Source organism: Strix aluco, chromosome 12 (assembly GCF_031877795.1).
Source record: "Strix aluco isolate bStrAlu1 chromosome 12, bStrAlu1.hap1, whole genome shotgun sequence".
Taxonomy (NCBI): Eukaryota; Metazoa; Chordata; class Aves; order Strigiformes; family Strigidae; genus Strix; species Strix aluco.
The window spans coordinates 19,867,274-20,122,809 of NC_133942.1; the positions used below are offsets into that span (position 1 = coordinate 19,867,274).

The following is a 255,536-nucleotide window of genomic DNA, read 5'->3' on the forward strand; positions in this document are numbered from 1 at the left end:
ATGAAGGATGCTGGTGAGAAGCAGGTCCTGCTCTGAGGCGAAGGCTTAGTGGATGCGATGGTCCCTCTTGAGTAAATACATAATAAGTATGAAGATCTGTTGGAAAATTGTCTTTCTGCTCCACAGGGAAGACTGAATCACAAGAGAAAGAATGGGAGAGCAATATAATAAGTTATCTATAATAACACTTCAATCTGTTGTACATAGCAGATCATCTTATTTGTTTGTCTCACAGACTCATTTCCTGAAGCAAGAGGCACTTTGAGACAGCATCCTTCCCCAAGGACTGGCTTTCACTGCCAGCCACATGTAGGAGGCTTAAGGGGCAGCTGAAAGCGTTGCACTGCCCCACAGCAGCATCTGCAGCACTCAGCTCCCTATGAACATACAGCTCTCATAAATCCTTTCTCACTGTGTTTTTTCTTGCAGGTAAACTATGACCACTTTACTATTAGTGTTTGTGTGTTTGCGAGTCATCACCACAGCCGTCTCTGTGGAGCTCTCAGGTACGTGCCCTGGGGTGTGGGAAAGCGGGACTGAGCAATGTGCTGCACTCTGGTCCCATCTCTGAGCATGGGCAGCTGCCAGAAATAATTGTACCCAAGATCTGCTCCATGTACACCCAGGGCTCCTCTATTTGGATGGTTGCTATCCCATAGCCTCTTACTGTTCTTGTGCTTGGGGAGCCAGGGAGATACCTCCAAGCAAAATCAGATTTATAGAGAAACTAAGGGAATTTCAGCACTCCCCTTTTTAAACCCTATCAGGTGTGATCTCATAGTGTGGGCAGCAGCCACACTCAGTAGAGCCCTTCATTCCCTTCATTCCCACATCCAGCACTGGTCAGATCCTAAAACTAACCATGACACAAGGGTCATGGTTGTAACTTCCCTTTCTGCAAGTTATTCTCAGCAGACTAGACCAAAAAGGTTATGTCTGAAGATGTGGGTACAGGTTTACAAAGCAGATATAGGCATTGGAGCATATGGAAGCACTGGATATTTTGGATAAAATGCGTTATTGATGTAACCATTGCTTTGTTTGGGAACTGGCAGACAGTAGTGATGGCCTGGAAGTGAAGATACCTGAGCAGTCTCCCCTGCGTGTTGTCCTGGGAAGCTCCCTGAACATCCCCTGTTACTTCAACATCCCAGAGGAACAGGACACCAGTGCTCTGCTGACCCCACGGATCAAATGGAGCAAACTCTCAAATGGGACCGAAGTTGTCTTGCTAGTGGCCACTGGTGGAAAAATCCGGCTCAACACCGAATACAGGGAGGCGATCTCCTTGCCCAATTACCCTGCCATCCCCACTGATGCCACCTTGGAAATCAAGGCGCTGAGGTCCAACCACACTGGGATTTATCGCTGTGAAGTGATGTACGGGATTGAGGACAGACAAGACACAATAGAGGTCCTAGTGAAAGGTGAGATCCTGCCCTTGCTCTTTCCTCTCAAGGTCTTTCTGCCTGGCCTGGGCAGAAGGGAGGGAGAAATATATGGGCAGAGGAGGTACTGCTTTCCCCATAGGCATAAACGCTTTCAGTCAGGTCACAGATAAGGCAATGGGTAGGTGAGCAGAAGCCATGGGCCAGACATTTATTTTAGCAGGCTAGGACCAGACTAAACAAACCAGTAAAATGACTCATGGCAGACTATATGGCAATAAAATGACTCTTCTGGCAGAAGGTGAGTTACAGAGACAGTAAGACGACATCTTTGGCAGGAGGTGGTACTGGATACGCTGGGCTATGGCTCAGAGGGGTGAAGCTGAAACAGAGCCTTTATAAGACCTTTTATTTCTTCCAAACATTTTAGGAGATGGGATGCCCTCAGCTGGAGAATTGGTCTGTTCTGCAAAAACTTCCCCCATCATCTTGCAAAGCCCATCCTAGTAATAGGTGGATAAAATAACAGAAGTTTCCTACAATCCTTATGTTTATTGTGGTTCTTGCTTTCAGTGTAGGACAGGGAGACAGCTTCCACTACAGCAGTTAACCAGCAAGTCTCTGCTGTTCACATGACAGTGGAGGCTGGGAGCCCCCTCATATCTTCCTGGTGAATTTTCACCTTGACTTAAAGCCTGCTCGTGCCAGACCAGACTGAACTGATAGCCATCCTTCATCAAATAAATACGACTTAGAAATGTTTGCAGCAGATCTGAAGATTTTAAGTATATTTGCCTCTTGTTATTGTTTCCTGGGTGTCTGTACAGTGATTTGCACTCAGCACCCTTGGTCCTGAGCAGGACCTTGGGAGGTGGCAGTTTTCAAAGCTGCACAGCATCACAGTCCCTGCTCTGCCCCACCGGCTGATATCTGAACCGTGCACTTAAAATGTTGCTCAGAGCTGTATCAGGAAACTATTGAGTCCTTCTGATGATGATATATCTTAGTGTTCTGGGCGATGGGTTTCCTCCCACTGTTCATTCAGGTATTGTCTTTTAATGTACCATGACTTTGTTGCAGCACCATGGGAGAGCAGTCGCTGTCCTAGGTAACCACTGTGCTCCACAAGGTCCTGTGAAAGAAGCCCATCAAGTCACCCTTGGCTTGAGATGCTCAAATACAGACAATCAGCATAAATAGCTCATTGTTTCTAGTTGACACGTAGCATTTGTTCTTTGAATCTGTAACTTCTTTGGAAAGAAAGGGGCTGGTTGCTCATTAGCAGATGTGTGAGTGATGACCGTTGTGTTTTCCAGGCGTCGTATTCCACTACAGAGCAATCTCCACAAGGTACACCTTGAACTTCGAGAAAGCAAAGCAGGCCTGTATCCAGAACAGTGCTGTCATTGCTACTCCCGAGCAGCTGCAAGCTGCCTACGAGGATGGGTACGAGCAGTGTGATGCTGGCTGGCTGGCTGATCAGACTGTCAGGTAATGAATGGTAGAGGGGAAAGGAAGGCCACAGCAGGGTCATTAGGGAAGGGTTTCTGTAATGAAGCCACTGACTGAAAATGGTTGAGAAACAGTTGCTAAATAGCAGCTATTGTAATTGCTGGTGTGCAGAAGGGAGGTGGTGGATTGCAAGTCATTCTCTGCCAGGGGAGAGTCTATAGTAGGAAAGCAGAGTGACCACTGTCCTCCTCAGCTAGTGGTGACAGACAATGGCTTAATCCTGATGCTTCATCCTCCCTGAACAAAACAGATGCTATGCCAAGATGCACAAGCCTGGCTCAACTGTACTGAGCTGTGCATCCCCCATTGGGGAGACACCTTGGCGTGATGCCCTTGGTCAGTGCTCCCAGGGACCTGCTGTGCTCAGGACCATCAGAAGGAGGGCAGGACAGCAGATCATCCTTCCCCTTCCCCATAACCCAGGAAAAAAACATAAACCATCACACTGAGCAGTGTTCCACAGCTCCCTCCCAGCCTCGCTGGGGTCCTGCCCCCTCCACTCCTTATGCACCCTCTCTCCCCCAGGTACCCCATCCACTGGCCCCGGGAGCGCTGCTACGGCGACAAGGATGAATTTCCAGGAGTGAGGACCTACGGTGTCCGTGAGCCAGATGAAACCTATGATGTTTACTGCTATGCAGAGCAAATGCAAGGTGATTTGGGGCTTTTATTGTTACTAGATGCAGAAGCTTAGACTGATCGTGCTGATCTGATCATGCTTAGACTGGACAACAGTAAATACAGAGGCAAAGGGCCTAGGAGCAAGGCAAGTTAAAGATGGAAAAGCACGTATCCCAGCAAGGTCAGATGTTCTCTACAGTCTCTTTGTTAGACCCTGGACAACTTTAATGTCAAATGACTAATGCAGCACAGAGGGTGGAGACCATCTAACATCCACCAGAGTCCATGCCATCCTGCATGTCTCTGGTCATCCATTTGAGGGTGCAACATTCAGAGGTGTCCATCACCCATGCCTATGACAGGGATCCATTGAAATATTCAGCACATCAGAACTAAAATTGTCCTTTCTCTTCCTCTTGCCCTGTGGCTCTAGCTGGTTTGATATGTTTTACTCTAGTCTGTATTCAGAAAGACTCCCTTTCTTCTGGTCTTTATACACAGTCACCAACATGGGGTTGCAGTTCAGCTGTAATACACAGGATTTTTCATCTTATCCAGATTCTCAGGAGTGGAAAGGGGAAACAAAGGGAATAGGGATTAAATTCTACAGCTAATTCTTGTACTAATGGACGGTGTGACTGCAGGTAAAGTCTTCTATGCCACCGCCCCCGAGAAGTTCACCTTCCAAGAAGCTTTCGACAAATGCCGCAGTCTGGGAGCCCGTTTGGCCACCACAGGAGAGCTGTACTTGGCCTGGAAGGATGGCATGGATATGTGCAGCGCAGGCTGGCTGGCCGATCGTAGCGTCCGTTACCCCATTTCCAGAGCACGGCCCAACTGCGGGGGAAACCTGGTGGGCGTGCGGACTGTGTACCTCTACGTCAACCAAACGGGGTACCCTCACCCCCATTCTCGCTACGATGCCATCTGCTACAGTGGTGAGTACATCAGGGCTGTAAGCAACGTGGCTCTACACATCAGCAAACAGGAGCTCCCTGGCCAGAGCTAATCTCTTGCTTCTTTAATATTTGTTTTTAAAAAGCAGGAGGAAAGCAGGTTTGGCAAAGGACTTAGTCCCCCGTTCATGTTCAGGTAGGAAGCAGATCCAGAAAGTACATGGATGCCTGATCTGTACAGGGAGGGCTCTGAGGAGGTGGATGTAACACAGCCCTCTTCTCTCCAGTCCTCCCACACCTTCCAGTTTTGGCAGCTCTCCTGGAGACATGAAGCAGAGCTCAGGTGCTTCATGTACAAGACTTTGAATGCTGGAGGTGGAAGAGAAGGAAAAAGAGAACAGGTCTGCCCCTGAAGATGTGTATAGTGCTGCAGACAATATAGATGTGATGTGGGACAGGCACGTGCCTGAGTTTCCACGCTGGGATAAATCAGAAATTGCAGCAGTCTCTGGCAATCAGAAATGGGACAAAATTGCACCTAGGAAGTTGAGAGCATCCCAGCTACTCCCCTTTTCTTCTAACTGCACACTTCTCCCTGCAGCAAGAAGGGAATAAAGCACAGTAGTATATGGTCTACTCAGGGCAACCAGAGGCTAACATTCAAATAAGACTGCCATCTTTAAAAAATAGTAATATTTAAAAATATGTTTTAAAATCCCTTTCATACAGACTTATTGTGCCCAAATGCATGCATGATCGGTGTGTCAGGAGGCCCTGCAAAACCTCCCAGACCCCTTGGAGGTATCCAGCTACATGGCAAAGCTAAAGATTGATCCACCAAGCTATAGCCTTCTGGTTATCTCAGGGTATGCATCTGAAACTGCTGAGTACAGCCAGTCCTTGTCTGAGCATCTCTAATTCTCTGAATCTCTTGAGGTCTGAGAGTTACTGGATAAAATGAACTAGCAGGAAAATGGAATTGGAAATAAATAGAGCAGGGAAAGCAGTATTAGGGGAAAAGTCTGACAGTGTCTCTCATTATCCCTCCCTCCTCAGCTGAGACATGCCTCGCTGCATATCCAAGATGTTCCATCCCCTCCTCACCTGCTCAGTTCTGTTTTATGCTGCTCTTTAAACCACAGTCCTTGCTGTAGTCTGACCTGCTCACTGGCACGTTAAGCATGTTCTCCTACACCCAAGGGATGTGACTTGAGCAGAAAAGTGATTTGGGAGGGGAAAGGTAGGAGATGTTTGAGTGTATTTGGTACAGCAAGTGGTATTGGCTGTCCTGGTGATGGGGTTAGCATGTTTTTATGTGATGAACTCTTAAGTCATCACCCAGGCAGAGCAGGAGGAGGTCGTGATCCTGGTGACACTTCATGCCCTGAGTGTGAGGACCCAGTTGTCTTTCTCCCACAGCTCAGACCTGTGGAGGTTATCCAAGCTCCCCTTCGGCCACCTTAAATTCCTTACAGCAGGCACTAGAGGTCAGTGCAGACTTGGATATGGGCAAGGTGTTCCCGGGAAGAAGAGCAGGGAAAGTCCCCTCTGATTTACTAGCTGTGGAGCATGCAGTGGCTTATTGCATCTAACTCATGAATATGCCCTCCATGCTGAGGTGTTGTAGAGAGCCATAGTGGAGGAAAGAAAACCATTTATTTCACCAGTCATGATTTCTCTGCTCCTCTCAGAGCCAGAAAACATCCAGCTTCTTCTCAGAGGCAGCACCAGCCCAGTACACCTTGCTAGACTGACCATGTCCTCTCTGATTTCTTCTTTGGCTCCTGATGTAGGGGACGACATTGAGACTCAGGTCCCAGGGCGGTTAATCGACGAGGTGGGAAGGGAGCTGGGCAGTGCTTTCACTGTCCAGACTGTCACCCAGACTGAAGTGGAGCTACCTCTGCCACGCAATGCCACAGAGGAGGAGGCCCGCGGCAGCATCGCCACCCTGGAGCCCATTGAGATCACACCCACTGCCACCGAGCTGTACGAGGGCTTCACTGTCCTGCCCGATCTCTTCGCCACCGGTGTCACAGTAGAGACAGCTACCCCAGAGGAGGAGAATGTGACCAGGGGGGATGTCACAGGGGTATGGGCTGTACCTGAAGAGGTCACCACCATAGCCTTAGGCACTGCCATCACCACTGAAATGCCAGAGGTGAGCTCGGTGGAAGAGGTCATGGGGGTGACTGCCACACCAGGACTAGAGTCTGCCTCGGCATTCACAGTGGAAGATCAGCTCGTGCGAGTGACAGCAGCCCCCGGTGTTGGTCTCCTTCCTGAGCAACCCATCTCACCCACTGGTAAGTCACCAGGACTCCGAGAAGCCTGAAGATCAGTTCCTCCTAGAGGTAACCATTCAGCTGAAAACTGCCTGAGCTTCTGCTGTCACAGTGGGCATCCAGGTTCCTAGTGGTGTGCAGGCCTGTTCGGGGACAGGGACAGGCTGAGTGCCTCCACTACAGTAGGACAGGAGGGGTGAGGAGGAGGCCGCGGGCCACCCCATCATGTGCTGAAAAGGGCTCAGCTGGTTGATGCCTGAGACTGCAGAAGTCACACTCTGCACTCCCATGTGTATCTGCCTCCAGGGAAGGGGAAAGTCAATGTAGGAAGATCCTAGAGGAGGGCTAAAGAGATCCCCAGAACATCACTCTTAATGGCAGCGGAGTTCAATGAATGAGGCATCTCCACCAAAGTGGGTTTGACAGTCACTGGTCCTTGCACTGGTTTTGGGAACACCCTTTCTGGTGACCAGTCTTGGTGGAGGAGGGGTCCTGCCTCACCACAGTTTCTCTTCCCCCAGGTGTGGTGTTTCACTACCGTGCTGCCACCAGCAGATACGCCTTCTCCTTCGTCCAAGCCCAGCAGGCCTGCTTGGAGAACAACGCAGTTATCGCCACTCCTGAACAGCTCCAGGCTGCCTACGAGGCTGGCTTTGACCAGTGTGATGCCGGCTGGCTGCGGGACCAGACAGTCAGGTAAAACTATATTGACTTGGAGAAGACACCTCTCAAAATGACTATCCAGCCATGAAACTGAGGCTTTACTCTGGTCTGTCCTGATGTTCTGCTCATCAGTATCCAAAGCTTTCCTGACCTAAGGTTGTCTCCAGGCCATGGTATCTAGTGGTCAATAGACCTGTTCTCAACCTGTCCTACCTGTTTCCTAACCTGTGTATACATCCTGCAGCAATGAGCTCCCCTGACATGTAGGAAAAGTGGAGGGAAATTTGTATTCATTGTCCCAAGCTGTAAGTGGACTTGTTTCTGAGTCATGCTGGGGGCTTTGAGCACCTCTAATGGTGAAGTGTTCGTGTCCTCCACACAAGTACACTGAGGTTCTTCAGTCCAGGGTACAGAAGGTTGACTTTGGGTTACCTCCTCTCCTCTTCTTTTGGTAGGTATCCCATTGTGAATCCCCGAAATAACTGTGTAGGAGACAAAGAGAGCTCTCCAGGCGTGCGGTCCTATGGCATGCGCCCGGCCTCAGAGACCTACGATGTGTACTGCTACATTGACAGGCTCAAGGGTACGTTCTCCCCCTTCCTCTGGGCACGGCTGTAGAGCAAAAATGTGCTTCACACCTCCACATCTGTGAGTGCATGGGTGGGATGCAGGGACTCACGCCTGTTTTCTCTCTCATCCCTCAGGTGAGGTGTTCTTCGCAAGCCAGCCAGAGCAGTTCACCTTCCCAGAAGCTCAGCAGTACTGTGAGAGCCAAAACGCCACCCTGGCCTCTGTTGGCCAACTCCACGCTGCCTGGAAGCAGGGCCTGGACAGATGCTACGCTGGCTGGTTGGCTGACGGCAGCCTGCGCTATCCCATTGTGACCCCCCGTCCTGCCTGTGGGGGGGATGCGCCTGGCGTGAGAACTGTCTACCAGCACTACAACCAGACAGGATTTCCTGACCCGCTGTCCCGGCATCATGCCTTCTGCTTCAGAGGTACTCTCCCACCCCTTACAGGGCTTGTAGACTTGTCTCCTTGGGGAAGGGGATGTCACAAGGAAGGTTGGGCACATTGGGGTGCCAGTTTGGGCAAAGCACTTCACTGGCATCTTGGACTGTGAATTTTTGGAAACTCCTTCCAATACATTTTTGTTCCAGCTCTGCCACTTGTGGAGGAGGAGGGGATCACCTCATTCTTTGAAGATGTGCTGGCAACCCAAGTGATCCCTGGAGTGGAGGGGGTACCATCCGGGGAGGAGGTGACTGCGGAGACAGAGTTTGCCACTCAACCTGAAAATCAGACAGCCTGGGGGACAGAGGTCTTTCCAACTGACATGTCGCTGCTCTCAGGTGAGTCAGAGCTTCCCCATCTCTGGGGTTGCACTTGGCTGGTGTTGTAGGGTTGGGACACTCCCAAAATAAATGGGCTGTGTCCTTGCTCAAGGGGAGTCCCTCTAAATCTAGACAATTATCACCATATTAGCAAAGTCAGGCTGTGCACACAGGAGGAGTAATATACACGTGTATATTACTGAACTTTTGTCTAGGACTAACCTAAATGACCAGCAGACCAGCACACACAGCATTGCCAGAGCACCTTACAAAATATGTTGTTGTGTATCTGGGATGGGGAGGGCAGGCTAGAAACAGGTCTCAGGCCATGCCTTCCAGGGAGGACAGAGCTGCAGTGTGGTCAGAGCAGAACCAAACATTTTCTCTTCTACATGTTATCTCCAAGGAAGCACTAGCTTGGTTTTGACACCTGGGAATTTGTGTCACTGTTGCCATTGTCCCAGGTCAAAAGATTATATAGTCTGTCAGTTTCCCAGAGATATTTAATTTACAGTTGTTTAAGATATAATATTTATTAACAAATTTGAAGGGACCAAATTATTTCTGCAAGCACATACGACTTTGTGCCTTTATCCTGAAGGTATCAGTTTGGAGGTAAAAAGTCAATCAGGAAATTGTTAATAGTTTCTTTAAAACAATTTAGTAAATAATTTTCCTATCCGCTGTCTTTGTTCACTCTTTCTTTTCCAGTGAGTCCATCTGCTTTTCCTCCAGCTACTGTAATACCAGAGGAAACAAGTACCGATGCTTCCGTCAGCAAAGTGTCAGAGGAGGTGACTCAGTCTGGAGAACATCAAGTCAGTGGTGAAGTTTCAGCATCTGGGTGGGTATCCGGAGTCCCAGATACAAGTGGAGAACCGACTCCTGGAGTATTTGAACATAGTGGAGAACACTCAGGGACTGGAGAAAGTGGATTACCATCAGTAGACCTGCATATCAGTGGCTTTCTACCTGGAGAAAGTGGGCTACCCTCAGGGGACCTGAGTGGCGTGCCTTCTGGCATTGTTGACATCAGTGGGTTACCTTCTGCAGAAGATGTATCGGTGTCTATTTCAAGGATACCAGAATTCAGTGGGATGCCATCTGGAGTGGAAAGCAGTGGGCTGCCTTCTGGATTAGGTGGAGAAACCTCTGGCACTGAGCTAGTCAGTGGTGTGTCATCTGGAGAGGAAAGCGGACTCACCTCTGGTTTTCCTACCATATCTCTTGTGGATACCACATTGGTGGAAGTTGTAACAACAGCACCAGAACGGCGAGAGGAGGGAAAAGGATCCATCGGAGTCAGCGGTGAAGGAGATCTGTCAGGGTTCCCATCCACTGAGTGGGACACCAGTGGTGGAGCTCAAGGGTTACCCTCAGGAGTTGAGCTCAGTGGGGAGCCCTCTGGAGGGCCTGAGCTCAGCGGGGAACCTTCTGGGGTGCCTGAGCTCAGTGGGGAGCCTTCTGGGGTGACTGAGCTCAGTGGGGAGCCTTCTGGGGTGCCTGAGCTCAGCAGGGAGCCCTCTGGAGATTCTGAGCTCAGCGGGTTGCCCTCAGGACTGGATGTCAGTGGAGAACCATCTGGAACACTTGCGATCAGTGGCCTGGTGGACCTAAGTGGCCTTACTTCTGGTATCGATGGAAGCGGTGAGGCCTCGGGCATTACCTTCATAGATACCAGTTTGGAGGAAGTGACAACAACCCCCTCAATTACGGGAGCGGAAGCAAAAGAGATTTTGGAAATCAGTGGATTGTCTTCAGGAGGTGAAGATGCATCAGGCATGGTATCTGGGAGTTTAGACATCAGTGGTGAGTCTTCTGGGCATGTAGACTTTGGTGGGAGTGTTTCTGGAGTGCTCAAGGTGAGTGGATATCCGAGTGGAGTGATTGACAGCAGTGGAGAAGTCTCTGGAGTTGATGTCACCAGTGGCCTACTGTCTGGAGAGGAAAGTGGACTCACCTCTGGCTTTCCCACAGTCTCTCTTGTGGATACCACTTCGGTGGAAATTGTAACACAGACATCAGTTTCACAAGAGGTGGGAGAAGGGCCATCTGGGATGATAGAAATCAGTGGATTTCCTTCTGGAGACAGAGGACTATCTGGAGAAGGGTCTGGAGCCATGGAGACTAGTGGGTTTCCTTCAGGGACAGGAGACTTCAGTGGAGAGCCATCTGGGATCCCATATGTCAGTGGAGACATTTCTGGAGCCACAGATCTAAGTGGACAATCTTTGGCAGTGACTGATATTAGTGGGGAGGCTTCGGGCCTTCCAGAAGTCACTTTAGTCACTTCTGATTTAGTAGAAGTTGTGACAAGACCAACAGTATCACAGGAACTGGGTGGGGAAACAGCTGTCACATTTCCCTACAGTTTTGGGCCAAGTGGTGAGGCCTCTGCATCTGGTGAACTAAGTGGGGAAACATCTGTATTGCCAGAAACTGGTACAGAAACATCAACAGCTTATGAAATCAGTGGTGAAACATCTGCATTTCCTGAAACTAGTATAGAAACATCCACAATACAAGAAATCAGTGGGGAGACATCTGCATTTCCTGAATTTAACATAGAAACATCAACAATTCAAGAAATCAGTGGGGAAACATCTGCATTTCCTGAAATTATCATAGAAACATCCACAAGACAAGAAGCCAGGGGTGAAACATCTGGCTACCCTGAAATTATCATAGAAACATCCACAATTCAAGAAGTAAGTGGGGAAACCTCTGCGTTTCCTGAAAGTAGCACAGAAACATCCACAATACAAGAAATCAGTGGGGAAACATCTGCATTTCCTGAAATTAGAATAGAAACATCCACAAGTCAAGACATCAGTGGGGAAACGTCTGCATTTCCTGAAATTAGAATAGAAACTTTCACAAGTCAAGAGGCCAGGGGTGAAACATCTGGCTATCCTGAAATTAGCATAGAAACATCCACAGTTCATGAAACCAGTGGAGAAATATCTGCATTTCCTGAAATCAGCATAGAAACTTCGACAGTCCATGAAATCAGTGGGGAAACCTCTGCTTTTCCTGAAATTAGCATAGAAACTTCAACAGTCCATGAAATTAGTGGAGAAAGTTCTGCATTTCCTGAAATTAGAATAGAAACATCCACAAATCAAGAAGCCAGGGGTGAAACATCTGGCTATCCTGAAATTAGCATAGAAACATCCACAGTCCATGAAACCAGTGGGGAAACATCAGCATTTCCTGAAATCAGCATCGAAACTTCGACGGTCCATGAAATCAGTGGGGAAACATCTGCTTTTCCTGAAATTAGCATAGAAACTTCAACGGTCCATGAAATCAGTGGGGAAACATCCGCATTTCCTGAAATAAGAATAGAAACATCAACAAGTCAAGAAGCCCGAGGTGAAACATCTGCCTTTCCTGAGATTACCATAGAAACTTCTACACTTCACGAAATCAGTGGGGAAACATCTGCACTCCCTGAGATTAGCATAGAAACACCAACAAGTCAAGAAGCCAGGGGTGAAACATCTGCCTATCCTGAAATTATCCTAGAAAAATCCACAGTTCAAGAAGTAAGTGGGGAAACCTCTGCGTTTCCTGAAATTAGAATAGAAACATCCACAAGTCAAGAAGCCCGGGGTGAAACATCTGCATTTCCTGAGACTAGCATAGAAACATCCCCAGTCCATGAAACCAGTGGGGAAACATCTGCATTTCCCAAAATCAGCATAGAAACATCCCCGGTCCACGAAACCAGTGGAGAAGCATCCACATTGCCTGCTGTTAACATCGAAACAGCTGGCACATCTTTGGCCAGTGGTGAGCCCTCTGGTGCTCCTGAGGAGAAGGAAATTCCTGATGCAACATCTGGAGCTGTGACAGACTCGATCGCAGGCGTTTCAGGAGAAACCTCTGTCCCAGATGTTGTAATTAGTACCAGTACTCCAGATGCTGAACCACCACAGAGACCAAGGAACCCTGAAGAGGCTCAGCTTGAAATAGAGCCTTCCCCTCCCGCAGTGTCAGGACAAGAGACAGAGACAGCTGTTGTTCTAGACAATCCCCATCTGCTGGCCACCGCTACTGCTGCCCTGCCTCAAGTCTCACAAGAAGCCATAGATGCATTAGGACCCACTACAGAAGGTATCGTGTCTTCTCATATGTCAGGGAGGGAGGGGGCACAGCTGTCACTTTTTTGCTTCTTCTACAGCAGAGAACATTAACACAGAAGCAGACTTGAGCAGAACATTATTGTGGTGGGAAGCTATAAACGTGGGGTTCTTCACAGGTCGTGTTCAATAGTTTCTGTCTTAACAGATGATAGTCTGTGTTTGGACAGGTAATGCAATTATCCAGCCACCATAACTGCATCCTCAGAAGCCTCCAGGACCTCCCTTCTGCCTTCCCATGGCAATTGCATGCCCCTGGGGAGAGGAGATGACCAGTTCAAGGGAAGCACCAGGAGATGCATATCTGGCCTTCCCCCACTGCACCATAGCAGTAGGTATCAGTCACTCTGAATTTCTGTTCCTGGTGACCCCAGCTGCACCCCAGCCGTGACAAGCAGGCCAGTGGAACTGGCACCTGCCAGGAACATGTTGGAGGCATCGTCTGCTTGTGCCCTCCCGGAGTACCCAGGTCATCAATGGGATATAGGCGATCTCTCCTCTCTGTGTTGCCAGAGATGGGGACTTGTCAAAGAGTATTTTATTAATGGTCATTGAGAGCTGCTGTGGCCAGGTCCCTGGGTGTGATATAGCTGGGGAAGGCACCAGGGCATTCACGCCCCCTCTGAAATTTCTCTAAGGCATTGCTATAATCTAGAGAAAACAACAATTTTTTCTTCTCATGTGGAAACAAGAGCAAAGACAGCTCCACCCAACAGAGACTTCCACGTTGACTAGTGGATGCAGCTGAGAAGTTGTTTAAGACGGGCTGCAAGTCTCTGTCCTGTTTTGTTTCTCTTTCCATCGACCTGCTGCCCGTATCCCTGAGTGTTTCATAGCACTTGCTCTGGAGTGGGAGGCTGGTCAACAGCAGCTTTGCAGTGCCAAGGGGTAAGAGGCAAAGCAAGCCATCTGGGGACAAAAATGTCTGTCCTCAGCATCATCTGCACTGAGTGCAATGTTTTCTTTGAGCAAACTGCTCCAATCCCTTTGGCACAGAGCATGGCTGCCCTCTAGTCTGTGTCTTATGCTGCTCTTTGCCGTTAGAATGGGTTAAATGTGTGAGACAACGCTCAGAGCATCGCTACTGTTTGTCAGCTCTGCTGATAAATGCCCTTCCTTCCATCCTGCCCCTTTTTGGCATTTTAGCTCTCCGTCTTTGGTAGGATCCCTTGTTGCCAAGTATAAACAGAGACAATATTTAAATCTGAGTAACCATTTCTGGTGCAAACACTCTGATAGCTTTCTGACAAGGATCCTCCAAGCAGTGTTCAGGTACCATGGAGGCATTAGGATACTGCAGTGAGAAGAAAATGAGATGGGATGCGGTTGTGCTTGCTGGTGGCTGCTTCTTGGCCAAAGGAGGAGACCAGTGCTGGTAACACAGGATGTGCCACGACATACCTGGTCACGGCTTGGTTTCACTTTGCTGCAATCAGGAGCAGGCTCCGGGTGACAGGCACCGTCAATGTTTGTGCTGTTGTACAGAGGTCTTACATATGCTCAGTTCTCAATGGGCCACACGTTCATGTAGGACATATTGTTTAAGTATGGTAAAAAAATGTATGTGCAAAGAGATTTGCTCAGTTCCTTCTAGCAAATGCAATATTAATTTCAGTCCCTTCCCACACTACCTCCTGAATTGCTTCCTTTTGGTTAATTTACACCGTTCAGCAGAGGTAGCTCTGGACTCCATGAGGGTCTTTAAGTGCAGGGCTTTGTGAAGCTCAGCCTGGTTTCTAACATCATTTCCATCTCCAAAGTGTTTCGAATGAGTCACTACCTTTGCCTCTGCTCATTTCTCTCCCTCTGAGAAAACAGGTAATCACAAACCTTTGTTCAGACCTGCTCATAATACATTCGAGGTCCTGTCTGTCTCTGCTGAGCAGCTGCACAGTGGATGCTGCCGGAGAGGGCGAGGGCACGTCAGCGGGGTCATTCCCACAGCACTGGTCCAGGCTGGCACCGCGTCTGGGGCTTGGCAGAGTGCTGCAGGAGTTAGCACCCAAAAAGCCCTCCTTGCACAGCTCATGAGCTCTGCTTTTGGGCCATGCCCACTGCCATGTCCAAGCCTGGAGACAAAAACAAGCCAGCAAAGGCAGGGTTGAGGGAAAGGAAGGAAACTAGCCAGTGAGGCTCAGCAAAAAAAAAAAAAAATCTAAAAAAAATATTGGCCCCAAAGTATGGTTTTATTTCATTGCTTTTTCTTTTTATAAATTACCCACAAGGCGATTGCCAGATTCTTCGGAGCATTTGTTAGCCAACATTCTTGTGAAGTATTTTGAAAGAAAACCATGTGTTCAGCAGCTCATGTGTGAAGAAGCTTAAAAAATGTTCTGAAATTGGAACATGTGTATTTGCAAGTCACAGAGATGACGATGTAGCAGCTGGGGTTTCTTAGCAGGTGACAGGGAGAGGTAAGCGACGACTGCATGAAGTTTAATTGTAGACTCTATAAACTGAAGATGGGCTGGAGTACACATGCATGGCTGCTGCTCCCAGCAGGGAAGATATTCTAGGGTGAATCTTCTCTTTTTATTGGTAAGATTCTTTAGTGCAGTGTCCCTACAGGGTTACATGCAATCCTCTTCAGGGTCTGAAGGAAGCAGAATCCAGGTGGCAAGAAAGTGTATTGACCATGAACTGGCAATGCCCCTGCAACAAGGTAAACTTCTTCTAGAGAATTAGAGCAAAGTGATGACAAAGGAACTAAAAATGAGGAAAAATAATCACAGATTTCCTTTTCTCAGTTGTTACTCCTTACAGTGCTCTGGGGATTGTGAAAATAGAAAGTCTACAAGGAAGAACCATAAGCTGAAACCCAAAATGCTATTTCCCATGTTGTGGCTGCCTTTTTACCTGAAGCTTCCCAGTCTTGAAATTTAGCTCTTGCAAAAAGATCAGTGCTTTGTGCAGTGCTCAGAGTTCACAGGATGTAATGGATACCCATTAAGTGCAATTAATTTTGACTAACATTAAAGCATGGGTGAAGCTAGTTCAGCTTACAGAAGGAGCTCAGAGTGAGGTGTGTGGCTGTTGCCCTCTTGTCCTGTTGTTGAAGGGCTCCAGTTAGATCCAGCAGTCTTTTTAGTGGGATGATTTAAGAAGAATGGTATTTTTCTGCCCTGCTGTAGCCTCCACTTCTTTCTAAAAGCCAGAGCCAGAAGCACAAGAAGACTGAAGATTAACGCTTGGAGTGCCAGTATTTTTTAGTATTTAGCCAAATTGAAGGCTACACATGCACATATCTTTAGTCAGCAGTTTGATTCCTCCGTGAGGACAGGAACCCCACAAGCTTGAAGAATTGTCCTTAGACTTGGCTTCTTCATCCAGAGTTTTGCCAACTCAGCGGGTCTTTTTGCTTCTGGTAACATTTGAAGACAAATAATTATTAGCTGAAAAAAGCATGCTGGCACTTCAGTGAAAGGCTGTGGTTTGGAGCACTCTGACTAGTCAGTGACTTAAAAACTTCACTCAAGTTGGGGGAAAAAAGAGAAATGTGCTGAAATGGCAGTTATTGATGTAAAGTTTTGCTTCTCTCTGGTGAAATGAGTTCATGAAGTCTGCTGTCTATGGCCCCGACACAGCTGAAGGTTAGAATTCAAATGAGGAAAGGTCTTGATGGGCTTTCCTTATTCTTCACACCCTGGAAGTCCATGGGGTAGTGTTTTGTTGGTCCAGAGAAGATCAACCCCGAAGAAAAAAGTCTAGAAAACATTCAGCTGTTTCATAATGTTTCACCTAATGTGGAATGAAGAGTATGTTCTCAAGCAGGAGCTGGAGGTACCAGTCCTGGCTGAAAGACAAGCAAAAGCACACACCATTTGTGGCTGACCAGATGATTTGGTGTCTGCTGGATATATTGTCTATTTTGCATCAGAAGTTCATTAGCTTAATTAAAATCTTTCTCTGAAGAGGCAAGTCCTGGACTAGTGTTATACAAATGTGAGCTTACTTCTACACATAATATTTTGGAGGCAGAGATGTCAAAATTTCCTGACCTCTCCTGCCATGAGAACGTTGGACAAATAGAAGGTCCCAGCAGATCAACAGGTTCTCCTGGCACCTTGCTGTTCTCTAGATGAATATAGCTTTTTAAGGCTGTGGTAATATCTGTCCCTTCTGCTGCATGAAGGCTTTGGTTTAATTATTGTAGTTAATTATTTTAATGACTTAATTGCTCATTGTAAGTCATTAGCTGGCTATGTGATGTTCGATGTTAGCATTTTACTTAAAATGTGAGAGAACTGTTTTCCCCGACTCCTCCTATTCTTTTCTTGTAGGAATCACTCTACAATTGCTCCAATGTTTTTCTTTGCTGTTTGAGCTATCAGATCGGCAGTTCAAACTTCCCAGGAGTCTCTGAAAAGCAAATTTAATTTGTACCTGAGGTTTTTTTTTCCTCAGTCTCTAGAAGATAATTATCTAGCTGGTCTCTGAGTCCTTGTTTGGATAATTGCACTTACAATGGGGCCTATAAAGAAAGGGTGAGGAGCACAACAGGGACTGTTGGACATCCTGAAAATGCCTTGCCTTTCTGTCTTACCTTTTCCTCACTGCAGAACTAAAACAGGAGTTTAAATCCTAGGGTGTATTTTTAAACCTGTTACAGCTTTGGGCAAACTATACAGTTTGTTCAGTTTGGCTGATAACATTCTCTCTGTTCACAAGCTGCTGCTCTTTGGTAGATGTTTTAAGCACAAAGCTGGCCTTGTTTAATGGGTATTCTTGCTCATCTTCCATACAGGCTGCCACTGAGAGAAATGCACAAACTGTATTATTTTACGAAGTCTTAGCACTGTTTCTAGAATGGTCTTCTTAGCTTGGGATGAAGGATTTTAAAAACATTTCCTTCTCACCACTGTTCACTTTTGCATGCCATTTGCCTTCTGAGCAAAACCAGGAGCAATCTATTTCTCTTTCATTTCTAAAGGATTTCTCTTTCCAGTTTCCATGATCTAGCACAGCAAATTGTTTTCAAAGGCATTGGAAGAATACTTATGCTGTGTTTAGTTGCACCAAAAGAAAATAGTTCTGACTAAATATAGTATGTATCTAGCAATGTAAAAGAAAACTTAAGAAGAAAATGGTGAAACAAATTCAAAGTTTGCATTGTAGCTATGTAAATCCCCTTGTTTTCTCCAGCCAACAGTTTACGTCTTCCAGATGCAAGACCTTGTTTACATTGGATATTTTGTTTTAATTGTTTTATTTTTTTAAAAAAATCTAGAAGTTAGACCTTGGGTCCTGCCAGTAGCAAAAAATAGAAACTGTTGTGACAATAGATTTGAATAATCTTTTGCAACTTCTGGACACCATTAACTTCAGTACAAATCGTCTTGTAAAGAGCTGCTAATTTTGCATTATCCTCAAGAAGTGAGTTTATAATGTGTTCTAAATGGGCTTCCTATTCTTGGCACTGCAAGGCATTTTCTCCCCTGTCTTTGTTTTAGAGCTGAAGCTCTTGAACGCAAGGGCTGCTTCTGTTCTGCATCCCATGCCGCATTGCTTGTCCTTTGTTAGCACTGGGTAATAATAGCAGTAGTCTTGTCTTCTTGTCGGTTGATAAGCACTTGAGCTGCATCTCAAAGCAGAGCTGACTTTTGAATGACTGCTTACCCAAGCGAATAAATAGCTCGAGTCTGGGTAAGATCCTTGAGTGTCAAGGTGCCTGGCAGCTGGTGCTGTGCAAGTGGGTGCTCGCTTCGTGCTGAGCAGAGCTGGCACACCTAGTGTGCCGCAGGCTTTTCAGCTGGCTGAAGAGGTGTACGGTGATTTACTAACCTCATCTCACTCTAAAGCCTGTGGAAGTGGACACATTTATGGTATATAAAAGGCTATGAAGAAAATAGCCAAGCATTGCGTGATAGATGGGATTTATTTTTTCTTACTGGAGTTCTCACCTCCCATAAATCCTATGGCCTAGGTAAGATATCCTAGAAACACCCACAAACCAACTTGCCAGTGTTTCCAGAGATAACATCATTGCCAATTTTACCATTTAGAGATTACTTTTCTAAAAGACCTCCAAGACCCAGATTTTCTGGGAGGACCTGAATCAGCAACACTTCCTCCAAGCTGACAGATATGTTTGAGTTTCCTGATACCAGCTTGGTGAGGTTATTCTACATCCAGATGTAGATAGGGTCACTGTCCCAACAGCCCAACAGGCTGAAGGGGGAGTTTGGTATTTATGATCATCATGTGTTTAAAACGCCTTCTCTCCAGCCATTTGCAGCACACTTCTGGGAAGAAAACATGTCTGTGTCTCACCTGTATTTGTTGTCTGTTTTTCCAACACTACCTATAAGTACACACCCTTTTTCTATGTGTCATATATAAAAATATATATGTATATGTATGGAGAGATATGTAACATATATATCATATGCAGAGATTTGTTTTTACAGCATATATAATATGTGCAGTCATATTATATACAATATCTGTAAAAGGAAATTCTGTTCCAGTGTTATTTCCCAGCTGGAAATTTGTGGCAATGACTTTGCATGCGTGTGCCTGCTCTCTCCTCCTCCAAGACCAGGAATGGCAATTCACAGCAGGTCTCCTGCATCTCAGAAGAGATCTTGGATGCACCAAGTTTTAGTCCACATGGCCAAAGACAGCTGAAGACTCATTATTCCCTGTTAAACGTTCTGCTTTAGCTCTCGCGTGTGCTTTGTTCCCACTTCTGCAGCATGCTTTCCACTTCATGGAGCCTAACGGACAAAGGAGAGCATTTCCTTACTTGCTCAGCTGGAGCCCACTGGAATCAACATGAACTTCTGCTGCCACTGCTGTTGGGAAGCCCAAGGGGCCTCTAGAGCTGTAATCATCCCTCAGGATACCTCATTTTCCTTTATACTCTCTATCTTCTAGAAACTCCAAGTATGACTAATAAGCAATAGTCAGCCAAGTTCAGCTCCTCTCTTCTACTAGGCCCGTGACCCCCATTTTGTTCTGGAAAGTCTGAAAGTATTTATTAGTGTCATGGAAACAGGAATTCTCTTCATGTTGCAGTGAACAAAGAAATCCAGAAAGCATTCATGAGTGTTCAGAAGGGCAATCCAGAGGAAAAAATTCCTTCTCTCAGAGAAGAATTGCACAACTGGAGTAAGAGGTTCATCGGCCATCCAAGGAATAATTGCATTGCTTGCAGTGATACAGCCTAGAGTAAAGATGACAATCTCCATGCTCCAAAGTACGAATGGATTTACCATCCAAGGTCAGAAAAAATTTTCTCCATCCCTTAGGCACATTACAGAACATGTCAACTTTTAGTTGACGTATCAGACATTGGCCACTGAGTGACTAGACAGCCACATGGGGTATGACACGCATCTGCTTTCATATCTCTGGGGACACTGAGCAGCTGGGCCACAGTTCTGCAGGGAGACAATATCTGACCAAATATCCCCAAACCAGAAGATGAACACAGACCTTGGGGAGTCACTGCTCTGCTCTGGTATTTCCATACCCAGCATGTTTATCATCTTTGAATGTTCCCTCACTAATCCAAATCATCCACAAGAAAAGCATGGAGTGTTAGTCGGCACTTTTAAAGCCTTACATTTCTTCTGAGTGTGAAAGAGAGAAACGTTGTTTCGTATGAGGATCTAACCAGTCATCATTTAACCTAACCTGCGTGGATGTGGTCTCACTTTCTTCCTTAGTCTTCCTCCTTGTTTCCGAGTTGAACGTCTCTGAACTGTTTCCATTCTGAATGACTCTTCTTCTGATTCCAAAGCTCAATAAGTAGGATTAAGGCTCAGTCTGGAGAGATACTGGTAGAAGAGCTTTTATTTCCAGCACAAGCTAGATTTTATAATTTATAGATACACACTGGCTACCTGTGGCCTTTTTCAGAGCCTCTATGCTTCCTTCCTTCTGCCCCAAGATGACAGAGGATGGAAGTTCTACAAAATGGTGGCAATTACTACTTGTGCTAATTAGCAAGTTGAGAAACATTGGAGAGTTGGAGGCCAAACACTTCCCATACCAAATTCTCTTTTCACCTCCAGAAAAGCAAAAAGGATCTTAAGGACTGTTCTATCTAGATGGGAAATTAAGAGTAGTTTCTTCCACCAGGATGGAATCCACAGCTGGAAAAGACGTACCAACTTCTTTCAGCCCCTTCACAAACAAGAGAGCACATAGTGGGGACAGATCTGGAGGAAATGGCACTGAATTCCAGTATTCTTCACCAAGGAAGAGGCACCCGTAGCTAGGCCTAAGGGCCTCAAAGGGAAAATTTGAGGGTCTCTGAACCACCTTTGAACTCACTTCTTTTCTTCTCTGCACTTTCTTCATCTTCACTGAGAAGAGATTTCTTGCCCCAGCACTTCATCCAAATTATGGTTAGGAAGAAACAAGTAGTGAGCACTGGCCACCAGGAATGTTGGTTAGGAGATAGAGATCTATTTCAGGACGTTGCCATCACTTATGAGGATTCCACACTCTTCCTCATAGACCCGTAGCTGGTGGAGACACAGACACAAGTTTGTATGTTTGATGCATCAGGCAGAGACAGCGAACAAGGAAGAGTTACCACAGCTGTCAAAGGCACTGAGTGCTGTGTACTGGATACATCTTGATGAGCTTGTACTGAAATCTTCAGAGTGGTGTTCAACCATCAAGTGACAGAAAACCAATGTCTTCCTTGTAGGGTGGGTTGGGTCTCTTGTCTTCATTCTTCCAGCAGCAGCAGTGGCAGTATGTTTTAAAATAAGACCCTAGAAACTCCCAAGTTCCCCCAAAACCACTGATATTCCCTCCTAAACAAGCAAGGAAACAAATTCTCCTGTTGGTGGAGTTGTCTGCCCAGAGCCCTAATGGAAGCCCTTGATTTCTTGCAGACACTGATGAGTGCCACTCAAGCCCCTGTCTGAATGGAGCTACCTGCGTTGATGGCATCGACTCTTTCAAATGCTTATGCCTTCCCAGCTACGGAGGGGACCTGTGTGAGATCGGTACGGCCTATCTGGCTTCAGCTAATCTTACTAACTGCTGCACTACGTTGTTCCCACCCTACACCCCAAAAAAGCTGATCCCAAGTGCTCCGATCAGTCCTGCCCTCATCTCAGTAAGCTAACCTCTAACAGCAGCTTAAAATACACTAGGGAAAAGCTTTGAGACTTTTGCTTATATATTTTGATTAGTTTGTTCGTCACGGCAGCGTGTCCTCTAAGATTCCTAAGCAGGAGCTTCTGGTGTCTTCTTCAACTTTCTCTTTTTTAAGTTTCTCTTAAAGCTTAAGTTTCTCTTAAAGCTTAAGTTTCTCTTAAAGCTCCATACAGATCGTAACAATGTCAGTCACAGAAGTCTCTGTCTCTTTGGGCCAAGGGTCTTTCTGGTCATCTGTAACAGTACGAAAATGTCTGAGTACATCTTTACCCCAGGCAAACTTTCTCTGTTACACTGGAATTTCATGGAAGGAGGCTTTGACAGAGCCACAAAAAATGACTGTGTTTCTCTCTGTGAAGATGCAGCTGAGAGAAACCTCGTTCACTCCAGGAATCTCCACCAATTTGACACAGCATGACATTTTTGTCATCTCTTCAACATGGCTTCCTGTGGCAAAATCAGCAAGAAATGTAGAACTTTGAGAAAGCATGAAGTGACCTATTTTTCAATCAAAATTAGGTACTCTGACCTGCACTAATACTTCTTTTTGTTTCTACAAGAAAAGAAAAAGAGTTGTTTTTTTCTTAAAGCTGAGGCTCTCCTGCCTTGCTCTAACAAAAGAGAAATAAGGTTGCAGCGGCTTCTTTATCTTGGCATGAGTAATGGTAATATATATTGGATTTCCTCCTCCCCTTTCTCTGCATCTCTCTTTCTGCTTCCAATATGAGCATATGGAGTAGACCGTAAGAAGGCGGCTCAGGATCATCAGACCATCTGGGCAGGAATTATGCTCTTAACATCTCTTTCCTAACACAACCTTAACAGCCCCTGACTTGCCCATCCCTGCTACCTGTTGTTGAAGATCCCTGTAATCCAACAAGAGACTTTCTACCCTGTGGCTGCTTACAATCTGGTTTGGTTCAAGCCAGACTTAATTTCCTCTCTTCTGTGATTTATGGGCTCATGATGCCTGAGGGCTATAGCCTGGGAGATGCAAGAGGAACCCAGTGCCCTGAATCCAGTGGGGAATGTAAATCTTCATTATTCCCCTGAGGCAGACCATCCTTTCTGTTGATGTCCAAGAACAGCAGGACGCTGTAGGTGAGCTCTGCCATCTGTGTACACAGCCAGTCCTTCTTCTCACCACAACAGTGTCCCTACCAGGGAACAAGATTTTCGTCATTCTTTTCTAAGACAATTGCTGTCATATTTCCCCCTAAGTAACAGCTCTGTAGGAAAGAGTGGGCTTTCTCCCAGGAAATGTCCTGCTGTCCCATCACCAGGCTGTGATGACAAGGGGTGGCATTCAAACTGCTGGAAAAAATCTTAAATCTCAAAAGACAGAGCATGTTCTCTGCTCACCTTCTGCAAGTAACCTACCTGCAAAGACCAAGAACCCTTAGAGCTTCAGCTACTTCCAGATAGTCCATTTTATCTGTTGAAGGGGGCAGAAAATGTTCTTAATATCTCAACTAACTACCAACCCTTCCAACATCTATGAAGCATCTGCAATATCCATCTGGAAGAACACCAGAAGGATGGATTAGGAGGAATTAGTGTGACTGAAGGTGACAAGTGCTTTGACCTACCAAGTTTAACAAAGGAGAAACTGAGTACAGAAAACCTTACTGGAAAGGGAGAGAGGCATAAGGATTCATGAAAGCCCACCACTCCAAGAGCAGCAAGTGCCTGAGAAAGGGTGGTAGATCCGGCATCTGAAAGGCTGAGACTAAACACATTTCATTTACTGTTTCTTTCAGTAGCATGGAGCATGTGTGGTGTTACACTGCATGGGAGCTGCTGAAGGTGTTTTCTGGTGGTTTCTCCATTTGCCTCTGCTCTCCCCCATCTGTGGTTTTATTTTTTTTAATAAATGGGTTCAACTCTTCAGTGTTTTTTAGATGATAAAAGATGTTCTGAAAAGTTGAGAAATTTTTTTACTTCTCCAGCTTTTTCCTTGAGATTTCATTTTCTTTCTCCACCATGGTAAGTTCCTGCCCCTATCTCTTTTATCCCATCTTGGTAGGTTTGCTTCTCCTCCAGAACCCCAGAACCACACCAAGCAATGCAACCACCCAAACCTTGGCTCTTCTCCCTCTTTCATTTTCTACACATACATGTTGATTCTGGGCATCTTGATTTTGGAGTTTCTTTCCAAAGCATGAAAACTCTGCAGGCCAGCACAAATGGGAAGAGAGGGGTTCTTGCTCAGTCAGTTCCTCAAAAACAGAGTCTAAGAACATGACACAGGGAGTGAATTGTTCAGGAATGTTCGTATCACTCAAGTTTTCTAGTAGTGCTGGTCACACTACTGCAAACATGGGATTTTCAACACAAGCTCCCCTCTCTGCGTGTGTCTTGGATGCCTTCTGATAATTTTCCCTGGGGTTTCTCACAGGCAACAGTGTTATGGTTTGCTTTGTAGTGGAAGAGACCATGTGTTGTCCCATGCCAAGAGAGCATGAGCTGCTAAGACATGAGTTGGAAGGCTTCCAGACACATGCATCAACTCCTTTTCCTCCCTCCTTTGTGTGTTTCAGACCTGGAAAACTGTGAGGAAGGCTGGACTAAATTCCAGGGCCACTGCTACAGGCACTTTGAAGAGAGGGAGACTTGGATGGATGCAGAGACCAGATGCCGACAACATCAAGCCCACCTGAGCAGTATCATCACCCCAGAGGAGCAAGAATTTGTGAACAGTAAGTGCTGAGGGCAGCCTGAGACTGGGCAGGCGTTCATCCGTTGGACTCTGAGTCCATGGGCAGATTTATCCAAAAAGATGTAAAAAACACAGTTTCCCCCACTGGTGCTCAGATATTTCCTAACGAGGCCTCACCCTTGTGCGGGAGAGGAAGAACCATCCAGCCATGAGACAGAAGAGGGCCCTTTCTTGGCTAGTTCAGATCTTTGCTCTTATCACATTGCTGATGTGGCTTGGTCACAAGATGTTCACTTCATCCAACAAGCGCAGTGACCCGTGCCAACATGGGTGGATCCATGCTCATGACACACTGAGTGGGGAGGGAGATGGACAAGCACCATGCAGGGAAAAAAGGACATCAGGGGCTAGTGACTGGGAAGGAACCAAATGACCCAGAGGCTCCAGGGCCAGAGACAGCTGAGATGGCAGAGAAACACTTCCAACAAGATGTAGGGAAACCACGACCCACCCTTCTCTCCCCCTCTGGTTTTTCCAGGCCACGCGCAGGACTACCAGTGGATCGGCCTCAGTGACAGAGCTGTGGAGAACGACTTCCGTTGGTCCGACGGGCACTCCCTGGTGAGCCTGCAGCCCGTGGCGTGGGCAGGTGCTGCCTTTCAGTTGGGGGAAGGTTCCCCTTGGGTGGGAAGAGCCTCATGAGTTACATGCTGAGTGCTTGGGTTAGGCATTCAGTGGAGGCAGCCCTAAACTTTGTAGTAGTGCTCGTGGTTTTTTGAAGCCTCTAGTAAAGCTGGTCAGCTATGTTCCTAGGCACCATTGCGATAAAAACAACTGTTGTAGTAGCAGTGCTGGTAACCCATGGTCTCTGCTGGTGACATGCATGGGTGAGGCAGCAGAAAGGATGAAGGAGGAGGCAGGAGAGGGGAGGGCTCAGCCTTAGGCAAAGGGCTTTCCTCTCTTGGCAGCAATTTGAGAACTGGCGGCCCAACCAACCCGATAACTTCTTCGCGGCGGGTGAGGACTGCGTTGTGATGATCTGGCACGAGCAAGGCGAATGGAATGACGTTCCCTGCAACTATCACCTCCCTTTCACCTGCAAGAAAGGAACAGGTCAGCACCCTGCACTGCATTGTCAAGGATGGGGGGCTCAGACAGTAGCTGAGGGGCTGGAGTGGAGCCCCCACTGCACATGAATGTGGGTTTTGTGACTGCAAAGGGTGGTCAAATAGGTGGAAGGAATTAACAATAGAAGTTGCCCAAGGCTCTAGGAGAAAGTTTCCCAAGGGCTTGAAAACAAATAAGGCAAGCCACCAAGGATGGGGTTTCATGTCTCCAGGCAGAGACATACCCTGAGTGCAGCAACACTCCCATACACCGGTTCCATGCCCTCCCACGGATGCCAGCAGCTGTTGTGATGCCTGGCTCTTGCTGCCTCTCCAGGAGGCAGGAATGGAGTCCTAAGGCAGACAGCTGCTTAATTTCAAGGCCCATCACAGAATTTCCATATCCCCCTGCCCCTAAATTTTGTGAACAGAGGAAATCTCAAAGGGATTTAAGGTTTTATGCGAGGGAGAAGAGGAGGCTGTGCATGCCCAGCCTGCGCCAGGCAGGCAGGAGCTGCCTGCTCAGCCAGACAGGGCTCCTTGAGCTCTACATGTCTCTGCCCATCTCCTGCAGTGGCTTGCGGGGATCCTCCCGTGGTGGAAAACGCCAGGACCTTTGGTCGGAAGAAGGACCGCTATGAAATAAACTCCATGGTGCGGTACCAGTGCAACCAAGGCTACATCCAGCGCCACGTCCCCACGATTCGGTGCCAGCCCAACGGGCAGTGGGAGGAGCCGCGGATATCCTGCATAAACCGTACGTCTTGGTCTCGGCCCCTTTACCTTCAGGTTTGGGCTGATGCACACCTGCAGCTGGGAGAAGGAGCTGGGGATGAGGGGGGCATTGACTTAGGGTGCAGGTTAGCTCTGAGCCAGGCAGAAGGGGACATCGTGGTCCCCTTGGTTTGTTGAAAGCTCCCCTGTGATGGGGCCATGGGAACTGGCATCTTCTGAGCAGGTGTGGATCACGGGGACTGGCTGGAGAGGCAGCCCAGGCAACTCCTGCCCTGGACGCTTCTCCACCTAGGCAGGATAGAGGCAGCTCCAGAGCCAGGAGAGGGCAACAAGGAGCTTACCAAGGGCCCAGACTACTGAAAGAGAAGCAAGTAAAAGAAAGGGTGAGTTTCAGCACTACCTGCACCAGCAGAGAGAACAGGAATGGAGAGCTGTGGTCCCCCTGAGCCCTTCCCCAGCATCCTCTTGCCCTGGGAGCGGAAGGGAGCCAAGGGACAGGGCAGGACTCCTGACTCTTCTCCTGTCAGGCCTCCAGCTGACAGCAGCCAGCCCTCTCCCACTGGTGTCCCAGCCCACTCCCAGGCCTGCCTACACCCCTGTCCCATCCCTGCTCGCCTGCAGCTTCCTAGTCAAAAAAAAAAAAAAGCTTCTCAGCCAAATCACATCTGTCCAGTGGCCTTCTTGCCAGGTTCTGGTCCAGCTGGGCAATTCCAACTAAAGCAACAGTCCCATGGCCAGGGAAAGTCGATATGGGCTTAACGGACAAAACTCCACCCCAGGGAGGAGGAGGGATGGAGGAGGTGTCTGAGGACAACCACATGGTGCAGACCAAGCCACTGATTCCCTTGGCTCTGCCGCAGACCTAGAGAGCTGCAGGCTGCTCCTGGCACAAACCACCAGCAATCAAGAGACCCAGGCTGTTCCCAACCAGCTTTTGTTCCTTCCATCAAAACCCTGGAGCGGTGACAGCTTCGAGGGAGAATGGCAGCAAAGATCAGGCAGAAACCTGCCAGATGGGGCTGTTTCCCTTCCTGTGCCCTAAGCACATCGCACTGCTCATGGATATTTCCCTCCCTGTCCCAGGGGATCAGGGAAGGACTGGTAGGGCAGTGGGCACGATGGGGGAGCAGTCCCCATGCCCACCCCATTAGCCAAGCTGCCCTCCTGGCCAGGCACAGGGAAGGGATGGCACAAGCATCCGCGGAGAGGATGCTCCTGCCCAGGCTCCCGGGAGGCACCGGGCACCTTCACCCCTGGGTGAAGCAAACCCCAGCTGCAAGGCCGAGAGAAGGGCCGATTGTGCGTGGGCAAGCAGGCTGGCGTCAGGGCACACACAGCCACCCACCAGGCAGCACTGCCTGCGGCTGCCCGTGTTTTTCCAGGGAGCCAGGGGCCAGGGCGGCCGGTGTGGGACAAGCAGCGTCTCTGTCCCAGCTCCTGCTAACAAGGTGCCTTTTCTTCTCCTCCCTCTTCTGCAGCCTCCAACTACCAGCGCAGGCTATACAAGAGGAGCCCCAGGAGCCGGTCGAGACCCAGCGGCAGAGCCGTGCACAGACCCACCCATTAGAGCGGGGCGAGAGAGACCAAGGGGGAAAGAGAGAAAGAGAGATTTTTAACAGAACAGTTATATTAACAGAGTCGATTTCTTCTTCTTCTTGTTGCTTTTTTGTCATATAAGGAAAAAAAAATTATATTAAAGACAAACCCACCTTTGTGTATATATATAAAAAAAAAAAATAATGTTTTTCCAAGCACCAAAGCAAAGTGAATTAGATCTCAGCATTTTTACTAACCGTCCGGTTCCAATTATCTTCGTGCCTTCGGGGACAGGGAGGGGGGTGGGGTTGCAGAGGGCAGGGGGTTAAGTTAAATAATAAAGATGATTATTTTTTCCTGATTTTATGCACGAACAATGTAATTATTTCTGTTATTTAATCTCCGAGGTGAACAGCACCTTTTGGGGTTTTATTTTATTTTTTTTTCCAGAATCCTCCTACTGCTGCAGCGCGTCGGGGTGGGTGGGGAGGGCCGGGGGGCTGCGGTGGAAGGAGCTGTGGGAAGAGGGAGGCGAGGGGATGCTGAGACCCGGGAGCTGGGGGCTGCAGCCCCTCTCTGCTTCCCTGCTGCCCCCGCTGCGGCACAGCGCCCATCCCGGGACGATGTGCTCTTTCCAGGGGACCGTGCGGGGCACCAGCGTTCCCTGCACCTATTTATATTTTTGAACATATCCTATTTTGAAAGAATGATAAATAATAAAGAGAGTGAAATCGGAATGGGCACTTTGTCAGTGTTGGTTTTTTGGGGGAAGGGGCCAGGTGTGTGGGCCAGGGGGGTCTCCCATGGCAAGGGAGCAGGGAAGGAAGGAGAGCCCAAACAGGGTGCTCCAGGCTACACGGGACCAGCTCAGACCCAGCGAGCACCCAAGGGTGCAGCCCTCGGGACAGTGTGGGGGGTAAGTGTTTCCCAAGCCCCAACCAAAGAAGGACCCTGAGGTAGAACATCACCCCCTCTGTTCAGTTCTTGCCCCAGGAGGGGATTAACCCACATGCCTAAAACCCATCTAAAACCCATCACCAGCAGGAACCACTTCACCCTCCAGCTTTCTGTCCTGACATGCAGAGGCTTAATTAGCACTCATTAGTGAGGGAGCATGGGGACCCTTGCAAGAGCTCGAGTGGGTGCAGGCCTGAGCCAGCAGTGATGAGATGATGCTCAGCCAAGGATGAGACAGTCCTGGGTGTCCAGCCAGGGATACCCAGGTTCTCTCTCTTTGGCAGACCCCTCTCATGCTAGGACAGAGATGGGGACACAGCCACATCGCTCCAGCTTTCTCCACTGATTTATTAGAAGAGGTCCAGGAAAATACATCTTTTCATAACCTAACACTTGAAGAAGAAGGCACCAGAGGTCAAGTGGAGTCCAGGCAAGGGGCGCATGGAGGTAAGGCACTGGCGCTCCCGTGAGGACAGGCACAATGGCATCCTTCAGTGGGATGGTGACGGGGCTGGAAGAGGAGCTGAGATGCAACAGAGGCACCCGCTCTCTGCCTCTGGCTAAATCCAGCTTCACCTCGCTCCCACCCTACGAGCTCAGGGGCAGGACCAGCCTGGAAGGGCAGGTGGGTGTCAGTGACATGCTGCCACCGCAGGAAGGGGCCACCACCCACAGGGTGGCAGAGGCCAAGCGGGGTGGCAGCAGCCCATGGGGATCGTCCTCGCACATACCCCATGCCAGGGATGGTCCCACGCTGACCCAGCTGGCAGCTGCCCCGAGCAGCTGCATGTGCTGGCTGCTGAGCAAGATGTGGAAAATATAAAGGAAGGAAACAAAATAAAACAAAAAGAAGCCTCCCCCCCAACCCCGCCTCCCCCCAGTCACCCCAAAAACAGCCCTGGGAAACACCCGACGCTGGGCAGTCAGGCTGGAAACATTCTCCGGCCAAGGAGCCCTCCTGGCTCCTTATCTCTCCTTGTAGCAGTAGACCCCAAACCTGCCCTTGCTGGGGAAGCCGAAGCTGCGGACACCAGGCTCTGCGGGGCCGCAGTTGGCCCGGGGCTTGGCGATGGGGTAGCGGACGCTGCCATCTGCCAGCCAGCCAGCATCGCAGCGGTCCAGCCCCAGGAACTTCCAGGCGGAGTAGAGCTGCCCCACCCGGGCGATCTCGGCCCCCACGTCCTGGCAGCTCTGTTTGGCCTCCTCCAGCGTCATCCCGGCTGGGTGGTCCAGGTAGAAAACCTCTCCTAGGAGGGAGAGGGGAGCATGAGAGAGGAGCATCAGTGCTGAGCATCAGCCAGACCATTCCCATCTGGAGCATCCCTGCTTGGAGCATCCCCACCCAGGCTGAGTCCTGTGCCCTAAGGGGGAGGGATGTCACCAACAGGGCACAGCACCTTCCCCAGGATCTCACTCCCCAGCCCCTGGCCCAGCACCCACCTTTGAGCGCAGAGGAGAAGCAGAAGGCATCAAAGCGGTGCTGGTGCCGGTGGCGCGGGCCGTAGCTGCGGATGCCCGGGGCGAGGTGTAACCCGCCACAGGGCTTGCGGGGCAGGCGGATGGGGTAATGCACGGTGCCATCGGCCAGCCAGCCCGCGTTGCACCAGTCCAGTCCCTCGCTCCAGGCCTGGAAGAGCTGGTAGAAGGTGGCGAGGATGGCGCCCTGCTCCTGGCACACTCGCTCGGCTTCGTGGAAGTTGAGCTGGTACTGCCCGCGGGGAGGCTGGTAGGGGAACACGACGCCTGGGGGCAGACGGGGCGCTCAGCCGGCTCCGTGGGCAGCCCACCCGCCCCGAGTCCAGCCCCGGCAGCAGCCGCAGGGGTCCCCGACCCACCCCAGGTTCAGGTTCTGGGACAGGGACCAGCCCAGGGTGGCACAGCCGAAGGCTCAGGCATGCGGGGATGGGGCTGCTCCGGGCACGCAGGCGCCAGCGGCGAGTTGCCAGCGACATCTGGTGGCCCAGGGACACAGGGGCTCGGTCCTGGGGACACACGCGCCACCCTCGTGGGGACGGCACCTGCATGTACAGAGGTGCACAGACGGTTGATAAAGGGGATGCAGGGACCACCACCACAGGGTCGTATGGACCACGGTCCTGGGGACACACAGACAGTGGTCCCAGGGAGGCACGGACACCCCTGTGGGGATGGGGGGGACCATCATCACAGGGATGCGCAAGCTCCAGGAACAGGGACACAAGGACCAGCATCATGGGGACGTATGGGCCACGATCCCAGGGACACATGGACCGCAAACATGCGGATGGATGGATCAGTGTCATGGGGATGGATGCACCACAGGAACATGTGCACCACCACCATGGACCACAGTCCCAGGGACTGGTGGGGACAAGTCACCATGGGAGGCAAGGCCTGGGGGCCGAGGGGGTGGGCAAGGGCACAGCAAGGGGGACATTTCTGCAGCTCTGAGCTCATCAGTGGAGCCAGAGCTGAGTCAGGCTCCTCATGGCAAGTGAGTAAGAGGGGTTGGACCAGTCACCAAGATTCATCACAAGATGCATGGCAATACCCAGAGCTGGGAGGCACGGGGGCGGCTGCACATGACGCAGTACAGCGGGAAGATGGGTGGGTAAAGGCAGGAAATGCTGCGGCCATGGGGTCACCCCAACTCTGACTCCACAGTAGCATTCCCAGCATCCCGGCTGGGCAGACTGCTCTGGGCTCACTCGCTGCTGAGACCCCACAGTCAGACAGCCCCAAGCCACCACCCCGTCACACTGAGCATCCCAGCCCCTCTCTGCCCATGATTGGGCTCCCCAAATGCCCAGCCTTGCACTTCCCCAAGGAGGGGGTGCCACAGGAAGGCCAGGCTCACTGGCTTGGTGCAGGGAGTCACGCGGTCCCCACTGTGCCCCCACCTTTCAGCCGGAGGTCCACCACGTTGCTCTCATCCTCCAGCCCATCGATGACCTCACAGCGGTATTTGCCATCATCCTGCAAGCGCACATCACTGACGACCAGCGAGGCCTCACGCCGGTTGGCCTGGTGGAGGTGAGCGCGGCCCCGGAAGTCCCCAAAGGCCAGGTAGGTCTTGCCGATGGCCACCAGCACGTCTTGTTCTTTGGTGTAGTCATCCCGCAGCTTGGACCACTTGATGCGTATCTTGCGCTTGGCTTCCATGTCGGGTTCGTAGTGGTAGTGGCAGGGCAGGGTGACGTTGGCACCATTGGAGCTGTAGACAGGGTCTTTGGGGGTCTCCACCACCAGTTTGGCTCCATTAAAGTAAACCACTGGGGACAGGGAGGGAAGGCATGATGGGGAGGTTGGGATCCAGGGCTGGGCAGCATCCCCAGATCTCCCTGCAGCCACTCTGCTCCCTCCCTCCTGCCACCTCCTCTTCTGCCTGAGCATCCCATGAGCATCCCATGAGCAACCCCGCTTGCTCCTCTAGGCCCCACATCCCTCCCAAGGGAGAGGTCCCAGCCCCATCCAGAGGCAGGGGGGGAATTCAGCCCCTTGCGCCAACCTGCCAGCCCCCCTTTCTGCCAGCCCTGCTGCTCCCCAATATACCTTTGTCCTGCCCGTTGCCCTTGTCGTTCATGATGTGGTTGTAGTAGAAGCCATTGTAGAAGGGGTGGTGGGAGCCGCTGGCCAGCCGCAGCAGGGTGGCCTCCAGGAGCAGCGGGAGCAGCAGCATGGCTGGGGAGCGAGGCCAAACCCCAAGCCCAGGCTGTGGAGGGGGAAAAGGCTGTGGTAACACCCCAAAATTACCAGGAGCACCCCAGCGTTGCCCGGCACGTGGTGCTGGGTAGACCTCACTGCAGGCATGCAAGGAGAGGGGTGGGAAGAGCTGGCAGAGCGGCTCGCCTGCCCACAGGGGAGGGTGCAGGCAACCCGAGCCGTATCCTCAGACCTGCCCCACAACCAGGGCTCCCGGTCCCCTCCATCATCATCCTCCTGCCTGGGTCACACCACGTGCCACCGCATTCACCGCTGGGCATGCAGAGCTCCCGGCCCAAACTGGGAAGCTGAGACCAAGCTGGGGACAGGGCAGCCGGGGGAAATGGGATCCCAGGGTGTCCTTTGAACACGGAGCACTGGGAAAACATCACGTAGGGGGTGCAGGGGCAGAGAAGTGGCCGAGCCCCGCTGTAAGCCGCAAGCTCAGTTTACAGAGGCAGCCGAGCGTGCAAACCAGCCGAGATGGGGAGGAGAGAGCTTGGAGCTGCCTCCACTGTCCCAGCACTGGACAAAGCCCGGCAGCACCCAGCCAGCCTGGCCGAGGACCCCCAACTCCAAGCCAGGGCTGCTGCTTTGCACCCCAGCCGCCGGCTGGCACTGACCCCATGCAACACTTCTCGCTCCCAAAGCGCATCCCCTGGCTGGGGGGAAGCCCGGCTGCCCCATGGCACCAGAGACCCGCGTTGCCCTGAGCTCTGGGTGCCCCGAGAACCCAAGGATGCCCTGCATGGGGCTCACCCAGGGCGGCTCGCAGCACTATTTGCCGGCTTGCGAGCTTTCCCGGAGCCGGCAGAGGGGGCCCAGCACCCGGCAAGCCTCCAGCAGCCCCCCTCCAAGACTGGGAGGGATCTGACATCTTTGCCCCTTGGGCAGACAAGGTTTAGGAGTGCCTGCAAAGATGCCCCAGGCCAGGGGGCTGTGGGAGAGCGGGAGCTCACACCCGGCAGGGTCCAGTATAGGGTACGGTGTTGGTCTCCACAGGCCAGAACGTGCAACCGGCTGCTCCCACCATGGGTTCCTCGCTGCCGGGCTCTCCTCCGCGGTCGGTGCCACTGCTCACCTTCTTGTGGGGTGCAGCCCACGCCTGCCACCCGCCGAGGTCTGCAGAGCCGGTGTTGGAGGGTGTGGGATGCACCCGCTCGACAGCCAGCGCAGCCCCGGGAGCCCGGCAGCAGCGGTGTGAAGCTCTGCAGGCACCAGAGCCTGGCAGGCACGTCGCCACGTGCTGCCCGCCTGCAGCAGGGCAGGCTCGAGGCACCGGCAGCTTCGCACCTCAGTTTGTGGGGCACCAGCCCTGGCTCCCCTGTGCCCCTCATGCCTAGACACCCCCCAGAGCCCAGCATTGCGGTGACATGCCGGGGGGCCCAGCATCCTTAACCACAATGCCAGTGAGCATCACACTGCAGCACCCACCGCAGCGATGCCCGTCACCTTCCGCAGTGATGCCCGGCACCCTCCATGGCGATGCCATCCCTCCTGCCCTCCACGGCAAGGAGGGTGCCCACCACCCCAGGGTGCCAGCCCTCCCCAGCCCTGGCTCCAGGGCCAAGCCCTACTCACGCTGGTTGCAGGCAGGCGTGCAGGCAGGCTGCAGGCAGATGCACTGTGTTTAGGGCTCTTGCAGGGCTGAGAGGAAGCAGCTCCAGGGCCTGCCTCTTAAAGGGAAACACACGCCTTTCCCAACCCCCTGCTCGCAGCCTGGAGATGGGGTGGCTGCCCCTGCAGCCTGGAGATGGGGTGGCTGCCCCCAGCCCCCCGCCTGCCCACCGTGCCTGGGCAACGGTCTCACTATGTGCCTGCACGCTGCCCACACGCTGCCTGCATGCTGCCCACGTGCATCCTCTGTGATGTGCCATCTGCCAGCACTGCCACCAGCTTGGAGGGGAGAGCAGTGGGAAGCAGGGTGACCCGCTGGGGCCAGTGGGACCCCGTGATGCCCCATGCAAAGTCCCAGTGAAGTCTCAGTGTTGCAGGAGAAGAGCCATCCCTTGCCCTACATCCCACCAGAGGGACTGGCTGCAGTCCCCAGGCAATGGTGGTGCCAGCACGCATGTGGCAGGAGCACCACAGGCACAAGCAGCTCAGGACGGGTGGGCTGTGGCAGAGGGTGGTCCGTGCCTGGAGTGTGCAGGCAGTGCCTGCCTGCTCTGGGGTCCAGGGGAGGCAGCTGAGCTGCAGGGTTCAGCTTCTTTGGGGTCTGCTTGGGGCTGTGGGGGCAAAGCAGAGGCACAGAAACCAGGGAAAAAGCTTTGGGTTGCCCAGTTGCACCCATCAGAGGGGGCATCATCCCTAGACTTGGGTGATGCCCTCCATGCCAACCCCCGACGGCACATGGACACACAGCCCTGGCTCTGAGAGCCCCAGATCCAGCCCTCAGGAAAGGCAGCACGGTGGCGGCACAGCCAGGAGATGCTGGTCCAAGAGCGGCCAATGGGGCCAAGCAGATGGAGGAACCACGGAGCGGCGTGTGCCCTGACCTGGCGACCCGCCGCCCCAGCCCGGCGCGCCGCTTCGCCCCCCGCTTTGTTGTTTTATGGCAAGGAAATGAGGCGCAGGGGGCCCGGTCCAGCTCTTGCCGCCGTGTGGGACAGCGTCAAGCCGGAAAGAAAACAAATTGTGCAAAAATAAACCACATCAGGGCTGGCTGTGGGGTGAAGGGGGCTGGGACCCCTTCCCGACAGCCCCCTGGCATGGCGCGCTCGGGGTGCAATCTTGTCTGTCCGACGCCACCACGCTGATAGGGAGCAGCCGGCACGGAAACTGCGTTATCTGCTGCCAGCGCCGGCCCAGCAACCCCCGTCCCCCGTGGGAAGCCCCGACAGGGAACAGCTGCAGGACCCAGGGTCTGGAGACACCGCTCTTCCTTGCTTTCCTTTTCCCAGGGCCCACCAGTTGTTCCCGAGGAGGGACGCAGCAGGGCCAGGCTGCCCAGGGACAGGGGAGCGTGACGGCCGGGCACGCTGCCTGCTTGCCTGCCCGGAGCTGGCTGCTCCGCAGCCCACAATGGAGGGGCGATTACATCTCCCAGCAGGGCGGCGTGGGGCCGATGCACTGCCCACATCCTGGCGAAGGGTCCCTGGTCCCCCCGGCCCTGCCCCGTGGCCAGAAGAGGTGGTGGGATGGTGTCCCAGCTGCATCCCGGCCGCTGGTGCCCCCCTGTTGTTGCTTGCCCAAGTTGTCTGTGTCCCAGTGAGCCAGCGATCAGGATGGTTCCTTCCACCCCACTGGCTGTGCAGACAGACGGACAGCCCCATGCAGGCATGCTGCTGCTTGGTGTGGGTGCCCCATTGTTTCAGAGCTGAGGAACAAGCCACACGTTGCCCTGTGCTGCCTGCACTGCCGTGCCTGCCAGGAGCCATCCTCTGCCTGGCCCGAGGAAGGGAGCAGCAGTGGGGAAAGGGGAGAAGGATGCTTTTCTGAAGGGAGAAGGATGCTTTTCTGCATCTCTTCTCAGCAACAGCTCATGGCTCACATTCAGTTGCAGCTCTTGTGTGGATGTGACCGTCAATGCCCTCCACCTCCTCATGGGGAGTGGGCAGCATGGGGAAGGATCCAGCCACCAGCAGTGCCCCCGAGGAAGGAGGAATCCCCTTCACTCCCTCCTGCCTCTCACCCTATTTTTGGAGCTTCAGGGATGATCCCAGATTTGTTTTCTGCTCCCGAGGGGGACCCTGGGTGGGACCATGGGTAATCAAGGCTGTGCAGGGTCAGGGTAGCTCTGACCCAGGAGCACGTGTTTAGGGCATGTGTTTAGGGCTGGCTGAGCTTTTCGTTGAACAGGAGCCATAAAAATGTCATCCCTGTCTTCCCCGCCTCAAACCCAGCAGCTGACAGCTCCGCTGTGGCCTCACCGGAGAGATTTCTCCCTGAAATGACGCTTGTTCAGGACGATTCTAGCGGGAACCTGTTGCCCAAGGCTCAAACTGGGGAGGAAAACCCATGTTCCTGGTGGGATGGAGGCTGTGATCTGTGCAGGGCTTTCCGGGTGGAGGCGAGAGGATGCTCTCCCCGACGGCTGCTTCCTGAGGAACCGGCTCGTGGGCAGCTGGCAGGACCGGCAGCCGAGTCAGCAGGCAGCGGGGTGCCGCGGCCACAGCGTGCCGGCCCTCCTGGCCTTCCTGATGCCCCAGCAACCCAGCCGCGTCCGGGAAGAGCCCTGGAAGGGGCTGTGCGTGACGTGGAGGGCGCCCTGGCCCTCACCAACCCCCCCATCCTGGGGCTCCAGAGGAGGAAGGAAATGCCGCAGAGCTGGGAAGGGGCTCAGCGTCCGCCAGAGGGGCTCGTCTGAGGGGTGGCAACGGGCAGGGGGAAGGGGTGGCCAGGTGCTGAGGATGCATCCCCTGCTCTGACACATGGCATCTGCTCCTTTCACCCTCTCTACGGAGCCTCTGCCGTGCCCCCAGCTCAGGGCTGTCTTGGCTGGACTTGGAGCAAGCTGCTCTTATCTCTGCCCCAGCTTCCTGGTGATAAGGGTGGCATGTCTAGAGCTGAACAGGGCTGACTGTCCCCCCCCATCCCTGGCTCTAGCTGTGGCTGCTCTTTATCACCAAGCAGCCACAGCTGCAATGAGTTCAGTCCAGTCTTTGCAGGCAGCCCACCAGCGCCTCTGGTGCCAGGGTCTGGCACCCACGGGGCCAGGCAGGAGCCCACCTCCCACAGGCAGGGCCCTGGGAGGGGATGCATGGCCGAGAAGGGCACTGCCAGCAGCGGGAAGGTGCATGGAGGTTGTCCACAGCTGCGGGGACAGAGCTGTGGTGGGATGCAGGTGGCCCTGGGCCATTCCTGCCAACCTCAGGGGTCCCTGCCCAGTGTGGCAGAAGACTCTGGAGAGGAGCAAAGCTCCTCTGTCCGCCCACTGCTCCTTCCCTATGAGGGACCCCGTCCTCAATGCAGGGGGATCCTGCTCCAGCAGCATTCTCTCCCCTGCTCCACCCAGGGGCTCTGCCGGGAGCATCCCCTCGGGCAGCCCTGGCAAAACCCACAGCTCCCTCCAGCCCTGGGAGCACGCTGGGGTGTAAAAGCCAGTTTTGCTCCAAGCTGGGGGATTTTCTCCAGGATCAAAGCCAAAGGAGGAGACACAGGGCGTGGGGTGCTGATAGCAGCTTCCACTCCCCAAGTCCCATCCCGCTGTGCTTGGCCAGCTGCGAGCACAGGCTCCAGCAGCTGCGACAGGGCGGAGGCAGCAGGGAAGATGCACAAAGCCCTGGTACCCTGTTTTTCAGGCAGGGAAGGGAGCTAGGAGGGTCTGTGAAAGCAAGAGAGGTGTGGGGTCAGCACGGCAGTCAGCAGCCCCCTGGGATGGAGAAGTCAGGGGGCTCAGAGGGGATCCTGGGGGATCGCTGGACCTGCTGGGCTTTGGGAGATGGCTCTCGGGTAGGCACAGAGCAGCCAACAGCCCCAAAGTTTCAGCTGGTTTTAATACTGTCAGAGACACCCCGGAGTGGGGCCGCCATCCCACCCGGGCTCCCTCAGCACTTGCCAAAGTGAACCCACCGCCAGCCTGGCCCCAGGGCCGCTTTGCATCCCAGCAGGCGGGGGAAGCATCGCCACCAGCGCCGCTGCCCGGACACCCTGCCCGCACTCCCGCTTGCCGGTGCCAGGTCTCACTCGTCTCCTACCACTAATCCCGAGGGTTCGAGCATTGCAAGAGGCTCCCCTCCACCCCATGGAAAGGGAAAAAATCAGGTTACAAAAAAGGGTCACAGCACAGCTCTCTGCCTACTGCATTTGGGTGGTTTAACCACCACCTTTCCCATCTTTTCTCTGCACCCTTGTGGCTACAAACCATCTCTCTCCCACTACCAGATTGCAGCCCCCCCACGTCACTGCTTGGCTCTGGGGACAAGGGACCTCAAGGCACCCCAAACTCCAGTAAGGTGGGGATGGTGGCAATGCTGAGACTTTGAGGACGCTGGAGCCAGCACCCCGGGAAGGCGAATGGGCAGCGCCTGCCAAAATGCCAACCACAGCGCCTGCCAGCAGTTCCTCAGTGGGTAGAGCCACCGGGGACCCAGTGCCTCTTGACAGGAGCCGTCTCATCACTCCCCTCGCACTATGCAGCGCTGACACCGCAGGCAAGGAGACCCAGGGCCTGGAAAAATGGGCAGGGGACAAGAGCCGAGTAGGTTTTTCAGAGCCCCTGCTTGCAGCCGTGCAGGGAGCAGGAGGGACATCAGAGGCTGCAAGCCCGGGGTGCCTGCCCTAAGCCCCCCAAAACTGCTGAGCCCCGAGCCCCAGTGCAGGCAGGGGACTGCCACTGGCTGCAGCCTCTCTGCTGGAAGCAGAAGCAAAAAAGGGGGAGAAAATTTGTCTCCAGGCATAGCTGGGAGGATGCAGCCAAACCCCGGTTGCAGGACAGGGGGGTCCCCCAGCAAAGCCCCCTTTGCAGGATGGGGTCCCCCAAGGAAGCCCCAGTTGTAGGAGAGGGTCCCCCAGCCAAGCCCTGGTTGCAGGAGGGGGTCTCACCCCTGTTCAGCAGGGTGAAAGGGCAGGAGCCGTCCCCACGTCCCACCTGAAGGGCCCTGTAAAGTGCAGTGCTGCAGCCCCAGCGCCAATGTGGGGCAGGGAGCCCTCCGGCTGCCTCCCGAGTTTGGGGACATGGAAAAGGGGGTGTGAGGTCGGAGCAGGAGTGGGCAGGGGCAGGCAGGGCGCGGGCCGGGCGGCCGGGAAGAGCAGCCCCGTCCTTCCTCCCCGGGTGCCTACTCATCGCAGCCCAGCAGCTCCATGCGCAGGGTGATGCGGTTGTGCCAGGCCACGGGCAGGATGCGGACGAAGCGGGCGTAGAAGGGCACGTCGAACACGTTCTTCTTGTGTGAGTAGTTGTCACTGTTACCATGGAAGATCTAGCGGGGGAAAGGCGGGTGTCAGCACCACCAGGACCTCCTTGCCACCATCCCATCCCTCCCCACAGCGGCATCCCCGAGCCCCGGGAGGTCGCTGCCCCACGCACCTTGGTGCTGTTTCCCTGACCGTCCCGGTAGAGGGTCCAGGATGTGCCGTTGTCACTGTAGGCCACCTTGTAGGCTGCCACGTATTGGATGTACCCGAAATCACGGGCTCCTTGCGTGATGATGCCCGTCACCTTCTTCTGGTCCCGGAGGTCGATCTGGCACAGAGACAAGGCTCGTTGAAGTGCCTCACAGGAGTGGTGCTCCCACCCCAGAGCAACCTGCGTGTCCCAGAGGCAGCCGGGATGTGCTGGCCCTCGGGGGTCAAGAATGGAGAAAACACTGCTCGACCCCTGCCCCAATGCCAGGGCAACTAATAAAACACTACTGTGAAATATTTGACCCTTTAACACTCGTAGCATCTCTCAAAGCAACCCAAAGCAGGACGCAAACCCCACCATCACAGCTCCCTTCCCCACTGCTGTCACCTCGACATTTTTTGCTGTAAAGGTCAATGTGGGAATGACAGCAAAAAACCTCAATTAAAAAAAGAAAAAAATAAAGGATTCCCAGAGGAAATTCATTTTCACTGGAAAGTGATTCTGGCTGAGAAAATATGCAGTTCAGCGTGGTCTGACATTTGGGGTTTAAGTGAGATGGTTTCTATTCTCTTTACTCTGCCACACTGCGCTACTGCTGCTGGCACGCTACAGGGCAAACCAGCAAATGAGCTGAAAGTCTCCTTAATTTAGTTCCTATTTTATGCTTGTTGAGGGCAGTACTAGCTATACATACGTGTATATATATGAATATACATGTACATCTATATACACAAACACAAACAGGCAGCCTGTGGCGCACCAGCCCAACTCGGCGTGTCATCCCAACCCCATCAGCAGACATCTTGATAAGCTGGTTTATTTAGGGCCATGAAGCAGCTGCTTTTAATCATTTCCCAAATAAAAAGCAGGACAAATATCTAAACTGCTTTGTCCTATTATGTCATGAAATCATGTGAAAAGTATAAAAACAGGGGAGGAAAGGAAACTGAGAAGGAAATTTCAAAACTATTTGTTCCCATTCCAGACTGGGAAGAGAAAAGCAAACCTGATTTTTTCCTGCAAAACAGAAACATGGTGTTCTGGGCAGCCAGAGGGTCGTGGAACGGTCACCCCAGGCTGGGATGGCACTTCCCAAGGGGGTGATACAGAATTGGGGTGCTGCAGGCTCGGTGCACCCCAACAAGAAGGTCTGCAGAGACAGCACCCATCCCTACGGGCACTGATGTTTCTGACCCAGAGCTCCAGCATCGCTGTTAACACCAGTGGCTGTGGCCCCATCCTGACCTGCCCCTGCAATCCCAGCTTGGGGAGAGCACCGCCGGGCTCCGTGTCCCACAGCAAGGCTCAGGCTGCACGGTCCCAGCAGCTCTGCCTGGCCGCTCCCGCTGTGCCCATCCTGCTTCCAGCCACCCTGGCACAGGAGGTGACCCTGGGCACAGGAGGTGGCTCCGGGCACTGTTGGAGGAGCTGGATAAGTGTAATGAGATTACAGAGGGAGGGCACCGAGACCCACCTGCAGCCACTCGGACTGGGCATTGTGGAGCGCTGTCCAGGCATTGGTTTTGCCCGTCTTGTCCAGGCGGGCGTAATGGGGGTGCCAGGTAAAGGCATCAATGCCCCAAGTCTTGAAGACGCTGGAGGCTGTGATCTGCTGGTCGGAGATCAGGCGGGATTTCATGCCCAGAGGCTCCGAGCAACCTGCCGTGTTGAAATACACTGTAACACAATGGTTTATACGGGCAGTGAAAGGGAAAGAGTCCACAGCACCATCGCGAGCAAAACCCCACAGCCCCGGCAGGCACCATCCCCACATTCCCACATCTCCACTGCCCAGAGCAGCAGGCAGGGCGAGGCAGGGAAAGGCTCGGCACCGGGTCGCAGCCCTCTCGCCTGTTCCTGGAATTTTTAGCTCCCAGCTATTCCCTAGCTCACAGTGCCTCCTGCTGCAGGGATGCACGGCCTTCCCCACAGCATAGCCTGGCCCAGGAATACAGACAGCTTCAGCAGGAGGCAGAGGAGGATGCTGTCAGGGTGAACAGAGCAATGCAAAGCCATCCCCAGCCGAAAGCACGTCTGGCACCGCACCCACGCAGCGGCAGGACACAACCAAGCCCCCACGGTGCCCCACTCCCACGCTGGCACACGGGTCCCGCTTGGCTGCTGGGGACGTGCCGCAGGGCAGGAATGCGGGAGGCACAGGGAAAGGGCTCAGGCTAATCATCCCTCACGTTTCCCAGAGGACTTTGATCCTCCGGTGCTTTTCAAGCTCTCGGCAGGAAAAGCAGCCGGTTCACAGATCAGATGAGGAGGGGGCACAATAAAAAGCCCCGTCTTGGGAAGGTGTTAGCAGCGTGAGAATGCAGCTCGAGCCCGGCTGAGCTGGTGGGATTAACAGCTTGTGCTTCCCAAAAGCTCCCGCGGGTATTTCCAGGCATCACGTAGCCAGCACGAGGAAAAACAAGCACTGACAAATCCCCTGTCCCAGGGGATCAGAAGCAGTACAAGGGGTGATGCCCTGCGCCGTGTCACCCCCTGCCCTGTGGTCCCTGGGGAGGGGACAGCCACCGACATTTACCATTCATCTCGCAGCCGATGAGTTCAAAGCGCAGCGTGCAGGCACGGCGGCACATCACGGGGTAGATGCGGATGAACTGGGCGGTGATGGGAGGGTCGAACATGTTGGTCTGCATGGTGCCGTAGTCCACGTTCCCCTGGAAAATCTGCAAGGGCAAGCAGGGCTGAGTGCCTCAGCTCTCCCACAGCATCGTGCATGAAATCCCTTGCCCAGCAGACGGACAGACCTCGGCACCACCAACGGCAGGAGTGAGGGAAGCTGGGCTCTGCTTTCGTGCCCTGGAGCAGTGCGTGACCTTGCAGCAGGTCCAGCACTCTCAACTGAGCTTTGCAACACTCCCTGCTCTGTCCTCACCCCGCGGAGCCACACATGCAGCAACACCCGCTCCCTCCCGCTACGGCAACGCTCCTCAAATCGTGACAAGCAGAGAGGTGGCTCACTTCTTTCTTTTTAACACAAGAGTCAGGCTGTGTTTTTATGCATTTTTTCCACTGCTGCAGAAGCAAGAGGAACTTTTTTTTTGAAGCAAGGCAGATACTCCAGCCATTTCCTGGATGCTCAAAAAACAACCAGGAGTCACTTGCCGTAAAAAGCAGAGTGGAGAGCACTGTGATCAGTAGTATTCCTGCCCTGAGAGTGAGACACACTGTCAGCTCATGCGCAGTGCAGACACAACATCGAGCCGCATAAGCCGTTCACCAGCACTTCCAGACCATGCCCAGTTCCCACAGTGTGTCAGCAATAAAGATATTATCTGAATGACCTAAGTAAGTCAGCAGTGCTTCTTTGGTAATGCTTATTATGGTCAATTAAACAGAGCCAGAGAGCACTGCTCAGCGCTGGAACCACCTGTGCCATCTCGCTGCTAGGTGGGTTCCCAATGTGGCTTTGACCCAGGTCAAATGCACTTTCCCAAACATGGGGACAGTTTGGGATGCGGCTCAGAGCCACCCCAGCACCCGCAGCACTGCTGGGTGGGGGGAGCCAGCACAGCCCCCCCACAGAGCATCGCAGCCCACCTTGTCTGCATCCTGCTTCTCGTCCTTGCAGAAGGTGAACTCCCGCCCGTCCAGGCTGTAGGCGACTTTGTAGGCGCGGACATACTCCGCCTGGCCCACGCGGCGAGCGCCTTGTGTGATGACCCCGCTCAGCCGCATCTTCCGCAGCAGGTTGGCCTTGGGGGGGGAGAGGAGAGCGTGAGTGCGGACGGGGTGTGCAGCTCCTGCGCCCACCAGCACTGCTGAGCCTGGCTGGGAGGGTGGGCTCATGCTCAGCATCAGGACCAGGAAAGGGGCTGCCCAGACCGCTGTGACTTCCTTGGGATTTAAGTCCTCCATCCCTCCAGCCTCACACCCGAGGGTGGGCAGAAAAGGGGGGATTGCCATCCCAGCTCCCCATGCTGCCCAGGGACCTTGCCTTCTCCAGGCATGTCACAAGATGCCCCTGGGTGGCACCCTGCTGCAGCAATTTAGCCCTGCCATTGCCACCAGAAGCAAAGAAATCCCACGAGAGCAGCCCAGCAAGACCAGCCATGGCTACCAGGGCTGCCCACTACACCGGCACTCCCAGTCCTGCTGCGGATACCTGGATCCAGGGGCTCTTGTCATAGTTGCTGGAGGTCCAGGCGTTGACAATGCCGTGGTTGTTGAGGCGGGCAAGCTCTGGCCCCCAGCGCTGGAGGCCAAGGAAGCCATAGTAGACAGAGGACGCAGAGAGCTGGGCGTCAGAAATGGCTCCTCCTTCCATGCCCAGAAGAACGGCACAGCCTGGGGGCAGTGGGGACATCAGCACCAAAGATGGTGACCAGGGAGCAAAATTGGGGGGCCATTATCTGGGGACAGGGCAGGATAGGGAGGCCAGTGCTAGGACCTGCCTGTCCCTCAGGTGTTCCCCCTCTCTCCAGCCTTCAGCCAAAACCACACTGCACATCAGCCCCTCTCACAGCACAGAGGGCTGAAGTGAGGAAAGGGCTGCTCTGGGGCCCCCCTAGAGAGAAGATGGCATCTTCCCAGGAATGCTCCCTCCATCAGAACCAGGCTTGCTAGCACCAAGGGCAGCCAGCACACAGGTACCCACGGCTGCCCTCCAGATCCCCTAAACCAGCTGGTGAGCTCTCTCCTGGGCACGCTGGCAATGAGGGACAGGGCAGTGGGGAACAGGGGAGGAAAGGGATTTCTGTAGTTGGTGCCAGGGACTTACGGACGTGGCAGGTCTTCCCCATGAATGGAGAAGGACACTTGCAGGTGTAGTCACCATCCAGGTCCAGGCAGGTGCCGCCGTTTTTGCAAGGCTGGGAGTAGCACTCGTTCTTGTCTAGGAGACAGAGTACAGGAGCTCAGCAGGTGACCCCAAAGTTAGTCCCAGGGAGGACACCCCTCATTCAGTGCAGCAATAAGAGGGGACAGGCATCTCCTGAGCATGGACCACGGCAGCGTTCCTGCTGATATGGTGGCAGGAGTTGAAGTGCTAACACAAGGAGCCACCTAAGTCTCGTCCTCACTGACTCCAGCCACATGAGTGAATTGGGACACGCAGACACTGCAAGGCTGGGAGTTTGTGTGGAGCAGGTTGAGCCTCAAGACACTCCTTGTCCTGTTACTCGAGGCACCGTGGCCCCTCCAGAGATGCAGAGGAAGGCTCAGACACTACCGTGTCCCTACACCACGGTCCTTCCCTCCACCCTGCAAGGTCCAAACCAGCCCATGGCCTCCAACAGAGCCCAGCACACAACACAGCCACAGCTGCAAACACCACCTGGTTGTCCCCCCAGTGCTGCCCAGGGGGTCCCCAAGCCCTTACAGCTGAGCAGCCCCCCCTACCTCCCCACCCCACTGTACTCACTGTTCTGGCAGTGCACCCCATCATATCCCGCAGGGCACTTGCAGATGTAGTCAGTGAAGACATCCCCCCGGTTCGGGACCAGCTGGCACTCACCGTTGTTGTGGCAAGGATTGGGGTGGCAGGGGCCTGGGGAAGGGGAAAAACAGCTCTAATATGGGCACAGGTGTAAAATAAGAGCATCCAGTGGGCTGTTGCACCCCAGACATCACATTCCCCCCAAGTAATGGAGGCCACCACATCCCTGCTTGGACCTCCACTTATGGGCACAGTTGGGGCTGGACCCCAAGACCAGTGATGCAGGGTCACAACGAGGGCATACTGGCACACTGCAAGACTTCTGGCCTTCATGGAGCACCCATGAGGGGGTCAGCTCCTCACCTTTCTCCGTCTCATTGCAGTCAATCCCAATGTAGCCCTCGGGGCAGATGCAGAAGAAGGGGGTCTCGTTAATGCCTGTCAGGCAGGTGCCCCCATTCTGACAGTGGTTCACATCACAGAAGTCACCTGGAAGTAAAGCCACATGTCTCTGCAACCATCCCAATGGCAGGCATTCACCAGAGCCCCACAGATGCACACGGAAGCATCCCAGCTCAACGGCAGGATCTGCTCCCCTGCGATACTGCGGGGTGGGGAGCACCCGGCAGGGACCAGCTGCTGGATCCTGCACGGGACCACCAGCATTCAAAAGTGATGGTTGAGACCAGGAGCATGAGAGAGCAGCCAGGACCTGCCCCGCCCTGCCACATTAAAAAAGGGGTTTAACAGAGCCTGCACATCAAACCGAAGCCAGGGGAAACCCAGGTTTTGGTGCATCAAATGTTTCTGCTGCTCAGCTGGGAAGTGGGGGTGGCCAGGCTAGGGCTCACTCGGGCACGATGAAGACAGGATTAATCAAGGGAATGGGGCTGGTCCCATTGCTGGGTTTTGCTAATGCAAGTTAGTACTTGTAAGACCAAAAAAAAAAAAAAATCATTGTAGTAAGCCCGCATGCCTCGGTTCTCAGATTCTGGAGACATGGGAGGAGGGAGCACAGGATCCATCTCTGCACCATGCCTGTCAGACCTCCATCACTCTCCAAGCAGCTCCCACGAGGCAGTCCCAGCCTCCAGGCAGGTCCCCCCTGGGAACTGGTGGGGCTGCACCATCTTCCCTGCCTGTTCATCCACCTCCGGCATCTCCCATGGTATCGGGTTTACATGGTGAGGTGGGGGGGGGCTGCAAGGGTGGCTTCTGCAAGGGTGGCTTCTGCAAGGAGACACCAAGAGCTGCCCCCACGTTGGAGACTGCCAGTCCCAGCCAACTCCAAAACAGACTCACTGCTGCCGAAAGCTGAGCCTATCACCAACACTCATGTTGCCTCTGTGATAATATATGTAAAATAAGGTAAAAAATGCTGTGCAGCAGCTGTGGGAGAGGAGTGAGAAAAATGTGCAAGAAACAGCCCTGCAGACACCAAGGTCATGAAGAAGGAGAGGGAGGAGGAGGTGCTCCAGGCAATGGAGCAGGGATTCCCCTGCAGCCGGTGGAGAAGATCATGGTGAAGCAGGTTGTCTCCAGGCAGCCTGTGGAGAACCACACCACAGCAAATATCCACAGTGCAGCCCACGGAGGACTCAACACCGGAATGGTCTGTTCCTGATGGGCTGTACCCTATGGAAAAGACCCACACTGGAGCAGTTCATGAAGAACTGCAGCCCATGGGAAGAACCCACACTGGACCTTTTTCATCTGCTTCGCTCCCCCACCCTGCTGAGGAGGCAGAGTGAGGGAGCGGCTGGGTGGGCACTTGGCAACCAGCTGAGGTCAGCCCACTGCACCCATCAACCTTCCGCTCCCCATTGCAGTGCTGAATCAGATTGCAAGAGCCGGGCTGAAATTCCTCCCACCCTCAATTTATTCTGCCCCAAGAGCTGCAAGACAACAACGCTCTCCATAAACCTAGACCAGATTCCCACAGATCTGGCTGAAAGCCTCAGTAACTCCTCACCAAGCGCTGGGACAGCACATCACTTGATGCCAGGCTCTTCTCTGCCATGCCACAGGAGTCAGAGCAAGGGCTGAACTCAGGTGGAGACCCAGGAATAACCCCCCACTACCTGCATGCCCTGAAGAAGGTGGAAGTTAATGAGCTGTGGGCTCTCTGCCCGGACCCACACCAAACAGCATGGCTCTCATTAGCCTAAGCTACTATTCAGTGAGCTCCTACTCATTAGCCTTTTAATAGCAGGGCTCCTTTGAGTTAATCCTACTCTTCCTGACACTCCACATCTGTAGGGTACACACTGGTGGCAGACAGGCCAGCGTTACATGAAGGTTTCCAAAAAGATGCTGTAGCTCCCGTAGCCCAGCCTCAGGAGGCAGAAAAACTTGGGCACCGGTTCAAGTCGCTGCCTGCACTGCCCAGCCAGTTCTGCATGACCTCATGCTCCATCAATGCGCTGCCATGAGCTACAGCATGGGAGGAGAGAGCTCCGACTGATATGTGGGGATGCCTTTGCCCCACGCCCCTCCGCAGGTCTTGAGCACATCCAGCCACCCTGTCCCAAGGATCTCTCCGGGCAGTCGACCAAGGCCCTGCGGACAGAGCTGCTTCTGTTCAGCAGGAGGAGCCGGCTGCTTCCCCAGGCACGGAGCGCCAACAAACATGTGCTCCCCAGCATCCATGCTGCCTCCGACACAGGAGTTTCTGGGGTGGGACACAGCAGCAAAGGAGTAAGGGCTCCTCCCAGGGCTGGGACAGGAGGGGTCCCCAGTTTTATACTTTAATTATCCCAAGCAACTGACTGCCTTTTATCCCCTCCCAGAAATAATCCCTTACGTGGTGGGTCTCACTAGCCAGCCCCCTGCCTAGTGAGGCACACAGGTCACATTTTCCACTGTGGCAAGTAGTTTTGGATGCTCCTATTTCTCGGCTGTTTCAGGCCTGGTTTTGGAGCAGTTCAGCATCTCCATCCTCCCCACACACATTTTTCTCCGGTCAGGGACAGAGCTGTCACAGGCTGGACAGTCAGGAACCAAGGCAACAAAGATCAGCCACCGCTTTTGGAAATGTTTGCTTATATGAACCCACAGGCTGGCTGGAAGGCAAAAATAACATCCTCCAAAAACTGGGACAGCTCATCCCAGCAGGGTTGGGGGAGGTCAGGTCAAGCCTGTCTCGCGAGGGCAAAACGGGTACCTCTGCCCAGGGAGAGCGAGCACAGACAGGGCCTTCCTCACAGCACACCCTCCTGCTGCCCTTTGTCCCCTGGCCTGGAGCCTGTGCTTGGGCTTCACTCCCCTTCTCCTGGGTCTCACCCATCCCTTTTGGAGGCAACCACCCCAGGCACGGCCCACAGGGTGCTGATGGAGCTGCTTCTCCCCGGGGTTCCCCAGCCAGGCCTGCCAGGCGTGCTGTGCCAGGCGGTCCTAGGGAAGCTGTTTACATCACGGGCACAGTATCGCAGCCTGAAAGTCCGGGACAGCCCAACTGAGCTATTCCCGGCTCGGGAGCAAGGACAGGGCTGTGGAACTGAGCTCCTCTGCTTCTGCAGCCACAGCGCTGGGGGCTGAGCACCTTCTCACTCGCCACCCCTGTACCCCGCACACGGCAGCCCGGACCCTCTCACCCTGCACCCCAGTTCCTCTCACTCTGCACCCAGATTCCCTGCACCCCGCATCCCCTGCACCCCGGACAACCCTGCACCCTGGATCCCTTGCACTCCGGATCCCCGGCACCCTGGGCTCCCTGGCACCTCGGATCCCTTGCACCCCGCATCCCCTGCATTCCGGACAACCCTGCAGATTGGATAACGCTGCACCCTGGATCCCCTGCATTCCGGATCCCCAGCACCCCGGGCTCCCTGGCACCCTGGTTCTCTTGCATTCCAGATTCCCTGCATCCCGGTTCCCCCGCACCCCTGATCCCCCGCACCCCAGCTCCCCGGCACCCCGGGCTCCCCCTCACCCCTGATCCCCTGTACCCCGGCTCGCCCTCACCCCTGATCCCCTGCACCCCGGCACCCTTGGCACGCACCGGACACGACCATCAGCACCGAGAGCCCCAGCACCAGGCCGAACAGCAGCCGCCACCGCCTCACCGCCGCCATGCTGCGTCCCCAGCGGTGCCGCCGAGCCCCGCTGAGCCCCGCCAAGCCGTGCCGAGCCGTGCCGAGCCGAGCCGTGCCGAGCCGAGCCGTGCCGAGCCGTGCCGAGCCGAGCCGAGCCGCTCCGCCCCGCCGCGGGGCTCGGGGCGGGGAGTGACTCCGCCCGGCCCGGCGCGGCCCCACGTGCTCCACCGACCGCCCCCGGGGCGGGGACCGGCCCCGCTGCGCCGGGGAGGGGGTGACCCGCGGGTCGCCCCCCCGGAGAGCCCCCGCCGGGGAGCGGGAGGGGACTGCGGGCTGGGGAGGGGGGCGTGCAGGCAGCGAGGGGGGGGTAGGCAGCAAAGGGGGGTGCAGGCAGCAAGGGGGGTGCAGGCAGCAGGGGGGTGCAGGCACCAAGGGGGGGTGCAGGCAGCAGGGGGGTGCAGGCAGCAAGGGGAGTACCCCGGCCACCCCGGGGTGCAGGGTGCAGGCAGGCGGCGGGAGGGTGAGAGGCAGGGTTGGAAGACTGGCCTCATAGCCAAAGGTGCTTAATGAGCAGCCTGGAAGGGAGAGCCAGCACAGCACACTAATGATGCTCCGGGTGCGGGGGGGTCCGCCAGCTCGCCCCACACCAGACCTTGGCCCTCGGGTGGCCGCTGGGACTTCCTGAGGCTGGCAGTGCCCATGGCTCCCGGCCCTGGCTGGCAGGCGGAGGGGTGCAGAGCTGGACCGGGATGCACTGGGGGTTGCCAGCACTTGGCAGAAGGAAGAGGTGTTTTGCAGCACAAACCTCACTTTTCCTCTCCTTGGGTGGGGTGAAAGCTGGAGAAGGCCTCCCCTGCACCAGGACAGGGCACGTGTGAGTGCCCTGTGCCACCCTCGGCACCCAGCGTGCCAGCAGCGCAGGGTTTTCCCAAGCTCCTCCTAAGCAGCATCAAGGAAAACAGCTTGCAGCCAGGTCTCGTGTGCACAGGAAAGGAAATGGGGGGAAACAGCAGCTCTCTGCCGCAGGTCTGTTGGTTCAACCACAAACAAGCTCCTCTTTGAGCACTGCCTGGCCACCAAGGGCTGGAAAAGCCCAGCCGTGCCCTTGAGAGCAGCTGGTGCCATGTGGGGAGCTCTGCCCTGGGAAGCAGCATCAGGATAAAGCATATTCAGGCTAAATTCATATTCAGCAACAAACACTTTGGAAAAGAGAACTAACTGCGCAGTACAGGAATGCTGGATCATTTGACCCCGCACTGGAAATCCACTCGGAGCCCTCCTCCTAAACATGAAGCCGATTTTATCTCTTCTTGCAAAACCGTCCATTTCAGCATTAACAAACCCACCTCAGACACTTCGGCTACTCATATTTACATGCTGACTCTGCCAGAGTGTTGCTACATTTCTGGCTTTGGCAATGCAGCCACCTCAGCCAGCAGCAAGCTGGGCAGCACAGCCGCATGCCATGCACTTTGACCGGTCCTTCTACCTCTTTTTCCATCTACACTCCAGTGTCCAGCTCATGCTTTTCTTGGATGGGTCAACCAGTGCCCATGAGAGCACCCAGACTGGGAGCGACAGCCTAGGGACAGGCCCGCCGGCAGGTCCAGCTGCCCCGGTGCACCAGCAATTTGGCTGTTTGTGGCATTGCCAGAGCATCAGGGCATGAGGAACACAGGGAGCTGGACACGTATTCCCACCCAAACCCACCACCCCCGCTGGTGGCATTTCCTTCAATTAATAGTGACACAAAGAAAACTCCAGGCAGAGTTTAACTCCAGCATAGGGAGCAACAGCGGCTGGAAAGGAGGGAGCGGACAAGACACAGTACATGCTTTCGAATAACCCTTCAACCTCAGGGTAATTACTGCTGTGGTGTTCAGAGGAAAACAAGGTCAGGAGGAGGAGAGAGCAGGGCAAGATTCCCAGGCTTGTGCACAAGCAACTAGAACAAGGGTGTTTGTTCAGCCTCTTGAGGGGCTACTGCCTGGATTGGTCTCGGAGAGGATGCAAGACCCAGAGGGAGCTGCAGAAAAATCATCAGCCTCTCTAAAAACAGAATGCAAAATATTTTCCCTCTGTCCCCAGGGGCACAAATGCCAATGTCCCGAGGAATATGCATGGGAAAGGATATTAAAAAGCAAGTGGTGGAGGCCAGGCAGAGCTATGCTCTCCATAGGGACAGTGCTTCCTGGAGGCAGAAGTGGCTGTCTGAATGGAGACCTGCGATGGAGCGTGGGGTCCTAGTGAGAAATTGGGGTTGGGAAGAGCCTGTGCTGTCACAGCTGGAAGAGGGAAGCTCTGGATATAGGAGACAGAAAAGAAAGAGGAGCAACCTGTCAAGGGCAGGGAAGCAGTGAGGAATGGAGTCAGCCCCCACAGGCGAACACCACACCCCGGGTTCATACAGCCGCCAAGTTTTCGCAAGGGATGGCTCTACTTGAAAGAGTTGGGTAGGTCGAAGGTCAGGCATAATTTCACTCCCTTCTGCAGGGACTACTTAGGCCTTGTTATAGCAGGATTTACCACTGGGTTTGGTTTTTTCTGCATGAGATCTGCCAGGCTTTGCTGTGCCGTAACCCTTTCTGAGCCATGCAGATAGCCAATATCCTGGTTCCCGTAGCTGGGCTGATAAAGAGGAAAATAGGTGATGGGGCTGTGCATTTCTCTGATGCAATCCTCTTTATTTCCAAGCTTATACAAAGGTGTTTTCCTGTGAACAAGGGAGGTGAACAATACACAGCCTGCCCCTTGCTCAAGCATAAAGCCTCCATCCACCATAAAACCAGCCAGGGTGCGTCTCATGGCTGATGAGTTTGCAGTAGTGGCTCAGGTATCACCACAGTTTCGTGTTCCTTCTCCCCAGTCCCTCTCAGACACTCACCTCTGAGCCACGGGACCTCTCCCTCCCACCATCAGGTAGCAATGACACCCCCTCACCCCCCTCCAAGTCCTGCTCAGCCCTCAAATGGATATTTTTTGGGGTGACTGCCTCTATTGTTTCAGCTATCTGTTCTATAAAGAAGTTCACTGGCTTAGGTTTATCCCAAAAGAAAGGCAGCCATCACACCCCAAAGGGATTCCCCACCCGAAATGCTCCCACAATGCTCCCTGCAACGTGGTTTTCCTCCCTCACCCCAGCATCAAGGGCCCAAAAAAACCCCTGGCAGAGGTAGCCAGCCCCATCCCTCGCAGGCACAGCTCTTTCCTAGAGCTCAAGGTTGTGGTTTAGGCCACAGCACAGGGCTTGGGAAGGTTTCCTGCCCTGTGCGATCAAGCCTCCCATCCTGCCACACGTGTCAGCCATGCGGAATAGGAAGGAGATGTGATCCATGGCACCCTCACAGAGGATTAAGCCCCAGTCTGCTCCTAAATCCCTCTAACAGGATAACCAAGTGCTCAGTGCCAGCATCTCTCACCTCCTGCAGCCCCAGCCAGTGTCATTGCCCGCCGGCGTGCCAGCGCATGGTTTCCAATGGCTGCAGAATACATCCACTGGCCAGGACAAGCCTTGCATGTAGCTGAACTTCTCTCTTTATTTTCTAGAGAAAAAAAAGCTTTCCACACTCTCTGCCCTTTCCACCAAAAGGGCAACAGTTTCTTTAAATTCAGGCTTTATGTTTAAGGATGCTAATGTTGAAGTACCAAGAACTTCAAAAACCTAGACACTGAATATCCTCAAGGCATGGAAAGCTCAGTACAGCTACGGAGTGCCCTTCAGGGTATGTAAAATTTTGTGATTTAAAAGGAAGAAGGCAAAGGGCAGCACTGTCCCCCAGTTTTGCTCCATTCCCACTGCTGTTCATGTCAGGGCTCAGATGAGATCCCAGATAATTTAACTGCAAGTCCTTTGCTCTAACCTCAATAAACAAGATTATGTCCAGCTTAGAGCTGGTGTGTCTGTGTAAGGTGCTTAATATAAGTACCTTTATATAACACTCTTCTCTGAATTGGAGTGCTTTGCAGTCTTTAAGGATTTATCCATACATATCTCCCACAGAAAAGGTGTGGCCTTCACCTTCATTTGACAGATGGGAAACCAAGGGCTGGAGGGACTCGAGGGAAGGACATGTCTCCCTTTATTTTGTCCATCTAAAAGGTAGACACACAGGCTTGGCTTCTTACACACATCTCCTCCACAGCCAGTGGTAACAGCAGCATTTCCAAGGGTCATTTGTATCTGCTACAGGAGGAATCACCCTGGGAAATAGCTGGGTCCCTGCTGACAATGGATCAGCACTGATCACTGGCCAGGACTAAACCCCTGTGTGGTGGTGGTGGTGGTTCCCTGCGGTGCCCGTCTCAGAGGACTGCCCAGGATAGATGGAGCAGAGCCCACATCCCAGGCTCGCCTTGCCCCTCTTTCGCCTGTTTGTTGAAAGCACTCACCCGATAACACGAACTGACATTCTGTGGTACAACGTGATGCACTGTGGAAACTGCTTCTGGATTAGCAGCAGCGAGCAGCCTGACCGTGCCCAAGCAGATGCTGTAGGCAGATAAGCCGGGGCTCTTTTGTTCTGTTTCAGGAAGCTCTTGGCAAGCTCCTGCCTTGACACAAAGCACTAAATTGTGCACTTGATAACTTTATCATCGAGGTTCCTCTGATAACCCAGGTTTCTGTGACAAGGGACAGAAACCTGGGTTTCTGTCCTGTTATCATGCTCACAAGACCCCTCCTTACTCAAGCCATCAATTTGGTGCGCGTGCTTCTGGCATACACTTGATGGAAGGTCCTCCAAGACTTGTAGGGCTCAAGGCAAGCTTGCAGCCTGATTAAACATCAGGGGCATGATGGCGCTAATGCTATATGAATATGTAACAACACTAATGAACTCTAACAAGCTGGGCCGCGGGTTTGCAAGGAGCCCAGAACCTGTCTTACCGGCTGGTGAAGAAGAGGCAGTTTGCTCATTACAGCATACTCCCCTCCCACCCATTGGTGCTGGGAGAGGCTCTGCCCAGGCGGGGGCCTTATTAATTTGTGAAGTTGCCTTTTGATCTCTGTATCTCGGAGCATAATGAGAAGGTTTGAACTCTGCCCATCCCACCCTCTCCATGCCTCCCACTTGCTCTGATCCCCAGAGCCTGGCAGGCAAGAGGAGATCTGCCACAGCTCTGGGATTCGTTTCTTCCTGAAGAGAGGCATATTTGGGGCCTTTTAAGACACACTTCAGTAGCTACATCTATGGCTGGTTGTAGCAGGAAAGCACAGGTCCCTGCACACCTCCCTTTCTCTCACAGATGTCCGACCCCGTGGGGGCATCCAGGGTGATCACACCTCAAAGGCAGCTCCTTATTCCCTTGGTTTCTGCAGACCAAATTGGCTCTTGGAGGCCACCTGAAGACAGCTGTGCCCCTCTGCAGGGTGGCTGGTGACCATCGATGCAGGACGTTGGCTCCTGTAGGACCTCTCATCTGGGAGGAAGCTCCTGGAACCTGGTGCCTTCAGCTGGAGCTGCTGCAGGAGCTCCTGTGCTGGAAAAGAGCCATACATCCCCCCCATCCCGAGACCCATACCAGAGCCTCCCCCTTGTGATTCAATCTCTCTCCCATCCTGGACAGATCCTACACCGCTGGCATACCAGTTGAAGCTCCTTCTCCACCGCTTCCTGCCCCTTGGGCTGCAGCCTCCAGAGCCGCAGCGGAAACCGCAGCAGGAGCTCATTTGGCACCACGGTCCGTGTCCAGGAGAGCCGGATCAGCCGCTCAGTTCCTCCTCTCCCGTGACTCCTCCTTCCCTCACAAGGAAATGAAAACAAGCTCCAAGCCAGACATGTGTCCTCAATGAAACCCATCTGTGAGAGCCACGGCCCAGCCGGGGCTGTTGCCTGGTGAGAGCATCCAGACCTGCCATGGAGAAGTGCACGTAGCCGGCCCCGGGGGCAGCACGCACCCAAGAGGACACAAGGCCGGAGCAGGGGACACCGCAGGACTGTCAGGGCCGCTGGGTCCTCCCCAAGCACTCTGCCTGGGGCCGTGCTACCTCCTGTCTCAGCAGCAACAACAGCTGCCGGGCAAGAAGCCAGCTGAGAGCTCTACACATCCACAGATATCTCCACACAGTTTCCATACACACCGTTTGGAGTGGTGAAGAACGTCCTTAGCAGGAATAAGAGTGTCCTGAGGGGCAGGGGTATCCACCCATCCCCTGGCTGCTTCACAAATTTCCTCCAAAGGAGATTTCCTAGAGCTTAGTTTTGTATCGGACCCTTGTAAAGTCTCACGAGTGTTTCTCCCTGCTGGGAAGTTTATACTAACGTGTTTTTTAAGACATCGATTCTGTTAGTCATACCCCATCTGTTCTCTGCAATCACCCCTCCCTCTCAGTGGGATCTCCCACCACATCAATTACCTTGTCCAGCCTCCGCCAGACCCTTATTACAGCATGAACCATTTGCCTTCTGCCATCAAACCCCCTCCAGGCATTTTCACATTTCACTGTTCCCTCTCACCTCCTTGTCCTGCCGCAGGGCTCAGGTGATGCCGGATGCAAATTCCACCTATTCTGCATCCTCCCAGTGGCTCTGAGAGAGTTCAACAGCCCCAGCTCCAGTGCTGAGTCCCCCACTAGTCCCCAGCTGGCAATGGGCTACTGCCCTGACAGCCCCAGCAGTAAAAACAGTGGCACGCTGGAGACATCCAGAGTAGACACAGTGAGTGAAAACATGTGGGTTTCACAGCCCCTCTTAACTCCTAACAGGGCTTTGCATCCTCCTGGACCATTCCCTTTCATCCATGTTCTGGGCCGGATTTGTTTGTGCCTCCTGGAGATGTTCCCCAGGAACCTACAGACACAGCCCCAGGACCTTCTTCGGCATGTGTGGTGGGGCCAGGGCAGTTATTAGGGGCCTGTGTGGTAACCCACGTCCAGTTTAGGATGCTCCCTTCCAGTCCTTGCTATCCTACCTTGTAGCCCCTACAAATGTTCCCCATCACGTCAAGGACCACTAATCACTGGCTCTATTGTTTAAGTCTGATACTTTGTATAAATGATACCGGCCTTGCTAACAACTATACCTTGAAGAGGAGCTAAAAGATTGATAAGCAGAGAACATCCTGCCCCAGAAGGCGTGAAAGGCTGGATGACTGCCCAAGAAGCATGAAGTCAGCAAAAATCAGCAGTAACTAGGGGAAAGGTAAAGGCGACAGGGGGGATCACGACCACGGACTCAATTCAAGACTAAAAAGACTTGCCCTCCCACACCTGTACGAGCATGCACGCTAATTTACATAGAAAGCGAGGCTAATTTAAATATAAATAACCAATAAGGGACAAAATGATAAGAAACTAACCAATGGCCATTACAGTAAATGTGTATTTGTGTAGTTTGAAGTATATAAATACCTTGAAGTTCTTTTCTGTAGTGTGCTAGCTTTGTGGAATTACCACCTAGCACCCATCCTTGCGCAAATATGGAATAAACTGGTATCTCAGCTCTGTGTGTAAGACTGGCTTTTTCACACCAGGTAACGAACCCTGTTTGAGAAACAATCGAGCCACCAGGCTCGAGGTGGAAAACAGGAGGGAAGTCACCTACATCAAGACCTCATTTCTGTGAGCAGAGCTGGCTTCACGGACATGCCACGCTGTACGGACACTGCTCACCTGAAAGAACACCAGAACGTCCCCATGACCCCAGAGGGAGGTGCAGTCCCTTTAGGGTAGCTGTGAAATGGGGCTCCTTTGCGCTCTTCCTCCTCCTTTGTCATGGCTGCATCTTCTCACTTTTGGTAGGTTGTCTTCTGCAAGACCTAGGAATGTCAGAAAACATCTGCCTGTGCTTCCTCCCCTTCTAGCTACACCTGCACGTTTGCCTCACCTGCTGCAGGCAGCCAGACAGAGCAGATTTGCCAGCAGTGAGGACAGTGACCCCCCAACCGCAGCTTCGGGGTGGCCAGGCTGTGTTTTTAGAGCACGTGCAGCCCCACACGGGAGGCACGTTCGCTCTGGCTGCCTGTGGTTAGTTGGCAGGCTTTCCAGGGAGCAGTGATCTGCTCAGAGAGCTGCTTGTTTGGGAGCGTGTCGTGTTCTTGCCTGGTCTTGCAGCTGCCTGTCAGCCACTGTACAAACACAGCCCTGTCTCCTGTGCCCCCCTTGCCTGTTCTGCCTCTCCTCAGCTCTGCTCTTTGCTGGGCTCAGGATTAGCCACACCTCAGCTGGGTAAACAGGAGTTGATCCTGCCCCATCAGCCGAGGGCTTTTCAGCCTCAGCCACCGCGAGCAAGAAGTGGTCCTTGATTTTACTCCCAAGCAAATCTCCCTTTTCATCATTCAGCAGGTCTGAAGCCCTTAATTGGACACAGCAGCTGATGTGATCCTCTGTATTGGTTTCATCTTGTTTTCTTCCTTCGGTTTTCTGGTTTTGTTCCACTCGGCTTCCCTATCTTCTAATCTGTTCCTCATTTTTACTTCTTTTCCCACTTCTGTCTCTGTCCCCTCCTTTTTGCTTTTTCACCCATCTAAGGAAAGCCACCCTCCCCATATGTCACCTTCTGGGTGCTAACTAATGAGCTAGACAGAGCTGAAAAAGCCTTCGAGGTTGCTAGTAACTACAGCCAGCACCTTGGTCTTCATCTCAGCTCAAAGGCAGCGTTTCCTGCAAATTTTTACCTGCCTTTGAAGGGATGCTGAGCGGGGAGGGAGAAGGACACCCATTCCCTGCAGCACAGCACCCTCTAGCCTCCGCCAGGGCAGCAGCTCTTTGATGATCTGGAAGCAGGACCTCCACCACCATCATTCAGCCATGTATCCTCCCAGTCCTGCAACACTGCCTACATGCCCAGCCCTGTGTAACTCCAGAAAAATCCTCCTGCAGCATTACTGCCAAATCCAAGGATGGATTTGATGGGAACTTTGGGGATCAGGATCTTAAAGCTGATCTGTTCTGAGCAGACGTGGTAAATCAGACGTCATTTCCAAAAGGCTGAGAGCAAGGTGGAGCCCACAGTGAGCCACGGTGGAGTCAGCCCAGAGAAGTGATCATTACACAGCGTCAGCAGCACTGTTTACTTCCTCCAGCCCATGCAATAATTTAACTCGGTGGTGGTACAGGCAGTGTTTTCAAAAGGGTAGTGCTGCTCCTGTGAAGCCAGGTGAGGTCAGCGGGAGGAGTGGTGTGGGGTCAGTGACTGCCATAGCTCTGCAGTTGCTGTGTTTTCTTGGGAGGCTGATCTGCAGCCTGCCAGGTCCTTGTGTGTAGAACAGGGTCATCACCCCCAGCTCACCTCTGCATGTGGCCGCAGACCCTCCCCCCTCAGCTGTGATTGCCAGTGCATCTCCAGGAAAGCATCCAGCAGATGAGGATGCTCCGGATTATCCCTTCATCCTGGCCATCCCACTGCTCCCCGCTGCCTCCTCCCCATCTGCCCACCCCCCAAACCATACTCCCGTGGTCCCCACCAGCCTCACCCACAACCCACTTCCCCACACCAGCATCATCAAGCCTGTTTCCCCTCACCCCCGCTTTCCTTCTACACCTCCAGGAAACAGAGCTCTGGATCTCTGCACCCCAACACCATCACCCTTTCCCCCAAAGCACAGCCGTAACCATTTCCTCCGTACTCACCCTCATCCAAACACAGTTGTGTGCTCTCTACCTCCCAGACCTGTCCCTATTCCACTGTTTTGGCACGAGGCAGTAGCTTCCACCTCCGCTCACTTTGTTTCCATAAATATTGCTCTCTGAGAAGAGTCTCTTCCCCATTCCTCAGGCAATACTAAAATTTGGATTTTTACAGGGGGCTGATCATCCCACTGTTTGGTTCACTAAGCACTTCAGTTTGCGAGATTGCAACCCTTCATTCTCCTCATGCACCACTACTTCTATGGCAACTTTTTCCAAGAAAGTGTTTCACAAGCAGCCACTGAAAAAAAATGTGGCTTTAGCAGTCTCCCTTGCTGGCTTTCTGAGGTTGGATAATCACAGTCTTTCCAAACGCCAACCTCATGAACACAGTATAATGGCAAATGTCAGACAGACCACTCAGAATTAAACAGAAGACAAACAGTTTCCTTTATTCAGTATGACATCTTGGAAACACTCCAGGAGAAGCTCATACATCCTTCTGGCTTTACTACATTAATTTGTTCCAATCCATCCTGCTTTCCACCACAGATACCTCCTCTCCCTGCTCTCGCTGCCTGCCAGATACCTGCTGCTCTCACAAAGCCTCCCCTGCGTGTAACCCCCTGGTTGTGCAGATGGCTTTAGGGCCAGGTGTCACACCAAAGCACCGCTTGGCTCCTGCAGCTGTGTCTTGATTTACCAAAATGCATGATAAAGGGGCAGAAATGGCTGTGAGCAAACAAGAGGCGGCATTGGAGGTGGCTGTAGAGAACAGATCTGCTCAGCCCAGCAGCTTTTGGTGCAGGAAGTAGAATTTCACCTAACCAGACTCCCTAGAAAATTCAGGAGTGTTGTGGCACAAATTCATCTCAGGGATACAGATGGATCCTTCCCCTAGAGCGCTGAGTCTGCTTGTGGAGCCAGGCAGCGTCCGAGTGCCATGGAGCACCCAGAAGCAGGACCGGCGGCACTGCTGATGCTGGGGAGTGGTTTTCAAAACCTCTTCCTCCAGCCAGCAGCTGTGGCTGGATGTGGGGTAAAAGGAGTGAGCTGGCTGCTGGGAATTCGTGGACAGAAGCGGCGGAGCACAGACTGGTAAAGTGTTCAGCTCAGTGGCATTTCTCTTTTGGCCTAGGGAATTTCGGAATGCAACAGCCCATCTGCTCTGAAATGGTGACGTTCCCTCTATTAGCAGTCAGAGCCCTCTTGGGTTTGGTAGAAAAACAAAAAAAAGAGAGTCAGAAAGTCTCTAGCAACTGCCTTCAGCCACAAGAAGAGACCAGAGCCTCTGGTCTACAGAGGACAAAAAGGTGGACAGCAGTAACCCGGTAGGGCTGAGGTTAGTCAGTTACGTTCTATAATTAGGAAATAAATAGCGTGCTAAATAAACCCAGAGCATAAGCTTTTGAGGAGGGTGACAGAGCTGGAAGTTGGCAAGGAGCAGCTGAATGTGATGGAAAAATACTGAGCAGGTGGGCCACGTGCCACCTCCCCGGCTAGTTTGTGATGCAGCCGTTCTCCCATCCCTCGCACTTGTCTCCTTACGTTGTCAGCTCCTCAGGACAGAGGCTGGTCTATTTAGAGATCTGCAAAGTGCCCATTACGCTTTTAGACACCATTTTCAGAAAAGACGTAAGAGACCAAAGAGCACTGCACATCCAGATCCAGCATGGTCTCAAACAGCACACGGCTCTGCAGCCTGCAAGCCGATGCCTCGTTGGCACTGCGGGGAAGGCAGAGCAGGCGAAGAGGGAAAAGCGCTGCTTTTATTTCCATCTGTAAAGCTTTTTTGTGCTCACATGTCACTGACAGGCACTTCGCTTATTTTCAGCTGGCAATCAAACCCTGTCATAAGAGATGTTTTCCCTTTTGCTCCTGCTACACTGGCAGGGATCAACACCCCGGTGTTTTCTCTGGCAAAAAGGTTTCCTCAGAGGTGCAAAGTCCCTGGGAGTCCTTCAGCACAGCGACTTTGCTGAGCAGGAGAAAAGCTGGGCCAGGGGAAATGAAGCAGAAAAAGGGTTTGAGTTCCCTGTGGCAGCAACAGCCAAAAGAGAGAGGGATGTGAAGAACAAAAGGTGACTGTCACCACGGTGTTGCATGGGGGTGTCTCAGGCTGGCTCAGCACCACATTGAGTTCTCTCTGCCTAGTACCTTTCCAATTGCTGGGTTTAAAAATGTGAAATTATCATCAGCCTTTTTTCTGGCCTCGTTGTACAGAGGTAAGTGCATGCGCAAAGCCCAAGGCAAAGCTGTGTGTTTTTCCTGTGCCTACAGTTTCCAGCATGTACATTTGGCTTCTTTTGCAGTAGCCACACTAAAGAGGGATCCTCCCGTCTCTAGAGCATTAGGATATTCCTGGGCACCCCCATCCCACTTCTCTGCAGTAACATCAGACAGAAGCATCTTGCTGGGCAGGACCTGCCAAATCCCTCCCTATGAGGCTGGGAATGAAGCTCAGCTCTACCCAGCACCCTTCCTTTACGGGATGGTTTGGGCAACTGCTCAGATGGCATTTCCTGAGCATGAGCTGTTTGCTGCAAGTGGTACAGCCTGGCTCCTGGCTCCGGGCCAGAGCGCTCCACCTACGGCCCACACCACAGCTCCCACGGCTAACCAGCCCCGCAGTGCTCACCATCACACCCGCTCGGCCTAACAACGTCAGCTCCCCGCACACTCAGAGGGAGGACAGCTTCTTTTGCAAGCTACGGCTCACAGGCTGTTTTAATAGCCCAAAGCTGGGTTTGTACTCCTTGCTCCCTCCTAGCCATCTCTGCTCCTGCACCAGAAGGTGCAACTGGAACCCCCCAACACTGTCCAGAGCAAAACACCAACAGACTTGCATTGGTTCCTCTGGTTCCTCCTTCCCTTTCTGGAGACACAGCACCTTTTCCACCACATCCCTTCTTCTTGCAATAAGCACAGCTCAGGAGCTGTGCTCCCACTGCCACAGCCACCCATGAATTTGTGCTGCCACCTCTCCAGTCCCCTCCAGTTCTCACCTCTCATTCCTCACTGATGTATCTGAGCACCCTTGGTATAAAAGACCACCCTATGTTTCACTTCTCAGCAAGCAGTGGGCAGTTAAGAGTTTGGTTTGCTTTGTGAAGGCGTGCTTAAGAAAGCTCTAACAGCTGAACTTCTCTCAGGGCAGAGAAATCTCCAACAGCCTCAAGGCTTTAAAATAAATGCCTTGCCTCAAGGCTCAACTCTGGTTCGTGGTGTGTCTTCCTGCCTGGATCTGTGTTTTCCTGCCTGGATCAATGGTGAGGAGCCAAGGTACACCTGGAATCAATTGGAGTGCAATTTTCTGTAATCACATTTAAACACATTCTTCAAATACTTAGTTAAGAGGCTGATACCGGAAGTTTATCTACTAAGCCTATCTCATTGCTTGATCACAAGCATAACTCAGCTGCCTTCAGACATACCAAACCTCAGCCCGGCTGAGTCACTGACAAGTTTAGCAACCACCATAAACACTGGGTATTTTCACAAGGTTAATTAAAAGCTGAAGATAAGGAAACCAGCTCTCATTTGACTGAGTGTTGTGGGATCACATCTGTAGCAAGTGAGGAGAACGCTCGCCGAGGGGCTGCTGCTGTTTCTGTTCTGCCGTCATTTCAGCAGTCCCCTCTCTACCCTTCCTCAGCACTCCCTCCTTCACCGTGACTCAGTCTTCAGCAGTTAGTCATCTCTCCAGATACATAACTCTCTGGAAAATGTGACTTGCTCCTTGAGAGCTTTCTCTACGTAGGAAGCTCCAACTCCCTGTAAACAGAGGAAACAAAATGTCTGCAAGGGAGAGGATTTTTCCATCCAGTTATATAAAGCAACCATTAACACAGCTAGGAACAGTTGATGTTACTAGCAACGTAACGTGGCTCTTTTGGGACACTACAAGAAAAGCAAGTTTATAAACATCACATTGCAGACATTTTTTATTCTATTATTTGTTTTCCTCCAGTGCCTTCCAGACGTGGCAGGCTCCATCTACCTCTGGATGGATTTCACTGTCCCTGTCACATGTCCCACTTGGTGGGAGGGAACCGGATGGGTGCTGCTGTGCTTTTGAGGGGCCGGGGGAAGACCCCTTCACTCCTGCTGGTGAAGCCCAAGAGTTGATCCCAGCTTGCACCCCAGTGCCAGGTTTGCTGCACAGAGGTGGCCAGGGGGCCCGCGGGAAACAAAACCAACGTGTTGAAGGCCCAGCCACCATTTTTAAGGCTCTAAGATATCATTCCTAAATGATTTTTAATTGTAAGGTAGCATTTTGTGACCAGTGTTCGGCAACTGGGCACACTCGGATTATCAGCGCCTTGCATCACACTGGAGAGGTTCTTGGCCTCAGGACCAACAATCTCCATGTCACTGAGGGGCAAACATGCACCTCAGCTGGAGCAGCTCCCCTGGCTGCCTCCCCCCCGCGGCAGGGGTGTTGGCTCCGACAGGAGGAAGCGGCCAGCGGCGAGGCTGGTGCTTCACCCTCGCGTCCCCGCTTCTGTCCCCGCTCCTCCCGCCGCTCCCCACCGCCCACCAGCCCGCCGCAGCCCCGCTCTGTCATGGCGGCAGCAGTCGCAACTCCCCACAGGACCCGGCAGCCCGGCCCAGCCCCGCCCCGCCCAGGGACGCCAATCACCGCCCTCCGCCTGACTGAGAGGCGCCCAAGCCAATAAAACCGCAGTATCCCGCCCCGCGGCGTCTCCCCCAGCCAATGACGCCCGTGCAGCCCGGCTGGAACATGCTCCCACCCTCAGCTCGCCTTCCGGCCAATCCGCGTGCGGGCTTGGGCGGGAGCGGCACGGCGGCGCGGCCAATGGGAGAGCGAGGGTGGTTGCTAAGGGGCCGCGCGTAGCGGGGCTGGTGCAGATGGGTGGGAGCAGCCGGTGGCGGCTCGTTCCAGCCGGGCCCGCAGGTGAGGCGGCCGCGGCGCTCCGGGAGCCCCTTCCCCGCAGGGCTGAGGGGCAGCGGCCGGGCCTGCTTCCCTCCTTCCCTGCCTCTCAGCCGAACGGGGCCTGAGGGGGCGTGGGGGGTCCGCTGGCCATCCGGTCGCTACCCTGCGGCCGGGTCTGTCAGGGGCCGGGCGGTCAGCGGTGCTCTCTCCTCTCTCTTCCCGTGCCTGCTCAGCCGCCTTCTTTCTGCTCATCTTCTGCAGCAGGCTTGCCTTCTGTGTTTTATTTCCTGGGGTGGAGGCGGGGGTAGCCCTGCGGTGGGGTTCGGCCTGGCCTGACTGTGGTGATCTGCGGTCCGGTCCCCTCCCGCTGCCTCGGCCCTTGCCGGGGTGGGGAGGTCTCTGCAGCTGGCGGTGTGGTGACGGCCTTCCCCGTCGCTTCGTGGAGGTGTGAGGTTGTGGAGGACAAGAAAAGTGGTGGTGTGAGCAGCCTGTGCTGCAGGGAGCAAAGGCTGAGGTGGGAAACGATTGTAAGCTGCTCGGGAGCTGAGTGTGGAGCGGGGGTCCTGAGGGGTGATAGGTGTGTGGGTTAGAGCCAGGTGAGGTCTGGCTGATGTCTGTCGGGTCACACTTTACCCCTAAATGAGGCCCTTCTCCTCTGTTACTCATGCTCCTTGGTCCTGATACTGCTGCTAGTATTTTGCAACAACTTTAGACTTCCTTTTATTAATGTGTGCTATATACCTGCTTGTTAGCCTGTGTGACAGGACTTTGTCCACTCCAACTTCATGTTGTAACTTGTGATTTACTCCAGTGCAGGGTGGGTAGATATATCTATCACAGTTGAGGTATTACAGCTGGTGAAATCCCTCACCTGACACTAACTTTTAAAAAGGGTATGTTAGCAGCTTTATTCCCACAGTTATGGCTGGAGGGATTGCATTCTGTAGCTGCATTCTCTTGCAGTTCTCTTCAGAGAATTCATAACAGCTTCCTCTTATTGTTGATGGACAGTTGTCACTGGAGTGGTAAGTACTAAAAATTCCTGTCTGCCTCTTACAGGTTGCTGTTTGGCTTCCTGGTGCCTCCTGTAACAAATGTTTGTGGATTATTAATCAGCTAACTGGTACAATGTGTTCATCTTACATGCCTTGTTTATCAATGATTATTGTGCTCAGCCACGTTTATAATATTGCTTAGGATGACACGTTCTAGTCCCAACTGATACGGTGTTAGTAGAACATACACAGCTCAGCCATTTGCATTCATGATATCTCATTTTCAGACCTTCTTCAATAATGTTTATTCCCTGTGCAGGGAGTTTTGTTACTGACAACTAGTCTTTGATTGTTCTGTTGTTTTCTTGCTTTTTCTTGATTCTGTTCTTTTCTTGGTTTGTCTACTTCACTTTCTTTCTTAGATGCTTGCTTAGTTCTTATATCGCAAAAGAAGTTTGAATAATTTCTCTTGTCTCTTCTTGGATCAGTGACCATGCAGCCTTTTTTATTATTCTAACGATCGTTTATTGCAGTCACAAAGTCAAGAACAGGAAGGATATTAAAAAATAAGTAAGTGCTAATGTTTGAGTTATTCTATTCTCCTGCCTTATTCTTAAAAATAGTTGTATTTCAGCTTTTACATGGGAGCTCCTTTGTGTCACTGAGTGAATTAGCTGCATAGAGGATGAGGCTGACCGAAGATTGTGCCAGACTGTCTTTTTTAGGGGTGGAAAAGATGTAGCAGTTGGGGATAAAACTTTCCATCTTGCAAAACTGTTTCTGAAGCTAAAACTTAAAAATTAATTTGTTCTACTCTTCTTGTAAAAGCTATATTTTTCTATTCAGGGAATGAATAGCAGCTTAGGCTCTTAGTGTTTCATAAAGCTGCATTATTAAAGTTGTCATGTGAAAACCCAGAGATTAACATGCTGAAATAGTCACTGTTCTGGGATGTGGTATTGGGAAGGAAAGATGGCAGAATAACATCATTTGTCCTTGACACAGGGATATGGAGAGGTTATCCAAATCTGCGAAGTTCCAACTGTACGTTTAGATGTAATTTGTACTATAGAAAATGGTGGCTTTAGAGCAGTGATTCAAACCTGTAGCTGTAATTTAACCTCATTTGATAATGGAAGTGTCCTGGGTGCTGCTGGATTTGCATTGCCCAGTTACTCCCCCTTCTTGCTTTGATATCTCTGGTCTCTTCATCCTTATGTCCATGCTGCCAGCTCCGGCAGTGCCAGAACTCAGATTAAGTTAAACAGGATGTAGCAAAGTCTCTAGTAGGGGTGTACATGCTGGGGTCTTTGGTGCTTGTAATTCTTGCTGAAAGATGCAGACACCAGCCTGAAACTGGTGTTTTGGACTTTTCAGCAAAAACCTAAATCATCATAGTTCTACTAGTACATTGGAGTCTTCATCTACGCTTTTGAGTTTTTCTGAAAGATCATATTTCACAGTGTGTTATAGCTCTGAATTGCTATTCTTAATGTGTACTATAGATCAGTTGAACTTCCATGCATGTATTTACCCTTCTTCAGCCTAAATAGCTTGCAAAGATTAAGCTTGTATGCAGTTTAAAAAAATCTGATCAAACTCAGCTGGCTGAGTTCAGTACCAAACAGTTCATTTAATTTCAATGTGCAAGGGCAGTCTGTCCTTCTTATGGAGAAGCAAAGTCCCGCTTGCCAAACATATGTGGGTGGCAATGATGCTAACTTAGTCAGGCAGCTATCTTAGCCTCGTTTAGTTCTAGGAAGGCTTGTGTGCCCAAGGGCTTGTCTTTTCTCCAGCTATATCAGTTGACTTAATAATAAAGATTGTCTCTGCTGGTGTTAGTCTGACAGCATCAGGCAACGGTAATTCAAAATGCTTTGCAAAGCAGTTCTGTACAAACCAGGTGCTTGAAACATCTTTGTGCCTGTGCAGTGTCAGAGGTAATGGCAGTGGAAGGAAGTGTCATGCTTTGCAATGTACGGAGACTTTTAGCTGTATCTCTAGATTGACCAAGAAGTGCAGTTGCCTAGTACTTTACTGTTGAGAAATACCTGAGTTTCTTATCATGGGTTCAGTCTGACTAAAATGGCAGTGACAACTTCCTCTACTAATACAGACTGAGCTCCTGCAAGCACCAAGCCCTTCCGAAACTTTTGATGTACTAGTTGCTAATAATTGAGCTGCAGCCCTATTCAGGACATTGAGTACTCAAACAGTGTAGTATGGGCTCCTCATGGAAAGGGTCAGCTAGGACAAGTAACTGGCTGCTAGTGAGGTGTTCACTGTTCAACAGCTTGTCCTGCCTCTAAACTTACTTACATCTTCAAAGATGCTTTTGCACAGAGATGCATGTTCCAGAAAGATTATGCTGAGGGTGTTCAAGCCTGGCTGTCCCTTAACTAGAACACCCAGTTCTGTGAAGTGTTGGTTGGGCATGTGTGAATATGAAAGATTGTACTAAGTGAAATAAGCAGATGCACAGTCATTTATGGTGAACATCCTTGCAAGAGGTAAGGAGAAAACATCCTAAGACATGTGCCTGTAATATCCCTATCCTCCCACTCGGATTCAGCAGGAGAGTGGGCAATGTAGCTCTTCAAACTTTGAGTTGCTGGTGACTGCTGTAGTGCTCATTCTGATAAAAACTTGAGTTTTCTGCAGCAGTAGTAGCTGTGTGTTGGTCAGGTCCTGTCTCTTTGTATTTGGTTCTTTTGTCCTGAAATGCTGTTGCTTCATTTTTAATGTAACTATGTGATTTAGACTTCTCTAGTGTGAGCCTTCTATCTGTTACAGTTAGACTGAGAGAATGACTCTGCAAGTCTTCTGTACTGCTGTGGAGCAGAGCTGCTTGTCGGGGGGGATGGGGGGGGGGAAATAAGCAAGGTGTTTGAAGACCTCCGAGTGAATTGCCAGCTCAGCTTTTGATCATGTTCAAATATGGGTGTTTTCAGACTGCTTGAACTGGACCAGTCTTGATTAAAGTTCTCTCAGCTGTCTGAACTCATGCTTTGGTGATAGATGGTCTTTCCCTGCTGTGCAGCTAGTCTGGTGTGGAGCATGCTCCCCCCTTACTCAGCTGAGCAAACAGCTGTGATGTGCTTGGACTTTGGGCTGCTCCTCTGATATGTACATCTGAGCTCAGGATGGAGAGGTTGGAGTCTGAGGGTAAATGAGGCTTTAACAGTATGATGGTGCATTTCAAAATACAGTGAAGGAATAGAGCAGACTCCTTCAGGGGGTTTAGTCTGTAATGCAGTTTGTATCGGCTCACTTAGCTGCCTGTGGTTTGATGCCAGTAGCATTCCCTCAATTACTGAGCATGGATTGTCGGGTTCTCTGCTATGTATTTATTCCACTTATTACCTCAAGCTTTAATGCTGCCCACTGACACCGGGTTACATGGTAAGCAGATGACACCTGCTAATGCTATAAGACTGTGGAAGGGTGTTAGGCAATATTTCTTCCCTCTCAGTACCTAAAAGTAAGCTTGACCTCTTGTACAAGGAGCTCTACCGTGTAGTTCCATAAGGCAGTGGTTAGAGTGTGACAAAGTCCTAAGTCTGTGCAGTAATCAAATACTTGTTTGCTTAAATAACATGAGGCTTTCCTTGAAGATAAGATGCAATTAATTGATTTCTGTGGAGTCATCAGAGCCTTGTCTTGTCTTAGTTTAATCTTATACATCAGGTGTGTGCAATAAAAGCTAATGCAGTGTTTTTCAATCCATCTGTGACAAGCAGGAACCAGATAAGGTGATAGACAGGGAGTCAACAGAGCAACCTTCTTAGATAATATACAAAAGCTGCCTGTCATGCAGTAGAACCATTTTGATCAGTTAAAATGATATTGTGAAGGAACAAAAGCAGTTCCTGTAGTTGGAAGGAAGTGAAAGTCAAGGCTCACTTGACTGTAAATTAGCTTTATTGGGGAAGTGAAAGACCTAAAGAGTCTTTGGCCCTGTTGGCCATAGAATTAGTCTCAGGTGCTTTCTTAAGCTGCCTTGGCATGCACACCCAACTGTCTTAGGTGCTTGGCTTCTGCTCTGAAAGTGTAGGACTTCTCATAGTCAAAAAAGGGGAAAAATACCCCTCCAGTTAAGACACCTGTCTTTCTGACTGTGCTGATGATGCCTTGTGTGATGAACTTTGTCCCTGTAACCTCACAGGACCTCTAAATTTAGTATATGAGCCAAGTATTGTACCTGATTAAAAGGTCAAATTCCAGTGAAGGCACCAGCCAAGAAATTCTTGTTGGAACATGGTGTAAACAGTACCTGCTGTTTTTATATACTCACCAACCAGCCAAATCCTGGCCTGGGTGCTGGCTCTGGCACAAGGCAGAGGGATTTGCATCAAGGACTTGTGTGCACTGTCCAAATAATGTCCTTTTAAGCATCGTGGTGATGGGACATGTCAGTGTGTCCTCTTTATTTGGAGATAAAATCTGTCAGATGTTTGACAACAAAACTGTGGTGGACTTTGCCAGATTCCTGATGACTCTGGCCAGGATTGTGCTTTATCTCTCATGGCCACATCTCCTGAAAAACCTAAGCTTAAATGCTTGAAGTGCTCAGCTAATTCTTAATTATACCCTCTGCACTTTGAGGTCTGAGACTTAGTTGGCTGTTTTAAATGGCCAGGAGTACTGAGCAATACATCAAGATGATCTCAGCATTTGCTTCTGACGTGTTCTCTTCTGAGCTACCACTGAAGATAATAGGAGGTTCTGCATGGGGTAAACTTGGGCTGGTTAGATGCCAGTCTTGAAATAAGTGGTGTGACGCCTTGCTTTGTCTGCCTAAACTGATGAGGCATAGTACTGGTGTGGCCCTAAAATCCTTGTACCTGTGTAAATTTTTGGAGACCTTAAAGTAGCAGTTCAGGCCTAAGACTTTTTTCTGTAAAAATGAAAGCATCTTTTATAGAAAAAGTGCTGGGTAAAAGGCAGGATATGGGACTGCAATAAAGCTTGAGGCTTTTTTCATGATTCCTCTTGCATAGATTCCTGTATTCATGTAGCTTGTGTGACCTCAGACTAAAGCACTCCAGGGCTTTACAAAAACTTAGTCTGACAGCCTTTCCCATGAAGACACGTTGCTTCAGAGTCATTCCCAGGTGTATACATTCCCTGTGTATGTTTTAATCTGGATGGTTTCTAAACATTTTCCTCTGCAATTAATCCATGGAAAGCTCAGCAGTGTGACATGCTTGTGTACACTTCCTAGAGTGAAATTAGAATAGTATGCTGGTGTAAAACCTGGTTTTGTTTAAAAACCTTTGTAGTGCTGACTTTCCACCCTTTCCTTAAGTTCCCTTCTCCATAATGTGGTTCTAAATAGCTTACCTGGTAGTGATAGGCCTGTAACTTCTGGTTTTGCAGTGTAGCTTTCAGAAGAACCATTAGCTTTGGCTGATATTAAAGATGATTAATTTCCTGGAAACCTTCTCTGAAAAACTAACTTCAGTGAAAACAGCCTTCCTTCTTCCCCCTTCAGAGAGGGAGGGGAAAAACCCCTTATTTCTGATCTGAATCTGCCTAGGCACAACTCTTTGAAGTAGGGTGTTTTGCTTTCTGCTTGTCTAGCAGACTTGCTTTCAGAGTTTTATTCCCCAAACAGGCACTACAAATAAATGAAACCAGTCCAAGAAATGTCTGATAAATTAGTTAACGAATGTTGTCTGCTTAATCTGTCTAGAAACAGCATCTCTGGCTCTTCTGAATCTTAGTGGGGAAGAGAGGGTATTACATGACTTGGTAGAAGCTGTAAAAGGATAGGAAAGGGGATTTTTTTTTTTTAATGGCTTTCAGTGTTGGCCAGGCATGCTCCAGTGTTTTGGTGTCCAGCTGAGCTCTGAAAGCACTAGTGAGCCAGAAGGCTGACTGGTGGGAGGGCATCTAGGAGGGTTTTGTATCAAACTGCCAGTCCTGGAGATGGGATTCCTTCAGGATTCTCCAGTGAATGTAATGGAGCATAAAATATCTTGCCAGTGGAGCCCCTTAAAGAGTCTGCCTTTACTCTTGTCTGTGGGCAGTTCCATACAGCTGCATCTTTGCTTTAGCCCAAAGCATTTCTAATGCTTCAGCGAAGTGAGCCTGCCAGGCTTTCAGTTGCTCATTAAATGCCTGAGGGAAGTACCCTATGGGATTGGCTTCCTTTAATGTCTTTTCTTTTTTAATGTTGGCTTTCCAGTCAGGCTCAGCTTCAGCATGGGTGGAGGACCTGTAACACTTGGTAATTACCAAATCGTGTGTGTGCCCTGCTGAGTCACAGATGAAGTGACTTCTGTCCCTGGAAGAGTCTTTTCTCCCCAGGAAGCCTGGAACAGAAATGTGTACAGGTCTCAGATTTGTAGTGCCTGTTTGAGGAATAGTAAATATCTTGATGATGGCTTTCCCAGAACCCAGTGCCTTTGAAAGGATAGATAAGGAATTTGCTCTACCTCTACTGGCTTTTGTTGTACTTGTTTCTATTCCTGTCTGGAAAGGGGAGACATGTTTGGGGTTTTTTTCCTCAATATACTTGTATGGGTGAGATGCACTCTGTTAACAGTAATGCTGAAGTGTTTCCCTTAACATGATTTTCAGCTTTTTAGTCTGTGATGAAAGGGCAAATTAAAAGACCCCACAAATTCACACTTGCTTTCCAGTGATTGATTTTTAAAGTTAGTCCTCAGTCACAAATGGGACTTAAGAATATTGCTTGAAAAGTCAGTCTGACAGTCTTTGGGGCTGTCATGCCTTTAAGTGATTTTTAAATAAAAGAATTGTACACTTAAGGTGCTTCAGAATAATGTCCTTGGTGCCAAGAGCTTCAACTTCTTTGTGTTCATCAACAGGGATCTCCAACCCTGTGAAGGATGAAAAGGCAGGCTTGATTGCTTCCAGTGATATACTTAGTACCTCTTGCTGATTTTTTCCTAGCCTGCTAAAAGTAAATCTAGTGTTCTGTGTTCAGAAGAGGCGAAATGTTTGTCTGTTTGTATTAATGCTGACCCATTTAGGGGAGATTCTAGATTAAAATTTGACTGGCTCAACACTGTGCTTATCTGTCCTTTTTTGTAAACAGACAAGTTTATTGGGTCAATGCAAAGAGGGTTTAACAAAACAGAAGCAAGGTGACCTCATCCCTGCCTGTAAATAGGGAGGCATTTGTCCTATGTGATTAGAGGCAGAGCTCTCAAATCATAGAACGCTTTTGGCTTGGAAGGGACCTTTTAAAGGCTTCGTTGGTGACCTGCACAGCTTTAACAGTTTTACTGACTATACCACACTCCCATGAACCTGCCAAGGCAAGCACCATGTGCTTACAATGGTGGAAGCAACCACTGGGTGACTGGAAACATGTACCATGCCCCAGGCCACTGCCCAGAACACTGTCCTGGGCCTTGAAAAGCAAGCTTTAGGGTGGCATGGCACCCCAGAAAGAACAGTGGAACTCATTTCTGATACAACCTCATAGACACCTGGGCCAAAGAGCATGGCATTGAGTGGGTATAGCACATCCCCTATCATGCACCAGCCTTGGGGAAAATCAAATGATACAGTGAAGTGTTAAAGACTACACTGAGAGCAACGGGTGGTGGGACCTTCAAACACTGGGATACACATTCAGCAAAAGCCATCTGGTTAGTCAGTGCTAGAGGATCTGTCAGTTGACCTGGCCCTGCCTAATCACAACTTCTACCTACTGTAGAAGGGGATAAAGTTCATGTACTAAGCAAATATGCTGGGGAAAACAGTCTGAGTTACTCCTGCCTCAGGCAAAGGCAAACGCATTTCTGGGATTGCTTTTGCTCTAGGACCTGGATGCACTTGGTGGGTGATATGGAAGGATGGGGAAATCCCATGTGTGTCTCAAGGTGCCTTGATTTTAGGTAAGAATAACCAATAAAGTTGTATGATGTTAATTGCTATATAACCCTGCCACTGTATATCATCATTACTATAATTGTTACATGCTATATCAATGGTATTACAGTAAGAGTCACTTAGATTAATAAAGATTGAATTTTGATAAAACCAAGAGAAGCACAGTAGTGATGGAACCAGAACTGACTTCAGTATGCAACAATCCAATACCCCACAGCATCCTCCTGCTGTGCCCAGTGTCACCCACCTGCCATGCCTAAGGGACCTTTTAAATCTGCCCTGGCTGAGACAGGTCTGTTTAGGTCTTCAGAAATAACAGATTCTTAAGGAAGTACCTGAAGTGCCACAGGTTCATCCACAGGGTGTGGAGTTTACCAGTCTAGTCTTCTTGGACTTGGATCCATTGCTTAGTTACTCACTGTGGAGAGCTGTGCAACTGCAACAGCAGTGCCAATTTCATGTTTGCCGTACACAGACTGATCTGAGCTTTTAGGTAAAGATCCTGACAAATACATGAACTGCTAGCACATGTTTGAGGTGTGTATGCACGGTGAAGGTATATTTAGACTGTCTAAAATGGAAGAATACTAGTTTACAAGGGTCAAACCATAATCCTGCCTACCAACAGCTGATTTTTCTGAAAGTAACTCCAAGCTAGTATGCTTTAAGGTACTGACAGGCTAAAATGAGATATAGAAGTATCAGAAAAGCTGTGGTGTGTTTGTAATGTGAAGATTATGTGGGAAAGAAGACTGTCAGGGAGATACAGCTTAGTTGGCTCAGTTATATTGAGTCTCTAGTACAAAATGCTAATGACTAATTAGGCCCAGTTTTATTTTTAAATTTCACTAATAATGTGAAAGCTGTAAACAGCAAACAAGTTTAAAATCCAGGTGGCAGGAAAGTCTTGGGTAACTTTTGTATCAGTGTTACTTAATTTTCTAAATAAAACAGTGAAAGGAAGATGCCAACAGAACTTCTGGGAGTTTCAGCTGGGAAAATTTGCTCAAGCACCTGATTGTCCTTGAGTTAGTGATTGTCAGGAACTTGGTCTGCTCTTCTGCTGATGGTATCTCCCCTGGAGAAGCTGTTGCTCTAGGTTGCCTGTTGTCCTTTACACAGTTGGCAGTAGTGTTGGTGAAAGTCTACTAATTATGGAACTGAGGTAGCATAGTACAGCTTAATGTTGTACTCGAACTCTTCATTGAGACACATGCCAATGTAATCTTCTGTTCAGAAGAGTAAATGGCTTTTTGTAGCCCATTCCTCTCCCTCTCTCTGTGAAGCTCAGAATTGGAAAATAAAAGCTTCAGAGTTATCAAATATTAAATATCTCCGCTTTCCTCACCCTCTGTTCTCCTGCAACACGGATGGTTACGGTGGCAGAAGCTTGCAGCTTTCCAGCACACTGTTAATCAATAGCTGATGTCAGACTTGCTTTCTTCCAAAGGATTTTGGTGTAGCTGCGCTGAGTATGGAAAGTACTTCTGAGGTTTTGTCTTCCTGCTAGGAAGAAGAGTAAGGCTTTGGTATGGCCTGTCCTGTTGGTGTGTGTTCCGAGTTGGAAGCAGCAGCTGTGGTAGAGAGCAGACGGTTCTGGAGCTTTTTCCTGGAAGCTCTGATTCCCTATGGGTTTGTTGTGCCTGTAGGGAATCCAGTTCTAGCTGTAAATATCGCTTACATTTTTACAGGCTGAAAGCTTTTTCTTTTATTGGCATCATCAATTCTTGTAACAAGCCTTGGTGCATGTGCACTAGTGTTAATTAGGTGGCTGTATCTGAGCCTCCTGGTGGCTCTCACCATCTTGTTGAAGTGTGATATGTTGTAACTTCTCAAAAAAGCAAGTGTGGGAACAAGTAGAGACTGTTCACAAGCTTCCATCTGTAGGAGTGAGCTGCTTTGCTAAGCCTGAGTAAAAGTAGCAGGAAACTTCTTACAGGCTGGCTTCACACTTCAGTAACAGTGTGGATATTGCATGACGTCAAGAAGAACAGTAGCCTGCTACTTCTAGCCTTTTAAATATGAAGGGATTTGGGTAGTTTTTGTAACGGGACAATGTCACTGTCTTGCAAAGGTGATGACGTGGAAGCTCATAGCTTGGCTTTACCCTGAAGTTGCTGGTTTTCATTATTGCTGTCTGTCTAGCTCTACTCATAAAGGTGTATTTGCATACTGTAGATGAATTAATACACTGTAGGTAACTGATCTAGTCTGGAATTTGTCCATAGGCAAGAGGTTTGATGCAGGTAGATCAGGGTTGAAGTGGTTATGACTGAATACACAAATCAATTGCAGTGTCTGCGATGGGACCTGTATAAATTTGTGTTCTTCCTTTCCAGCCGAGAGATGCAGCCTTATCAGTAATAATCAGTTTGCTTTTCCTCCCTTCACAGGGTAACTCGGGTAGCACGTGGATCCAGATAGTGACAGATCTACTGAGGACTGGCAATTATTTCTAGTTGGATGGAAAAGTGACATTGGTAAGACTTGACTTGTCAGTTGCTATCTTACTTGGGTTAACAATGTGACTGAGGAAAGACCCAGGCAAAAACCTGCGCCTTCAATATGGATGAAATGTCCCTGTAATAACTGCAGCCAGCTATTTGAACCATGTGTTCAAAAAAAGCTGGGTCAGTTTAAAAATCTGAGTTTAAGCTGGAAGGATACTGTTATCTTGTGGGTTTTTAATTCTTTCCCCTGCCCCACTTCCTTTTACTCTGAAGCCCTTGAAAGACTAGATATTAATCTAGTCCTTTTCCTTCAGCTGCTGAAGCGAATTAAAAGAAATGCTGAAGTCACTAGTACATAAAGTGACCACTGTAAATACACGCAGGAGTTAGTACCAGTTGCAAAATTCAGGCTGAGGAGCTAACACAGTAGTTCTTTCAAGTTCTCCTTTTCAAGCCTGGCTTGTACATCTGGGAGGAAAACACACATCCAAAGCTGCTGATGTGTCTTTATAGCCTGGCTTTTCACTCGGCTTCTATTTGAGCCGGATTGTCTTGGCCAAGATCCGGAAAGTATTGACTGTCTGCAGGCTCTAGGGTCTGACACCTGAGACACTGTTGCAATTCTAGTGGAGCACTGATTAGACATAAATCTCCTTTCCAACTGATCATCCAGTTTCTATTTCTTGTGGTGGTCAGGGTTTTTAGAGCAGTACAAAATAAACTTCCTTTCACCTTAAAAGTTGCTAGTCTGAGTTGATATGCTAAGATTTTTGTAGTGGTGTGAACTGACAAATTTAGTTCGTTAGCACAATGTTATGTTTAACATGGGCCTTGATATTTATATCCAACAGTATATTGCAAAAAGCTTTAATATTGTTCTTTATTTCCAGGTTCAAAATGAGTGCAATGTTGGAAACCCCTGAGCTGCCGGCGGTGTTTGATGGGGTGAAGCTAGCTGCAGTTGCTGCTGTTCTGTATGTTATTGTTCGCTGCTTGAATTTAAAAAGCCCAACTGCCCCTCCTGAGCTCATTTACCAGGACTCTGCTTTGGCCCGCTTTCTACTCAAATCCTGCCCACTTTTGACCAAAGAGTAAGTAGTATATTTTTTTCCATGTTGACCTCTGTAAGAGGGAGAAGAGCTGCACATAACCACTCTTCTGCCTAGTGTTTCTTAAACCTGAGTGCAAATGAATGTCAGGGTATTCTCTTGGGAAAATAAACGCGTTCCAAGTGAAGCATTTCATTATTGTTAGTGTCCCAGGTACCTGGGTTAGGTCCAAGTTGTCTTGTGCAGGGCTACTCATGAATGTATGGAAACAGTCATCCCTGCCCCTCTATATAGTAGTTATATACTAATATTGTACTATACCAGCACTATATAGCCCACTATCTATATAATGGGGTGGGATGGATGAATGCAGTCAGCACTTCCTGTTCATGTAATCTCCTTTCTGTTAGGGGAGAAATGTGTCGGGGATCACAGGAAAGAAATGTTTTCATGGTGTGTCTGTGCACTTATAATGAACACAGGGATGGCTATTAGTTTTAAAGTGTCCACTCTTATTTGAAGTGCCTTAAGTTGCTTGAAGACTAATGAAATCTATTACTGGGTAGAGCACATCATCATAACTAGTTTAATACAGTAATGACATACTGGCCAGCTCTAAGCCTGTTGAATCCACTTTTGAATTGACCTTATGTCAACTATCTATTTGAGCAGCCTGATCCTTGCCCTCCCATCCTAGGACCTCCAGAAGCAGTGCAGCTGCCCTTACCTTCATCAATAATATGAAACATTTGCTACAATTTCATGAGGTTTTTGAGGGACAAGGACTTTGATTACAGTATTTCTCTTCTGTGATCACTTTGAAAACTTGCAAGTCCTATTTAGAAGCCCTAAATACATCAATTATCTAGTAAGCGCTGAGTGCAGTTGCATGAACCTTCCTTTTCAGAGCTCAAAAGTCAAGCTGACTTAATGATAGTCATTCTAGGGGAGATGAGAGGCTTTTAGTGGTGCTGTTAGGTGCCTTGATTACATACGGTGTAAGATCTTAGGCCATAGGGTCTGTAAACTCTTAGAGAAAATAAAGCATTATCCATTTGAAATAGGAGCCCAAAGAGGATTCCCTGACGCACTCAGAGTTTGGTAGTAACATAAGTGTATGTCGAAGCTGAGCATTGAAATTGGATTCTCAATTATGGCTAGTGCCTTAACTGCAAAGCAGTTGCTTCCCTAAAAAATACCAAGTAACTAGAACCTCCTTAGTGTATCTTACACTTGTCATCCCAGCGTTGGCACTCCAGATTGACATGTCCCTACTCATGAAGCTGTGCTGATTACCAGTCTTGAAGCATATTAGCATCAGGCTAATCTTCAGAAACAGATTGTAAGCTAATTCAGAGTCCACTTTACTCCTATTTTGGCTCTGTTCTCATGGCACAAGCTCCTAGCACTACTGTATTAGAGGCATGTTTTTGCCTTTCACTCGGTTGGAGAACAAAGCATTCCCAAAGAAGTGAAAATGCAGAACATGTCTAAAAATTGCAATACATCTGTTGTGCATTAATTGTGGGAGCTGAAGAGCTGCTTGCAGAACCCTAGTATTGTGTTAATAGCAAACAACCCGAGATTGCACACTTTCTCTGGATCAGCTCAGGCTTGCCAACTTCTCTGAAAACTGTAGCAGTGATTTCCAACACATGGTTTTTGGGCAGAACATTGCCTGAAAGGCTTGCATGACCCCAGGAAACAAACTCATCCGAAACAAACTAGAACAAAATGTGTCAATAGATAGTTGTTCAGTCTGTTGCCTGCATACCTCTGCTGGGGAGACAGGAATATAATTGCTGTTGGGAATTGAAAGGGTTTACAGGAAAGACAGCTCTAAGATGTGTATGTGATTTTCTTTTTGCTATTCTAGTGATGTTATCACAGACTTTTTTCAATACAGAAATGGAAAAAAAATCAAATGCTGTCTTCAGGCATGAAAATCACCTGGAGACTAAAGGGGAACAAATGGATTTAAATTCCTGCAATTATGCATGAAATAGTTTGTAGGACTAATTAGCAAAAAGCTATGTGAAAACAGCTTGTGCCATACTCCACTGAAAAAAATCTTGCAAGGCTTTGATTACTTGCTAATTATTCAGAGTGTTAGGAAAGCTGATTAAGCAGCTTTTTGCAAATTCTACCATGAAAGCGAAATAAGTAGCCCAACAGTCCCTCCTGTTATATCAGTACTGGGTTTGTTATAAGATCTGTTATAAGAGCAATTTTTCTATACAGCTGCAAACTGGCTTTCAGACTTGGTTTGTTCAGCTCCCTTATGCTTAAGGGAGGAACGGGTAAGGATATTGCTGAAAAAACTGGGTGGCAGGGCGAAAGCAGAAATAAGCAAAGTTATTCTATCTGTGCAGCTGTTCAAAAATACTTGGACAAAACACTTCTGGATTTTTTTCTCCTTCATGGCACCATCCTCACCTATGAACTTATTCAATGCATTGAAACTGTAGTGTTATTCAGTAAGCCAAGTGGTAGTGGATGAATAATTTAAAAGCTTTGAATAGTAAAACTGCCTGAAATGGCTGCATGCCAGGTACCTTGTTCTTGCAGATGTTAGTACTGCTTTTTACAGTTCTCTAAACTGCTAGAAGCTTTCTCCATATCCATCAAACACTGGTAAGCAAGGGACTCTGTCTTCCTAGAGCTCGTGTTTTCTTACCTCTTTATTTCCCTTCCTCTACCCTGTCCAGCTCTGTACTTTGGCTTACCAAGTGAAGTAGCATAATCAGACCCTTTTTCATTCAAAGAGCTGCTGCTTGCATGGAAGCTCTTGCAAATCAGCACAGCTCTTGGTTCCCTTGAGCACTTGGGCCTAACCCCTGGCTGCAGCTGTCTCCTTTTCCTGTCTTTCAAATTGGTACAGAAAGTCTGCCATCTGCTCTCTTGTTTCTGTAGAAATGCAGCATTGGCTCTTTGATTCATGAGGACAAATTTGGCCAGTGCTTGCTGAACTGGGCTAGACATTTTTTTTGGCTGTTCCCAATTTCTTCTACCATGAAATGTGTGTGTATATCTATTCCTGTAGAGGTGTGGCACAACATCATCCTTATTGAAAATAATTATCCTTGCTGTCTGCACACTTAATAATAAGCTCCTCAAAGATTGAGCCAAATGACTGTCAAGCCTGTTAGGAAACACTGTCAAAGATCCAGTCTAGGTCCTTTCTTATCCTTTACACAGTAGCCTCTACTGGATAAGCAGGCTGCCTGGTACCAGAAGACACTTTTGCACTGTCACTGCCTTTCTCCTAGATGCAAGGAGACAAGTAGTCAGAAAAGCTGTCTTCAAGCTTTTCAATGTTCTGTTCTTCCATCTAATAGCAAACGGTGTTTGATTCCTGTCAACTACTTCGTGTTTTACCCTGGGAGGAACATTTCCAGGAGAATAATAACTTAGAATAGTGTTATTCCTGAAGCTTTGGCAGGTGAACATGTTGAGAGCTAGAGAAGAGTGGCAGCTTCTATCTGTAAGCTGAAGCATTGACCTTGGGGAGAGAAGCAGCCTCAGGGAGTCTGAGTCCTTGCTAGGTGCTCTGCTGTGGTATTGGCAGCAGCTTTGTGTTCTCCAGCTCTCATCAGCAAGGAAGATGTGCTGTAATAGTCATGTCCTGTTTTGATTAGAGTACTTCTTGTAGTCATTGGAGGTTGAGGAAGGGTGTGATGGGCACTTGACTAAATAAAAGCTGCCTAAATTGAAAAGGAGGTGGTTTAACCCAGGAGGCCAGTCTGTACTTTTAAATAGTTCTGATTTCATACAGTTTCTATGGGCAGCAAACACTTCACTTATGTTTGTTTCTTTTCAGAGGCTCAGGGAACATGGAACCTCTATAAGCTGCTTTAAATTTTTGCTGTTATATTTGCTGTCTTCATCACATTGAACAGTCTAGCTGAGCTGATGCAGAAAAAGCTGCTTTCTACATATTTGGGGGGGAGGGGGTTGAACCCTGCAGACTTCTAGATGACATTTCCTGATTGGAATTCAAATTGCATTCCCTAGCATCAAATAAGGGACAAGGTTTGATTTGCAAAAAGTGTCCTTTAAATACCTCTTTAAATAACTGCTCTGTAAAGGGGGAAAAACCTGTCACCTGTTGTAATATAGGTGGCAGTTCTCAGGGTGTCCCCTGACATGGACAAATTGTAGGCTCAGCTTTCTTGCCATCAGTATCCAATGTACTACAGCACATCAGAGGTAATGTAAGAGTTAATGTTTAAAGTGTTAATCTCCTCAAATGAAATTAAGTAATGCTCCAGAAATAAGCCTGTTGCTGAACTTCCACTTCAGATCTTTGAGGACCTGAATGCTGATGCTTGCTAATAAAAATGGCACAGTTTTTATGTGCTTTGTGTGAGCTGCTTATACAGCTGCTGCTTTCCTAAATTCCCACATACTGGGCAACGTACGTGCTCTAAAATGATAATCTGCTGCCTGAGAGCCACTAAAACTTAATCTACAATCACATGTTGGAAATGTTTTTAACATTAAAATGCTAGGAGAATATTTGTGAAACACCTTGTTCTTGGGCAGTGTTGTGGGCAGCCACCTAGCAAGATGCGGGGCTGCTCTGCACAGTTGAAACACAACATTTGGAGCTAAAATGTTAGCATTTGTGAGCAGATTTCTGTAACTGGCTGTGAATTCACTTAGCCAGTTAAGACTGATGAACTCTGTACTTGTGCCATAATAAGTAACTGGTGTACCTGGACCTGTTCTCCTGTCTGCCTTATGTTGCAGAATCCTGTTACTGGAAGTTGTAGGAGCAGCTACTGGAAGCCCTAACTGCCTCAAATATTTGTCTTTACTCAGAGTGCCTGATACCTATTGCAACTGACCAAATCAAAACAGGAAAATTAGTCAGTTAAAAGCCTTTGGGTCTGGAGCAAACTAGGAAGCCATTTTTGTTTCACAGAAACTGCAACTCCCAGCAGGCTTTTTTCCCTCACCAGTGTGGTATCATGCACCTTCACGACTGAAGTGTTCTTTTTATGCTCTCCTCTTTGAATGGTTTTAGTAAAAGCAAGCTGAAAGTCTGCATAAACCCTGGATAAAAAGATGTCCTTAATCCTGTACAGTCTTGCACTATTATGCTCAGTACTTGGTCTTAGAAGTTCTTGTAGACTTCCTTATCTTGTAGAAAGATGTGTATAGAAATCACTTATAGGAAGACTTTCAAAAACAGATTTGTCCATTGCCAAAATGGATGGTCAACAGAAATAGTCTGACAGATGGATCATATGCCTGACTCTGCTATAGATCATAAGGATGCTTTGCAAAGTTAAACTTGGCCCTCAGCTGAGGAGAGCTTTTACTGGAATGCAATGATAGAGAGGCATTACTTTGTTACTGTCAAGGCTTTATAGAGTTTTTGTAGTAGGGTAGATTAGCAACTGATCTTGGTAAATGAAAGGCTAATATTTTAATAGCTGCTTGCTTTTGCATCAGTCTGGTAAAGTGAGTTTTAATCTGTTTTAGTTTTCCACTATTTATGCAAGATCTGTACAATCTGAGCAACTTCTTTCCCCCTCCCTGTTGAAGTCTTGTGATGTGCAGTCTCCTGGAGCCTGGATACTTAAAGGATTTTAGGATATCTATCTCATGGCAAGCCCACTGCTTAAAGGCTGATGGGCAGTAGTAAAAGAAAAGGTAGATGAGATAATAAGCTACTGCTTTAACACTCGCATGTATTTCAGAGCTTTAACTGCTTTATTTTTAAGTGCAAAGTGCAGAAATATACTTAACATGCTTAAGTATGACTAAGTGGGAGTAACAAATCTCTGCATTGGAGTACTGTCCTATGCGCATTACTCATGCTGGAACTTGACCTTTGAATATTTATCTAGAAGAGTGTCATTAGATGCAGTGTGACTAACACTAGCACGTCTTTGCAGGCAGTGGGATGCTTAAACTGACTGGAGTTAAGGTAAGGTAAGCTGAGCATTTTACTTGCTTGGTCCATAGAATGCTCAGAAATACTAACCTGTGCACTCTGAAGGGAGCAGACAGTGAATGCACCCTTGTCCATAGGACGTTACGCGGTTTTAGCTTTGAGGGAAATACGGAACCCATGGGCATTGTTTGTCCATCATTATGAATGGAGTCAAAGAGATTCCTGCCTTGGTTTTAGTCTTTCCTTTAATGAAGAACATATCAATGACACTGCATGTGCTATTTACCTATGTAAAAGCAGGTTAATGGTTTGACTTACTGAAGATCGCTACTTCAGGTAACTTCCAGTTAGGTTATTTGAAGGCAGGTTTGAGATTTTTTTTTTCCCTGAAGAAACCAGCTGTGACCTGAGGAGGCAGGCTGTGGTAAGCAGTACACTCTTGGTAAGCAGTATGCTTGAAGCCATGCGTCTTCATTTAAACTCTGGCAGTAGTGGTGAGGCTTTGAAGACTTCTAATTTCCTCTCTAACAACATCCTGTGGTATGTGCTGCTGCAGCTGCTGCATCTGTTCCACTGGATGACTAACTTATAGCTGGAAACTGAACTGTAGGTAAACATGATGAAAGGATTGATGCTTGCAGACATCCTTGATTTTTATTTTCCTTATCAAGGTGGTAGCAGTAATCAGTCACAGCTGTATAACTTAGCTGCTGTAGCTGGAGAAACTGCTTTCCTCTTTGCCCTATGGGCTAAGATGTTGGATTTTACCTGGGATAATCTTTGATTTGAAAAGTGGTGTATAGAAGCAGAATTAACAAAACTTTCTAACGTGTATGTTTAACCTAAGATTAGAAACCATGCAACAGTGTTGATGTCTGAGTCTCTTCTAAAAGAACTGTAAACTCTTATTATAGGTTGTATTTGACAGCTCTTCTCAAAAGCTGCTAGCAAAACCCATCTGCAAAGGACTTCTGTGAAAGAAGACAAAAAGCCAGTCAAGCACCATCTAGTATGGGGTATGGCTACTGACCTGAACTGATCGTAAAGTAAATGACTGGAGTGAGGCTAGCTGTTTTTTCTTGTGGTAGAAGAGCACTGTCTCTTCCATCTGGCATCATAGTTGCTGTTCAGAACCCTCTCTTCAGTGAGCTGTATGTGACTTGAGCAGAACCATCTGTAGTTCTTCATGTGCAGCCCTGTTTACATTGACTGTGCTATCCTGATGGATATCTACTTGGAATTGTGAGATTGTATCCACTGACTAATTTCCATCTCTACCAGCAATGACAGAGGATGACCTCGTGCAGTCCCCATCGTTGCTGGGAATCTCTGCATGACTGGCATGCTGCACATTGTTCCCGGCAAGACCCACCTGCAGCGCGTATCTCCCAGTGCAGAGATGCTGGGCTGATAAAAGATAGATAGTGCTACTAGCCTCACATAGATTCTTTGAAAAGCTTTATAGTTGAGTGATCAAATCCAAGATGTGCTGAGGGCTAATTTACAAGGTTACAAGTATCAGCTGGCAGCTTTTGCAGCCTTTATTGAAATGATATCTACTTATATGGCAATCTATTTTGTGTGTCTTTGGCAAGTGCATTTGCAAAACCTGCGTGAAGCTGTACCATGAACTACTGTGTTGCTTTGACTGTAAGAGTCTTGCTCATAGATGAGGGAAGAGAACAGGGAGGAGGAGTGTACTGCTGCTCTTGTCTTGCTAAACAGCCCTAGATCTTATTTTTATAGGAAGTCTTTTTTTTGAGGAGTGTGTAGGGAGAACAGGGAGTTGTGGATATGACACATAAGAGCTGGCATGAGGAAGAAGGTCCAGCTGTGTGAGTAGGTAGTGTCAGAGCACAAAGGCAAGGTTTCTGTCATGTTCTAGTGGCTTACAGGCTTATGTAGTAAATCTGAGTCCCAAGCTGCCTAGTTTTCTGTGAACGGGGAAGAACATGATCTCTGCTTCATGTGGTCTTAAGAAGTCGAAGGGAGCAATTGCAGGAGGCCCTAAAAAACACAACAGGGAGGGAGTTTCAAATCTCTCAGGATCCAGGGTGGTATCAGCAGCTCTCAAGATTCTTCTGGATACCATGCTCTGTGTAGCAGAGACCACAGCTCCTTAATTGGAAGCACGTCCCCTGGGACTGCTGTTCTCCTAAACAATAAATCATTCATGCTTTCCTGTTGAGAGCTGATGTAACTATCTTTTTCAAGGCATGGGCTCAGTCTCTCCTTTGCAGAGTGGCCCAGTGACTGCCCTACCACCACCATGTGGGCAACAGTGTATTTCCTGTTAAACCACTTGCCCCTCTGTACTTAAAAAAACCCCACCTGATAGCTGGTAGGCATTGAAGGCTCAGTTAGTAGCTGTGTTTCCCTGTGTCTTTTTTGAGGGCTAGTAAGCCAGGAAAAGGAAGACAATCTGCTTTGTCACCTAGCTTTAATATGCCCTTGAGAAACCAACATAATTGGTAAACCCCCCTATCTTATGTTGAAAGGGATTTAGCATTTGTTGGAGCTTGGCCAATTTTGACAGGTCCTTTTAAAACTGTCTCAGCTTTACCAAACTTTGCTTGAGAGGTAAAATCACCCTGTACTGTGCTCCTCACTTAACTGAGAAAAGCAGTTCCATGTAAAATTGTCCCAACTGGCAAGTCTTGGCAGCTTTCAGCCTTCTAGAACTTTCTATGAATCCTGTTGTTTCTGCCACTGGCTTGTACAGTCAAGTGCTTACACAAGCTCATGTGGCTCAACCCAGCAGGCTTCGGTGTTTCAATTAAAACAGATTTACAACACTGTACAGGTTCTGGAGGTCAGTTTGGTTGGCTAGCAACATGCTGTCCCAGCCTCACTGAGGCACAAGGCCTCTGTGTATTTGGTGAGAAGCATTTGTGCACGTAACATTTCAATACAGAGGAACGTCTGGTTTTCGGCTTCTGTGGCTGCTATCAGTGCTGACTTGCCAGCTTTGAAAGCATATCAGTCTCTCCTCTTGTGTAAGGCTGCAAAGATCAGTGCTGCCAGTTCAGTTATAGCAAAAACAATTTCATATTTGTTACTATATTTGGTGGTGAAGGGGAGATTTGTTGCAAGAGTGCTTATATGTTCTCAAAGGCTTATTAACACAGTAGGGGTAAGCAATTATATTACTGCCTATTTCAGGTACATTCCACCCCTGATCTGGGGAAAGAGTGGACATATCCAGACTGCCCTTTATGGAAAAATGGGGAGAGTGAGATCACCACATCCGTATGGACTTCGCAAGTACCTCACAATGCCAGATGGAGCAACGGCCACCTTTGATCTCTTCGAGCCTCAGTCAGAGCACTGCATTGGAGGTCAGTCAACAGCTGCTGGCTGCGTCTAGCTGCTAACCTTGATTCTGTGCTCTGGGGGATGGATGAGGGCACTGCTACTTGATTTATCAGAAAGAATAGATGTTAATTCTGGTGATAGATGGGGGCTGCTAAGCGATGTGAACCAATGTGTGGAGGCTGTGAGGCCATTGTGCTGTATACCTATATCTCAGACAGCGGGAGAGATGCTACTAGACTAATTCACTGTTTGTGGCAAGAGGTGTGGGGACTTAAGGAACAGAAGAAATGTTCCATAAGCTGTGCCTCAAGTGAGAGGCTGGCAGAGAATCTGGTGGTAAGCCTTGTTTGGAGAGCCCTTTGCCTGTTAAGGCTGTGGGATCATAGAACAGAGGCTAGCTGCATGGGGTTCTTCAGAGCCTGGTATGTATGGAAAAAGAAACTAGACTTTATCTCCCCCTTAAACAGATTCTTGGTAGCCTTTACTAACAATAGGTGTTTTGAGGTCTTCACAGAAACAAACTCCATGTGCATAGGGTGTGAAGGAGTCTAAACATGAAGAGAATTCCATGAAAAAATAGAAAATCATGTGATTCCTTACATTACATATGTATATTCGGAGTGAATGTCAGCTTTCAAACTTGCTGTTACAGCTAGTAACAACAACAAAAAAATGAGTTACTGTGGCTTGACTTCAGAAGTACAATTTACCCCTCCAGTAGCTGATTTCATTGTAAGCCCATGACTCCCATTTGGCCTTCAGAAAAAGCAGAGTTCTGTTTGTAATTGTCACTGTTGAGATCCTCACAGTATAATGCTACACCAGAACAGTTACTGTTATCTTTATCACTGAAGAGACTCTGAGCAGTGCTTTCGTAATGAGGCAAAAATTCAGTGGCTAGAGCTGCTAATGTTGAAGCTTTGCACCTAAGAGTTTAATAGCTAATTTGAAGTGCATATGCTAATCCTGAATGTAATTTACTGTGCTTACTTGAATTACAACAATTACTTTCTTAGTTGATGAAGTGATATCTTGTTAAACTAGTGAACAGTGTCAGCAGATCAAATATCATTAGATTAGCCACAGAGGAGATGATGGCTAATGTCAGCTGATCAGAATGTCTGTGCTTAACAAAGCTTCATTTTGAAGATCTGTGTTACACCCAACTCTGGAAAGGAAATGAGGGAAAAATAACGTAGCCAGTCTACTTGGTGCATGAAGGAGCAGTGGACTCCAGAGCTTCCACACACTTAGCAGTCACAATAGGCTGTCAGAAGGCACAACATGTGTAATGTCAAAAACATCCTTCAAAAGGAAGAATTTACTCTTGGTCTCTAGGCAGTGCCTGTAGAACTGTTTGGGCAGCTTTCCCTGAAGTTAGAAAACTGTTCATCTCCTGTAACATGAATTACTTTTTCACATCTGTAGCACTAGAGCTGCCTAGTCTCCTGTCCCATACTGGATTTTTGGCAGACTAGTAGGACTTTTAGCTTGCTTCTGGTAGATGGTTTCCCACGGATTTGAAATAGAAGCCTTCTGAATCTCTTAATTTGCATGAAGTGACATTTACTTAACTTCCCTCTCTTTCTGTGCACAGAGGATGTCACGATGGTAATCTGCCCTGGGATTGCTAACCACAGTGAAAAGCAGTATATCCGCACTTTTGTTGACTATGCGCAAAAAAATGGGTACAGATGTGCTGTCCTGAATCACTTGGGAGCCTTACCAAATATTGAGCTCACTTCTCCACGAATGTTCACATACGGTAGGTACTTTATGGCAGCTGGGGACTTATTTTCAAGCTTGGGGAATTTCTAAGGCTCGATCAGCCTCCTTCAGCATAACACAACTGCTGTATCTGAGGCTAATAATTTGGTACTGTTTCTTAGGAACTAAACTGAATTTACATGTGAAGAAGAGGGGGAGCTAATACTGGGATTCACTTTTCCTTCTCTTTTCTCCCAGCTCTTACACATGTATCCTAATCAAGGAGGCAGTTTTTTGGAAAGAAAACTTTTGGGAATCCTAATCAAGGAGACAGGTTTTTTTTGGGAAGAAAACTTTTGGGGAAAGAAAAAAACCTCTTGTGGCTAATAAGAGCCTGCTCAAATGATTTCAGAAATGCTGAAATGTCAGTTTAGTGGAATGTGAAACAAACCTGGCTCTGAAGGATAAACACTACTTCTGAGGCTTTGTAGAATGTACTGAGGAGTTTGTACCAGCCTATCCAGAAAGTACATTTCTATCCTAGGATGAGTGACACTTGAGGATTGATCCCTGAATAACACAAATGTCAAAGAACAGCAACAAGTCTAGAATATGACTGTAAAGCTACAGAAATGGTAGTGCTTAACTGCCATGAATTTGGGCTTTCACCTTGAGTATAAGAAAATCTTTCTTAACCTAGAAATTAAAATGAATAAAGGATTTGGAACTGTGTTAAGGGTGACTCCAGCTGTACTTAACTGCCCTGTTAGTAACATGATCTTTGTAGAATGTGGCCTTCTTGACTGTGACCTGATCTGCTTGTTCCTAAGCTCTCTTGAGCCCTCATGTCCCTCTTTACTGCAGATATCTATAGGTACATTATGTCAGGAGTCAATTGTGGGCTTAACAGATTGGTGTTAGGTTTCTTTTTCTTTTTGAAAGATAACTAAAATACTGCTAAGAGTTTGTATTCACAGTTTGAATGTTTATGTTGAACAGCTGAATTGCCAGAATAAAAATATTGTGTTTTGAGATTCTGAGTCTGGCAGGCAAATAGGCTGTAATGTTTTGTTGCTTGTTTTATAGTTTTTAAACCTGTTCCTTAGTGGAAAACATTTCAGGAATACTAAGTACCTCAATTTGTATTGAGGCCCTAGGCTGTTAATGGCTTCAAGCCTACCATGTCTTGGGAACTGAGCTTGGCCTCATTAAAGCATTTGGGGTTTTTTTTGATAGAAGTTGAGAGTGTTCCTCCATAGAGTTTTGCTTTAGGCCTTAGGGAGCTATTCTGTAGTGCACCTCTTGAGATATACCTTTCTGAGCCTTTTATAGCCTTGAAAGGGGCAAGGAATGCCTAGCATTTCCTTAGAGTGAGATGGTAAATCATAGAATGGTTTGGGTTGGAAGGGACCTTAAAGATCATCTAGTTCCAACCCCCTGCCATGGGCAGGGACACTTTCCACTAGACCAGGTTGCCCAAAGCCCCGTCCAACCTGGCCTTGAGCACTGCCAGGGAGGGGGCAGCCACAGCTTCTCTGGGCAACCTGTTCCAGGGCTTCACCACCCTCACAGTAAAGAATTTCTTCCTTATATCTAATCTGAATCTACCCTCTTTCAGTTTAAAACCGTTACACCTCATCCTGTCACTACACTCCCCGATAAAGAGTCCCTCCCCATCTTTCCTGTAGCCCCTTTAAGTACCGAGAGGCTGCTATAAGGTCTCCCCAGAGCCTTCTTTTCTCCAGGCTGAACACCCCCAACTCTCTCAGCCTGTCCTCACAGGGGAGGTGCTCCAGCACCCTGATTACCTTCATGGTCTTGTCTGGACCCGCTCGAGCAGGTCCATGTCCTTCTTATATTGGGGGCCTCAGAGCTGGACTCAGCACTGCAGGTGGTGGATCTCACAAGAGTGTAGTAGAGGGGGAGAATCCCCTCCCTTGACCTGCTGGCCACGCTTCTCTTGATGCAGCCCAGGACACAGTTGGCTTTCTGGGCTGCGAGTGCATGTTACTGCCTCATAGGCAGTTTTTCATCCACCAACACCCCCAAGTCCTTCTCCTCAGGGCTGCTCTCAATCCACTCCTCGCCCAGCCTGTATTTGTGCTTGGGATTGCCCCGACCCATGTGCAGGACCTTGCACTTGGCCTTGTTGAATTTCATGAGGTTTGCCCGGGCCCACCTCTCCAGCCTGTCCAGGTCCCTCTGCATGGCACATCCCTTCCCTCCACACAGCTCGGTGTCGTTGGCAAACTTGCTGAGGGCGCACTCAATCCCACTGTCCATGTCTCCAACAAAGATGTTAAACAGCACCAGTCCCAACACCAACCCCTGAGGAACACCATTTGTCACTGGTGTCCACTTGGACATTGAGCTGTGGACCGCAACTCTTTGAGTGTGACCATCCAGCCAATTCCTTATCCACCGAGTGGTCCCTCCCTCAAATCCATGTGTCTCCAGTTTAGAGACAAGGATGTCACGTAGAACAGTATCAAAAGCTTTGAGCTTTGCACAAGTCCAAGTAGATGATGTCAGTTGCTGTTCCCTTATCCACTAGCACTGTAACTGTATCATAGAAGGCCACCAAATTTGTCAGGCATGATTTTCCCTTAGTAAAGCCATGGCAGAGTTGCTTAAGTGGAGTGCCAGCAAAACCATGAGAAGACTTTACTCTGCCTCCAGCCCAAATATCCCAGTGTCCATCTAGCTTTTGCTGGATTCCTGACATATTTGTTGAGGAGCAAGTAGCCTAAACTTGGGATTCATGGAATCCTCCAGCCTTTACATCAAGCTTGACTGCTTGTTATTCTAGTTCTAGATTTCTGAAGTAGTTACCAGCTGCCCTCAAATCATGAAGGTCAAAAACTAAAGTATTTTGACTGCTGGCTTTTTGCAGAGGAAAATAGAGCAATGCAGCATGTATGATCTTGAGGAAAATTGCTCATTAAGAATGTTCACAAGGAAGTGCCCAAGCCCTGCAAAATGCTCAGCCTGAAGCTTGTTGTTACACTGAAGTAAACATAAACCCTGGTGCTCAGTCTGCTCCAGAGCTAGCTAAAACCTGAGTGATGTCTAGCAAGGATGCTACAGATGGGGTGGGGGCATACTGGAGCAGTGTTAGGTTGGCAGAGGATAGAATCCCAACTCTTAGGATTTATCTCCCTGGACAAGTTCCACAGGATAGAGCTGAGTTTCTGACTCTGGACAGGAATAAACAGCTGGAGTTTTATTTCTGTTGTTCGTGTGATGCCTCCTCTGTGGTTTGCAGTCTTAAATCCAATGGGAAGGTTAACAAAGGGCATAGACAGTCAGTACCAGTGTACTAATGTCATCAGTTTTGCAGCTGCTTCTCTTCATGCTTCCTTTTCCCAAACTCAAAGGCAGGAGAAATAGCTGTAGGTACTCAGATGTTGCCTGTGTGGAGGCCTTTAAGTCTGTCAAACAATCTGAGGACCCCAGTACTGCCAGAAACTGGACCCCTCGGCGCCTGCAGCTTGTGAGATGCAAGTGGGTGTTAGCTGAGAACAGAACAGTTCTGTATAGACCCACTTACCCCTTCTCTTGAAGAGGGGATACCCATACGTCTTCTAGGAAGCTACAGTATCTTTACCGCTTCAGTGGTTAAAAAAGGCTAACTGCCTCTGCTTAAACCCTTCCCTTTGATTCCATAGAGCACCTGCTTAGTCAGGCTCTGCAACAGTCCACTGAGCTCTGTCCTGACAAGCCAACTCTGCGTTTCTCTCCCCTCCCTGCATCACCATGGATTTAAGGATCCATGGTAGTCTTGCTAAAGGAGCAGGCTGCTTTCCAGGCACCCCACTTAAGTTCAGAAGTGGCAAACCCTCAGGAAGGTAGGATGTGTGCTCTTCTTTGATAGTAATGTCAAGCCCAGAGTTATTGGACTCTGCTTTTTAAGCTGCTTTTTAGAAAGAGTTTCATTGTCAGATTAGCTGTTGCGATGATTTTTAAGCAAGTTAATTTCATTTTACTTTGGCACTGTGTCAGAACTAAGCATGAGCTGAGGTCCACAGGACACACAAAACATACGTGAACACATGTGTGAATCAGAGCTCTTAAAACCTTAAGGTTATTGAAAAGTCAGAAAGGGTAAGAAGCTGAACTTAAAGCACATAACTGAATCTTGAAGTGGGAATCTAGCTAGCTATGTTGGAAGTTGATTCTTGACTTTGTCCTTATTTTTAGGTTGCACCTGGGAATTTGGTGCCATGGTTAATTACATCAAGAAGACCTACCCTCAGACCCAGCTGGTTGTTGTGGGCTTCAGCCTGGGTGGAAATATTGTGTGTAAATACTTGGGAGAGAGCCAGGCCAACCAGGAGCGAGTTCTGTGCTGCGTCAGTGTCTGCCAGGGGTACAGTGCACTGAGGTAGGTCTAGACTTCTCCATGCTGGTCTCTTCTGGGGGTGCAGGAGGGAGCAGATTTTTGGCAGGGTGGGTGTGGAAGGACAAGGTGAAGAGCACGGTGTTTTTCTTGCATTGAATTGGTCTGATAGACTGCAGCGTGCAGGATGCCACCCTCCTACAGGAGCAGCCAAAGCTTTGTTGATCTGGCAGCACAAATAAGCTTTTTGTCAACAATGCAAATAAATTTTCTGTACCTGGCCAGGTACATGCTGACAGTTTCTGGTCTGTGCTCATGAGCTGGCCTAACTGTCTCATTGTTACAGTGTCCTAAGAGGAGGCATTCCCTGTGCAGTCCTGGTGTAATTAACCAGATGGGCTGGGCAGCATGTCAGACTGAAATGATTCCATGTTTATAAGAATTTACACTTTCTCATCACTCTGAGAAGTATCCCTTGGTTCACAATAGCTTGTCTGGCTTCAGTGTGTGTTTCATCTGGCAGCTCTTGCCTGAGGAGGCTGGAAAGACACACAGCTCATACACTGTCAGTCCATGCTCCCCTCTTAGTGTGTGTCACTGAAAACAGTGGTGTGGGCTGATGAGGAGATGGAGAGACACTCGCAACTACTTTACACAGTTTGGAAGAGAAGGCTTATAGCCCTAAAGTCTGCCTAAAATGTTACATGGAAGCCAAGGCTGTAGCACTTCCAGGAGCTGTAACGGCTCCACCTAGTGCTATAACGCTTCCATTTACTGATGGAGGATTTGGAAGATTTGGGTACAGCACTGCTGCTTGAAAACTGGTGGTTCAACTAATGTGCAGTAACTTTCCATGTATGTACAGTTAATGAAGATTAAAACAATGTAACTGGCTAAGCTACTGCTTTTTTACTGTCTGTACGTAGGGACAACTACTAAAGTATAGCTGACTTTACAGTAATTTAACTGCATTTTTGAGCCCTGAGACTATTTGAGAAGAGCAAAAGAGGCTGTTCAGACTAGGGTATTTGAGTCAAGGTCCTTTGGGCACATAAAAATGGTGAAACTATGGCAGCCTGCTGAGGGGCTTGCTATGGAATTTGGCCTCCCAGGCTGGTCGAGGTAGCTGGAACTCTCTTGCTGCTGATGATGCTCTGCCTGTATAGGGACTAGATTGATATTCAGCAGTCTGAAAACACCTTCTGTGAGTTAAGCTCTTATGCGTGAAGGTAAGAAGCTTTTCTAGAAGCATTAAGACGTGACTAAAAGTTTGATATGCACTTCAGTAATATTTCAGCATACCTAATCCCTTCTGAGATCAGGTGTGACTACTGCTGAAACAGTGTATAATCTTCTGCTAGGACCCCATGAGTTCACACCCTTAAAATCTGAACAGATGCTTTCAGGAACAGTTTTTTCTGTTTTGTTTCAAATAAAATGTTCTTGGTTGTCTTGGGGTTCTGGCATGGAGCACAGAGCATTCTTTTGAAGCCAGCTCCTCAGTTGCAGCCATCAGACGGAGTTTACAAGGTTCACATCTGGCTGCGGTCCACTTGGTTCATCTTCTACAGTTACGCAATATTGTATGTCTGGTCTCCAAAATGATGTTGCAAGTAATGCTGTTCCTTAAGCCAATTTCTGTAGCAGTATGTCGTGATGTGTTGGTAGAGTAGCAGGGCAAGGACAAGCTGTTTAAGGACACTCCACTTGGATATTTGTGTGGAAAAATAACAGCTGCTTGTCTGAGTTTAATGCAAGTCTTTAGTGGGTTGTGTGGATTTTTGAGCTCTTGTCTCCACCTGCTGGGTAAACATCTACTAGCAAATATCCAGTCAAAACATCTGCTATGCATTACCGGGCAATCAGCAGGAAGGCTTTTCAGATCTTGTGTCTCCCTACCTAATACCTACTACTGCTTCAAAGGCTAATTAGCTGAAGAGCTGGGGGAAAGCAACATCAGTAAATAGCTACTAAGTCAAAGACAGGATAGGGAGGGCCTTGTGCCCTGGTTATAGGAGTGGGAGGGAGGAGGTACAAAGTAGCTCCAGGTGGAATGATTAAGCCTTAGCCTTCCTGGGTTTGGTCTGGTAGGTTAAAATAGCTGGCCTTATCCCTCAGGGCTACATGAAAGTGGATTACCCTGATAGACATGACCAGTTAGTTTGCAATTCCATTTTTTTCGTGTATTAGCTTGTACAGCCTTTATCCCCCAAATAACTTTAGAAGTGAAGGAAAAAAGTAGTGGTGAGCAAGGTGAATCTGAAATATGAAAGCCCTTCCAGAGCATTAAGTGTGAGTCCCGTAGACGGGCACAAAAAAGTAGCAGCAATACTGCAATCTGCCAGAAGAATGAGACTTAGTTTAATGAATTAACACAGAGTCTGGGGAATTTGTTCCCTGAGGCTAAACAGGGACATGTCTCCTTATTCCTTAATCTCTGCCTGCACAGGCTTGATTCTGCTTCTTGATCTCGTGGAATGCATCTTTACCATAGCTACAGGCTGTGGGGAGAGTCTTGGGCTCTGAACCCTGTGCAGTCCTCAAAATACCAGAAGCTGCTTTTTTTTTAGTGCTTCCAGCTCTTCATATTAGGAATACTACTGTACACTACAGGAACTGCAGGGAAATGTAGCAGCTTTAGCTTCAAATGTCTTGTAATAACTTAATAGGTTTGTTTGGAAAGTGTTTTGTGAAGAAATGTGCATCTTCCCCTTTTCCTTCATTCCCTTGCCCTGGTATAGACATGGTAGGTATAGTCTGGTAGACAAAAAGATAAGGTAATTGTTTGGTTTTCTTAAATTCCATACTCCAGCATGGCTTACTACAAGAAAACATAGTTTGCTTTTGCTCTGGTAGGGCACTTACAGGTTGTGGCTTGGGAGGTCATGCTAAATCTGCTGTAGTGTTCTCATTGTATGTTAATGTTTAAATGGTAGGAGTACTTCAGTAGCTGAAACTTCTCCCAGCATTCTCAAGTTGCTCAGTAAATGATAGTGTGTTTCCTCAGTAACAGCAAACCTGCTAAGAGTAAAGCTATAACCTGGCCATGACCCTGCATAGCAAAGGAGTGCTGGTATCTGGCAGAGCTTGCAGAAGTCTGGATTACTTTAATTCTGTTTTAACAACAGATAAGCTATGAAGTGCTTTTCTGCTTTGAGAATAGGTAAAGACTTCAACTCAGATGCCACTTGCAGCTGCAAGTAGTATTTATTTCTACAGCTTCTGCCAGTGAAGCTAAAACAATAATAGTGTCTGTACACATTGGAAACATCTGCACAAATTATTTCCTCTGCAGAGCTAATATACACAATAGACAACACTTTTCTCAGCAACAGATTTTAGTCCTTTCCTTGGTAGTCCCATTACATAAATCACATCCAATTCATGAAAAGGGATACTAAAATCTTCTTGTCAGTGTTGCAGATCTTGACTGATGGCTCTTAAATGCTCTGATCAAAACAGCTAATTGTGTTGTGCAAAATGAGACTGCAGCTCTGTTTTCTGATACTACCAAACTTCATCAAAGTGGAGGTCATTTCCTGGAAAAGGTTAAGCCGTGACAGAGAAGGCCTGGAGATTTGTTTACATAGCCTCTAGGCTGCCATAAGATGTTACAGTGTATTAATCTGTTCTTTCAAGACCTCCATTAACAGCTTTGATTGTTCTGCTGTGTGGTTTTTTTAGGGCACAGGAAACCTTCATGCAGTGGGATCAATGCAGAAGATTTTATAACTTCCTCATGGCAGACAACATGAAGAAGATCATCCTTTCTCACAGGTACTGCAGTACATCACTTGACCAAATTAATACTATCAGTTTAATTGCTATATTGGATTTGTTGTCTTTGTCCTTTAAAATAGGACTCCTGAAAGATTATGCACCAGTTTCTTGCTTGGTGGTCTTTAGATGAACCAACAGAGAAGGGGAGCCCAATCTCATTCATATACTGTAAAATTTACAAATAAGCTTTAGTGATCTTGTTAGAAGAAAGCAGGCTTTGTTGTCTTTTTGCCTTCCAAGGAGGCTTGCTTGATGAATAAACAAGATGTGCGCAGGAAAACATTTCAATTAGACTTCAAAGTGGAGTATTCTGCATCTGTTTCACTTCTAGCCAAAGAATTCCCTATTCAAGGAGCCTCTTGTTCTGCCACCTACCTGAGGTAGGATTAATCTTCAGGATCTGCTGTATGGGGCTGCTGCTTATCAAATAAGCAAATAGTCAAACTGTAGCTCTGGCTTCTAGCTGTTCCTCTAGAAAGAGCATGTAGCCAGCAAAATACTTAGTGTTGCTCTTCCTGGAGTGCAAGTATACTTGTAGGATCCCTGTGCTGCTGTTGTGATCTGTGGCTCTTGCATATCAAGGGAATGTGTGTATTAAACAGGTGACATGCTCAATTTGTTGTTTCTTCCATCAGAATTTCTCTCGGTACTTCTTTCTAGGGCAATAAATGTGTAAGTACCTCATCTGTGTATATTTGAAGTTGCCTGACTCAAGGGAAAAAGAGGGGAATGTGTAAGACCCATTCCAATTAAGAGCATGTGTCACTTGCAAACTTTTGGTTCATTGTTTATGCTCCTGTGCCATATGAAACAGTTCTAGAAGGAATTAGGACAGCTGACATGTAGGATGATCCACATAATTCATTCCAGATTGATAAATATTTAGACACCTTGACAAAATTTAACATGTGAAGTTAGGTAAGCCCCCATTAAAAGGTACTTAAATTTATAACCCAGAAAAAAACAGTACTGGCTTGAAGGTGAATCTGTTAAGTAAACTTTTTTCCATAATCACTTGTGCTCTAAGGCAGCCCCCAAATCAAACCTAGCTTCCCTCCTGCTCTGCCCTGCAGCTGCCTCTGAAAGGGAATAAAAACCCCTTTCCAACTTGCAGCTTTTGTTCTATTTGTTAGGGGAGCAGTTTGTTCTGGTAAAGAAACAAATCCTCTCCTGAGAGCGATAACTAATTATGACAAGTGTCCTTAGTAAATAGCTTTCTGCTAAGGTAATGCCCCAAGTAATTTCCGTGTGAGCTAACCTAATATCTGTGCTGGGGAGACTTTGGGACCAGATGGGGAAGGAGATGCTGTGCCCAGGACTGCTAGTGCTGTCACCCGAGCCACCCACGGGTTTGGTCTGAAGCCAAAGGACCCTCCCTCAAACCCAGCCTCTGTTCCAAATACCCCTAGCATGTTCTGTTCTGGGAAGATTCTTTTTAAAGGCCCCTCATGCAGTAGAGCAGGAAAACATTTTTTCTATAAAGAAGCTGCTAGGGTTTCTGTTATGCCTTGCTGCAAAGGGAGGTGGAGAAATAAGCTATGCTTGTTCCCAAGAAAGCCTCGTGTGTATATATAGCCCACTTCTATTCTTATCTTGTCAGACTTTGTAAACTTAGTTGTCCTTGAACAGGTCATGGCTTTGCTGCCCTTGTGTTATTTAGATGTTTTTCTTGATGTTACTCTTTCAGGCAAGCTCTTTTTGGAGATCACATGAAGAAGCCACAAAGCCTGTCAGATGCTGATCTGAGCAAACTCTATACAGCAACATCCCTTATGCAGATTGATGATAACGTTATGAGGTATGAAGGGTGATTCTCTGATCCTGTGTAGATCTCTGAAAGTACCTTCTCTTTCAAGTGCTGCTCTTGCAAGCCCCTTGCTGTGCTTGTAGGAATCTGCTGAAATACAATGCTGACAACCTCAGAAATTCTTCCTTGCCTTCACATCGAATAAAACTTATCAGGAACAAAAAAACCTTACTATAGACAGTCACTACTTCTGTAAAATCATCCAGGAGGCATTTATCAGTAAATCTGACCCTGCAGCCTTCAGTAATGTAGGAACATGCCAGCTCTGCTGCAAGCTCTAGCAAAAACCAGTGCAGAATGTGGAAAGCAGTTCAGAACTGCTCATGAATGTACTTAACCCTGCTTGAATTTAGGAAAAAAAACTCAAACAACCTTCTCCCCAAAAATCACTACTCCTTTCTCAATAAACATTAGAGTTGACTGAGATAATACAACCTTTTTTACTTGTCATACAAACACCTAAATTAAGCTCTCTGCTTTATTAAGCAGTAGCCTGTTACTGTCCATGTCCTTGAAAATAACATAGCACATTCTTCAGTGGCAGTGTTCATACCATGGCATGTTCTGTATCAAACATTTACACCTTTCCAAAATGAGGCTGTAAACTGTCAGCTATACAGCTATAACACTTGACAGACTGGGAGTATTGCTGGCTGCTTTTTAAAAGCCATTCCTAGGGAAGTCTCCCTACTTGTCCCTCATCCCTGAGGCCTTTCTGGTTTGGGCCAACAACTGTGTTGTCTCTTAGGTCAAAAAAAAAAAATCATCACTTGAGTATAGGTTCACTGAATTCTTGGTTTAGGATGGAGTGCTAAGGATTTGGCAAAGAACTGGAACCATGGTGAATTCTGGATGGCTTGTAGGCAGGCCCTTCTGTCCAGTATGTTTGAGGTTCATAAACTGTGTTGGCTTTGTATCTGAAAAGTCTTTCAGGTAAAGATGAACAAGATCATAACTTTTTATTCCTTCCATATGTACTATTCCTTAAGTGAAGTGGGATACTTTAAAAGAAACGCCCTGAAGGCTGCTAGACTTCAGCTTGCATGTTTACCTTGACCATGCCATCACAATGTTTGAGTAAGCACCAAAAGCATAAAGGCATATGCTGCCAGAAGTGAGTTTTGCAGAGACACTGGGTAGAAAAAAAGCATTGTCCATGAAAACTGAGGCATCATTCCTATCTCTGCATATATGTCCTCACTGGAAAGTAAGAGTCACATGACTACTAGAAGCAGATGATTGCAGTGACAGTCTTCTCTTTCAGGAAGTTCCATGGCTACGGTTCCCTGAAGGAATACTATGAAGAAGAAAGCTGCCTGCATTATTTGCACAGGGTAAGCTCTTGCAATAGACTGCTCTTGTACCTTCATTTTCTCACAGGAGAGGAAATCTACCATGGCTTCTATTGTTGATACCTAGACCCAGCTGTCTTAGCTGGGATTTTCAGAAATAATCAGACACAGTATATTGGACTGGGATTTCAATTCTTCCTACCTCTAATACTGGGGCTAAATGCTCTGGGCTCTTAAGAGCTTATAACTCTGGTAGTAGCATGCAAGAGATCTAGCGAAAGCCATGCATTCAGCTGAACTGTTCTGAGTGTATGAGGATAAGGTGAGAAATGGGTGGTGGCACAGAGCCTGCAGATTCAAGGAAGAAAGACTTACTAGATGCTGTGGAAGAGACTCAGGATGCTATTTTGCAGGCAGATGCTTAGCAAACCAAAGTTTTGCAGAAGTGGAACTGGAAGATTAATTCCTCCTTGATCAATTGAGTCAGAAGATGGAGATGTTCCAAGGGAGTTTCCTGGACTTTAACCAAGGTGTCCATAACAGAGCTGGCACTAGTTTCCTGATGTGCAAAGCAATACAGAGCAAAAAAGGGTGTAGCTTATCTGAATTCTGAGAATGGGGAAGGTTTGTGACTTGATATGTATTTGCTCAGATGCATCCCTGCCCCTTTCATACAATTGAGTTGAAGAAAAAAAAAAAGTGCTGCAAAGTACTCCATTGATGAAGAGCCCCCAGTTTTTAAATTTCAACTCTTTTCTGCTTTTCTGATGCTTCTGCAGGTACAGGGCAGTTCTGAAATAAGGTGTCTTAATTGAGTTAAGCTAAGATGCTTTTACAGTTGGTAGACTGAAACTTAAATACCAATCTCTTACTGGTTTTTCCTTTTCTGCCATCTTTCTTGTTGCAGATCTATGTTCCTCTTCTGTTGGTTAATGCTGCTGATGACCCCCTTGTGCATGAGAGTCTTCTTTCAATTCCAAGAGCTCTTTCAGGTATGTTGAAGCAGTCTCCTCCAGCTGTGCATATTTGTGTACCTGCAGCTTCCTTATCACATAATGATCCATGACTTCAAAGGAGCTTGACTTGCCTCCTTACATCTGTAATCCTGTGGGAAGTGTACTAAGCCTCTTTAAATCACCAGTTGTTAGAACTAACAAGGCTAACCTTGAGCAGGAAGAACTTGAGTCCTTTCAGGCACCTTCTGCAGTTGTGGCTTGTGTTGATAGCCAGCAGGTTACATTCAGGTTACATTCTTGAATGGAAAAATGCTTCCTTGTGTCTTCATTCCTCACTGAGATTTAGTAGAAAGGTGGTTGTTATAGTGATAGCCTTGATCAAGTACAGATGAACAGCCCCCTTTGCTGATGGGGGAGGGGGGCACATGCATGGCTGTTTGGTACTGAGCTAGGATCTCTCCCCTGAAAGGAGTTCTGTGAGCCATCTTCAGCCAAGAAAAATAAATTACCTTTAGAAGCTCAGAAGAGGGAGCTGCCTGCTGCTCTGTCACACAAATAGAGGGTGCACAGGAAGGGAAGCAGGGTTAATTCTTTTCCTGGTTAAGTGTTGTGAGCCGAGTTTATCCACAGCTGCTTCCAAAGAGAAGCAAGCGCAGGGATTTTCTCACTATGCATGGAACAAGGTGGCTGATGTACTGTCAGAGCTTTAGTGGAGCTTGACATGACGCTAACAGTCCTAGTTCCAGTGTACATGAGTTAAAGATGTTCATTTGTTAAAGAGTGAGCATTCTTATGACAATATGCATATTGCTGCAGGGCCCCAACCAGCAGCATTTCTTGGGCATTTTCTTGTACTGGCTGGGATTGGTTCCTGCAGACTGTCCTGTTCTGTGAAGCAGTAAGGCTATGTGCCTTGGACTTCAAAGTAGCCATGGCCTTTGTCAGTGCATTTCTGCTTCCTACACATGATTGCTCCTCTAGTTCAGATGCTATGCCAAGGATATTGATTATCACAACTTAAGATGGTTTCATTCTCACCTCCAAAGATGGTAACTTTCTGGAACTTTGTGCCTCTTTGTTTTACAGAGAAACGGGAAAATGTCATGCATGTGCTGCCCCTTCATGGAGGCCACCTGGGATTTTTTGAGGGGTCTGTACTATTCCCAGAACCTCTTACCTGGATGGATAAGCTTGTGGTACAGTATGCCAATGCCATCTGCCAATGGGAGAAGACAAAGTCTCACTGCTCAGACACAGAGCAGGCTGTATCTGGCCAGGAGTAATTGACCCAAAGACTCTGGATCACTTCAGTATATCTCCCCCTTTGGGAACATCTTGTTCCCTCACCTGCTGCTTCAGGTTTTCATTCTCCTTGGTATATCCTATGGCTGGGGTTTGATCGCAATGTTTTCTTCCAAAGTGGAGTTAAAGCAGAGGTTAATATCTGGTCAGAGCATCTTTGCATATATAGTCACTTGGGTTTGTAATTTACTGCTCTGCTTGAAGAATTAAGATTGACTGTGACTTGTTACAGGGTTACTGAGCTAAAGACTGCTTGCTTTAATATAGCAGAAGTTTCAAATGTCAAAATCCCTTCATCTGCTGGACAGACTTGATCTGCAGCATTTGTTTAGGTGTAGATGACAGGGTAACTATGGCTCTGCTCTCCTCTGTCCTGGTGCTGGAAAAACCCTGTATTAAGCTACAAGCTGGTGAGTGGTTCAGTCTGTAAGCCACTGAAATGTGGCTTGGAAAAACAGATGTTTGACTGCAAGTGGAGTTCCAGCCTTGCACCATCTCAAGGGAGCCTTTTACTTCCTAGGAATGCACTTACACAAGTCAATCGGTTTAAAAATACATAACTTTTCATGCTTCAGCTGTCTTTGGATTGGGGTGTCTTTATGCTGGGACTCCAGGTAGAGAAAAGCTGCAGGCTGGTAATACCAGTTAATGTTTCTATGTAAACATGTTCTCGCACCAAGACTACATCAGTCACCTTCTTGTCATCTTTGCCTCTTTTTAAATGTAGCCATCTTTTTAGCACTGGATTTTTTTATTTGACCCAGGGCTTTTTAAAGCTGGCTCTGGCTTCCATCAGAAACCCTGTGATTAAGAATCTGTAGGATCTTTCTGTGAGCTCAGTCTGTTTTTAAGAATATTTCATAGAGAATTATGTACTCTGTTAGAGATTAATTTGTTGAGGGGGAAGGTATCTATTTAGATTTACTCCCCTTATGTCATGGTAAATTACACAAAAATTCTTCCCCTTAACTTTCAAAGCATCAAATGGTTTTCAGACACATGACTTGCCTTACAGTTGATGGGGAACTGGATGTCTCTAGCCCTGTGCAACTAAAATGATATCTTTGCATGGCTAACTACTTCTACTATATCTATGTGAATGCTGTAGGATTACTGGCTCCAGTAAGACACTGGGCTCTTCCTCACTTTAATTCCTTTTCCACACCCAGACATTATCTTCTAGATTAATGTGTAAAGTGAAGTGTGAAAGCTGTTTGCAGGAAAGATGCCTACTCACTTGTGCTTTTCCCTCAAGTGGCTGTTATAGTCTGTGCCAAGATGATTATTAAAGACTCTAGTCTATCCCCCAGAAGGAAAGTTGTCCCATGACAATCTGGAGACTGAAACTTTGTGGTCAATCTTTTTTTTACTGTTTGTTCTGTCAATATCGTAGTCTTGTTAATCCATCCTTAGGACTTCTTTATCAGTGTCAGTGAAGTTCTTTTCCTGTCACACTTCCCACATCAGTTAGCACTTTACTGCTTCAGCCTTGGTCCATGTTCCAGGCGCTTTAGTTTATAGCTTAAGGGTGAAACAAGCTGCAAGACTTCAGCCTGATAATATAGGGGAACAAGCCTTCTGGACTGCCCTGTCCCTGAACTTCAGTAGGTTGGAGAGGTGGGATTTTGTTTTAATAAAGCAATAATTAACTACTGTAGCAAAGGTGCATTATCATATCAGGAAATTCCTTTCATTTGCCTTAGGCCAGATACCTTGGCCTGTTATAATGAACTGTGGATATCTGCACATTCTCCTTGATAGTAAATCCAGGTTTCCTTTTTTCTTCAAAGAAAAGATGTGACCAAGTAAAGCTATAGCAAGACTTGGCCATGCTTGTGGCTGTTCCTTAAGAACTATTTTAGGGCATCAGTTAGCGAGGATATTCTTAGCTGATGGATATCTTGTCTCTATGTTGTTATCTTCTTATTCATACTGCATCTGTATATCACTAAAATCTGTCATAAAAGACATTTCAGATTTTTGCTTAAGTAGCTGTTCATGTAATATTCATTGGATATGACTTAAATATCTTCTCACTTCAACAGAAGTGGAGTGTAAACAACACTTGTACACATCAAATAGATACAGTATAAATTTAGGTGTGTAGGGGGAATATGGTTTTTATCTCCAGTGGGTTACAACTTTAGAAGTGTTTTGACTTTCATAGTATACTACAGCTGTAGCTTCCACAGGTCATGGCTGTCTGCCTTGAAACAGAACTGCCCATCGTGTGCTTCATGTGTCCTTTCTCAATCCTGCTTTGCTGTGCTGAGTATCAACTTCAGACAGCTCTAGAGGAGCAGAAGTTGTCCTTGGTACCAATACCACTGTGGAGGTGAAGAGCCCATCATATGACCCAACGTGTGGATACCTATGAAAGAAATGTCAGTGTGCATCTGACCTCCTTTGAGAGCAAAATATCTGCCTTCCTCAACTTGAGAGTATTATCAAAAACAGGGGTGCTCTGCCCAGCTCCCCAAGTGGCTGAAGCTCTGCCTCCTTCCCCAGGACCCCAGACTGACAGAACAGTTCAGTTGTTGACTGGCCCAGAACATGAAAGTCAGGAGGGTGAGAACTGGCTGGGTTCTGTCTGGGAAGGTTAATGCTGCAATGAGGCAAAGCAAGTGGTTTGCCTCTGCTTTTTGGCCAAGTCATGCCAGTCTCTCTGAAAGCGGAGCTTTGTCCTGGGAAGCTTTTTCTTGGAAAAAACTTTCCTCCTTCCATTTTGTAAAGATGATCATTCTTGACAGACCAGGCTTTCAAACGGTGTTTCCTATTTCTGAGGTAGGAGGAAGCTACCTTCTTGTCAAATGTACCTTTGTTTCAAACTAATTTCACTACAGCAGATAGCCAGTCAGTTAATGACCCATTTTTAACCAAGTCTCCTAAAATAAGGTGAGCAACTGAGCAATTCTCAAAGTAGCAGGAGCTGTAGCTTTCTCTAATCATATAGAGATTTTTTTTTCTTTAAAGTCAGAGGATCTTTTTGAGGAATACTCCTTCCTATCACGCAACCCAAGCCTTCATACTTCGGAAGTGCCGATGCTGTGGACTTTCTGAAACTCATCACAGAAGTGATATGCGTCTCCATCTTGCTCTTCTGACCTGTTTTTGCACTTGCATCTACAGTTGTTCAAACCACTTGTGACTTGATCAGATAATTCTAGCCTCTTTGGGGAAGAGCTTTTGTCATGAGTTGTTTGTGCAAGGTTTCTGGAGCTGAGGTTCAGCTTACTAAGCTTGTTGTAGGTGGAAGCAGTGAGGAAAAAAAACCTATTCTCTCCATCTTGCCCAATTTGATGCTGCTTTCAAAGCAAGACTCATGGTGTCAGACTTGCAGCAGTAACTTAGAGATCTTAAGGAAGTGGGAGAGGAGAAAGTTAATCTGCAGTGCATGTTATCTAAAGACCTTCAAACAAAGGAATTGTGTATTAAATCTTGCTGCTGACAGTGACTGGCAACTGATACCTAGTGCCAGTACCCCAGGATGCATGGGACTTTGCCCAGTCCTCATCTGCAATACTCTTCTCTCCCAGAAGAAGGCAATGGTAGTCTTGCGATGTGGGTCAGTGGTTTTCATTTGCCCAGTGAACTCAACCTTAAATGCAATCTAAGTTTTTAATCTTAGAGATGAAGTTGTCTTTTTCATCTCTTATCAAGATACATGAGGCTGTTGAAGTGTGCACTTGTAGATCATTACATGTAGTCTGATGTTGCAGTTCAAGATTACAGCATGATGAATCTGTTATGTGCTCCACTTAGTTTCAAACTGGGATTAGAAAAAGCATTAGCAGAGTGTACACACCTCTTTCCTGTCACTGGATGTGAGTAGCACTTGAACCCCGAGGACTCTCTCAATCAGATAGCAAGTTGCAGAACTGTTACTCTTTGATGGTTAGGCTGGTCCAACTGTCACCTTTATCAGTGTCTGGAGACACCTGAAGATTGTAGGTGAGCAGCTGGGACTTGCTCTTACTGAACACAAGGAACTTGGAGCTTCCACTACATCAGATCTGCCAGCATTTTTAACAGTCCCTTGGTTAGCTTCTAAATCGAAGGTCTTTTCAGATGGGTCTGGCAGTGTTGTGTTGTCACGGTAAAGACAGACGCTTGAACTTCCCTGCAGTCTCTTTCCTGAGCATTTTTCTGCAGTTTCCGTTTATGAAGCTCTAGGTTATAAAGACAGGGCATTGAGCAAAGATGTTGGGAACTACTAGCTCCAGTACTGAATTTAGCCAAGCTACCCGTGTCTCATCTGTCCTGGGTATGTCACAAGTTCCTAGACCACAGCCCTTTGACACGTGGTGCCTTGCCCTTTTTCTCCTCCTCCCTTGACATCAGCATATCTAGAGACTTCAGTAACAGCTCTATCAGAACTTCTGGGGCTTGGCTTTTTAGTAAATGAATTTTCAGACCCTAGGTAGAGAGACAGCTCTGGCGACATACACTGTAAAAGTGCATGCTGACTTAAAGGACCTTTGTGGGCAGCGTGCAACTAGCTACAGTCTATTTCAAGGCTTAAAATAAAATGTATATAAGCAGTGGATTGCTTTCAGCTCTCTGCTCCTCTAGCTGTAGGGACTGAGTCATAGAAGGAGGGTTTGCTTTGCTTAATATGTGACTTGTTACCTTACAGTCTCAAAGTTCTTGTGTCTATTAATTTTCCAGCAGTGTAGCTGGAGGTAGGTTGCCTAAGTGAGTACGTTTCAAAAAAAAAAAAAAAGAGCAGAGAGTAGCAACTTCAGGACTTAATTACCAAGCAGTTTAGTCACCTGGATTGCTTCCAGGTTTTTCTAGAAATATTATGCCTGTCTGGAGCTTATTGAAATTCTTCACAGTCTTTTTCCAGGAGACCAGAAAAGACCCTGGCCTTGTGCTGCATTTATAAGTTATTTGTTGTGAAGAGCATCTTGTTTCTGGCTTGAGTCATGTTCCATGTGTCCTTACTTCTTAGGTGGGTCTGTTGGTTGAGCAGGTCCTGGAGCCACAGTGACTTAAAGCAGTGTCTCCTTCATGGTTTCTAGGTGAGAAACAAACAGCCCTTCTTGGTGTGAAGACTTTCTGAGTTTTCTCTAAGCTTAGAATGCCTCAGAGCAACACCAGCCCAAGGGAGGGGTGCCTTGTAACTGTACCCCTTTTATCGCTGGGAGTGTCTGTTACACTGGCCTGGACTTTCTCAGTTGTTGGGGGAGCTTAGGCATAAGTGCTGTCAGTGAATCAAAGCAGTTCCCAGCTTTCCACGCTATGGGGGAAGGGTTTCTAGGGTTATCCTGAACAGTTGCATTCTGAACATCTGTATTCTTGGTTTTGCTGGTTAATCAATGGACACAAACACTGCAATCCAGGGTGGCATTTATCAGGCTGGCTCTCATAACACTCTCCAAAAGTTCCAGCCCTGCATCACTTGTGGATAAAGGCTTTTCTTTCCTTCTGACCCAAGGGCCTTGCCTAACACAGGTAGCTTTAATGCCAGTAAAGAGCCTGATCCCTCAAGTTGGCTCTACACAAAGCCTTTTTGCTTCTGTCTGAATGACAAGCTCGCATTGTCCATCTCTGGTCATGCAAGAGCTTTGATTAGATACAGAACTTTCTTCTAGGATCTCCACTATAGCTCAACTGGGATGTTGACCCTTCTCATGGCTCCTGACAACTGGGAAGTCTTAAAAAAACCCCAAACAAAACCCACTTGTGTCTGATATAACCAAACCCTACTGCTTAGCCCAAGTCAGCAACTTTCCAAAGGAGCATGTTTTCTCATTGTGTTACTTGACAGCTTGACCATAATTCTCAGTTGACAGATCACTAGACATTCTTCTTGAGAAAGCATAACCTGTCTCTGAAAATCCCAAGCTGAAGAGGTGTGTGGAAAGCTCAGGAAAAACAGACCTGTGCCCTTCTTGTTTTGCCCATACAGCTGTGTTAGAACAGGCTCAGTGACTTCTAGTGTTCTTGGTGAGCAGTTTACTATGAAAATATTTTCAAATTGGCAAACTGTACTCTGAAACCACCTCTAAATAGTGCCCTGAAAAAGCTTGTATACTGAGACACCCTCCCTGCTGCCATGTTCTGAGTCAGATTCTCTGGAACTGACAGCTGCAGGGGCGATGATTTGCAACTAGCAATGCAATTTTTCTATATCTGCTGATGTTTACCTTTAAAATTATATATATAAATATATATAAAACAATGTCTTTGATTTTTTTCTTTAATTTTTGTTCTTCTGTGTGGTGTAAAATGGAGGTCATTGCAAAACAAAATGTAATTTTGTTATCTTTGATTCAGTGGGATTTCTTTATTTAAAAATAAATGACTTATTGAAGTCAGTGCTACATGTTGTGTCTGTGTACAGTGTTACAGCATGTGCATCAGCACTAGTGATGCTCAAGCCTATCCTGGTTGCTCTTTGTCTTCTGGTGAAGAGAGGTCCTTGGTGCCACTCCAGTGGAGAACAGAGATGGCATCAGCTTAAAAAGCTGAATGTCTGCACTGAAAATACTGAAGAAGGGCTGGTTTTGGTTGTGACAGCCCTGTGTCAGGCCCCAGGTTCTCCCAGGACCACTAGGTCGCTGGCTGGAGGAATCCTTCAGAGCCAGACCTACAGCTGTGCCAGGACTAAGAGCCAAAGCAGGATCTAGGGCTTAGCTGTGGCCCTTCCTGCAGCACAGGGAAGGACTCTCCTCTGGGACAGTAGCTTTGCTGGAGCTTGCGGCAAAAGCTTTTGCTTGTGTTTCTGCAGAAATCATCATCTGTTATTTTTCCCTACATGAGAGTGAGTGGATTTCCTAATCTTTCAGCTGCTGGCAGAAGAAACACACAACAGCATCTCTGGCCAGGACACTGACATCTTTGAGCCCAGGGCATAGAAAAGCCCTGCTAAAAGCACTACTTGACTGACACTAAGACCTCACTGGTGTGTGTTTTTTCAACCTACAGACCAAGTGAGACAGATGTGGAGGGTAACTGGGACTGGTGAGCTGTTCGGGTGGCTGAGCCAGGCCAGGACTGTCGCTGCTTTTCCCCTGTAATGAGAACTGCTCTGTGGGAGGCAGCGTTTTGGGCTCCATCTCTGGTTTATTAACCATTGCGATTTAGCTGTTAGATCTACTTCAAAACTCTTTCCTGGCTTTGTCAGAATCACTCTGAAGGGAAGCTGAGGCCTGCATGGAACACGGTCCCTGCTCTGTTTGCTGTGCTGTTCTCTGTCTCCCTGTCAAAGCAAGTGCCTGGCTGATGGTTTGTCCCAGCAGTGGTGAGCAGCCACAGGGACTTCCCAAGAGCTGTGACTGTCCCAATCCAAATCCCAGAGGCAGTGCTGTGGTGCTCCCATCTGTGTATATGGGCTTTTTTTGTCTTTTTCTGTTTTTACCAGTGAGCTGCAATTGCTCTGTCTCCCAAGCAAGCTGTGCTGTTGTGTTTGCACTGGCCTGATAGTTGTAGGGATCACACGTGGTTTTCTTGGGATGGCTCCAGGTGCTTCCCGGCCCTGCAGAGAGCACTGCACAGTAAGGAGCCAAAGGCAGCAGAGAGGTGCCTTTTGCTCTCCCTCTGGGCTCTCGCACAAGGCTGGCACAGCCTCAGGCTGGGTCTCGCCATGCATGGACTAGCTGTGCTGCTGAGGCTGAAGAAAACAGATTTAACCCCAGTTGCCTCTGCCCAGACAGGCCCCATCCTCTACACAGCTTCGGAGCCAATGTCCTGTTTAGTTTGAGCCTGAGCCAGTGCCCTGATGAATGCGGCTCCTGTCAGCACCCTCCACCTCGGCTGGCTTCGAGTGGGGGTCTGGTCTTCTGACTGATGAAAGGCGCCCGTGTGTAGCTGCGGAGCTGGGAAGGGGGACAGGGCACGCTGCAGGACCAGGTTGACAAGAAGGTAACCTGGGCAGAGACCAGCAGCTTGCTCCTCTCCAAGGCCTACAGCTGGCCAAGGGAGGAGAAGGTGGTCTGGAAACAGGTATCCGATCAGCTCCTTTGAGGTGATGCCTGGTCCATGAACCAGAACAGACTGCCTCCCTCCCCACCATCCCGGTCCTGCTTGACTCCACATTAGCAAGGGCTAATTAGCATTAGCATCAGGCACAGCTCTGTTTGCTGGGCAAAGACCCTCCTCTGCCATCAGTGGGTTTTGGTGGGGCTTCCCTGACTGAGCTCCCTCTCATGACACAGTGCTAGGAGAAACAGCTGTGCTGAGGCTTTTGAAGGATTTAGAAGGTATATTCTGCTTGTCTTTTGCTGTCTGTGGTTAAAATCCATCTCCCAGTCATAGTGGCTGCTGCAGCCTCTGTTCCTCCTCCCTGCCTGCCTGGCTGAGCAGGAATTAGGCAGAGCCAGCTCCACATGGGGCCCTGATTGGGTTCTTGTTTGTATCTTTTGGGCTGTTTTTCCTGATTAGAGCAGATGACTGGGAATTGGGGGTCCTTGCCCAGCCAGGGTGGGGCTTGTTCTGGGATGGAGGGAGGATGGTGGTGGCTGATTCCTTGGTCCCTGTGCCAAAGGGCAGACATTCCTGGCCTCCTTAGAACCAGTAGCACAGCCAGGGCCTGGGCCCAAAAAGCTGCACCCCCATTCCTTGTCACATGCCACAAGGAACCCCAGAGCTCTGCTGTTAAACACTTTATTTCTCCCTTGCTGTAGCCCTCCCTTCCCAGAGCAGACGCTCTCCTTGTCCTCCCAACACAGCTTCAGGGCATGCTGCAGGAGAGGGCTGGTGGCCTCCTTTCTCTGCTGGCTCCCGAGGGAAGGATGCTCTGCCCTGGAGGGACAGGGCTGCCAGGCAGCCCGCTGCCAGGCTGCCAGGTTTGGGGAGGGGAGGGACAGGCACGGAGCAATGCACCCAGAGCGCTTCATCATGAGCAGTCATTCAACCAATGCTACGGTAAGGAGGTGGTTGGGGTTAGAGGACCACCTCTGATCCTATTTTACAGGGGATGGGGAGCAGACCCAGGTTTAGAGAGCCGTGTCTTCAGCCTCGATGCGGGGTCCAAAGAGCTTCTCTGCAGTTACTTTGCCATCGTACTTGGGCAGGGTGCCACCAAAGTCTGCTGGCAAGATGTCAGCGTCGATCTCCTGGTAGAAGGACTCCAGCTCCTCCCCATGCACAAAGACCTGGCGGGACATGAGAGCGACCCTCAGCAGAGGACCTGGGCAACCCTTCCCAGCCACTGTTTCACCCAGGGACACGCCTCTGCCTTCAGGGCCCTTTCCCACACTCACCCTCTCCAGCAGTTTGCTCTTCAGGAACGGTTTGACCACATTGTAGGTGGTAGTGAAGTACCAGGGCTGGTGGATGAAGTGGACGGCCTTGAACCGCGCTGGGAAGGAGTCCTAGGATCCCAAACCCAGACACAGATGGTTACAAAGGGTGCTGGCAATGTGGAGCCAGGCGGGCAGCAGTGGACACCCTGGCACTGTCACAGCTCCCCTCGCCTCATCTCCCCTTCTCTCTTTGATAGCCCCTTTTTTGCTCTGACCCAGAGGATCGGCTGTCCCAACCCCAGGAGCACTAGGGAAGCTGAAGAGCCTCACAGATGGTTCGTTGCTCCCACTCCACAAGAAGGACCACGTCTCTGCTGTCCTCCTTCCCTGGGGAGACCTGAGTGTCTTTGGCCTCTAAGGGCAGAAATCCTGGAGTGCCTGTGAGTCTCTGTCCAGCCTGGACCAGGCTGGGCTGAGAGAGTGGTGAGGGAAAGCCTCCAGGCCATGCTGTAGGATGCTGCAAGGAGTGGTGGTACTGCTTCTGGTTGGCCGTTTGAGAGGGCAGGGAACTGGGGCCGGAAAAGTAGGATCCATCTTGGATCCATCTTGCAGGATTCAGCCAATTAGCTGGCAAGGGAAGGAGCATGTGCCAGGGAACAACCTCTCCACAATGCTTTCTTATGGTGCCGGTATGGTGGCAATCCCAAACCCTGCTAGCCCTGCCTTCACCCTTCCCTGAGCTCTCTGCTCCCCCAGGGCCTGCCCTGCCACTGCTGGGCACAGACTTTGCCACCTCACCTGCAGCATGTCCACCATCTTCTTGAGCTCAGAGGGTTTGATCCCTGATGCCTGCTGCATGGTGAAGCCCTTGAAGTTCTCAATGATGCAGAACCCATTGATTTGGGTCTCGTCGTTTTCCAGCAGCTTCTCCAAGATAACACAATAGGCACGAAGGATCTGATGGGGAGGAGACAGCAGGGTCTGGTATTAGGTCTCACCTCCCATAGACCCCAGGAGGTTCCCAGGAAGAGTCCCATGGAGCGTTAGCCAGGGTCTGCTTGACTCCAGACTGCTTGCCAGAGCCAGCCCCAGGACTTCAGAGCAGGGAGGACATGTTGGGGGATGCTCAACAACCACCACGTTCCCCTTTCAAGGTGGGCAAAGGTGGGCACATCTCAGATCTGGACCAAGGATATGTTGCCACCAAATTCAGGCCTGAGCAGAAAACAGAGCTTGGATAACTTGTGAGTTACATGCTTGGAGACCTCTTCACCAAGAAGCCCTTTCTGTGCCCTATGCCTGTTTCCTCTTCTCCCCTGCAGGTTCCTCCTTTCTAGAGCACCTTGATTTAATATCATGGTGCCTTTCTTCACCTTGTGTTACCTGGGCTGGGGGATGCACATACAAATTTGGTCTGCGACTTGCACTGAATCAGGGGGAAGGAAGGGGAACACTTTGGGATGGATTATGTTCTCTCAGGCTCCCTGGAAGGATAAATTCCAAGGGCTGAAGATTTACTTCAACTTGAATGGCTGGAGGCTGTGTGTGGACATATGCATATGTGTGTGGAAGGGGTGCTGCGCTCAGACGTGCCAAGCAGGACAAGCCCAGGAGTGGGATCACACTGCTCTGGGAGCAACAGCTGAGCTGGGCTGACCTCGTCGAAGGTGATCTCCTCGTAATCCCAGTTCTCGATGTTGAAGAGCATCACCACCCGGCCGTACTTGTCTCTGCTGGCCAGGATGCCGGGGTAGCCGGCTTCGATGGTGCTGCGCACAGCCTCGGGGGTCAGGTTGTCGAAGAGCTCGGGGTACTGCTGGCGGAAGTTCACGTAGCCTGGAGAGAGGCAGAAATGGGGGAGGACAACAGCTGCTCACCTGGCCTTGGGAAGCTGGGGGAGCTGCCAGAGATGGGATGGACTGGCAATGGTGAGACGCTGGTCCTGAGCCCAAGAGCTATGGACCAGCTGTGCCTGGGGACCACACAGGTCAGGTCTCCTCCACCAAAGGTGGGAAAAAGGAGCTCAGCAGCAGACCAGCCCCAGCCCCAGCATTCTTGGTGTTATTCTCCCCATGCCAGGGTCTTCCCACACCTGCCTTCTCTCCAACACCTCAATGAGCAGATAAACTCATTTCCCCCCTCATTTCTCTTCTCCCTTTCCTCCCCGTTTGGGTGACATCCCCCAGCTCCCCTCCCTTGGCACCCTGCAGCACAAAATAAGGAATCTTGTCCTGGGAAAATGCAGACGAACAAAACCTCTCGTCTGGGAGCCAGCACTGATAATTACAGCTCATTATCCCCCAGACCAACACAAAGAAGAGTGGAGACAGAGCCAGGCAGGTCCCTGCCAGCAGCCACCTCCCAGGCTGCCCTTTTGTTCCCCCTCTGTCCCTACAGGTGCCAGGAGGGGGTGCCAAGCCCCCCAACCTGCTCCCAGCCCTCGAGGGGTCCCAGGGGTGCTGAGCCCACCAGACACCATGCCCAGAAGCATCAGGGTGGGTGCAGGATTGGCTCCTTACAGGGTTACAGAGGGGCGTGTATGGGGCATGTATAGGGTGTGCATAGGGTATGGGCTTCTCAAGGGGATGCAGCCCAAACCAGCTGGGTTTGCTGTACAAATGAAACAGCCTGCCACCGCCAAACGCATTTGGTTTTTTTCCATTTTGTCTGGTAAATTAGCAAGGAATGGGAATGTCCTGGCTTTGCGGGATTCCTTGTATCACCCTCATTTATTTCCTTCCCCATCCCAACCCTTTCCCCTGCATCTTGAGCCCCCAGCCTTGCCTTTTTCTATTTATCCTCTCTCCTCATCTCCTTCCCATGCTAGGGTCCTGCTCTGCCGACACAGCCAAGACCGAGAGGCTAGAAGGCTCCAGCATGGGGCTGGGAGCTGCCAGGGGGACAGATAACCCTGTCCTCATCCGCTGTCACAGCACAGGACCCCTCCCCACCTTTCAGCAGGTCGTAGGCCCTGTGGATGTCAAACTTGCGGGCACGGATGAAGCGGAGGAAGAAGGAGTCGTCCAGCCCCTCCACCTTTTCGGCCACCGCCTTGCACACCTCCTCGCCGCCCGCCCGCTCCTGCACCAGCTCCCGCAGCTCCTTCACCGCCGCCTCCCTCTGCTCCTCCGTCTCGTTCAGCTCATCCTTTGCCTGGGGGGGGGGAAAGGGGAGCAGGCGTGGTTCAGTGATGCACTCTGTGCACCCCAAAACACCCCAGGGGTCATTTAGGCACCCAAAAGGTGGGTGGGGTGCAGTGATGCTCGCTGCAGCATACTGTGCAGGGAGGGCAGGGTCACCCAGGTCCTCTACTCGGAGACTCTCTGGAGTAAGTGCATCCACCCCACAACACAAGAGCCCATTGAAGGTCTCCTCGGGCCCCCAGAAAGGAGCAGGTGCCCTGGGCTGCACCCGCCCCCCACTCCCCGCAGCCACCCTCACCTTCTGCAGGGTGTGCGGGGGGATCTTCTCGCACCTCCCGAAGACAGGGCCGTGGTCCTTGGTGGTAAGGCGCTCCAGCTTGGTGCGCAGGGCCTGCTCCTCCTCCGAGACGATGCGGAAGGTGCCCGTCTGGGGGTGAGGAGAGGATGTGGGGTTTCCCCAGCCAGTCCCCCAACTCCAGGCCCCACCACAGGTCTCCGAGGATGGGGGGCTATGGGGAAGGGCAGAGCCTCCATGGCTGCACCCAAGGGGGTGGGAGAGCAGCTGGGGAAATGAGGCGCACCCTGTCCCAGCGCTACAGGGGGGTGATACTCAGAACGCTGGGGATGGGGTAGTGCAGGGACAATACTCACAACTGCAGACATGTCGTCCTCTGTCCTCCGTCAGCCGCAGGACACTGGGAGAGGGAGGGAGGAATCAGCAGCAGTGGGGATCCCAGTGGCCTCCACAGCCCGCCAGTGCCCCATCCCCTGCCCCTCTTGCTCAGGCAGGGGCTCCCAACCGTCATCTCTATCACATACTGCCTGTGTCTGCCCACCTGCCAGCAGTTGAGCAGCTTTGAGAAACACTGGGGATGTTTGCAAAAGCAGCTTAAAAATGTGGGTATTGATCACCTGACACCTTCATCTTTTTTTCCAGGTCTGCCTTTCCGCCAGTGGTTGGGAGCATCTCGTGGGGACCCCCAACCCCATGCGCTCACCCAGTGCCATTTCATCTCAGACCATCCTCGTATGGGCAGAGGCGAGTGCCCAGCTTTGGCCAGGTGGGCAGCTAGCTCGTGCTTTTGCTGCCTTTTATTTCTACTGCCCCATTATCCCGAGGTGTTTCCCAAACCCTTGAACGCCTGTTGCTCCAGGCCAGAGCTTATCGCCAGCTACAAGGTTGGACCGCCAGCCTCTTGGCATCTTTGTGACACAGTCTGGGTGAAACACCTTGTTTCCATGCATGAGGAGAAGGAAGCCTGCCTTCACCCTCCCTCCAGTGCCTGACCCTGCCCCTGGATGGCTATAGCACCAACTCTCAGCCCATGCTGTGCGAGGGATGCTTGGCTCCAGCTCAACCACTTCTCAAGGGCATCCTCTTCCCCACCAGCTCCCAGGGAAGGGATGGGCATCCCCTTTTTCCAGCCACTAAAAGCAATCCCAGTCTTGGAGTCACCAAGTTAAGGGAGGGCTGGATGGCGGTCTCTGATGCAGTTATTTCGGGTGAGAAAAGCCCCAGATACTCACCAGGGAGAGGAAAAGCTGAACCGTCTGCAGAGGGTCAGTGCACGGGGCCGAGACGGATGCACGGACAATGAGACTGGAGTGGAGCAGGAAGAAAGCTGGGTGAAAGCTTTGTAGAGTCACCGGGTTGGGATTAGACCGTCACAAGGCATCAACTCACTGCAGCTTTGTAATTAATTCAGCACAACCCAGGCAAGAAACCCCATTAAAACATTACAAAAGGCAGCTGAGAAGAGGGAAGGAGGGAGTTGGGGCTCCGCTGGCCAGCCAGAGCGTGCGTGGAGGGGCGGGCTGGGATGCCGGACCTGATTAACAAAGTATAAAAGCTTCTCGTTGTGTAACTCTCTCATTAGCACGGAGCAGGGGTAGAGGCAGGTGGTGGGCAGCCTGCCATCCCGGCCCGCTCCCCTGGGGCGAGGGGGCCAGGTCTCTTCCCCAGTTTCTGCCCCGAAAAGCCTGGCAAGGTCCCACTGTGAATGTGGCCACATGGGCAGGTTCTGGCTGTGGGGATGGGTCCACAGCAGAGGATGCTCCTGGGGCTGGTCCCACCTGGGGCTCTCCAACTCCTCCCCAATGAGGCCACACAAACCAGCATCCATACAGGGCCCCTTTCAGCTTTTAAAATAAAAAAATAGTCAGATATTTATTTTCACAATGCCCCCAAGTGATGGTTGCCTGCTTGGAGCTTTGGGAACTGGAACCCAGTCCCCACCTGGGGTGATGCTGTGGACCTGCAAGGGAAGGAAGCCCCGGGATGCCACAGGGACTGTGCTGAGCCCACACGTGGGTGCAGCGGGACAGCAAAACAAGGGGGTTTGGGACATCCACATCCCAGCATGCTGAAGCTACATGGGGCAGAGGAGCCCTTGCAGCCTTAACTCTTTTTGGGCACAAGATCGCAGGAGCTGGGCGAGGATGCAGTGAGGATGGGGCTATGCATGGCTCCTTCCCCAAGCCCAGGAGAGGAGCTCAGCCAGGCTCTTACCACGATGGGGATTTTGGGGAGGTGGCAGGGCCAGGCTAAGCACCAGAGCAGGACTGAAGGGGCTTACACAAGGCATGTTTTGTAATGCTACTGGGATTTACGGATTTCATTTCCACAGGGCTGCCCTGCAAACAGAGTTGGGACCCTGCTGCAAGGGAGGGAGGAGGAGGAGGAGGAAGGCACAAGATGCCAGATGAAGGGCAGGGGGGAGTGGGGAAGGAAAACCGGGACCTGTGCCAAGATCCTGAGTGATGCCACCGTGATCAGGGGTACCGCATGCTGCTCTCCACTGGAGACCTCCCCGTCCCCTTCTCATGCCAGCCCTGGTGCAAGGCAGAGCTCCCTTCTACAGCTCGTTGGATGTTTTTCTGCAGCCCAGCGAGCAAGACAGTGTGTGACAGGAGGACATCAGCAGCGTGGGGGCTCCCAAACAGACCAATGGCCCCGCATGGGGGTGGCAGAGGGGACCTGCACTCCCCTGACCACCTGGGCATCCTGGCCATGATGTTCATTGTAGATTAAATCATTTTGCAGACTCATGCACAACCCCTGGCTTCACCAACTGGGTGTTTTGTCCCAGGAAAAACATCTTTAGAAGGGGTGGCAGCCCCAAGAGGGACCCACCCCAAGGTGTTGTGGCTGGATCCCTTAGGGAAGCTCTTGGCCAGTTATCCCCCTCCCCACGGTCCCTGGCCCTGGGCGAACCCACTCCCCCTTACACAGCAGCATCAGCTTCCACTCCCTGTGAGCACGGGACTTGTGAAAGCTCCCATGCTGTGCTGGCACCGGATCCTCCAGCTAAATCCCACTGCTTAAAGGCCAGCTAAACCTCCTCGTGCCCCCCGGCATTAAGGGGTTTACTCAAGGGATCCGCACCCCACGTGGGTAACACCCGCAGGGGCTGGGTGCTGCTGCTGCTGCGGAGTGGCCCTGAATGGGCATTTTGTGCCCTGCGCCCCAGTTCCCCCCAGCTGCCTGCCCGATGTGCCTGCACCCCATGCTGCCTGTACTCCACACCACCTTGCACCCCACGCTGCATCCCAAACACCCCACTCTGCGCCCCACATCACCCTGCACCCCATGCTACCCTAGACCCCACCTATGTGCACCCCACACCACTCTGCATCTCATGTGCCTGCACCCTGCGCTGCCCTGCGTCCCACGTGTGTGCACCCCACGTGTGTGCGCACCCCACGTGTGTGCGCCCCACGGTGCCCTGCACCCCACGCTGCCGTGCACCCCACGTGTGTGCACCCCACATGTGTGCACCCCATGCTTCCCTGCACCCCAAACTGCCCTGCACCCCATGTGTGTGCACCCCACGCTGCCCTGCACCCCATGTGTGTGCACCCCACGTGTGTGCACCCCACGCTGCCCTGCACCCCGCGGGCCCCGAACCCTTGGCTCCCGAGGCAGCCGGTGGCCGGAAGTGGGCGCTCGGGGGCGGGAGCTGTTGCCCGGGTGACGGGCGGGCACTTCCGGGCGGGAATTTCGGGGTGGCGGAGCTGAGGCCCGTGGGGCAGTGGCCGCCGGCAGCGCGTCCCCGGCCGGGCCGGGAGTCTCCGCGGTCCCATGGCCCAGCGCATCCTGGCGCTGGCGGCCGAGGAGGTCCCCGAGCGGCTGCAGGAGGCCCTGCAGAGCCTGGGGGAGGGCGAGGTGCGCGGGTGTCCCGCGGGCTGGGCCCTGGGTGAGGGGAAGGGCGGGGGGTGTGCGCCGCTGAGCCCTGGCAGGCTTCTCCGCGGGTGAAGTGCAGCTCACAGCGTCCCCTTCTCTTTGCAGCTGGGCGATATGGTGACAAGGCAGGCCCTGAAGGGGAGGGAGATGGCAGCTTTGCTAAGAGGGATCTTCAAAGGTGGGTGATCTCTGAGCGGTGCTTTGGGGGGTGGGTGGGGAGGGGGACTGTGGCCCCAGCCCTGCTGACTGCCCGTGAGCCGGTGGGTTACAGGCTGGCTGCGTGAAGTAAGCGGTCAGCAGCACAAGGAAGTGTCACTTTTAGTAAAAAAACAGCCAGTCACGGCTGTCACAGGGAAACGTGACATCCAAAAATAGATATGGGGAAATAAGAAACTGGAGTAATATATTTTTAATGAACCTGTTGTAAGCGGGCTTTACTTTTGGGAGCCCTTATGTACTGTGGAGCAGAACTGAGCTGGCCAGCTGAGGCTTAATTGCCAAGCTGATTCTTCTCAACATTTTGACACTTCCTGATCTCCATCAGCAGGTTGAGTGAGCCGCAGGGTGTGATAACAAGGTTGAGTGCTTCAGCAATTTTGTCCAAGAGAGTCTCATTTCCTGTGCTCTGTTTTTTTATTTTGGTATTATTATTTATCTGTTTTTTGGCAGATAGATAAAATAGGGAGTTGCAGTCAGGTGACAGTTCAACTCTGCTAATTTCCTGTTGTTTAGTAACATGTTACTTGTGTAAATTTTTTCCCATTCTTTGTTTATTTTCTCATGCTAAGGCTCCCCTTGTTCCCAGCCAAGTGGTGTTCTCAGGAGGCTTCAGATTTACAAGCACTGCATCCCGCTAGTGGAGTCAGGGGACCTGCATTTGGGCAAGGTGTCTGAAATCATAGGACTGCTGATGCTGGAGGTAGACGCTCGTTTGGGCTGGCTTTCCTGGGCTCTGCTGGGTATTGTTTTGTATGTCGATTGAGATACTTCACTAGGCCACTGAGGAGAATGAGTTGTGTCCTTTCCACAGAACACAACAGCCCTGGCTGGTGTTGGAATTTGCTGTGTATGTAAATGTGCTTATCTTTAGATATTTAGACTTAGACTTTAAACTCCAAACCTATAACTATATCAGCTTGATTTACTGCTCTGTTCCATAACGGACAGTACAAAATAGAGATCTCGGGGCTGAATTCCCCTTTTAGGGGAACATTTCACTCTAAGAAATGTTGTCCTTTGCTGGGTTTTGGTGATGGTTTGGACATATATGTGGAGTTCTCCTGTCCACTGCTTCAGGCTCTCATGTTGTTGTATCTTCTCCCAGGCTCGCCAGCTGCCAGGCCATGCATTGGCTGAGCTTGCCACCCTGTTTGTTGATGTTATTAAAGGTGGCAGCCTGTCTAATGGGAAATCCTTGGAATTGTTTTCCACTGTTCTCACTGCATTGGCCAGTTCAAAGGAGAGCCTGGCCTATGGGAAAGGTAACCCCTCTCAGTTCCTTCTCCCCAGCCTGTCCTTCCTCTGGAATCAGCTCCTAAAAGACTTTTGCTTTTCCAGGTGAACTGAATGGGGAAGAGTTTAAGAAACAGCTAATAAATACCCTCTGCTCCAGCAAGTACGTACATCTCTGCCAGCTCTTTGTTACATGGCAAAACAGTGTGCTTCATGTTGTGCTTTGGAAAAGACATCACAATGAGCTGGATGTCACCGTCTGTGTCCTGTTCTATCGTCTCTGAATCTGTTCCCTCTGTGACAGTGCCTTCTCTGGGTGGGAAGGCAAGGGAACACCCTGTTCCCAAATCTTGTAATAGTACGGCATGAACTGGTCTCAGGAAGTGCTTCTTTTTATTCCTTTCTTGGTATTTGTTATTGTGGGGGTTGAGGCAATTCAGAACCGTTATAAGTCTGGGTGGTTAGGGTGGCAGTGGTGATTTCTGGTGGAAATCTGGCTTCTAATTTTAATATGAGAACATAACAGGGAAATGGTGACATTGAATAATTGTGTATGAGGAGGGAAGGGCTGAGCAATAATTCTGCTTGCTCATTTTTCCAACTTATTTTTGTTTTACCAGGTGGGATCCTCGGAGTGTAATACATCTTGCCAACATGTTCAGGTAATTCTTTTTCCCTTCAACACCAACACTTTCTGTGCTGTGGTCATGTCTGTGTCCTATTTCACATGTACTTTGGGGCAAGTACAAGTAGGAGGTGTGATCATACCAGGCACAACCCCATGGATGGTTGGTCGATGAACATCCACATCAGATCCGTTTGGGTACAAAACACAACTGGGCAAGCACAGCCCAAAGACTGGGTATGGCATCATGGGTTTTATGCCATGTGTGAGTGAGCCTTGGCAAATTAACAGTAAATTAATGAACAAGCATAATGTGGAGCAGATCTGAGCACCAAAAGTTGAAGAGTATCCTGGGACCGTGGTAGGGTATTGAGGGATCTGTGGCAACTGCTTCTGGTGAGGACTTTGGGAGCACTTGCTGGCTGTCTGTACATTAGGATGTTTTTTATGGGTTATGGGTTCTAGTTATGGGTTGAATCTGCTGTGGGATTCTGAAGGAAATTAGTGAAAATTATTAGGCTGCATCTTTGATTCAACAGGGATATTCCACTATCAGGAGAGGAGCTGCAGTTTGTGGTGGAAAAGATCCTTAGGATGTTCTCCAAATTAGACCTGCAGGAAATTCCCCCTCTGGTCTATCAGCTGCTGCTGCTTTCTGCAAAGGTAAAAGCTCATGGGAGCTGGCCTCCCCACAAGTATGTACCATGAGAAAAAAGTATGTACAGACTGAGCTATAGGCTGGATTTTGGTGGGGATTCGGGTTGTTCCCAAGCTGTGCTGTGGGGAGCAGGACACAGAAGGACAACAGTAGGTTTTTTTCTCCTCTAACTCCCTCTAGCCTGAAGAAGTTGACTGCTCAGAAAAAGATAAAATCTTGATCTTCCTTGTGAAGAAAGAAGGAAACCTTTGGGAAATAAGGGATGAGCACAGACCTAGCAGACAGTAGAGGATTGGTTTTTTGTGTTCTTAAATGTGGTTTGCTCACTCTCTGTGGTCTGTACGCTATAATAATAGCTCATGCAGTGTGACTGTCTTCTGGGTTGTGGTCTGACTTGTACTGGAAGTGTCTCATCTCCTGTGCTCTTCCTGCAAGCAGAGGCTGCCAATAACATCTCTGCCCTTTGACAGGATTGTCTGGCTCTTTTGCTTGCTCCATTTGTGACCGAGTCAGTGCCAAAATGATCCAGTCGAAGACAAATTATGTGTGTGTTATAGGAGGTCATTTGGGTCCACTGGCCAAAACGTATTGTTAGATTTAAGATTAGGAGTTTGAAAGCCTTCCCAATTGATTATAACATAAAGGATCCTTTCTAATTAATAACAATTTTTTTAAAAAAACAGAACATCTAAGAGCTTCAGCTTCTTCTAACTCTTTGATAAGTGCAGTCAAAAGAAACAGGCAAACTAAATCAGAGTTGCTTCATCTGGAAATGAGCTGCACAGGATCCCCCCTCACCTTAGCAATTTATGAAGGGAAATGAAGGACACCATGACATCTGTAATTGGTGTGGGAATAGAGTGTAGTTCTCTGGGATACTGCAAGCCCTGCAGTGGCTTGATGTAATGTCCTGCCTTGTAGGGCAGTAAGAAGACTGTTTTAGAAGGAATCATCAGTTTTTTCAACCAGTTGGATAAGAGGCAAAAGGAAGAACAGAGGGTTCCACAGTAAGTTCTTTCTCTGTCATCCCCTTTCTTTACTACCTGGATAATTGTAGTCATCCTGGTCTTGCCCGGGGTTCCTTCAATTTGAATTGTTAAACCTTGTACAGGTACGTCCTCCTTGATACATAAGAAATGATTTATGGCTTTGGATGGCTTGTTTTTTTCTGATAAAACTTACAGATCAGTGGACCTTGAGGTAGCCACAGTGCCCCTAGACCAGCTCCGCCATGTGGAAGGCACTGTTATTCTCCATATTGTTTCTGTTATCAACCTGGATCAGGACCTAGGCGAGGAACTAATCAAACACCTAAAGGTATGACAATTCTTCCTGAAGATGTTGAATCAGGGTTTTTAAAACTGAATTGATTATCTGTAGAAGGGATTTAATATTTTTTATGATCACAGTCATGTTCACTTTAACAAGTGCTATGATATATTTGAAGAGACATGTGCTGAACTTGCAGGACACTGCAGTTGAAGATAACAAGCTTTCTGACCATTGCTTGCCATTTTTTAGACTGAGCAACAGAAGGACCCTGGTAGAGCCCTGTGTCCCTTCAGCGTGGCTCTTCTGCTATCAGTTGCAGTAAAACACAGACTGCAAGAGCAGGTATGTGGGTGATAAGCTTGCAGAGAACTTCCATGGGGACGTACACTCCACTCCTTGTAAAGGAAAGGAAGCATGGTTAGGTCATAGTCCCATCAAAATTAGGCTTAAAATGGTTTCAGGATGCTTGTGGGGAGGCAGTTAGATCATTGGTATGCTGTAGTTTACTGAACACTATAAAAGACCCCAGAGTAATATCAGAATTTTCCAGAGTTGTGACTCCTGTGGGTTGGTATTGTAGGATGAGAAGAAAAACAATGTCTTTTTCTAATGTTTTGGCTCTGTGGTGGCCACCTGAAGAGCATCTGGCAGCAAGTTACCCTCTTTGAGGCACTTAATGAAGTTGGTGTATTTGTCCTGAGAAAGAAGTGAGTTCAGATTTTTGGCAGGCTGTACTGGAACTTGTGCTCTGGCTGGTGCTCTTACTGGAACATACCCAAGACTATGCAGGTCCCATTTCAAAGATCATTTCCTCACAGTCAATGATTTTACGTTCCAGATATTTGATTTCTTGAAAACATCAATCACAAGAAGCTGCAAGGACCTGCAGTTCCTTCAGGCCTCCAAGTTTCTGCAGGATTTGTTTCCTCAACAATATGATGTAACTGCTGTAATTCTGGAAGTGGTGAAAAATAGGTGAGTTCTTGCCACGTGCTGCAAAATGCATTAGTCTTTGGGAGGGGGAGAGGTTCAGCCTTGCTAAAATGCTCTGGGGTGCTAAATACTGCTGGCAGGGAACAGGGTCAAGATCCAAAGTTTTTATCCCAGCTTTATACTGGTGAATTAAAAAAAAAAAAGCAACAAAATGCAGCTGTGTAAATCGGCCCCCTCTGCCTCAACTCTCGGCATCTGGTGGTACAAAGGACTGAAGTGATCAGGACCCTATCTGCTCCTCGCTGGTAAAGCAGCTGATGGTATGAGTCATGCTGCTGGCTCTAGCTTGTGCTCTGATCAAGGGATGAGTGATAGGTTCACTGTTTTCTTCCCGTTTAGTCCTTTAAAAGTCCTGTGGGATAGCTCTGTGATCTGTCACCAGTTGTCCTTCAGCTTGATGTGAGGCATTCCTCTTCTGTCTTCCTCTCCGACTTGAAGATCTCAGGATCGGTGAGACATTTGTGCATCCTGATTGTAGCCTACTGTCACATTCAGATCAGACCTGAGTGCACATCATTCCCCATAGCAAGGAAACCTTTTGACTGGAAAGCAAGTCTGGTGGTTGGAGAACCAGGACTTCAAGACGTGCTGAACACCTGTCCCTCAGCTTAAAGACAGTCACGGGGATTGTGAGGGATTTCATCTTCCCAGGCGTGATCAAGCATCTCTCAGTGCTGCTTTGGACCTGGAATGACTGCAGAAGTTTCAACTTTAGACTGCTCTAATCTAAACCTTTTCTGTGACTAAGTTGTTTCTTTCGTGGTCTGTTTAATGTTTTCCTCAGTGCATTTGGCTGGGACCACGTCACTCAGGGCCTGGTGGATCTTGGCTTTAGCCTAATGGAATCATATGAACCAAAAAAGCCCTTTGGAGGAAAAGCTGCTGATACCAGTTATGGCCTTTCAAAAATGCCAGCCCAGCAGGCTTGCAGACTGGGAGCGAGTATCCTGCTGGAAACATTTAAGGTAGTGTTTGTTTTGGAGAGGGGTTTTTTGGGGTGGAGGGAACTCTGTTCTTATTCTCTCTTGGTAAATGGTGTCAAAATGTTGCCTGCTCCATCCGTCACGAGTGTTACAAACAATACTAGATTTAGTCTTCTGTTTGCCCCTGCCAAGCTGGAAGAGGCCATCCTCATAAAGACCTAATCCTAATCTGTTCCAGCTACCATGATACTTGTGTAATCGCTATTACAGTTTCCAAGAAACTGCCAAGAAGGTAGAGAAATTCAGAGGCACAAAGAAAATCTGTCAGAGATGGGATTGAAACCAGCATCTTCACTGAAGTGGTAAATTTGCATCCCACAGACGATTTGACCCATTATGTTCGGAATGTACTGTTGTGCCTCTCTGATATGCTGCTTCTGATTGGCCTGGGATGAAATCTGAATTGATCTGTGTGAATTTAGCTGAAAGAAGACTTTGGCAACCAGTCCCAGCTTTCCTGTCAGATCTGGATTTGCTCTGAATTGCACGATGCCTGTGCTGTGAGGTACAGGAATATCTTAAATTTATGTAGGTTTTGATTTTTATTTAGCGTTCTTTCTCATTTCAGGTTCATGAGCCTATCAGAAGTGATATTCTTGAGCAGGTCCTCAACAGAGTCCTCACAAAAGCAGCATCTCCTGTCAGCCACTTCATAGGTAACAGGAAACAGAGAAATGTGTCCTGCTCTGTGGACACTCAGACCGTAGCTTCTCAGAACAGAAGGGACCTTTAAAGCTCATCTAGTCCAACCCCTGCAATGACCAGGGACATCTTCAACTAGATCGGGTCACTCACAGCCCTGTCCAACCTGACCTTGAATGTTTCCAGGGATGGGGCATCTACCACCTCTCTGGGCAACCTGTGCCAGTGTTTCACCACTTTCATTGTAAAAAATTTCTTTCTTATCTCTAGTCTAAATCTACCTTCTTTTAGTTTAAAGCCATTACCCCTTGTCCTATCGCAACAGGCCCTACTAAAATATTTGTCCCCATCTTTCTTTAAGCCCCCTTTAAGTATTGAAAGGCCACAATAAGGTCTCCCTGGATCCTTCTCTTCTCTTAGTCTGAACAACCCCAACTCTCTCAGCCTTTCTTCATAGGAGAGGTGTTCCATCTCTGATGATTTTTGTGGCCTCCTCTGGACCTGCTCCAACAGGTCCATGTCTTTCCTGTGCTGAGGACCCCAGAGCTGGACACAGCACTCCAGGTGGGCTCTCACCAGAGCAGAGCAGAGTGGTAGAATCACCTCCCTTGACCTGCTGGCTGTGCTTCTTTTGATGCAGCCCAGGACATGGTTGGCTTTCTGAAGTTCCTGCTGAAGTGACATGAAGCCAAGAAAATCAGTTCTTCCTTCCCCTCTTACTGAGGTGTCAGCTGCATCAGATTACCTTGTATTCATCGCAAGTGAAAAATATGTTTGTGGGCAGTTGCCATGGAACAGCTGACACACAGAAAGTTGGTATCCATCAGTCAGTAACTTATTACATGTTCCTAGCCTTGCCTTCCTCATCCCTGGGCAGGTGCTGGGCAGTCGCTGGGGCTGCTGAGATGCCTATGCTGCAGCCTCTTCTCTTATCCCTCAGTGCCCTCTGGTGGGATGAGGCCCTTCAGCTGGGTTGTGAGCGTTTTACACTCGGTGCCTGCAGCACAGATCAGATTTTCGATGCTCACCCTATCACGACCTCTCTGTGTAATGGAAGGGCTTTGGTTATTCTGTAATTGTTGGCTCTGTAGACATCTTTTGCTCAGACTTTTCTGGCCCCCTGGCAACAGCTGCTCCTTTTGTCCTTTTATTTTTCAGACTTGCTGTCCAATATTGTTGTATCTGCTCCTCTTGTGCTTCAGACTTCATCCTCCAAAGTCACAGAGACCTTTGACAATTTGTCCTTTCTGCCCATTGACACAGTTCAAGGGCTCCTCCGGGCAGTACAGGTAAAGCTTTGCATTTTTCCGTGAATATCCTTGCTAATTTAATTCCAGTGACAGCTCTAGGCCACAATTATATGCATGATCTAATAACCCTCTTCATAAAATAAACCTTCGTACTCTGTTGTAGGTTGTTTGATGTAACATGGAACTGTTCTTCAAGCGTGGGTTTGCATGTGCCCTCTAGTAAAAAGCATGCGGTGTGGTCTGGCATGGTCTGAAACTGCTCTGTGCTGACCTTTCATCTGGAAGATGCCCAGATGCTGCACACTGTAGAAAACTTAATTATACAGTGTTTAGCTGAACAGCTGTAGCTGTCACATTGATTTTTGATTTTTCTTCTTCCAAGCTCCATGTCAGTATTTCTCTGCCTGGGCTGAGATATTGTCCTGGCATTAAACTTTTACCTGCTTCATCCAATCTGGAGATAACAGTTCTTTTCCCAAATGCTCGCATTATGTCCTCACTAACCAGCTAAGGTGTCTCACTGCTACAGCTCTCTGGGCTTCATTTGATATTGTTTTAAAATGTTTTGGTTCTTGTACTGTACTGATGACAGTATTGGAAATGCAGGGCCAGATGGGCCTGAGGAAGATGAGCTCATGTGCCCCAAGGGCTTGGCATGCCTTAGTGCTTTTCTCTCCAAAGTATATCTTCCTTTCCAGCCTCTGCTCAAAGTCAGCATGTCAGTGAGGGACTCCCTGATACTTGTTCTCCAAAAAGCTATCTTTTCCAGGTAAGCTGGGAAGGGGATTCTTTGAAAAGATTCATTTATGGTTTTGGAGCAGATGTATTTTTTGTTTGTTTTGGCTAAGTGTCTTCTTGCTGTGTTCTTCCCATAACTAGATGGTGACATCTCCTACCCCTTTAGCTGTAATACAGTCTCAGCTCTGCTGAACTGAGACACAAATCCCAACCCCCAGCTGGATGGGCTTTGGAAATTCAGAAAGCTGTTGGAAACTCCAAATAAGTAGGCAAAATTAAAACCAATTCCAACATGTGTCTACATAGCTGAGCACATCCAAATGGCGGGGAGAGTGTGGAATGAACCACTGATCAAAAGGCTGAGCTGCCACCTTCCCTCTGATCTCTTACAAGGTGGTAGAGAAGCAGGCTAGTTGTCTTGGTTATGCTTCGAGCAAACCATCCTGTTGTCTTCATAATGCTGTGATCATAGACTGGATTTTGTTGGGCAGTGGCTGCCTGGCTATGAATAGAGACTTCATAGCTCAGGATTGATTATTCAAGGCAAGGGACTTGGTCTTGGGAAAGACCCGGGGTTTCAGTGAGCAAAGCAAAACATCAGCTTTTTATGAGGAATTTTCCAACTGAGCTCTGTGAGACTTTTTAATTCCAATTTTCAGGGGACATTTAATGCTTGGGCCTTGGCTTCGGGCTCTCCTTCAGTGTGAGCATTGCACGGACAGAAAGGAGATTGAATGTTGTGAGGGTGTAGAGCAAGGGAGTTCCCAGCAAACTGCAGAGTTCTTAACTGCTTGGGACTGTGCTGCCCTCTTGGGGAATACAGTTCCACTGGGCCTGGTCACTCTGTATTTGTGAACCCTTTTCATTGCTGAGTTGATCTTGTATTTACTTTTGAGCTCTTGTTTCCATTTTTCCTTATGCTTCTCTTCTCCCCCTGACTCACAGGCAGCTCGATGCTCGTAAAGCTGCGGTTGCTGGCTTTTTGCTTCTGTTAAGAAATTTTAAGGTTCTGGGCAGCTTGTCCACTTCCCAGTGCAGCCAGGTCATTGGTGCCAGTCAGGTAAGTGCTGTTCTGCAGTCCCTGGTGGGGACATACGAGACAGTCTTGTGTCTAATGTGTGCTGTTTGAAACAACTCAAGAGTGGAGTGTTTCCCCAAAATGGAAACAAAACTTTGGTAAGGATTAGTCCTGAAAGGAAAGCTTTGGGAAATGCAGTGTGCAAAGAGAAGCTGGCCTAGGAACGTTGCGTCTCAGAGTCACTCTCTCTTACAGCACTAGTATTTGGGGAGCATTCACACTGCTCCATGATGATGATGAAGAGCCTGGCAGCACACTAAGGACTATTTCAGTGATTGTTTAGGGGCCAGGCCCCTTATCACCTTGCTTCTGTGTTGTGATATTTGAGAATTGTAACCAGTATAACATGACTAATATTCCCTCTCAGGTCCAGGCAGATGTTCATGCCTGCTATAATTCTGCAGCTAATGAGGCCTTCTGCCTTGAAATCCTGGGCAGCCTGAGGCGATGTTTGAGCCAGCAAGCGGATGTTCGACTCATGTTATATGAGGTAAACATGGTTTCTCCAATCTCCTTTTAAACAGCCACTAGCTCTTCTGTAGTCTGGTTCTACTGTAGCCCCAGGTAAATAATGATCACATTATTGTGGAAAACAACCTATCATCTCAGTTATGTTCTTCATGGGACACAGGTACCAAGGACTACATTTATTTTTTTTCAAGCCTTCTGCTTGTTTTTATTTTGGACCGTTATAAGCCCAAAGACACATTGGTGTATCTTCCTCATCTCATGCATTGCTTAAGGGCAAAAATGCATCAAAGTCTCTCTTCCTGTGGTGTGGCCTAGGAAATGGGAAGCATGTTTGATGCCCAGTGAGGAGGAGCATTATAACAGGCATTGGATAGATGCAGAGTTGCTAGGAGTTAATGATGGGCTCCAAAGAAAACCCTGACTTCTCCCTGAAACTTCCTTAGAGACTGCATCAGGGATCTGTCTTTTCTCCTCTTCTGCAAGTTTCTGTAGGGGCTTGTCTGTCCCTTAAATTTCTTGTGACATATGGCTTAATATAAAGAGCCATTTTTGGGTGCGTATCTTAGCTCCTGAGGTAACCATGGGGTACCACCTTAAGAAAAAAACCTGTTCAGGTCAGAGAGATTTTGTTTCCTTCTTGATTTGGTTGGACTGACCTTTGGTGAGCTGCAAGTTTTGGGTATCTTCATCACTGTTGCTATAAGCCTTGTGCTTGCTTTATCCATCCACTGAGTTTTCTCAGTCTGAAGGATTTTTTGCCTCCTACAGTTTCCCCACTGGCTTGTTTTGCCTTTGAAGCAGGATTTCACAGTTTGAAGTTGGATCTAGTGCTAGTGTTAAATAGCAGTGAAAGTCACTCTGGGCTTGATGCCACTGCTGCTAGGGAGATACAGCTTGTGAGAGGGCCCCTGTGAGGAAATTCATACTCTTTCTGATTCATACCTTCTTTCTGTGGTGCCTTTGCTTTGCCAGGTATGGGGTTTTACACTGAGCGCATTGTTACTTCCTCATGGTTCCTTGCGGTGCCAGAGGGTCGTTGCTGTCTTATGACGCCAACTTATTATGCACGTGGTTCGTTTTCTTTGTTGTGTAAGCCAATTTGTCCTTCCTTCCTGTCTTCAGGGTTTTTATGATGTCCTTCGCAGGAACTCCCAGCTGGCCAGCTCTATAATGGAAACACTTTTGTCCCAGGTAAAGTACTGCTACATGCTAAGAATTCGGCACTGCAACCAGTATAGCAAGAAATTCAGGTTAAATACTGGGGAAATAGATCTCTCTTACACTAGAAACATGTGTAAGTGCTGTGGCACTTCTCTAAGAAGGTGTTCAAATCCCTGCTATGTTGAGAGGGCAGACTAGGTAAACGTCTGGAGACTGGTTCATATCCTATCACAGGGTGGAAGAGAAAGGATCTCTTGGAGCCCTTTCCAACCCTTCAGTTCTGAGATGCTGTGAGAAGTGTGAGCCCAGAGAAGTGCTTTGTGCGCTCCCTGTTCCTTAGCAGTGCACAGCAGTTACCCTCCCATACTTCCCCAAGGATGTGTGCTGACACAGTAATTATTGTTATTGCTGTCCTCCCATCGGGAGAATACCCAAGTCCCTGTAGGATCTGGGAGGATTAACTCATCCCCCAACAGTGTTGCTCATGGCAACAAGACAATCACATTTCCTCAATCCATTGGACAGGCTGTGCTTTCTTTGAGACAAGTAATTTTCTTCCCTTTAATCATCTGTAGAGTTCATGCTGACTAATTCCAGCTTTCCCATGACAGTATAGGGTCTGAGAAAGGAACATGAACAGAGCCAAGGCAGCTTTTGGGTAGCAGAAGGCACTTAATGGGAACTTGGTGTAAATGTATAAAATCTTATAGCATCATTATATATGTAACTTTCCCTATTCAGTTCTGATTCTATATCAGTACTTGGAGCATATCTCCTTCCTGTGGTGTGCTAAACAGCCAGGAATTGGTGCAAGCATGGTCGCTCATGGATTTGTTTTAGTGCCAGGTGTAGCCTCCATAACTGTGTGCACTCTTGGGCCAGGAGGCTGGGTGCCATAACAGGGCCAAGCGGGTGACGGGCAGCAGAAGCCATTACTTTTCCTCGCTCTTTAAAGGATGGGTGGCACTGTGGGTGAAGGGCAAATGATGTTGCATGTTGAGGCAACACAACAGCAAGTGGTAAGATAAACTTGTCTTAGGGGAGTGATGTGTCCTGGCTGAGAGGTACATAAGCAACTCAAGAGCAGATTTTAAGCACTAATAGAGCAGATGATGTGGCTCGTGTACATGTACAGTCCCATTATTACAGTGCCAGTTTTTGCTTTGTAGAATGGAGTACAAAGATTATCATGTTCTGTTTTCAAACAACCTAAGAGCTCAGTTACCAAGTAACTGGTTATTTTTATTTCTTGTTTTCTGTGACAGATAAAGCAATATTACTTGCCCCAGCCAGACCTCCTGCCTCCACTGAAACTTGAGGGATGTATTATGGCTCAAGGAGATCAAATCTTTCTGCAAGAACCACTGGTAAGAGCTATACTGGCTGGCCATAGCTGCAAGCTTGTCTGTTCCATAGCATTTTAGTTGTGCCGCTACATGAGCTGAATACCTTGTGTTTCTTCAGCCTCTTCTAGCCTGGAGCAATTCTTTTAATGACAATAGAGCTGGGCATCTCACGCCTGTCTCAGGCTATCTATTAAAGCTCCACTAGCATAGTGGTTTAGGGGACCTGTGTGAAAAATGCTCTAGGAATAGTGTGGTTCTGTTATCCTCTACTGAGCTCATCTGTTGGGGTTTTTTTTTCCCCTCCTTCAACTTAATTCCATATAAAATAGTCGTGCAGTGTGTATGTGTGTAGCAGGGGGAAGAATCTGCCCTTTGGTTTTGCTCCTTTGAAATTGTTGGAGATGAGACCTCAATGATTCATTGGATTTCTGAGGGAACAAATTCAAATTAATCATGTTGTTTTCCCCTAAGGAAGCTTCCGTGCTGTGCTGCAGTAGCACACCCAGGAAGGGAGCAGACACTTCAACTAGAGCAGGAGCCCTTTTGGAAATTCCCTTTCCATCTCCTTCAGCAGTTGAGGTAGCTGGGTTGAGGGAGCAGTGGGAGTTAAGTCTTTACATCCCGTATAGGCAAGCTCAGGTAGACAACATTGAAGCTGGAACTGGGTAGCTGTGTGTAGGATTACAGACCCCACCATTCTAGGAATGAGGCATATTCTTGAGGCTCACGTGAACCTCCAAAGGCAGCTATGGCTCTTTGCATCCAACTACAATAGTCTGGCCTGTGTCCACTTCTGCCAGTGACCTCCAACTAGAAGGCTGAGTGTGATTGTGTGGCTGCTTCCTTCAGGCCCATCTGCTCTGCTGTATCCAACACTGTCTCGCCTGGTATAATAGCACTGTGCATCTATGCCAAGGAGCTGAGGATGACGATGAGGAGGAGGATGTGGGATTTGAGCAAAACTTTGAAGAGATGCTAGAATCTGTCACACGACGAATGATCAAGAGCGAGTTGGAAGACTTTGAACTGGTAAAATCAGATTTTCAGTTTGACTCAGTGGAAGAAGACACTGAGTTCTTGTCAGGTTTTGAAAAGATTTTTCGCTTGTTTCTTAGGATAAATCGGCAGATTTTTCTCTGTCTTCTGGTGTCGGTGTAAAGAATAACATCTACGCCATTCAGGTGATGGGAATTTGTGAGGTCCTGATTGAGTACAATTTCAACATAGGGAATTTCAGGTAAAACATCAAATATTACCCTCTGGCATTAGCTGTGCTATACTGTGCCTAGCTCTTCAGAGTACAGCCTCATTGCAAGCACAGGATAACAGTGCAGCACAGAATCAGAGTGATGTTTTCTGAGTGTGAAAACAGACATTCATAGAACCTTGGGGATTGTCTTCCTTTTGAATGTCATGTGTTGTGGGAGATGAGATGTGACATTTTGTAGAAGAGCAGGTCAAGGAGGAATGGATGTATACATTGTTAGGGAGGCGGGGAGATGTCATATGTCGTGGTTTTATCATTTAGAAAGTGTCATTGTGTAATTTGGCAACTGAAGCTTCAAATGGAAGCTATAAGACTGGATTTTCTCCATGAATGCTTTCTACTATTTCATTGCAGTAAGAACAAGTTTGAGGATGTCCTAGGCCTCTTTACATGTTACAACAAACTCTCTGAAATCCTGAAGGAGAAAGCCGGAAAGAACAAATCTACCTTGGGCAACAAAACTGCACGGAGCTTCCTGTCCATGGGTTTTGTATCTACTCTGCTCACAGCTCTGTTCAGGTGAGAAGCTGTCACATCTGGCGTAGCTTTAAGGCCTGTTCACAAGCTGCTTTCGTGGTGTCTTCGTGCTGGCTGTCTGGTGTGCTGCGTGCACAGTATGGGCACTTTCACTGCTGTACAAAGCGTGTGTGGTAGCAGCACTTGTTGTCTGGAGAGCATCATAGTCCAGGCAGGAACCATGGCTGTGCAACTCCTGGTATTGACAAACCAGCTTTCCTGGACCTTGCTTATGACTTGTAAGACCTCAGAGAGTCTCTGCTCTTCCAGTCCTGGGCCATTCCCCAGACAACAGACTCCAGTGTTAGAGCTCCAGTCCTCTATGGAACAAAGCCAGACATCCATTCAAACCATGTCTGTTAGTGTATTTGGAAAGGCTGGTGGAACTCTATCCTCCAAGTGTTCATTACAGGCTACCAAAACAAAGGGTCTTTTCCACCCTGAATTCAGCTAATGATTTTCTTTGTAAATGCCTATTTAGGTTTTGAATCTCATAGGCCATCCCTGTGCTTTTTCAGTGCATCCTCAATTCTCTGACAGTGCTCTTGATTCTTCAGGGACAACACCCAAAGCCATGAGGAGAGCCTGGCAGTCCTGCGCTCCAGCACAGAGTTCCTGCGCTACGCTGTCAGTGTAGCTCTGCAGAAGGTGCAGCAGCTGGAGGAGACAGGACAAACTGATGGACCAGATGGACAAAATCCTGAGAAGTTGTTTCAGAACCTCTGCAAAATCACACGGTGAGTCACTGTGGCATGTGAAGACATCAGCCCTAAAAAGCAGCAATGTGTTTTGGGGATTTTTGATTCTCAGGTAGAGTTTTGAAAGAAGAATGCAGTCTATAACTGTTTCAAACAGTTATTATTACTGGGTTGAGATCCTTGCCTTTCTTTGCTCCTGAGAAATCAAGTGGAGGCGCTACAGTTTCTGTGCCTGAGTGAGTGATACAGCTCTAATAATGGTATTTGGCCTGGAAAAACCAAATGCCATCAAACTCTCATTTTCAGCCTCTTTCTGACTTTTGGTTCATCACTCATTGTCACAGAGGAGGTATGATGGTAACAGGCTGGATTCTTGAAGCCTCTGGTATGCAATGAAGTTAAAATTCACTTCTAGCTACAGTATAAAACAGATTTGTTTAGGATTTTTGCAAGATGCTTGAAGACATTCATGCATCTAATCCTTTGGAAATCCAAGAATGTTAACCATGTAAATGTCTTTTGGGATCTAGGTCATATCTACATGGGGTCTTTTCAGATCCCAGTCAGCAGAGAGCACAAAATGCAAATTACCCCTGCCATGAATAATGTCCATTTTGTGTCTTGCCCCAAATAATAGAGGCTATTTTTGTTGCAGTCATTAGGACTGCATATGAGCTACATGTCTTGCGTGTTTGGACATTGAAGTAGAATAAGATCGTCTGTGCGGGCGACAGAACTAATGAGAAGAAAGTAGAGGGAACAAAAAAGGGAAGAAGTGGGCTTAAGGGAGCAGGGAAAAGATGTTTGCCTACAAATAGAAAATTCTCCTTTGGGCCAAACAATTTTGCTTTCTTCAAAGCTTTTTTCCTTTGCTATGCCTGCCTTTACCTTTCTGATTTTATTTATATAGAGCCCTATAGTGATATCTGACACTTCACAGATTCAAACTGCCAAGAGAAAAACTCTTTTCGTCTCTGACAGATTTGACACCAGTGGTCAGCGTTTGGGTAGTCTAAGACAGAAGGAAAGACGGGTGGAAGAAATGAATATATAAAGATGGACTTGAAATGGGATTGGAAGGTCCCTTGACACTGCAGGAAAAATGCAGTAGCTGTTTTGCTGACACTGAAACAAAATCTTTTTAAAAATGGATCTCTTCTCCCTCCACTCTCCTATAGGAAAAGACCTTCCAATTTAGTTATATTAAAAATACGATCCTAAGAGTAGAATCTGTGATTAGCCCTGTTCTAGTTCTTGCACTGTGCAGCCAGCTTTACTGGAGCGTGTGATGTTAACTCATCTCCCATCCCGTAGGGTTCTGCTTTGGAGGTACACTTCAATTCCCACTGTTGTTGAAGAGTCGGGGAAGAAGAAGGGCAAAAGCATTTCACTTCTGTGCTTGGAAGGTTTGCTGCGGATCTTCAACACGGTGCAGCAGCTGTATGCTGCCAGGATCCCCCAGTTTCTACAAGCCCTGGGTAGGTGCATGGTACAATTCTGCTCTGGTTTCTAGCCATTGTGTTCCAGCCCATGTGTGGGCAGTCAGGGACCCAGCGCCCGTTACCCATAACTAGAGAGAGAGGGGTCTGGTCCCTGTCTCTCAGTAACAAGGCACACTTACTAGCATTGATTTTCACACCAGAGGCAAGTTCCAGAGATATCTTTACCTGCTTTTACAGAGCTCTCAGTCTGTCAGCAGAGGATAGTGGGGGTCTGATATAGCATTCGTCTATTTGAAGTTTGCCTTTAACACATTTTTGTGCTCACCACAGTTTTGTAGTCTGTATTCCTCCTCTAGCTGTAAGCTGTTGCAGTCTTTCCCACTTTTGGAAATAAATCCTGTATTCTGCTCTTGGCATTTAGCTTTTTTCTGCACCTCTCTGTCTCTGCCAGATATTACTGATGGTGACGCAGAAGAAACGGATATTAATGTCACAGAGAAAGCTGCCTTCCAGATCCGACAGTTTCAGGTAAGTACCACTGTGTGCTGCAAGTGTTCCAAAGCACTGGTAATTCTGGCAGAAAACGGTGCTGGCTCTCTGTTGCTTGACCACAGGATTGAGTATGTGATAGCAATGGTGACACTGATTCACTGGCCATTCAGAAAAGTTTCTGATCCCTAAAGAAAGCTTCTCAGGGTGCTGTGCAGAGCTGGACTGAAGTGCACATATGTTTACAGAGCTATAGGGTCCGTCAGTGCAGCATAAACTTACCTGAGTATTGTAAAAGTCACACTGAATCATGCGGGTCTCTATGTAAGCACTCATAACAAAAACCAGCACTCGCTCTTTAGACGAGTCCTCTTTTTATTTTCTTTGTCATTCTCCTTGTTGCTGATTCCTTTATCTGCTGTAGCTTCTCTTTATTTGCTTCTTAAAATGGCCATACAACAAGCATGCACACTATGGGGCTCTTGTCTTTCCTTCCCCTGATCAGAGGTCCCTGGTAAACCAGTTCAGCCATGCTGAAGATGATTTCAGCTCCAAGGAAACACAGTCACTCATCACAGTCCTCTCCACTTTGTCCAAACTCCTGGATCCGGCCTCTCAGCAGGTACTTCACGACCTTCCTGGGGCGGCAGGGATGGGTGTTGTAGCCATAGGTGTGGGAAGAAGATTATCAGATTGAATTGACATCTGAGGGCTCTGACATATGTGTGTGTGTTCTGCCTTCTCCTGCAGACCAGACCTTGTCAAAGTGACATTTTTGTTACATTATCAAGCACGCTCCTGTCAAACACCTGCAAGGACAGTTAAGAACAAGTTGTCTTCCCACCCTACTCCAGCACGTTCTGATCCTGCCTTTGGGCACCTGGAGTCTGAATGACTTGTTTGCCTGAGCAGAGACTCCTAACAGAGCCTAGCTGTGGTATGGCCTCCACGTGGGAGTAGAGCCAAAAAAGGCCAGCAGACTTGTGACCCGTCCAAACTGGCTCAGTGCCTAATTCCTTCCGTGCAAGGAGGCATTTTCTAAAGTGCCCCAATTTTACAAGCTAGGGACTGCACTAAAAGTGTGCCAGAAGTCTGGAGTCATCATTTACTTTAAATTAAATGGAGCTGTTACTCTGTCCAAGGGAACATATAGCCATTCGCCTGTCCTGGATCTCAGCTTTTCACTTGTTAGTAGGTTAAGTGTCCCTTGTGAAACTTCACAGAGCATGGCTGGGTGCCTTGCTGCCAGAAGGGGACTGCTCATCTCCCTTTGCTGTGATTCATTGTCTTGAATTTTTTTTAATCATTAGTTTTGTGCTTTGAATTCTGTTTCAAAGCCATGATATCTTTTCTCCCCTTACACAGTTTCTTCAATTCCTCACTTGGACAGTCAAAGTTTGCAAAGAAAATGATCTTGGTAAGTAAGCTTTCGGGAGCATATTTAGATATGATATATCAGGTCTGTTGTTAGACCCTTCAGTGCTCTGCTGTTGTCTGTCCTGGTTTTACCTCTTTGTTACAGATACATTCAGGTCCCATTCTGTGGCAGATTGCCATGACATTGTGGTTATTTGCATGAGTATTAGGGAAGAAACTCCATCTCTATAAATACTAGCATTGCTGAAGGAAGAGAAGCCACTTACTTGACTTTTCTCCCTTGTTATTTAGCACATCTGTTGCTCAAATCTGGATTTATACTCTGGAAAGATATTACTCTTGCCAGAGTTTGTATTGCGCTTCCTCAGGGCTTCTGGTCATTTTTCTGAGCTGACGGCTCCAGTGTGCCATACTTCCCCCTTGCAGTATTATATGGGATGCCCGATGCTGTAAACTCTGCTTTTGTAACTGTGGTATTTTGATAGGATTTTCACCTACTGTGTATCTTTTCTGGGAATGCAGACTATTAAATCCATACTGAATCTGAGACTTTCCCTCACTGGATGTCTGATGTTCCTAAATAGCTAGGGGAGCTCTGCACCTGGTAATGTGTTTTCTTTTTCCTTCCCCACAGAGGATATAGCCTGCTGCAAGGGTTTGCTGTCTCTGCTCTTCAGTCTCTATGTTCTGTACAAGAGTCCTGTCAGTTTGCTGCGTGAACTCGCACAAGACATCCACGCTTGCCTGGGAGACATAGATCAGGTATGATGCAGAAGCAGCCTAACTCTTTACCAATTAGTGCTGTCAGGGCAGAATTGAGTGCGCCTCTGGTGCAAACTGTGTGACAGCAGCTGAAGTTTTACCCACTAGAATTTGTTTTCTTCCCTCTGGCCAGGACATAGAAGTGGAGAGTCGGTCCCATTTCGCCATAGTGAATACCAAGACTGCAGCCCCTACTGTCTGTGTGAGTCAAAATAGTGTGTCTGGAACAAGCTGCAATGTCCAGGGCTACTCTGCTACAAGTGGCTGGTAGATTCTTGTCATGCCAAACTCCTTCAAAAACCATTTTTGTTATTGGTGTTTCTGTCACCTTTCTTAGCTGCTCGTTCTGGGTCAGGCAGATAAGGTCCTTGAAGAGGTGGACTGGCTTATCAAGAAACTCACCAGTCTGGGATCAGGCACATCAGGTAATAAAAGTGGTCCATTTCTTACTGTTATACCTTTGTCAAAACCAGATGAAGACAGGGACCCAAAAGATATTTTGGGATTTTGAGGTAGCATCATCTGAGGGCTGGTTAAACTCTCCCTTGAGCTGGTTCCAAGTGAACGATGTAAGATAGAAAGTGTGGTCACAAAATCCCTCCAGTGATTGTTTTCCCTGTGCCACACTGGTGCTTTGTGCACCAGACACAAAGGTGATCTTTTGTGCCTCCCACCTGTGTAACTGGCTTCATTAGACACACATTCACCAGGTATTCATGTCTGTCTTCTAGAAGACTCTTCTCAGGCATCAAACCAAACCCAGGCTCTGGAGAAAGGTGTAATTCTGCAGTTGGGAACTCTACTGACAGTTTATCATGAGCTGGTACAGACAGCACTCCCTGCAGGGAGCTGTGTGGACACGCTGCTGAGGAGCCTCAGCAAGACATACGCAATTCTCACCTCCCTCATCAAACATGTGAGTGCTGCTCTGCTGACAGTGGGCTGGCTGGGATCTAAAAACTCTTTTTCCCCATCTGCTACAGCAAGCTCACAGTGACCCCTGGCAGCAGCTCCGCTCAGGACCGCGTTGTTGATCTCTTGCGGGAGCGGAGTCCTTATTCTGTTGGCTTTCATGCCCTCAATTTTGCGACCTTTCTGCAGCAGTTCTAATTGTACCAGTGGAGACAAAGGAAAGCTTTTTCTCGGGCTGAATTTAGCTGTGCGTGGCTTGGAGTGGCTCTTTCCCGTGTATTTTGTCGGTTCCTCTGTACGCAGCTGCGTGCCACAACGGACGGCACTAGCGGTGTTCTCGCAGTGCTCGGCAGTCCTGCCCTTGCCACTCGTTCCCATCTAAGGCTTGAAGCATCGGACCCGGGGAAACTGTGCCATAAAAACGGGACAGTGGAGCTAGTTTGAGACAAGGTGGTGAATTCCCTTAGCTCTCACACAGCTCTGGAGTGCAGACATGGCGTTTGGGATAGAGCAACCCACTGGGGAGGATAGTTCTTGTAAATCCTGCCCTCCCCGCTGTGCCGTTAGATGAGCTGCTTTGAGCCCTGCCTGGAAACAGCCTACCTAGAAGGAACTATTCTGTTTTCCTTGCAGTATATCCAAGCTTGCCGCAGCACCTCCAGTACCATTCCGGGGAGGCTAGAAAAGCTGGTGAGTGTGAGCAAATTGCTGGAGGAAATGGCTCATTGTCTTGAGTTGGGAGTAACACCAACCTCTCTGCTTCTTCGCAGGTGAAGCTCTCAGGTTCCCATTTGACCCCACAGTGTTATTCATTCATTACTTATGTCCAGGTAAGGCCTAAATTAACTGTGGCAAAAGTCTATCAGTCAGCATCAGGCTATCTGATGCCGAGTGGTGTATCAGCTGCAATACATGGGCACCTTTGGGGATTATTAATCTTCTTGACAATGATTTGAGTTTCTTGTATTTCAAGCTTTACTATGTCAAATAATAGAGTAAGGCTTTTCAGCACCGTTGGGACCAAGCATGTTGATTTCTGCTTGAGCAGGGAAGGAAGAGTGTTTGGGGAGCTGGTTTATCTTTTATTTTCCCACCTCTGTTCATGCCATTTTTATTTTTTTTGGACGAGATTAATACTGCTGTTAACCACAATGGCAAATAAAGGTCAACAACACTGCAGTCATCACAGTGTAAAGTAATGTGGGTGCCAACAACTGCAGAGCTGAAGATGGGATTTCGCTGTTTGGAGAGGAATTGGATGCTTGAGTGAGGAACTGTACAACAGACATGGCATATTGGGGAAGGTGTAGTGGTGTGCAGAGCTACCACTCCTGGGGACTTCTCACCCATACATATTTCTGAATGTATAAATTATGAAATTAGCTTTTCCTTCCTTCTGTTTTTGAGATTACCCCCAAACCCATCCTTCTTGTATCTTGTATGACCTTTCTGCCATCTAGCTGGACATGCTGTTAGCTGGCCAGAGCCAGGACATCTCTGGCTTTACTTGGCTGGCCTTTCTTCCCTGCTTACCCTCTAATGCCACATCTTTTGGCATCCTCCAGAACATCCACAGTGAGAGCTTAAGCTTTGCAGAAGAGAAGAAAAGGAAGAAGAAAGAGGATGAAGCTGCCACAATCTCCACAGTCATGGTAAGATTGACTCACTCTCTATTAGAACATGGGCTGTATTTGAACTTGGGATCATACTTCAAGGCTTGTATTACCTGGTGGCTTCTTATAGATCACCAATGAGAAATTGTCATTTGAGCCTGTAAGTAAAAATCAAATTTATTGTACCTTAACTTTGGAGAAAAGTCTAAAAAAAACCCCAAACAAATAAAAAAACAACCAAAAACCAAAACCAAAGCCACCTTCACTAAATGCAGCATAAAAGCTCACAGACATGAAACAAAGGTAAAGTCAGGATGATCTGTCTTGTCTGATATTTTATCATTTGGGGTAAGCTATGAAATTACAGAAATTGTCTAATATATCAGAACCAATACTGCACTCTGTTTAAGTGTTTCTTAATTTTATCAGTACATTTAAAGTAGTGGCTTCCACTAAACTAAGGCAGTTGAGAAGGGCGGGATGATTTGGTTGGGAGCAAGTGAGCAGGCCGGCAGGTTCTTGGTCTCTTTATGACCTTTGTTTGTGCTCCCAGCCAGCATCTCCTTTGTCTTCTCAGTTGTCCCAGACACTCCTGTGATGTTAAGGGTTTAAAAGCCACAAGCACGATCTTCCTAGCTGTTCCCCGAGTGTATGGAAATGGGCTGAAATGCTGCACATCCTTTTACCACTCCTGGCACCATGGGGAACAAACATCAGTGGTGGTAAATAAACAGGGCAAAAATGTGGTGAAACAGCAATGTGCTCATTGCCTGGAAGGCAGATGCTTGTGATGCCTTTGCAGAGCTGGAGCAGAGGAAGCTTTGCTCTGGCTGTCAGGTACATCAGGGCTGTGGACTGCAGTCAAAGTACAAAACAATACACGGGAGAGCCTCACTGCAGAACCGTTGTGGGAGCCAATTTAAAACCAGTAACAAACTGGCAAGGCTTGCTGGGGCAGGACTGGTATGGAGCAAGGCTACTGAAGATGCTTTTCTAAACTGGAGTGTTGAGCTCTTCATGTCATGCTGCAGCATTGTTGCTCACTTCCAAATCTGATCTGTCACCCTCCTTTCTGCATTCCAGGCTAAGGTGCTTCGGGACACCAAGCCAATCCCAAACCTGATTTTTGCAATAGAGCAATATGAGAAGTTCCTAATTCACCTCTCCAAGAAATCAAAGGTAACGTAAACCAGAGCTCTTCTGTGACCTAAATTAGGTGGGACAGTGGCATAGTGGAGGGCTATTGCTGTTCCACCTTTTAAAATCTTCACTGCTGCTCAAAGCAGGAAAGTGTAAGGACCTTACCACACTTCCAGCCTTTGCCCCAGCTCCTGGCCCAACACTACTGGAGTGCTGTCACACTGGCAGCAGCAGCTGGCGATGGCAGTACTCGCACTGTGTGCTAAGTTTCTGCTTATCCAGAAACTCACACCTAATGCTAGCTTTCCTCACCCTGCTCCCTCAGTCTTGTTTCATAAGGAGATAAAGGCACCACCATGAGATACTCCATGAGAGTGAGAGTAACTGGTAATCACTTAGCTTTTACAAAACCATAAACAGCTCACTGGGTTGCATGGGGGCAGGTGGTTTTTCACCTACTTTTTGCTTCAGTCCTGCATTATTGCTATGATGGACTCAGCCCCAGTGCTGTGCAACGCACCAGGCAGGGTAGAAAATTAAACTAAGATACTAATGGCATAGTGTCCTCTCCCCCTGGTTTCACCTTGGTTGCTGCAGGTGAACTTGATGCAATACATGAAGTTAAGCACCTCCCGGGACTTCCGCATCAACGCCTCCATGCTGGACAGCGCGTTGCAGGAGCGTAACACGGAGGATGCTGAAAATGAGCCAGACAACGACCAGGTCAGAACTCAATTTAGCTGCTTTTACTGACATGTTTCCCCCTCTTCTGAGGCCAACTGTATTTGTGAGCTGTTCAGGTATGTGTGAAATCAGGACAGTTTGTCTTCCCTGGGTAAGCTCTTGCTTTAATACTAAGGTGATACAAAGGAGTTAGTCTGGCTAATGTCCCCTACACTCCAGGCCTCTGCCTTGAGTGACCTTCATTTCCATGCACCAACTGTCTGTAGCTCTGGTCTTTGGGAAGTGAGACTGCTCTTAAGGCCTTGCTGAGGCAAACAACAAGCAGAGAGGTCTATCAGCATTACCTCTGAGGACCTGCTGGCTGGCCAGGATCAGACCTTTACAGCATGATGTGGACTGGTTTTGTAGATAAACAGCTGGCAGGGCAAACGCCTCAAGGCATTGTTCTCCTCTCCTTCCTCTACTAGATAGTGCTGGTGAAGGCAGCACAACCTGTGCTGGATAAAAAAAATAATCATCTACTTTGCTGATTGTCCAGGTTTTTATTGGTGCTTCTGTCCATATTTTCCTGAGTGTTTCAACAAACTAAAACCCAGCACAAACAGTCCCTGTCCTGTGCCCTTCATAACCTGGGGTCTAAGTTCCACCATGAATAGGGGGGACACAGAGAAAGTCTCAGTGGGTGAGAGGAGTCCCATATTCAGGTCATTTTGTTAGGGAGGAAAGAGCTAAATCCTGTTCTGCACATCTGGTTTCTTGCTTTAGGTAAACATTCCTTAGACTAAACACACCAAAACAATCACGCTGTGTACTGCTACCCTCTCCCTCCCTCTCCAGAGCAGCACCGCAGAGCAGACAGATGAGAACCAGGAACCCAAAAAGAAGAGACGGCGAAAAAAGTAAAGCTGAGGTTGCTGCTGCCTCCTCCCACAGTGCCTGTTCTGGGGCAGGCTCACCCTTGTCTCGGAGAACTGCATCTATGGAGACGATGGTTTGTTGTTTCTCTTGCCAAATACTTGTGAGTTCTTCCTTTGTGCCCACGGGCACGCAAGCAGCAACTCTGGCCCCCGTCTTGAGTTGTACAGCTGGCTACTGCCCTCTGAAGCGCCTCTGCTATTCGAATGTGCTGCTATCAAAATCTTCTTCCCCGGGAACATCCCTTCTTACAGCAAAAAGGAAAGAGAGTGACCAGGACCTTCTGAAAGGACAGCCAGGCTCTGGCACGCGATCTGGACAATTGTCATTCTGGCACTCTAGCGTCATCACTTCTTCTCCAGCGAACCTTTGGTTATTTCAATTAGCTGATATATATCCAGTGCTTCTCCTGGAAGACAATGGGACAGTCAGTTCCCTGCCTTCTGCAGTACACTCAGACTGTGTAACATAAGAGTGACGGTCGTGATTTGCTTTAGTTCAGAGCGTGTAGCACAAAAAGCCCTAAATTTATTCAAACTTCTGGTTTGTGTGGTGGTGTGAACGCAGGAACCAGCACCAGTAGGAAGCTGGAAACACGAGCTGTTCTGCCTTGGAGCTGAAGCGTGGTGCTGTGCGCAGCTCCTGAGAAGCAGAGGGGCGACAGCTTCCTCGGGCAAGGCTGCTTTTGCTGTTATGTTTTTGCTGACCCTGATACGATGCACTTGTTTAATCTCCCTTTTCGCCCTGTTTCTAAAAGCACCCTTTGCCTGTAAGACCCCTAATAAAGGTTATTTAAGGTGGAGTGTCTGATGTGTCCAATGACTGAGAGAAAAAAATCTGAGGGCAGGTTCTTCTCCTTATCTGGGAAAATACTGCCGCACATGGAGGAGGTGCTGTTTAAAGCTGCTCCCAGCCAAGAGTTAAATGTTTGCTTGCAGCCCTTCGAGGGTTATAGCGAGTGCAAACGGGATGACTCTAGGCCTTGTTGGGGAAAAACACAGCAAGGCCCAGGCCGGTCTCTGTGCTGAGCTAAGGGGGAGTGGGGAAGGAGAGAAACCACTCGAGACTGAACAAGTTTGGGTCTGCAGGGAAAAATATCCAGGGTTGTAGAGGCACCTCATTTCAGGGAGGGAATGTTTCCATCGTGGCTGTGTTACAAGCGCACAGGAAGGCTCCTCTCTGAGGGGCACAAAGCACACGTGTGCATGGGATAACAGCCAGGCCCTGCTCATCGCCATCAGAAATATTTGGCAGCAGCAGCACGAACTACTTGGGGACTGAGAAAGAGGTAGAGGGGGGCTGGCAGGGGGTGGCGGTTGCCCAGGTGGGCAGAACGATGCATCAGGAAGCAAAGGGGCTCAGGAGGTGCCTCTGCTGCACAGAGGAGCCCTCAGGGAACGGCTGCTTAGGCCGAGTGCTCCGCCTAAGCTGGGGAGGCTTGTGCAGAGGGGGGTCAGCTCGCACGAACACCGCTCACCTTGAGGGATGCCGTACTTCTTCTCCATCCCGGTTGGATTTGATGGCGTCGTGCAGGTCATGGTCACCTCTTTCCTTAAGCACTGGTCAACATCCACTGCGCTGAAGAAAGCCACTGACTGGGGCAGATCCTGGAGGCCCAGTTTGTAGGCAAACATGCACCTGGAAGAACAAGAGACCAGGTGGGATGGTGCCACACATCACCCTTGGCCTTGTCACACCTGGCTGTGATCAGCCAGAGCCTCACAGAGCACTGGTGGCCATCACTAGAGGTTACTCTGCACCCACGTCCCTCAGCAGCTGGAAGACGAGGTGCTGCTTAAGTACCAGGGTGGGCAGGAGGGTCAAGTATTGCTAAAGTGGATGTGGGAGGAACAGAGCAACGGTACATTGAACCTCCGCAGAAGAAAGGAAGAACCCAGCCCTCCCCTGCTGGCTAATCCTCCCAGCCAGAGCAGACGCTGGATTTTCCCAGCAGGAAGCCCTGTGCTCGCAGGAACCGGCACAAAGGCACGAACGTCAGGGCGTCTGCCCCCGCCGCACCGGCACAGAAAGGCTGTTTGCCGTATCCCTGCCTCGGCGCAGGAGAAAACAGCTCAGCTTCGGCCGGCTCCCGTATAACCAAACACCCCACAGCGCCGGGAAGGGGATTTGGCAAAGCTGGATGTGCCAGAGCCAGATCGAAGGGAGCCCTTTGAGGTCAGGAGCTTTCTAGGCCGAGCTTAACTTTGCATGAGGCAAGGAAGCAGCGGGAACGCCCCACGCTGCGGAAGGGCAGCAGCACAGGTGCTCACAGCAGAGACAAGCCATGGCCCTCCCTGACCCCTGAAGGCAGCAGGGAGATGAGGGATGGGGACAGTTTCAGGCCCCCAGCTGCTCAATCAAGCCCAAGGGCTGCTGCCACACCACGGTGGCAGACGTGAAGGGAGCAGAAGGTGATGCGCTCGCACCCCAGCAGAGCAGAACGATTGGCCCTGTCTCTGCAGGACCCAAAAGCTGACGATATCCCTCTCTTGCCAGCACATTATCCCTGGAAATCGAAGCCGAGCTCCATTTATAGCCACCTGAGTCACACGTGAAGGAACTGCAACCTCCAGCGCTGCCAGCTTCCCTTGAGCAGAAAGAAACTGCTCTGCGCCAGCTTGCTGCGGGCAAAGCTAATGCCTTTGCTGCCACTCCAGTCCCTTGAGCTTGACCTGTCCCACCCCAGAGGCACTGGTGCTCGTCCCCAGGAGACGCCACAGCCGCCACATCTCACCTTGTGAGGAGGTTGGTGATCTGCAGGGCCAGGGCCGCCCGGTAGCGATCTTGCTGCTGGACCAGGTAGCGGACCTCATCGTGGATGCTGATGCAGAAGCGCCCATTGATGTCGAACTCCTCGAAGAGCCACTTCATGGCAACCAGCATGAGGTGCAGGTAGTCAACGGCTGAGCTCTGCACCACCCAGTTTACTCTGCTGGTCAGAAACTGGTGAAAAGAAACACAGATGGATGCTAAGAGAGCACTGGGGTCCAGGGCCTGGTCCCAATATAGGATAGCTCCTGGGAGAAGTCCGTTAAATTCAGGGTTGTTGGGTTTTCTTGATGGCATGCAGATAAAGGAAAGGGGCTTCCAACATGGCTCCAAGAGCCTACTGGGTCTTCAGCACCTAAGAGCTGAACTTTCTGAAGACAAGCCAAGCTGAGAGCAGCACAGAGCCATATCCTTACCTCCCCCTTGACCATGGCAGGCTCCAGGGCCCTGCTGATGTGACAGCCCAGCACTGGGGTCTGCGGGGAGGGGGATAAGGCGATGCTCTCCAGTTTGTTGAACATCTCGGACTCGGTGCCTCCAGCCCACACTCGGTTCTCCACCACGTTCCACTTCTTCCTCCGGGACCTGGTAGGGCAGAGGGGGGGGCGTGTTACTGGAAGTGTGGGAGGAGGCTGCAGACCCTGTTTGAGAACCTCAAACACTCCCTCCCAGTTTGGGGCAGCCAGACGAACCCCTGCAGCCTCCTGCTGCTAATTTTTCACTGGGAGAGACTAGGAGCCCCCAGGCCAAACCTACTCAACCCTGGGGAGGCAGGGAGGGAGGACTGGGACTATCCAGCCCCATCTCCCTTCTCTGCCCACCACCTGCGGGGCTGCAGCTCCCCCCGCCTCGCACCCCAACGCCACCAGAGCTGCGCAGGGTCAGAGCATCTCACCTTCTCACAGCTTCTCTCTGGAGCCGCTGGACATCCTGGGCCGACACTGACCCATCCTCCGCCCTGTCCACAGCCAGGTCCAGCTCCCTCACCAGCCACTCCCCCTCCTCGGAGAGATGAAACCTGGAAGGGAGAGTGACCCATGCCCAGGTTCCCCCGGGACACCGCCACCACCCCAGTCCCTGCTGCCCCTCCACTTCCCCCAGCAGCACCCACCTCCGGACGCCCTTGGTGACCGCGTACATCTGCTGCGCCTTCTCACGCGCCTGCTGCTGCGTCAGCCGATGGTTGAACTGCATCAGCAGCCGCTCAGCAAAGGGCTGCCCGGCCCCGTAGATGCGTCCGTAGTTGAAGACCTTGGCGTGCTCCCGGCTGATGCCCACCGTGGTGGCTGTCTTGCTGTGCAGGTCTGTCGCGTTGCTCTTCTTCCCCTGCAGAGTCATCCAGCCGAAGGCCGTGCAGCCTGCCGGGGCAAAGCAGGGGTTGGACACCAAATGGGAGGGGGCTCGGGGGTCACCCCGCTACCCAGCAAACCCATTCCCCCACGGCGCAGCCCCGGCTCACCGTGCATGCCAGCAAAGTGCGCCTCGCCGAGGACAGCAGCTATCCAGAGCTCCTGGGAATCCACGTCCGCGCCCACCAGTGAGTAGCCAGGTGGCACCTGGACCATGGCTTTCAGCTCGCTGCCCACCCGGTCCGCCTGCGGGACACGATGCCCAGCTCAGCACAACCCCCGCACCTCCCTCTTCTCCTCGGTGGCACAAGAGCAGCCTTCCTCCCAGAGCTACGATGTCCCAACACAGTGCTCCCCATGCCCCTAAATTTTGCTCTGAAAGTCAAAACCGGGTTTAATGCACATGTGGTGCCCACTTGGTTACTCCCCCCAGGCTTCTCCAGGACAGAAGAGGAGCCTGGGGAAGGACAGAAACCAGTGCTGCAGTGTTTTCTTCTCCTTTCACCAAATTCTGAAGCTCACAAACCTCTGCTGACTCCTTCCCCTCTCCCAAAGCCAAAGCACATCAGCAAGAGCAGGGCCCAGCACCAGCCCTGCCACCTCAAACCCCAGCAACCAGCTCCAACTCCTATTTCCAACTCACGCGGCTCCCACCAGTCCGGAACACACAAAGGGTGCCCCAAAACACCCCCACAAGGACCCGAGCATGGCCATACCCGCGCATTGCTGGCCGTCAGCCACGTGGGCTCCACTGCCCGGCGGGTGATGGTGCCTGCAGTCACCACCTGCGGCAGGATAGCGCCGTAATCATCCTCCTCGTTATAGTCAGGGTGCCTGGGACAGAGGTGAGGGTGAGCATCATACTGTGAGACCCCTTCCAGAGCAGCACAGAGGGGACCATGGTCCTGGCTGGGGCTGTTCCTCCCCATACCTGGTCACCACGCGAGGCAGCTCCCCTTTCTTCAGCCACACCACCATCTGGGAACTGCAAGGACACGCGACAGGCGAGATGCTGAGCCCCCCACATCTGCACGACCTCCCCCAGCCACGACACAGCCCCCACCCTCAGGGTTGTCACGATTCAGCTGAAGGCAGCTGCTCACCTGATCCGCTTGTGAGCGTTCCTCCAAAACGAGATCATTTTGTTAATCTCGAGGGCTCTGGTCCCGTGGGTGCGGCCCACAGCGGCGCGCAGGGTGCCGTCCTCCATCTGGGGCAGGAAATCCTTGGCAAAAGGGCTTCCCACATTGTTATCGTTGCCATCCTTTAGCAGCAAAAGACATGCTAGGGCTCAGCGTGCCACCACTCCGTATCAATAAAGTTCTGTGCATCTCCCTGCCCCAGCTACAGAGATGCATTTCCACCACCCAATCCCATGGGACAAGATCATGGGGGGTCCCAGGAGTGCTGCAGCACCAGAGTAACAGACAAGGTGACACAGCTGGGCAGCAGGACGAGAGATGCTGGGACACAGGGTGGCCAGGAAGCCCCCAGGAAAAGCCCCAGGAGCACCCAACTTGCCTTGTGAGGCAGCTTGAAGAACCAGCAGCCAGGGATGTTGACATCATTGTAGGGACCATTGCCATGGTGGTACAAGGGCTGGCTCCTCATGTCCACCAGCTTGCACAGCTCATCCATCTCCCCCTGCGACCAGCAATGACAGGTGATGCCAGGAATGTCCCCAGGCATGGCAGGAGGGGGAAACTGAGGAAACAGGGACCAATCCACCACCCCATCCCACAGAAAACTCCCTTTACCTGTGCCAGGCTCTGGTCTGCTCTGTCCATTTTCTCCTCCAGGTCCAGCTGGCTCAGCTCCTCCACCTGCAGCAGAGGGACAATGGGGGAAGCCAGATCAAACACCAATTCTCCAGTGATTTAACATGGAGCCACACACAGGGCTGGTTTTCACACACACACAGGAAGAAGCCCAGCCCCACATGTCCCTCCCACCGGAGATGACCCTCCATCCCTTCCTTCACCTTCTGCCACATCATGCTGCCGTCCATCACCAGCAGCTCATCCTCCACAGCAGCCTCTGGCCCTGGGGGCTGCTCCTTGCCTTTCTCCAGGCAGTGCTGCCTGTACAGGTACTCGATCACCCTGGCAGAGGAGAGGGCAGGGCTCACACACCCGCAACGGGGCCCAAGGGTCCAGGGCAGCACCTGGGCAGGGTCCCGGGGAGTTCCCAAACCCCTCCATGGGGCATCCCCCAGCTCAGCACCCCTCACCTGTGTGGGCAGGAAGGGCCCTCTGCCTCCAAGGAGGCTGCCAGCAAATTGTCCTGCCGTCCCGGCACCAGGTAGCCCCAGCCATGCTTCTCTGAGTAATGGAGGGGGAAGCCATCCCAGGCCAGGCGCATCAGCTTCGGGGTCACTCTCATCTGCAGGCTGATGAGGCTGGGTCCTGGCACCCACCCTGCCTCCTCCAGGCGTGGGCACAGCTTGCGGTACCAGCTGGGCAGCAACAGGGATGGGTCAGACAGCGCAGGGTAAGCCCCGGGGACACCCAGGGTCCCCAACTCACCCCGGGTGGCCTGGCAGGTGCTGGAGTCTCTTGGGTTGCAGCGCGACCGTCTCCTTCAGACGCTCCAGGCAGACCTGGCTCGCAGGGGCTTTCAGCTCATCCTCACTGGGGGGGCCAGGGTCTGGTGGGGCAAGGAAGACTGACTGGCAAAGAGCCCTCTGTGCCACCCCACTGGGGACGGGGACCTCGAACCAGCTCCCCGCCTCGTGTCCCAGCACAGGGACACAGGCCAGCGATGCTTCATCGTGCTGGCACCAATCCATGTCTCTTCACCTGCACACCTGTGGGAAGGCACCCCTCGAGCATCCCTCATCCCCAGGGATCACCAGCACTCACCTTCCTGCCACTCCTGCGCGGACCCGTCTGCGTCTGCCACCGTCGTGGAGGCTTTGCTGTTCCTGTCCTGATCCTTCTTCTTCTTCTTCCCTGGATTCTTCTTCTGCTTAAACTCCTGTGTGTCCCACTCGAGATCCCAGAGCCAGGGGTCATCCTTGTACCTGCCAACACACCGCTGTCACACCGCAGCTTTGCCCCCCTCCCCAGCGCCCACCCACAGCCCCCCATGGACCACCCAGTGTCTGGTCTCTGTCCTGTGAGCGGCAGGACCTATACCCCCAGCCCACGGTACCTGTCCTCATGCAGCAGCTGGCAGGCATCATTAGCCAAGTTCATCAGGGACTTCTTCATCTCCTTCTGCAGCTCCTCATAGACGCCCTGAGCATCATCCAGGTACCTCTTCCAGTTCCCGTTGACCGGCAGGTAGGACACCCCCATCTCCAGCATCCCTGCAAACGTCACGGGGTGGGGGCACCTAGAGCCCGAAGCAGCGAGGAATTAGATGTCTGCTGGAGGAGATTTGCCCTGGAAGCACCAGACTATGACAGACATGAATGTGTCTTTACCTCGTTTCCCCGCCCCACGTGACCATCGATGTTCTTTCCCTAAACTTGTAAGGATCCCTGTATATTCTACCTGCTCTGCACATAAATTGCTGCCCTAAAAACAACCCTGTGCAACAACCCCAAAGCTGTACCACTCCGATCTGCCTCATTTAAGTTTTCTCGCCTCCTCCAGCCACACTGTGCTGCTGTTTATTCCTTCTCACCTACAGGAGAGGGTCTGAAGTCCCTCCTGAAAAGGGGTTCAGAGCCGCCCCAAACTCCCACTGCAACCCCAAGGACAAGAGGAGCTGCATCCCATCCCCTGAGGGACCACGATCCTCCCCGCTGCTGGCCAAGCCCACAGCCCTTGGCCAACGCCAGCCAGAGCTCGGCAGCTCTCACCTCTCCATGAAGAGCGGCAGCTGCTGCTGAAACACCTCGTGGGTGGCCTGGACATCATGGGCACAGTACGACATCAGGTCCTGGGGGCAGAGGCAGGTGAGAGCAGGGCAAAGCACCGGGGTTGCGGGAGGATGGGGGTGACAAACCCAAAGCCCTCACAAGAAAGGGTGGCAAAATGGAAACTACCCCAGCAGCTGCGCTCGCCCCGCTCCCATCTCCAGCTCCTGCTGCCCATCGGGAGGTTGGGACGGCCGCCCGCACCTGGAAGTGACTCCTGATGTCGGCCATGGTCCCCTTCACAAAGAGCTCCCGCGCCTCCTTGTCCAGCGGCTCCCCCCCGACGTAGAGCGCGTGCACGTCTGCCAGGTTGTTGATGCTGCTGACGTGCACCCAGTCCCACGAAGCGATCTGCAAACAAAGCGGGGGGTCAGACCGTGCGGGACAAGGACCGGCCACAGCCGAGATCAGGAGCAGTAAAGGATGCTGCTGCTCCATTTTAAACCAAGGCCACCTCATGTGGAAACGCTTGGGAGAGCTTCACCCAGCAGAGCTGCTCCAACAGCTCCTACTCTGCCAGTGCAGAAGCAGATGGCCCCAATACAGGAGCAAACGCTCCTGTTACAGGATCAAACAGTCCCCTGCCACGCAGGCCACTGCCAGGGGCTCAGCTCCTTTACTCACAGTCGGTCCCTCCGTTTTGCTGCGCGTTTTCTTTATGTGCTGCTTGACCTGCTGCAGTCCCTTCCTCTTGCCGTGCTTGGCAGCCATCCAGAGGCTGCGCTGGAAACCCGTCAGCCCCGAGATGGCCATGTGCATGCTCATGGTGTCCAGGAAACGCACCTGGGAGCCCTGGAACACACCAGGGGAGAGAAAAAGAGATGGTTTGGGACATGCTAGAGGAGAAACGTGCTGCCAAAAGTCCTGCAGCTGCCAGCAAGCACCACCCTGTATTACAGGGCTGCAAGTCCTCTGCTCAGGCTGCTTTTGTCAAGGAAACACTTTGCCTCCCAGCACCCCACTTTTGAGGGCCAAGAGCATCCCCAGTGCAGGCTGTAAGCTGCTTAAAGGTTCCTGCCATGTCCCCAGCTGCAAGTCTGCAGCCTCCACCAACTTTACGGGATGCAAGAATACCTCCCCTTAAAGGCATCAAACCTCAACCTGTTCTGCAAGATGAGACAAGCACAACCCTGGGGTATCTGTGCAGAACAACATCTGCCAAAATAACTCTGAAAAGCCAGTGCAAATGACTATTTGGGTAACAAACTGCAGCTGCCAGCACGAAGCAACGGCACCACGATTACCTGGATGAGGTACTGCTCCTTGATGAACGCCCGGTCGAAGGCCACGTTGTGCCCCACCACCACTCTCTCCGGCCAGTCCTGTTTGCCGGCACAGCCTGCGCCTGCCGGGCTCTCCAGGGGAATGAGGTCGGCCAGGGTGAGGTGGCTGGACCAGGAGTAGCGCTGCTCCAGCAGCCGCCTGCTGCACCACGAGTACCTGCGGAGGACAGGCAGCACCCCCACAGCCATAAGAAATAAAGTAGAGGCTCCCATGACCAAAAGCACCCGCTGTGATGTGGGTGCTCAGCAGGATCCCACCCGCGGGAGGGAGGCGACCGATCCCGGGGAGCACTGCGCTCACTAACCAGGACACACGTCCCACATCCCAGAGCCACGCTCGGGGGCTTTGCTGTGCTTTCCCTGCAAGCCAATGGTGGTTTGCAGGAAAAGGCTCCACTCGGGAGCATCCCCATCCTTCCCAAAGCTGCGTCCCCCCACCGCCGCGATGAGCATGACCCCAGCATCGCAGCCAGCACCGCATCTCACCAGGCGTGCGGCGAGACCGCCACGGCCAGTGTCGGGCAGTGGCCATCAGCCACGCACACCTCCACGTCCAACACCACCGCCCGCTCCTCCGGGAAGTCGACAGCCTCCGTTTGCCCGTCAGGGCCGTAGCGGGTCCAGCCGAGCTGCCAAGCCCACTGCGCAGGCATGGGGGGCAGCTCGCACCGCAGCAGCTCGTTGGCCGCCTCCAGGTAGGGCAAGCTCTGCTTCTGTGCCAGGAGGCGAAAATGCTCGTCGATGTTGTCCCCGTACATGCGGGGCAGCTGCAGGTCCACGTCGGGCAGCGTGGAGGTCTCCTTGCCCCACAGGTCATGGCGCTGCAGGTGCTCCACGCTCCTCCGGATCTCCGTCGCCGAGTAGTGCACCTGGGCCCCCCGGAAGATCTGCTCGTGGAGGCTCCTGGACAGCATCTGGATGTTGAGGGGGTTCATGCGCCGCTGGCCCCTGGCAGGCTCCTGGCTGGGGGTCTCCGGCAGCGGGCGGCTGGCGGAGGAGCTGGAGGTGCATCGCTGGGGCTCGGCGCAGCCCCTCACCCATCTCCTCCTGAGCAAGCGCCTCATCGCCCCCCGCCCTGGGCATGCACCTCCGGCACGGGCGGCTCCTCCCGGGCGGCCGGAGCTGCAGGGGGGAGAGCCACGGTGAGGGGCGAGCTCGGCACGGCTCGCCCAGCCCCGCCGCGGGGCAGCCCTGACCGCCGCCACGGGCACCGCGCGGCCGGGGGGGGCCCGGCTGCGCTGCCCGCCCCGCGGCCGTGTAACCCCCCCGGAGCCGTGCACAGCCCCCGGAAGTACATGCCCCGCCCCCCCGCAGCCATGCACCCCCCCATACAGCCGTGCACCCCCCCGCAGGCATGCACCCCCCTTATACATCTGTGCACCCCCCCATACAGCCGTGCACCCCCCTATACAGCCGTGTGCACCCCCCGCAGGCATGCACCACCCTTATACATTGTGCACCCCCCTATACAGCCGTGCACCCCCCTATACAGCCGTGTGCACCCCCCCGCAGCCATGCACCCCCCCTATACATCTGTGCACCCCCCCATACAGCCGTGCACCCCCCTATACAGCCGTGTGCACCCCCCGCAGGCATGCACCCCCCTTATACATTGTGCACCCCCCTATACAGCCGTGTGCACCCCCCCGCAGGCATGCACCCCCCTTATACATCTGTGCACCCCCCCATACAGCCGTGCACCCCCCTATACAGCCGTGTGCACCCCCCCGCAGCCGTGCACCCCCCTATACATCCGCGTACACCCCTCAGCGGGCAGGCACGCCCCCATACAGCCGTGCACCCCTCTATACAGCCCTGTACACCCCCCCGCAGGCCTGCACCCCCCCATACAGCCATACATCCCCTACACATCCACCCCCCCCCGCCCCAAATCGCCGCCGCCACGCGCCCCTCTCACCCCCTGGTCACGGCGGCGCCGCCTGGGCCTGGGCCGGAGGGCGGATCCAAACCGGGGGGGGCCCGGGGGAGCTTCCGGCCGCGCTGACGTCCGGCCCCGTCCCGCCCCCCCCACCTCGCGCATGGTACGTTCCGCCGGCGGCGGGCTCAGTAGGACGCGCGGGAAGGCGGTGAGAGAGGCGGCCGCGTGGCCTAATGGATAAGGCGTCTGACTTCGGATCAGAAGATTGCAGGTTCGAGTCCTGCCGCGGTCGACGGGAGTTCCGGTGGCAGACCTCCTATTTTACACTCTGCTCCATGGGGCCAGCGGTGACAGCGGCTGCCGCTTCCCCGCTACCGGGGCTGGCAACACCGGCGTCACCGAGCGCGCGGGTCGCGTTTTGCCCGTGTTTTTAACGGGAGAAGGGGGAAAAGGCGGAGGGCGGCTCCGTGCGTAGCTCCCGGAGCGATGGTGGCGGGGCAGGGCGGTCCCGGGGGGGTGCACGGGCTCCATCCACCCCCCCAGCCCCGGGCAACCAGGGGAGGCCAGCCCCGGGGGTGGCAGGGCCAGCAGCCACGGTCCTGCTCCCCGTCACCTCCTTGCAGCCCCCGCTGTGTTCACGTCAGGGATTTACGGGGCGCCTCGCAGCCCCCCAGCAGAGTTCAACAGCACCCACCCGCACCCCAAAACCTCATGCCTTAAAGCTCTGAGGCCTGAAGGGTGGCTTGGGACGAGTGGTGGGGTCCAGGGTCCCCTCGCCCAGCCCGGCTAGGGTGGGTGATCTGTGCGGCCGGTAAGGTGAGAGCTGGGGAGGGGGGTGCGCGTGGGGACACCTGCAGCCCTCACTGCTGGGGCATGGGACATGCGTGGGGACAGGGCGGTGAGTGGGGATGGCTAGAGAGCAGAAAATGACCGCAGGGTGTAGGGTGACGGGCTGTAGGGTCCCGGGAAGGGGCTGTAGAGTGCTGGGAATGGGATGTGGGGTGCTGGGAAGGGGATGTAGGGTCCCGGCAAAGGGGTGAAGGGTCCCGGGAAGGGGGTGTAGGGTGCTGGGAAGGGGCTGTAAGGTGCCGGGAAGGGGGTGTAGGGTCCCGGGAAAGGGGTGTAGGGTGCTGGGAAGGGGCTGTAGGGTGCTGGGAAGGGGCTGTAGGGTGCCGGGAAGAGAACCAGGAGGTGCCGGGGTCAGGGCATGTGGGTGCAGTCTCCCTGGTCCCCACAGGGTTTCTTCTGGCCGGGAAGGTGTCTCCTAGCAGAGACCAACTTGACCTTGGCATTGCAGGGTGCCGTACCGAGCCGTGCCGGGCCGTACCGAGCCGCCAGGTGGAGCTGCGGCCCCGTCGCTGCCGCTCGGCCCGGGCCGGTTCCCACGGGGCCGGGACCGTCGAGGCGCGGGTACCGCTCCGGGTCCATCCCACTCCGCTGTCCTGCTGAGGCACCGGGAAGGGGGTACCTGGCACTGTGACCCCCCCACTTCGGTCCTCTCGGACGCTGCGGAGCTCCAAACCTGGAGTGCGCCCCCCCCACCCCCCCCCCCCCCACCCCGTCCTGCACCCCCGTCCGGCCTCACAGCTCCCTCCCCTCGGGGGTGTGGGATTGGCGGGGGGAGGGGGGCAGCTACGCCCCCCCTCTCCGAAAGGGCAACACCAGCGTGGGGAGGTTGAGGAACGCACACACACCCTCCCCCCCCACACCCCTTCCCCGCGCTGCTGTTTTCTGCCGCTTTGAATGCATTTCACAGCCCCCCAAAACACCTGATGCCCCCCCCCAGCCTGGGATTAGATGGGGAGGGGGGTGGTGCTTGAGACTGGCAGGATCTGGCCCCACGGGGAATGCCCGTGCGCAGCACGCAGCCTCACCCCATATCGGGGGGCTTCCGCGGGCACGGCGGGGAGTTGGGGGTGTGCGGAGCTGGAGGGGAGGGATGCTCCAGGGCTGCGGGTGCACTGGGAGGGAGACAAGAGCCGTGAGCTGCGCTGGGGCGAAGCAGGAAAAGGTTTGGGGTCCCCCAGCTACGGGGTGGCTCTGGGGAAGGACTCGGGTGCGAGGGACTTGTTCTCCCCTCCGATGCATTATGTTAACGCCGATCTCCTCTTATTTGGGGTCTTTGATCTACTTATTTTTATCGTGGTGGCAAAACAAATAAATTTAAAGAAAGCCATACCCGCCCCACCAAAAAAATCCCCCCTCCTTCAAGAGGAAAAAAATTAATTCTCCCCGAAATTATTCTCGTCGCTTTATTTCTGAAGCCCTCCCGGGCGGCAGCGCTCTGGGGAGGGTTGATAACAACAAGCCCCGCTGCCGTGTCCGCAGACAGGACCGGGCCGGGACTGCCTGTACCTCACCCGGGTGCGGGCAGGGAGGTTCGGCAAGGCACGGCACCGCTATAAAAAAAAAATAAAATAAAAATCACCGCCATAAAAAAAACCGAAATAAACCCAAAAATCCGCCGTTTCAGCAGGACTGGCTGCAATGCATAAGTCGGGATGGGATGTGTAGGGTCTTTTTTTGTTTTTTCTCCTAGGGTCTTTGTCTGTCTGTCTGTCTGTCGGGGAAGCATCCCCATCCCGGTACGCCCCGTCGGTACGGGCGGTGAGAGATGAGACTTCCCCCCCCCCCCGCCTTGGAGACCCCGCTCGCCGCCGGGGGCTCAAAGCTGCCGGTCGGATAATGGGGCGGTGGGACTTTGTTTAACCCCGTTGCCCCCGGGGCCAGGGGTCAAGGGCTTCCTCTTCCCCCGGGGCACAGCGGAGAGGCCGCCGGTCGCACCGGGAGGGCCGCGGCGGGGAGCGGGGGGGCGGCGGCCGCCGTCCCCCCGCTCCCGGCCGCGGCCCTCCCGGTGCGACTGGCGTGGGACCCCGTAAACCCTCACCGCCCCCCGGCATCGAGAGGCTGAGGATGGCTCCGGGTGAGCGTTTTGGGGGAGCAGGGGGCGGCCAAACGTCACCCCGGGGCAGGGCGATGGGGGTGCGAAGAAGCGGCCCCTGCCCTCCAGCATCCCCGGGCTCTGCCTTCTCCTCTCGGCTGGAGGAAGCCGGTTTTAACGGGGTGCGGTTTCAACGGGGTTTTAACCCCCCTCCGCAGGCAAAGGTATCTGAGACACCCCCCCCCCCCCCGAGAGCCAAGAAACGGGAGAAACGGGCAATTTTTATAGGTGACGTACGGGCTTACGTGGGAATCCGTGCCCAGCACCGCTGTTTCAGCTTTTTTCTCCTGAAATAACCCTTCCCTGAAGCTCGTGCCCCCCTTTTCCCAGCTCGCACCCCCTTTTCCATGCTGGGGCGGGGGGAGCCGGGAGGCGAGAAAGGCAAAGAGAAAAGAAAAGCAGCCCCCCGCATCCCGCTTATTTTCCTGCTCGGGAGATGAGCCCCGGAGCTCCCCAAGTGAGCGATGGGGAGGGCGAGGGGAGGCAGGCGGGAGCCGGCTCCGTGGTGGAGGGGTCGGGGGTGGGATGGAGGAGAAGGGGGGGGAGGACCCTCCTTTTCGGGATTAAGGGAGAACCGGCGAGGGAGGGAGGCTGGCGGCACCGCGGGCATCCGAGGTAAGTCCCCCTCCTGCCCGCAGCCGTGGTACCGGAGCCCGGGCGCTGCTGGCACGGGCGGTGCCGGCGCTGCCGGTGGCGGGGGGATGCTTTGGAGGTGCAAAGGAGCCCGATCCGGAGGGGTACCCAGGCCCGGAGCTGCCCCATCCCCACCCCCGGGCCGGGCTCCTGCGGGCGCTGAGGGGCCGGGGCTGCGTTGGCGGCTGCGGCTCCTGGGGCGCTCGGTGCCGGTTATCCCGGCCCGCGGGCTGCGGGCAGCCCCCCTGCCCGCGCCCTGCCCGCTCCCTCGGGGCTGGGCCGGGGTCCCCCCCGAGCCGAGCAGCCCCCGGAGCCCGCTCCCAGCCCCCGGGGCTCCTCCCGTGTGTGTCTCAATTCGCTTAGGCTTGACTTGGCAATAAGCTCTCTCAATAGGGTGACAATAGAGCCCCGGTGGGACCCGAACAAAGAATTTGAAAGTAGTTAAATTGCAGGACACGTCCATCGCCTGGGTGCTTGAATTAAAAAAAAAAAAAAAAATCGGAGAAAAGAAAAAGGAGAGAGACTTTTCTTTGGGCTGGTGAGAAAACGCTCAGGGTAAAAGTTGGTTTGGCGTCTTCATTTCAGCGACAATGGAGCAGAGCTAATTCAATAGGAAACGCGGGGATTTTTTAATGAAAAGACCGCCAGGGTTACACCGAAGTTAAGCTCTTGTGAATTAATTATTAGGGCAAATAAACTGGGGAGGGGGGGGAGCGCTCGGGAGGGAGTGTTGCAATTTCTTAATATTCTCCTTTTCGTGTTTAACGACAATGCCATTAGGTTTTCGACTCTGGGTGAGCAAAAGGATTTCTTACACTCCCCGGAAAGAGAAGACGCGCTTGCTTTTTTTTTTTTTTTTTGCCTTTTTTTTTTTTTTTTAATGATGTTAATTGCTTTTAAAATAAAATACTACAGAATTTGGCAACGAGCTTCGGTTTCTGCTGGCGGTGGCATTTGGGGTTATATTTCCTTTCGTGGCAACTCGCAGATGCAAAAAGGAAAATAACGGGGGAATTTAAAAACAGGAATGTAAAGGCGAGGCGGCGTGTTCGGCTGTTGCGGATCTCTCGGGCTCGATCGGTTTATTTTTTCCTACATAGAAAACCTGTCTGGGGATCCCTGTGTATTCATCGGGGCTGCGAGAGACTCCCCAGAGCCGCTCCGGGGCATCGGTGGAGTGAATCGGAGATAAAAAATAGGAGCCAGGTTACACGCAGGAAGGAAGAGGAGGAGAGGTCGGAAGCGAAGTAAAGGTGTGCCAGGAGGGGGTTGGGGGTGGCGGGGGGGTCGGGGGGGCTTTTTTTGCCTTACTGCAAAGGCTGCAGGCGATGCGATATGTGTGTGATTTTGTAAAGGAGATAAGGAAGGTAGAAATGGAGGGGGAGCGGAGCGGGGGGAGCGCGGGCGGTACCTGCGTGCCCGCGCCCCGGTTCCAGCTCGCTGCGGCTGTCGGGGCGCAGCGCTCTCGGGGGCTCGGCCTGGCCGTCGGGGCGCGGATGGCCCGGCACGGCCCGGCCCGGCTCCAGGAGGGACCCCCGCCTGCAGGGCCCCGGGGGCAGCCGGTGCTCCGGCTCTGCCCGACGGCTGCAGGCGGGCCGGGCCGGGCCGGGCCGTGCCCGGGAGCCGCGGGGACCTTCAGCATTTGGACAGCGGTGCGGGGCCGGGTCGGGCCGGGCCGGGCCGGGGGACCCCGGGGTGGGGGCGGCCGGGGGGCGGCTGGGGGCAGCGGGGAGCTGCCCGGTGCGGCGGAGGGCAGGGGGCGGCTGCAGCCCTATCCCTGCTCCCCACGGCGGGGGGGGGGGGGGGGGGGGGTCCTCTAGGGAACGGGGACACCGCCGAGGGGGCTGCGGGGGGGCCCAGGCCCGGGTCTCCCCCCGGAGAAGCGCTCCCCGGGGCTGGGGGCAGAGCGCGGTGCCCGGCGGGGCGCGCAGGTGAGCAGCGGCGGCGGCCCAGCGGGAGCGGGCGGCTGGAGGGTCTCACCGGGGGGGTTGCGGGGAGGGGGGGGGGGAACCGGCCCCTCTCCCCCGCGCAGCCTCATCCTCGGGGGGTAATTAAGGGGTGAGGCGGAGGGGCTGCGCTTTCTGCTCGGCGGAGCCTGCCAGCCACCAACCCCCGCCGCCACCGCCGCCTTCCTCCCGTCCTCCTCCTCGCCCCCTCCCTCCCCCCGCCTCCTCCCCTCCCCCTCTCCCTCCTCCTCCTCCTCTCCGCCATGGTTGGAGTGAATAGGAGGCTGCCGGGCTGACGTCAGTGCGGGCAGAGCCTGCCGGCGGCGGCAGCTCCCGGCCAGCAACCAGAGCCGGCACCGGCGGCAGCCGGGAAGACGCAAGGAGCCCGGTCAGAGCCGCCCCCGCCGCCCCCGCCGGTCCGCACCCGGGGCTGGGGGCCGCGGGGGCCGCTCCTCGGCCGGGGGCAGCCCTGCCCGCCCCTCTGCCCGCCCGGGGTTGGGGGGGGAGGAGCGGCCCCCGCCGCCCGCTTCGCCCGGGGACCGCCGTCCTGCCCTCGGCGCGGCAGCAAGAGTGAGTGTCGCGGCCGGGCATCGCCGCCTCGGCGGGGCGGCCCCGGGGAGGCGGGAGGGCGCGGGGGGACTTCCCCCCCGCCCTGGGGCGGGGGGGGCACACACACACAGCGGCTGCCGGGGGGGGGAAGGGGGGCGGGGGGGAGGGAGGAAAGGGGAGATGGAGTTGGGCCGGTCCCCGCCGGGAAGTTGGGCGCTTCCAGGTGCCGGCACCACGCGGGACCGAGACCCCGCGCCGCACCCCGGCCCCGGCCCTCCCGTCGCGGGGGACGAGTGGGAGACATGGGGCACCTTTTGCTGCCGGGGACGCGCTTGCACTGGCAGCGTCTCCCCGGCTGCCCGGGACGGTGCAGCTCGGCAGCGGGAACCGGGGCGGGCTGAGCCCCGACGGGACTGCGGGGAGCCGGGGCCGAGCGCTGCCGGGGGGCTGCCGAGCTGCCCCCAAACGTCCCCGCTCGCCGGCGGGAGAGGCGGCACCGGATAAAACGCCTGGACGAGGCCGAGCCTCCCGGGGCACCCAGGCTTTAGGCCGCGGAAGAAATCACGGGCTCCCGGGGAAGTTCTTCCTCCCGGTGCAGCGGGGGCTGCTGCGGGGCCTCGTTTCGCGGGGGGGGGGAAGGGGGCAGCGGGGCGCCCCTCTCCTCTGCTCGGATTTACTGCCGAGGAGCCGCAGCGAGGCCGCCGCTGTCCGTGCCCCGATCTGCCACCGGCTTCTGGTGCAGGAGGATTTATTTTATTTCTCATTTGCTGTATCTCTTCTCTTTGCTTTTTTAAAAAAATATTTTATTTTATTTCATTCTCTTTTTTTTTTTCCTATTTTTCTTTCCTTCTTTTTTGTTTTCTTTGGATTATTTTTAAATTATTTTTCCCTTTTTTCCTCTCATTCATTCTTCCCTTCTGCTCCCTCCCTTCCCGCGAACGCTTATTTCCTTGGGGTTTGGTGGTGTTTTCTTTTTTTCACCCCCGTATCTCCCTGGAAGTGAAACACATTTTAGGCCTCAGCCTTAAGGAAATTCGAATCATAGGAGTGCAGGTGGCCTGAGAGCCTGCACCTGGCCGGATCCCCTCGACGTGCCTGAACCCCCGGCCGGGCAGCACCTCGCCCCGCCGAGCGAGGAGGGTCCGGGACCGTCCCCGCCTGGGTCCCGGCCCCCGACGGCCGGAGGGAAAAAAGAGCAGCCGGGGGCTGGGACGTCGCTGCTTTGCCTTTTCAGCGCCGGGGTTTGCTCAGGGGCGGCTTTTAATTGCTAAACAAAGCGACGCGTTCCCTTCACGCCCGTCGGAAGCTGCCGCTTCTGTGCGAAGCCGGCGAAGCCCCGACTGTGGGAGAAAAAGGAAAAAAAAAACCCAAAAACCAAACAAGAAAAAAAAAAAAAAAGAATTAAGGGAAGATGCATCTCGAGGCGGCGAGGCGCGGGGGGTTACTCCAGGTTGGCTAAAAATAACTTCTCCTAATTAAAGAAAAGTGACGTCAGACGTGCAGGACGTAGAAGAGGGGAAGGCAGCGGACTCGTTACAGGGCGATCACGTTAAATAATTCAGGGGCGGCCCGGTGACCGGGCGGGCGCGGGGCAGCGCGGCGCTCCCGAGGTGAGGCCGGCGGGGCCGCCCGCCCCGCCCAGCGCCGGGGTCACCCGTGGAGGGAGCTGGCAGCGGGGACCGTGCCACCCGCGGGTGGGTGCGGAAGGTCCGCGGGCGCGCCGGGGCCGGCGGGCGGTGCAGCACCATGGCCAGAGCCGCGCCGGCACGGCCGCCCCTCCCCGTCCCGTCGGGCCGCCCGCAGCCGCGGGTCGTTTTCTCTCGTGGGTGCGTGCAGAGGAAGGACGGTCCCACAGTCCCCGCGTCCCCCGTGGGCGGCCCAGGTGAGGCAGGATGCGGGCAGCCCCCGCCGATTCCTCCCCGGGCTGCTCGCTGGTGCTTTGCGCTGTGCCAAGGAGCCATTTTGTACGTATCCTGCTAAAATTGCGCCCCCAAAAAATTAACCAAGCCCCCACAAAAAAATAAAATAACAGCAAAAAAAAATCCTAAAAAAAAAACCCGCCTAAAACCCCCCAAAATACCTCAAGCTCAAGGTGCAATTTTCTCCCAGGTGCTGGGGCTCTGCCGGCATGGAGCGGGTCGAGGCGAGGGCTCCGAGCAGAGCAAGGCATTGCCGAAAAGGAGCAAGAAAAAAATACTAGTATTATATATATTTCTGCCCAGAAAATCGCCCGGCAGAGAGAGGGAACCCCGGTCCCCAACCCCGAGCAGCCCGGCCAGGTGCGGTGCTTCACCCGCAGCATCCTCGCCCGAGCGTCGCGGCGGCCCGGGGGCTCGGCTCGGCTCGGCTCGGCGGGCGGGAGAGCTCGCAGGGCGGCAGCCGGGCAGAGCTGCGGCTCGGCGGGGCTCGCTCTGCCCGTCCGGGCCTCTTCGCCGTCGCCGCAGGGACGGCGCGGCCGGAGCGGGGCCGCATCGCCGCCGGAACGGCCCCGCGGCCGGGGGAAGCTGCCGGGGCGGTGCCCCACGCTGCTTCTCGCCGCCGGGGCCCCGCGGTGAGTAACGTGGCCTCTCCCCGTGGGGGGAAACTGAGGCCAAGCCGTGGGCCAGGCGAACCCCCCGCCCCGTGTCCCCGTGGCCGCTCGGCATCTCCGTCCCCGCACCCCCGGGCTGCTCCTCGGAGGCGGCGGGGCGGGCGGGCGCCTTCCCCCCGCCCCGCCGGGGAGCACACCGGCAGAGATCACCCTAACGGCGACAGCGATAAATTAGGAGAAATTCCAGGGCCAGAAAATTAAGGAGATCCGATTGGTGGCTTTTTTTTTTTTTTTTTCCTCCCTCTCTCCGGGGCAGATTAAAATAACCCCCCGCCAAGCCCCCTCCGGAGAGGCTCCGGGCCGCAGAGAAGGCAGCGAGGGTCTGGGGACGGAGCAAAGATTTCTCCCCACCTTCCCCAGCCCCGTCGGGGAGGCCGGGGCACCCCCGGGCCCGTTTCTCGTTAGGCAGGAGGCAGAAGGGAGCCGGCGGTTACCGGGAGCCGGGCAGGGCGGCCGGGCTCGCCTGGGCGCCGGGAGCAGCGGGGCTGGCAGCGCCGAACCTTTAGCTTTTAGCCTAATTGACTCGTCGATTTTATATATTTCATTTTTATTTTTTTTAATTTTTTTTATTTTTTAAGGGGATGGCGGGGAGGGGGGAGGCGAGGAGACGAAGAAATAAATAACGCGAGCGGAGGTGGCCGGGAGCCGGGGCCGGCGGGACCGGCAGGCTGCGCTCAGCCGCGGCTGCTCCCGCCGCGATCGCTTCGTTTCGCGGATCCCTCCTTTTGCAGCAGGTCACATTTTAGCCTCGCCTGGATTTAAAAGAAGGCGATGTTTAGAAGCGGCGAGGGATTCCAATTTTTATTTTATGTTATTTTATTTTTTAATGCGGTGTAGGTCAGATAAGCAACCCAGATAATCATATTTACCTCCTGGCATTTTATTATTATTATTATTGTTGTTGTTGTTATTATTTGTACGTGCCGGATTCGCCGCTACACACATATCGCGTTAAGAACCTGTGCGGGAAATAACAGAATCTGGAAGGGAAATAATGGAAATAAGGGGGCAGAGAGGACCGGGATCGCGGGTGCGTCCCCAGCTCCCGGGTGCGTCTTGGGACGGGCTGGCCCCGCGTCTGGCCGCGGGGGAAGGGGCCCTTCGGGCTGCCCCCGGGGGCAGAGGTGGGGAGGAGAAGGTGTGAGAGCGATGCGCTGGATGGGGGGGCATGGCGTGGGGGGGACCGGGGAACGGCAGAAGGAAAGGGGTCAGGAGAAGGGAAGGAAAGGGAACAGACGGGGGAAAAGGAAAGGCCGGGGAAAGGGAGAGCGGAAAGGGAAGAGAGGAAGAGGAGAGGGAAAGGGAAGAAAGCGAGGGGAAGAGGAGAGGGGAATGGGAGAGAGGGGAGTGCCGGGGGTAGGGAGAGGGAAGTTAGTTGCAGGCGGGACCCCCGCGCCGGGCCGGGCAGGGGTGCTGCCCCCCTCTCGCCCCCCCTCGCTGCCGGCCCAGCGGAGCTGCCGCGGGGGCACGGCGGGGCGGGAGGCGGCGGGGGGGGTTAGAGCGACCCGCGGCGCAGCCCCTCCAGCACAGGCCGGTAGGCGAGGCGCGGCGAGTGGAGGGAGGCCGGTCCCGGGGCGCCGCGGGGAGCGGGGGGGGGAAGGGTCCGGTGCCGCCCGGTGCCGCCCGGTGCCGGTCCGCCCCGTCCCGCCCCGCCCGGCCCGACCCGCCGCTCTCTGCCGGCCGGGCCGGGGCTGGAAAGCGCGGGAAAGGGGGCGCTGATTTAAATGCGGGCTCGGGGATTGGCTGTGCGCGGCGTGACGTCACTTCCCAAAGGGGGCGATTACCATGCGATGGGAGTAGAAGTTGGGCAGCGGGGCGGGAGCGCGAGAGCCGCTCGCCCGGGCCGGTACCGCGGCGGGCTGGGCACGGCCCGGCTCCCCGCAGCCCCGCACGGCTCCCTGCAGCCCGGCCCGGCTCGGTATGGCTCGGGGCGGCTCGGTTCGGCTCTCCGCAGCCCGCCCCGAGCCCCCGCGGCAGCCCCGCAGCCGGCGGTGCCGCCCGCCTGCCGTGCGTCCGTGGCTCAGCCTCGGCTCGCCCTTTCCGTCTCGTATTTATCTTTTTCTCTATTTCTTTTTTTTTTTTTTTTTTTTATATGTTTGTTTGTGGTTCCCGGTGGCAGCTCCCGGCCGCCCTGCCCCGGCCGTGCCCGCACCCTGGAGCAGACGAACGGACGGACGGACGGAGGATGGGCGGCATCCCCGACGGAGGGATGTTTCTGTCTTTGGTTATCTAGCTGTATGAGTGTTGTGGAGCCATCATAAAGCTAGATAACCGAAAGTAGAAATGACTTCCAGACCTGCTCGCCCGGGGGAAGCGGCCACACCAGGACCGGCGGCGCCGAGGCGACCCGACCCGCCGCCCTCGGGGCTCCAGGTAAGGGCTGCGGCTCCGCGCCCTCCCCGTCGGGCCGCTCCGGGCAGCGGCAGCCCGGGGCTCGGCGGCAGCAGGCGGGAGGGCCGGGGACAGGGAGGCGAGCCCTGCGCGAATGCTTTCATTGCCAGAGAAATCCAGGGTTTAACACTCGGTTAAACGCACCTCGAAATCCACTCCTGGGCTGCAGGGTGTCGCGGCTCTGGGAGGATGGAGGGGGCGAGCGCCCTCCCGAAATAGATTCCCCCCCCGCCACGTCCCAGCCTGTGGGTCAGACCTCGAAAAACCCCGGCTTTTGGATGTTTCCCCTTTTCTCGTCTCTCCCTTCCTCTCTCTTTATTTTTTTCGGCTTTGGGTTTGATCCTGGCCTCCCTTTGGAAGGTCAAGTTGGTGATAATGTGATCACTTTTCCTGTGCCGTGGCTGTTGCTTTTGTCTGGGATAGGGGAGGGGGGGGTCTCCGGGGAGGGGGATGCCCAAGGAAGGGGTCCTGCTGCTGGGTGCACCCCTCCGGCGTGCGGCCGCCCGGCCCTGGCGCTTCTTTGGGAGCCGAGCGGTTGGCAAGGCACAAAGCCTCCCTCACCTCTGCTGCGAAGCCCGAGAAGTTGAAACATAATATGTATGACAATGTCTGGCAAATAATAAAAAAAAAAAAAAAAAAGAAAGAAAGAAAAAAAAAAAAAAAGCAATTGGCAAATCTGCATTCCGTTCCCATGGCGACACAAAGCACCGCGCTCTCAGCCGAGCCTCCCCGGCACGTTTTCCCAGCTGGCGTGGGGCGAGCGCCCCTGGCCGGGGCCGGGGTCCCCCGGGCCCCCCCGGCACCCTGGGGCAGGGCGTGGGGCACCTCCACCAGCCCCTCGCCTGGCGCTGGCCGTTGGCATCCCGCAGGGCTGATGCCCGCGCTGCCGCCAACCCACGCGGGCCGTGACAGCTCCGGGGAGGCTGAAGAGAAAAAGCTTCCCGTGGCTGGGGTTGCGAGTGGGCTGTTTGCCGGCTCTCTGCCCCCCGGGAGATGCTGCGGGAGATGGGGAAGGGAGGGAAAGATGCTGCCGCAATCCCACCGCTCGGTGGGATGGAGCGTGGGCACCCTGCCCCATCCTTTACCCTGCAGCCGGGCATCCCTCGCCGAGGGGAGAGGGTAGCACCGTGGGGGTGAGCAGCCCGCACCCACCGGTGTGCGGGGGCGGTGAGAGGAGGGAGCCCCACGCACCTCGGAGGCAGGTTTCCACCTTCCCTTGCACGGGGTAATGGCGTCAGACGCCACGTAGGCCCGCAAAGCTAAATATGCCTGTGCACCCTTCCAGGGCCAGCAAAGCACCGCCATAACCACAGTAAGGAAAAAGGATCTCAGCCTGAATTTGGCTATACCGGGAGAAAGAAAAGTTCTGAGGAGCTGTTGTTATTGTATATTCTAATGAGAAGTCATTGGAGAAATTAAAAAGGGCAGAGAAAGACGAAGACGCCAGCACTAATTCCGCAGGAAGCCTCCCAGGGAAAAGGCTGTGTGAGTGTGAACGCTGAAAAGCATGAAGGCCTGGAATTAGACTATCATTTAGAAAGCGTTACTAATCCGAAGTTACAGCAGTAATTCCATGATTTGCTGGGTCCCACACGCAGCGCCAGAATTAAAGATACGGATTTTCTAGAAATGTAACTCAACTGTGGCACCGAGTCTCGGCAAGATCCGAATGAATCATTCATTCCAAAGGCAGCGAAAGACGTGTCATTAAGAACCAACCTCCTTCTCTCCAGCCCATCTGGAATATGTATGCTCGATGCAATCCCAGAAATTGTGGAAGAGATCGGAGGTGGGGAGGAGGGAATGTAGTCCTTTCCCTCCTTTATTATGTTGGTTATTTTTAAGAAATAATTTTCCAATTATTTCCACAATATTGTGAGTGGCACTCAATTCTTCTCCTATTTATTTTTTTTCCCCTTCTGTACGCTAGCATCGAGTCAGGTGCAAATGGTTTCAGTGGAGATGCTTTAAAACTAGACTGAACAAAGCAGGAGGGAACTGAGCAAGGTGGTTGATGAATGCATTTATTCCGGAGTAATGATTTGATGGGGGATGGAGGAAAGAAACATTCAAATTCCTAATGAATATAATTCAGGAGGAATCATTCGACCAGCGTGTTAGAGAAAATCTGTTTGGTGGGAGTGTTTCTGCACTGGCAGAACCCAGGAGGTATTTCTGTCCCTGGCTTTTGTAATTGCAAAAGGTGAAAATATAAAAAGAGGATCCGAGGGAAAAAAATATATACACACATATAATAAATGTCTTTGTGTGTGTGTATATAAATACATATATATATATATAATTTTATGAAATAAAATGGAAGTGTGGAAATCTGTGTCTCCATGTGAACTCTTACAAAGGATCGATGTAAGCTTTTTCACCTTGCTATTCGATCAGCTGGTCAGAAACCACCCTTGACTCCTAAATTTTTTGTCCCCAAAATTGCCTGTTCTGAGCTGATTTTTCAGGGTTTTTTTCAGGCCGTGGGCTTGGTTCACTTATCCTAGAGTGGTTCCTCCCAAAGGGGATTGAGACAGAGTCTGAGCAATTTGGCCTTTAGTTTCTGGAAGAGAGAAACTGCGGTTGAATTTTCACTGGCGCTTAAATTCTTCATTTTTGCCCCCGTTGTTGGCATGAACCTGAGGGTGTTTGGGGGAGGTGTGGAGGCAGCCCCCCCTCAATTAACGAGGGAGGTGGCAGTGAGTGATGGGGGACGGTGGTACGAGCAGCCCCAGCTCATGCGCGCTTGGGTGGGGGCGAGGAGGTGGATAAAGCCCCTGGTAAATCCCTGCTTGTGAAATACCCACTGCATTTAGAGAGTCCCTGGCAGCCCACCGTCAGGTCTCTGCTTTCTGTCTTTTTTTTTTTTTTTTAAGTGCCGTGGTGAAAGGAGGGTCCCCAAGGGTCTGTTTTTGGGCCAGGGGTGGATTTTGGTTACACATGGGTCCCTTTGTAGCTTAGCCCTTTGCCCTGTCTGCGTGGCTGTCGGCTTCAGATGGATCTTTTCCCCCACGCGGCCCAAACCCAGAAGGGAAGGCGTCTTTTTTTGGTTGTGCTGGAAGGAGAACCCAGGTCCTGGCATTCCTGACCCTCACTGGTGGCTTTCTCTTCTCGGTGGGACTCTCCTGGAGGAGTGATAGGATGCAGCGTAGGCCAGATGTGGGTGAGGTTTCTGGAGCTGGGCCGTGATGTCTTTGTTCTTCAGGCAGAGCTGGGGATGGGCAGAGGGAGCCAGAAATGGAAGAATCGGTGTGTGCCGTTGGGGGATAAATGGGAAATATCATTTATGGGTTTCACCCCAGGGAAATGATGCCCTGGGACATTGTGTGCTCCAACTCATTATTTCCCATCTTTTCCTAAAACTTGGCCAATGTGCAGCAGGTTTGTCTCGAGGCATGAGGTGGGTTTGTACCAGATACCCAGCAAAGCCAAACCTGCCCAGTCTCGGGTGTAGGTGGAGAAGGGGCTGTTCGGTCCCTGCTGTTTGAAGGAGCTGCCCTGGGAGCTGGGCTGTGTGAGCCCTCCCGCTCGGTTATGGATGAAATCCCATCAATGGGCATTTTTGCGGAATCGCCTGGCAATGGCGGGTTCGACGCTTGAGGCCGAGCTCGGCCATTTCTTTTGTCTCTCTCGGCTCCCACCCCCTCCCCGCACCCTTGACGCAGGCAGACGGTGCCTCCCTTTACCTGCTGCTCTCCCTGGCTTTGTCCGTGCTGCCGGAGAAGGGGCAGAGCTCAGGGGCTTGGAGAGTCCATCCTGCCTGGGGTTGTGGATGGGTGTTGCTCATGCACTGGGGAGGGGTGCGTGGCTGCGTGCTGGAAACACGCTTTCTCACGTCTCGGTGGAGGGAAGGTGCTAATTTGGTATCTGAGCAGGTGATGGGAGTTTCTCCCAGCTGCAAGTGCTGAGGTGCTGGTGCCTGGCACGTGGCGGTGCATACACACCGTTCGTGGTGTGGGTACCGCGTGTCACCCCTGCCACCGGTGCTGCCGCATCGCGGCCCCTCTGTCACCCTGAACCTCTGGAAGGCCTCGGGGACTGTGAGCGTAAGATGGCCGCGTGGCCCGCGCTGGCTTCCCCGCCACGTGATGCCGGGAGTCACCCTTTCCCAGTCGGGCATTTTGGTGGTTTGTGCCCATGAGCCCAGTCACCTCAGGAAGGCGTTTGCCAAGAGCCCAGCTGGAAAAGTATCATCTCAGGCTGCTTGCCCTCTGTCCATCCGTCCCTCTGGGTGCACGTGCTCAGGACCAGAGCTTGCGCCGGTATGAGGCTGAGCCATCACGCTGCCCACGGCTGGGCTTCTGGCATCCGCAAAGAGTTGGGACGGGGCTCCGGCTTTCACGTTTTCAGGTGCCGTCTAATATTTATTCAGGGGCTCAGGTTTGGATAGGAGCGTTTGCCTTGAAGGCTCAGGAGTGGGGGTACAAAAAAGAAATTGGGGGGGAGGAAAAGAACACAATCTCCGGCAGTTAGCTGTCTCTTGGAAACTCAGCTTGCTGTTCCTATAGAGGCTTTCTCTTTTCCTTCACCCTGGTCTGGCCTTAAGTACCACTTTAAGTGGGCTTTGCTCATTCACATCCAGGCTCCTTAGAGCAATTGAGCCCGCGGGGGTTTGAAAAGAAGGGACAGTCCTTCAATGGCAGGACCTTGGGCCAGGCTAATTGGTTTTGGTTCAAGGGGATACTGGATTTGTGAAAAGCCCAAAGACATCTTTCCCACGCCAAATCCCGGCTCTTCAGAGGGGGAAGTGAGGGGTGCCGGGTGGGGAAGGGAGCTGAAAGAAAGATGGTTTAGTTGAGGAACCTTCATAACGACCCGGACGCCCACCAGCCTCGGCAGGGATGGGTGCAGCAGGGGGCTGCGCCCACAGTGGCACGGCAGCAGGGGGACGGGGACCCTCCTTCTCGGGGCAGGCGGACGGCGGTGGCTGGCTCCCGGTGGCACGCTGGCAGTGGTGGCCTGGTTTCATTAAAACACAGCTTTTTCTGTGCATACCAGACTCCTGTGGAGATGCCGGGAGCGAAGGAAGGATGGGACTTGGGTCCCGAAACCAAATAGCTTCTGTGTGCTTGCATGTGCAGCCGTGGGGGGAATTTGCCGAGGTCTCTTGTATCTCATTTTGATTTAGGAATTTATTTATTTTTAAACATTGACTCTCTCTGGCACTGTTCCAGCAGTCCCACGACCTTTACTCTCCCCAATCCATAAAAATCACTTAATTATTGGGCCGAAAATCAAGGCTTGGAAACAAAGCCAGCTTATGGGACCATCATTTCTTGATATATTTCCTGAGAGGACATATTTCTGGGCACCTTCAGAGGAGAGCAAGCAGCTTGTTGGATATGAGATATCAAGGCATTATTTATTGAGGAAGTCTTCACACTCCCTCATCTGTTATAATTAACTGATGACATTTTTTCGTAGGTTCAAAATATGGTGAAAAAGTATAATTAGCACAAAGCCGAGGCACTGCATTAAAATGTCTCCTATAGTTAATGTAAGATAGTCGTGCTATTTATTATAGGAGGAGCTGGCTCTGACCTCTGTGTTGCCTAACACTTTTTATTGTAAAGATTCTTGAACTTTTTTTTTCTTTTTGAGCACCTCTGACACTCCCATTGTTTGCTGCGGGCCCTTGAAATTCGGCTGGGGGAAGCTCTTTGGCTCGAGAAATGCCTATTCTTTGTCCCTTAAATTCCTTTCAGGTTTAGCTGAATTATAAATTGTTCGGAATCATGATTTCACTTCGGTTGCCTCTTGGGGGAAAAAAAAAAAAAATAAAATTTATTGTTTCCCTGGAATAACAATAACAGACCACGAGCAGGGTGAAGCCCTGGACTCCCACCACTGTATTACAGAGCTCTGGACCAGCCAGGGAAGGTGGGAGGACAGTTACGGCCAACTCCTCGATCCCCTTCCACCTCTAGCTCATATTCTTCCAGCACGGCCGCATCTCCTAGGAGAAAACTCCTCTGGGTCCTGGCGCCAGGAGAAAAAAAGTGTAGGGGGGTGGGGGTGCGTTGTCCTGGGCACTGCCAGCCCCAGTGGTCCCCCTTCCCCGCCAGCCCCGGGAGAGCAGCCTTCTGCCGCTGCCAGATAACATTAGTCCTGTATTTCACAGTGGCAGAAATCTGTGCCGAGGCTTGGGGCTTGAAATCGCTCTGCCCGCACAGGACGAAGGCAGGGATGGATGCGGGGTGGAGGGAGGGGAATTTGTTACACTTGCCTACAATTGTTTTTCTTTTTGCTTATATAAACAATCTATTATTTATTAGCTATAAATAATGCATTTTTCTGTATGTTTAGAATGCACGTGATTTCTGTATATTAAAAATGTACATGGTTGAAGGCACCAAAGCAAGCGCTGGCAATTCGGGGGGTACCTGATTTCAGTTTGACCATGAGACGTTAATTCAGCCTCTCCCCTCCCGTGCCCTTACGAGACTGTAATGACACAGTCACAACCTATTTTTATCTTGCTCCCTCTTTCCCTGGCCAGGGTGGCTGCATGACGAGGTGGAATTAAGGTTGCACAGACAGCCATAAATTGGACACTTCCTAACTTTGTAGTGCTTGACCACGCAATCTAAACAAGGGCTCTTCAGGGCAGTATTTCTGCATGTGGCATTAACTGCATTGGTCGGGGACAGCAAATACAGGGGTAGAGAAGCCGTAGAGCAGAAAAGACCTATCGGACTATTGAAAGCACTCGTTTGAATAGATGGGGGAGTCAACAGAGCCTACACTTGATCTGAGCTAAATGGCCAAGAAGATGTCTCCAAGCTGAGAGGGGGAAGCCTTTGTTCCTTCAGCCCCAGCCTTGATGTTTTCTTTGCCTTTGGTTTTGCCTCGTTCACTCCTGGGGAGGTTTGGGCTCCTGCTCTTGAGGAACCTTCGGCTTGTGTAGTGAATTTGTGTGCTTGTGAAAGCGAGGGTGTCCCTAGGAATGTGCACGCTCCTGTCATTGCACCAGCAGACTTGTGCTACCAGCTCGCAGATACTTGCTGATTGGCGTCCTTGCCTTGCCTTGCCTTGCACACTCCCTCTTTCCAGTGTCGCTAACAGGAGCCATTGCACATGTTGGAGGGAAAGGAGAGGCCTTTGTGTATTACACAGGAGATCTAATCTCTTTTTTTAACTGCTGGAAGAATTACTTCGGAGGTGATTACATGCAATGCAGATTTATCTTTGCTTGAAATGGCTTTTTTTAATTTTCTTTTTTCTTTGTTTACTGGGGGGGTTTCTCCATTCTGGCTTTCAAGAAGACATTTGGCTGTCTGTTTTCTAGCAGAGTGGTTGAGCAAATTTGTCTGGGGAAGTAAGCAGTCTTTGGTTTTACTTTCCTGGGTGTAATGCAGTCATGGCCCCTTGCACATACCTTGTGCTCATACCAGAGCATTTTCCCTTCACCAGCAGTGTATTTGCCCTGGGTTATAATTATTTGACCTCGGGTTTTTGCCTTGTGGACTCCTGGCGCCTGATACCTGCCTGGGACTGTTCCTGCATTGGCACAGGTATCTAAGTGTCCTACATTTGGCTTTCCACCATGTGGGCATGGGCTTGTGTTTCATGAGCATCTTTTTCATAACTGTCCCCCTCTCTCCTGCATCTCAGTTCAGCAAAGGGCCTGTCTGTCTGGATGCAGGCAATAAACATCTGTTCTCACCCTGACTTCTGTTAATGAGATAGAGACAGGTAAGCATCACACATACCAACTTTCCTGCTCTCAGCAACATCAAGGAAACGGTGACAAGCTATTAATGGAAAGTGATGGTCTGGGTGCTAATTAGTGCTTCCTTTTCAACTTTTACCTACATGCCTGCCGAGATGCCCATCCCAGCCTCTTCTCTCTCCTTGCATCCCTTTGTTTCTAGTGCGTTCCTTGTTCACCGCACACATCCCATATCGAAGAGGCTTCTCTCTTTAGTTTTTCCCTACTAATCGCTTTCTACATCTCCTCGTTGTCTTTTTGTGCCCTTTTCCCCTGGGTAAATGCTACCTGCACCCTCATTCTCCTGTGGTTCTTCCCAGCAAAGAATAAGCACAATACTATAGTGGGATCTGAAAGCTTGGGGGTGGGGCACGTGAAGTCAGTCAGGAGTTTCTCGTCTTCATCACTGGGTAGCAATATTCGCTTGTGGCACCGGTGCACGGGGTCAAATTACCCCGGGGACGTGAGGTCAGAGATCTGTCCCCTCTTCCCGCAGGTAATGCTGTAGGGAGGCTCCCAGCAGCTCACAGGTCTTGGTCATGGAGCAATTAGTATTTAAAGCAGATCCTCTGGTGATGCCCAGAGACCAAGTAGGATGGGCCTCTGCAGTGTGAGCCTGCAGGAGATGACAGGTCCTGCCCCAGAGAGCTTGCGATCTAAACCCTAAATGATTTTGCTGTCCACCAGACCCTGTTAATGGCTGGTTTTTGAGATCCACCCCAATTTATGCTGCTGCAGCAACATGATGCCTGGCCTCAGCTTGGTGCCCAATCTCTCCCATTTCTCTTTCTCCTGGTCCCTGGGCTCTGCCCCTTCCCCAAGGACCCTAATTGTTTCCTCCTCACTTTTTTTGCACGGGCTGTGGGTTTCTTGCTGCCAGGCTTGTGTCCCAAGGAGCTGCCTAATCTGCCCCTGTCATTCCCAGTCACAGGCTACGCACACACCGTAGCTTTATGGGGAATGCTTGCAGGGCAGTGGGAAGAGGCAGCCATGGTTTGCACATTAGCTAATTAATTTTCATGACTGAACGATGCTGCCTGGTCTCTTGTTTATACTCCTCGCCGCTCCCCTTCTCCCCCCTCCTCGCTGACACACACACAAGACGACACATCTCGTACGAACGTCAGCATCCTTCCGCAGCCTTGAGACGCGAGCGGTTATTCTGTTGGCTTGTCAAACGCGGGTTTCCCTGCTTCATGGTACACAGGGGCCCCCTGTTTCACATTTGCTGATTCTTATTAGACCCAGCGCGCCAGGGCCCTGTCTCTCCCCGCAAAGCAACACGCCGCATCCCATCCATAAATCCAGCCCTGGAACAAAGCCTCCTCTACCCTGCCCCATATTTCTACCCAGCCTGCCCGCTTTCCCCTCTCTCTCTCTCTCCCCCTCTCCTGTGCTGAAGGTTTCCTAGTGCCAGGGAGATATGATAATTCTTGTGAAGAGAGCATGAAATGCCTCTGCTCTTTGTGTCTGTTTAATTCAATGAGAATCCTAGCCCCAGATGTCATGAATGGTGGGCTTTGTGCTGGCCCTTCCTAAGCCCTAACCGCCAGCCCTGCTCTCTGTCTTTCTTGTTTCCCACCACTGGATACTGATTAACAAACTAAATTATTTTTCCTCCCTAATGATGTTTTCCCACTTTGCCCACCAGGCTGGAAGAAGCCACGGGGAGGAAAGAGTTTGTGCAAAGGATGAGATAGCCAGGGAGAAAATTAAAGAGACAGTGTTGCTCTCTGGGCTCTGGCAACGCAGGTCCGCTCAGCTTTATTTCCTTATTAGAGAACAGGGCTGTGTCTGGCTGTATTTTATGGGGCTGGGTGTGTTTTACAGGGCCGGGTGTATTTTACAGGGCCAGGTGTATTTCAGCTGAGGGGACGGGCTTGAAAGCATCCACACAAGGTATGCTCTGAAGCATGCCAAGGTCCGTAACTCACTTGCAATTGTGTGTGCTAGTTTTCACGGTCCCAAATTTAAGGTCTCTTTTCCAGCCGTGAGTGACATGCAGTAATTACTTGACATCCGTCCATGCATATGGGAGCCTCTTTCTAATTGAGACAAATTCTCTTTTCCTTAATCAGACATGACTGCGAGTTCGTGGAGTGGGATGCCTTGGGATGGGCTGGGACGTCTCCACCTGAGCAAGGAGAGGTGAGTCCCTGGGAGCCTTGCTGAAGGATTGAGTCCAGCTTGTGCGTGGGAGACCAGCCCTTTTACCTGCTCCCTCCCTCCTTCCTTCCCTCCGCCAAATTTCCCAGACAGGCTTTTGAAACGGGGCCAGTTGTTAGCTGCTGCTAGAGAAGGCCAGCAGTGATAATCCAGGGAGCCTGGATAGAGCTGAAGGCAGGTGGCCAAGGCAGGTCCATGCAAAGCCACCTGCTTCCCGAAGCCCAGCAGTGCCTCCTTGCTGGGCACCAACGAAGCTGTGGCCGGCAAACACCCTCCTGGAGCAGAGAAAGAGGATGGGTGTCAACCTTGCGAGTAGAAAAGGCAGTAGGGAGGGAAAGAGCCTTTCAACAAAAACCCAGGGGGTCTGAATTGTGCAGTCAGGAGTCACTGAGAGGGGGGTTGGTTTGGTTTTTTTTTTTGTTTTTTAAAATCCAGAGGAGCCCGCGGACAGGTGGTATGGGCTCCTCTCAGCTGGGACATGGGCAGGGGCAGGTCTGACTGTCAGGGCACGACAGGGCACAGGGTGTGCTTGGGGAGACTCTACGGTGGTGTGGGGCTCAGCCCTGTATTTATCAGACATAGTGAGAGCTCCGGTCGGAGAGGGCCAGAGTCTTGCCTTTCCCTGTGCAGAGCAGGGGGGCTTGTGCAGGCTCAGCTTGTAGAGCGGCTGCTCCCCTCGGAGCCATGCTGATGCTGCAGTACCCAGCCATGGTTCCCCTTTTCCTCAGCTTAGACTAGAAGAGGGAATAAACAGAGAAAAGACTGTTGCTTGTCTGCACCCACCGAGCCCCTGCAAGCACACCCACTGCATCCAGCAAAGTACCGCCTCGTGTACGGCCTTTGCTTCCCACTGCAGTCACATCTGACCCTTATTACTTCTGCAAGGTAGAACAAGGCAGGAAAAATGGCTGTGCAGCGAGTTTCTTCATGCGCCAGGATTTATTAAGAACAATAGGGGAAATCAATCCATCTATGTAGAATACATCGCAGGCTGCAATGGGATAAAGCATTTATTCCGCTCTTGAAGGGTAGAGCTATAACTCATGGGAGGCAAAACCCTTAGTGCTCTAGAGTCCCTTCCCTTCATGTGTGCAAAGAAATGCTTTAGCCCATGGCAACCTACCAGCTATTGAATTTGTGTGGAGAATCTGCCATCCTTCCCCTCCGCCGGCCTCTTTTTGGAAGGCGAGTCACTCATTAAAACACACCTCTGGAAAAATGAAGGGGCTGTCTGTTCGAAGGCATCTCTGCATCTCGGTTTTACTTGAAACAGAAAGAGAATAGAAATGTCTCAGTGATGTAAAAGCAACACCCCACCCCCCCCCCGCCCCAATTTTGAACGGACAGATCGTGCTTAAGCCAACGCAGAATTTGCTGCAACTTTCTGATGATGCCCAAGGACCAGGCGTTGCAATTACAGTAGAGAGGGACTGGTTGGGATGTCATGACAAGGCGAGATGCTGTGCAGGGAGATCTGTGTTCTGCGGCTGAGTATCTCCAATGCTGACTAGATATATGTGTGTGTATATATATAAGTACTACCCTGTGCCCATCTTTCTACTCATGGTAGAAGGCGTGCAGTGCAAAGACAGGAGCAGTAGTTAGTAGGGGCAAAAGGTGATGGGGATTTGTTATAATCTTTCTGGGTGTGAGAGAGTGTAAAGGTGAGGGGTGCATTAGTAGTGAAATGGTATTTTCACTAAGCCTATTTTCACTGGGTCTAATCTATGTTGTGGGAAGAAGATCTCCTCAACAGGGCAGACCCAGCAAGGCTGGTGAGGTGTTTGGAGGGGGTCTGGAGAGCTGAGGACCAAGGGCGGGGGGAGGCATAGCAATTGAGCGGACACGTCAGACAACCTTCCTCAGCAGAGATGACTTGGTAGGTAGCGTGCTGTTGGGCAGATGGGGTTAATTCTTACACCCAAATCAAAAGGCGACTGAGGGGGGAATGTTTTATTAATGAAAGCAGCCCTTTGTGAGTATTCCTCCCGAGGCACGTTCCCTCCACCCGCTGCCTTCCCCCCTGGCTACTGTCTGGCCCCACATCTTGCTCGGTACCTGCTCAGCTGCCACTCACCCACTGATAGGTTTCATCAAGAAATGTCTCCATATGTCTGAATCCTGGACCTGGACGAGTGGGACGGGAGGAGGAGGAGGAGGAGGAGGGATGGGTCCTTGGCTGTGTTGGAGAGAGGGTTGCGCCACAGGCAGGCAGAACTCAGGCTGTCACAAGTTGCATGTCAGCCCACTGATTGCTGCAATGGTGCTGCGAGGGTCACTTCTTGCTGGTACTAAAGAGTGAGAGAAACCACGGTTTGCAGAGCTCAAGGCAAAATGCAGGTCTAAAGCAGGCACCTCAGTGGGCTGGGGATGAAGGGGCCAGCTGGGGATTGGGTTGGGAAGGTTGGGAGTGCCTTACCTGCCATCCAGCCCCCTTCCCATCCCGCTGCCTCACTGCCTGCCAAGGAATGGGCTCAAGAGATGAGAAGCATATTTCTGTGCACCAGAAAGCAGCCTCTCCTGGTCTTTCTTACCCTGCTGTCTTCCCCTGCCTGTGTCCTCGGGGGGCCCTGGGCAGCTTGTGCCAAAAGACGGGCCTGTGGGAGTGGCAAGGGCTGTGCATGGAGATTATTTCTGTCGCTTTGTTAAAAATAAAACAAAAGCTGATTTATGACAATTGATTTAGAAGAAGGAGGAAGCAGAGCTCAATTCCCAGAGCGCCTTTTAGCAGGGCTCTGCATGCGCGTGCGTGTGTCGTACGTGTGTCAGAACAGAGCACCCAAGGAAGGCCAGGTCGGGAAACCTCACATGGAAGCGGGGAAAAGACCCCGGTGCATGGCTGCTTCCCTGAGGGAACCCCCGCAGGGCTAATGTTTGATCTGAAGCTCAGTTGTACTCCTCTGAAACCTTGGGATGTCAGGAGCTCGAAGGGAGCCTGGGATGGAAGAGGATGCTATTTGCATTTTCCTATGAATGCATCTATTTGTATAAATATGGTGTCTCTGTGCATGCGCACACTCCCTATGCATGCATTTGCTTGAAGAGCAACACGCTGTCCCCGTGGTATCCTCTGCTCAGAGGCCAGAACTGGTTAGTCTGAAATTCAGACTCTTCCTGGAGGAGCCGTAACTCCCCTCCCCGCTTCAAATCTAGGGATGGCTATGGACATAGGAGTCCCGAGATGTTTCACTGTGTGATAGCGGAGTTTCATTGTGGAGGATGAAGGCTCCCCCTCTCAAATTTGCACAGACATCAAAAGAGTCTGGAAGGTTCAAACAGATCACAACGTAATCAAAATGCCAAGCCACCGTCTGCTTCTGCCTTTGGGTTGACAAGCAGGATTAGCACCCAAGGGAAGCAGGGTGTAATAGTGTTTCACGGGCACTGTGAACAGCCGAGAAGTGTGTGGAGTACAGAAAGGTTAGCCGAAGGGCAGGTCTAGCTACAGACGTATGGTTGAGGGGTGAATTTTAAAGCAAGGAGCTATATGTGTACAACCTCCGTGGATATTTACTTTCACAGAAGGCAGGACTCTCCTATATACCAGTTATGTCATGCTGGAAGGAGTTTAAGCTAAACTGGAGAACGCCAGTTTAAGAGTGGAGATGTGCACCAGCGTGGTGAGGAGCAGTAGCAGTTGACCTATAGTGCTGTCATTATAATGGTGTGGTTTTCCATGTAGACAACCCCGGAGCGGAGCAGCTAGCCTGCCATCCCTTATGTTTCACTGTCTAACCGAGATGTATAACACGGCCTTGTCTGCGTGCGGTTGCAATCACCCTCATGCTCTGGTTCTCTGCAGAGAACTGGAGCAGATGCCGAATTTTCAATGTGCATCGTGTGCCTATTGCACCGTATGAAGTAGCCCCATTGTGGCTAAAGACACATGAAATGCTTCCCAAATACTGCTTTAATGTCAGTAATTGCTGTAACTGTCCTGAGGACAGCCTGAGACCAAGGATGAGGGTTCCTTGGTTGGTATTTGGTATTGCTCATTTGGAGAGCTGAACAACACTGATGTTTCCACTGTAAAGCTCCTGTGGAGTGGGAAATGCAGGTGGAGCTTTGTCCATGTTGTCTGTATAACTGTGCCTTTTCCTTTTATAACCGACCTTGTTTTAAATTTGTGTTAAGATTTAGGAGGCTCACATCTTCTTTACTGATATCGCTGCAGTTTTGGTTTGGGATTTATTTTGTTTTGACCAGGAGAAAGGCAGAATTTGCCCATAACTCACTCTCTGATGTCCGGGCAGGCAATGTTTTCCCTTGTAGCTCTCGGACCACTGACCTGTATTGCTGTACCTATTCAGGCTGTGTCTTCCAGGGCCGGCCCAGTGCCCGGCAGCTTACGATGCTCACTGGGACACATTTAGGCAGGCAGCTGTGCCCCAAAAGCAGCTGCCCGCATGGGGCTAACCCTGCATTTGCTCATGCAGCACTCGCATCTGAGGGGAAAGCCATGGCAAGGGCACAGCTGCTTCCATGACCACGGGCAGGCCCTAGGCAATGTGTGCTGCCTGGTGAAGGAGAAGCGTATGATGATTCTTCCAGTCAGCAGCGCTGTGGAAGTGCTGTGCGCTGAGTGCCTTGGCACCGCGAGCAGGGCCCGGGCTAAGATGGCCGCTCGCCAGGCCTTGGGAGCGCACTCCGGCCCACCATGGCAACTCCCTTGCTCTGAGGACCCCCCTTTCCCTGTGGGCCCACGGAACGGCTGCCGCTGCTCCCAGTCGCCGGGTGCCAGCCACCTCAGGCCAGGCGGAGGGGAGCCCGCTGGGGCAGGCTGGTCGCGGGCCTGAGGCAGCGTGGGCCCCGGCGGCCATTTTGCGGGAAGCGAGCGCCGCCTGTAAGATGGCCGCATGGGCATGAGGTGGGGTGCAGCGCTGCCTCGTCCTCGCCACGCTGCCTCCCTCATGCCGTCCCCTCCTTATCTTGCTAATTACCGATGAAGGCAGAACAATAACGGGAGCTGGCATGCCCCAGTTCTTTCTCTGCCACCTCCTTCCTCGGGCGGAAAATCTGCGCACACACCTCCCCCCCCCCCACCCGCCAGCCCCTCTGTGATATTAATTGAATTAACATACTTCCTAATTTGCCCTGTGTTTTCCCCACGCCAGCTCCCATCCGTCTCGTCATGGCTTCTCCAACTGGTGGGGAAGGAACGAGCGTGTTCGTCCCCTCTGCTCGTTTGGTTGTATGCGAAAAATCCTTAATGACATCTAAAAGGGGTGGTGGGACAATAGCCCACGCGGGGTTTGGCAGGAGACATGCGATATTTACCCCGCCAGACCATCCTCGCTGCCGCTTTGCCGGGGGATTACGACGGCCGCCGTCCCTGCGTTCCTCCATTTATTTATTTTGCCAGTGGCGGGGGGGACGCGTTGGCACGCGGCTGCTTTGTGCGCCTTGCTTCACCTATGAAAAGGACACATTAAGGTGTTTCCATAAACCCCCGGATGACAAAGAAAGCGCCTTTCTCTTCGGATCGTAGGCAACAATGACAGAAGCCTTTAAAACCATGATTTTTTTTTTTTTCCCCACCAACGATTGCAGAAGGCTTCCCCTAAAAGGAACTTAAATACATATCATTAAATCTAAAGCGCTGAGCTCCGCTTCTGCTAACTATGCCATGCTTTTTGTTTCTGATAGTATTTGTCCGTTGCAGAGAGCAAGCCAGGGATGCGGAGCCTCCCCCGCCCTCCTCCCTTTGTTTAAGTGACAAAATGTTTCTATGTTCTTGTTTAGAAAATAAACCTTTGTGGGGTTTTCAGCTTTTATTTTCATATTTTTCATTTATTGTGGTATGAAATCCAAACTCTCCTTCTTCCCAGATCTTGGGAATCCATGTTCCTCATGATCAATTTTCCCTCCTTTATGTAAAAACACAACGTTTTTTTATAGTATTACTCTGAAAACGCAGCAGTAATATTTTGAATTTGAGTATTTGGAGCTTCAGGATATTGCAATTTTTTTTTATAAGCGATGAATGAAAAGCAATGATTTAAGTGTGTAATGCACAATACACATGCCATGCATTGTAAATACATTTCAGGGGCATAAAATCCAACACAGAGAGCCGGTGTTCCACGAAAGCTGGGAGTCCAAAAATAACTGTAAAAATGAATTGTCTGTCGGGACGAATCTCAGATCCCAGCCAATGTTTGCAGGGTTACAATATACAACTGGGTTACTTATTGGCATAAATATTTTAAAATGCCAATGATAAACTGAAAAAGAGGTGAAGGAGATATTTGACTGATTACTGGATGCCATGGATTCCCCGCATTTAATTTCATACTTACATGCTATTTACTTATCCCATGTTTATGGGTATGCGCTTTAGCTTCATATAAATCTCTCCTGTCTGTCTGTCTCGCTGCGTTCTTTTCTCTTCTGCCATCCCATCTGCTTCTCATGGTCCTTCTCCTGAAACCACATCACAGGATCTGATGGGAATAATGGGAATCCGCCTCTGGTCTCTATCATAAACATGCCAACGTGGGCTATTGTGTCAGGAGCCGGCGGTCACCAGATGGTGCTTGGTTGCCCAGGGTCTGTGTTGCTGGGTTTGATCTCGATAAACCAACAGCTCCTTTAGCATTGTGTTTTCCCCCAAGATCTACCTACCCTGGCTGAGGAAGGTGTAAGGACCTTGGGTAATGTACCCCAAGGGACAAAATGCTTCTGGGTGCATTGGGCACTTTACAGCCTCAGCCATGCAGCTATGAGCTGCCCTTGCAGAGCTGGGGTTTGTTAATCCCTGTGCTCAGCTGTGTTCACCCCGACTGCGTTCCTGGGTAGGAAAATTAGCACATTACTTTGTGTAGGACTGAATGCGGTCTTCATGTGGAAAGCAATCCATGTCAATTTGAGCAGACATCTCCTTGCTACCTTTACGTACTGGGCTTGGGAAGACAGGACAGAGATATCTCTGTGTCTGTGGGTACAGACAAAATCAAGTTATCTCCTCTTGCCTGGGCTCCCAGACAGCTCTCAAGTATCTGCAGAAGGACTGGCTTGTGCAGATACTGTTGAGAGATGGAGGTGGTTACAGAGAGCGACTGAGGTATGGGGCTCTCCACGTGAAAAAATGTCCTACAGCCAGAAGAGAACCAGGGACAAATCCTGCTCTTCATTTGGTGCCTGTATGTCCTCAGGAGGTCCTGGACATTGTTGTGCATGTGAGCTGCAGAGGGGGGATTAATACAGAAATAAAGATTGAAAATAAAAACACTGAGAGTGATGGCTCTTCCTGAATGCAGACAGATGGAGAGAGCCTGGCATAATTACATTTAGCAAAGGGCTGCCATGAATGAAACCAATTAAAGGAGAAGCAATGCTTGTATGAGAGAGCGAGTGAGCAAGGAAGACAACCACTGCTCTGCTCTGGGTCTTCTCGGGCATCCACCTTCCATGGAGGGTGAGTCATGTACAGTCCCCAAGTAACGGGTGAGCTTGTGCATGCACCTGCCTCCTGGCTTATGGAGACTTTGCTTATCTGCCAGGGCAAAAAAAGAAGGAAATGGGAAACATCGGGCGCCGTCAGGACCAGCGCAGAGCTGGCTTGCAGCCAGCCCCAGCCTCGCCGTCTCCATTGTCTCATGGCTTTAATGCGTGCCTAGAAATCCAGTATTTAGGATTCAGGTTACCATTGTAAAGCAGAAAGGTCGTGCTCAGTGCTGCTTGGCGTGGATTCCTCCGGCAGCTCTTTTGCCTGCGTGCCCCATGTTGGGGCGGTGTTGGCAGAAGGCCTGGGGCCAGGAGGCTGCGAGGAGCACAGCTTTGCTGCCTCTGGCATGGCGTGCACCTTGCAAGTGATGCTGCTGGCTTTGTGATTTAGGGAGCGCAGCAAGAGGCAGAGGGACGTGTCCAGGATGCCACGCAAAGGAGAGGGTACCAGGCCACGTTTGCATATACTGGGCAGCCACGGCTGAGCTTGGCAGAAAATCTAACAAGGCAGGAGCAATGTGTCTCTTCCTCTGGATCTCATTTGGACAAATTTGGTGGGAACTTCACAAATAGCTGCTGCTGGTGATCAAGGCTAGGAGAGGCTTTTGGGGCTGTTCCTCCTGATTTAATTTGTAGTCCTAGAAATGGCGGTTTTCCAGCTTTTCTCCCTTCTTCTACTATCCTGCTCTCAAGGGTAGGCACATTTTGGGTAGAAGAGCAGCTGGCAAGGCTGGACCAGAATGATTCACAGGGGTTTTAGTGCAAAGCTTGGGATTTAAGGTGTCTGTTGCAAACCCCCAGCAATGGTAATCAAGGGCTGTTTGAAAGTCTCAGTTCTCACTTAAAAGTAATAAAATGATGCTAACAAGAAATGTATTTAGAGACATTATAATTGCAGGGAAAACTCTGGAAACAAGTCAAAGGCCTTGTAGGGCTTAGGCATTACCGGTCTGAGAAAAATCCCTCCAAACACTTTGGGTTTTTTTGGAGTCAGGCTTAGCAATTTGGGGCATCCAGACTCCTGGTATTCAAAGCTCAAGAGTGACAGTCTCAGATGTTGTGTAACACTGAACAGGGAGTGAAAGAGAGCCTGACAACTCAAAGTATCCTGGATTACATTGTGTTGGATGATGGCTGGCTTGGGTCCCGTTTAAACCACTAGACGTACTGATGATGCTCAGGAGGGGGACCAGTGTCTCAGGGGAATGTGCTTCTTCAGTCCATTTGTGATAATTTCATAGGCATAGCCCTGGCCCCAGTGGCCACTTGCCTGAATGTGCTGTAACCAGTGTAAGTTTTAATATATCTCATGCAGAAGTGTACTGGAGCTCTCCACAATGAAGGGCAAACTGCATGCATGAATCTGCATTTGTACAAGCATTTAAAGCAGTTGTGGCCCTGCACTGTCCCCAGGCTGGGCTTCCTGATGGCATGGCACTCAGGAGCAAAGTAGAAATAGAGAGGGCTCATGAGTAGGTGCTAGGCTGGGACCCATCAGACTCATTTTTCTTGCAATCAGGTGGATGGGTGATGTGGCAGAGCAAGCTGAGAGCTTGGGGAGGAAACAAATGGTTCATGTAGATAAGCGCTGGCTGGGGAGCCCATTAGGGGACTGTTTCCTTGCAAAGGGAAAATCTTCCCTGCAGCTCGTTGCATTTCTGTAGGCTCTGACTGACTTCTGCCTCCTTTCATCCCCAAATGTCAGAGGTTAAAGGAGTTCCTGCTATTGCTGCAAAAGCTTGAGGATGTGGTAGGAAGTGGCTGGTCTTTGCTACCTCATCGACAGCATGCAACATGGCTGAGTGCTGAGAAACAAAGGCTCAGGTTTCTGCACTGTCTTCATCCTTCTTTTCTTCCTAGCCCCTGGAAGAAGCCATCCTGCTGATACCACGGGATGTTTCCATAGATGCCTCTGTGGGTGCGTGGATGTGGAGGGGACTGTCTTGCTGTGTGCAGTGGGATGAGGATGGTGATGATGTGTCTCATTCCAGCCTTGGATCATGCATGCTGGGGGAGGCATGACTGGAGAAACAGGGATACATCCGCTCTGCTTGGGCTCTTCCCAGCTGCGGCTGTCTCGAAGCCCTGCAGAATGCTCTTGTGCCTCTTCTGGGGAAGAGCTGCCTGCGTTGACCCATTTGGACATGGCGCATGCAGAGCTGGCCACAGATGCCTGCTCCAAGCAAGGCCTTGCCTGCTCCACGCTGCAAAGGCGAGGTCAGCCTGGGATTGCTGGCACCAGTGCTCAGCAGGGCCAGCACACTTGGCTGTGGGGCTGGGAGCCGCGTGAACTCTGCTAAGGAGGGATTCTCTGCATCCTGGGGAATTTTTACACCTGTGTCCTCTGATCAGACCCACTCAGTAAGTGTCACGCCGGCAGGCAGAGGGACACTGGGGTGTTCGAACTGTGTGCTGTGCTCCTGAGGGACTTGCTTTATGGCTATGCAGAGTTAGTCTGTGTTTTCTAGGCCACCTTTGAAAATGGCTGAAAATTTGCTTTTCGTAGCCTAAAAACTGAGCTCTCTGTTTGGCTCCTTAAGTGACAGGCAGAGACTAGAGATCTCCTGTGACCTGAGAGCCCAACCAAACTGTGAATGGCTCAGTGAGGGTGGAAATGGGTTTTGCAGTTTGTTTTGAACACAGTCAAGTTTGCTTTTGTTGTTCCTCCAGTTTGGGCATGAGTGCCGCGTTGGTATCATCTTCCGTCAGCATCCCAGTGTCTCACTGCTGCCTGAAGTTGCCAGGGCAGCAGCATGTCCTTTGGCAGGGCTGTCTGGTTTTGGAAGGGCTGAGGTGGTGGCCATCAGGACTGGCACCTCTTTAGCATTGTCCCTTTGTGGCTGTGCTTGAAAAGGGTGGGTGGGCATGAAGCCACCGAGCCCCAGGAGAAGGGACGTCTTTGGTGACGGCCACTCATTTTGCCACACAGCCCTGAGGAGCAGGAGGCTGTGTGACAGCCCAATGGAAGCTCTCTGCAGGTCCCCCTGCCCGAGGAGCTAGCGGTGACACATTTCTGACACAAACAGAGAGGAGATGCCGGTGTGAGATCCCAGTCATGTCATCTGGGATCAGGTACCAAACCCAGCCGTGGCTGCAAAGCAGCGAAGGAAGCAGCTGCCCCGAGCTCTGGTGAACATGATCCAGAGCTAATCCCGGGGTGTCTGCTCCCCGTGTGTGCCTGTGGCGAGGTGCCATCCTCAAGGTCTCCCAGCCCTGCACTGTAACTGCTCCCAGGGCTCTGTGGCTCTGTAAATGCTGCCAGAGTGATACTGTGGATGCCGGAGGGATGCCGGCTGAGGATGTGACGGGTTCACACTGGGCTTGCAGTCAGATGACGGGTGCCAGCTTCGCAGGGTGCAGGCACAAACATCTCAGGGGGATTCGCTTTCCTGCAGAGCCTATTGCTCTCCCAGGAAGATGGAAAAATTCTGGTGCTAAAGGGATGAACACTGTCTGCACTTTGACGGCAGACATCCCAGGAACCATAGAGAAAAAAAGACACCCACTGATTTTATTTTTTTTTTATTTCTCCCTGTTTCTGTCTGCCTATCAGCCTGTCAGCCAGCTAGATGCTAATCCATAGCAGCAGCAGCACAAATAAAGCTAGACTAGAGGGATGCTAATTTATGCCTGGATTTCATGCTTTGTTTTACTTCCCCACTTTATTGGACAGAGTAGGCTTTGTGAGTGACGTAAAATGTCGCGTGTGCTCTCCCCATGGCAGGTTCCTGCACATGCAGCAGGAGAAGTTCATTTCTGCGTAGCCCTTGCAGCCTTGCACGTGCCCTTCTCTGCCTCCACTGGGTCATTTCGGGGGGGTCGTTCCTGATAAACCCCCATCTGACAAGGACTCGCTCTAAGTTTTGTTGCGCTGAATTTGAAACCCAGGGATGTGTTTCCAGTCTCATCATGCTTTCTATGATGGTGCCAGCATTTATGCATCTAAACTGTAATTTTTTACGCTCTTGCTGGGTAACCAGACTACAGCCTCTGCAATTTGCATGAATAAATGTCATGTAAAATCATCCGTTCATGGGTAGTGACCAGCCGAAAAGTTATGTTGTGAGACAGTCTATTCTGAGTGATCTGCAGAGATGTTTAATGAGATGTTGAGATTTATGCCTCTCAACATCTGAGGGGAAAAGCATGTATAGATTTAAGGTCACAGCCTGGAGGTGACCCTCCCTATGTTGTGCAAGTAGGTGAAGAGTTTTCTCACTTGTTGCTTGTGAAACCCAGAGTGTTAAATTGGGCTGGTGAGCAAAAAAGCCTTCAAAATGCACTGCCTTAGAATAAAGTAAAATTTAAAGAATAGTCAAAGAGGTGTTAATAGCGGAGGGTCTTGTGTGGTTTCTTGCAAGGGTCTTGCATGGGATCCACACTGGGACCTTTGGGGTATTGAAAAGGAAGATTCAGCCCCCAAAGACAGGGAATGGATGTGTTGAAGGATTGCTGAGGTCTTCAGCTCCCGTTAGAGGTAAAGGGAAAGAGATGTCCAAATACCTTTGAGGTTTTGTGCTTATGAGGCTGGTACTGGCTCTCCTCTGCAGCCAAGGTTTTATGAGCAAAGTGGAAAATGACCGGTGAAGGAAAGAACAGCTGAGATGGAGCTGAAGGGGGCTTTGAAATGTCCACATTGATTGGGAGCTATGAATCCCCCTGCTTTTTCACTCAACTTTTCCACAATTCCTGCTGACCTCTGCAGAGAAAGTTGGGGGAAGAGCCCAGAGGTGGGTCTTGTACCAAGGTCTGCTCTCAGCTTCATTGGTTTAAATCCTAAGTGAGGATTTAATTGCGTTCAGTAAAAGCTGCCCAAATTTACATCATGGAAATGAGAGCAGAATCGTGAGTGTCCTTGTTTCTCTTTACCATCAAATAGCTTTTCTCAGCCTTGAGTCCTGGCAAGGACTGATCTCTGTAGGGTTTTATTTCATTCGGTGTCTGCATTGCCCTATTAAAACCACAGCTCTGTCCCCGAGTCCCTACGTGTCACTATATGTCGAGTGCTTATTCCTGTATATTGGGGCAGAGGAATGTGGCAATAAAAGAGCTCACAACCACTTGTTCGGATAAAAAGCACCAATTTGTTTACTTGGCAGTAGCTTCCCTTTTCTAAGCAGAAATGGTTGCACAAGTGACTTTCGTTTTGTCGCAGTGGTTGTGGGAAGGAAATGTTTCACCATCATGCACGTTCTTGGGCTTCTGTGTGTCATTTTGCCCTGCCTTGTTTATAGCAATATCCAGCAATCTCTTAGCTTTCGTCTTATGGAAACCAAACAAAGGTCCAGGTGGTGGATCTGGCTGCAGGAGCAATGTCAGGGGAGCTGGGCTGCCTCTGCCACACCAAGGCAGGGCTCTTTTGGGTTTGCATCACAGCTTTTCTCTTCTCTGACTAAGCTGATGGACAGGAATAGTTTTGTACTCCTAAGGTGCATCTGTTTCTGTAGGAGGACGTGGGATTGTGGCATTTGTGTTTGCAGCTTTTACTGGGCTCCTCAACCAGGCTTTCTTTGGGCTGATATCTGCTCAGATGGGGGGAACCTCTGGGCGGCATCACATCTCACGTTGCACAGGTCTCCACGTGCAAACACCATGGGTGTACGGAGGTATCTGGCTTTGTGCGGGTCTCGGAGCCAGCCTCTTTGAGGTCTCTTTGTTTTGTCTCCCTCTGGGTATCTTGTGCAGATGCATTTGCATATATGGAAAACGTTGTCATCATCTTCTCTCCCTCCCCAGCTCCTGTTCCCTTTGCTCTGCCGACTCGTGGGCATTTCCAGCTGAACGGTGTCTGCCAAGGCCAGCCAAGCGTGGTGGGGCTGGGGGCTAACACCCCCCATCTGCATCTTCGCTATTTCCTTCCCCAGGCGTGGCTCGGGGTTGGTCAGGGCATTTTTTCCTTTCTTTTTTTTTTTTCTCCTGATATTTAATAACTAGCAATAGGCAGACAGGCGGGTCCTGAAGGGAGTCTGGTCCATTCCCTGAGCCCCCAGCCCTGACTCCCTGCTGCTTCCTCCCTTTCTTCTTACACTGTAGTGTGTCTGGCAGCAGCACCAGAGAGCAGTCCAAACTGCACAGCGAGTCTGCTCGCTCGCTCTAATCCACAAGGCCGGGTTTAAACACTTTGTGTCCCTGCCTGGAAAGCCTTGGAGTGGTTATACCAATAAATCCCTTTCTCCTCCATGAAGATGTCCTTCCCAGGGCATTTTAAGTCACTAATCCTCTCCAAGGCATCTCTGGCTCCATCTTCTCTTCCCAAAACTGTACCTGCCCCTCTGCTGCTGAGGACTCGAGTGCCCTGAGGCTTCTTCATCCTTCCAGTCTGCCATCTCTCCCTGGACCTCTGTGCAGCCTCCTGCTCCGGCTCTCACTCCGCTGTCCCACTGTCCTGCCGTCCCGCTGCCCGCCTCGCGCTGGGGACAAGCTGGGCCATTGGAGCGGCCGGGGGCGGAAGAAGGGGGTGGAGGAGAGACAGGGCAGCTGCGAGGCTTGTGTTAGTAAACACTTCCTTGGGTTCACATTTTAATTCCTTACCCCCCTTCCACATCTTCTCCCCCATCCTTTCCCTTTTCTATATGCTCACACAATGAGACCATTGTCAAGGGGTGATTTGAATGAGGGGTCTCCGGGCATGTTCCCAGCATTGTCAAACAGAGTGGGAAAAAAACCACAACTCCAGCCTAGCCAGGAGGACCAGACCAGACTGAGACAGATGCCTAAATTAGTGACAAAGCCTTTTGAATGTCCCCCCTAGACAAGGGTTGCCTTGTGCATGCGTGCGTGTGTGTGTGCATGCTCGTGGGTGTGTATTTGTGGCTGGGTGGCAGCTTGCATGTCTCCCCATGTTAATTAGTTTTGCATGCATGTCTGATAAGGTGCCAATGAATATATTTGTACTCCTTCCATTGGCAAAAGCTGTCTCGGCGGCAGGGGAGATGCGGGGTGGCGGGGGTGTGCTCAGTGCAGCCTGGCAGCTTGGGGTAATTGAGCTGTGCGGAGCTGGGAGAAGAAGGGGTGAGGGTTGCTGTGACTTTTGGTGCACAGGCAGGGCTAGGCTTCCCAGCGATGGGATCTGCTGCTTTCGTTGCAAATCATGGAGAGTTTAAAAGAGAACTGAGGCTTTTTTTGGTTCACTGGGTCTTTCTCTTCATCTTTGCTGATTGTCTGGCTGAGGGTCTGTAGGCTCTTTCTTCTCCTCTGCCCTGTGTCTCTCTCTCAAGTCTCTTAAAAGATGTTTGTTTCCAATGGATTTGTATCCACCTTTGTGTATACACATACACATGCGATCACTCACACAAAGCCCCAGCAACAAAACCTCTGCCTGCTTCTCCAGAAAGGGAGTCAAATCCGCTACCAGTTACAAAATATGGGAGGGAAGTGGAGTGTGCGGGTGCTGGGGGTGGAGCAGTGGAAACAGGCAAATGGAAATGCAGAACATGAGTTGGAGAGACAGAGATAATGTGCATTGTAAAGGATTTATCAACATTTGCTCAGGATAGAGTTATTAATTACCAATGCAGAGAAAAGTCTTTCTACATCCCCAGTGTATGGACCAGCACATAATGTCATTCCTAGAGTGCTGTTATCATCCATCCATCCATCCATCCATCCATCCATCCATCCATCCATCCATCTGTATTCTGTAGGTTCACACAAGAATTCATTGTACATGTAGGGCTGTAAATACCAGTTCACATCTAATTAATTTTCTGCCTAAATTAATTTTGCATCCTTTCTCTTAAATCAACAAGACTTAAGAGCCCACATACATTGCTTGAGCAGACTGGGAAGAAGCTCTAGAATGGGCCAAGATGTCTTTTCTCCCCATGCTCCCATCTGCTTCTGAGCAGCTGCCGGATGCCGAAAGAGCAGGGAATTACATGGCGCGAGGCAGCTCTGAAGCGGAGGTCATTTCGGGAAGGTTAGCTGCAGCACGAATTGTCTGCTGTGGATTTTGGGGGCACCCAGCTTCATGCTGTTTCCCATCCTCTTTGCCTTCTTTTCCATTCTTGGGTCCTGGTGCTGGCGGTGAAGGGATGGAGAGCAGGAGCAAACACACCGTGGTGCAGGGCTGGTCCTGCAGGGAGTTTGGGTGGGAGATGGCTTGGTCAGAGCAGCAGAGAATGGGGTTGAGTCCTTCTGATGGGCTGGCTGGGGAGGAAAGGGAAGGTCCTGATGAACAAGAGAAGGTGGCCATTGGCATCAGCAGGGTTTGGGTTGGGCAAGGGCTGATTCCTCTTCCTCCACTGGCTCTGCAGCTGCACTAGGCTTTCCTCTGCGGCTGGGAGAAGAGCTGGGAGGTGACATGAAGAGATGGTAGAGTAGCCAGGGAGGAGAGTTGAAATGTCCCCAGCGGGGCAGGGTGGGCTGTGGGAAGGACAGTTCTCCTTTGTGCTCAGAGAAGTCCAGGAAGGCAGGTAGGGCCAGGCTGCACCTTCCCATTGACCTGCACATGGCATCTGCGAGGGATCACTCATGGCCAGCCCCAAGAGTGCCCCAGAATCCTCGCTGCTGTTCCAGCAGTAGGTACAGTGGGCAACTCATGAGTAATGTGCAGGAAAAAGGGGCTCCCGTGAAACGCAGGTCATCGAGTTGGAGAACAAAGGCAATTTCGTGTGACTTATCAGCGGTGCCTAATTGCGCAGGGTGAATAATGAGCAGCCAGGGAGGCAGCACTGCAGTCCCTCCCGGCAAGCTGCAGCCGGTGGCCGACCCCAGCGTCTGGAAACCCTGAGTCGGTACCAGCAGATCCTGGGCATCCTTGGAGAGGTCCAGACCCAGTGCTCTGCATCTGTGCTCATTTTGGAGCTGTTTGGGCTCCTCCATTGCAAAGTAATTGTGTGAATCCCACGTGGACGTAAGAGGGGAACCTGCCGCTGAAAAAAGTCACTCTGCGATTGCTCGGACCTTTCCTCTGCTCACAGGGTGAATGTGTCATCCATACCTGACCCAGGTGCAAGGTGGCCTTTAATCACAAAGAAGAACCAGGTACCAGCATCCTGCAAAGGGCTGGCAATTCCCTCCCTGGCCAGTGCCTTGTCCCCAAGCAGGGGCCTTTCTGGGAACCCCTTCCAGCTGATCTCCCACGCCTCTGCCTTCCTCTCCCACTTGCACATCCCTGCCTCTCCTTAATTCTGCTCCCAAGCTCTGGGCAGGGCTGTGGAAACCGCTTTGTCAGAGCTCCTCGCCAGGTTGATTTGCAGGAGGATTTTTTTTTTCTTTCCCCATTGGGATGACTATTCCCACACAAGCAAAGCCTCTTAATGAATCCGTGGCAGCAAAGTAGGTAATGCACTCGCCCTGCCAAGGCTGCTTGGCACAGCTGGAGTCACGTAATCGGGCTACGCTGCCAGCCGGGGACAGAGCAGGAAGAGTTAAACTGAGGACAGTGCAGGGACAACTAATCCCCAGCAGGAAGAGTAGCTGAGACCTCCCTGTCCTTCATCATCCTCCCCCTCCATCTACGCACTCTTCCTCCCTTTCCACCACATCCTATTCCTCTCCCACATCCTCCCTTTTCTTATTTCTTCTCCCATCTTTCTCATCCTCCTCTTCTCCATTGCTTTCTCACTCCTCCCCCAGGTTTCCCTCCTGCCCCCCCTCTCTCCAGCTCGGTCTCCTCTCACATGCTCCGTCATGTCTCCAGAGCTGGTTTTCGAGTGGGACTGAGGGACGGTGTATTTGGGCTGCGGTGGAGGTCACAGCTATATGGGGATTGTTTAAAAGAGATTTGCCCACATCCCAGCCCATGTGACCAGCCTCAGCTGCAGGTCTCTCTTTCTTAATCTGGAGATAAGCGTGATTATCCGAGGAAGGGCTGTTCGGAGCTTTGTAACTGTGACAGGGGAGCTTTCAAGTCGCACTTTGCTGGCAGAGCAGCGTTTAAAGCCGGGGAATCAGATTCCAAGCGTGGCTTTGCATCTCTTTTCTGCTGGGAGCATGGTGCAGGGCTGGCAGTGGGGATGGGAGCTTTATTAGGACTTTGCTTATGATGCGGAAAAGGAGTTAGGGGAGGGAAACGGGGGGAAGAGGGAGGTGAAAAAATCCCAATTCGCCGTTTCCCCATCAGTGGTGGCACAGGAGAGATGCACTGATTCAAGGGGACAGGCCAGCCTGAGCCCTACTGTAAAGCAATAAGGTCCCACAAGCCTGGGGTCTGGCTTGCTTTTAGCCTGGGGTCGTGTGTCCTTGTTCTGCGCTCCCCCGGCTCGCTCCATCGAGCCCCTCACACAAGAGGTCTCTGGGGCCCTGTTTGGAAATGAAATGCTGTTTTAGCAGCTCCCATGGCACAGCTTCACTGGCCGAGATGGCAGAACCAGCTTTGCTGCCCGACAAACACGTTGTGCCCCAGCGCTCAAGGCAAGAGGCTCCCTGTCCCTGTCCAGAGGAATATTTGCTGGAGATGGACCCTCATGGGGCATCTCTGCAGCCAGGGTGGGAATACAGGAACGTACAGCAATTGTATAGTTTAATATCGTATTGATGTCTTGTATTGCTGGAGGCTGAAATATTTAACATCTCATACAAGGGGCACTGTCCCCGAAGATTTCTTTCGCTGGGACAGGCATCAAAATAGGGTTTAGTGGAAATGTTCAGCTCTGGAGCAGGCGCTGCTTTGCTTCTATTTGTAGACGAGAAACTCAGAGCAGAGACTCATAATGGCACTTCTTTTGATGGAGATGGGTCAAGGAGAAAGAAACCTGGATGCACGCCAGGGGCGGGAATCTGGGGCGAGGTTGTATCAGGACGAAGTGCCAACGCTTTGGACCGTCACTTGGGCAGGACTCACTGTTCTTGCCATATCCTCCTTGGAAATGGTTCAGCTTCCAGCGCGGCAGCTGAGGCCAGCCTGATCTGAAGGACACTGTGAATCCCATGTGCTCCCCCCACCCCCCATTTTTAACGGGTGGGAATTTGCAGTGAGAACACCAAGCAGCTCCTTCGCCTGGGTTCGGTTGTGGAGGGGCAGTTGTTTGCCTGTGTTAGGATACCAAGGGATAGAAGACACCCCTCTTCTTCCTCTCCCATGAAGGCACAACTCATTTTTACATCATTCTGCCACAGTGGCTAGCCAGCCTTAAAGCAGCCCAGGACATGTACCTGTGCCCAAAGATACACGGGTTAAAACATGTGTCTGCAGGGCAAGTAGCTCAGTTTACCCCCACCGGTTGCAGAAGGGAAGCGGTTGCAAATGCATCATCTTGAGAGTGAGCTCTGAAACATCTCCCACGTTGTCTGCATGTCCCCGGAGCCCCACACAGCTGCTCTGTGGGTGGAAGCTCTGTTTTCCTTGTGCCCCCGTGAACTTTATTTTTTGCTATTTTTCTTTGTGTGCTGCTTAGATGAATCCTCTTCAGTGCCTACAGCTTATTCCAGGGCTTTACTGAGGATCTGGCCAACACATGTAGCCTTACTCCAGGGCATGGCTCCTGAAGAAACTAGAAGATGGACACAGCATATTTTTCATCTAGTGACTGTAAGACCAAACAGCCCAAATCCCAGCATGCAGCCGTGTTGTGGAGATAACGCCCGTGCCACAGGGGAGAATCTCCCTCAAGATCCCACAGCCTCGGATCCGGCAGCGGGACCAGGGGCAGGAACATGTAAGTGTTGGCATGTGCAGGCAGGAACATGTGTACACTGGGGCAAGCGTGCCCATCTCTGCCTGCCCGTGTACCAGCCCATCTCCGTGCACTCGCCCCACGTGAATCTGCCCCACACCTGCCTGAAACATGGGTTTGGGGCTGTAGGGTGACTGCGAGGGCTGATGGTAAATTTACTGATGGTATATGGAGGGAAGCACAGTAGAAGGGATTAATGGAGAGATGCATTTGGGTTGCAGCAAGGGAAGGTTTCCTGGTGCAACACACAGGAGAAGGAGCTAAAAAAGGGAGCGGTGTGGTAGAGACGGGTGTGAGATCAAAGGCTGCGCCAGGGCTGAGAGGGAGGAAAAGTGGCAGCCAGGAGCAGTTTGTGTTCCTGGGTGCTAGGTGATGCCAAGGAGAGTGAAGGAAAAGCACCGGCTGCTCTGAATGAAAGCCATCGAGAGGGGAGACAGGAATGGGATGGAGGGGACCAAGCAGGCATCGCAGAGCAACGAGCACCAAACTCGGTGTTTTTGAAGGACCAAGTGGGTGGCTCTCCATGCTGGGGTGAAAGGTGAGGTGGAGAAGAGGGCTTGCACCCAGTGAGGATGTGCAAGGTGGTCATGGCCCATGCATGGGGAGCCAGCACAGGGTCCTGCAAGCCAGAGACACAGGGTGGCTTTGGGACAGAGGAGCTGTCGTAGTGCCAGGGTGGGTGGTTTCCCAAAGGTGAGCTGAGCCCAGATGCTGAGATGTGATCAACGTTTCCAGGAGAGAGAGAAGGAGCTCCACAGTTGAGTTGGGAAGAGCTGAGTCATTTCTCCAACTACCACGTTAGGCCAGATGCTGGAGTTTGAGCACAAGCTGGACAATAATACATGTAAGGGACTGGAAAGTTCATTCTCCCTCCTGTGCCTGCCCAGCACTCTTGAGCCACGACTGGGCTGCAGCCCACCCTGCAGCACCGGGACCCTGTGGGGACCAAGGGGTCCCTCCAGGGACCGAGAGGAAGGGAAGAGCTCTGGCAGCTGTGTTCAGATGCTCCTTAACTCACCTGAGTGTCCACCATCGCCGCACAGGCAGCTGAGACCCAGGGGGGATTCAGGCCCTTGCTATCATTGCTGTTGTTCGGGGCCATTTCTTACAAGGTCCCTGACACCTCGGTATATGAGTCTGGTTTTTGTGATTGATTAAAAGCAAAATCCTTGACCAAAAAGTCATAATCTCACAACCTCATTGCCATAGTAACAGAGGTCCTGAGGACACCTCTGAAGTAGGTCACAGTGGGTCCCGTTTTGCTGCATCTCCTGGTGCAGCAAAATGGCTCCAGATTCAGGGTGCACCCACCACGGTCCAGCCAGGCATCGCCCTGGTGCAGCCCAGACCTGCTTAGGGAAGGCCAGGCTGGAGAGCTGCCCACCAGTGACAGCACCCAAGGGTGCCAGGGGCTGTCCTGCACCCAGTCACGGGAAACTTCTGTCCCTCCTGCTGCCCTCATGCCAGCTTGCTGGTGTCCCCCAAGTCAGGGCTCCCTTCTCAGCCTCCCCTCTCCCCATCCCCCACCACCTCGCTGCCTCCCTCCCCCCTTTCCCCCAGCGCCTCTCCTCCTGCTTTGCATAATTTTCCATTTTCAGTGTCCCCTTTTCTTTTTCTCCTCTCCATATGGTGCGTCCCCCTCTCTGCCTGGCGCAGGAGCCGTCCTTAACAAGCTCAGCAAAGCCCTCTCTCTCAGGGGCTGCACATGAAAGATGCTCTGTAAAAACAGAGGCTGGGACAGAGCCCCCCCTTTTTCCCCCTTGATTTATATGGGGCTGGGATGTGGGAACGTTTCTGGGTCACACTTTGGAGCCACCGGGTGCTCGTGCCTGTTCTCTCCAGCCATTCAGTGCAGACCCCTAAGGCCAGCTTGTCCCCTGCCTTTGATCTGCAATGCAGAAAAAGCGGCCAGGGCAAGTCTGTGCCTCTGGTCTAGCCCAAGCCCTCGTTTCGGCTGGCAGAGAGGGATGCCCTGTGCCCGCCACACGAGGGAGAGGCCATGCCCTTCCCTCTCAGTGTCCGGTTTTCAAGCCAGCTATTTCAGCTCTCTCCTACACCCCTGGCACCACGAGGACCTTTGGCCCCACCAGGTCCAAGGTCTTGGCGAAGCAGCAGGTCATGGGATTTGCGATACACAGCAACTCGTCATGTCTAACCCACCACTGCCCCTCTCCTGCTCCGCCATGGATGCTTGCCAGCCAGTACCCGGCCAGCCAAGCCAGGGACCGAGAGAAGGGTGCTGGGGCTGGTGATGCCTGCCCAGCATTTGATGGGTTAAGCCGGTCTCCAGCTAATTTCTCCCAGCGGCTCCCCTCCTCCTCGCACTTCTGTATGCAGCAGGCAGGGCCTCAGCGCAGGTTCCTGCACTGAGCTGTTGCCAGGGGAGTAGTTAGGCGAGTCTGAGCTATGCAGGGAAAAGGCCCGGGCTGTCAAAGTGTCTGAGATGAACCATAGCCCGGTCCCCCTGCAGCTGGGCCCAAGCATGCATCAGCCCTTGTTTGGAGCCTGGGAATGGCAAAGCCCAGGGAGGTTCAAGGGCAAACTTGCTATTCATTAGTCAGGGGTCCTTGACGTTCCCACTCTCTGTCTCCCTTCTTCTTCTTCTTCTCTTTTCTGTCCCTCTTTTGACAGATTCCTGGGTGCTTTTGGGGAAAACTCCCCTCCTCCTCCTCCTCCTCGCCCCGGCAAAAGCCCTCCACATAAACTTCCCCAGCAGACAAGGCAGGAGGACAATAACGGCAGGGCCACGATGCAAACGAGAGCCGGCAGAGCAGCCACATCCCCCGGGTGTCCTTTCTCCCCGGTCCTCCCCACGCTGCCGCGGGAAAGCCAGCCGATGCATTCATTTTGCTCATCTTGCCCATCGCCGATGTTTTATTATCTTGATGCTTGCAGGAAATTGTAACTTGAGATAAGAAAAATGTCAGCCACCTTCTCCTCTCTCCTGTAGCCCAAAGCGCCAAGAAGTTCCTCCGTAGGAAATGTAAATGCTTGCCCAGGTGCACAGGACGAGCACGAGATGGAGGGAGCCTCGAGAGGCCCTGCAAGCATCTCCGCCAGGAGATAAAACTCGCAGCGTAGGCGTAACACAGAGCCTCCCTCCCGCCCCGCCGAACAGAATATTTCATAGCTCTTAGAAGCTGAAGCTCCCTTGTAATTATCCAAAGCAAACAGCACGTGTTATTAGTTTAAAATTATTTTTTTTTTTTCTTTTTTCCCCCTCCCCGGGCCCCTGGAGCAGAATGGAGGTGTAATTGTGCTAAGGAGTTAGCAGGGGAGAGCACAGCTTTTGGTCACATTCAAGTTGGAGGGCTTGAGCCAGGGAGGCAGTATGAAAGGCTGGTATTTGCATAAGCAGCGTGCATCCCTACAAAAAAGAAAGATATCAGGGGCCTGCAAAATTCAATCAAGGCTGGGAGGGAAGAAAAAAAAAAAAAGGAGGGGGGGGGGGAGGGAGGGGGAAAAAAAAATTGACAGTGAAAAAGGTTTTTCTAAGTAACACCCTGGCGAGATTAAATTGTCCAGAAAGTTTCTCCATGTGAGCCGGTGAACCGGAGGCTGGGCTGAGGGCAGGGGAGGAGCGGGGTCCCTCCTTCCCAGCCTCAATAGGGATAGGAATCTGATTAGGCAGAGTGTCCTGCATCCATTTGCCATTATTTGAGGGGTATTTTTGCCCTTCGCACTGCCCAGAATTGCCATGGCGGGGCAGTTTGTCAGTGTATAAACCTCAGCACTGGCTTTGTTAGGACATGGGGAGGCACGGGAGCAAGTGCTGGGGCAGAAGCTGAGCTGTAATTGCAGTTATTTATGCATTGTTTTTTGAAAAAAGAGAGGGATAATAAGTCCACATGCTATTTTGTGGGATGCTTTCCCTGCTCAGGGCACTGGGGAGGGAAGGCAGCGTTGGGCTGGGATCAGGTCCTGGCAAAGCCCTATTTTTGCAGGCACCCACAATGCTAGGCTGAAGTCTGCCCACAGAGAAAGTGCATGCAGGAGGTTTGGGCTTTCCTGAAGTTTACATCACATCAGTTGGGTCAGTCCAGCCCCTCCTGCCCCCAGTTACTATGTGCCAGAAGGTGCAAGCCCACCGGGCAGGCAGGGCATCATGTCCAGAGTAGGTCGATGTCTCGTACCAACGAGCATCCTCTTGATCTGCACCATGGATGAGTTTCTCTGTAGGTCACAGCAATCTCAGTCTGCCCAGGTGGAGGGCAGGGGCTGTCACTGCCCAGGGCAGGGCTCTTTACCCTGCAAGGGTTTTCCCTGGCGAGCATGAGGGTTCAGCCTCCTCTTCCTCTTCTGGGCTTCGGAAAGCACCCGCCGCTGTTCAGATCTCGTCTGCCCTGACCTCAACATCCTTGCCAGCCGTGGGGGGACATTGGGGGTGACTCCTGATGTCACGTAGGATAAAGCAGTGCTGAGCCTTGGCTTCTTGCAGCCTGGGTCTCCCTACATACATGCCAGCGTGGGGTCTGTCCTCTTGGCACACTAATTCTCCAGAGACAGGCTGTGGTCCTTCCCCAAACCCATGCACGTGGGGTGGGTTTGGCTTCTGCCTCTCTTAAGTTTTAGGCTTGCTTCAAAGTTGCGAAAGGGAAGGGATTTTCCTTGGATTTCCATCAAGTGCTTTATGAATATTGCAATAAAGGGGTTACAGAAGATCTATTTTTAAGAGAGAGAAAAAATACCCATGAAAATTGAAGCCTAGACCCCAGAATGTAGAGTATTTGCACAGTTCAAAGAGTTACGGTGGTTCATCCAGTCGCAGCCCGGGAACGTCGCGGTGCGACCTACAGCAGATCACATGCCAGCTACTCCCAGGGCGGCTCATTAGAGAGCCACACAGAAGATTTATCTCTTAAAATGGGCTTGCAAATATTTTATAAAATTTGCAATATTTTATAAAATTACAATTTGGTGCAATAAAAAGAATAAATTAGCCAGCTGATGGTTCCTTTTGCACTCTGGATCCAAGTGTATTCAAGAATTAGTTGTATTAGTCTTTACTCCTTTCAGCATAAGTTTATAGGCAAAGCAAAGGGAGGACAGCAAAGGGATGGGACTGGGTTTGGAGGCTGTGCTAGGGGATCACCGTGGGGAAAGCACAAAGGAAATGGAGAAAAAAGATCAGGAAAAAGGGAGGAGAACCTGCTGCAAGGTGCAAGATGTGTGGGGCAAACCCCAGGAGGTGCGAGGAAAGCCGAGAAGGGGACTTTTCGCTGAGCATCACAGCTTCGGCTCCAGCTCGGTGGCTTGGTATCACTTTCTCCAGCCAGGCAAGGGCGCCGAGGGCAGGGAAAGTTAACACGAAGATTAAAACATCAGAGGGCTGTGCCTTTAGTGGCTCTGACATGCAGAGTAATCCCATGCCCCAAAGCCTAGGGAGGAAGCACAAGCGGCAAGCCCTCCCCTGGCTGGCGGTGTGCGGGGCAGGCGGGCGCAGGGGGAGCTCGGTGTCTTGGGGACCGCGGCTTTGCCAGTCAGGAGCGGGGTAAGGTGGCCCAGAGCTGTGGGAAGCATGTGGTGAGGAGGGAAAGAGGTCTGGAGTTTCACTCCATCAGTGAGCCAAGTTGGTCTGTTCTCAGCTGAGTGCCACTGGACTGTTTCCCTGCCAGAGATTGTAACTGCTCCATTTTGTTCCTTTCTTCCTTCCTAGATCCCAGGGAGTGGAAAAGGGACTTTTCAAGCCTGGGAGTTCCTTCTTGCAGTTGGCTACCACCTGCCCAGACTTGCCGTCTGACATCTCCAGGTTTCTCCGGGAGGGTCCTGACCTGCTTCTGCGATGGCTCCGGAGAGGAGGCGGCTTTGGCTCATGAACACAGAGGGTTTCTGCATCGCTTCGAGTCACGCCGGTCCAGCCGTGGGGAGGGAACCAGGGCAACACAGGGAGCCAGGGGATCATCCCACATCACTCCTGTACGTTGTCTTTGGTGCCCTAAATACCCTGGAGCGGGACCGCAGTGCTTAGGCAGAGGGATCTGAGCGAGCCACCATCTCACCTGTCAAAATACCGGGTGTGTGAAGGTTGGAGGGAGCTTTTAGCACTAGGCTTTGCTCATGGAGCAGAGCTCAGCCCTCGCTGCTCTTCATCCCTGGGTGTGCGGAGCTGCGGGAGCGCAGCCATCCCAACAGTGCTGTGCTGGGCACCCAGAGGACCGTGAGTCTGCCCGGGCCAGGCAGCCCTGCTGCTGTTTTATTGCACCCTATCTGTTCCTGTAAGAGAAACGTACTGGCTGTAATTCCCTCCCATTAAAATCCCCCCACCCCATGCACTGTTGAAAATAAACTCTCCCTTTTGCAAAAGTGAGCTGTGTGATTTGGTGCAGTCTCGGGATGGAGGAGGCAACGGGCAGAAAATAAACCCAGGCAAATCAACAGGGAAGGGGGAGCAGGCGAGAGCCAAGCGGCCGGGCTGCGCCGTGCCCCGCATCAGGCACATTTCCCTGAAAGCCCCAGCGAATCCCTCGCCGCTAAATGATCTTTATTTGGTCTGAACCCCGTCTGGGAAGTAACCGCTAAACCCAATGCAAACAGACCCCCGTGAAAGAATATAATGAATATGTCTCTCAAATGATTTGGAGCCCTTCTGCCTGCAGAGCAGGGTTCCCCATTGTGCCCGGCTCCCGGCGTGCTCGGGGCAGGCTGCGCGAGGTGGCCGCTTTCCCAGCTGAAATCCGAAAAAAGCAAACAATGGGTCAAGGCCGGCATTGTGCGAGCCCAGGCAGGCAGAAGGAGCGCAGCCCGGCATGGCCAAGTTCAAGGCTGGGCAGGGGGCCGGGCGTGCAGGGATGCTAATGGGGGCTGCGCGGGGGCTGGGGAGGCGCAGGGCAGGGGGGTCGGGGGCTCTGTGTGCCCTTATCCTCCGGGCCCACGAGCACCCAAAAACCACCTTACGGAGAGGCAATGGAGTGTGATTGCCCAGTGCAGCAAGTGGTGCTGGGGGCACTGGTGGTACTGGGAGGGATTTGAGTTGCTGGGGGGCTGATACTGCTTGGGGGGCTGGTATTACTGCGGGTGTTTGGTGTTACTTGCACGAAGACCGGTGCTATCGAGGTGTTACAGGGGGAACTGGTGTTGCTGATGGATATTACTGGGGGAACTGGTGCTATGGGGGGATGCAAAGGTTGATGATGGCACGGTGTGGGGCCCTGCTTGTCCAATTTGTATCCGGGGGGGCTCTGGATTTGGGAGCCCCGCAGAGGACACAGCCTCTATGGGTGTTACACACGGCTCTGCCCGGTGCTCCGGGCCCGGGCGGGGCCCCCCCACACCCCCTCATCTCCCCACCGCTCCCCCCTCCCCGGATGAAGTGTGCGGAGACAGGCGGAGCGGCCCGTGGAAAAACACCATGGAGGGCCCGCACAAAGGGGGTTTTATTCAAATTTGTTTAGAGTTTAGCGGATTTGCATGAAAAATGTGTGAGAAAAGCCGGCTCCAATGACCTCATCCCCAGCTGCCATTAATGTTCAATTAAGTGCTGAATAGTAGCAAAGGGGGGACCGGCCGGGACGTGCAGAGAATCCAGGCTCGGGCGCAGACTGTGAGAACCGGGCGGCCCCCCCCGACCGTCTGCCCCGGCCAGCCCCGACGGGGTCCCCCCGCCGCCGCCCCCCCTCCGCATCGGGAGGTGCGTTGAGCCCGTCGGGTCTCAGCCCGTCTGGGTTATTCCCCGGATCACTCGCATCCTAAAGCAAAGTGCCCGCCCCCCCCCCACCCCCCGCAAAGGTGGGTGTTTGGGGGGGGGGTGATGCCCCCTCTCTCTGCCACCGAGGCTGTTGTCACACACCCCCACACACACCCCCCGCAGCCCGGCTCGCCCGGCCCGGAGCCGCTCCCCGCCTGGCAGACGGTGTCAAAGCCCAAGTTCAAGTCCACGCCGAGGGGCTCTGCCCCGGGATTCCCAGCTCCTTTCCATCCTCCGCCTTTTGTTCGCCTCTGACAATTGCTCTTTATTTCTTACACACCCCCAGCCTCCCCCCCGCACCCCCCCTCCCTCCCTGCCCGCACTTGGCACCGTTTAGCTGCCTGCCTGCAAACTTAACAACCCCGGTTCTTGGTATAAGCACTCAAATTACCCTTCTTTCTACATATAAACACGGCCCGGGGTGTGCGGCTCTCCCCGGCCGCGGGGTCCCCACGGCGCAGCCCGGCTCCCCCGCACCGGCCCCGGCCGGAGGAAGTTTCTGCTGCGGGACACGGCGGGAGAAAACGAGCCGGATCCAGCACCCCCCCTCTCCGGGGCTCCCCCGGGCCAGCGCTCAGGTAAGGGAAGAGCCCCCCCCATTCGCTTTTGGGGGGCTGCCTCTGCTGCGGGGCGCGATGGCACGACAGGTTTTGGGGGGTGATGGGGGGGGGATTGTCCCGCATCCTCCCGCAAAACCAGCCCTGCACGCTGATGCGGAGCCCCGAGCCGGCCTCCCCCGGGGGTGCGGACCCCCCCTGGGCCGGGGTGCGGAAGGGACACTGCCTGGCGGGGGCAGCCGGAAAGCCAGGGGAGGGGGCCTTCCCAAACCTGCCTCTGCCCCGGCCTGCCTCTCTCCGCCCCCCTCGGGAGGGGAACACCCACCCGGGAGCGTGCCGGGGGACTGAGGGGGACCCCGGCGGGACGGCACCCCCGGGGCTCCCGAGCACCGACACCCCCGGGCCCGCTGTCCCCCGGGACGTTGAGGGGGGGGGCACGGAGCTTTGTCCCCCCCCCGACTCGGGTGGGGCAGCGGCAGCATCCCTGCTGGGGGCACACCGCCCTCTCCATAGGTGCGATACAGGGGGTTGGGGAGGCCATAGGGTGCTTGTGGGGGGGGGCTGGTTGATGCCCCAAATAAATCCCCTCCCAGTACCTGCGGCTGGGCAGTGCTGGGATAAACTGGTTGGGAGAGGGCGGGTCCGGGGGGCCGCGTCTGCCCTGAGGCCTCGGGCACAGACTGGCAGATTTGGATTTTCGGTTGATTTTTATTTTTTTCTAAGGCAATTTCAGGTAAAGGAGGGAGAATAAACCTCCCCCCCCCCCCCCCCCCCCCCCCCGGTTAAAATAGAGACAAGGGACGGAGGGAGCGAAAACACCTTCACTGGGGAAGGGAGCAAGATTTGGGAGAAAAGGGAAAAAAAAAAAAAAAGGGGGTGTGGGGAGGTTAAGAGGCTGAGAGGGGATGCGGAAGGGGTGGGATAGCGGGTGGGGAGGCAGGAGGGGCTCCCCGAAACCCGTCCCCAAGTGCAGCACGGCGAGGCGGGCGCCCTTCGGCGGCGCCTCGGGGCGGGGCGGTCCCGCGGTCTGTGCTGCCGGCCCGGGGACCCCGCGGGGGGGCCGCGCCTCGGGTCCCGCGCTCCCGCATCCCATCGCCCCATGCAGCAGCGTCTGATATAACACGGCATCAGCATTTATAGCGTCACATATAATATACGTGTCTTTTATATATATATATGGTACGGACCGTATAGAATGCTGTATTGCCTTACAGCCGTGCGCCGTGCCCGGGGTTCCCCGCTGGCCCCACGCCCCGTGGGGCGCCGGGAGGGGGGGTTGCGCCGTGCCGTGACCCCGCCGAGGGTGCGGTGGTGTCGCCGCATCCCCGCTCAGACGGCGGGGACACACACCACATCCCCCCCCGCTCCCCAAAACAGAGCCCTGCGCTGCGACGGGCGTGTTTGAAAATAGCGGTGTGGGCGCACCTCGGGGCGGTGGGAGAGGCTGCTTTATTATTTATTTAAAATTAATAATAATTATTATTGTTATTATTGTTGTTGTTCTTATTATATTTTTGGTGGCTTTTTAAAAAGCTCACAACCGCCCCGGCGCCTCCAATGTCCGTCTCACCCGTGGGCCCACACGCGTGAGTGTCCACAAGGCTTCTTCTCCCCACTAGTGCCCGTAGACACCCCCAACCCCCCCCCTCAGCAGAGGAACCGAGAGCCCAGCCCCTCCGGGGCGCCCACCCGCGGCTCCGTGCCCACCGGGGGCCACGCACGGTGCTGGCGGACCCACAGCGGTCACGAGTTGCCGGGGCCTCAGCATCCAGGCCGGCGTCGGACCCCCTCGAAAGGAGGGAAGTGACTTTTCCCCCGGGCGGTGGGAAATCAGAAATACCCCCGCGCGTGGAAACAGAGAGGATTTGGCTCCGGGCGTGGGGAAGGAGGGATGGAGGTGAAAAGGGGATGGAGGGGGAGAAGGAGAGTTGAGGGAGGGGATGGAGGGATGGAAGGGGAGGAGGAAGGATGGAGGGATGGAGGGGGAGAAGGAGGGAGGAAGGGTAGAAAAGGAGAAATGGAGGGTGAAAAAGGAGGGATGAAGGGTAGAAAAGGAAGGATGGAGGTGGGATAAAGAGGGATGGGAGTAAGAGAAGGAAGGATGGAGGGCGAGAAGGAGGGATGGAGGGTGGAAAAGGAGGGATGGTGGGGGAGAAGGAGGGAGGGAGGGAGGGGGGAAGGGCGCCGCGGCCCCGATTGGCTGCTTAAGCACAAAATCCTGCGCTGGGTTTGAGGGGAGGGGGCGCGAATGGGCCGGGGGCTGCTGGGGGGCAGAGGTGGGCGCTCGGGCGGCTCGCAGGGCCCCCCCCGGCAGCCATTTTGTGGCAGTGCCTGCCGTCGTGCCAGGGCTGGGCGGTGGGGCCGGAGGTGCGCCCTGTCCTCCCCGGCGGGGCGGTGAGGGGCGCGGGGTGGGGGGAGGCCTCCGTGCCACGGTGGGAAACGTATTACCTCGCCCGCCACGCTTGCCCATTGACAGAGATAAACATGCAAATGAGTCGCTTTGCATGTCATTAGCATACAGGCAGATTGGGGGGGGAGGGGCCGCCTGTGTGCGCACTGCAGCGTGCTTTAATGCAACACCCAAACAGCCATTGCTGGTGTCTCCCACCAGCAGCACCTGCGGCTCCCCGGGCCCCCCGCCGCGGGCAGTGGGACCCCCACCACCCCCCCCGCACCCCCCCGGCCCGCGGAGCCGCCACCGGGGCTGCCCCGCCGGGTACCCGGCTCGTCCAGCTCGGCCCGGGGCTGTAGGGCACAAGGACACGCAGGAATAAAGCCAAACCTCGGGCAGCGCTCCTTTGGGGCTATTTCTGTGTTTTCACCTATTTCTGTATTCTTTCACCTTGTGCAGGGGAAGGGAGCGGGGCGGGGGGGGCCCTTACCCTTCAGCCGCCGCCTCTTGCAGCCCCGCTCCGCCACCGCCTTTAATTGCGTGGGGTGGGTGGAGTGGGGAAAAGGAGCGAGAAAGCTGGTGAATTTGGGGAGAGGAGGTGCAGGGGGGGAGCACGGCCCGGGCTGGGGGGTCCCCGCGGCTCCCGGAGCTGGGGGGGTGCAGGGGTGCGGCCTGCGGGGGTGCGTTTGCAGGCGGCGGGTGTGTGTCCGTGTGCGTGTGTAGACACGGGTGTGTCCGCCACCTCTGCGTGTGCCGATCCGTGCGTGTCGGCACACGCGTGTTCCATTCCCCCCCCCCCGTGCCCCCGTACGGGTGTGGGTGTGCCACAGCGGCGGGTGTCCGACCTGGGGCTGTGTCCGTAGGACCTGTGTGTGACCCCGCACACGCGTGTGTGTACCCGAGCGGGGTGTGTCCGCACACACCGCCGGTACCCGCTCCCCGGGCACCCGTGGGGTGCATCCCGCCGCACCCACGGCCGGGGGGGTGCGGGGAAGGCCGCCGCCTCCCGTTCGCAGCTGAGGCGGGGGGACCCCCCCCCGGCCGGGCTTCTCCTCCGCGCCGGCCGCCGTGCGGCGAGAGGGGGCCCGCGGGGGGCCCTGCCATCACCCCCCCCGGGTTTTCGTTGAAGGGGGAACCGCTCTCCCGTCCCTGCGAGAAAGGGAGGCGAAGCAGCCGGCAACGGGCCGCGGGGCGAGGGAAAAGTGTCCTCCCTCCGCTGGTGGCGGGGGGGGGGGCACTTCCCGGGCACCTTCTCCCCCCAAAATCCCCGTACGGCTGCAGTGAGACGGGGGGAGCGGGGAAAGCAGCCGGGCAGCCCCGGGTGCGGGGCTGGGTGCGGGCCCCCGGCGACCCCCCCAGCGGCCTCTGCGCAGCCGAGGGGGGACCTGCTGGGGAATGACCCCCAGCCCCATTTAGGGGACACTCCGAGGGGAAATCACCCGCTTTTCTCTGAGTCCGCCCGAGCCGCGGCACAACCCTCCGTCCTACACCTCCCAGCGCAGCAGGTCCCCGCTCTTGCGAAGAAACCGGCTTTTCAGTCTTGCAAATAAACCCGATTTTTATTCTTGCAAAGAAACACACTTTTCATTCTTGCAAATAAACACGATTTTTCTTTCCCCCTTGCAAATAAACCCGATTTTTATTCTAGCAAATAAACCCGCTTTTCTCTGCCTCGGCGGTTTATTTCTGGTCGGAAAGGACCGGGTGGGGAGAGGGCGCCGGGGCCGGACCGGGCGTTATTTTGGGGAGGAGGAAACCCAAACTCCGTCGGGCGTTCAGAAATAAAATCGCGCCGGCTCATCTCCGTGTCCCACCGCAGGGGAGATAAAAGCGCCGGCGAATTTGTTTTCCAAAACAATTTTTAAAAGCTCGTGTATATCTTTTTGCCGTATTTCCTCGGGAGAGCGAAAATTCACAGAGCAGCCCCGTAATGAATTTTTTCTGCTGAAAATTCCTCCCAAATCCAGTTAATAGATTATTATTACAAATAATGCCGCCTCTTTTCTTAGCGACTCAATATACAATTGGAAATTAGAAACACCGTTGTTGGGGTTGTTTTTATATATGTGGGTTTTGGTTTGTTGTGGTTTTTTGTTTTTTGTTTTTTTTTTTGTTTTTTTTTTTTTAATGTACCTGAAATATAATTTTCTTAAGCTTAGGCAGCCCTTCAGAACAGCCCACTGGGTAAAATCCGGCCGTTCTGCCTTTTAAAACGACAAAAGTGTTGGGTGAAGGCTCCGGGAGAAGCACCGTGGCACGGACAATGCCGAGCGAGGATGGATCTGTCCGGCGTGTGCCACTTACGGGAATCATCCTTTTAATTTCGGTCTCGAGTGAGAAAATTCAGAGAATCGGAAAAAGCGATTTATGGAGACCCTGAGACCTGCGGCCACCGGGGCCGCCCCGGCAGCGCCGGCCCTGGCCCGCATCAGCCCCCGGTCTTGCTCTCCATCCGCCCGGGCCCGATCCCTCCGGGCGGCCGGTGGGATCGGGACGGCAGGGAACAGCCTTGGGCGGGCAGGGCAAAGTTTGCAGCGCTCGGCAGAATTCCTACAAGGGAGGTGCGGGGCGCAGGATTCGGCCCGGCTCTGCCGAGCGGGTCCCGGTCTCGGTGCAGGGCTGGTGCTGCCGGCCCCAGGCTCAACCCTCACCCGGAGGGAGCGCTTCTGGCTCCGGTTTTGGGGCCAGTCACAGGCGAGGAGGAGGAGGAGGAGGGGGAAGCGGCCGTTAACGAAAAAGGGCTGTATTTCTGGCAGCAGGGCCGGCTCTTTGTCGCTGACACCGGGCAGGGCGACCCCGGGGCTTTGCCACCCCGTTTCGCCGTCGGGGCTCGGCGGGGCGTCCGCACCGTCCCCAGTACCGGGAGCAGCCCCGCATGCCGGCGAGGGCGGCGGAGGCCGGCCGAGCCGCTCAGTATTCATTCAAACAGCCCCTCGGCTGCATTTTCGTCCCCTGGACGCGGTTTCCCGCACGGGCGGGTGCGTGCGCTTTCGGGGAGGGCTCCGACCCGCTGCCAAACTGCGGCCCGTGCCCACAGCACGGCCCCGCGGCCCCCGCGGGGGTCGATCCCGGCGCGGTAGTGTAAGGAAAAGGGGAGAGGGGCCAGGATCGGGCCCTCCCGGGGTGGGGGGGAACCCCCCGTCTCGGCGCGGCGGGACGTGGCCGGGGGACGCGGGGGGACCCGGCAGAGCCGCGCCCCGACGGCGGCCCCGCCCCTGTCCAGGGTCCTGAAACCGACCGCGGGCGCCGAGCCCGCCGAGCCGCCGACGGGGCGGGGTGCGGGGCGGGACCCCGCGGGGTGCGGGGCGGGAGTCGTCGGGGTGCGGGGCGGCAGCCGGGCATCCCGCCGGGGAGGCGGTGGCTCGGCTGGCGGCGAGACGGGGCGGCAGCTGTAGGGCCGGCGAGCGGCCCCGACGGCGCGTTTCCATGCGCTATTCTTCCCCGATTTACTGCTTGTCACCGGCAGCTCAACGGGGGTCCCCCCCTCCCGGGACTTCGCTGCCTTCGCTCCCCCCCCTGCCCGCGCAGAGCCGCCCCCCCTCCGCTCCCCCCGGCGCACGGCGCTGCCCGGCGCCCCGCTCCTCTACGCGGCTCCCGGGAAGTTCAAGAAGTTGCCTGGCCCCGCTCCCTGCGAGCAGAGCCAGCCCAAACACCAGCGCCTGCCCCGGAATATTTCACCGCCGGGCAGAGGGAAGGGAGGGGGGGAGACAGCTTAAATCCGCCCCCCCTCCCGCCCCCCCAACCCCTCGGGCTCTAATCTCCCATGCATCGTTACAACTGTCCGCAATGAGGCGGGGGAGGCCGGGCTGCAATTAGCTATAGAGCCGCTCGCCTTGCAAACAGAGGGGCTCGGATTATTGCAAATTCATTTCTATTTTCCAGGCCAGCGCTTGTATTCTCTGTTAGCATAAGAATAGAGCCAGGCCCTGTGAACTCCTCCGACCTACTGACCCCTCTCCCCAGAAATGAATAGCAGCACTTTCCGTCCCCCCCCCTCGCCAGCCTCTCCAGCAGACTCGAGCCACGGCCTAAATTCCTAATCAGGGTAATTTAATATATCTTAAGCCCCTGGCTGCTTTATTTTCGCTCCTTTTTTTTAGTTTGTTTTAGGCATTCACTGGCTCTCACCCCGTCATTAGAGATCCTTATTTGACGGATATAAGAAGCTGTTATGAGACTACAAGTCTCTTTTTATCTTCTAAATAAGCTGTGCTTCCCCGTAATTAGAATGGTGTTCCCAGCCTTTGAGGCCTTTCAGGGCCGTCTAACAAAAAACTTGCAGGAGATGAATAAACCCGAAGTACAAACTCCCCGGCCCAAGCAAAGAGCCGGGACAGAAAGCTGCGCCGGGCGGAGCGAGGGGGGGCGCGGCGGGGGGACCCACGCGTGGGCGCCGCGGCTCCGCCCGTGCGTGTGCGGGGACAGCCTTGCCAGCACCGAGCACCCCCCCACCCCGCTCCCGGCCCCCGGGGCGTCGGGGTTTCGTGGGGTCGGGGCAACCCTCGCCTCTTGTCTGGGGCTCTGCTCCGCGCACCTCCACACCCTGCGAGGGCCTCGCCCCCTCCCACACCCCGACGTGTGACCTCGGGGGCAGCGTAACCCAACCCCCACGGGCCCCCCCGGCGCCTGGCGCTGCCTCAATCCACCCCCACCCCCCGCCCCGGGGCTGTCACCCCCTCCCCACCCCGGGGTGCTGGAGGCGGGGAGTTTGGGGGGGGTCCCGCACCGCCCCACGTGCGCCTCGAGCCGTCGAGGGGATCCCGCCGGTGCCGCGCCGCTCGCCCCTCATTGGTCAGCGGGGGCTGACGACACGCGGCCGGGCCTTGCGGATTGGCTGCCAGGGAAGTTGGGCTTGCTGACGTCACGGCTGCTCGACGGGGCTCCCCCGGGCGCGGCTCTGCCTGCCAGGGTGGGGAGGGCACCACGGTGATGGGCGCAGGAGGCCACAGCCTTCCCTTCCCCTCCCGGTGCGAGCCCTTGCGGAGCGGCAGCCCCTGGTATTTCGGGAGAACATCGTGTATGCGCACATAGGTGTACAGACAGAGAGAAAATCGATGTGGAAATGCGGGGAAAGTGGCTTTGGGATAATTAGCCTTCTTGATGTGGTTGGAGAGTTATCTAATCCAGAGGAGCCTAAAGGCATCATTACGGAGACAATATTTCAGGAAATCCAATTCATTGGAGCAAAAATATGACATTCATTTTGCTGGTTATGTTATTACAAATATCCTTCAAAGCCGACATTTCACGCCCCCCCCCTCAAAAAAAAAAAAAAAAAGAAATAAAATAAAATGACCAGACTAAAAGCCCCAAAGCGATGGACTGGGGGGAAGAGGATGAGTCCGGCGGCAGAAGGATTACCTCTCGCCTCCAGGACCCGGGCGCAGCGGGCTGGGCGGAAGAGGGGGGGCCCTTGATGCTGGAGGGAGCTCCCGGGGTGGGGGGGAGCAGAGGGCTGGGGGGGGGGGGTCAAACAGAAACAACGGCAATCACCCGGCCCCAAACGCCGGACACCAGCGCTGCGGCTGCCCGGGGGCTGGAGGAGGCTGCTCCCCGCTCGGCTTGCGCGGGGCTGCGCGCTATTTTCAGCTCTTCCGCGGAGGACCTGCGGTGCGAGGGGCAGTCGGTGACGGGCAGCGAGCGGGGCGGCTCTGCCTCGCCCGCAGGATCTCGGAGCCGAGCGGTTCCCGTGCGGTGCGGCAGAAAACCCGAGCCCCGGCGGGCAGCGCTTCCCCGCCGCCCGCCGCTCCGCTTCCCGGGCACAGTGCCACTGGTGCGAGTGGTGCTACTGGGGCCCGGCGGGGAGCAGCTGGCCGGGAGATGCTCTGCCGGGGTTTCCCTGCCCGGATCAGGCCCTTCTCACCTCTTTTATTCGGGGCGGGGGGGCGGGAAGCGGGGCCGGAGCCGGTAAGGGCCGGGTGTCAGTCGGTCTGTCCCGATGCCCAGGCTCGGCGGAGCAGCATCTCCCCAAACGCCCTTCAACGAAATCCGCCCCCCGGAGCGCCCCTCGTCTCCCCCCCGCGCTGCAGCGCGCCGGGCACCTGCCCCGCTCCACGCCGGGGCAGGGACACGCGTGGGCCTCCCCCGCCGTGCTGCGCCCTGCGCCTTTTTTTTGGTGAAGAGACGGGCAAAATGGGGAAGGAATATAGCGTTTCCCGGCCCTGGACGGCAGGGTCCGCGGGGGAACCGGGCCCCCCCCAGCCGGCCTCGGCCTCCCGGGCCCGGCGTGGCTCCGGCCGGAGCGGGCTCGTCCCGGCGGGGCGGCGGCGGGTGTCGCTCCCAAACCGCGCCCAGCCCGGCTCCTCCAGCTGCCGCCACGTCCCCGCTCCAGCTCGCAGCCTGGTTGTTTTGTTTAATTAAACTCAATGTCAGTGTTAATTTTCCGCCTGGCCGGGCAGCCCTGCCTTCGCCGGAGCCGGCGTGTTGGTTACAGATGTCAACGCGCCCCGTCGGGGCTCCGCCGAGCCCGTGGAGACGCGCCGCGCCGGCCACGCGTGGCTGCGGCCGCGGGCTGCTAGCGGGAGCCTTGGTCTGCGGGGCCGGGGAGAGAGGGGTCGGGCTTCCCCGGTAACACTCCCCCCCCCCCCCCCCCCTTCCCCCCCGATCCGCGACTCGGTCCTGCGTGGTCGAGCAGGGTGGGCAAGCACCGTTGTGATGTGTGTCGTGTCCCTGCGCGTCTCGCGTGGATTTCACCGGAGACACGGGGTAATTGGTGAGACCCCCCCGCTCCCGGCGGGGTGGGGCGAGCCGCCGGGAAACCTGGAGGTGCATTTTGGGAGGGAGGAGGTCCTGGCCGCTGCTTTAGGAAAGAGGTCCCCTCCCGAGGTGCATCCATGGCTTCGGGGGTCTGGGGTCCGCCGGCGACGAGCAGAGGACCCCGGCCCATCCGCAAACCCACGGCAGCACCGGGTATGAGCCACCCCCTCCCCAGAGGTGTCCCGGAGCAGGGCAGGGCACAGGACAGGGGCAGAGCCAGCCCCGGCTGACTCCCAGCCCTTCTAGCAGCCCGGCACCTCGCTGGGCTTGATTTCCCAATTACTTTCCCAATGCCTCCAAACTTTTGGTGCCTGCAATCCCCCAGGTGACTGCCAAAGCAGCTCCTGTGCCGGGCATTCAGCTGGCGCACCCGATGTCCTCCGCCTCTTCTGCTGAGACAAGCAGTGAGTAGTAAGCGCCCAGTCACCTTCTCCCTGCCATTCATGCTTTCACAGCTCCCTTTCTTCTCCTTAGTCCCCTCTTTCTGCAGGCTGGAGTTCTACTCTATTTAATCCCTCCTCAGATAACAGCTATTGCTCCAAACCACCTCCTCGTCCTTTCCTGCTGCCTCCCCATCCCTGTGAGATCGCCTCGGCAAGGCAGGGACCCATGTGGCACAGGTGACTCCATCCCTGCCCTCTCCTCACACATCCCTGCCCTCTCCTCTGGTCTGTCCTGAGTCATTCCTGACGTGCCGTGCACCTCTTGCCCCCTGCCAATGACTGAAATTTCCAAAGTCATGTCTGTGCCTTGGCGTGCTCTTCCTCACTGGATGTAGTTGTTTTTCATTGCTGTGTAGGCGATGGACTTTTCTTTGTGCTCGACACTGAATTCCTCCTTCTTTTGAAGGCCAAGTTCATCAGCACAGCAAGACCCTTCCATACCCCTCTATATGGTGCCAGATTTTACCGTGTTGGAGCAGCAGCCGGTATTGTCCCACTGCTGCTTCCTCCCTCCTCCCCGGCACTTCCGAAGGCCCGTGTTCCCGCCCGCCGCGGGAGCTCCGGCACTGACCCCTCTGCACTGGAAACCCCCTGGGTTTGTTACTCCACTTTGTCTCCTAACTTTTAACCGCTTATTCATTCCCCAGCTGCTTTTCAAACTTCACTTCTCGGCAACAGGCTCGGCCTTATTTACCAAACAATCAGGTTTATTGCTGTTTCTCCCCATTCTTTGTTACCATTTCTATCTGTTTTCCCCATTAAACTCAGGACGTTGTGATTTTCCGGACCCCCTGTAGAGCCCTTTTGGGGAAGTTGGCTATCCTCCATTCCTGTTTACAAAGACCGATTCACACAGGAGACTAAACTTGAGCTGCTGAAATAGCCATTTCATATTTACGTTCTTCTAAAAGCCTTGCCTAAATCCTGTCTTTTCTCACTGCTTGTTTCTGCACACTCGATCGAGCTGTTTTGCAACCTTTCCTACCGCTACCTGGGCTGTCAGCACATCCAGCCCCCTGGAAAGAAAACTTCTTTTGGGGGGATTTCTTTAAGATTGTGGTAGCAGTATGCAGTGTAGGGGAGTCTCCAATGTAGGGGATTCATCCCATTTTCTTCTTCCTCCATTTTCTTCTCCTGCGGATATCAAGCCCCCGGACATCCACCTCCAGTGCTTTTTATTTGATTGCCATTAGCAAATCATTCCTGAAAAATCCCTTTTTACTGCTTTGTTGTCTTATATTGATGCTGGGGAGTTCACCTTGGAGGGGAGCTGAGAATGGGATTTGGGGGCTATAGGGGGGAGGTCACAGATCTGACACAGATGACCAGTATAAACCAGCCACCATATGCCCACCCCATCCCAAGGGGGGGAATTTACCCCTACCACCTGTCCCTAAAACTCCCCCAAACAGATCCCCACTCTTCGGGTGTTGCCGGGCCCCAAGCACCACCGTCCCAGCTCCTTTCCCAAGGCAGGCACCACATCCCAGGTGATGGTGGGCCAAGGGCAGGAGAGTCCGGGGGGGGCTGCAGAGCTGGCCAGCACTGGTCCCTGGGGAGAGCCATTCCCTTGGCATGCGTCCACTCCCCCGCCTCCATGGAGGTGCAGGTGTGAAGGCGATAGAAGAGGAAAACGGGCCCTGCCTCATTGAAGCAGCTCGTAAACAAAGCCACTTGAGTGGAGAGGATTCAGAGAGCCCAACAGCCGCAGGAAACTATAATTACGTTTAAATATTGTTAGCATCATTATCTTTTATCTGCCATCAGATTAAAACAATTATGGCATTTTCAGGAATCGTCCTGGCATTCTCTTGACCGGCGTTATCTGTCAGGCAGGAAATGTGATTTTCACTTGGAGAGGTGCCAGCCGCTGCATGGCCGGTCCCATGGCCCCGTGATGCTCCAGTCCTGGGAGAAGCCAGCAGCCGGGGAGAATTCCCATTTTATGGAGCAATCCGCATTCACCCTGTTCCCCGTGGTCAGGCATCCGTCGCTCCTTCTCCCCATCCCCATATCACTCTGAGTTCCTACCCGTTGGCTTCTGGGTTACCTGGCCTGGTGGTGGCAGGGGGAGGTGGAGGGGGGGCCGCCGGCCCGTGCCATCACCTCTGCCGGTGGCTGTGACGGTGTGCCGGAGCGGGTGGGCTTGGCAAACACTGCTCCGTGCCTGAAAACCGTGGTGAGCAATTTACCCGAGGAACTCATTTCAGGAGATCTAGTCTAAGTTAATTAAAGATGGCTGGCTGGGGTCATCGCCTTGGCAACAATTAAGGGCAGGAAAGACGCCTCATTAGTAATAGTTTTTAACAAAAAACATAATTTTTCATATCAAGACAATCCCAGGCACATGAGGCGGGGTGAGGGGGGGAAGAAGGATGCTTTCTTTCTGGCTTTCTCTCTTTCCCCACCCTGGCTCTGGGTTAGCCCACGGGGCAGGACCGGGAGATAGGAAAATGGGATTGAAAGGAAAAAAAATCCCCTTTGCAGATCTGGAGGCTGGTGAGGGTCCCATGGCCAGTGTCCGGGCAGCAGCGCTGGAGCCGGCGGGGAAGGAGCTACACAGATAATGTGGGTTATGCCTGGAGGGCAGCGGATGGGATCTGGCTTCTTGGGAAGGGGAGAAGCCCAGAACTGGCCATGGCCACTGCGCAGGGGCTGCCCGCACATCCCGGCCCGAGGAGCATCGTGCCAGGCTGCCACCCCCAGCCACCGGCGATGGGGTTATTCCTCCAGCTGTGCCTTTGTTTTTTAATTTCGCCCCTTGCACTCCAGAAATCTTAATGCTGCTGCCTACTAATGCCAGGCTGGGCAGAGTAGCTTTATTTTCTACTTAATTAACTGTCATCCTGTGATTGATCAATTAATGATGGAGCCATCATGGTAATGCTCTGGGAGCCGGTGCGCCGGGGCCAGGCCGAGTCACGCGCTCGCCTTCCCACTCCTACCTGCTCTGGTACGCTGGCACGTTCCCCCCGGCACTGGGGCCGTGCTGACTCCTTTCCTGACAGCAAAGGACAATGTGACAGATGGAAAATCCCTTGCTCCCAGGAAATTTGGCCATTTACAGGGCAGCTGCGGGAGGGACTGGGGTCCAGGCACCAGGAGTGATGCTCCTGCCCTGACATCCCTGGCTGGTGGCTGGGGGTTGTGAAGAGGGCCACTTCCCTGCCGGCCACAGTGCTTGCTGCTGTGTTTAGCTTTAGCCCAAGTATTTCTGCTGTTTTCCCCCCATTGCAGTGACACTTTGGCTTGGGAGAAAGGAGAGGCTGATGTTGCCTGTTGGGGTGATGCTCTCACTGCTGACCCGAAGGAGTCAGGGCTCAGCAGAGCCAGCAGCAGAGCGGCTCTACTCGTGGCCGCCTCCTCCTCCTCCTCCTCCTCCTCCTCCACCTCCTCCTCCTCCTCCGCCTCCGCCTCCTCCTCCTCCCCCTCCAAAGTTGCACACATGGCTCAAACGGGAGGGATAAATATAAACTCCATTCAGATATCCATAGAAACAGCGCTGGAGATGGAAGACCCCATGCAGTTAAAACCTTCCTCCTCCTTCCCACAGACTGCTATTCCCAGTATTACTCCAGAGTGCTTCATAAAACCAGTAGAGCTTGGGCAGGGACCAACAGAAATGACCAGTAAGGTGCTACCGGGAAAATCCCAGAGTGGGGGAAGCACTCCTTCTGCTGAATAATTTATCTGTTAGCATTAAAAAAAAATCAGGATCGTGTTTAAAAAGGAGTGAGGCTCCACTTGGCGTGGCTGGGCGTGCCGGCACACACGTGTGCAGGGCTGGAAGGGATGCAGCGTGACTCCGGCGCGGAAGCGGTGTAAGTCCTGTCGCTTAATTACTGTTTCCTTTCCGCGCCGTGAAAAGTGCTGAGATACAGATTTGATGTGCTGAAAAGCGTCTGGCATCTTGTCACGCACCAGCCCATCTCCAGCATTCAACAGCTGGTGAATACACCCCCCTACGCACCCCCAGACGTATACCTGCACCTACAACATCACCGCCTGTTTATCTATAGATCGGCCCAAACGATAAGGTGTTTATTCAGACAACTCCACCAGCTGGTAAAAAAGAAACCGAATTGGTACCGAAGGGAACCAGCCGCTTCTCGGGGCTGTGTGTGTGGCTCTTCCCCCCTCACCAGCTCCAGATTGAGTTGTTTGTCTCATTACATCTCTGCACACACATCCGCACCCACACACAGATACATATATAATCCCGTGCGTACAGCCAGGAGAAAACCTTATATAGTATTATAAACATAATGCTATTTTTTGAATTAAAGCTTAAAACCGTTCATTGGAGATGACACATGCAACACGTTCAAGCCCAAGAATAGGTTTGGAAGCAACTCTGGAAAATATCAATAATCACCAGCATTTCCTTACATCCCAAACCCAATCCGACATCATCTCTGCTGTCAATAACGCACGTTTATGGGGAGAAGACATCCGAGGAGGCCCGTGCCTTGAGCTCTGCCTCCCTTAGGGGTGAGGTTTCTGTGCCGCCCCGGGCTGGTGGAAAGATTTATTTCCCTCCATCCTCGTGGCAAGGAAACTGCTGAATTAATCCCCCCCCAGGTGCTTTTTGGGTGAGGAAGGGAGCTTTTTCTCTGTTTGCTTGGTGCCTGGAGGTGCATGGTGGTGTTAGGTGTGGTGTGCCCCTGGGCTTGTGCCAGCTGCCGAGCTCCCACATGTCGTGGCCATGCGGAGCCTAAAAATAAGCTCAGGTTTGGGTGTCAAGGAGGTTTTTGCAGTGTGCCAAGGTGGAGGGCAAAGTGGGGAGTGGGTGGCAAAGCAGATCTCCCCCATAGCTGTACAGGAGGGAGCAGGGAGCTGGAGAAATTGAGAATATATTTTGAAAAGTAATGGCTGAGTATCCTCAGCATCTCCCCGGCTCCTCTCCCCACCAGCTGCATCCCTACCCCGGCCGAAGCGGTGGGAGCTCGGTGGGTCCCGGGGTGCTTTTGTAGGGCTGACCATGGGGTGGAGGAGGAGGAGAGGCCACGGGGGAGGCAGGCTGGCCGCTCGCCCGCACAAAGGGGCCTGGGCCGGTGGTGCCCGGCATGCCCTGACCCCATGCGGGGCAGCTGGGAGGGCACAGCCACATTGTGGCCAGCTCATAAAGATGCTCCGAGACAGAGTTGGAGCCATTTAAAACCAATTAATAACTGTAAACTGCCCCGGCCCTCGCTGTTCATTAGGCAACCACAAAGAAACTTTATTTTAGAGTTGTAAGTTCTTTTTTTTTTTCAGAGAAAAACTTTTTAAATATGTAATTGGCTCTGGGAACCAGGACCCAAAGGGGTTGCAAAAGCAAGGGAAGCAATTGCCTTAATCAGTCCAAGATCCCTGATTTATTTATGTATTTATTTCGATTTCAAAGCAGTGCTGCTCATCATATCAGGGCCTTTAGAAGCACAATTATTCTCTCGACAGAAGAGCTAACCTAGGCTGTGATTATTTGCCTTTCTGAAAGGCAGCGGTTCCCCGTCAGCCGTCCTCCCCACAAACACACGCCTGCATCTCTCCAAGCGATTTTAGCATCCGAGAAACATCCCCACCAGCCTTCCCATAGCCACAGCCCGCCTGAACACCCAGCCTTTCTGCCGAGATTCCCAGCTTCAAAGAGCAGGGCAGACGTTCGCTAAATAATGTTTCTTTATTCTTGTCCTTTGGCTGCTTTTCAAGCGGTGGTTGAGAAACGTGCTCGTGTTCTTATGGCTTGGAAAAGACACCCGAGGTCACAGGTGGAGGGAGCTGGGCAGTCTCAGCCCTGGGTGGGTTTTGGACCATGGAGTTTTGCTTGTATTTTGGCCTTGGAAAATGTTTTATTCTCAGGTTGTGCCTGGGGCTGGGGTCGAAGTGGGATCAGGGTGGGATTCGGAGGCAATGCTCTGCCGGCCTGTGGAGGCAGGGTGTTCCAGCAGCAGCAGAAGGGAAGGAGTGGAAAGGCAGGAAAAGAGGGAGCTGTGCTTTGGAAAGCAACCTTCTCGCAGCCGCGGTGGGATGCCCGGGGTTGGGGCGATGCCCTGGCTGACCCCAAGCCCTGCCTGCCCACCCTGCCAACACCCATCCCCGGGGTGAGCAGGCAGGTCGGGGCTTGGGGTGGGCAGCATTGGTACCCGCAAGGTCAAGGGGGCAGCAAATCTGCAGGGCTGGGATGGATCCTGCTGGTGTTTGCCCTGCAAATTTCGCCCCTGTAAAGGGACAAAGCCCCTTTGCAGTGACAGCCCCACAAGCACCCCCATCCCAGGGGGCTGAGCTGCCCCGTCCCCAGGAGGTCCCCACGGCCGGCGGCAATGTGACGCCGCATCCCCGACCCCACCACAGGGCTCCTCCGCGGCAGCACGAGCCACCCGTGGGCCTGCGAGAAATCCTCGCGTGTTGTGTCCCCCCCATCCCTGTCCCCACAATGCATATTTTGCAAAGGTTTAATTGGCTGCAATTATTAACTAGCATGGACACTGGAAACCTGCCAGTCAGGAAAATAATGAACCGTTTTAATACAAATTCAGCCCATAAACAAATGCGGCTGCCAGAGCTGTTGCGGTGGCCCAGCTCTGGGAGAGGCAGCACAGGACATCACTGGGGAGACTCAGGGCAGCCCCACCACCCCCCCGGCACTGGGCGAGGGTCTGTGTCCCCACAGCCACCCCCTGTCCCTGGGGGAAAGGCCTTGCCTTAGGGGACCGTAACGCCACCCCCAAATAGCAGCACTAATAATGGAGCAGGGGCCAAACCCCTGTAGATGTAAGAAGATGTAGATTTGGGCTTTGGGGTAGTTTTTGAGGGGATGCGTGGTAGGGAAGGGGTGGCAGCAGGACTGTGCATGGGGGAGCGGGTGCAGGGGGTGCCTGGGGCTGAGCCCCGCTAGAGCATCCTTGCTCCCCACCTTGCCCTGCATCCCTCCTCGGTCCCACGAGCCCACCCAGGGTCCTGGTACCTCCACCCCGGCTTGCACGGTTGTGGGCATGGGGAACAAACCTGCTCTGCCCTGGCAGATACCTCCTTTATCTGCCAATGGGATCCCCCCAAAAAGGATTTTCAGGGCGTTCAGGCAGTGGGCAAACAGCCACCTCTGCCTGCTGCAGGCAGGATGGTGAGACGCTGAGGCCTTAGAGCACCCCTGGGGCTCTGGCACCCCCCAGCACCCCCCAGTACCCGGGGCGAAAAGGCAGGGCCCCCCCTGGCAAAAGGCATATGTGGGACCTAGACTTAAAATCTTCCACTCAGGGAAATATTTCTGCCAAGGAACTGCTTTTTGTTTATTCTAAAAGGGCTACATTTTTCTATGTTATTTTTAAATTTTCTCTCTTTCCTTTTTTTTTTTCTTTTTTTTTTTAAATAGTAAAACAGGCTGATGGTTCTTTTAACTTTCAGTAATTTGTGGAAATTAAAAAAAAAAAAAGAAAATAATTTGCAGCGCGACCCAGATTTTAATGGCACTCTGAAATGGATGTCTCCAGGCTTTGTTTTATTTTTTTTTTTTTTTGATGAACTCACTCCTAGAATGGTGAAAAACCTCTCAAATCTGGATCATGAAAGTGTCCTGAATTGTTTTCCTGATTTTTTAAATACTCCTGACAAATTGATTGTTCTGTATCTGGATGGAGATTAAAATCATCTTCACCTTACACATAGCTCGCAGGAGCATATTTTACCATTAGGAAATAAAGCGAAATTTTATAAACCAGAGAGATTTAAAATATATAAATTAGTAAAAAGGTGGAATCGGCTCTTTCCTCAGGGTCATGTGTGTAAAAATACATTTTTACATCTTGTCTGGGCTAAGACTATTGCTGCCTGCCTTCAGAAGTGGCTCCTTCCCTTGAATTAAGCACCAAGGTAGTAAAGATACGGTATTTATAAGCCAAAAAATAACGCAGGCACAATTTATTAAACAGCTACAATGTGACAATAAATAATTTTAATGTCAATCAAAATTGGATTATTGTCACTGAAATTTGGATTGAAAAGATAAAAGCCTGAAAGGGAGAATTGAAATTCAACCCCAGAGACAATTCCAATATCTTTGTTCCTCGCGATAAATATTTTGGGTGAGAGTTTAAACCAGCTAATTCTAAATTTTTGGGGAAAAAGGTTGAGTAGGGTAGGCTCTTAAGAAATATAGTAAGAAAATATATTCATGCTTGGGATTGGTGAGAAGAGCTTTTTTTTGTGAAAGCAAGAGAGAAACCAATTTTATTTTATTTTATTTTTTTTAAAACGGCTTGGCTTTTAATTTTCTTTTCAGTGTCAGGCAGCATCAGGAGAGGGATGCTTCTCCCCACCCGGCCAATATTCACCCTCCTTCCTCGTATCTTAGGAAAACCCAACCTCAGCCCCCACGGAATGCATCTGCCGAAGCTGCCCGTGCTTTGGGACAGGCATTTATCGGTGCAGCCAAACTTCAAACACCCGGGGACCCCTGGCTGCTGCCGGGCTGCTCTGCTCCAGGCACTGGCCACAGCCCCAGCTCCCCCGCCTGCTGCACCAGGGCCTTGGGGGCGAGGGGCCCCTCCGAAAACCCTCGCTGAAATTTTCCCCTTTGGTCCCTGAGATATTCAGAGGGGCAGCATGTGCATCTGGAGAGAAAACAGCCCTTTTTGGGGATGGGGATGGTAAAAAAAATAATTCTGTTGATGGGGAGTGGGGCATGTCAGAGAGCGGAGGCCAAGGACGCAGGTCCAGGGGAACCATCCTTGTCACTGAATTTTTAACCCCAAAATGAGGATGATGAGGATGCTGGGGTGTAATGGGGTGCAGACAGGGTTGCTGGCCTCTGCCTGATTCCCCTGAGGGGCTGAGACCCTCTGGGCAGGAGAAGGGTCCCCTTCTCGACAGCATCACCCAGCTTCCCCTCCTACGCCTGCCCTCCGGCCTCGGGCAGCGGCTCTGCCTTGGCACTGAGTTCAAATGGTGCCTGATTTGGGGCCGCAAGTGGCAAATATTCAACTGGAGTGGCCGAGGTAGAAACCCTCTGAATGTCTCTAGGGCGACATTTTTATTCTGCATCCCAATAATGTCCAATTCTTCCTTGAGAGAGAGCTCCCAATTATTTTCACAAGGATTTAGGGGCATAACATAAATAAATATACCTATATATATATTTAAATATGTGCATGTGCATACCAAATTAATACCTGATATTGGCTTAAAACCCACGGTGCCAGAACATGCACGGACGGAGGTGTGGGCTAGAAGTGGGATGTCTAAGTTTGTCCCCGGAGTGGCTGATGGATGGACAAGGAGGAACCGGCAGGGGCCGGGTGGTTTTAATCAGCGTGTGTGTGTTTGTGTGTGACAATAGTTGGGTGAAGAAGGGGACCTGACACCGGCATCCTTGATTTGTTATAAATCACACCCGTAAAAACAGGGGAAAAAAAAAATTAAATCCGGGGGATCGCAGTGCTTTTAGTGCCAACTCAATCCCCAAGCTGGAACAAAGCTTTGCCAGCCCTGAAATAAATGATGCTGCACCTAATGGCTCTTATCCCTTCCCGGCTGCCTCCGACCAGGCGGCTTTAGGGTTTTAATGATGCCGACGCGATGGGAAGCAGCGTCTGGGCCTGATGCTGATTTTTGCCGGCAAAGGTAGCTCCACCGGGTGGGGTGGAAGTGCCGGGGGACTCGTGGCAGGGAGGGGAAGCTTGTCCCTGTGTCCCCACGTTCCCGCTTGGCTGTGGCTTTGCTGATGCCCCGCAGCCGCCGGGCTCCTCTCTCTGCTCAATTGCACAGCGCACAAATGGAATCGCTCTCCTCGCTGTGTTTGTGGCCACGGGAGTGGAAGAATTACATTGGGCTGAAAATAGTATTTACTTTTACTGATTGAAAAATAGATGTTAGGAAAAAAAAAATAAAAAAAAATGCAAAAGCAGGAATTGAAACTATAATTACAACAAACCATATGTAAACTCCCAGGTAAACACTGATTATACTGTGTCATTTCAGCCAGACTTTATTAGCGAGGGAAGGAGAGAATCTTCTTTCCCTCTCCGCCTGCAGTGGATGCAGCACGCAGGATCCCACCGCCTGCCATTTGCAGAACACTTTTCACCCTAAAAAATCTCATGTTTATGGCTGGATCCTGCATAGCTCTCATCAGCTCAGTTTCCTAGGCTGGGCTGTGCCACCCCCCTGCGTGGGTGCAGAACGGGTTTGCTGGGGTGCTGCTTCGGGTGCAGGGCTGAGCTGCCCCGGGGCACCTCCAGCCCTTTGGGGGGAGGCTGGGAAGGGGATGCAGTGTGCCAGGGGGATGAGAAACTCGGGGTGTGAGACCCAACCTGCTTGCTCCTACAGTGCTGTCTCCCTGGGATGGGATGGGATGGGATGGGATGGGATGGGATGGGATGGGATGGGATGGGATGGGATAGGGTGCCCCAGCTGCAGCATCCCCTTTCCCGCAGGCAGTTCACAGGCCCGGCTGCAGGAGGACAGGGCTGTCTGGATCCAGTCTTGGAGAAAGGCTGGACGAGGCGAGTGGCTGCAGCCTCGCCAGGCCCTTTGCTTCCCCCCCCAGCAATGAAGCCTGACTCCCTTTATTGGGGAGCTGCATCCCCAGAGCCCCGCACCCCAAATGCAGGAGAGGAGCAGGGGAGGCACGTTGTTCCTGGACGCCTGGGTTATGCAGCATCCCCCTCGGTTGCTGGGATGGCATATGGCCCCGCAGAGCCTCCAGGATCTCTCCTCCCTCTTGCCAGGTCTGGCCAACGCACTGGTGATGCGTCGGTCCCCACCGTCCCCCATGTCACTCTCAGGATACCCCAGAGGGGACCGCAGTATCCCCCGCTCCGCCATGTGGTGCAGGGGTCACCTGGAAGCACTGTCCCCTTCAGATTAATATTTAGGGTGCTCTTTCCCCAGTTTCCTTGCGGGGGGCATGGGGGGAGATGGAAGCAGAGGGGAAGAAGAAAATCGCGACTAACGTGGGTAACGCCAGGTATCGCTTATACAACAGGGCTGCAAGGCCTGGCCGGCCTTACAGCTTTGCCATAGTGGCACCCTGTGGCAAAATGCATTACTACAGCTGGCAGGGGCTTTGGAGGGGGACACAAGGCCTGGGGGGACCCTCGCCCTGGGGGCTCACAGCCCCACGGGGACACCCCCCCACCCCATATCCCCCCCCCCTCCCCCCCCCCGCAGGCAGAGGGATGAGATGCCGGGGGCTGAGCAGTGGGTGGTCCCCATCGCTCTGACATCCTAGTCCCCCATGGTGGGTACCACCCATCCCCATGGTTGCCCGTGGGGTCAGCTGGGATGCCCAACGAGCCTAGACATCCCCCTGGACCAGTGCCGGGATGCTGGCAAGCTCGCTCGCCACTGTGCGCTTGCTGGCTTTGGGCTCTCCGGTGGCATCTGCATGGCCGGGCGGCGTGGGGCTGCGCAGTGGCGTGGAGGGTGTGTGTGTGTGTGTGTGTGTGTGTATGTGTGTGTGTTGGTTTTCTCCTCCCGGAGCAGACCCGGAGTGACGGAGCGAGCTCTTTGTCTGCCTGCGCGCCTGCCTGTCACGGCTCCCGGCATTTCCCAGCCACCTTGCACGGCGCGCAGCCACTTTGGCAGGAGCTGTCTCGGAATTTTAATGCAGCTGATTAACGCCACACGATGCAATCGTGGAGCCAGCCATACCCCTTCCCCAGCCTTGCCTTTGCGGGGAATAAATAACCAAACCCAATCAGGCATCCCCACCCACAGTGCCTCACCCCATCCTGACCTGAGCTGGGGAATGGGACCGAGCTGGAGGCTCGAGGTGATCCCAAAGGGAGAGACCCCAGTGCTGGTCCTGTCTTAGCCCAGCAAGCCATGGGGTGTAACACAGACACCTCTGCCATCCCAGCCCGGGGGTGGCAGAGCTGGTTTTGGGATGTGTCGAGGGATGTGGCACTGGGTGACACAGCAAGGAGTTGTGGGAAGGGTCATCTCTCCCTCTGGGAACAAGAGTGAGCGATGGAAAACTCCAGGCAGAAGGGAAAATGGTGAAGGAGAGAGAGTGGAGAGGCAGGGGAAAGCTGCCTGCTGAGCAGGGAGGAGGAGATGGGTGAGCAGATAGCCCTGCCGCCCAGGAGAGGATGAGGGGGAGTTATTGACACAGAGGACACGTTGCTAAAAATTAAATCTGTCCCTTCCTCAGGCGGTGTTGACAGAAGAGGATGGGTAGGAGATATCAATGGCAGGCACACGTGTCCCAGGAGAGGGTGAGACACCAGCGAAGTTGGAGCAAGAAATGAGCCTCGGACGCTGCCGGAAAGAAACTCAAACCCTCTTTGGAAAGTTGGGGGCACCTGCAGGCTGGGGGCACCCCATGAAACACCCACCCCTCCAGGCATCAGGGAGGATCCAGCGGCTGTCAGGGCCTGGTGTGGGCCCCACCAGCATTGGAGAAGGTGCAGAGCTGTGTGAGGGGCTGGGAGAGACCCCACACCCCTTGTGCATGGAGCTCTTGCAGCAGAGAGGGGTGCAGGAGGAAACCTCCCCTGAACGTCAGCTGCTCTGGTGGGGCTGCGCCAGACCTTCGCTGCAGCCAAAAACAAGATGGGGAAGAAGAGATACCGACCTCCTCCACAGCAGGGTGGGGGCTCATGCCTGCCATGCTTGGCGTGGGGATGCTCCCACCTCTGTTGGCCCTCCCTGTGCTACCAACAATTCCCACGCAGGCAGCTGAGCAGAGCCGAGCAGAGCCGAGCAGAGCCGGGAGCAGCCAGGGAGGGAGGGAAGGAGGGAGGCAGCAGTCGCAGTGACAGGGACCACAGCCTGGGCATCCCCATGCTGTTCATGTGCTGGCAACTGGAAACATGATGGCATGGTACATCTTCTTATGACACGGACATGCAAGGGAGGATGCTCGTAGGGGCAGAGCAAAGGGGGAGAGGTTGGGAGATACCACTCAGGACCCGTCACGCTGCTGGGATGTGCCCATGGGTAGAGGGGTACATGTGAAGGGGACAAGGGGGCACCAGGGAACACAATTGCTCCAGCACCTAGAGTAAAGGCCTGAAGGTTGAACATAGGAAGCAAAGGTGGTTTGGGCTCAGATGGGAAAGAAAACCCATTTCTGGAGCACCTCTTCCAGTGGGAGACAACTTCAGAGGGGTCTTGGAGGTTTGAGCTGACCGAGGGTCTGGCTGGGAGAGGTTAGGCTGACTTTTCTAACTTGATTGAAACCAAGCCGGCTCTCCTGGGGATGGTTGCAATGTTTATTAATGGTGGTGAAGGAAGGAACCAGCAGATTTTTAGATCGCCGCAAGCGTAAGGAGGGGGAACAGGCCCTTTCCCAGGCATTGACCATGGACCATGACCATACAACTTTGCCGTGGGGCTTCCCAGATGTCAGCCATATCCCAAAAAATAAATTATGAAGAAAGGGAGAATAAACCCCAATGCAAGCAAGGCAGCACAAGCCCCCTGCATTAGGGTTGCTCTTGCTAAAGGCTCGATTGACCCTATTCTTGGGACCCATGAGGCGAACCCCAAATGCAGAGCACATGCCACTTGATGTGGGTCTCTCATTTCACTTTCAGACCAGGGACCCCCCATTTCTGCAGCTGCTGGGTGCAGACCCCTGGTTCCACCATCACAGCCTTTTGTCTTGAGCAAGAGCTTCCTTTGGGAAGGCAATTCCAATCCTGTATGCACCTTCCCTGGTTTACTTTGGGGTTGTGTCCCCTCTCCAGCCTCTTTAGCATCCCTTTACCCTGCTAATATCCTTTGACTGTCCTCACACCTGCAGACAATCTGGTCCCCAACCACCTCCACCTCCCCCCCCTCCTCAAAAGCTTCCCTCAGCTGTCTTTAAGTCGTAGCTGAAATCTGCGGTATGTAGGAGGAGAAATTCAGTCTGACAGCAGTTTAAAACACCGCACTACTTGGCAGATTTAAATGCTATTTTAAATATAAGCTATGACACAATGGACAAAAATAGCATTGAAAATACCCTGTCATGTTCCATATTGCGAGGAATAGAGAAGCAGACCAGGCTAGAAAGGAGCAGAGAAAGGGGCCAGATGGAGAGGAGAGGTTATTTTGTTTGTTTTAAAGAAACTGGATAAATGTATTTTGTATGTGACTGGGTAAATGTGTTTTATGGAGCATGGAGCCAAAAAAAAAATAAAATAAACCTTCTCGTGAAAAATCTACATACTTTATTCTGTGTGAGATCTGCCAAAGCAGGTTTGCTGGTAAATAATTGGTGAGAGGATATATTTGTTACAAGGTTGTTTTGGTGACACTCCACACCAGCAACCACCATCTATCGGAGACAGCTTGGTCCCCTCTGAGCCTTTTTCTCCTCTTTATTTATCTACAATTTAATAGGAATTTACTCTCCTTGAGAAGAAGAAGAAGCTACCCTAAAATCCCTAGAAGTGACAGTTCACTTGCAGCTCCCGGCTCGGTGACCCCGTGGCATGCCGGGTTGGGAGCAGGCACCGTAGGAGCTGATGTATCACAGCGCTGGGCTGGGGGTGTCCCTGCAGGGTCAGCCCGTGGGATTGGGGAGGGATGGAGGGATGGAGGGAGGAGGGCTGAGCTGCCACCAATTTCCAGAGGCATGTGGGTGCGTGGCTGAAAGATCCCGGCAGCTTGCCTGACCCCACAGCACAGATGTCCACTCAGCGTAGGTGTGAAGCACCCAGAGCATCTGGGCCCCGAGATTGTGTGGCTGCAGGGAGAGGTTTCTTCTTCATTGTCCTTCCTGAATACAAGCAGTGCTCCAAGCTGCTCTCTCCTCCCAGCATCTTCTTTCACACCCCTCCACACACACTGACATACAGGGCAGGACAAACACCCATCTCCTCTTTGTCTCAGAGGAGTGGGTTTTGGCTCCTTCCAATCCCCCCAGTATAACCAGCAGTAAATCCGGTGGGAGAGGGTTGACCTGAGGACAGTCCAAGAGACCTGGGGAGAGGTTGGGGTGTGAGTGAGCCTCAGGCTGCAGCACCACACGCTGCCCTGGAAAGCCCTGGAGATAAGGGCTGGTGCTCCTCACTGGGCTGTCCCTGCCTGGGGACAGGCACAGGGGTTGGCACACATGGCACAGTGGTGCCATCTGCCAGTTGTACCCCCCAAAATAGGGTAGAGTGTGGTGTTCACGCCCAGTACAGGCTCCGAGCAGCTCTGCCTCTGGCTGCCTGCTTGTGACAGCAACTGCCCCTGCTTATGCTGGGGTAAGGATTTAATCCCCAACAAGCACCCCATGGCAGAAGTTACCAGGGTGGCTGAGCTGCCAGTGCCCTGCCAAGCCCCCCGGCAGGACTTCAGGGGCTCCCTGAGCCTCCTCCACCCACTGCTAGTCCCACTGCAGTGGCAGAAACCAGGGGCAGAGACCCAGAGCGAAACATTTTTGCTATCATCTTCAGAAAGGTTTTTTTTAATTTTAAACCCAGCATGTTATAATAGAAATACACAAAGAGTTTAACAAAACAGTTCAGTGAAGCCAGGTTAGCATTAGAAACCAAAGACAAAGATCTTTCAACCCCTTACAAATCACCATGCCCTTGGTTTTCCCAGCCAACATCTCCGGGCAGATTTCCCTGATTGTCCAGTGACGATGGCAAAAGCTTTTTATTAGGAGAGAGAAGTGCCCTAAAGCTGTGCTTCCATCTCACCCCCTGGGTGCCCAACCCCAGCCAGGGGCTTGCGGCTCCTCCTGACCCTCCGGCTGTGCCCACCCATGGGATTCCTGTGGACACCAGCTCCGTGGGCACCGCAGCAGTGGGACCTCCAGCACTGCTTGGTGTCAGGAACAGCATTGCTGCTCACAGCACCAGGTAGGGAAGAAAGTCTGCGAAGGTCCTGACATGCTACCATGACCTTCTCAGGCTCTAGGCTAAGGCAACCATCAGAGAAGAGCATCCACATGTCCACACCTTAATAAAGCCCCCCAGTTGCCCTGCCTGATGCAGGCTGTTGCAGAGGCAGATATACAGCAGTTTCAGCACAGAGTCTGGCTCCAGACGCTACCACCAAGTGGGATGTCCTTGTACAGCACCTCAGCCCTTGTGCGCACCTTGCAAAGGGGACCGTGTGTCATTCTCAACACCTTCCTGCGTGCGCAGAAACCCAGAGCTAGAGGGAAACGGGAGGATCGCCCGTGAGAGGTGAAGGAAAACCTCCTCGGTAGGGCCAAGAGAGGCTTTGCTGTGTTACAGCCAAAGTAGCATCACCGCTGCCAGAGCTGGCACTGGGTGCTCTGCTCACTGGGTGATTTTCATGCCGCCATTCAGAGAAGCAGAACCACCGCTCCATAAAAGCAGCCTTTTTCTGCTTGTTTTCTATTTTAGATGAAAATAAAAGCATTTCTGTGTCTTTTGATCTGCCTCACTTCCTTACTGACACTTTGAGGATGCTCAGAAGCATTTGGGTATGGTGGGTCCCCATAGGTCAGCAGGGTCCCCAGGACTCCCTAGGGAACTGCAGCCACGCAGGTACAACCACTAGCAGAGAAGTGGAGCGTGGATGGGACATGTCCCCAGCCCCTCTCAGCCTTTCTCCTGGGTGCCTCGCCCTCCAAAACATCACCCCCAGCTTCAGTACGAGCCTCGGGGTGTGGAGTTGCTAATGCTCGGGTGCACAGCAGGCACAGCCACGGGGGTATGCCGGGCTCCTGCCCACCTGCGACAGGTATCAGGGCCGAAGCTGCTCGCTAGAGCAATGGCATTGCAGTTCTGCCTCCTCTTACCGCCCTGCCCAGCTGCGACAGCAGCTCAGCTCCCTCCCTTGCTCTTTGTTAACCACTGAATTCATCTGACAACTCAAAGAGAGAGAGAGAGGGGAGAGACCCTGCGGCCCGCCGTGGCCGGCGCGGTTCCCTGGCTCCCCCTCTGCCCTCATTTGCAATGCTTGAGTGGGGATTTCTCTATTTACTAAGCTAACAATGTGGGTTCCCAGGGCCTGGGCTGATGATGACATCCCGGCGCTGGTGGGTGGTGGGGCCGGGGGGGCGGCGAGGGCTGGGGGGGGGATTGCATAATGCCGAGGCAGGCGTGGGAAACCACAGCATCTGCGAGAAAAGTCTCTGCCAGCCGCTTTGAGCATGGCTCAAAGGGCTTCCAGGGAAGCCACGGGGCAGAGGGAGCCCCGGGGACCCGGTGGCAAGGGGAGAGTCTCAAACACACCTCCCACGACCCCAGCCCCACTGCCACGTCCCCACAGAGCAAGGGGCGGCCAACAGCCCCGCTGCCACTGCCTCCATCCCTGGAAGGGTTAACGTGGGCCGCCACGGGTCTGCTCATTACAGGGTTAAGGGGGAGATGGCACTTGCAAATCCCTCAATTACCCAGGCCAGAAGGCTGCTCAGGAAGAGCTTTATTAACGGTTGCCGTCTTCATTAACCGCTTCTCCACAGCTGCCTAATTATGGCCGCCATTAGGCTCGCTGGGTCTCCCCACCACCACCCTGACCCCCCGGCCCTCTGATTAACCTTAATTACACCTCCATCCCCGGGAACCGGTCGCTCACCTGAGCGGGGCCGAGGCCAGGGGCTCGAGTGCTGCCTAATTGTGGGCATCCCCGGCAGCGTGGGGAGGGGGCCGGAGGCGGCCGGTGGCCAGCCGCCCGCGGCACGCCAGATGTTCGCTGCTGAAAAGCAGAGGGCTGCCCTCGCACTGAGCTAAGCGGTGGCAATGAGATCGGTAGCAGGGCATTGAGGCAGGCGGTGAAAGGGTTTCCCACCTGAGCCGATGGGGCTCGGCCGGGAGGAGAGCGGGGCTTGCCGTCGAGGGCAAGGCAAGGGATGAAGGATGGCAGATGCTGCGGGTGCTGCTGTTTGTCCCCCAGCACCCATCTCTGCCAGGAGGCCCAGCACCCTTCTGGAGGTCCCCCCCAGCCTTGTTCCATTCTGGTTTGGTGATGGGATGTCTCGGAGCACACGGGGACATCTATCCCCGGAGGTGGCCATACAGTGCTTGCTTGTGCTTGGTATTTCAGGCAAGACCATGGGTGCTACGGAGGGTGGCAGAGACTCCGCTGCCCTCCAGCTCTGCCATGCCCAGGGTGCCACCACTGCTCCAGGACAGCCCCAGCCTGACAAACTGCCCTGGCCTCCTTCCACAAAGAAGATGCTGCTGCTTTTCTTTTCTCCCTCGCTGAACAGGGTGAAGCATGGCTCCTTGGGTGCAGGGAAAATGGAGCCGCTTTCTCCCTCTCCCACAAGATGCCCCCACCACCTTCTTTCCCCTCCTCACCACACACCTCCCTTTTGGGAGAAAAAAAAAATAAAAAAGAGATAATAAAGTTCTTATTTCCACCACATTTGCCATTTCCTGGTCTAAGTAAAGAGTGTCATAAGAGTGACAAGCTAAAAGCCACTGATTACTGTGGATTCATGGCATTTATTCTCCTCGTGAAAAGAGCAAACATCAGAAATAATGTGGTCCGGCCTGCCTCGGAGCCTAACCCTGCAATTAATCAGCATTCATGTGCAGAAGGTGCACGAGCATCTGATATGCAGAGAGGGAGTAATTAAAGGCAGATGCAATCTCTGCTTCCCGCAGGCCTGGGGAGGGCAACCGTGCCCCCCGCCCCACTCATTGGGGTGCAGCCCCCAAAGTCATCACCATCCCCCCCTTTCTTCCAGAGCAGCCGGTCACGCTCACCCTGTCCACCTTTGCTGGGTGCATCGCGGATGGGCTCTGCTCCCTGGAGCCAGCGGGGCGATAGGGACCCTCTGTCCCTCGGCTGCTCAGCAAAGCGAGTGGGAAGGTTTGGGGACGTGGTATTTAGGCAAGCTTCCGATGCCTTGAACCCTGACACGGCTAAGTGACACCACGAGGTCCCTGGAGATGGGGATTGCTGCGGGCTGGGGCTTGCCTGGGACTATCGCTGGCCTCCTCCCGCCGGGGTCTGCCCCGCTGCTCCCGCTGATCCTGTCGAGACCTTTAATCCGTGGGGGATCAGCAAATTAATCCACTAAAGCATGAAGGGCCTGAGCTGTGTTTAATCGCTCCCTTTTGTGTCAGGGGATGGCTAAATGACCATACAAGAGAAAAACCCACAGAGGGGTCAGAGGGGAGGCGGTGGGCGATTAACCCCCGTCACCTCCCTCCAGGCTGCAGCGCGGGGTGAGACGGGGCTGAGCCCGCAGCCATCGGGGATGAGGCGTCACGGGCATCAGTTGAGCCGGTGTCCCCTTGTGCCTCGATGCCCCGTGTCACCGATCGGGGGTGGCATTGTGGCCCATGGCACTCTGCAGCCCCCCAGCATGGTTGGACCTGCCCCAGCTGCAGGCGAGACGAGCTGTGCGAGGTCTCAGCCTGGCTCCCAGCAGACAAGCTGTTATCACGGCAATTACCCCCCAATACGCCCTTTGGGAGCTATTTCGGGCCGAGGGGTCAGTGGTGCTGACAGCGGCCGAATCCTCCCCTTGCCCCCGGGGAGGAGGAGCCTTGCTGGGGGAGGCTGAGCAGAAGCTGTCTGCCTGCTCCGGCACAGATTGTGCCAACGCGTGGTTGAGCGCGGCGAACGCTCACAGCCAGCACCCTTCAAAAATATCACTCGGGGAACAAATGACACCACCTCCCCCTTGCCATCCTCGCACACCAACGCCCTCGCCCTGGCAGGGGCGGCCACGCTAGCCTGGTGCCGTGGCCCCCCAGTCCCCCCCCTCCCATTTTCTTCAAAAGGAGAATAACCTGCAATATATATATATATTTTTTTTTTCCTTTCTGGAAACTAATGGACTCCTTAAATAGCAAAAATTGCACCCTGTAATTAAGATCTTGCTTTTTAAATGATTAATCATTCTAACCCCTTCCAGCGGCATCCCACTTACTGCTGCTCTCATATTGAAATGCAGATCTGAGAGGGAGGGAGCCGAGCAGGTCTGTGGAGAGGAGCAATTAAATCTTCCAGCTGTCGCTGGTCCACCCCATCCTCCGTTTTTTTCGGGAAGCCCTGGGCGTTGTCCACCGGGCTGGCTCCGTGCCCTAATCCACATCCCCCTTTTTGATCCTCTTATCTCCAACCTCCTCCCCACCTCCATCCCTTCTTTTTCTGTTGTCTCTTGGTTTCTGGGCTCAGTGATACTTTCTCACTGCAAGGTCTGACCTTCCTTTCCCTGGAAATGCTGTCAGCTCCCCAAAAAGCCTTCTGTCCCCCTCTTCCCAGGTGAAAGGGAAAAGGATGTGAATACAGACCTATGGTAACATCAGCTGGGGGTCGCAGAGAACCAGCAATCCCAGTCCAGCCCATAACAACCAGCTGCTTGTTTGGGGGCTGCTGCTCTGCATCTCTGCCTATGCCAGTGTTTGCAGCCCTCTGAGGTCTCACCCTCCTGTCCTTCTCTTGGCTTTCCCCTGAACTGCATCCAGTAGCAAAAAATCAAATCCTGCAAAAGACACCCATGAACACGTGCCACCTCCCTGCGAGGGGTTCCCCACAGCCTCGGCATGTCGCCTCCCTCATTCACACTTCTCTGGGACCAACTACGGGTTTCTCAGGATGCTTCAGCAGGAAAACTGCTCAGCTGTGTAGAAACCATAACCAAAAGCAGGTCCTCTGGCCTAAATCGCTCCTGTAAACCCTCTTCAGGTTGGAGGGGATCCTTCTGGTGCTTTCTAGAAGCATGCTGTTGGTTTTTCAGCCCATTGCAGTGAAGCTACGGGAGCATGGAAACCAACCAGGGGAAAATACATCTGGTTTCAGTTCTCAGCAGGGTCAGGCTGATGGCTTGGGAAGGGCAGGCTCCCTCCTGATCATCACCTGAGGGGGAAGGACCTGTGATTTCTGTTTCAAGGCTCTGCAATAAACCCCCCTTTCTGTCACCCCCTCAAGCCAGTCTCATGGCAGGTCTGTGAGGTGGCCAGGACCCCAACCCCCATCCCCATGGGCTAAGGAGGAACCTGGTGCTCTGGGTCTATCGAATTCAGTACAATAGACACAGAGTTTATCCAGGGAACAAGACAGGGGCATCTCCAGAGTTTCTGTGTCTCTGCCAGTTTGATTTTTCTGATATGGAAATAAGAGAGGAGACAGGAAAGTGTGTAACCATGTGAGATGGGGGAAAGGGAATGACAAAGAAGAAAAAAAAGAGAGGCTGGGATGGGGACAGGATGCTCCCCACAGAGTGGAAATGAGAAAAGAAGATGGTTTCCCAAGGAAGAGGAATGGGATGGAGGCTCCTGCATTACTGTTATCTCTAAAATGTTGCACCCGTCTTCTCAAATATTTCCAAAAAAGAAGATTCCCAGAAGATCTGAGGAAGGGAGGGAGATTGAAGCTCCTCTGGACCATCCATCCCACAATCACCGCATGGTGCACTGGGCCAGTGCAGTGCTGAGCACCAGGGCAGAGCACAGGAAGGATGCTCCGTGGGTTGGGGGAGCAAGGAGTGAGCCTCCTCCATAGTGCACATGTACACTGTTAGCACTCGGCAACGGCACTGTTTCCACGCTGATTTTCAGGCTTATTCCCTATACTCTGGGTTGCAACATCTGTCTATGACATGGCTATAGGATAGGATGTGGTTTTCTTCACCAGGTACTGACCCATCCCAGGACACAAGGCAACGTTCCAGCCCTCTACCCTTGTGCTCTCGATGTGGATGTATCCAAGAGGGATGAAGGTCCCTAGGTACCTTGTCCCTGCTGAAGAGTGCTTTGGTCTTTATGGTCACCAGGATGGCTTTTAATGGTGTGGACAACACTGACCTGGGGCTTCACTCCCCTGCTGCCCAGCTAGAGCTCAGAGGCCTTTTTCCCATGACAAAATGGAGACAATATCAACAAGTCACATAATAAGCAACGGGGAACCACGCAGAGCATGAGCTGCCCTCTGAAGGGAGGGACTCCTTGCAGTCTCCATGCTGCTCTGACACCCTCTCTTATATAGTCTGGATGCTCCAAAACACCCAGCGATCCTCCAGGATTTTAAAGCATTAAATGCCCATTTTGTTCGTGGTTTTGGCTTTGGTCTTGCTGGGAAAAAACCTACACAACCAGGCTTGTACAGCCAGGAGCACCGTGAGGGTTAAGCAGTGGGAAGTACAGACGAGTCCTGATGGGACCAGATTTCCAGAGCACCAGAAGGAAAGTCAGCAAACCCCACCAAGCTCTCTATTTATGGATCCCCGCTCTTCTGCATGGCACCTTTCTTCCTCCTCATTGCTTCCCTCTTTTTACTCCCTGCCCCGAGTTGCAAGGCGCAGGACCCTCGCCCATCCCCGAGCCCCCTCCACGCCATCATTTGCATTTTCACCAGCCTTGATTAATGCCAGAGCCTGTTTATAGAGTTACAATCTCCAAATTAGGTTGCCGAAGGCATCCCGGGCCAGCCCTGGAAAAATCTCGGTGGCTGAAAGGAGCCATAACTAAGCCTCAAGCAGACGTCTTTATTCAGCTGTAATTGACGTTTAACAGACGTCTGTAACTTCGTCTGGACTTATAAAAAACCCCCAAAAAAAGTTCTCCCCTCTCTTTATGTTCCCCCCTTTTATCCAGCAGTCAAAAGTGTAAGAGCCCACCACACCGGCCCCACTCGGTCAGTGTGCAGCAGGGGCCATGACAATAGTGGGGCTGAGACAAAGCCGCAGCCCACGCTGCACACACTGGCGCCTTGTATGTCTATTTACCTCCTAGAGTGGTTTATGCTAATTTATTGGCGAGCGGCGACCACTTCTGCATACTGATGTGCCGCCACTTCTTTCTGAGCGGGGGCCCTCGTCTGCAGGGAGGCCCGTGGGGGGGACCCCCTTCCCCACCGGCAGCGCCCCAGAAAAGGATGCTGCAATGCTCAAGGCTCCCCGTGTGCCCCCCGACCCATCCAAGCTGCAGGTTTGGTTGCACGATGGCTCTTTATTTCGGTCCCCTTTGGACACAGGGTGCTGATACCGTCCCTTTGCACAGGGATGTTCCAGGCACTGGAACCAAACTGAAGCAAACCAAACCCACAGCCATAGGATGGAGCTAAGGGCACAGAAAGAAACGCTATAGATAGCTGTGGAGACAGCCGGATTTTCATATAAATATATCTCCGCTGTGTTCTGCTGACATGTGTGAGTATGGAAGGGTGCTCACAAGTCAGGAAGACACTAGAAATCAGGATAAAATTATTTTCTTCTTTCCTGAGTGCTTACATTGTGTACTATTCTTTGCTGCACAATGGTTTATTTCAGCACTGGGACATGAATTCTCGGATCAGGTTTTACTGACTAGTCCTTGAAGGCAAATTTTCCTTTCTTCTTCCAGAAGACATGGTGCCACCCAGCCCCTGGCCAGGGAAGAGCCCCTGGGCTCTCCCGCAGATGATCAGACCATCAGGACAGTCAGGTCTCTCTCTGCAGACCACATCCTTCCCAAAGGAGGGTTTTAAAGAGCATTTTCAATGTAGAGACTACCCAGAGTTAAAGAGTAAATTGGTTTTAGTGGTTCAGGATTTCCCAGAGAAAAGTGAAGTCAAACAGGATGCTGTTGCTTTCACCCACAAAGCACCTTACAGCACCTGCCAAGCACAAGTCAAGGTGAAGCCAAGGCTTGGAGGTGAAGCCAGGAGAAACAACCGAGGCAAAAGGAATGAAGTTAGGAGCAATTCGTTTTGATGCTGGGGACTTGCTGTTTGTAGCACATGGAGCTCCTAGAAACCTTGTCAGTGCCATGATGATGTGAAGGTTGGGGACAGTCAAACATGGGTCTTCATGTCCATGGTGTGAGCACTGGGTCATTGTATTGCAGATGATAAAGTGAGTGAGTCGGGCAGTTTATCCAACAGGAACAGAGGCTATGTGCAGGTTTAACCAAGCAGTAGGTCAGGAAGCTTTAAGATGTCAAAAATCCTTTGGCCTCCCCAGGAGAGGATGAAGGGTGTGTTCCAGCCCCTCAGCTCTCCCACTGCTCCTCCACACCAGTGATTCCTGGCTGCAGAGCAAGGCAGGAGACCTGTCTGTGCAGTGGAGGACATAATTCATGGCTGGCAGAGCCATGTTAAAAGAGTGAGAAATCTGGCTTGAAGTACCAGAGCAGTGGTAAGGTCCCAAAGCCAGGAGCTTACCCCCGCTGGGACAGCCAACAGTTGAGAAAAAAGGGTGGCAGAGAGTTAGTTGGACAGGTGGGACTGCGAGAGATGTCCCAGAGGTCAGAACACCTCGCCTGTGCTTTGCTGGCTCAAGCCTAGAGAGACTTGAATATGCCCTTGAGAAGCTGCTGGCTGGGAGGGATTTATTTGGGGCGGGTGCCCACTGCCAAGCATGGCAAGCAGCCCCCGCAGCTGCTGCTACCCATGGCAAGCACGAACTGAGCACCTGCACTGTAACACCACCTTCCCCCAGAATGCCAGACGTAGGTACTCCTATTCCTGGGAAGACTGGAGAAAGTCATCACGACTCCGATGTGACTTAGGACAACCTTGGGGCACTGGGAATCCCGTCCTGCTGCCCATGGCGCTGGAGGTGGCCGTGGCATTGGCACCAGCCTGCCCTTTCAGCCACCGAGGGACCCCCCCAAACCTGAGGAGAGCTCAGTTCGCCAGAGAAGCCAGTTTTTCAGCTGCTTTGTGCTGCTAAAGCTACAGAAAGGGGCTGTACCGTGGATCCAGCCTTTTGTGTTTCAAACCCGAAGGCTCAGGGTTTCTTTCCTTTCTGTGCCGCTCAAAGCAGCAGTAACTTTTGTAGCCCCTCTGGCATCTTTTCCTGGGGCTTTTTGCACCAACTAGGTGCAGGGCATGGCTGTGGGGAGGGAGCAGCTTGTTGGTGCAGTGCCAGAGTGGTTGGTTCCCCTTTCCCATGGAAAGGGAAACAGCTACCCTGCAGGTCTCTTCCATAGTCCTCCTGCATGTCAGTGCAACGAGCCCTGTCACCTCCCTCTAACATGAGATCAAGGGCTGGCAGGACTCTGAGGTCAAGAAAGTCTTCCCAGGCCGAGGCAGGGACAAGGAGGGTTCTCCAGGCTTCCTACAGCAGTGGAGAGGGAGGATTTCTCACACAGGACTGAGCACAAAGAGCCTGAGCTGCCGTGCATCAGTAATACTCAGGGGTGCCTTTGCTTGGGCCGGCAAAGGAGGTTTGGCAGCAGCACTAGAGAGCCACTGGAGGGGTACACGCACGAAGAAGAGCCTCTTTCCTCCCCCCCAGCACCCTGCCTGCGAGGGAGGGCAGGCAGGGCAGGCAGGGCTCTGGGAAGGTGCCAGCCCAGGGCCTGGCAGCCTGCAGCCCTGCCTGCACTGCTGCCTTGCAGGAGAGGAGGGAGATGTGAGGACCATGTCTTAGGCGAGGGCACCTCATGCTGGCAGCTCCAGAAATAGCCTGGAAAGCCTTTGTTTTAGTGATTTCCCTTCTTGCGGAGTGGTTTGCCCGAGCTGGTGCTGGCAGGGGGAGAGGGTGCTCTGGAGCAGCATGAGGCCGTGGGGACCAAAAAGCTGGCCTAAGCCTGGAGATCATCCTCCTGTTTCCTCTGCCACATGTCCCCCTGCAAGCACATGCCCAAAGCCACCCCTGTATGAGGCCAAGCCAGCCTTTTCCTTGGCCACCAGCACCAAGCATCCTCCAAGGCTGTGTCCCCAAGGTCTTGCTGTGCACCAACCCAGCGGGACATGGGGGCTGTGGGTGTGTGGGGTGGCTGCCCTTCCGCAGCCTGTCTAGGGACACCCCCATGCATGGCAGCAAACCTCAGACATTAAGGGCTGAGCCCCTGACCCCAATGCCCCAATGTGCTCTCCAAAGGATTCTGCATCTTCTCCTTTCCCCCAGGGTGAGCTGCCTCAACAGGGGCATCCCCAGGCCTCGCTGGCGAGCTGTTATCTGCCAGTCAAAGGTGGGTGAGAAAAGAAACACCCCCCCTAAAAAACCAAGATGTCTGGTGTGAATCTCCTGATCCTGCTAACCCGAGGGCTCCGCTGGAGCCGGCCGCGTGCAAGTGGCGGTCCCAGGTCTCACTTAGCAACAGGGCATGGAGCAGCCTGCGGCTGGCGGGAGAAAAAAGGGTCTTTTCTTGTTGGTGAAAGATTCATCGTTGGGCTGAAAGTGGCCCCTCCCCTCTTTCAAATACTTGTCAGCGGGGAGAATACAGCTTAGATACTGGGCTGATCAGATCATGGCTAATCTGTTATTCCTGGCCGTGAAAACTGCCGGAAGACTTTCAAACAACTTCACTGGGAGCGTGTGCGGCGGGAGGGAGTGAGCAGGAGGTGCCGAGCTGCTGGCAGCCCTACTTCGGCATCCCAAGGGCATCTCCCATTTGTGAGGTGTGCGGGGAGGGTAACACTGGTTCCCCACCCCCTGCCGACCAGGGCTGGTGGCATCCTCTGTGCCATGGGCAGGGGTGGCAGAGGGGAAGGGGTTGGTGCTGAGTGGTGGGAATGGAGGAGATGGGCTGGCCAAAGAGTCCCCTGTGGTGAGAACAGGGCCCTTGTGGTTGCATGGCTTTTTCTCCCAAACCAGGTGGTTTAGAGATGTTTGCCACTGTGGAAGGACGTTTGCCACCCATGTCTGGGAGCCTTGGTGCTGCAGAGAGTACCATCAAAAAGGTGACCAGCTTGGAGAAAGGTGCTTTCCTGGTTCCTCCCTCCCTCTGCGCTGAGAGGGAAAAAATAGACCAGACAAATAAAAAAAATCATACTCAGTGGTTTGCGGGAATTTCATGTAGTGGCCCAGATTCTGCTCCTGTAGCTGGGGGTACATCAAAGAGATGCAGTTAGCAGGAGAAGTAGGAGCCCACTCACAAATATCACCTACATGTCCTGCTATGCCCAGCACTGGAGCGGCCAGCCCAGGGGACAGTGGCAATGCACCCTTATGGCCAGAGGCCCACTTATCCCTACAAAACCAGGGCAGATGGAGCTGCTTTAACCATTGCTATGGCACACGCAGGTAAGACCTGATCCCCAGGCCTGGCACATTCTGCTCTGCCTCTCCCCAAATTCTCTGCATGCCCAAGCATCTTGCCCATGCACCTTGCCCTGATTCCTAGCTCTCTTGCTGCTGCTGCCTTGCCCTGCTGCATACCTCTGCCAGCCTGGCTTTAGCCCTAAATCTAGCTCTTCTGGGCTCAGCACTAACCATGGTTATTGTGCAGGACCTGCTGTGGAGATGGACCCTTGGTGGGACAGCTCTGCCTGTGATGGAAAGGAAAACTACCCTGAAGTGGCCCAAGCTGATGGGAGCCTGTGGGAGGGGGATGGATGCCCAGCAAGCCTGGGGACTGGACTGCACCCCGGCAGGCTCCTCTTAGTCAGGATTAATTAATTACCTTCTTGAGGATCTTAGCTTCAGCGCTTCCCTGCTCATGCCCCAGCTCAGGAGAGGAGGGAGGGAGGAGACGGCAGTGAAGAGGGTAGAGAATTAATTGGACATTGTGTTGGGAATCGCCTCCTGGTTGCTGTCAATCTTAGGAGTGAACAGCCTCTTGTCTCACTCAATAGGAACTTTATATGCTCCTTTAATCCTTCAGTCTGTATTGTCAGAGCTTCCCCCCTCCTCCTGTCTCTCCTTCCCACCGCAGGACTTTTGATGACCCCAGCTGTCTGAGGCAATACAAAGAAGCCCCTTAACTAACACCCTGTGATCTATACAGGCAATAAAGAGGCTCCCCTTGACAAGGATTTGCGGGCAGAATATATGCAAATGCTGGGAGGTGCACGGGTGGGGAGGTGTGCCGAAAAAGCCGCCGTGCGGCGGGGCACGGCTCTCGGCCCTGGGGATGCGGTGGCCCAAGTGGGGATGTGGTGCAGGTGAGGGATGGCCAGAGAAAAGCAGGGCTGGCCAGGGCTGGCTGGGCATTGCACACCCTGCCATGGGCTAAAGCAAACAGAAGTGCCCTGTTCATCTGGGCTGGAAGGCCAAGGCATCCATGGGCACGTAAATGGGGGGCTCCTGGCCCGTGCCCCCCTGTGCTTTGCTCCTCGAAGGCCACCTCCTGAAGTCAGGAGGCCATGCTCCTTCCCACATTAGCACATGAATGGGGTTAGGGGTGGGGGGGAGGCGGGAAGGGGGGCAAGCCCCCACTGTCCACTCAAGCAAACAATTTGGCTAGCAAATTGACATAATTACAAGGGACAGAGAGAAAAGAAAGGCGAGCCCCCTCCCCTGCGCTCCAGAGGGCCCGACCCCTGCGGAGTTACTTAGACCCTTTGTGCGACTCAATGCTAGGTACTGATGAGGGGACGTATGCCCTTTTCAAGGGCCCTAAGCGACCGGCTGCCCTAATCTGATTACAATTTACAGCACTCCTTCAGAAGGGGCTGGAGCGGCGCTCACGCAGGCGTGGACACGCCGCGTCCGACACGCACGTGCTCGCACCAGCGCAAAGGTAGGCGGACGTGCACAGCAAAGGTAGATGGATGTGCACAGCGGTGCCGTGGCCGGTGGGCTGGCACGCGTGTGTGAGGGCAGGTCGACACTGCCAGCAACGTGGACAATGTGGTTTTCGGTGGGCTGGTTGCGTGTGGTCAAGAAGGCTGAAGGCATGTGCATGGGGACACAGGGCTTTGCACGCATGGGCACGCTGCCAGCAGGAGATCTGCCGTGGCCAGCGCCTTGGGTGTGCAATGAGCCCGCTTCAGCCCAAATCTGGTTCTTGCACCACATACCTGCATCCACATCCACGCACACCAACGCACACATGGGCACAGATGTAAGCATGCAACCCCCCTTCTGCCAGGGACCTTCTGCAGAGGCACGGGGGTCCCCACCAGGAGTGTGGAACAGCAGAGGTGAGCAAAGGCCTTCCCTCGAAATCTCTGCAGCAGCTTGCAGGAGCAGGAGTACGAGCAAAACCCACCACCTGCCTATTAAAAGCAGGATTAAATGATGCTGTTCCATCCCCTCACCCCCTTCCCGTTCCCTCTAATATCATCCCCTTGGGGAAACCACCACCTTTACACAAGATTTTCTTTTTTTTTTTTTTAACCTCTTTTCTGCTCCGTGCCCCGTAGATCCCAGGGGATTAGCAGCCAGGCTGGGCCTTCCAGCCTCCTTGAAGGCGGGTTGTTTCAGCCAGCCCCCCCATGGGAACCTGCCCCAGGACAACTTTGGTCAATGCCTCTGGTGCTTCCCAGCCAATTTGTACCACCTAATCCCCGCGGGTATCGACAGCCCCTTTCTCACACATCCTCCTGCTTACTGGAGCAGCCCAATCCTCAGCCCAATCCTCTGCTCCCTGCGCTCCCCTGTTGAGAAACCCTCTGTCCACCGCTGGGGCCGTGACCGCACTTCAAACGCGCCAGCCCGACCCCAGCATTGTTTGCCAGGGAATTAAGACTGGAAGGCCAGCCCCAGCGAGTGATTTAGGTACTGAGACCAGACTGAGCTCTGCAAGAGCATGGGCAATAAAATGCTTCACTGCCCAGCAGCCTGGGCAATTTAGGTGTCTTCCCACGAGGAGGAGGAAGAGGCAGAGCCCTGAGGGATGGGGAGTGGGGTCGGGGCTCCTTCTGCTGGCACGTGCACACAGGGCAGGACCATCTCCCCATGGTCACAGACCTACCCCACCTTGCTAAGGCAATGAGGGTCACTCAGTCTTTGCCATTACTGATCCCCACGGCCCCTTGAAAGCTGCTGGGAGGAAAGACTGGAGGGCATGGGGGCTGGATGCACAGCTGGATGCTGGCCCATCTGGGACATGGCCAGAGCTCAAATGGGGTGGGACGGAGGGGCACTGGTCCAGTGACACAGTAGGAAATGCAGTGCCCAAAAACTCTGCTTCTGCTTTCAGGTTTTGCAGACTTGGAGCAAAAAGTTTAGGACGCCCTTTTTGAAATGAGGTCAGTAAACATCTGACGGGCTCTCTGGATGAAGCTGTGAGCAGAAAATGGCTGTTACATCTTTTCCCCAGTGCAAAGAGGCTGGGAGCAGATCTTCTTCCTTCAGCAGATCCCAGTACAGGTAAATCAGGAATTGCCCTTCATTTTCCCATCCCTGCACTGGGGAAACGGTGCAGTTCAACATACACGCAGGCTCTGCAGTGATCATTCTCCAGAGACCATTTCTAGCTTCTGTCAGACCTGCCTTTGCCATCATAAAAGAATATACAATATACCACCAGCTGGCAAGAGGGCTAGAGCTTCTAATGACCCAGCTACGATATTTCTGAATTTCCCCTTAGCCAACAAACCCTTTCCTTGCATCCCACGCTGCTGCCATGCTTGAGACCATTCCTATGGAGGATTTTAGGCCTTTTGTTATTTTTTTACTCTTCTTTTTTCAATGGTGAGGTTGTCTCAGGCCAAACAGAGGCAATGCTGGTTCAGAAGAGAGCACCTCCTGTGCCTGGCTGTCCCCATCCCTGCGCCATGGCAGGGGAACACAGTGTTTCGGCACCTCCTCCTCTGTCACAATGTTTTTCAGCTCCGCCAAGCAAAGTGTCCAATTAGAGCAGAGCCTCTTGCTTCCATCTTTGCCGACATTTAATTAACATGCTGCTGCTGGCAGCCGCTGACAAATTCCAGAAACATGTTGTAAAGGGTTTTTGTCTTTACCCAGCATGGAAAATGAGGGTGTCATATCCCAAGGGGATGTGAATAGCTACTTTTGACTCCCCCCCTCAGGTGTGAGAATTACAGCTAGACATGGTGAAGAGACCTATCAGCCCTCCTACCTCCTTTTCTTCCCCCTTTTTCCTCTCCTGCTCCTCACATCATATCACCCTGGAAAACACACAGGTTTTAGGCCTGATTTTCATTCCCGTCTCCTCCAACTCTGGCTGAAGCCTGATGGTCTGGTTAAAAGCTGGGGGCTGTGCTCTAGCTTTGGGCTCTTCCCATCAGGATAGCACTGGTAAGTGGAAGGAATGGTCTGATGACACTGGAAGAAATGGATGAAACCAAAGAAGAGGAAAGGGTCTGTGCAAACAAGGCTTCCAAGAAGCTGATGGAGGCCTCAGTAGAGCAGGTCAAGAGAAGGTGATGGCAGAGGCATGTCAAGGTGTAGCCAGACTCAGAGCTGGCCCTCACCCAGGCTTTGGATGGCAGAGCAAGTGCAGGGACAGCTGCTGTGCCCCGGCACCCCCCTCAGAAAGCACCAGCCTGGCCTGTGCTTCCCACACGGTCTCTGGCCCCGCCATGGAAGGTCTGTCTGCTGCCTCCAGCTGCTGCATTTTAAGACGCTGGGTCCTAAGCCAAGTGTCTCCACAGCCTGTGCTGTCCCCGCACTGCCATCGCTCGTGCATCCACTTTGGCCCCCGGGCACCAGGAGAGTCCCAGCGACTCCACTTTACTCCCAGCAGCCAGAAGTTCCCCCAGCTCTGTGCTGGCGGCGGGAGAGATGGGGTCTGGGCAGCATCCCATCCTGCTCCGCTACTGACACAAGGGAGCACAGGTCTGGAAAGACGAACACGTTTTTATTTTATTCACAACAGCTTTTACAAAAGCAGGAGAGAAGGGCAGAGCCGGGTGCTTCGTCGTCACGGGGAGAAAACGAGCCTTCGCCTCCCGTGGAGCTGGGCCCGGGGTCCTGTGCTGGGGGAAGAGGCCGGCGAGGGCAGCCCCGCAGGCGGGATGATGGCGGGCAGCCCCGCCGCCCCCCTGAGGGGGCAGCGCCCTCGGCGGGAGGCGGCGGAGAGCTGCGGGCGGCTCAGGGCGAGGCGGGTTTGTCGGGGTTGTGCATGTGGTACACGTCGCTCTCCTCGTCCTCCGGCACCTGCGCCGCGGCAGAGCCCCCTCAAGCCGCGGGGCGACAGCGCCATCTTGTGCCTCCCGCCCCGCTCCCGCCGCCGGCCGCCACCCCAAACCCCGCCTCAGCGCCCCGGCCCGCGGCCGCGCCGGCCCGCCCGCCCCCCGCCTCACCTCCCAGTAAATGTCGTCCTCAAAGCAGTTCTCGGCGGCGGCGTCGCCCCAGAAAGGCAGCTTCAGGATGGCCCCTGGAAGCAGGCGGGCAGGGCGGTGGGCAGGGGGCCGTGTGGGACGCAGGCAGGGTGCGGATGGCCGGAGTCCACCCATGCCGGCAGCAAAGGGGGCACACACAGCCCTGGCACCCAGCACCCTTTTTCGCCAAACCCATTTGACCTTGCTCTCCCCTTGGTTTCCCCTGCTTCTATGGGCTTTGGGGTGGTCCCGCTGGAGGGTCCACATGTGAGCAAGCCAGGGGCTGCAGCCCTCACAGCACAGGTGGGAAGGACGCATCCAGCCACAGGCAGGAGTACGTGGACGCCTCCATTTCAGCACAGGCTGGACTCGATCCTCCCCTCTCCACGCTCCCCTCCTGCTTACCCACAAGGGTCCCCCCGGCAAAAGCCATCAGCAGAGACACCACAATGCCGGCCGCCTGGAACCCTCCTTGGACACTGGGTGTCCGCGTCCGGTACGTGCCAGTGAAGTCAAACGCCTTGATGAACCTGCCGAGGGCAGAAATGGCGAGGATTGCTCCTGGCAGGAGACCTTCCCAGCCTCTGGAGGAGCCCTGTTCCCCTGCTCCCCCAGGGACTCCTCCCTAGCCCCATCCCTCTTCTACCATGGACAAGGAGAGTGTTGCAATTACACAAACCACCCCTCACTTCATTCTCCTTTGGCCCCTGGCAAAGCTTTACCTAGGAGGAGCCTCAAATACAAATATTTCTTTTGTATTTCAGGCCTTCAGCCATACCTGACCCCCGAAACAATGCAGGGATGGAGGGAGGAGCACTTCCCCACGCACCATGCCCCAGGATAATGCCAAGTAGTAGGGTTGTGGCTCACTTTTTGAGACCACCAGAAGTCAGCTGCAAGAGGAGTCGTTTACACTTAAATAAGCCCAACACAGTCAGCGCACCCCATATTTTTGAGGGGAAAGGGGCAACTCTGGACAATTAAAAAGGACTGTTAATTGCTCCTTGCTCCCAGCCCAAGGAGCCCCAGGTAAAATCTGTTCCCAGGGAAGATTTTCAAGCTGTCTTACCCTTCCTTTCCATATACATCTTCCGTGGCTGCAGCTGCAGTGATGGCCCCCACAATGCCCCCAATAAGGCCCGGCATGGCGTGGAGGTTGTGGATGCCACATGTGTCCTGGATGTGCAACCTGGACTCCAAAAAAGGCTGAGGGGAAGGGAGGTAGAGAGAGATCAGGGACATGAGCACATCCCTGAAGAGGATTAGTTCCTTCCACAGAGGACTGGGATAAACAGAGAAGGAAGAGTGATATTGTGTCCCATTAAAGAGCCAAGGGCTTGTAGACAAAGATGTGATCCAAGCTTAAATTAAAATAACAACATATCCTCCAAACACTCTCCTGCTGGGAGACTGAACCTTCCTGAGCATTTTGGGGCAGTAAATGGAGATAGAAGTGCATCCACATAAGGGATGGTGGAAAGCAGGAACCCTCAAAGGGAAGTGAATCCATTTCTGGTCTCCTTAGCAGGACCAGGGCTGCAGACTCCTAGAGCAGCACTCACCGTGAGGTAGACATACCCCACCGTGGACACGATGCCACAGATGAACCCGACAATGAGGGAGCCGTATGGAGTCAGCATCATCTCCGCACTGGTGCCCACGGCCACGCCGCCCGCCAGCGTTGCGTTCTGGATATGGACCTGCAGAAGTAACCACCCTGTCTTGGCATCTCAGGGAGACTGCAATTGCTCAAGGATGGTGTAAATGGCAAAGCGGGAGAATCGGCTCTGAAATATCAGGAAATATCAGGGCCCATTTTCCTGCTTGTTGGTGAAAAACAAGAGAACAGGCAGCCTCTGTCTGTAGCACAGGCACACATAGACTCCCACTCCCCGTACCACACACATTCTTTGCATCCACAAACCTGGGTGGGGAGTTGTGATGAGATGGAAATTGTCTCACCCATGTGTCATGCAAGCTCTGCTGTCACAGAGACATGTCACCCACACACATAACACGTACAAGTCAGCCCCCCGATTGCTCACGAGCTGCCGCGCAGGCCCTGCTCGGCTTGCTGGAGAGCACTGCCAAACATGGCTCTGCAACACGCCCATCAGGAGCTCTCTGGGCAGAACAAGTCCAGTCCCTGATGTGACTTAGGTCCACCACGTGCAGGGCAACACCCTGCGCCTCAAGCACTGCAGGACTCACTTCCCGCTTGCTCATTGAATATAGCCTCTGGCTTTCTGCCTGGATGGTGGTTTCACCGTCACGCCCTGAAACCCAGTATTTGTTCAGTAAAGGATAACTGCCAATCTTCTTGGACCCTCATTATATAATCAACCTCATTATAAGTCCCCTGGGCAGTGCAGGGCTCTCTGCTCCCAGCTTACCATGTCAAGCTTGCCTTTCTTCTGCAGCATGCTGGAGAAGGCCACTGTGGTGAGGACACAAGCGGCCAGCGAGCAGTATGTGTTAATGGCAGCCCGGTGCTGGGCATCCCCGTGCTCAGAAATTGCTGAGTTAAAACTGGGCCAGTACATCCATAGATACAGGGTACCTGGTGGGATGAGGAGGAGGGGACAGAGAAGAGAAAGGGAAAAGAGAGAATACAGGGACTGAAAAAAACTTCTAAAGAAGATCCTTCTGCACAGGGCGAACTTAAATCCTGTAGTCCTGCTGCCCCAGAGCTGCACCCGTCATGATGGGACCAGCATCAGGAGGGGCTGGCAGAGAGGGGGAACCAAAACATGTCCTTGTCTTGGCAGCATCTCAGCTCAGCCACTGATGACGGGAGCTGAGTAGCTCTGAGAGGTGGAAGGCTGGGATACAGAGCTTCTCAGCCCCAGACCCTGGTTTCAGTTTGGTTTTCTCAAAGAGGAACCAGCCCTCTGCAGCTGAGTGGTCCACATGTACGGGCTCCCCTGAGGTGGGGGCTGACTCACCGATCATAGCGAAAAGGTCGGAGTGGTACACGGAGCCCTGCTTGTCCTTACTCTGCTCTAGGTTGGGTCTGTACAGGATGCGTGTCACTGTGAGGCCAAAGTAGGCTCCGAAGGTGTGAATCGTCATGGAACCACCCGCGTCCTTAATCTGCAGCAATGGGAAAACAGAGGTTTGCTTCTGCAATCGCCACTCATTCTGGAGCTGAGGTCTGGTTTGCATCATGCCCAGCTTGTCTGCCCACTTGTCCTTCCAGCCTGTACTCAGTCATGGGAAGAGGTGGACAAAAACACTCTGGTCCTGCTATCTATCCTGTTCACTTGGCCCCGTGCATGGCCGTGGCATTCCTCTTAGCTTCCTTGTGGAAGGCATTAAGGCAGAGGGGAGTTTCTGACCTGTCCCAGTGGCAAGTGGGATGCAGTGATAGCCAGGTTGGCTCCCAAGTGCGCTCAGGTCTTCTGGGAGCTTGTTTGTTTCCCAACCCTTCAAGCCCTCTTGGAGGGCAGGAACCCTGCCTCTGTCAGCAGACATCTTGTCCTCTTTGTTGCTTGATTTCCTTCTACAACACCCATATTCCAGGAGGCAAAACAGATGAGAGGAAATCTCAAGTGTGAAGACAGTGACTGGTCCTTTGGGCTAAGATTCCTCATCTGCCTCGGGACCCACAGCAGAGGGACCCAGTGCTCTTGAATTGCCAGGCTTGTGTGTAAAACCCCAGAAGATCTCCCTTCTCAGGGAATTACCACCTGCTGATTCCCTTCTTCAGAATCTATTTTTTCCGCCTGAATTCTTGCATTTCAAGTGCTTATGAAGACAGTGGCTTGGTGGCCATAGCAAAGGAAGACAATTTGGAGAGATGCAGAGAGGAAGGAGCAGAACCAAGTGGGTGCTGCCTAAAGCCTTACATGAAGCAGGTTGAGGAGGATGTACTCGTTCACCGCAAAGAGCGTGACTTGAAACAAAGTCATGATGAGGAGCTGTATGGGGCTGGTTTTGCCCAGGATGGCCCCAAAGGCAATGCACACAGAGCCCACACAGAAATCAGCATTGATCAGGCTGGAAAAGGGGAAGGAAAATTGTGGTTTAATAAGGAAATACTTCTGTAACTCACCCACCCCCAGCTTTAGAGATCCCACCTGAAGATGAATAGGTGATTAGGAGACAACCCCAGGTTTCCCACTGACCTTCCTCTCATCCTTACATACTGTCCAGGAAAGGTGCTTTCCCCCAAATTATTTAAATAATGTGGATCATATCTGTTCTCAGCACTGGCATCCATGGTGCTAGGCTTGGGACTAAGGGGTGACGCTCATCTCACATTTCCCTTTGAGCAGTACCACCAAATAGCACCGTTGGGCTAGAAGGTGGAAAGCAAGTGAAGGTATGTGGAGGGAAGACAACATTTTAGAGACTTGTTTGCACATAATAGAGGGACAAGTGCTACCAGATGCTTCGCTCCCATCCCAGCTCTTCCACTGGCCAGTCAAGAGGTGGCATCCCAGAGCCCATCTCCTCCTTACTTCTCCACTCCAATGAGGATCTTCCCGCTCTTGAAAGAGTGGAACCAGCCTTGCATCAGGAGAGCCCACTGGATACCAAAGGCAGCAAGGAGGAAATTGAAACCCACGGCTCCAAATCCGTAACGCTTGAGGAACGTCATGAGGAAGCCAAAGCCCACAAAGATCATCACATGGACGTCCTGGAAAGCTGTGCAGAGGGAAGGGACCATCAGCACTGTGGGGACAGCAGGGCTGTGACTGCCATTGAATTTGGTGGTGAAAGGAAACTAACTGCATCAGTGGCAGTAGGGGGGAAATTCAAGAGAAAATGTGTGTTTGTCCCATGTCCCCACATTTCTAAGTCTGAAAATGGCTCAGATTTCAGAAACTGGCTTTTGGTTAAAAGGCTCAGTCTTGAAAGTAGAAAATCTTTATTAAAAGGTGTGTGCAAGAGAAGACCAGAGACTAAAGGAGTGTACAAAGGAAAACATATTCTATTCACATTGGTTTTTCCCCTTTTGTAAAAAACTCAGAAAATGTCTTGTCAAATGAAGAGCGAAGTTTTGTTAAAAACACATGAATGGTCATTTTGGGTAGGTCCACACAATGGAGAGTCCTGGTGATGTCTCAGAGCAAGAAGAGTACGAGAACAAGGGAAGTTTACAAATACATTTTTAAATGTCACTGAAATCAGTGTCAAAATATCCTTGAGACCAGGTTCCCACCTTGTGAGATTTTGAGTGCTTAAACCAGAGAGACCCAGTTCTTCCCACAAATGCTCAGACCTGCTAACTCGAGCCCCTCAGATGCCCTTCCCCGGGGGAAGCCAAACCTGCGTGAGCCTCTTGAAAGAACTTCTTGGTGCAGTAAACCTGCTGTACTTTTTAATGCTGCACGTTTCTATCAGATAAGCATCACTTTGCAATTAAGTGAGCTGGAACGCTGCATACTTACAAATTGAACCATGCAAACCCTCACACTGGAGGCCACTCTGCCCATGAAAAGAGCAGGAGACCCATGGCTGGGATGCCCCGCTGGGAGACTCCCACCAGCAAACCCACACTGTAGAACAGGTAAACACAGCATCGACAGAGCTACGCCAGCAAGTTCTGCATTATGCGACACACAAACCATTACAGCCACTGTAACCAGCAACGTCAGTGCACCTCAGAGGAGGCATAAGCTCAGGCCAAAGGAGGTTCAGTGACAGAGACTCTGCTCTACCCCAAACGTGTGCTGAAGTCCAGCAGCCCTAGACCCGCTCCTGCAGGGACAGTGAGATTCTATCTGCTGCTTCCACTAAGGACTGGGTGAGGATTTGAGTGAGGTGTAGCTCTGCAGAAGCTGTGGCTTTTGTCCTTCAGTGCTTTACAAGATCTTGCAACTTGTTTTAGGACAAGCATTTAGACAGGCCTCAGCAATGTAGTGCAATGTTGCAGAGACAGATTAATCTGCTTGTTTTTAAAAATGCCCCCCATGCCTATGAAATTACTCATAAAAAAAGGGAAGGAGACAAAATCTGCAGCTGGCACTGTTCAGCAGGGGTCACTTCAAATGCACTTCTCCACATGTCCTAAGAACCAGCCTTCCTAACTCCAGTTTTATCATACAATCACACAGATTTTCTCTCTGCAGCTGTATTTATTCTCCCCACCTCTCTTCTCCAGTGTAAGCTGCACAATACACAGCTAGAATTATCTGCTACCATTTGCATTATACATTCCCACTTTCATCCTAAAAGCAGAAATACACAGGTCAGGGTTAAAGCTGCAGACTGTGCGCCCTCTGAAACCACCGAGGATCCCCACTGTGTGTTAGATCCTGTACAAACCCAGGAGGAAGAGCAGGTCTTTCCTCAAACTGCACCCAGTCTAAAGCCTGTTTCTAACCCTTGCATTTGTTTTCCCTTGGGAAGAATAACGTTGGCATCACTCAGAGGCAGCCCAGGCACTGCCATGCCCTAAAGGTTTTGTGACCCTGCTTTTGCAGGAGAACAATTGCCATCAAGAGGAAGTGTTTGGGCTTTGGGGATGCTACCTGTGCTGAAGAACCTTATTTCTTTTCCCTAGAGACCAGATGAGTCACTTATTAGGGAATATCAATGTGTGATTCAAAATGAGAAGGAATTGTCACACTGTCTGGATCTGGCAATGGGCACCACTGACACAACTGCGCAGAGGGAAGCTTGCCTTCCCAGTCACCTCTGGGCTCGGAGGACCTCTCAGTTTGTCATTCCTATCCCACTGCCATTGAGGACAGGTCCTGTGGACAGGTCCTATGGACAGCAGTGGTTGCAGATGCGTTAATACAAATGATCCTCCAATGTTCAACCATCGCACTCTCTTCTGAGCAGCGCTGGATGGACACAGGGATCAAAATGCCAGGTCTTGGCCACCTTGCTGTGTTTGTCCATCTTTGCAGAGAGAGAATATTTCTGATTAGATAATGGAGAAAAGCTGGCTGTGCTTTTGGGCATGTGAGTCCTTCCTCAGGTCTGAAACAGAAATGTTATTCAAAGCTAAACTGAGCTAAGCAGTTGCTCTTAGGTTGATTTAATTGTGCGAATCCATGCAGGCATTTGAGGGGGAATATTTGGCGCTGTGGTAGCAGGGGCGGGATATGAGGACAGAAGACATGTCATGTCCTTAGCTCCTAGAAGCTCTTTCTTGGACCTCTGATGTCCTCCCAGCACAGCAGTGACAAGAGCAGCCCTCGGGCACTGCTGCTGCTTCATGCCAACCCGCGTGGGGTTTGTCCCAAGGGCAACTCTCAAGGGAGAGCCCAGAGCAGCCACGGCTGTACACTAACTCAGAGGCTGGCTGAGCAGCAGGTTTCTGTAAGCAAATCCTTTTCTGAACTAGCTAATCCTCAGCAGCTACAGGTTTCTATAGCTCCTTTGATTTAGCAGGTGTTTTTAATGGAAATGTTCTAAATAGATGCATGACTCAGGCCTGTTGCTTCCTTGGAAACAATTGCCTACAGAAGCAGCCTGCTCTGAACGGCTCACAAAGATGACCAGCCCTGGAGATCAAAGCCGGCCAAAGGCACTGCCTGGCCAAAAGAGCTTTAACCACCTGAATAATCCCCGTGGCAATATGATGCAGTGACCCAAGAGCCCTGGGAACCTGGCAGGTTAGGAGGACTCCGGCATCAAAATGCCAGTAGCTAAAGGGTAATTTACTAGTGAGGGGGAGGACGTAGGAAGGGGAGGAAGATGTCACAGGATCTCGACAGCCGTTCCTCCGTATGCACAGAAAAGCTTGCTCTGATCCAGAGCTGAGGGAGGGGGCAGCAAGCCGAAACTTGCAGGGTGCTGGGAACACGTCAGCCCTATTCCTGGAAAAAAGACGTCACGGTACCCTGCTGACAGAGCCCCAAGAGCACTGGAGGGCCATGAGGCTTTTCTCTTGCTCTTTGGTGTACCCCAAACCAGCCTCAAGGCAAGAGCCGGACTTTCCAGCAATTGGTGGAGACATCGCCTCTGACAGGGGATGGGATGGGATGGGATGGGATGGGGTGGGATGGGATGGGATGGGGTGGGATGGGATGGGATGGATGCAGTGGGTTGGGTTGGGATGGGATAGACGGGATGGGAACCAGCCAGCAACAGACTAGGCTTCCCAAATACTCACACGGGTATCGGAAGTAGAAATCGTTCTCTATGTCACTGGTCAGGTTCATCTCTTGCTTCTCTTCCTCCCAGTGTGCATCGGCTTCAGGGCCAAAGCGCACGAAAACCCCGAAGAGGATGATCATGGCCACCTCCCAGAGGAGGCATACGAGTGGGAGACGCCAGCGCATGTATGTGTTCTTTGCCATCCCCTGGTGCCTCGGCCGCTCCATCTGCAGGGATCCCCAGGGGTCTGGCAGACTGTGTGAGCCCACGTCCCCTGCGCCCGGCCAAGGCCAGCGACATATATAGGTCGGAGAGGGCGAGGTGGGGCCCAGGGAGGTGCCTGCGGCAGGATCACATTTCAGAGCAGGGGAGCTTAGGCAGGCTTGCTCCTCTTGCCCTCCCTTCCTCCCTGGGAGGAGGGACAGGTCTCAGCACCTTTCCTGCGAGCTGCTCCAAGCACCTCTGAGCCCTGCCTCCTCGGGGACGAGTAGACATGGAGGCCAGTGTGAGTGGGGAGTGGAGTCTGGGTGTCCTGCCTCCTGCTCTGCCCGGCACCACACGCCTTCCCTTCCCCTTGCAGGAGCACCCTGACCCCTGCCGCACTGAGTGCCCTCCCTCCCTGCACTGAGCACTCCCCTCACCACCCCTCCCCGGCTCTGCAAACACCCTTCCCCAGCTGGCACCGAGGGTGAAGGCAGGGTGCCTCTTGCTCCAGCTCTCCGCTGTCCCCCCCATTTTGCAGGGCACAGCAGCAGCCCCAGGAGGACCTTTGTCCTGGGGTGAGACCGTCCTGCTCCTTGCTTTGCAGTGTGCATCCAGTCAACCGCACCCTGTGAGCCAGGGTGGAGATGAGTGGGGACATTGCCACCCCATGCAGGGCAACTCCCAGAGCCTCTTGGGCAACACCAAACTGTCACCAGGGTCCGTTTTCCTCCTGTGAGCCTATGTCCTGGGTACAGAGTTGGGGGGACACAGCCCTGCTGCAGCAGGGGGCTGCCAACCCCCAAACCAGAGCAGCTGGCTCTCTCTGACCAAGAGGAAATGGGGCTGAGCGCAGGGGCCACACTCCCTTCTGATGACCAGGGGAAGATGAGTTGTGGGTCCTCTGCACATCCCTGCCAAGGCACCCTGAGTCACTGGGTTGGGTTTTTGGAAAAGCAGTCTGTGGGGCTGTCCCAGGAGGAAGAGGAAGATGTATGCTTCAAACCAAATGCCAAGATCCTGCATGCAAGCACAGACATGCAATGGCCCTGCCAAGGCTGCCATATATCTATAAAGATGTTCAAGTGACATGTGTCCCATCATTTCCTGGAGTGATTTACCCAGCGCATCCTCCTGCAAGACAAACTGGGCTGGGGCTGTGTGAACCAGGGCAGTACTCTGAGCTGGTGCTGGAGATGGGGCTGGAGACCTCAGCGCTGCAGCCTAAACGCCTCCTCCTCTGGTATGGGGCTTCCTTTAATTAATAAACATAAACACAGTACTGCTTTATTCCCATGGTTTTGAACCATGTGTTCTTTCCCCAAAGAGCCAGGCAAGTCCTTCAAACAGATCTCAGCTCCTTCCTCTGCCTGCAGATCTCTGAGATGCCTGTCAGTCTTCAAGAGATGAAAGACTGCAGCCCAGGCAAGCTGCCCAAATTTGCTGATGGCATCTAATTGTGGCCTGCAGGCTGAGCAAGCAGCACTGATTTCTGTGTTGATTAGGCAATAATTTGAGTTTATTATTTTTTCTTGTTTACTTTCTTCTCAAAATGACAGATGGCAGAAAAATGCTGTGGATGGTCTTGAAGAGACTGACGGCCACACAAAATCATTCTCCAACCTCATTTGGGCCCCGTGCAGGCAGCAGGGCAGAGGCAGCTTTGGGAAGAGCTGGGGAGATGCAGCTCAGGAGGTCTTCTGTATGGCAGAGGATCCAGACACACCAGGGAGGGTCAGCTGAGAGTAAGACAGCAAGTGAACCCAGACAGCAAGGGAACACCAGACCATGGGAGAGCATCGGGGTGCAGGGTCCTTCCTGCAGCCCTGGGGGAGCACTGGAAGGCCGGGGCTGCAAACCAGCGCTGTGCCTGACTCAGCAAGGGTCCAGACCAGCACCCCTCCCCTCCTGTCCGTGCTGGGGCTGAGGAAAAGAGAATCCCACCTGCCTAGCCCTTAGCCTGCATGAGCAGAGCTTCAGCCAGCTTTGGCTGGACTGGGGCCACTTGGTGGGGACACCTAAAGCAAGTGGATGTTGCTGTTGTCCTGAGGACGGGCACTCCCTCGAGTGATGCTGCTCAGGGTCCACCCACTATATTTTTAGATCTCCCATTACACATGGTTTCTGCAGGGCAGTCTCAGCTGTACGCACCAGGAAAGAAGAGATTTCCAGATAGAGAGAAGCTGAAATCCCTAAACAATACCTGAGCCCTAATCGCTAGGAGCACTGTTGATAGTTGCCTGTTGTCCTGCCAGCTACGTGGTAGGACCAGTCTTCAGCCCTACCCTAAAGCAGCTCTTAGACACCTTGAGAAAGGCAACACAGAGGCACAGAGGAGCATTTTATAACACAAGGGAACTTGCTAAGGTAGCGTAGCCACCAGCAATTATGCTTTGTGGTTTCTCTTTAGCAGAAGAAACCAAACTGCAGAGATTTTCTAATCTGTGGTCTCACTGAAATGGCAGTGTCCCAAGAAAAGCAGCTTGCAAAGCCCTCGCACAGCCCAGGAGGCAGCAGCTCTGTCCCACCCACTGTCCCCAGCCCCTCTCCCCTGCGTCTGGAGGCCGAGGACAAAGCCTAATGGCTTTTCTGCTGGCCTGATAGTCTCACTTTGCTGCACTGCCTTGCGCTGCCCCTCCTTATCAACCTGCAGATCAGCACTTTGCCACTGCAGTCCTATCAGAGCTGGCACGCTCCACTGGCTGCCCGTGTAGTGAGAGCCCATTAAAGGACCAGCTTCTCTCCAGGCTCCTTTGCAGGGCCAGGGTAATGCTGGAAAGGCTGACAGGGCTATGCCAGCACAGGTGCCTGGCAGAGCGCTTCCTACGGTGGGTTAGAGCAAGTCCTTTGCATCCATCCTACAAGGAACCTAACTGCATGGTAGGATGTGTGGGGTAGATTTCGCCATGCCCCAGTCGCAAATATCAAGGTGCTTAAAAGCCCTGTTGGAAACTTCACACTGGTTTGAGCCAGCGCAGTGCCCACTGGAGGCAACACTTCCCTATGGCACCACTGAATTTGGCCCATCATGTCCAGCACCTGTAAGAGCAGCAAAGATTCCCCAAAAAATCAGTGGGTGATGCTGGGGGAAGAGGGGCAGGTACACTTGTCCTTCTGCTCTGGAGACATGGGACTAGGGTTGGCAGTGGTCAGGACTCTTGCGAAGGCTCTGGGTGAGTGTGGTACAGTATTGGTCCCAGCTGGGTCTTTCCCAGTTTCTCACTTTTATGAGCACTAAAAATATTTGAGAGATGTTAAAACAAAATCTAAAGCACACAGAAATCCCTCCCTCTTGCCTGGAGGCCTTGGGGCAACTTCACCCTGGAGAGGCGGGAATGGGAGCTCCTTGGGTCACTGTGAACTGTCTCGGCAGATCTTATCACAGCCAATGCTGGGCCAAGGCACTGTGCTGGCTCGGGGAGGTGACTGCAAAGCTGAGGACCCTGGGATCTGGAGGCGCCCAGGGGAGGGCAGAGTTGGAAGCACTGTCTCTACTGTCTGCAGCATGCAGGCACTGGCCTGACAGTCCCTGCCTGCTTACCTTGCCTTTCCCTCCTTTATCTCCTGGAAACTCCAAAGATTCACCAGTGAGGAGAATCTGGTAAAACCAGGCAATACCAGAACTTCTTCAGGGGAGGGCTGTGAGGGATGGGCAATGGGCAGCGATCCTTGCTCCTCACTGGATTTACCCTGGAGCTCACGCTGGCTTGCCTAGCTCACTGGTAAGCAGAAGGGAAGTGGAACAAATTCTCTTCCATTAAGGCAGAGAACCAAAGAAGTTGCCTCCCTAGGAGGCACCAGTGACTTCCCATGTCATGCTATACCCAGGCCAAAGCAATCTCTGAGGACTTTTAACACCCAAGAAGCACACCCAACCCTCCCAGCTGCCCCCTTCCCTTTCTGCAGCTCCCTCGGACTGCCTGGAGATCCACCAAAGACCCCTTTGCCCAGCTTGACTTGTTCTCCAGAATTAGTGGGCAAAGCAGCAGCAGCCACTGGCAGTAGCCTTTGGACACGTGGAGTGGAGAGGGCACTGGAGGATGACAATCTGGGGAGGCTCAGAAGCCTTCATGCAGCACAAGTGAGTCTCTGGGCATTGCCCAGCATCAAAGGTGACTCGTTGCTTGTGCAGGTCCTTGAGGAGTGCCCTGAAAGCAAAGCGTCTGAGTCAATCCAAAACAAAACCTTTTTTGGCTGGCTCAGCAGAATGGCAAACAAACTTTCCACTGGGGCGGGACAGAGTGGTGGTATGGTGGGAGATCAAAAAGTTCATTTATGTCTGAGTTTTCTCAGCCCTTTTTTCAGCCCTCACCATTAAGTATCTCTCAGAGCAAAATGTTAGAAAAAGGTCAAGCAAGACTTTTTAAAGTTAAAAACCCCCATATCTGGATCAAAGTGCCAACCAAATGTGAGCCCAATTTACAAATGATTTCTCTTGTGCCCTCTCCTTCCTCCCAAGAAACTGCATTTATCAGCAAGTAAATGATTGTCCAGAAAGAACCCAAGGGCTCTGTCTGAGAGAGGAGAAGTCAGTGTCCTTGGGGAGCAGGCAGAGAGGGCGAACATCTCTGCGAGCAGCGCAAGCGCAGGACGGCATGAGAAGCAGAGGCATGAGCGACTCTGGCTGTCATGCTGGGAAACACGCAGGTCACCAGGGTTCAGCCAACATCTCTGATGGGTTTCCCAAGAGCTGGATGGGCTTCAAGAGCAAATACACTGGAGTGGGCAGGAAAAGAGCAGGGGCTTGAGCAGCTGATGGCAGTTCCCATGTCGGGAGCTGCCAGGCTTTGCTGGGAAACTCCCCTGTGCCCTGAGTTTGTTTCTAGTCCCAGGTGGACTGTGATAAGGCAGATTTTGGTCACACTCTGCTAAGTGTCCTCAGCGGGCTGCTGGGACCGACGCCAGTGGCTGGGCAATGGTAGCGGGAGCACGGTGGGGCTGGGTCTTCTTCAGGGCTCTTACAGGAGAGTGATATATTGACAAGCAGCATGAGATGTCTCACAGGATCGAGAGCAACTCCCAGCCAGGAGGAGGGACCCATGGCTCCCCAGCAAGCTCACATCCCCAAAACCACAGGCTGCCTGCCACCCTTTCAACCAGGGAGACCTGGTGTCCTTGCCTTGCTCTTGGTGCCAGGTTACTCCTGCGCACCCGAGTGGATCAGCTCCTCGTTTCAGCTCATTAAACCCACTTGTGTTAACAGTCACTAGCAAAGCTGAATGGGTGGTTTATTACCCGCTTGTCTTTGTTGCTTTATAAATACGACCGGCTGCTGGTGACACTGGTTTAGG

The 255,536-nt window shown here is 52.2% G+C and overlaps 9 protein-coding genes, 1 long non-coding RNA gene and 1 other non-coding gene across 18 annotated transcripts; 6 read left to right on the forward strand and 5 right to left on the reverse strand.

The window, feature by feature from the left end:
- Positions 1–436: 436 nt before the first annotated feature.
- Positions 437–29,193, forward strand: ACAN (aggrecan). 2 transcript variants are annotated; one of them, XM_074837093.1, is made up of 20 exons: positions 437–506; positions 1,056–1,427; positions 2,705–2,879; positions 3,426–3,553; positions 4,166–4,459; positions 6,211–6,723; positions 7,224–7,398; positions 7,821–7,948; positions 8,070–8,363; positions 8,526–8,717; positions 9,411–11,291; positions 11,349–11,846; positions 11,907–12,387; positions 12,448–12,818; positions 21,697–21,810; positions 24,505–24,663; positions 25,162–25,244; positions 25,592–25,736; positions 26,304–26,486; positions 27,943–29,193. In XM_074837093.1, exons 1-20 carry the CDS (start codon positions 437–439, stop codon positions 28,029–28,031), a joined length of 6,345 nt encoding a protein of 2,114 aa, XP_074693194.1. In that variant the 3' UTR covers positions 28,032–29,193. The 2 variants fall into 2 exon arrangements, with proteins under 2 accessions (XP_074693194.1, XP_074693195.1); XM_074837094.1 differs by lacking the exon at positions 21,697–21,810.
- Positions 29,194–29,285: 92 nt separating this feature from the next.
- Positions 29,286–37,908, reverse strand: HAPLN3 (hyaluronan and proteoglycan link protein 3). Of its 2 annotated transcripts, XM_074837098.1 has the most exons (5): positions 34,220–37,908; positions 32,489–32,648; positions 31,837–32,208; positions 30,398–30,700; positions 29,286–30,204 (listed from the first exon to the last, which is right to left on the reverse strand). In XM_074837098.1, exons 2-5 carry the CDS (start codon positions 32,613–32,615, stop codon positions 29,924–29,926), a joined length of 1,083 nt encoding a protein of 360 aa, XP_074693199.1. In that variant the 5' UTR covers positions 32,616–32,648; positions 34,220–37,908; the 3' UTR covers positions 29,286–29,923. The 2 variants fall into 2 exon arrangements, with proteins under 2 accessions (XP_074693199.1, XP_074693200.1); XM_074837099.1 differs by having other exon boundaries at positions 32,489–37,908.
- Positions 37,909–38,058: 150 nt separating this feature from the next.
- Positions 38,059–49,280, reverse strand: MFGE8 (milk fat globule EGF and factor V/VIII domain containing). 3 transcript variants are annotated; one of them, XM_074837096.1, is made up of 10 exons: positions 49,040–49,280; positions 45,403–45,528; positions 45,025–45,150; positions 44,383–44,496; positions 43,768–43,949; positions 43,203–43,358; positions 42,184–42,328; positions 41,122–41,306; positions 39,609–39,764; positions 38,059–39,501 (listed from the first exon to the last, which is right to left on the reverse strand). In XM_074837096.1, exons 1-10 carry the CDS (start codon positions 49,110–49,112, stop codon positions 39,358–39,360), a joined length of 1,407 nt encoding a protein of 468 aa, XP_074693197.1. In that variant the 5' UTR covers positions 49,113–49,280; the 3' UTR covers positions 38,059–39,357. The 3 variants fall into 3 exon arrangements, with proteins under 3 accessions (XP_074693197.1, XP_074693196.1, XP_074693198.1); XM_074837095.1 differs by having other exon boundaries at positions 41,122–41,324; XM_074837097.1 differs by lacking the exon at positions 45,403–45,528 and having other exon boundaries at positions 41,122–41,324; positions 49,040–49,271.
- A 14,209-nt stretch (positions 49,281–63,489) lies between these two features.
- On the forward strand, positions 63,490–106,630 carry ABHD2 (abhydrolase domain containing 2, acylglycerol lipase). Of its 4 annotated transcripts, none has more exons than XM_074837752.1 (11): positions 63,490–63,556; positions 74,793–74,879; positions 75,740–75,940; positions 84,966–85,141; positions 86,716–86,883; positions 91,026–91,209; positions 94,849–94,941; positions 96,632–96,742; positions 98,016–98,085; positions 98,951–99,035; positions 100,086–106,630. In XM_074837752.1, exons 3-11 carry the CDS (start codon positions 75,747–75,749, stop codon positions 100,280–100,282), a joined length of 1,278 nt encoding a protein of 425 aa, XP_074693853.1. In that variant the 5' UTR covers positions 63,490–63,556; positions 74,793–74,879; positions 75,740–75,746; the 3' UTR covers positions 100,283–106,630. The 4 variants fall into 4 exon arrangements, with proteins under 4 accessions (XP_074693853.1, XP_074693855.1, XP_074693856.1 ...); XM_074837754.1 differs by lacking the exon at positions 63,490–63,556 and adding an exon at positions 64,371–64,560; XM_074837755.1 differs by lacking the exon at positions 63,490–63,556 and adding an exon at positions 65,081–65,100.
- Positions 106,631–108,895: 2,265 nt separating this feature from the next.
- RLBP1 (retinaldehyde binding protein 1) lies at positions 108,896–114,434 on the reverse strand. The gene is made up of 8 exons (XM_074837757.1): positions 114,163–114,434; positions 113,287–113,330; positions 112,934–113,062; positions 112,444–112,645; positions 111,150–111,328; positions 110,291–110,449; positions 109,511–109,621; positions 108,896–109,402 (listed from the first exon to the last, which is right to left on the reverse strand). The coding sequence occupies exons 2-8, from the start codon at positions 113,296–113,298 to the stop codon at positions 109,244–109,246; spliced, it is 951 nt and encodes a 316-aa protein (XP_074693858.1). The 5' UTR covers positions 113,299–113,330; positions 114,163–114,434; the 3' UTR covers positions 108,896–109,243.
- A 2,282-nt stretch (positions 114,435–116,716) lies between these two features.
- FANCI (FA complementation group I) lies at positions 116,717–141,362 on the forward strand. Its single transcript, XM_074837750.1, has 37 exons — positions 116,717–116,800; positions 116,924–116,996; positions 117,607–117,737; positions 118,143–118,299; positions 118,376–118,433; positions 118,891–118,932; positions 119,435–119,558; positions 120,475–120,560; positions 120,738–120,870; positions 121,075–121,167; positions 121,664–121,800; positions 122,603–122,783; positions 123,370–123,457; positions 124,602–124,732; positions 125,392–125,462; positions 126,377–126,491; positions 126,877–126,999; positions 128,103–128,171; positions 129,407–129,508; positions 130,337–130,516; positions 130,603–130,724; positions 131,109–131,273; positions 131,828–132,007; positions 133,283–133,446; positions 133,862–133,938; positions 134,405–134,521; positions 135,265–135,316; positions 135,911–136,038; positions 136,172–136,240; positions 136,376–136,463; positions 136,770–136,954; positions 137,584–137,640; positions 137,721–137,780; positions 138,516–138,602; positions 139,647–139,742; positions 140,301–140,426; positions 141,225–141,362. The coding sequence occupies exons 1-37, from the start codon at positions 116,717–116,719 to the stop codon at positions 141,288–141,290; spliced, it is 4,017 nt and encodes a 1,338-aa protein (XP_074693851.1). The 3' UTR covers positions 141,291–141,362.
- POLG (DNA polymerase gamma, catalytic subunit) lies at positions 140,910–152,565 on the reverse strand. The gene is made up of 23 exons (XM_074837751.1): positions 152,487–152,565; positions 151,055–151,690; positions 150,530–150,725; positions 149,910–150,077; positions 149,490–149,636; positions 149,229–149,308; positions 148,574–148,756; positions 148,282–148,442; positions 147,946–148,066; positions 147,651–147,875; positions 147,402–147,522; positions 147,178–147,243; positions 146,942–147,064; positions 146,524–146,684; positions 146,352–146,405; positions 146,137–146,254; positions 145,531–145,666; positions 145,183–145,429; positions 144,967–145,089; positions 144,488–144,656; positions 144,037–144,245; positions 142,780–142,940; positions 140,910–141,711 (listed from the first exon to the last, which is right to left on the reverse strand). The coding sequence occupies exons 2-23, from the start codon at positions 151,630–151,632 to the stop codon at positions 141,650–141,652; spliced, it is 3,609 nt and encodes a 1,202-aa protein (XP_074693852.1). The 5' UTR covers positions 151,633–151,690; positions 152,487–152,565; the 3' UTR covers positions 140,910–141,649.
- A 101-nt stretch (positions 152,566–152,666) lies between these two features.
- TRNAR-UCG (transfer RNA arginine (anticodon UCG)) lies at positions 152,667–152,739 on the forward strand. The gene has a single exon. It is a non-coding gene; the product is annotated as a tRNA-Arg (tRNA).
- A 4,610-nt stretch (positions 152,740–157,349) lies between these two features.
- Positions 157,350–198,745, forward strand: LOC141928546 (uncharacterized). Its single transcript, XM_074836940.1, has 5 exons — positions 157,350–157,673; positions 157,905–157,952; positions 158,270–158,537; positions 173,287–173,356; positions 198,095–198,745. Exons 1-5 carry the CDS (start codon positions 157,350–157,352, stop codon positions 198,252–198,254), a joined length of 870 nt encoding a protein of 289 aa, XP_074693041.1. The 3' UTR covers positions 198,255–198,745.
- A 1,750-nt stretch (positions 198,746–200,495) lies between these two features.
- LOC141928715 (uncharacterized) lies at positions 200,496–224,398 on the forward strand. Its single transcript, XR_012624834.1, has 2 exons — positions 200,496–200,700; positions 222,401–224,398. It is a non-coding gene; the product is annotated as an uncharacterized LOC141928715 (long non-coding RNA).
- Positions 224,399–241,502: 17,104 nt separating this feature from the next.
- RHCG (Rh family C glycoprotein) lies at positions 241,503–250,333 on the reverse strand. Its single transcript, XM_074837113.1, has 10 exons — positions 250,061–250,333; positions 246,450–246,636; positions 245,835–245,985; positions 244,932–245,079; positions 244,380–244,546; positions 243,549–243,686; positions 243,056–243,192; positions 242,392–242,516; positions 241,969–242,042; positions 241,503–241,822 (listed from the first exon to the last, which is right to left on the reverse strand). Exons 1-10 carry the CDS (start codon positions 250,269–250,271, stop codon positions 241,757–241,759), a joined length of 1,404 nt encoding a protein of 467 aa, XP_074693214.1. The 5' UTR covers positions 250,272–250,333; the 3' UTR covers positions 241,503–241,756.
- Positions 250,334–255,536: the final 5,203 nt, after the last annotated feature.

Bases quoted from the DNA above. Each gene is read 5' to 3' on its own strand.
- ACAN (XM_074837093.1), top strand. From the start codon at position 437: ATGACCACTTTACTATTAGTGTTTGTGTGTTTGCGAGTCATCACCACA. The intron at 8,364-8,525 runs GTACTCTCCCAC...TTTTTGTTCCAG, and splicing joins TCATGCCTTCTGCTTCAGAG to CTCTGCCACTTGTGGAGGAG. The intron at 12,388-12,447 runs ATTTCCCAAAAT...AGAAGCATCCAC, and splicing joins ACCAGTGGGGAAACATCTGC to ATTGCCTGCTGTTAACATCG.
- HAPLN3 (XM_074837098.1), bottom strand. From the start codon at position 32,615: ATGCTGCTGCTCCCGCTGCTCCTGGAGGCCACCCTGCTGCGGCTGGCC. The intron at 30,701-31,836 runs GTGGGGGCACAG...GTCTGCCCCCAG, and splicing joins GGTGGACCTCCGGCTGAAAG to GCGTCGTGTTCCCCTACCAG. The intron at 30,205-30,397 runs GTGGGTGCTGGG...TCTCCCTCCTAG, and splicing joins CTTCTCCTCTGCGCTCAAAG to GAGAGGTTTTCTACCTGGAC.
- MFGE8 (XM_074837095.1), bottom strand. From the start codon at position 49,112: ATGGCGGCGGTGAGGCGGTGGCGGCTGCTGTTCGGCCTGGTGCTGGGG. The intron at 43,950-44,382 runs GTAAGTCCCTGG...CACTGCCCCCAG, and splicing joins GGGGAAGACCTGCCACGTCC to GCTGTGCCGTTCTTCTGGGC. The intron at 39,502-39,608 runs GTGCGTGGGGCA...TTCCCCCGCTAG, and splicing joins GTCAGGGAAACAGCACCAAG to ATCTTCCATGGTAACAGTGA.
- ABHD2 (XM_074837752.1), top strand. From the start codon at position 75,747: ATGAGTGCAATGTTGGAAACCCCTGAGCTGCCGGCGGTGTTTGATGGG. The intron at 94,942-96,631 runs GTACTGCAGTAC...TTACTCTTTCAG, and splicing joins AAGATCATCCTTTCTCACAG to GCAAGCTCTTTTTGGAGATC. The intron at 99,036-100,085 runs GTATGTTGAAGC...TTTGTTTTACAG, and splicing joins AATTCCAAGAGCTCTTTCAG to AGAAACGGGAAAATGTCATG.
- RLBP1 (XM_074837757.1), bottom strand. The intron at 112,646-112,933 runs GTGAGGGTGGCT...CCCCCCCCCCAG, and splicing joins CCCCGCACACCCTGCAGAAG to GCAAAGGATGAGCTGAACGA. The intron at 111,329-112,443 runs GTGGGGAGGGGT...GCCTCTCTCCAG, and splicing joins GGCCTACGACCTGCTGAAAG to GCTACGTGAACTTCCGCCAG.
- FANCI (XM_074837750.1), top strand. From the start codon at position 116,717: ATGGCCCAGCGCATCCTGGCGCTGGCGGCCGAGGAGGTCCCCGAGCGG. The intron at 126,492-126,876 runs GTAAGTGCTGTT...ATTCCCTCTCAG, and splicing joins AGGTCATTGGTGCCAGTCAG to GTCCAGGCAGATGTTCATGC. The intron at 136,955-137,583 runs GTGAGTGCTGCT...TTTTCCTTGCAG, and splicing joins TCACCTCCCTCATCAAACAT to TATATCCAAGCTTGCCGCAG.
- POLG (XM_074837751.1), bottom strand. From the start codon at position 151,632: ATGAGGCGCTTGCTCAGGAGGAGATGGGTGAGGGGCTGCGCCGAGCCC. The intron at 149,637-149,909 runs GTGAGTAAAGGA...CTTTGTTTGCAG, and splicing joins GCAAAACGGAGGGACCGACT to ATCGCTTCGTGGGACTGGGT. The intron at 147,065-147,177 runs GTAAAGGGAGTT...TGCTGGTCGCAG, and splicing joins CAGACCAGAGCCTGGCACAG to GGGGAGATGGATGAGCTGTG.
- LOC141928546 (XM_074836940.1), top strand. From the start codon at position 157,350: ATGCGATATGTGTGTGATTTTGTAAAGGAGATAAGGAAGGTAGAAATG. The intron at 157,953-158,269 runs GTGAGCAGCGGC...GGCTGACGTCAG, and splicing joins GTGCCCGGCGGGGCGCGCAG to TGCGGGCAGAGCCTGCCGGC. The intron at 158,538-173,286 runs GTGAGTGTCGCG...TTCCTTAATCAG, and splicing joins CCCTCGGCGCGGCAGCAAGA to ACATGACTGCGAGTTCGTGG.
- RHCG (XM_074837113.1), bottom strand. From the start codon at position 250,271: ATGGAGCGGCCGAGGCACCAGGGGATGGCAAAGAACACATACATGCGC. The intron at 245,986-246,449 runs GTAAGGAGGAGA...CCCCTTTTCCAG, and splicing joins ATCCTCATTGGAGTGGAGAA to CCTGATCAATGCTGATTTCT. The intron at 244,547-244,931 runs GTGAGTCAGCCC...TCATCCCACCAG, and splicing joins CGACCTTTTCGCTATGATCG to GTACCCTGTATCTATGGATG.